Source organism: Hyaena hyaena, unplaced genomic scaffold, assembly GCF_003009895.1.
Source record: "Hyaena hyaena isolate Hyena2069 unplaced genomic scaffold, ASM300989v1 scaffold_3, whole genome shotgun sequence".
In the NCBI taxonomy this organism is placed as follows: domain Eukaryota; kingdom Metazoa; phylum Chordata; class Mammalia; order Carnivora; family Hyaenidae; genus Hyaena; species Hyaena hyaena.
In genome coordinates this window covers 8,149,140-8,425,019 of record NW_024080635.1, presented here as the reverse complement: position 1 = coordinate 8,425,019, position 275,880 = coordinate 8,149,140, and the positions used below count along the sequence as shown (strand labels likewise).

The 275,880-nt window shown below is 48.3% G+C and overlaps 4 protein-coding genes and 1 long non-coding RNA gene across 9 annotated transcripts in view; 3 read left to right on the top strand and 2 right to left on the bottom strand.

Annotated features, from left to right (window-relative positions):
- The first annotated feature begins 93,247 nt into the window (after nt 1-93,247).
- GRHL3 (grainyhead like transcription factor 3) lies at nt 93,248-127,547 on the top strand. Its single transcript, XM_039232356.1, has 16 exons — nt 93,248-93,329; nt 105,245-105,431; nt 108,407-108,468; nt 110,029-110,374; nt 110,610-110,683; nt 111,610-111,763; nt 111,968-112,079; nt 113,353-113,447; nt 115,018-115,176; nt 115,729-115,807; nt 115,927-116,060; nt 118,058-118,092; nt 119,174-119,262; nt 120,122-120,207; nt 122,574-122,638; nt 126,741-127,547. The coding sequence occupies exons 1-16, from the start codon at nt 93,313-93,315 to the stop codon at nt 126,853-126,855; spliced, it is 1,809 nt and encodes a 602-aa protein (XP_039088287.1). The 5' UTR covers nt 93,248-93,312; the 3' UTR covers nt 126,856-127,547.
- Nucleotides 127,548-130,822: 3,275 nt separating this feature from the next.
- Nucleotides 130,823-184,495, bottom strand: STPG1 (sperm tail PG-rich repeat containing 1). 5 transcript variants are annotated; one of them, XM_039230660.1, is made up of 10 exons: nt 184,448-184,491; nt 181,715-181,825; nt 178,134-178,274; nt 166,128-166,246; nt 157,206-157,307; nt 152,103-152,273; nt 147,023-147,131; nt 142,669-142,834; nt 134,654-134,844; nt 130,823-132,051 (listed from the first exon to the last, which is right to left on the bottom strand). In XM_039230660.1, exons 3-10 carry the CDS (start codon nt 178,204-178,206, stop codon nt 131,975-131,977), a joined length of 1,008 nt encoding a protein of 335 aa, XP_039086591.1. In that variant the 5' UTR covers nt 178,207-178,274; nt 181,715-181,825; nt 184,448-184,491; the 3' UTR covers nt 130,823-131,974. The 5 variants fall into 5 exon arrangements, with proteins under 5 accessions (XP_039086591.1, XP_039086584.1, XP_039086594.1 ...); XM_039230653.1 differs by having other exon boundaries at nt 181,715-181,832; nt 184,448-184,484; XM_039230663.1 differs by lacking the exon at nt 184,448-184,491 and adding an exon at nt 184,243-184,383.
- Nucleotides 184,496-185,473: 978 nt separating this feature from the next.
- NIPAL3 (NIPA like domain containing 3) lies at nt 185,474-234,157 on the top strand. Its single transcript, XM_039234032.1, has 12 exons — nt 185,474-186,062; nt 190,284-190,603; nt 209,816-209,884; nt 211,104-211,275; nt 213,372-213,431; nt 216,133-216,278; nt 220,262-220,358; nt 222,827-222,962; nt 224,899-224,987; nt 226,296-226,359; nt 229,251-229,345; nt 233,763-234,157. Exons 2-12 carry the CDS (start codon nt 190,511-190,513, stop codon nt 233,960-233,962), a joined length of 1,221 nt encoding a protein of 406 aa, XP_039089963.1. The 5' UTR covers nt 185,474-186,062; nt 190,284-190,510; the 3' UTR covers nt 233,963-234,157.
- LOC120232990 lies at nt 186,046-187,753 on the bottom strand. The gene is made up of 3 exons (XR_005528692.1): nt 187,373-187,753; nt 186,165-186,336; nt 186,046-186,079 (listed from the first exon to the last, which is right to left on the bottom strand). It is a non-coding gene; the product is annotated as an uncharacterized LOC120232990 (long non-coding RNA).
- A 19,530-nt stretch (nt 234,158-253,687) lies between the features above and the next one.
- Nucleotides 253,688-275,880, top strand: part of RCAN3 (RCAN family member 3) — a 39,325-nt gene continuing 17,132 nt past the window's right edge. The window contains exons 1-2 of the mRNA XM_039232293.1: nt 253,688-253,884; nt 261,061-261,313. Of these exons, the coding sequence (XP_039088224.1) occupies nt 261,119-261,313 (195 nt within the window). The 5' untranslated portion in view covers nt 253,688-253,884; nt 261,061-261,118. The remainder of the gene's footprint in view (nt 253,885-261,060; nt 261,314-275,880) is intronic.

Sequence of the window (275,880 nt, the reverse complement as noted above, 5' to 3'; positions counted from 1 at the left end):
GTGCCTGCTTGGCTTAGTTGGTTGAGTATCTTACTGTTGATTTTGGCCCAGGTCATGACCTCAGGGTCATGGGATTGAGCCGCACATTGAGCTCTGTGTCGGCTCAGCATGGAGCCTGCTTAAGATATTCTCTCTCCGTTTGCCCCTCTCCTTTGCTTTTTCTCTCACTAATAATAATAACTAATAATAATAATAATAAAAGTACTTTGAAAACGAAGAAGGCCTAAGGACCATGCCTGCAGTGTGGAGACTGAGTGTGGGGCTTAAGACCCATGTACCAAGGCTGTGTACGTGGCTGCCATGCGAGGCCGGGGGAGATAATGGTGGTGGTAGCTGGGAAGGTAGTCGGATTCCGGATGTGTTTTGAGGGTGGAATCAATGAGATTTGTTGGAAGACTGGATGTAGGGTGTGGGAGGTAGGAGGGTCAAGGATGATACCAGGGCTTCTGGCTGAGCCAACAAGGACCAGTAATGCCTTGTGCCCAGATGGGGAAGATGGTGGGACGATGCCTCAGGAGGTGCCAAGGAAAGGCTCATAGTTGGATAGGATAAGCTTGAGATGCCTTTCAGTCGCTGAGCGATCAAGTAAAGCCAGAGGCCAGAGGATTATGCTTTGATCCCTTTCTCCGGAAACCATAAAGCTCGCACTAAATTCGACTAGATCGGAGATGAAGACATACCTGACATACACGGCCCCATCCCTGCCTGTGCCCCTGACAGACATCAGTAATTCATCGTGGAACTCAGAAGCCTTCTCAGCAGAGTTCTAGACGGCCATGACCTACTGAGGGGAGATGATGGAAAGATGGCCTCCATTCCATCCTCAGACTTGACAGGAGGCCCAAGGATGTAGTTAAAACGATGGGCTTTTGAGTCAGAGAGACCTGGGCCGGAAAGCTTATCTTGCTACAGACTAATGTGAGACCTTAGAAAAAAAAATGATTTATCTTCCCTGCCTCAGTTTCCTCATCTGGAAAATGGGGTTAATAATAGTGCCTATCTCGTAGGGTCATTGGGAAGATTAAATGAGATAATCCAGCAAATTGACTTAGCACAGTGCCTGGGGCACAGTAAGCTCTTAGTCAATAACAGCAGCAGCAACAGCAGTAATAGCTGTTAAACTGTGTTATTCCAGCTGGAACATTCTAGAACAGATCTCCCTTACCTGCTGTTTCTGAGCTCTAGGACAAAGATACCGTAATGCTGGGGCTTTCCGGCAGGCGGCGCTGTTGACATTGACATCTCTATTGCGCACAGAGCTAGAGGAAGTGGGGAGCAATTTTCCCTGGAGGAGTGACTCCCAGTGATTGTCTTGGCCGCTGCCTAGACCCTTTTTTCCTGGTACAAAAACCGAGCTCCTGGCTCCTCCCAAACTGCCGTGTCTCAGCTTCCTTCGCGGGCCTGGTCCTCTCTTCTCCGATACTGTTGCTGGCCTCCTCCTACTTCTAAACTCCAGCGAAGCCACTGAACCTGGCATTCCAGGCCCCAGCCTCCCCCTGCCCAGCCTCCTAGCCGCTGCCGATGCCCCCAAAGGGCCGGGGCAGGAGGCTGCAGCCTTCGCTTGGCATGTCGAGCCCTTTTGGAATTTGGGTCCCTCATCCTCGCTTTGCCCTTTTCCTCGTCTTCAGAGCAGGGAAGGCCTGCGGGCGGGTTCTGCTAACCCCGCCGTGCGGAGCGTTCGGAAGGAAGACCCAGATTCCTAACACGCCCCGGCTCGGGTCACGGGCCAGCGAGAGGGGAAACCAGAAGCCGGCTGTCCCCAGCCCCGGGCGTGGCTGAGTCACTCACCACCCAGACCGCATTCGCTGTCAGACTCCGGCATCCACTGGCATGTGTCGAGCCCCTGTGATCTGCCGGGCACCGCGCCAGGCCTGGGCCCGACCGGGATGGAGTAAGGCCCCGTGCCGGGCCTCCAGAGGGCGGGCCTTGCTCACAGCGGGGATGACAGTGCGGGGCCAGGTGCTGTGGTGCAAGTGTGGGTGACCGGGGTGCTGGGCCGGGGAGGGGGGCCTAATTTCTGGATGCCTGCGTTAACCCTCAAAACCGCAGCCTCACGGAAGCCTGTGCCTTTTTTAAAAGGTCCGTCTTTCCCCACAGCCCACGTGCACCATGGACTCCTCCCCAGCCTCCACATCCCTGTCTTGGCCTCCCCTGCTCCCCTAGCACACACACACCCCTACACGTGCGTGTGCACACACCTACACACGAGCACATGCACCTATCCATGAGCGCACACACCTATCCATGAGCACACACACACACCTACCCATGAGCGCACACACACCTACACACACTTACACATGAGCACGCATACACACACGCACACACACACGCACACTGCTGTTCAGCAGGAGCTGGTATCATGGGAAGGCCCTGGAAGAGGGCCAGTCAGCTGGGGAGCAGCCTCTGAACCACCTCCTTTCCTTCCCCATCCCTTCCTTTCCAGCCCTTCCTTCCCCACCCCTGCTGCTCTGCTGCTCTCCACCTCCTTCCACAGACCCCCTCCGCCTTCATGCCCACTCTGGCCCTGGCATCTGAGACCTAGAGAACATCTGTCCCCAGCCTTTATCAGTGTCCGCTCCCAAGCCCAGCTTGGTGCACAGGAGACAAGAACTCGATAAACCACTGCATGCCTTTGCCACCCTCCCTCCGCCCCGCAGATGAAGTCTGTGATTTTTGGCATGTATTTGTTCAGCACAAAGTGACCAGTAGGTCATCAGCCGTCACCGTGAATGAACAAGAAAATGAAAACCAGGTGCTTTTCGGGGCTCGGGTACCCAAACCACAATGACGCACCTGGTATCTTCGGCGGAAGGCGGCGTGGGGTCCTCCCAGCCGCTGGCCAGGACTGTTACAGGAGTCAGTGGAGGCGGGCAGGCTAGTAGTTACTATATGGGTTGATAAAAGTGATCTCCCCGCCCCCCCAAAACCCAATAACATTAGTTGTACAAACATTGGGAACTAGAAGTTTAGCTCTACCAGAAAGAGCAAACCTGTGAGGATCACCCCACCATCTAGAAACAGTCAATCACTGGGAATGCCCTGGACGGTGCCACAGACCACACGCCTTTCTTTTCTCTTTTACAGAATGAGTTCATACTGTATATGCATATATATTTTGGACCTACCTTTTTAACTGAATAATATATTCTGAGTAAAAACAGCTACCGTTTATAGAGACTCTATGTCAGGCATGGTGCTATGCCCTTGGCATGCAGGGTCTCATTTCGTTAACCCCCTGAGGTTGAGTGTTTCCTGTCCCCAATTTACAGCCAGGAAAGTCAAAGGGTCAAGTGCTCTTTCTACCCTAAGGGATGGTAAGAGACAGGAGTGGAGCCCAGGCTCCAGCTCACCCTCTCCCTGGTTCAGGGCATCAGGTTTTCTCATCTAAGGAATCAGGGGGTTGGGCCAGATGACCTTCTCCACTGGGGAGGGGGCTGCAGACTCCTTTCCTTCCTACAGAGCCACCTCCTCCGGGCCTTGCTTCTGCTGCATGCCAGGCTGTTCTAAGCAGTTCATTAACAAGGTAAGAGTTATTTCTATCCCTCTTTTGAAGCGAGAAAACTGAGGCACAGAGAGCTAAAGTCCCTGGCTTGACGTTGCTCCATTAGTTAGGGGCAGAGTCAACATGCAACACCCAGGCTCGTTCGGTCCCAGAGCCTGCGTCCTTAACTATTACGTGTAGCTCTCCAACGCGTCCTCACCCCCAGTAAGAAGTATGTTTCACATCCTGACTCAGTAAACACACATGTGTCAATATTGAACTGGAATAAGAGTTTCACGAGCTGAAAACCTGAACTTTGTGACATATTCTCTAATATTGTTTCTTCCAGTTTCTTCTTGAAAATTTCTGGCTGCAGCCACTACATTGCTTTCAAGGCTCATAGTAGATTATGACCTGTCGTTTGAAGATCAGGGCTTCTGCTGTGTCTTCTCTACCCCCGGAAAAAGCCCTTTTTAATGAGCGCAGTCTCCCCACCTGATCCTAGGAAGAAGCCAGCACAGACTCTGTGATCCCATTTCAGAGGGGAGAAAGCTGAGGACCAGAGAGAGCAAGGGCAGGTCCTGCTGAGGTCACCGGGAGAGCACAGGGATTTATGATCTAGAGACAGGCTGAGGGCAGACCCAGGCACAAGTGACTTTCCGAGGAAAAGGCTCCAGATAAAACGGTGTTTTTATTGAGCACCGTTCTTCGCAGGGCGTTTATCTCATACCTCACAGCACGGAAATTTAGGCCAATCTTCACAGGCGGTGGGGAGTTAGGAGCCCTTTGTTATAGATGAGGCAGCTAAGGCTCAGAGAGGTCGAGTGACTTGGCCAGGGCCCCCCAGCCTATAAGAAGCCAGGTCTGGTTTGGGTCCCCACTGTGTTCCTAGAACCAGGCTCCGGGCTTGGAACACAACAGGTGCTCAGTAAACATGTCCGTCTGGCTGACCCGAAAGCCCCCTTCCTCTGCCATTGCTCTGATCTCATTATCCCCCTTCCTGGGAAGCATGATCCCGGTCCTGGGGCTGGGCAAGCTTGGGCTCCGCCCGGGCAAGGGTCCCGGGGTGGGTGGGTACTCTGCTGAGTTTCGATCCCAGGTCCGTGCACGCTAGTCCGGCCCAGCCCTGTCAGCTGAGAAGGAGGGAGGGAGGGATCTAGACCGCTCCCCTGGGCTGGGGTGGAGGAGCCTGGCCGGCGCCTCTGCTCACCTCCCCCGCCCCCCCCCCCCCCCCCCCCCCCCCCGCCACTCCTGGCTCGGGCCTCTGGTGGGGCCCAAGAACTCTGGGGCTCCCTCCTGGGGGTCCCTCCCTTGGCAGCAGGCACCTGATGCCTGCATCTTTCTGCTGGGGAAGTGGTGAGAGCGCTGAGCCTCAGGGCTGAAGTCACACTTCCCCTGGTGGAAAGGAAAAGACTGAGCCTCGCACTCTCTGTTCTTTTTGGGATGTGCATTGTCCTTGCACTGGGAGGTGGGGTCCCTGGAGTCTTAAAGCTAACCCTCCCTTCCCTGAGCAGAAAAGGAGCTGGCCCCCAGCAGGAAGCCCCAAGCTGACTCAGGAGATGGTTCTGGACCTGAGAGGGGAGGAGGGGACGGATGAAGGGCTAGGAGCCAGGGCAGAGAGCCAACAGCTGGCTTTGACAAGGCACCGCATGGTTTGGAAGGTGCCAGGCGTTCCAGGGGTGCAGCATTTTCACCTCCACCCTCCTCCCTGCCCATCTGGGCCCCGCCCCTCCTAAAGAGATGCCTTGACACGCCCTTCCTCCAGGAAGTCTCCCTGGATTGGTTCTATCCCACATTGCCTGACATCACTTCCTCTGTGAAGGAATCTCAGTCCAGTCATGATCCTCCACATCACAGAAGTGAGCTTGCACATTGCAGCTGGCCTGACCTGTCTTCCATCTCACACTCAAATGTCGGGTCTCTCTTTGGAAACGGCCGTCAGCAGGACTTTGCAGATGAAACACACACACACACACACACACACATCACTTGATCATCCTGTCTTGTTTTTTGTGTTTTTTGTGTTGTTTTTTTTTTTTTTGCCAGGGACAGTAGATGTTTCCAAAGTGAATTCCAGAGGTTGCCTATTGATGTTAACCCGCCCACCTGACTCTCCCACCAGAACAAGGGAGCCCTGTGGTCCAAAAATTGGGGACTGTGGGATTTAGGGGTGCCAGTCTCTGTGCAGCAAGCCTCCTCAGATCTTTAATAGTCTGTGCACATTGTGAATCCCTGAGCATCTGCAGTTTCCCGGATTTACTTGACCTTGGAACTTTGTCTCACAGTGGAGCATCTCATGCACCTAGGCTGTTAGTGAGCATCCTTGGGGAAATGCTGGGACACAGACTTCCAGAAAGGGCAGACCCTGCTTATAATTAACAACACAACATACTTCCGTGGGCCGAGGGCTAACTCTATGTGAGACTCTGTGCTAATAAGCCTCTCAGAAAATTCTCAAAACAGTTGGTGAGATGAATATGATTCCGGAAGGAAGGATGGAAGGATTCCCGAGATCATTTGGTGATTTAATTCATGATACCCTCCCAAGCCACAGGCATAGACATTGACCAATATGTAAGCATACCTCACTTTAATACACTTTGTAGATAGTGCTTTTTTTTTTTTTTTTTACACAAATTGAAGGTTTACAGCAACCTTGCGTCAAGCAAGTCTATTTGTTGGCTCCATTCTTCCAACAGCACTTGCTCACTTCATGTCTCTGTGACACATTTTTCACAACATTTCAAACTTTTTCGTTATTCTTATATTTGTTACAGTGAATTGAGATCAGTGATTACAACTCCCTGAAGCTCGGATGCTGGTTAACATTTTTTTTTGGCACTAAGATTTTTTTTTAGTGTTTATTTATTTTGAGAGAGAGAGAGAGGGCGTGCACACCAGCAGGGGAGGGGCAGAGAGAGAGGGAGAGAATCCTACACAGGCTCTGTGCTGTCAGCACAGAGCCTGATGAGGGGCTCCATCTCACCAACAGTGAGATCATGACCTAAGTAGAAATCGAGAGTCGGACGCTTGACTGATTAAGCCACCCAAGTGCCCCACAATAAGGTATTTCTTAATTAAGACATGTATATTGTTATAGACACAATGCTATTGTACACTTAATAGACTACAATAAAGCATAAACAGGACTTATACATGCACTGGGAAACGTAAAATTCACCCAATTGGCCTTTTTGCGCTGTTCACTTTACTGCATCGATCTGGAACCTGACCTGCAGGATGCCACAGGTGCACCTGTATTAGCGACCAAGGGGTAGTGAGATCCCCTTGTGAGCTGGGCATTAGTCCTTTCCTCACTGGCCTGTGGAGAGACCTGGATGATTGGAGGGTCAGAGATAGGATATCTTGGGGTCAAGGGAGCTGGTGAGAGGCCTCTGGGGGGCTCAGGACAGCAGCTCCTTACCAACCAGATCTAAAGCGTCTCCCTATTTTGACAGCTTTGCAGATTTACTCGCACTGAACGTAGGCCCCGCCTGGACCACAGAAAACACCTGTTGTGTCTACTGGGAGGAAGCAGAGCCCTGGTCACTGCCGACAATCACCTTTTGGTTTTATTTGCAAATTGAGAAACAGCCTAAGGTAAAGATCAGAACAGGGACTTTGATATTGGGCAGATCTGAGCGTGAAGCCCAAACACAGACTCTCACTTGCTGCGTGTCTTTGAATAAGCCGTTGCTCTCTCTAAATCTCGGTTTCTTCATCTGTTCACTTCACAGGGTTGCTGTGAGGATTAAATGAGAAAATGCATGTCAAACGCAGCCCCTGGTCTATGGTAAATGGAAGCCCTTATCAATAACGGCAGTGGTGTTTCTTATCAACAAAACTGTGGGCTCTTTCAGGCTTCTTTTGAGGAAGACGACGCAAGTTTGGGACCTCCCCCGGGCAAAATCCATCTATTTCTGGACATTGTCAGACATCAGTTAGAACAATGAAACTAGGACCGTATTGGGAGACATATGATGCTGTCGGCTGGGTTTCTGCACATTCCCCCTGCACATGTGCCTCAGAACTCGGGCTGTGAGATCCAGGCAGAAGCACGTTTGGCAAATCAGAATTTAGCAATGGACCGTGCCTGGACAGGTCATCCAGTTAAAGTCAGCAAAGTCCTCAGCTTTATTTATCAACCAGGCAGGACTCGGCAATTACCTAATCCCTAGCTGTGATTCAATCAGAACTTGGCAATACTCAGACCCTCAGCTATTTCTCCATGAGAACTCGGCCATGTCCCTGTCGAGCGTGTGCAGACTGCTGATGAGACCACGGACCAGTGTCAGGCTGGTCAGTCACATGTACTTGGCTGTTGGCTTGACCTCCACTGAGCTGGGTTATTATGGTGAATTAAGACAGCTCCTTAAAAAGACTTATAGTGGGGCGCCTGGGTGGCTCAGTTGGTTGAGCGTCTGACTTCGGCTCAGGTCATGATCTTACAGTTTGTGGGTTCGAGCCCCGTGGGGGCTCTGTGCTGACAGCTCAGAGCCTGGAGCCTGCTTCGGATTCTGTGTCTCCCTCTCTCTCTGACCTTCCCCTGCTCACGCTCTCTCTCTCACAAATAAATAAAAACATTAAAAAATAAAATAAAAAAATAAAAGATTTAAAGGTCCAGGGCACCTGGATGGCTCAGTTGTTTTAACACCTGACTTGGGATCAGGTCACAATCTCACAGTGAGTGGGCTCAAGCCCTGCGTTGGGCTCTGTGCTGACAGCTCAGAGCCTGGAGCCCGCTTTGAATTCTGTGTCTTCCTCTATCTCTGCTCCTCACCCTGCTTGCATTCTGTCTGTCTCTCTCAAAACTAAATAAACATTAAAAAAATAAAAGACTTTTAGATCATATAAAAGAGTAAATCATAATCAAATTTAAAATAGATCAAAATTAATACTGAAATTATTTATGTTGTTTATAGCAAATATTACATTTTATTATTTTGCTAACAAAAACTATTTTTAACTTTTTTTTTTAGAGAGAGAGTGCACAAGTGCAGGAGAGGGGTAGAGAGAGAAAGACAGAATCACAAGCAGCTCAGCACAGAGCCTGACACAGGGCTTGATCCCACCACCCTGGGATCAGGTCCTGAGCTGAAATCAAGAGTTGGACACTCAACCAACTGAGCTACCCAGGCACCCCGACAAAAACTATTTTTAAATGGCCATGCTCACCATGAGAAGGTTTCTGGATAGAACATGCACAGAATAGAAAATGGGACACAGATTATTTCAAATGACAAAAGCAGGTGGTGTCCCTCACGGATGACTTTGGCAGAGACCCTCACCAGCCAGGAACTGCCTCTGCCCCATGGGTGGTCTTGGCCAGTACCTTCTCAATAAAAATGGCTTTGGCCACTGGTGAGTGAGCTGGCTGCCCACTGCCCACCAGTCAGTCCCAGGGGAAGACCTGGGTCCCCAGTCCAGAATAGCACCGCCTCAAAGCCAGCCACCTGGAGATGGGGGCCGGGCCGTCCAGAGTCACCACCTCCTTCCCAGAGCCACCAGCTGGGGGTGATTCTCAGAGGAGAGGTACTAACAGCACGGTGCTCCTGGCTAATGGGCCCATGCTCATCACTGCCTAGACGGGACCTGGTTAATTCCTGACCAGAGGATGGAGGTGACCAAATCCTTGGCCCCTAGACAGGGCCCAGGGGGGCCTTGCAGCCTGGAGGACAGTGAATCGGCCCCTGCAAAGAGGTGCATTCACCCTCCAGCGAGAGGGAGTTGGCTCAATTCTCAGGGGTGTACAGACCTTGGGATGGAAGCCCTGGGAAGCCCCAGGCTTTCCTCTGTGCGGCTAAGACAAGAAGTGACCTGCCCGTCTCGATTGGCTTGATGACGTGCGACCCAGCTACTGAGGCAGGGGCACTGAGTGCTTGGACAGCTGCCAAAGGGCAGCGCGAGTGGCCGAGCCCTGGCTGTGCCCGCAGGGCTCCCTGGACAAGTCACTTTCCCTCTGTGGCCTCAGTCAGGTGGAGGTGCTGGGGGATGTGATTGCCAGGGTCCCTCAGCCTGCTTTTCAGCCCCGCCCTCGTTATCTGGCACTGCCCAGTTCCTTTCTCAGCCCTTCCACCTACGCCGTCTCCCTCGACCAGACAAGCGTCTGCCCTGACCCTGCTCCCTTCCCCTTTCTACTTCCCTCTTCCTGGGCAAATGTGACCTGAGCTGCAAGATCTGACTAAATGCCCTCCTCCTCCATGAAGCCCCTTCTGACTGCACCAGCCCTTACACATCTCCCTCTCTCTAATGGCTGCCACATGTGCAACCAGAACCTTGGAACTTCTTCCAGGCTTCTGGAAGAATCACAGCAGCCAATACTATACAGACTGCCTCTATGCCAGGCACTGGGGTAAACATTGTGTGTTAACTCATTGAATCCCCACAATGCTGCCCTTACTCCCAATTTGCAGATGGAGAAGGTGAGTCCAGAGTGGTTAAAACACCTGTGACAGACACACAGTCGGTGTGTGCTGGGGCTGGGATCTGAACCCGGGCAGTGCGACTTCAGAGCCGCGCTGTGCCGCAGGGTAGCCTCCGGTGACGCGTGGCCACTGAGCACTGCACCTTCGGCTCGTGTGGACTGAGATGTGCGCGCTGGGGTCTGCGGACTTGGAACGGGACGTGGAATGTGAAATGTCAAAATCAATGTTTTGCATTGATTCCGTGGCGACATACTTTGGGTAAATAAACTATATTATCAAAATTAATCTATTTCACCTTTCCTTTTTACTTCCTGATGTGGCTACTGGAAAATTTTAAATTATGGACGTAGCTCATGTTATATTCCTATTGGACTGGGTCGTTCTAAAATCCACACTCTTAGCACTCTGCTGAACTGCCTGTCTCTTGGGTGAAGGAGGTGCTGGGAGGGATGAGGGGAGGGGAGAGGTGGTGGTGGTGACGTGTGGCAGAGGAGGGAAGGGTGGTGGGATGGAGGAGATGATGGGTGGTGAGGGATGAAGCCATCCCATTTATAACATCTAATCCTTTATTTTGTTTTTGTCTTTCTTATTTATTTTTGAGAGAGACAGAGTGAGCAGGGGAGGGTCAGAGAGGGGGGGTACACAGAATCTGAAGCAGGCTTCAGGCTCCAAGCTGTCAGCACAGAGCCTGATGCGGGGCTCAAACTCGCGAATGGTGAGATCATGACCTGAACCAAAGTCGGATGCTTAACCGACTGAGCCACCCAGGCGCCCCTACTTTATTTAATTTTTAAAAATGCTTATTATCGGGGCGCCTGGGTGGCTCAGTTGGTTAAGCGTCTGACTCTTGGTTTTGGCTCAAGTCATGACCTCACCGTTCGTGGGTTCAAGCCCCACGTCGAAGTCTATGCTGACAGCACGGAGTCTGCTTAGGATTCTCTCTCTCCTGCACTCGTGTTCACTTTCTCTCTCTCTCAAAAAAAAAAAAAAAAGGCTTTAAAAAGTGATTATTATTTAAGTATAGTTGACACACAATTGTCATATTAGTTCCAGGTGTACAACGTAGAGATTCAACAATTTGGCATCACACAGGCTGACCATGTTGACGGTGATGGGCAGTTACGGTTCATTACCATCCATACAACGTTATTACAACAGCGTGGACCACATTCCCTCTACTGTACTTCTCCTTTTCATGGTTTGATTATTTTACAACTGGAGGTTTGTACCTCTCAGTCCCCTTCGTCTATTTCCCATGCCTACAACCCCCTCTCTTCCCGCAACCACCCATTTGTTCTCTGTATTTATGAGTCCGTTTCTATTTTTGTTTGCCTATTTGGTTTTTTTGTTTTTTTTTTCTTAGATTGCACATATAAGTAAAATCATATGGAATTTGTTTTTTTTTTCTGACTTATTTCACTTAGCATAGCATTCTCTAGGTCTGTCCATGTTGTCACAAATGGCAAGATCTCATTCTTTTTTATGGTCGAGTGATACTCCATTGTGTGTGTGTTTGTGTGTGTATGTATACACACCACATCTTCTTTATCCATTTGTCTCTTTATTTATTTTTTTTTTTGAAAGAGAGAGTACACATGAACAGGGAGAGGGAGTAGAGGGAGAGAGAGAGAGAGAGAGAATCTTAAGTAGCCTCTACACCCAACATGGAGCTAAATGTGGGCCTCGACCTCACAACCATGAGATCATGACCTGAGCTGAAATCAAGAGCTGGACACTTAACCCACTGAGCCACCCAGGCACCCCATCCATTCATCTCTTCAAGGACACGTAGGCTGCTTCCGCGCCTTGGCTGTTGTAAATAATGCTTCAATGATCATAGGGGTGCATGTCTCTTTTTGAATTAGTGCTTTTGTTTTCCTTGGACAAATACCCAGAAGTGGAATTACTGGATCATTAGGGTGTTTCTATTTGTAATTTTTTTGAGGGGCCTCCATACTGTTTTTCACAGTGGCTGCGCCAATTTACATTCCCACCAATGGTGCACAAGGGCTCCCTTTTCTCCACATGCTCACCAATGCTTGTTACCTGTCTTTTCGAGAAAAGCCATTCTGACAGGTGTGAGGTGATACCTTATTGTGGTCCTGGGTTGCATTTCCCTGATGATGAGTGATGTGGGGCACCTTCTCTCGTGTCTGCTGGCCATCTGTATATCTTCTTTGGGAAAATGTCTCTTAGGTCCTCTGCCCATTTTTCAACGGATTTTTTGGGTTTCTTTTTTCTTTTTTTGGTTTTGAGTTATATAGGTTCTTTATATATTTTGGATATTAACCCTTTATAGAATAAGTTATTTGCAAATACCATCTCCTATTTAGTAGGTTGCCTTTTCATGTTGTTGATGACTTTCTTCTCTGTGCAAAAGCATTTTATTTTTATAAGCAGTCCCAATGGCTTATTTTTGCTTTTTTTCCCCTTGCTTGAGAAGATAGATCCTAAATATGTTAACATGTAATATTTTAAAAGAAACATCTGGTTTTTTTTTTTATAAATACGTACGCATTGTAGGAGAGAATGTAAACAATACAGAGAAAGTGAAAATCTCCCTGTTCTTTTACTACCTAGATTGCCATTGGTTTAATGGCAATTAAACATCCTCTCTGTCAATACAGAAACATGAGATATATAAACTTAACATGAGGATATAAGTGTAAACATAGATGATTTGATATTTGATAGCATATATAGTGTCCTGTAACCTGTATTTTTTTTTTACCCAGCAATTTATTGTGTCTATTTTCCTCCATCGGTACGGATAAATTTAATTTATTCTTTTTACAGCTATGTAATATCCCATGGCATCGTCTGTCAGTGCTATTTAACACCCCCCCCCATGAGTGTCCCTTTGAGTTGTTCCTAATTTTTACTATTTTAAGCAGTGAGGCAATGAACATATACACTGATCGGTCCTCAAACTTTTGTGCTAATAATTCTATGGACTGATTTGTAGAAGCACAGCTGCTTGACTGAGGTGTCTACACGTTTACTATTTTGCCTCAGGTTGCTAATGGGCCCCTCAGAAATTTCCCTCCTGGACACCGTGTATGCAAGTTCCCACTCCCATCTCCGCTCCATCCATTTTTGCCAGGATGCGTGCAGTAGCCTCTCAGCTGTCTTCCCACCTTCACTCTGCTACCCCCCAATTTTTCTTCTTATAACAGCCAGGGGCACCTTTTCAAAATACAAGTCATTTCTCCTCCACCTGCTCCCCCAAAAACCTTTTGAGGTCACACTGCCCCTCAGGTAGAGACAGAATCTTGCCCCACCCACCCCCAACCAGGGCCCTGTGGGATCTGGTCTCTGCCTACCTTGCCAGTTCTTTCTTGCATGTTCTCCCCTCAATCTCAGCAGCCAAATCAGTTCTCTTGGAGTCCCCTGCATTCTCTGTTCTTTCTCACCTCAGGACCTTTGCATGAGCTATATCCTCTTCCTGGAATACCCTTTCCAGCCCTCATTCCACCCTTTCACCTGTTCAACTTCTCCTTATTCTTCATCTGTCAGCCCAAATGGCACTTTCTCAGGGGACCCCGTCATGACCCCCGCACCTGCATACCAGGCTCTCAGAGGACTCCGCCCACTGCACAGTCCTCACTATTGGTGAGTGCACATTTCTCTATGTGATTATCCTTCTCCTTGGGGGCAAGGGCGGCTCCCCGTGGCACCCCCAGACTCCACACAATGTCTGGTTCTCAGATGCTCATGAAGGTTTGTAAAATTATTTTTTATTTAACATATACTTGGTCTTAAAATTCTGGCCCATATAATGTGCTCGTATTTGACCCTCCCTGTGAACTTGCAAAGTAAGCGGGGCTTGGAGTATCACAATCCTTTGACAGAGGAGGAAACTGAAGCTTTGAGGAATGAGTCGCTTTGTCTAAGATCACTGAGCGGGTAAAGGGCCAGGGGGTAGGATTCGAACCCAGTTCTCCCACCAGCACTTCTCACACCTGAACTCTTCCAAGACCCCAACCTTTCCTTTACTGTCTGTAGAAAACTGCATCTTTATCATCTTTTCTTTTGCCTCTACTACTAAATCTTCCATCTGGCCTTTTATGGTTCTAGAAGGGGTCACAGGCAAAGTTAGAGGTGGGCAGGACCTTGCAGGTAAGGGTCAGGTGCCGCGTTTACACCGGATGGAGCCAGGGCACGGAGTCTGCCCCCAGGAAAGCATACTCAGTCACCTAGCGAACAATGGTGCCCTGAAGGACATCAGCCGTGTGTTGGCCACTGTTCTTAGTTCTGGGGATGCAGGAGGGAACACAACAGACTCAGGCCTTGATCTCAAATTGCCCATATTCTACAAGGGAAAGACAAGAAATACATCTGAGAATTTCAGAATATGATACGTTTTGTAAAGAAAAAAAGTTTTTTTTTTAAATTTTTATTTTTAAATATTTTTATTTATTTCTAGGAGAGAGAGAGAGAGACAGCGTGAGCAGGGGAGGGTCAGAGACAGAGGGAGTCACAGACTGAAACAGGCTCCAGGCTCTGAGCTGGCAGTCAGCACAGAGCCCGACGCGGGGCTCGAACCCACGAACCGCGAGATCACGACCTAAGCGAAAGTCGGACGCTTAACCGACTAAGCCACCCAGGCGCCCCTGTAAAGAAAAAAAGTTTTTAAGGGAAGAGAGATGGGGGTGCTTGTCTATGGTGGCCATAGAGGGCATTTCTAAGGGGATGACATTTGAATGATGGGAAGGAGGGAGCCACGGGAAGTTCTGGGGATGGAGGGGGAGAGCATTTCAGAAAGAGGAGACGATGAAGAAGGCCCAGACAGCAGGCCCAGTTCCCTGTGTGCAGCGAGCAAAGGTGACAGTGGAGGCTGATGTGGAGGGACAGGTGAGCAGGGACTGATCAGACAGGATCTTGAGACAGGACAAGAGTGGCTTTTAGTCTTGGGGTGACGGGAAGCCGTCTGGGAGTGCCGAGCAGCGGAGTCCTGCAGTCTGATGTACGGTCGTGAATACCACTCCGACCACCACATGCAGACGGACGGTGGGAGGGGGACAGGACGATCAATTAGAAGTGCCTGGGCATGTGGACCGGGCTGCAGGGGGGTGAGAAGTGGTCCGATGGGGTATTACCTTGGCCACAGACCCACAGGAGGTGCTGAGGAGGAGGAGGCGGGGCATGAGAGAAACAGAGCAATCCTGGATGGTTCCCGGGTTTTGGATCTGAGCAACTTTTAATGGGCTGAGGAGCTTGGGGGTGACCCAGGATGGGGGGGGTGATCGGTGATCAGAATTAAGTATGGGGAATGTATCAAGCTTGAGGTGTTAAGCAGACATACCAGTGGCCCAATGGCGTGGGTAGGTGGATTTATGAATCCAGCCTGGGATGGGGTCATCAGTTTGGAATTCGAACCGAGGAGGTCACCTGCCTCCTATCTCTGGTGCTCGTCCCACCGTCTGTCTGTCTGTCTGTCCAGCCCTTTCTTGCTGTCTCAGCTCTCCTCCGGGAGGCAGGTAGCAGAGACGGGCCTCTGGGGTGACGGAGAGCCCTGCCCGCTGCTTTCCCACCTCCCCTGGCCCTGTTCCCTCAGCAAACAGCCCCGGGGCCTCCTGCGCTGCTGTATTTCAGAAAAGCGTTCCAGTTTGGCAAAGCAAATACAGCCAAGGAGAAAGGCAACACCTTGCAAAAGAGCACCAGGCCCCCCAAAAGGAGATTTTCTTGGTCTTGCCTTTAACTTTCTCAACTGGCCTCAAGCCAAGAATGTGTCCTGGGTTTTCTTCCGTGGCCCCTCCCCACCGCCCACCCCATCCCTGGCGTCTGCAGTTCCCAGAGTGTTAATCTCCCATCGCAGGGGTGGGAGACCTCAGAAATGGCCCGGGGGCGCACAGCTGGCCGGGGCCATCCTCCTCGCTCCCACAGAGCCCTGGGAAGGGTGGGAAAGAGTGTGGGCTCCAGAGCAGAATGGCTGGGATTGGAGTCCTAGCTTGGCAGCTGTGGGACCTGAGGCAAGTTCCGTCCCTCTCTGTGCCTCAGTCTCCAAGTCTGTAAAATGGGATGAGGATAGTACTACCTGACAGGTTTGTGGTGAGGAGAGAAGGAGTTATGAATATGTGTAAGGCTTAGAAGGGTGCTTGGAAATAGTAAGTGCTCAGTAAGTGATGCCGATTAGTATGATTTCCCTGGGCTCGGTCAAGATAAAGAACACAGGCCCCAGAGAGGCACTGCCTGTGTTCAAGTACCAGCTCCACGACTTACCACTTAACCCCTAGGTGCCTTGGGCTTCTCAGTAGCAGAGCTGCCCTCACCAGCTGGTCGGGCTTGCAGAGAGGCTACAGATGAAGCGCCTGCCAGTGCCTGGCACAGGGCCCTGTCTGCTCCGTGGATGATGACTGGCAGGAAAGCTGTGCACTTCCTTCCCCGGGCTCTCCAAACTCAGCCCAAGCCTCTGACCTCCACAGCCCGGGCTGAGATTCACTCACTGGCAGCCTTCCTGATGATGCTTGAATTTTCACCATTACTGCCTCACTTCTTTGGCTTAACACTTTGCCATCATTAAAACATAGCTAGTGCAGGAAAGGGTCAGAATTCGGTCTTCGGTCATGTGAAGACCTCCATGTGAAGAGATTTATCGGCTATTTTTCTGAGAGGAATACGAGAAGGGGAAGCGTGCTCTCCCATCTTGCCTCTCCTCCAGGCTTAGGCCCTCAAGTCCTCCCGTCGTCTGCTGCAGGGGCTTCTGGTTCCTCTCCCTGGCCTGTCAGCCCTGCTCAAGCCACCTCTCACCAGCACACGCGTCCTACACGATCCCTAGGCCAATCTGGACTTCTTGGGCTTTCTGGCCCCAGTGCCTTTGCTCATTCTAGTCCTGTCACCAAAATCACATCCCTTCTCTTGTCCCTATTCACACTGCTCTTTGCTTCTCTCAGATGGTCTATGTCAGGGTCCCTGAGCTTCTGGACTGCTGGCACAGGGGACAGAATATTTCTTTGTCAAGCAGACTGTCCTGAACATTGTAGGCTGTTTATCAGCATCGCCAGCTTCTACTCCCTAGAAGCCAGTGGCACCTCTCCAGGAGTGACATCCCCAAATGCCTCCAGACATCGCCAGAGACCCCAGGGTGGGGTGGGGTTGAGAACCACTGGTGTATAACGGAAGCTGGGAGTGGGGGCTTGGCTGGGTCTTGGTTTCCACCCCGGCTCTGCTTCTGCCCACTGTGGGACTGGCCAAGAGCTGCTTGAGCCTCAGTGTGCTCAGCTGCAAAGTGGGCACGAGAAAGTTCGTCCCGCAGAGGACATTTTATTTGTTTATTTTTGAAGTTTATTTATTTATTTCTGAGAGAGAGAGGGAGAGGGCAACATGAAGTGGGGAGGGACAGAGAGAGAGGGAGACAGAGAATCCCAAGCAGGCTCCACATCAGCAGTACACAGAGCCCAACAGGGGGTTCGATCTCACAAACTCCGAGATCATGACCTGAGCTGAAATCAAGAGTCGGACACGTAGCCATCCAGGTGACCCCCGCCCCCCACTTTAAAAAAAAATTATTTAATTATTTTGAGAGAGAGCCACAGATGACATTTAAAAACAATCCCCATTTGTGAAGTACGGTGATAGGTATTTGAAAAATTGAAGCTAAAATTCAGGGCTCCTGGGCAACTCAGTTGGTTAAGTGTCTGACTTTGGCTCAGATCATGATCTCATAGTTTGTGGGTTTGAGCCCCGTGTCAGGCTCTGTGCTGACAGCTCGGAGTCTGGAACCTGTTTCAGATTCTGTGTCTCCCTCTTTCTCTGCTCCCCCCCTCCGCTCATGCTCTGTCTCTTTGTCTCTCCCAAAAATAAATAAATGTTTAAAATTTTTGGAAAAAAAAAAAGAAAAATTGAAGCTAAAATTCAAGTAACAACAATGCCATTTGACTTGGGCCAAATTCCTCCTCCTCGTTTCCTCACTTCAGAGAACGGCGCCCCCATCCCTCCGCCCAGTTCAGTCGGGCCTCAAGCTCCGGAGTCACCTTTGATCTCGATACCCCACCTCTGTCCACCGGCAAGTGCTCTTGGTACCTCCGAAACACCTCAATGCGGCCCTTCTCCCTATTTCTGCTCTTGTACCCCAAATCCCCCGTGGGGAACCCTACAGCAGCCTCCTCCCTGGCCTCCCCATTCCACGCTTCCCGCATCTAATCTGTGGTCTACACAGCAGCCAGAGGGTCTCCTTACCCTCTGTGCTCACCAAACTTAAGTGAGTCGGTCACAAGCTCGAGACCATGGTCTCTACGGCCTCAGCACCCTGGCCCTCCCCTGGCCCAGCGAGGGCCATCCACGCTGGCCGCGTCGTCAGATGCAATTGTGACCATTGCCGTGTCACGGCCTCCACACCGGCAGAGGCCCTGTGGCTGGTGCCCTCCTGGCTGGTGTCGTCACACGGGTCACACTCCGGCGCCAGGGCCGTCTGGGGGGCTTGCCTGACCCCCACCTATGGCACTCTCCCCCACCCCAGTTACTCTCCGTCCCTTTAGCACTTTATTCTCTTCATGGGCTTCCTCATGATGGAAACTACGTTCTTTCTTTCTTTACAATCTTGCCTGTTCCTAGTTTCCCCAACCGGCTTCCTGGGAGAGGGGCCCTGTCCCGCCCACTGCTGTGTCCTCAGGGCCAAAGACAGGCGTCCAGTAAGTGCTGGCTGAGGATGTGAATCCGGCTGTGAAGTGGTGTCCATCTTGGAAACACAGACCAAATGCCACCTTGTTCCCCAGGTGGCAGCCACATGTCTCTCCTCTGGGCCTCCCAATGATCTGTATCTGTCGTCTCCCTCGCTGAGTGACTGGCCCCTTTCCTCTGTTCCCTGTGGAACATGGCCCATTCTCCCAGATCCGCAGTGACCGCCTGGAGGGCAGGGACTCCCTGCTTATTTCTATATTCTGCACAGAGCAGGGCACCAAGGAGCCTCGGCATAAATGCGGATGGGGACAGTGGGTGCCTAAGGAGGCGTGAGAAGGGCGCGTGTTTGCTGATTGCTTCAGAACCTTGGCACACACATTTCCTCTCCCCGCTGGAGCAGATTCAAGATGGCTGCAAAGCCTTTGACATTCCTCTTACCGAGAGGCAGGGTTTAAGTCCCCTTGAACCAGGGTGGGCACGTGACTGCTCTGACCAAGAGAATACAGCTGAAGGGACGCCCTTCCAGGTCCAGGGTCGCGCCTTGAGAGACAGGCAGCCTCTCCTGGCTGTCATGTGGAGCCTTGAGCTACCCCGTGCACCGCTCTTACTGATGTGGCTGGTGAAATCCGGTGCAGAAGCCCCAAGACCGTGTGGGGAGGGAACATAGCCCAGCTGAACCCCACCTCGCAACTGTCCCCAGCAGGCTTCTAAGAATGCAGGTGACGCTCTGGAGGGGCCTGGCTGCCGGCTGAATCAAGCAATCTCAGTCATGCCATCTGGAACCTAATTATTGCCCTGCTGACCTCTGCCTGAGTGCTTGGCCCACAAAAGCATGAGATGTAATGAAATGTTTGTTTTAAATCATCAGCTTCACGATAGGTTATCAGGACACATGTCAGCTCAGTCGGAGGCAGCTGACTGAGCAAGAGTCTGAAGCTGTGACTGGTGGGAAGGCCTCTGTAATCAACTAGTGATGTCTGCCGTGGGAATTGGAGGGAAGACCGGGAGTTACTTGTGGCTGTGCTTTTCATGTTCCTGGCAAATCGTGCGGAATACAGTGGGACACGATTTTATTTAGTCCTCACAGGTAGGGCTTATCATTCCCATTTTATAAACGAGAAGACTGAGGAACGCAGAGATTGTAAAGCTTGCCCACAGCTGCTCAGCTAATGGGGGGAGCGGATGGGTTCTGTGGCTCCAAAGCCCATACACTTTCCCCACAAATTAAGGCATGAACACCGTTGTTTCCCCACAGGCGAGCCTCCCCTGTGTCCTGATTGATTGCGGACCCCTTGCCCTGCCTTCCGTTCACCAACCCTCTGAGCTCACAGCCAGGCCTTCACTCAGGGGTTGGAGACAAGCTGGCCCTAGGCCAGCCTCGCCAGGGCCCCAGAACTGCTGGGTTTCCCCTTCTGTCATGGGAGGCTGGCACTCAGGCATCTCTCAAGGGTGGAGACAGGCAGGTTTGTAAAGAGCTTAACAAAACACCCATTTCACGGCTCCAGGAGCCAGGCAAAGCCAAGCACTCCATGCTTGGTTCTTAGAGAGCAGTTAGGCCAACCTTTCTCAGGGGGAGTCGGAAGCCCTGGGTGGGGAGGGGGAGGAGCAGGGGCTGCTGGGAGCTCAGGCCCAGCTCTACCCTTTCCTGGAAGTGTGATTTTGAACAAGCGACTTGGCCATTCTGACCTTCAGTTTTATCTTTCTTTCTTTTTTCAAAAAATTTTTAATGTTTTATTTATTTTTGAGAGAGAGAGATAGAAACAGCATGAGCAGGGGAGGGTCAGAGAGAGAGGGAGACACAGAATTAGAAGCAGGCTCCAGGCTCTGAGCTAGCTGTCAGCACAGAGCCCGATGTAGGGCTTGAACCCACAGACCATGAGATCATGGCCTGAGCCGAAGTCGGAGGCTTAACTGACTGAGCCCCCCAGGCGCCCCTGACCTTCAGTTTTTTTCATCTGTCAGGGGAGAAGTATTAGACCTCCCTTGCATGGTCGTGTTGAAGATAAAAGGATTTAATGTCAAAGGATTCCTAGAACAATGCGTGGTATGCGCTGGGGCTTATGAAATCTCTCTTGATGAATTAATGAATCGCCGGAGAACTCTTTCCTAAGTGAGGCGTGTTCGCAGGTCTGGGTCCCAAGCTGGCCGGCTTGCTCTCTGTGCTCCCTGAGCAGGCAGATGTATTAGGTGCTTAATACGTATTTGCTGAAAAAATTCTTCTAAGTCCAACTTAAGGTAGTCATTTCAGGCACAATAAAAAAAATTGTATAATACATTCCAAAGTGGACAGAATGGATTCAGCTGATGATAATACTTACACTCTTCAGACCCCATATCAGGCAGCCTTATCTGTGAACCAGGAAGTAAGCAAAGAAAAAAGACCTCTGAACACACGGAACAGGCAATATAAAGTTCATGCACCGATACTTGTGACTTTTCTCCCAGAAGTACCCTCTGATCCTCATTTTTAACCTAGTTACTCTTGGTTTACAAACAAATCCAACAAGCATTGCATGGTGGTTTTAAAGCCCACCACAGGTTGGGAGAAGCGAGCTGGAGATGAAGAAGCCCTCGAAGATGGAGAAGTGCTCAGGCAGAAATGATTCCAATGGGAAATTGGGCTTTGTGTCCATAAAGTAGGAATGATAACAAAATTTAGCAAAACCCCATAATAGTGCAAATTCCTGTAAACCAGGATTGGGAGTTGGCTCCTGGCCCCCTAGAAGTTAGGACCAGCTAGCTATGCAGGCTACTCTCACTTCGTAACACACAGTCTTGCATTGTACGTGATTGGAATCTTTGGGCTCCTCTTCCAATGTTCTGGTGGCTTTCTTGAGGCAGTAGCGCCCTCCTCCTGATCCCCACTTAATCCCCACAACCAGCCCATGAGATGAGTGTTACTACCCCCTTGTTAGACAGGAGGGCTTCTCAACCTTGGCACTGTAGACGTCTGGGGACAGATAATTCTTGTGCGTTGTAGGATGTGAACAGTTCCCTGGCTTGTAGCCACTAGATGCCAGGAACACACCCCCACCCCCATGTTGTGACAACCAAAAATGTCTCCAGACAATACCAAACACCCCAAGAACTGAATCACCTCCCCAGCTGAGAACCTGAGGCGTAGAAGCTGAGACTCGAAGAGAAGGAGGGTTGTCCAAAGTCATACAACTCGGGAATGCTGAGCTGGGGTTTGCTCTCAAGTCTGCAGGCCACCATACATAAGCTCTGAGCTCCTAAAATGACGTCCAAGGTACCCCACAAAGACTGTTATAAGGCTCAAATGGGATTATATTCTGGAATAAAGGCTACCCCTTGCTGTTCTTAAACCATTCATGATCAAGCCGGGCCCCTTGGGGATGACCTTTGTTCTTGGGGACAAATTCCCCTCAACTGCACCCTCGGCCTCCCCGACCCTTTCCTCTTCTGCCTTTCCTTGAGGGTTTCCTCCAGGTTTTCTCTCCACAGGGTGGAGGCAGCAAGGAACGGCCATATCTGGGGCCCTTGTACTCCGTTTGTGATGGGCTCCTTGTTTATTCAAAGAGTGATGTCTTAGGAAGCAGCAGCATGGTCCCTCCTTGCTCCCAGTCTAGGTTTATAGGGTTGATATCTCAGCTGGTTGCCGTGATGAGGGCCCAAGTCAAGGTTGGCAGTTAGGTTGGATGGAAGCCAACAACCCCAATGAATTTGGGAGGGGCGCCATGTTGAGAAGGATTCTGAGGTCATATCTGGGCTTCGTGGGGAGGATTGTGCTGGTTAGTGGGCACAAGAAGCAGGGGTGTCCTGAGCTATTTCTGTCCCCGCCTTAGGGTTAGAGGGAGCTGGCTCTCCCAGGCAGGCCCTGGGTCAGGAAGATGGCTTTGGAAGGCAGGCCTTTGACAAATGGGCCGAGCATCTGATCCCCCTGGGTCTTGCTCCCTGTGGTCTGGTTTTGAAGGAGTCTGGGTGCTCTAGGCAGAGGGTTCCCAGGGTGGGGGCGGTGGAGAGGGCACTCCTTGCACACAGAGATAGACAGGGAGCTGGGCATCTGCTGAGCTCACTGGACCCAGCACTGAGGTGCGTGGCATGTGACACAGAGAACTTAGCTGCCTGATGCCCTCTGTGCTTATGTCCCTCATGTCTTCTGTGGCTGTCGTGGTATCTTGTTTAAAGGTTCTCAGCTGTGCCGTGGGGAACAGAGGTTAAAAGCTCCAAGGTCACACTGGAAGCAGACCACCAAAGAGAACCCTGTGCTCCTCTCCCCAGGATGGCAGAGGTCAGTGAGAGGACCCCAAAGCGAAGGGGAACTTCGAAGGACAGGACTTGGAGCTGCCCCACTTTGCTGCCCACCTTTGAGGCTGTGGCTTTGGATGACAGATTCCTTATAAAACACGCCCTCCCCAAGGTTAGGGGCCAGTTCTGATCCCAGGGATCTGGAAGAATCTGAGACAATCTTACCAGGATCCAGAAGGATGGGTGTATACACATGGCCCAGCCTTTTGGTGAGCACTTAATGGCTCGAGGGTACAGGGATCATTGGCCCTGGGTTTTCACAGCAGCTGCTTTCAAATCATCAGATCTTTCATTCCAAACTGTGAGTGATAAAAGTTTCAAAACAGTGGAAAGCACGAACCTTTCCTGATGTGAATTAATTCATTCAATAAATATGGATTGAGCACACCTGTGTGACCAGCATAGTATCAGGCAGAGTGCTGAACAGAACAGACAAAAATCCCTGCCCTCATGTAGGTGACACTCTGGTGAGAGAGACAGGCACTGAAAAACAAGGAAGTAAAGTGAAGGACACGTTACACAGGGCTAAGTGTTAAGAACTAAAGTGGAGAGAAATAGGGCAAGGGAGAAATAAATTTTAAATAGGATGGCCAGGGGAGAGGAGAAGGTGCTTGTTGAGTATGATGCTGAAGGAAATGAGACTGCTAGCCAAGGACAGTCAGAAAAGAGCATTCCAGGGTGAGGAAACAGCAAGTGCAAAGGCCCTGAGGTGGGGGTATGCCTGTCTATTACCAGGAATAGCTAAGAACCAGAGCAGTGAGTGAGGGGGAGGGAAAGGAAAGAGGGGCCGAGATGTGATAGGTTCAAGGGTCTCCAGGGCACGGTAAAGAATTTGAATTTTCTTCACAGTTATAGAGGCCATGCCACACAACATTAACAGTGGTTTTCTCTGGGGAGAAGAATCTTAAGTAATTTGTCTTTACTTTTTTGTTCTATGTTTGTGTGTTTGCTTGTTAATACAATGAATATATATATTTTTAGAATAAGAAAAAGGACACATATCTTTCAGTTTTTAAAAATGTATGCATTTTTGTTAAGTTTTGCATCCCGCCCCCCTCCACCCCCCCACCCCCCGTGTTTTAAGGCAATTCTTAAGCACATCACAAAACAGATTGGATTTGTCTTTTGGAAGATTTTTCCAGTAAGTGAAAAGCACTTGAGATCTTGTATGGAATGAATTGGATTAAAAAAAAAAAATCACTGTATTGTATTAACCACCTGGGCTGCGCTTTCTCATCTATAAAAAGAGAGTAACAATTATGCCAATGTTAGTGCAGGAAACAGAAGACATTCAAGGTACGTAACAAGAAAGATTTAACACAGGAAGTTAGAAGCTTACAGAATCACTGGAAAGGAACAAGCCCTAAGCTGGGCCTCTGAGAACCATATCCAGAACTGACCCCCTTGGGGAGCTACAGCTCTGAGGTCCTGCTCCAGAGACACCCCTAACTGCCAATTTCGGGTCAGGAAGGCTGATTTGGAAGCCACCATCATGGGGCACCTGGGTGGCTCAGTCGGTTAAGTGTCCGACATCAGCTCAGGTCATGATATCGCAGTTTGTGAGTTTGAGCCCCACGTCAGGTTCTGTGTTGACAGCGCAGAGCCTGGAGCCTGCTTCAGATTCTGTGTCTCCGTCTCTCTCTGCCCCTCTCCCCCACCTCAAAAATAAATAAACATAAAAAAAAAATTGAAGCCACCATCACAACTGCCTCTTGGCACCTATATTAAAGGGTACCAGGATCTGCAGCAGCAAAATGTCCTATTTCCCCACCTTTGCCGGGCAGCAGAAACAACTAAAAAAAGAGGAAAGGGGTTCTGCCTCTCTTCTGCCTATAAACATCTCACTAGAGCAACTGATTGGCAGAATCAAACTCCTAGCCAGAACCTTTGGTGCAAGGGAGTCTGGGAAATGTAGTTTTTCCGCTTTCTAATCTCACCAAAGATGAGATAGTCTGAGTCCTCTGGGAGCAGATGCAGGCACAGAATTAAATATGCAAGGATCTTATTAGGGGAGCTGCCTGCATGGAAGAAAACGGGAAGGGAGCCGGGCAAGGCTGGGAGATTCCAAAGCAAGTCTGACTCTAAGTAAGGGAGAGATAGAACGGGGCGGGGTGGAGAGCATCTAAGGAAGTTTTGGCAAAGCCACCTGAGAATCCTTGAAGCAGACTTGATCGACAAAGGAGATCAGGTCTCCAAGGACCGAGTCTGTGTTTGCAATCCAGTCTTTCATGGAGCTGTGCCATGGGGATGGATTTCGAAGATTGGCTGCCGGGGACCTTAGGACAATAACACCCCCTGTCGTAGGAAGTTTTCGAGGCATGCTCCCGTGCCTGCCTCAGGAGGGTGGAACAGAGGTTGAGTGAGTCAATGATAACAATATCTGCTTCCGAGGATAGTTTGAGGGTTAGAGGAGATGATATAAGCAGAGCGCTTAAAATAGGACACTACCTGCTATAGAGTGAGCTCTCAGCACATGTTGGAGCAGCTTGAAGATCCATAAGCAAGGAAGCCCCTTCTGGGTGTCGAGATTCTCTCTACCCTCTGTGGAAGACCACGCGGAGTGTTTTGGAAACAAATAATTATAGGATGATGTGTCACAGGCATAGAGGGTGTATGTTAGCTGCGTGTCCTCATCAACAGGGAAGCCCATCATGATATGGGTTCCAGGCCTCACCCTGGCAGTTCTGATCGTGGAAGGTGGGGTCTGGACGTACATACATTTAACAAGAGGCCACAGTTGTAGGTGTCAGGGGATGGAGGGCTTAGGCTGGGTAGAGGGAGGGGAAGAAAGACTTTGAAGAAGAGATGGAGCCCAAACAAGGTCTCGAAGAACGAATAGGAGTTCCCAGTGAAGGAGCGGAGGACATCCCAAGTGGAGGGAACAATGCGTCTGAAGGCCCAGTGGCTTTGTAAAGACCTTGGCGTGGTCAGGTCAAGGATTTTTTTCTTTTATTGAACTAGTGGCTAGGCTCAGGTGCGAAGGGTTTAACAGTCTTTGCATCACTGAGTCCTCACAACAACCCTATGAGTTCAATTTTATTACTGCTCCCATTTTGTAGGTGAGGCAACGGAGGGTCAGAGAGACTGTGTGACTTACCCCAAGTCACACAGCTATTTTGAGACGAAGTTGAGGTTGGAATCCATTTGTGTCCAAAGCCCTCGCTGTTCATGTTTCTGGGAGAAGAGGCTGAAGGAGCAGGTAGGGCTCTGTAAGGCACACGTGTGCACGTACAGTGTGGCCTCTAGGAACACGGGTTTGGGGTCGTCAGATGTGGGTTCAAACCTACTGCTGCTGGCTGCGTGGCTGTGGGCAAGTTAGCCTTTCTGTGCCTGGTTTGCCTCATCTGTAAAATGAGGTAATAATGCCCACCTTCTGGTAGTTCAGGTGAAATGAGTCAGGATTCGCAAGGCGCCTACCACGGTGCCTGGTATATAACTCGTGCAGACTTGTAGACAGCGGGGTGCTGGGCGTTTTAAGCTGGGTTGCAAATACCTCTAGGAGGTCCGCTAGGCAGCGGAGCCCTGAATTAAAGAATAGGCCACTCAAATGACACGCTTTTGGGCACCGGCCAGCAGTCGCCGGGAGGCTGTGGGACGGGCACGAACCCCAGAGGCAGCGGGCTTTGCGTTTCTTCCAAAAGTCTTGCCGTGTGGCCAGTCACCTGCTGCCCGGTCCACAGACAGGGACCTAAGTGACCTTGGGAAATCTCAGGAGGGGCCTCCTGGGCTGAGGTGAGGGAGAAAGCCACCTCCCTGGGCCCGCGGAGGCAAGGTGGGGGCCGCAACTTTGGAGGACAAACACCACGACGTGACGTGTAGTTATTCCTCGGGCGGCGGCATAGTTGGGGATTCTTTCTCACCCCGTGTGTTTCTGCGTGATTTCCGCCCCGAGGATATGCGATTTCTGTTTTTTGAAAAAACAAAATACATGGTATTGGAAAGGGAAAACATGGCCCCCCTCCCCCCGGGAAGGCTGACTCACATCTCCCCCCGGCATCCAGTGAGAATCCATGTATTCCTGGCCTCCCTCTGCGGGAACAGGCTCTCAGCAAACCTCCCCCCCACCCCGCCCGCCCCGCCTTCTCTGTGTGTTGTTTAGGGTAGTGGATCTCAAACATCTTAGCCTTGGGGTCACTTGACATTCTTAAAAATTGCTGAGAGTTTTTGTAGGTTATAGCTGTTGCTAACTTTCATATTAGAAATGAAGCCTGAGGGGTGCCTAGGAGGCTCAGTAAGTTAAGCGTCCAATTTTGCTCAGGTCTTGCGGTTTATGAGTTCGAGCCCTGCAACGGGCTCTGTGCTGACAGCTCAGAACCTGGAGTCGGCTTCGGATTCTGTGCCTCCCTCTCTCTGCCCCTCCCCCACTCACACCCTGTCTGTCTCTCTCTCTCAAAAATAAACATTAAAAAAATTGAAAAAAGAAACAAACCCTGAGAAACTTTAGTAACATTCATTTAATAATTCATTCAAAGCAGCGGTTCTCAGCTGAGGGCAATCTCGTCTTCCAGGGGACACCTGGCAATGTGTGGAGGAGACATGTTTCTTCATCCCAGCTGGGGGTTAGAGGGTGTGGCTGGTGACCGGGGGCAGAGGCCAGCGATGCAGCCAGAACCCTTCCACGCACAGGACAGCCCCCACAAGAGACAGTTCCCCGGTCCAAACTGTCAGGAGTGCCGGGGTGAAGAAACCCCGAGTTAAAGTAAGGATAAGAAACTCATTGCACACCGACATTAAAGCATATTTTTATAAGAAGTAACATTTTCTAAATAAAAAGAAATGTAGCAAGAAGAGTGGTGGTGTTTTCAGATTTTTTCAAGCCTCTTTTTTTTACTTTTGTTTTTTTTAGTTTATTTATTTATTTATTTTTGAGAGAGAGAATCCCAAGCAGGCTCCCCACTTTCAGTGCAGATGCTGATGTGGGGCTCAAACTCACAAACTGTGAGACCATGACCTGAGCCAAAATCGAGTCGGACGCTTAACTGACTGAGCCACCCAGGTGCCTCGTTTGGGCTTTTATTTTTTTAGTGTTTATTTATTTTTGAGGGGGGGATGCAGAGAGAGATGACAGAGTATCCGAAGCAGCCCCTGTGTTGACAACACAGAGCCCGAAGTGGGGCTCAAACCCACAAACCATGAGATCATGACCTGAGCTGACATCAAGAGTTGGATGCTTAACCCAGGGATCCTTTGGAGGCCTCTTCAATGTCTATTTTCTTGTGTCCACTACTGCATTCAATCTGTTGCATTATCACAAGTCATATACCTTCTAGAAAAATCCAGAGAATGAGTTTTGTCAGAGTACAAGAGTGAAAAAGACAAAGAACATCTCAATACTATTATGAAGATTGTCTTGACCTGTGGACCCCCCAAAGGGTCTCCGGGACCCCATGGAATCCAGAGACCGCCTTTAGAAAATGGCTGCTATAGGAAGACCCTCCCAGAAACTATTTCCAGAAACAACCGCTGTGTTCTGGGTGTGCACACATCTGGCCCTGCTCTCCCTGTGGGAGGGCGGGGGGAGGGAGGGGGAGGAATTGGTGAAAAGCCAAGCGTGTGTCAGTGCGCACACACACATAGTCCCCCTTCTCCTCGCCTCTGCTTCTGTCACTTCTGTCAGCCGCTAGACAAACAAGACAATTTCTAAGGACAGATCTCACGTTTCACCTCCGTGAGAAAACAACAGGCCAGACAAGTGGGAATAAAAAGAAGGAAGAGAAAGGGTGGGGGAGGTGGGCTTCCCTGGCTGAGAGGGAGGAAGGGGTGCCCCCAGCCGCTTCAGGGTCCCAGCGGCGATGGGTGTGTGCGGACAGCCCACGCCTCGGCCTTGCCCATGAGCCCGGCCCTGGCCTCAGCAAGCGAGGTGGCCTGCCTTGTCTCTGAGTCACCCACCTCAGTTTCGCAGGATGAGATAGGCTAATTTTTGGCAAGGGGAGAGAGAGCCCCAGGCTTCAGGGCACAGGAGGGGTGAGCAGGGTGTCACCTCTTCTCTCAGAAGGAGCCTTGAATCCAGGTCAGGAAGCTGCCACTCAGGAGGCCTGGCTCCCCAGGTTCCCCTCTGGGTCTGGGTAAGCCCTTCAGTGTCCCCACGCCCCTGAGGGGGTGGGGGTGGGAGTTTAGCTGCCACTATACAGAGGCTAAGGACAGAGGAGCACTGGAGGGCATTTATGGAGCACCTGCTGTGTGCAGCGGGGGTGGGGGTGGGGGGGGTGGGGTGGGGGGGGTAGGGGGGGTCTGGGCTCATTCAGTGCATTTAGCATTTAACCCCCTCATCACAACCTGTGCTCTGGGAATTGTTATCCCTCTTCTATCCGTGGGGACAATAGGCCCAAGGAGGGAATTACTTATCCACGGTCCGGGGAGACCGGGGCTGGGATTGGGTCTTCGTTTGTCGGGCTCCACAGCCCAGACACATAACCTTTCGCCTATAAATTGCTGTGCTAAGAGTCAGGCATTTACTCAGGTACCAGGCGACGAGGGCCCGCTCGGGGGCCCTGTGCTAGATGTCCGAGATACAGGCAGTAAAAGAAGCTTCCCGCCTTCCCCCCAGCGCTCTATTTGGTGGGAAGGTGCAGGGGAGGAGAGGGTTGAGCAAGGAAACAGGCGATTGTACTGGATTGTGCCAAGTGCTCTGATGAGCTGAGCAGGGTGCAAGGAGCCGAGGAGGCCCCTGCCTCAGACTGGGGAGAGAGTGGGCAAGGCCGGCTTCCTGCAGGAGGGGACACATAGGCGAGAGACACGTTGGAGGTCACCGGGCAAGGATGAGGAAGAGCACCCCAGCCGGAGGAACGGTACTTTAGTGGCACGTGCTCAGTGACCCTGTTGGTATTCTACTTCCCAGAGAGAGTCGGCTGAGGCACTTGCCGGGAACAACAGCAGTCCCTTCCCCTGTACGGAAGCTGGGGACAGAGGTGGCCGATGGGGACTCAGGGTGGCTCCAGGCCCGGTGCTGTGAGTGGGTGGGGGTGGGGCAGGAAGTCCATCTGCTCTTAGAAATCGGTATTTGCAGGCTAAGTACATTCTTCCTGCTGGGCACTGGCCATAAAGTATCTCACTGGAGTTTTACAATCCTGTGAAATTCGGGATGAATTCATTTTATGTGAGACTCCTCTCACTGAAGACTGTACACAAATCCACACCCACAAGGTACAAGCCCTGACAAAGGGGTCTCCTGTGGCGGCGGTGTGCAGAGGTTACGATTTCCTTGCTTGGCCTACAGTGAAATGATGTGCATTTGGATGACTTTTTGATTCGGGAGGGGGAGTGTGTGCTCTCATATAAATAAACGTTTTTAACGTTTATTTATTTTTGAGAGACAGAGACAGAGAATGAGCAGGGAAAGAGCAGAGAGAGAGGGAGACACAGAATCCGAAGCAGGCTCCAGGCTCTGAGCTGTCAGCACAGAGCCCAATACGGGGCTCGAACTCACAAAAGGTGAGATCATGACCTGAGCTGAAGTTGGATGCTTTAAACTGACTGTGCCAGCCAGGCATCCCTGTTCTTATTAATATGTCTTTCTAGGGGAGCTTGAGTGGCTCCATCTGTTACTTGTCTGACTTTGTCTCAGGTCATGATCTTGGGGATCGTGAGTTTGAACCCCACGTTGAGCTCTGTGCTGACAGCTCAGAGCCTGGAGCCTGCTTCAGATTCTGTGTCTCCGTCTCTCTCTCCCCCCTCCCCTGCTCACACTGTCTCTCTCTCTCAAGAATAAATAAACATTAAAAAAATTTAATATGACTTTCTATCACACAAGCTCCGAGTTGATACGGTCACTACGCACTTTGCAGATGAGGAAAAGGGGGCTCTGAGGAGTGAAGGCACCAACTTGGGGGAAATCGTGGGGCTGGAATTGGAGCTCAGACACCTGGCGCCCAAACTCCTGGGTCCTCACCCTGCTTCTCTGATGCCAGAAAGATCCCTGAGTCTGGGAAGGCCCCCTCCTCCCTGCAGCCTGCCTGAGCCTCCCATCCTCTAGCCTAACTCTTTGATGATTCTTTCAACCCTTTTTCTACCACCAGGGGAGCGCAGGGAGGGAGAGGGAATAAAGTGTCTGGAGTGTGTGTTTAAGGTTTTCCCAAGTGACTCAGGGGCTGGGCCCCAAAAGAAAGTCAGGCTGGCATGCCTGGGCAAGCCCCTGTCCTGGTCCCCCTTCCCCCAAACAAGATGATGAGTGTGGGGCCACTTGGGGCCGAGAGGGGCTGTAAGGAGGGCGGGATGCCCGTTGGGGGAGGGGAGGCGGAATAAAAAGATCTCAAAACTGATCACCGGGAGGGAAGTGATTTCTTGCTTCAAAATGACTTCAAAGCCGGAACTCCTGATAACCCCCAAAGAAAAAAGCGTAAAACCCACAATTCCGTCACTAGGGCATAAACACTGTTCGTATTTTGGGTGTGGTTCCCTCCAGCGCTTTGTGTCTGCGTCCTATCTATATACATATTTATATGTATAATAATAAATGTATTCATAATAACATTTTGTTATTGCCAAAACAATGTGTCTTCACTGCAGAACATTCAGAGAGTAGAAATGGAAAGAGAAGGAAGTAAAAAATGATCTCGGCTAGTATGACTTTTCGAGGTTTTTCTCCATTTTCTTGTGAATTGGGTTATAGTGAATATATTCACACAAACCATCATGCCACCCCCTGTGAGGGTTTGGGGGCAGGGAGGTGGGTTCACTGAAATCCTTTCTCCAGACAGACAGAAGTTAAAGACAACGCAAAGTGGTGGATTTTAACCTCTTTAACATTGACCTTCCTGAGAATCTGAGAAGAGCTACAGACAAACAAAATCGCACATGTAAACGTTTTCCTAAAATGTCGAGTGATCCCCAGGCTCGCTGAAGCCCATGCTTAGGAGCCATGAGCCACAGTCTCCAACTTCCCCGGGTTCCCGAATTATCAAGTGGAAAGGGCTTCTCATCCAGGGTGGGAGGAAAGTCACACCTAGTGCCCCGGCTCCCCCAGCAGCCCCCCGCCCCCCGCCTTTTTCATCTGAATATTTTTGTGGAGGGAAGTTCAGTTCAATTGGCAGATTAGGAAGAGGTTTCTAATCGGTTCAATATTTCATTCCTTGGGGGAAATTTTGTATTGTTCTAATTTTGCTCCTGAATACTTAAGTTTTAAATTTTGATGTAATATCCAACATACAGAGAAGAATATGGATAGTACAAGGAACTGCTAGACCGTCTGTTTTGTTTTGTTACAAAAACAGCACATGCCAGCAGTAACACGTCAAATGAGGCTGAAGTGTGTGAAAAAAAGGTAATGGGGGGGCGGGGCGCCTGGGAGGCTCAGTGGGTGAGGCATCCACTCTTGGTTTCAGCTCAGATCGTGATCTTGTGGTTCATGAGTTCGAGTCGTGAGTGTGGGGCAGGAGCCTGCTCTTGGGATTCTGTCTCTCAAAATAAATAGGGGCGCCTGGGTGGCTCAGTCGGTTGACCGTCTGACTTCAGCTCAGGTCATGATCTCGTGGTTAGTGGGTTAGAGCCCTGCATGGGACTCTGTGCTGACAGCTCAGAGCCTGGAGCCTGCTTTGGATTCTGTGTCTCCCTCTCTCTCTGACCCTCCCCTGCTCATGTTGTCTCTCTCTCAGAAATAAATAAAACAATAAAAAATTTTTTTAAATAAAAAATAAAATAAAACAAAATAAACAAAACTTAAAAAAAAAACAAAAAACAGTTAATAGGCTTCCTTTTCCCCTTCCAACACAGAGTGTAAACCTTCTCTAAGCCCCTGGGAGCATACATATGTATGTATTTACCTGAATAGTTTCCTTTGCTTAAAAAAAAAACAACCTTATTTTATACATACAGAATAGTCTCTATATCTGAGATTTATGTTTTCTATTAATTGAAACTAAAACCAGGGGCGCTTGGCTGGCTCAGTCAGTAGAGCATGAGACTCTTGACCATTAGAGATTACTTAAAAAAAAAAAGACATTGGGGCTGGCTTATGGACTTCCAATCATCAGCAGGGAAAATGCTCAGGAAAACATGAGGGAAAATGAAAATATAAGGAGAAAATCAAGGGGACGTTTGGGTAGCCTTCAAGGAGCATGCATGGGGAGTCCGGTACACAGCCCTCCACAGTTCACTTCTCATTTAACCTTCTTTCTGACATCTTCCAGGATGACTTCATCCTTGTGGGTGCTTCATACTTTTCCTTATGTTGCTGGGTGGTTCTTTCTTCAGCCCTTCCCTGTAAGTAGACATCCAGGCGGATTCTGATTTGCTGCAGTGGATAATCATTCTGATGTAATAATCAAGGTGATATGTCTTTAACTGGGCTGTGCCTAAACCATATAAAATTTCTGTGCAAATTAGCAAAAGGTGCCCATCCAGGGAGACAGGTGCCAGTAACCAGGTACTCCCTTGACTTGGCAAGTAGAGTGTATGCTGATTCCAGCCCCACATACCCCTCCGCCTGGTGTCCTTGTGCAATGAACAACCTGCGCTCCTATACATGGCAGTCTCACTTTGCACATTATTTTTCCCCATGTAGGATGGACCACTAAAAGTAAGACTGCTCAGATAAAGGGTGGGCATTTAAAAAAAATTTTTTTTTAATTTTTAAAATTTTTATTTCTAGGAGAGAGAGACAGCGTGAGCAGGGGAGGGTCAGAGAGAGAGGGAGTCACAGACCGAAACAGGCTCCAGGCTCCGAGCTGGCAGTCAGCACAGAGCCCGACGCGGGGCTCGAACCCACGAACCGAGAGACCATGACCTAAGCGAAAGTCCGACGCCCAACCGACTAAGCCACCCAGGCGCCCCTAAAAAATTTTTTTTTAATGTTTATTTATTTTTGAGGGAAAGAGAGAGAGAGCAGGGGAGGGGGGAGAGAGAGAGAGAGAGGGAGACACAGAATCCTAAGCAGGCTCCAGGATCTGAGCTTTCAGCACAGAGTCCGATGTGGCGCTCAGACCCATGAACTGTGAGATCATGACCTGAGTCGAGGTTGGATGCTTAACGGACTGAGCCACCCACGCATCCCTCCACTCATCTGTTATTGGACATGTGCGTCGTTTCCCAATGGAGCTAAGACAAATAATACTTGTGTGAACATTCATGCACAAATCTTTGTATGGATATGAGCTTCCATTTTTCTGGGGTGAAAACCAAAGAGTGAAATGACTTGAAATAGGGCTGGTATAGGTTCAGCTTTTTAAGGAAATGACAAACTGTTTTCCACAGCAGCTGTGCTGTTTTACATTCCTCCCAACAGTGTCCAAGAATTCCATTTATTCCACATATCCATCAACATGATATCGCTGGTCTTTTTCATTTTTATACTTTTATGCTGGACATTTTTTCATGTGCTTACTTGCCATCTGTGCGTCTTATTTGGTAAAGTGTCAATTCAAATCTTTTGCCCATTTGTAAATTGGGGTGGCTGTTTTCTTATTATTAAGCGTTGAGAGTTTATAAATTCTCAAAACAAGTTCCTTAGCAGATGCCAGATTTGCAAACATTTTATTGCTTGCATTTTATTTTATTGTTTTATATTTTATAATTTTTGGTTTTATCTACTTTGGTTACATTTTGTTTATTCTATTATTCTTTTTTTTTTTTAAATGTTTTATTTATTTCTAGGAGAGAGAGAGAGAGAGACAGTGTGAGCAGGGGAGGGTCAGAGAGAGAGGAAGTCACAGACTGAAACAGGCTCCAGGCTCTGAGCTGGCAGTCAGCACAGAGCCCGACGCGGGGCTCAAACCCATGAACCGCGAGATCATGACCTAAGCGAAAGTCAGACACTTAACCGACTAAGCCACCCAGGCGCCCCTATTCTATTATTCTTAACAATTTAATTTTTGTTGTTATTTGCAAACATTTAATTTACTTTTGTGGCTTGTCTTTTTCACTCTCTTGGTGTTTTTTGAAGAGCAAAAGTCTTTAATATTAATGTAATCCAATTGATCAGTTTTTCCTTTATGGCATGGGATTTTGGTATCTAAGAAATCTTTTACTAATCCAAGATTACAAAAGTTTTTTCTAATGTTTTCTTCAAGAAGGCTTACAGTTTTTTTTAAAAAAATTTTAATGTTTATTTTTGAGAGAGACAGACACACACACACACACACACACACACACGCAGAGTGTGAGTGGGGGATGGACAGAGAGAGAAAGAGATACAGAATCTGAAGCAGGCTCCAGGCTCCGAGCTGTCAGCACAGAGCCCATCGTAAGGCTCGAACTCGTGAACTGTGAGATCATGACCTGAGCCAAAGTCAGTTTAACCAATTGAGCCACCCAGGTGCCCCAAGAAGTCTTACATTTTCAGTTTTATATTTATATTTTGATCTAAAACAAGTTGATTTTTTTGTTTGATCTGTGATTTTGTTTTTAATTTTCTTAAGCCTTATCATATAATTTACAAATTTGTGCTGATGATACAGCTCCTCTATTTTAATCCTCTTCACGAGTTGGCAGAGACACCTTTACCAATCACACATATACAGTGATTCTACAGCTGTGTTTTTGAATAGCTGTTTAGAAGACAATCCTGAATTACAACTTGGTCTGACTTGGTGAAGAATTCACAAGCCAAGTTTGCCACTATAGGTTGTCACACTGAATTTTAAAAGCATCCGATCTTATAGATCATCTACAAAAAGTGAGCAGTGTTAAATATGCTTTAGTTAATGTTATACAGAAGCCACACTAAAATGCCTTTCACGAGGGGCGCCTGGGTGGCTCAGTTGGTTGAGCGTCTTGACTTCGGCTCAGGTCATGATCTCACACTTTGCGACTTTGAGCCCTGTGTCGGGCTCTGTGCTGACAGCTCGGAGCCTGGAGCCCGCTTCGGATTCTGTGTCTCCCTCGCTCTGCCTGTCCCTTGCTCTCCCTCACTTTCTCTCTCAAAAACAAACATTTTTTTAAAAAAGGCATTAGAGAAACTACTTTAGCTGGGCTTGCTCCAGTATACAAAAGCCAGACAGTTTGGTTGTTCCTAACACACATTATTTAGCACGTACTGTGTGCACACACTGCGCCAGGTGCTGGGATAACATGGAAGGGGAAAGTGGGTGTGGTTCTGCTTTCCTGAGGCCCACAGGCCGGTGGTGGTGCCAGACATCAATTCAGGAATCACAGGAATCCATATAAAATCACAGAATCACCATAGCGGTGGGGGTGCTGCTGACGGCGCTCGGAGAGCATGTGAAGGAAGGTTTTGGCCGAGTTGGGAGGTCGGGGAATTCAACCCTGAAGAAGAGATAACTGAGCAGAGATCTGAAGGAGAAGCAGAAATGGTCTAGGCAAAGAGCGAGTGAGGGGCCACCTCTGAGAGAGCGCTCCGGGAAGAGAAACAGGAAGGGCAAAGACCCTAGATGGGGAGGGAGCCAGGCTGTGAGGAGAGAGGGGACTGGTCAGTCTGGAAGAGCAATGGAAGTTCTTTAAAATGTTAAGTGTGCGCCAGGGGTGTTCCTAAGAGACCCAGCCCACTCTGCCTGACCCCAAAAACGCGCTGAATCCTGATAACAACCCCGTGAGAGGAATTCTGCTCTACCCGCTCTGTCAGTGACGAGACGGGTGAAATAAATGTTATGATGGGGCGCCTGGGTGGCTCCGTCGGTTAGGCATCCGCCTTCGGCTCAGGTCATGATCTCACGGTTCGTGAGTTCGAGCCCCGCGTTGGGCTCTGTGCTGACAGCTCAGAGGCTGGAGCCTGCTTCAGATTCTGTGTCTCCCTCGCTCTCTCTGCCCCTCCCCAACTCGTGCTCTGTCTCCCAAAAACAAATAAACATTTATTTATTTTTAAACATTTAAAAACTTAAAAACATATGTTGCAGGAACACCAAAGACCCGGACTTCAGAGAGTCTCCAGGTTGCCTGTACCTCTTCCCCTCACAGTGTCTTGTGAAATCTGAGGAAGCCCAGGGGTAACTCCTGTCACCAGAAGACTGTGCCCTCTCGCTTTTGAAAATTCTGGGACAGTTTCAGGGGATCTGCAGACCCCTTGGAACCATCCAGAACCCCCCGATCAGCTGATTTTAAAAGAGAATTCAAATTCCAGGGGGCCAGGGAAAGCAACGATAAACTCCACAGATGAATGCTCAAATGGAGGAGTTTCAGCCAACGACCTAGATCCGGCCAGTGGCCAGAATCTTACTGGGACAGGTCCCTGTGGGGGCAGAGAGCTCCCCAGCGTCGAGGCCCAGATGAATGTGCCATCCGTCCCTACCCTCCTCAAGTGTTCACAGGGCATCTGCTCCTCAGCCGGCTCCGTGCTCAGTTCCGCGAACACAGAGCTGACTCCCATAGAGAGCTGGTCCTTGAGGAGCCCAGATGACTGGGCAGAGATGACTGCTTCAGGGTTAGCATGTAGATAAAGGTAACCACAAAATGCGGAGCGGGACTTGACAATCCTTGCCTTGCTGGAGCTTTAAAATATTTCTCTGACTGCTGGCTGAGAATATGGTGACAAGCAGCAGCCAGAAGGGAAGTGCCAGCCAATGGTGAAACTTGCTCTTAACTTGGGAGAGGGCCAGAGTCCTCCTAGAGTCCTCCCCTGCTCCTGACACGACTGTGGGATGGTTCTGGGAGGAAGGGATTAAGAAACGTCGAGAGTTTAAGGGTGGAAACCTTTGCATGTCCCTAGCTAGCCAGCCCTCTTCACAACAGACCAGAGAAGGCAGGGCTCAGCCTCTCTCTTCCTCAACCACTGAAAGGTCCATCTCAACCCGTGAAAGGTCAGCTCCAGATCAAGGCCTGCAGAGAGATCAGGGCACATCCAGCAATGGTGTCATAAACCTGGCAGACGTCAGAACAAGAAAGGAAACCTGCTTCAGGGATTCCCCTGAGCTTTCTCTGGGTCACCTAGGGCCACCAGGGAGCAGGCGTGAGGTGGAGTAAGTGTCTGTGCCATCTGTCTGCTTCATGGGCTCTCTGGATCATTGGAGCCTGATAGGCCTCTGGGGAACGGGCTGGTGTCTGGAAAAGTCAAGCATCCGCAGCTGGAGTCCTGACGTCGTGGCTTCTTTAGTTTTGTGCCATGCCGATCTGTGAGCCTGTGATTATACATTTGAGAATTGATAATAACATTCTTGCTGAAACCTTATAACCCCGAGAGGGAGGTGGGGTAAGGTCACAGAGTCAGGAACCTGAACAATAGGAATTTGAAGCCAAGTGGACTGACTCCAAGGCCTGTGCTTCTAACCGTTATAACCCCCTGCCTCCTGCTGAGAGAGAGAGAGAAAGAGAGAGAGTGAGAGAGAGAGACCATCCCCAATGCTCAGTGATGGCCAGAGTGGCATCATCCTAAACAGCCATCTGCCCCTTCCTTCCTGCTCCGGAGTGCCAATGCTACTCCAGAAAGCCTTCCCAGAGAACCCGAGCCCCCTTCCTTCGTCTCTTTTGAGAACACAGACCCTTTCAGCTCTGCTATACGTTTCTGTAAATGTGCTTCTTTCTCCAAGGCAGCAGACGGTCTTTATAGACATGGGCCCCGTCTGTATCATCCTGATGTTCCTCCTGGTGTCTAGGCCATGGCTCCATCAATAAAGCCCTCTGTGCTGACAGCCAGCTCAGAGCCTGGAGCCTGTTTCAGTCTGTGACTCCCTCTCTCTCTGACCCTCCCCTGCTCACGCTGTCTCTCTCCCTCCTAGAAATAAATAAAAACATTAAAAAATAAATAAATAAAGCCCTCTCTAGGCTTCTAATTCACGAACCAAGAAGGTAATTTCCCCATCTGGGTCTCGCGGTGGGTCACGCTGCCGGGCACACAAATCCTGTTCCGGGGCCATGGATGATGCCACTCTGGCCAGTGCCTCATAACTACAGGCATGAAGGCCAGACTCGCATCCACCTGAGGATCAAACATCCCTGAGGAAGTGGCATGTTAAGTCAGAGATATGAACCGACCCAACAGGTGAGCTCTGGCAGTCCAGAAGATTCTAGGAAATGGCTCCCTGCTGGGTGCGTCTGGGGTCAGACTTGTCCACTGGGAGACCCCCAGCCTGGCCTCAGTGGATTGGGTCAAGGTGGAGCAGGGAGGCTTGTTGGCGCGAGGATCTGCCCGATAGGAGAGCTCAGTGCTGGACAGTAGTGACCTAATCAGAGCCTCCCTTGGCCACGCGGTGCACTCTGGGACGGGAAATTCACGATCTGGGGTCCAGAAATGTGGTTCTTCTAGACCTCCATCTTTGTTTCTGGAGGAAGAGGCCCAACCGGGTTGTGAGGAGGCCACTGGCATCCCGCACAGCCTTTTCAGGACCAGTTGGGGGAAACACAACGGCCAGACATCGTTAGTCTGGCTGACGGTGTTGGGGTGTCCCTTTGCAGCCTTGTCCCTGGAGATTTGCTACGCCTCTTCCCCTACGGGACTTCTTTTTCTGTGGTCTTACACAAGCTGCACCTGCTTCGAGAAGCTTCCTGTCACCTCATTTTATTATAGGAACCAGTGCTCTGAGAAGTTGAGTGGCTTGCATAGGGTTACGTAGCTGGGATGGAACAGTTGGCTTCAGTCTTTGATCTGCTACCATAGCCTGCTCTTAGCCAGGAGGCCATAATGTTTCTCCCAAGTGGTCCTGAATCCCACCCGGCCTTGCAGGACCTGGCAACCCTCAGGATCGGCCATCATCACTGAGTAGACCCCTCCTCCCTCCACTTCATAGGCTTGCTCAAATTGTATCCGACACTGAATGATCAGGACCCACTTTTGAACCCAACTCTGTATGATTCCAAGATCTTTTTCTTCCCCCAGTTTATTCTTTAGTATTCTCTACACCCAACGTGGGGCTCGAACTCATGACCCTGACCAAGAGTCGCATGCTCCTCTGACTGAGCCAGCCGGTTGCCCCTGACTCCCAGATTTTAATAATAAGAGTTCAAAGTAAAAGTCAGCTTCTGACTAGAAGTCTTGTGTTGTTGGCTATTTGATGGGTGCTTGCCTTGGCCCCACACAAGCCTAGCAGTGTGGGAAGGGTGTGCTCTCTGTGTGCTGAGGGTTTAGCATAGGGCTGAACACACAGTAGGTCATATATATGTGCTGGCTTGGTGAATGTATTTTCTTTTGACTCTGCTTCACTGCTCAGTGTCCTGACTGGGTCGCTCAGGAGACACCACTACCCTTGCACAAATTCATCAATTCGTCAAAAGGAGTGAGGAACAGTGAATGATCGATCAACCTGTCATTTCACTGGCAAGCCTGTGGCGAATTTCCCATCCTTCAAGGCTGGCAGCGTGGCATAGCCCATGGGAGAGAGGACTGGCTCAGGGGTCAGACTGGCACAGGCAAAAAAGCAACAATAAACCAGAGGAACTCCGTCAAACTAAAAAGCTTCTGCACATCAAAGGAAGCAATCAACAAAATGAAAAGGCAGCTTACAGATTGGGAGAAAATATTCTCAGACCGTGTCTCTGACAAGGGGTTAATATAAAGAATATAGAAAGAGCTCATAAATACAGAACAAACTCAGATTTTAAATGCACAAAGATCCTAAGTAGACGTTGATACAAAGAAGGCATACAGATGGCCAAAAGGTAAACAAAAAAGGTGTTCTACATCACTGATCATTGGAGAAAGGCAAACCAAAACTACAATGAGTTTTGGTTCAGATGGCTATTCTCAAAAAGATAAAAGTAAGTTTTGGGGCGCCTGGGTGGCTCAGTCGGTCAATTGTCTGACTTCAGCTAAGGTCATGATCTTGCGGTTTGTGTGTTCCAGCCCCGCGTCGGGCTCTGTGCTGACAGCTCGGAACCTGGAGCCTGCTTTGGATTCTGTGACTCCCTCTCTCTCTCTCTCTCTCTGCCCCTCCCCCACTCATGCTCTGTCTCTCAAAAAATAAACATTAAAAAATTTTTTAAAAATTTTTGCTGAGGATAGAAAGAAAGAGAAACTTTGTACACTACTGGTGGGAATATAAATAGGCACACAGCCATTGTGAAAAAACAGTATGGAGGTTCCTCAAAAAATGCAAAGTGGAACTACCACATGAGGGTTATATTGCAAAGGAGATGAAATCAGTACTGTGAAGGGCGATCTGCACTCCCATGTGCATTGCGGCATGACTCACAATAGCCAAGATATGGAAGTAACCTAAGTGTGGGTTGGCAGACAAGTGGATAAACTAATTGTTATATATGCATATATATATGAATATTAATCAGCCTCTAAGAGGAAGGAGACGTGCCATTTATAACAACATGGAGGATCGTAGAGGACTTCTGCTAAGTGAAATAAGCCAGACGCATAAAGAAAAATACTGCGTGATCTCACTTATATGTGGCATCTATCTGAAAAAGCTGAATTCATAGAAGCAGAGAATAGGACAGCAGTCACCAGCGGTGGGGAGATGAGGGACATTGAGAGCCATAGTTAGATAAGACAAGTTCTAGAGATCTAATGGACAGCAAGGTGACTTATACCAAGGTGACTTATGTGCTGTATACTGGAAATTTCCCAAGAGGAGGTCTCAAGCACTGTCACCATACACACACCAAAAACACTATGTGAGGAGATAGATCTGCTAATTCGCTTGACTGTAGTCACCATTTCGCTGTGTATATAAAAATATCATGTCGTACTACTTACATATATACACAATTCTTATTGAGAAAATACAGTCAGACCCTCAAAAAATCAGACCAAGTTTCAAATCTTGGGTCTACAATTTACCATCTATAAGAACACGTCTGGTTTCAGTTTCCTCCACTGTAGGTAATAATTATCAACCTGACAAGTGCCCAATACGTCAACACATTGGTTTCCAAATGCTTTTTGTTTGTTTGTTTGCTAACATATAGCCCCTAGGGAAATTGATCCAAAAGAGAGATTCATTCCTATGTCTCCTGACTCCCAGTCCTTTCTCTGCAAAGAAATCAATCTCTCCTGTTCTCAATCTCTCTCTCTCTCCTTCTCTCCCCCCGCCCCCCACACACACTCTTTCTTTTTTAGTAAGCCAGACCTGGGTTCAAATCCTGCCTCTGCAACGTTTTTTGTTTCCCGATCTTGGGCAAGGATGAACTGAAATAACTGCGTGTTAGATGCGGTCATCATTATAGTTTGGCTCTGTACTTTTCTGCCTCTGCTACTGAATATGGAACACATGTATACATTTGTACACAAATTTGTACAGGAGGCAAAGTGTGTGGTTCCTCATCCCACTGTCTTCCCGCCACCCCAGTAGCACCGGCCCGGGTGCATTTACCGAGTACCTCCTACATGCCAGGCACTGTGCTGAAGCCCTCACGCCATCATCTCTCTGCCTGTCACAGAAACCCTGTGAGGGGGTCATCTAAGCCCCATTTTACAACTGACAGAGGTGACAGCTGAGCGTCAGAAAGTTGAAGTGGTTCAGTTAAGGCTGCCCGGTGAGGAGGAGGCAGCACCAGCCTCCAACCCAGGTCTGTCTGATGCTGGAGCCCACGTTGGCTGACCCTTGGGCCACGAGCCCTGCTGAGAAGGTGTTCAGTAGCCGTGATGAAGGGGTGGCGAGTTGTGCCGTGGAATCAGACAGCAGCCGTGTGGCATGTGACTTGTCACCTGTGCCTACTTATGTCCAGTGGTATCTGAAGAGGCCTTTCACTGGTCATGCTGTCTCTCCTGAGGGCCCTGCAGTCAGGCGGCCTTCAGGGGGTGAAGACCCACATCCTCCGGCCACAGCGAGTCCCCCCGCAGTGGCAGGGGGTGGCCACTGTGCTGAGCGCATGACTTTGTCGGCAGATGGATAGACGCATTGGTGACACAGAGAGCCCATGAGACAATGAGACACAGCCTTTGTTGTGAAACTGCTCTAGGTTCCAGAGCAGGGAAAATTCCTTCCTGCCCACCTCCGGAGGGATGGGCCGCCCGAGGGCCAAACACCCTCCTAGGAGCTGAGGAGGTTACGGGACAGAGGCAGGTGTGGTAGGTGGCCATGAAATTTTCCAGTCCCTTCCCTTCTCCTGGTCCTGAGACCATCTTCACAGCCAGCCTACCAAACGCTACGCGTTGGTGTTCACAGCACGCTTTCACATACATGAGCCCATTCTTGAGCCTCTCAGCCATGCCTCGCAGGTAGGTGTGGACGGAAGGCAGCTTGGCGTGGTGACAGACCCAGGGTGTCATCAGATCTGGTTCAGATCCCAGCTCCACTACTCACTAACCTGTGACTTCAGGAAATGTCTTGAACCTCTCTGCATCTGGGCTTCTTCCGTCTGTGACATGGGGATAAGCAGAGCACCTTCATCACAGGGGGGTGTGAGAATTAGATGACTTGGGTCAGATTTGGGAGTGCAAAAACTCAATTTTTAAAAATTATATATTCCCTACATAATTATTCTGCAGTCTGTTGTCCACTGGATAGATGGCTTGCCCCAGGTGGCTCAGCCTGTGAGCGGCAGAGCAGGGCTCACTTTGGGACAGCGCCCGTAGGTGCTTATTATATATTCCAGCCAACTGGCTTAGGACGGCAGAAGGGAATTAGGCTGCCCTTCACTTCCTCATGTTCCTATCATGCTTCTCGGGGACAGGAGATGGCACCGGGCTGGGGAATAGTCGCGCTCAGAGGCAGCAATGGGGGAGCGGGGCTGGTTGGAAGGATGTAGGGGGGTTCCTGATGAGCCTTATCTTACCTCCTTTCCAGCCTCTCATCTAAGGTCTCCTCCCTGCCTGTCCTCTGCCTGTTGCTGTAACTTTCCAGCCTCTTGGTGATTTCCCAAGGTGAATGTGCCACACCTCAAGTAAGCTATTTGCCTAGATGATAGGATGCTCTTGGTTCATCCCATGAATGAATATTTATGAAGTCTCCACTAGGCAGAACAACCCTGTAATCAGAGCTGGAGGGCGGAGGTGCTGAATAAAAAGATCTGGGCCCAAAGGAGCTTCCGCTACAGCAGTAGACCCAGGAAGCAGCACTGGGCGGATGTATTTCTGTCCCCTCCACCTACTTCCTGATTCACACATGCCAGGGTTCTTTTTAAGTCAGTGTCAGTTCCTTTGTTACACTTGGCCCACATTGGGTGGAGTTCGGCTTCTTTTGGTCCCCAAGGGCTGTCTGGCTGGGTGGGTTTAGGGAACCAAGACCAGACAGCTATTTAACATTCTCTGGAAGAGGGACGAATGAATCACAGCTATTTTGGGTGGTGAGCGCCAGCTGGCCCTGTCTCTAATCTGTACCTGAGTGGGAGACTCTTGGAGAAGAGGACGGGGCAGCCTCCATGTCCCTGCCCTCTGGTCCTACCCCCAAGGCAGCTGGCTTTCTGAAGGGCGGGCAAGGTGTCTCGCAGAAGTCGGGATGCTTTTGACCTCGTATTGAGCCTAGGGTCACCTTCGCCCCAGGTCATCAGCTCTATCGGATGTGACAAATGAGAGGGCCTCTTGGGTCCACTTTCTTTTTCTGTTGCCCTTAAAAAGAAGTGACTGTTGGGGCGCTTGGGTGGCTCAGTTGGTTAAGCGTCCGACTTTGGCTCAGGTCATGATCTCACAGTTCGTGGGTTCGAGGCTCACGTCGGGCTCTGTGCTGACAGCTCAGAGCCTGGATCCTGTTTCAGATTCTGTGTCTCCCTCTCTCTCTGCCCCTCCCCCATTCACACTCTATCTTTCTCTCTCAAAACCAAATAAATGTAAAAAAAAATAAAAGAAAATTAAAAAAAAACACGAATGTTATTTTATTATTTGGTAATTAATACATGTCTAAACAATTTGGAAAAAGGAAAGTGTCGAAAGAATTTTTAAAACCATATTTAGGGGCACCTGGGTGGCTTAGTTGGTTAAATGTCCAATTTCGGCTCGGGTCGTGATCTCAAAGTTTGTGGGTTTGAGCCCCATGTTGGGCTCTGTGCTCACAGTTCAGAGCCTGGAGCCTGCTTCAGATTCTGTGTCTCCCTTTCTCTCTGCCTATCTCCCACACATGCTCTGTTTCTGTCTCAATAAAAAATAAACATAATTTAAAAAACATATTTAGACCCGCCACCCTAAACAGCCACAAATTTTGGTATATTTTATTTAAGCCTTTTTAAAAATATCTTTTTAAACTTTATTGTTATTATTTTTTTTATTGAAGTATAGTTGACGCACCATGTTACACTAGTTTCAAGTGCACAACACAGTGACTTCACCAGTCTGTATGTCACATGATGCTCACCACAAGTATAGCTACCATCTGTCACCCTCCAGCGCGATTTCAGCACCATTGACTAGATTCTCTTTATTCTTCAATCCCTGTGACTTGTTCATTCTGTAACTGGAAGCCTGTATCTCCCACCCTCCTTCCCCCATTTTGCTCATCCCTTCTCCCCTCACCCCTCTGGCAACATCAGTTTGTTCTCTGTATTTATGGGTCCGTTTCTGCTTTTCATTTATTTATTCATTTGTTTTGTTTTTTAGATTCCACATATGAGTAAAATCATATAGCATTTGTCTCTCTCTGTCTGACTTATTTCACTTAGCATAATACCCCCCAGGTCCCTCCGTGTCTCAAAGGGGAAGATCCCATTCTTTTCTATGGCTGAGTAATATTCCATCGTGTGTCTATATCACATCTTCTTTATCCATTCATGTATCTGTGTACATTTAGGTTGCTTCCATATATATCTTGGGCTATTGTAAATACTGCCGCAATCAACGTGGGGAGCATATATCTCTTTGAATTAGTGTCTTGTTTTCTTTGGGTAAATACCCAGGAATAGAATTACTGGATCCTGTGGTATTTCTATTTTTAATTTTTTGAGGAGCCTCCATACTGTTTTCCCCCGTGGCTGCACCAGTTTGCATTCCCACTATAGTACATCATCTAAAAAACACTTTCTCATCATACTAAGTGAAATAAATAAGTCAATCACAAAAAGCAAATGCCGTATGATTCCGGTTACATGAGGTGCCTAGCATAATTAAATGCATAGAAACAGAAAATAGAATCATGGGATGCCAGGGGCTGGAGTGAGGGGAAACAAGAGAGTTGTTCAATGGGTATGGAGTTTCAGTTGTGCGAGATGGAAAAGTCTAGAGACCAGTAGTACAACAATGTGCATACAGTTAATAATACTGCACTGTACACTTAAATTGTTAAGAAGGTATGGGATGCCTGGGGGGCTCAATCAGTTAAGTGTCAGACTTTGGCTCAGGTCATGATCTTGCGGTTCATGAGGTCAAGCCCCATGTCGGGCTCTGTGCTGATAGCTCGGAGCCTGGATCCTGCTTTGGATTCTGTGTCGCCCTCCTTCTCTGCCCTTCCCCTGCTCATGCTCTCTCTCTGTCTCTAAAAAATGAATAAATGTTAAAAATTTTTTTAATTGTCAAGAGGATAAATTTATGCCATGTGGTTTTTTTTTTCCCCACAATAAAAAAATACTTTTTTTTTAACACGGCTATTTTGCTGTTGATGTAGTTTTGTATCCTGCTGTACTCACTTAATGATGTAAACTATTAAAGGAAATGGAAATTCTTTATTACCATTAGTTTTAGTGGCTACATGATATTCACTAGGTAGAGACGCCATACTTTAATATTCACCTTTTGGACATTTAGGTTGTTACTTTACCGAGTAGACAAAGATAAGTTGAGTTTCTTAGATATAAAGATTTTTCCCCCTGATTCCGTGGGCTAGCCTCCCTGAAGAGAAGGCGCAGGATCAAAGGATGTAAACATTCTGAGGCTTTTGATAGACGTTGCTAAATTGTTTTCCAGAGGGTTGTATTAATTTCCACTCCTACTAGCAATGAATGAGGATGCCTGTTTCACCACACCCTCGGCAACACTGAGTGTTATCATTTTCTCAAATCTGGGCTGATTTAGTAGGCAAATATTTACATATTGTTTTAAGTTCCATTCCTTTGATGCCTAATGAGAAGGAACATTCTTCCATATGTTTGCGGATTGTCCATTCCTACCTCCAGCCGTTCCTTTCCTTCACCCCTTTCGCTTTTGGAGTCTTCTGGGTTTGTCTTAAAGCTACCTAAGATCTCCCGGGACTGCACTCTTGATACAGCCTGTAACTCCCTTCCCGGGGAATGGGATGATATGCGCCCCTTCCCCTTCTCCAGCCCTGTCCCGCCCTGGAGTGGACGGACCCTCCTGCCTCCCGCACATTCCTCAGGGCCCAGTCAACACTCTGCTTTCAAAAGCTTACCTTGCTAGCTCTAGTCTCTCTCTCTCTCCCTTTCCACCGCATCTGGGATGGTCAGGTATTTCACAATGAGGTTATGTTTATGTTTCCAGAATCACGCAGGGTAGGCGTCTACCGTCTCACTGTACCTTGCCGTCCCCGGAGCGTGGGTCTCCCCAGCGATGGTAGGTGCACTGAAGATGTCAAATAAATGCACGTTGAACGGACTAGGCGGAGACCCACCAGCCCTAAAGCTCCCAGACTTCCTCTGGCCTCAGCCTGTGGCACAGCAGACCCACACTTCAACTTGGGGAAAGGCCTGGTGGTTTGATGACAGGCCAGCTTGAGTTTGAATCCCAGACCCTCCACAGGCTTAAAGAGACTTCCTTACCTGCACTGCCTGGATCTCGGTTTACTCAGCGGGCAAATGGGACAGTTCTTCTCAGCTGGTGGTGTGAGGGTTAAATGTGATGATTTGAAACAAAGGTTTTTAAACACTGTGTGGTACAAAATAAACACTAAAAAAAAGGAGGTATAACTATCTTTTCACCCTCAATTCATGTCTCTCCCCTCCATCAGAAAACTTGATGTTTCTAAAATGCCATCTGAATCAGTTCCCTATTGCCGCCATGACATAGGACCACACGCGCAGCGCCTTAAAACAACAGAAATGAATTCTCTTACAGTTCTGGCGAGCAGAAGTCTGAAGTGGGTTTCACCAGGCTTAAATGAAGATGTCAACAGGGCCCGTGGGCTCCCCCCAAGGCTCTAGGAAAGGATCTGTTTCCTTCCCTTTTCTGGCTTCAAGAGGCCGCTGCCCTCCCGGCACGTGGCCTCATCCTCCACCTTCAAAACGCACTGCTGTGACCTCTGCTCTGTGCTCACGTCTCTTCACGCCTCGCTGACCTTCCTGCTCTTCTCATCCGAAGCCTTGTGAATACACTGAGCCCATCCACATTATCTTCCCATCTCAGAACCCTCAACTTGATCGCACCTGCAAGCTCCTTTTATGATGTAAGGCGATATAGTCACAAGTTCTGCAAGTTAGGACTGGACTTTTTTTTTTTAAGTTTATTTATTTATTTTGGGGAAGAGAAAGCGTGCAAGAGGGGCAGTCGGGGAGAGAGAGAATCCCAACCAGGCTCCACGCCATCACCGCAGAGCCCAATGGGGGACTCAAACTCATGAACCATGAGATCATGACCTGAGCCAAAACCGTGAGTCAGATGCTCAACAAACTGAGCTACACAGGCGCCCCAGAACTGAACATTTTGGAGGGTCATGATTCAGCCTACCATTCCATTCCCAGTTGCTTTGGCCCCCCTCACCACTGCCCACTTGGCTGTTTTGCATTCCTCCAAGAAGGGACTAGAAGAAAAAATGAGTGATTACTGAATGAACCTTGTGGGAGGTGCCCTGATATATCTCCGTCCATAAGGAAATCATGGCTCAGAGAGGCTCAGTGCTTGCCCTAGATCACACAGCGAACAGCAGACAGAGCCAGAATTAGAACTCACTAGGGCAACCTGATTCCAGAGCCCAGTCGTCTGCCACCACCTGACATTGTCTTTTACTTGAGGTTGTTCTATATTAATCAATTTTTTTTAATTTTTAATGTTTTATATTAATTGAAATTCAGTCCAACAAGCAAGTTCTTGAGCAAGACAGCATATATCACATGATTTCTTGTAATTTTACGTAAAAGTAGTTCTTTGACCTTAGGCAAGTCATTTAACTTTTTTCAACCTCAGTTTCCTTCTATGCAAAATGAGGAGGGGGCCATGGAATAAAAAATGAGAGCTATGAGCAAGCACTTAACAAAGGAGGAAATCCAAGCGGGCAAGAATTGGATAGAAAGATGCTTCACCTCATAAATAATCAAGGAAATGCAAATTAAAACAACAGGGACAATGTTTGCAGTTGTCTTTGCTTTTCCAGGTAGAGTTTGGCCTTTGAGATGATGTGGGCTCTGGGCTTCCCTCCCTTGATTGGCCCTATGCACCTTGACCCAGATGTGTATTCTGTAAACTGCTGGTGGCTTTATATCAGTCAGGCCCAGATGATCTCAGAAAATGCCTGAGACCTAAGATCACATCTCCATTTAAATCAACACCTTCTAAATGTAAGGAGGGGGTATAGGGGTGAAGTGTTGGTAAGAAAATAGTCATTTCTGGCTAATCCTGCCTGTTTCCAAGAAAAACTGTTCTGGAGACAGGGACCCTGTACTAACAGAACTGCCTTCTTTTATTTTTTAAGATTTTTTAAAAAAAGTTTATTTATTTATATTTAGAGAGGGGAAGAGTGCATGTGCATGCATGGGAGTTGGGGGAGGGGCAGAGAGAGAGAGGGAGAGGGAGCATCCCAAGCAGGCTCTACGCTGTCAGCGCCGAGCCTGATGCAGGCTCGTCAACGGTGAGATCATGACTCGAGCTCAAATCAAGAGTCAGACGCTTAACCAACTGAGCCTCCCAGGTGCCCCAGAACCTCCTTCCTTGTCTGCTCACTCATTCATCTCCATGAGGACAGGGGCCTCATCTGTCTTGTTCAAGACATTGCCTGGTCCCTAGTAAGTGGTCAAGAAATATTTGTCAAACTGAACGAATGGATTGCTTCACTCTGGGTTTGGCTTTCTTATCTGGGAAGTGATAGAACTGAATTTAGTGATTGCTTGATTCGTTCATTCATTCACTCCAAAAATTTGTGCTTAAGCCCTGCTAGCAATCCTTTGCTAGGTGCCGGATGCACAGTGTTGAACAAAACAGGTGACAGTTCCTGCTGCCTTGGAGCTTCTATCTAACCCCAGAGGCAGACAATCACTAATTTTGCACAATTATTTTTAAAGGTGCAGTTGTGATAAATGTCCCTGAGGGAGACATACAGGCTTCTATGGGAGCGTTTAATAGAGAGAGGCTAAATTTAAAAAGCCACCCACCTTTTTAGAATCATTGATCTTCAGGGGCGCCTGGGCGGCTCAGTCAGTTAAGCGTCCGGCTTCGGCTCAGGTCATGATCTCACAGTTCGTGGGTTCGAGCCCCGTGTCGGGTCCTGTGCTGACAGCTCAGAGCCTGGAGCCTGCTTCCTTCGGTGTCTCCCTCTCTGTCTGCCCCTCCCCTGCTCATGCTCTGTTTCTCCTATCTCTCAAAACTAAATAAATGTTTTTAAAAACTTAAATAAAAAAAGAATTGTTGATTCTCAGACATCTCTATTTGTTTGATGGGCAACCAGATAGTGGTGCCAAGGTTCAAGAGCTCCAGACCAGCCGGAGGAGCTCAAATCCCCATAGGCCAGTGGTCCTCTGGACCTCATCCGGGATTCCTTTCCCCTGGGACTGCTGCATTCCCCCAGATCCACCATCAACAGGTCACGACGTGTTCCTGGTCAAATACCTTTAACTGCTCTCTGCTTCTCATAGGATGGAATCCGAACTCCTCACAATGAAGGTCTTCTGTGGGGTGGCCCCAGCCTTATCTGTCTCAGACTCTGTGTCCCAGCGCTGGGGGGCCGATCCCAGCACTGTCAGTCACTGCTCCTCCCAGGGCCTCCGCACAGGTAGTGATGGGTCCAATAGGTTTGGACCAAAGTCATCTTCAAGTTTGACAAATGGTATGATTCTGAGATCACTCTTCAAATACACTGTTCCTTTTTCTGCTTTGCACTTCCGCTCAAGTTATGCTTTCTGGCTGGGGTGCCTGCAACTACCACCTGCAATTCCTCCGTGACGATGTTTGAGATTTGTTTCCTACAAGATGGGGCTCGAGTACCATTCTCATCATGAATTCCAAAGGAATTCTATGTTTCTGGAAGAACATGCTTGGGCCTTTCGTTGTAAGAGGACTTTTTACCTTCTACCATGTGTAGCTGTGCAAATCCCAGCTTTGCCACTTCCTAGCTGTGAAAACTTGAGCGAGCATCTCGTTCTCTGGGCCTGAGTTTCCTCATCTCTGAAATGGGGGAAGATCAAGCCATTCTTGCAGCCTTGTACAAACTTAATGTGAAAATAAACAAGTATTTCAAAGCACCTGGAAAATAGTAAGGGCTAAGCACACGGTTATTCTCCCCCACTACACCCTAAGTCCCTTTATGACAGAACTCGATCTGTGTGTGTGTGTGTGTGTGTGTGTGTGTGTGTGTGCATGAGAGAGATAGAGATAGAGAATGGGGAAGGGGCAGGAGAGGGAGAGAATCCTAAGCAGGGTTCACACTGTCAGTGGAGAACCCAACTTGAGGCTCGAACTCATGAACCATGAGATCATGACCTGAGCCAAAACCAAGAGTGAGATGCTTAACTGACTGAGCCACCCAAGTGCCCCGACTGAATTCGATCTTAAGGGAAATGAAATGACCAATGATTGCACATCGACTACATGCCAGGATTATGCTACACACACACATTTCCTTACTCCTCACAACAGCTGGATCAAGTCGGTATTATAATTACCCCCAACTTACAGATGAGGGGATCGAGGCTCAGAGAAGTGAAGTGACTTAGTCAAGGTCATACAATGATAATGGGCAGAGCTGGATCTGAGCCCAGACCATGTGCCTTCAGAGATCACGCCGACTCTCCTGGAAACTCCTCTCCAAGTGTATGCTGCTGTCAGTTTACTTCCGTTTGCCTTATGAGCGTGTCAATTCCCAACAGCAGCGTCTGTGTCTTACTCCTCTTTGTATCTCTGATTCTTTGCAATGCCTTGGAAACAGACATTTCCTGCATGGATGAGCAGATGAATGGATGGATGAGTGGACAGATGGACCAATGGGTGGACAGATGGACAAGTGGATGAACCGATGAGTGGATGAACAAAAGAGTCCCCAGATGAAGGGCTTGCACCCCAAGCATTCCTCTTTAATAGCTCCCTGCCCCCTTCCCCAGGGACAGCCAGGCGCAGAAAAGAAGACAGAGGGAGACAAGTGGGGAAGACATTGCACCCCACGTGACCACCAAGCCTCTCTCCAAGTGTCATCATGGTGGACACAACAGATTCCAGCCTCAATAGTCATGCCAGCCTCTCAGATGCCTCCATGATGAGGCAGACTTCCCAGGTACCCATTAAGCATGGGGCTAGAGCCTGATTCATGCTCCAGCCTGTCTTCCCCCTTTCCCTCCACTGGCACTCTAAGGAGAGAAGGCCCCACATCGGATTCTGTGACCAGACCCACCAAACCCCCAGAGAGGGAGAGGCTCCGAGGCTGGCTTTGGCCCAGGAAGTGGGTCAAAGGCCACTGCCTCATTATCAAAATAGTAGCGAAGTCCTGAGATGTGTAATCACCACACCAAGCACCTCTGCCTCCGCACGATAGATATCCCGGGAGGAAGGGAGGGAACCGAGGGTGGTATGACTCTCTCCAGCCCACGCTCACTTGGGAGGGATAAAAGAGATGATGCATGCAAAGCGCTTCACACGGATGTGGCCCACAGTAAGCGCTCAATAAATGGAAGCTGCAATTATTAGTGGCACCAATTATCATTAAAGAGAATTCACTGCCATTGAGGAAGCGCTTCACTCTGGCTATGTCTAGAAAGGATTTGGAGGCCCATGCTTTTAATCTCATGTCCGTGTCACACCCCAAAGCGGTGGAAACAGAGATTAAAAAGGAAAGACTGAGTATGGTGCCAGGCAGCGCATGGAGTCGAGTTCCCGGCAGCTGTGTAAACCATGCGTGGCGCCATGTTTCTGTGCTGGCATTTGGGCTGCAGCACTCAAGTGCCCAGGTGTGACGTCAGGGGCACCAGTGAGATTCTTCAAGCCACGTACATTACCAGGGCCTTCGTTCCCCAAAAGTAAAGTGTCCTGCCTGTGGATGAGTGGCTGAATGCTGGTATCCCTCAGCTTGGCCTTGAACAAGAATCCGAAGGATGAGGACACAAGTACCAATCCCTGTATTTCCAGCGGACGGCTCAGGCAGCTCTGGGGCAGTGGGCCACAAAACTGCTTCGGGGAACCACGGCATTAAGATTTATAAACAAGCAGGGGTGCCTGGGGGGCCCAGTCGATTGAGTGTCCGACTTCGGCTCAGGTCATGGTCTCACTGTTCGTGAGTTCGAGCCCTGCGTCAGGATCTGTGCTGATGGCTCAGAGCCCGGAGCCTGCTTGGGATTCTGTGTCTCCCTCTCTGAGCACAGCTCTTGGTGGTAGTAAGTGCTCAGTAAAGACCTGTTGTTACCAGCGGCCCCTGAGCTCCCCACACCCCACTTCTTCCATCTGTTGACTTCCTTCAAAATTAAGTCGGAGTCCCTCCAGTGCTCGGCGACTTTCCTGCTGTGACACTGGTGCACCTGCGATTGGTTTCCTCTCTTCTGCACCTGGGTCCCCAGAGTCTAGGCCCCACCAAACAGCCACACGGGTCCTGTTTCTCAAACAGCTAAATCAAATCGTGACACTGAAAACAAAATGCAAATGGCTCCCTGCCATCTGCAAGATCTGGCTCCTGCCTGTCTCTCCAAATACATCTTGATCTTTCACTCCGTGGCCAGCCACACCAGCCTCCTTGCCGTTCCTAAAACAGACCAAACTTGTTTTCACCCCAGGACCTTTGCACTCGCTGTTTCCTCCAGCTGGATCTAGTCCAAGGGTGGCCTGTTCTCATCACGAAGGCCTCAGTTCAAGGGTTACCTCCTCATGTGTTGCACCCCCAACATACTGCATTGTGTTTTTCATATCATGGTCAGAAATGAACGTTCTATTTTTGGTGACTTATGGCCTGAAAACTCCAGTGAAGGGGAGACCTTGTCTCCTTTGTTTGTGTCTGTATGCTCAGTGTCTAGAGAAAGTACCTAGAAAACATTTGTGCATATCATAAATACTTCGTTGAAAAAACAAAGTTATTATTACTGTTTTGTTAGCATATTAAAACATCCATGGTAGGCAAAGGCAAAAAGGTGGGTTTCAAAACAAAACGACATCTCCTTTTGCTAAAATTTTGTTTCAAAAAACACACACACTCACACACACACACTACACGCCTAAATGAATATATACTATATATATTCATTCATTCATTCATATATATATATATACTATATATATTCATTCATTCATTCATATATATATATATACTATAAGGGATTCATCAATGTTTTCTAAGTTTATTTATTACTTTATTTAATTTTAAGTAATCTCTGCACCCAACGTGGGGCTCAAAATCATGACCCCAAGATTAGGAGTCATGTACTCGTCCAAGAGCCCGCCAGGCGCTCCATGGGACATCAAAATGTTGAGATTTTGTTTACCGTCAAGATGAATGTATTTTAAAACCAGAAATTTTAGGGTGCCTGGGGTAGCTCAGTCTGTTAAGTGTCCAACTCTTGATTTCAGCTCAGGTCATGATCTCATGGTTGGTTCATGAGTTCGAGCCCCATGTCAGGCTTTGGCCTGCTTGCGATTCTCTTTCTCTTCCTCTCTCTGCCCTTCCTGGTCTCTCTCAAAATAAATAAGTAAACTTTAGGGGCAACTGGGTGGCTCAGTAGGTTAAGCGTCCGACTTCAGCTCAGGTCATGATCTCAGGATTTGTGGGTTCGAGCCCCATGGGGGCTCTGTCCTGACAGCTAGCTCAGAGCAGGGAGCCTGCTTTGGATTCTGTGTCTCCCTCTCTCTCTCTGCCCCTCACCTTGTTATGCTCTCTCTCTCAAAAATAAATAAACATTAAAAAAACGTTTTAATAGATAAACTTAAGAAAAACCTTTTTTTTTTTTCTTAACAAGAAAGCGATGTTGGTGGAGTGTAGGAGTGTGGGTTGGGGACAGGTTGCCTAGGGCTTGAACTCTGACTCTAGCACTTTTAGCTGTGTAACAGCTTACTTAATTGCTCTGAGCCTCAGTTTCCCCGTCTAGAAAATGGGAGAACTCATACCTACCTCTTATTGGGGTTGTGGAGATTAATGGGATCATCCATGTGGACATACCAGTCCCCATACTTGGCTCTGTTGAGAAGGTCTTGTTCTTCTCTGGGGCCCCGTCCATTATTTGGTTTCCTCCTCCATAAAACGGGATAATCATAATACCCACTCCATTAGGTAGCTCTAGTGACTTTTAAAAAATGTTTATTTGTGGGGCGCCTGGGCGGCTTAGTCGGTTAAGCGTCCGACTTTCGCTTAGGTCATGATCTCACGGTTCGTGGGTTCGGGCCCCGCGTCAGGCTCTGTGCTGACTGCCAGCTCAGAGCCTGGAGCCTGTTTCAGTCTGTGACTCCCTCTGTCTCTGACCCTCCCCTGCTCACGCTGTCTCTCTCTCTCCTAGAAATAAATAAAACATTAAAAAAAATGTTTATTTGTTTATTTTGAGGAAGAGAGAGAGAGCTGGGGAGGGGAGAGGAAGAGAGAGAGAGAGAAAACCTTAAACAGGCTGCATGCTCACCATGGAGCCCCATGAGGGGCTCGATCCCACCACCCTGAGATCATGACCTGAGCCGAAATCAAGAGTCAGAAGCTTAACCGAAGGAGCTGCCCAAGCGCCCCAGTTCTAGTGACTTAGGACAAGAATGTATGCACAGTGCTGGTACTTAGTAAACGTGAGGGGTCATCATCCTCACCGTGGTGCTAACAAAAGGGTAGGAAGAGTAGGGGCTCTCCAGGGTCGTTGCGTCTGGATTCTGGGGCCAGTTTTCCAGACCTTAATTTCCCCATCTGAGAAATGGAATAATAATAGAAAATGGGAGATAGTATGTCAGGCGTTGGCACGCTGCCCTGCAACGAAGCCCCGGTGCTTTCCTCTCGAGAGTGTTTACTGAGTGCCAGCTCCTCCTAAGCGCCTGTCCCCCTGGGGATTCTCTGTCTGAAGGTCCTTGGCTTAGGAACCATCTGGTCCCTGGCTGCCGACACTTCACAGTAGAATGGCTCCCTGTCCCCAGGAAAGCCAGCCGGGCCGGTGGCTGGAACAGCATCTGGCTCGAAGCTCGGGAATGAGCACGTGTTGATGAGCCTGCGCTTGGCACACAGGCTAGAAAGCTGAGGCCCACCTTCAGGGCAGAGCCTGGCCTACGGCCCAGAGGAAGCCCTTGGTCTCCCGGCGCCCTGAGCAAGCCCGGCTCTGCGCCTGAACAGACCTTCCTTTGTGCGGCGACAGCGCAGGTAACTGCTTCTGGGCGGCACCTGAGTCACCAAAGGGCAGCCACCGACTTCCTAGCCGGGGCGACGGCCGTGCTGAGCCAGCCGCCGCCCCACAGCCCCGGACACCCCCACCCTGCGGTGGCCCAAATCGCCTACGGAGAGCTGGGACCCCCGATCCCCTGAGGTCCTCAAGCTACAAGTTTCTGGTTTGTCTGATCCTCATGGCAGCTCTGCCGGGCAGGGAGGATTAGCTCCGCTGTGTAGATCGGGAGACCGGCTCAGAGCAGTTGAAATTGAGTGGCCCCAGGGTCCCCGGCCAAGCCCAAGGTTCTTCTTGCGGCAGGACCCACCGTCCCCCCCCCCTCCCCCGGGCGGTGTGGACAGAAGGGGATGAGCAACAGTGCTGGACCCGTTGTTTCATTTCACTCAGCACCACTTAGTGAGCATTGACTGACTACGCGATGGGTGCCTGGCCCGCAGTGCGCATGCGTTGTCTTGCTCGGTCCCAACCTCACCCTCTATTCTCATCAGCAGATGAGAAAAACGGGGACCCTTGAAGTTTATTTGTCCCAGAGCGCACAGCTAGTTAGCGGCAGAACAGAATTTGGACTCAAATTTCTCTGTCCCCCAAGCCAGGATCTTTCTTTTCCATTTTATATACTACTCTCTGTGGCACAGACCCTGGGGAAACGAGTTTCTGCATCAGGGATGCTGGTGACACTGACTGAGGACAGAGCCAGGGGTTCGGGGGAGAATTAAGGCCAGAAGAAGCAAGATAAATGGGGGAACGATTACCCTATGTTGAGTAAAGCAGGTTGGTAACATTGCAAGTCTTTTTAAAGCTCGTTAAAGTATAGGGGCGCCTGGCTGGCTCAGTCCGTTAAGCATCTATCTTCTGCTCAGGTCATGATCTCCCAGTTTGTGAGTCTGAACCCCCGCATCCGGCTCTGTGCTGACAGCCAGCTCAGAGCCCGGAGTCTGTTTCAGAATCTGTATCTCCCTCTCTCTCTGACCCTCTCCTGCTCACACTGTCTCTCTCAGAAATAAATAAAACATTAAAAAAATTTCAAAGATAAATAAACATGAAAAAAATGAAAGAAAAACTCATTAAAGTACAATATACCTCTATTCAGAAAAAAGTAATAAACATTACAGAAAAGTATACAAATCGTGAAGTTTCACAACCTGGCCACTCCAACCGGCACCTCAAAGAGGAAGCACAATCTCTCCAGCGACCCCCTCATGCCCCCTGCCCTGACCACCATCCTGACTCTTAATCTCTTCAATGGATCATGTCTGTTTCATTTTGAACGAAATCCCACATCACGTATTGTGTATTCTTCCGGGGCTGGCTTCTCTCGTGCAACATCATATTTGTCTATAGCAAGTGTGTTTCCAACATTTTATTTGGAACATTCTCAAACATATAGCAACGTTGGAAGACTCTTCCGGTGAACTCCCACAGATCTACCACCCAGGTCTTACTATGAACATTTTACTGTCTTTGCTTTTTTTTTTTTTTCATAACAAGGCATCTCTCCATCCGTTCATTACTATGACTATTTTACTATGCATTTCAAAGTAAATTGCAGGGGCGCCTGGGTGGCTCAGTCGGTTAAGTGTCCGACTTCGGCTCAGGTCATGATCTTACAGTTCGTGGGTTTGAGCACCGTGTCGGGCTCTGTGCTGAATGCTCGTTCGGAGCCTGGAACCTGCTTCAGATTCTGTCTCTCCTCTATCTGCCCCTCCCCACTTACACTCTGTCTCGTTGTGTCTCTCAAAAATAAATAAATGTAAAAAAAATAATTTAAAAAAAAGTAAATTGCAGACACCTGTGCACTTCCCCTAAATACCTCAGCATGCGTGTTATCAAAGAGTTTCATATTTGTTCGTGACTTTTGGTGTAAAATTTAGGTATGACAAAATGCACAAATCTTAAATGCGCAGTTATTAAGTTTCAATAAATGCGTACACATGTGTCACCCGAAACCCTGTCAAGATACAGAATATTCCCATCACCCCCAAAACTTCCCTCATCCCCCTTCCCATTCAGGGCTCCCTCACCCACACCCCTAAGTAACTACCGTTCTGATATTTTTCTATGCTATATTAGTTTTGCCTGTTCAAGAACTTCATATAAATGGAATCGTGCAACATTATACCCTTTTTGTATACGCTTTTGCAGTCTTTCACTCAGTGTAATGTTTTCGAGGTTTATCCATGCTGTTATGCATATCGGTAACTTGTTCTTTTTAATCACGTAGTGTTTTAATGTGGGCATATACCACAGTTTATTTAACCCTTCTCCTAGTGAACCAAGGCTGTTTCTCCTGGAAAAGACGCTATAGACACTCTTATATAAGCCCCTTTGTGAAAACATGCTTTTAATACTCTTGACTGAGAGTACTGAGAATACTTCCGCTTAGGCGTGGAAGTCTTAGGTATTGGATCACAGGGTAGGTATACGTTTTGTGTTACAGAAAACTGTCAGGTTCTTTGCCAAAGTGGGCTTTTATCAGTTTATATCACCACCAACAGTGAATGAGAGATCCAGTTCCTTCACAGCGTTATCAACATTTGGTGTTGCTGGTCATTTTACTGTTTCTGGCAGGTATGTAGTGGTCCCCATTGTAGTTTTGGTTTGTGTTTCCATGAAAAGGCATCCCTTCCTTCAGGTGGATACAGCTCCTTGCCCAGGCTCACAGCCTAGCGAGCAGAGTACATGCTCTCTTGTGCAGACTACGACCTGCCCAACTGTACATGGCAGCCCTGCTTCAGGTCTTCCTATCCAAAGCGCACAATGAATAAGAGCCAACCCTTCAGGCACTACCTTTATTTTAAGGAAAAATAGCATTCACAGTGGTTGAGATTGGCCTCTGCAGTCAGACTGGCTGGACTCAGACCTCAGCCTTACCACGCACCACCTGGGTGATGATGAGCAAATTACTTAACGTTTATAATTTGTTCTCTCTAACCTACTCACAGGTTTGTCGTGAAGATTAGTGGGATAATACACATAATATGTTTTGTACAGGGACGCCTGCATCATTCAGTTGGTGAAGCATCTGACTCTTGATTTCAGTTCAGGTCATGATCTCACGGTTTGTGAGTTCAAGCCCGCATCAGGCTCCGTGCTAACGGTTCAGAGCCTGCTTGGGATTCTCTTTCTCTCTCTCTCTCTCTCTGCCCTTCCCCTGATTGTGTGCACTCTCTCTCTCTCAAAATATATTAAAGTTAAAAAAAAAAATATGCTCAACACAGTGCCTGGCACCCAGTAAACACTAGTAAAGGTTAGTTGTTTTATTATTTTTATGTCCCACTAGAAAAGTTGTATATGTGCTTACTGCAGAAAAGTTAGAAAGTAAATAAAAGTAGAAAGAAGTCTGAAGTCATCCCAACCTCACCAGCAGTCAAAGATAACCAGTATTAATAGTTGATGCCGGGGCACCTGGGTGGCTCAGTCGGTTAAGCATCCGACTTTAGCTCAGGTAATAATCTCACGGTTCGTGGGTTCGAGCCCCGTGTTGGGCTCTGTGCTGACAGCTAGCTCAGAGCCTGGAGCCTGTTTCAGATTCTGTGTCTCCCTTTCTCTCTGATCCTCCCCTGCTCATGCTCTGTCTCTGTCTCTCTCTCTCAGAAATAAATTAAAAAAAAAAAAAAGGAAAATAGTTGATGCATTTTTTCTAGCACTTCTTATATCAAATCTTTTCAAAAACAAAGTTGGCATCATACTCTACCCGCAATGGCGTGTCCCCTCTCTTAGAACTAACTCTACATCATTAATGTCCTCCCACGTCCTTGCGTTTTCTTTGATGATTCTACTCTGAAAGGCTGAGTGATGTTGCAGCAACAGCAGCACCACATCTGGAATGTGTACCCATGTGGAAGCTGATGCAACAGTGGGTTCAAGAGCAACCACCCTAGACACAGCCTTGTGTGTTCTTGACCACGTGTGGTATTTCCTTAGGATGGTTTTCAAGCCGCCAGTAAACATTGCCAGATCGGAGCACGATGTGAAAACACCTTCTCGCCCATCTCCGAACATAAAAGTATGGGACAGTATAAAGGGCTGAGAAGAAAACAATGAGACAATTCACAAATGGGAAAAAGAGGAGGCAGAAGTCCCTCTGTGGGCCCCTCTATACCCCACTAGTAAACAACAATCACTTTGATGTACATGCTTCCAGACCTTTTTTCCATATGTATACAACCATAGATATAGGTAGACTGATCCAAGGCTGGGAGGGGGCTCTGGAGCCCGCCCAAACCTGGGTCCAGTCATGACTCTGTGGTGTGTGACTGCGTGGGACCCGGGGCAGGTTACCTAGCCTGGCCATGTGCCCCGATTTAGAAGGTCTCAGGCAGTTGTTTCTGGAGTGATTTTTCTGATATCTCCGGCACCCCCACCCCCAATCTCTCTTCAACCTCTGAACGGATACAGAAGAATGGGGGTCGCCTTTGCCCCTTGGACCAGACATTCCTGCTGAGCTGCTTCCCAAAGGCTCCTGGACACGGGCAAGGCAAGGCCCCCGACACTCAAAGCTGGTAGATGTGGGCCAGTGGGGGGGGGGGGGTGCACACGTTGTGATGCCTCGTGCCCGGTTACTCAACACTCGCCCAGGTGGGTGTGGTTACTTGGGGGACAGGTGGGGCCTCACTTACCACTCGGGGCCCCCCGTCATGGTCATCCTGTCCCTGTCAATGGGAGCATGGAGAATGCCATTTAAAGCTTTCTCAAAAATGACATCACCTCCTCCAGCCCAGGGTGTCGTCAAGTTGTGGCAGTCACCATGGGACCGGAGGGCATCTCACAGAGCTTTTAAATGAATGTGGAACAAGCCATAGCGAGTGGCCCCTGCCTCACTTAGACCTTCACCATCGCCAGATGCATCTTCTGTGTGCCCCCCTTCTGTCTGTTACCTCTTCGAGCTGACTTCATTCAATCCCCTAGGGAAAATCAACTGTGTGATTAAGGAAAATTGCAAGACTTTACCTGGAAACTCTACAGAGAGCTGCTTCCTCTAGGAGCGGGGGACTGGGCCGCATGTTCGCTTTATTTACTTACCAGCACACATCTGGCCTACTTTGCATGATGATTCATTTCGGGAGAGGTGGAGCAGATGGGACAGAACCCAATGCGAAACCGGCCGGGAATGGATGAGCGGATCCCGGAACTGCCTTCCCGGTAACCTTGGGAAGCAGGCTCCTCTTTCCCGCTCACATTCTCTCTCCTACCTGACAAGGCTCCTCCCCAGAAATCCTGAGCCTTTTTGAACATTTTTCCAGCGGAAAATGGGGCTGGTCTTTCGGAGGGGTGGGTGACTCAGGTTGAGTCCCCGCGTCCCTCCCCCGCTGCCCTGCCCCTGGGCTCAGAGCACAGCTGTGGAGTCCTAGCAGGTTAAGAACTTCTTGAACACTCAGTTTCCTTATCTGCAGAGTAAGAGGTTTCCTCTTGGGGCGCTGCCAGTTTCAGCGAAATCACATTGTGGGTAAGCTGGCCTCCGAGACTTTGCACATGCTGTTCCCTCTCCCAGAGATACGGTTCTCCTTGATCCACCCCACTCCCAGTCTCTCCGCCTGTCTGACACCAACAATACTTTTGGACGTGGTTTACTTGTTATTCCTTCACCCCCAGTCTAGCCTGCGCCCGAAGTACACGGTCTTCTGTGCTCCTTCTGCCTCAGCTTCATCACAGCTGTGATTTAAGCAGCTCTGGACAGTTCAATGCCTGCCTCCTTAGCCCAGACGGGAGCTCCACAGAGCGAGGCTGGGTCTGCCTGCTTCGACCCCCTGTCCCCGGCTCTTCACACAGGTCTGACCCGTCCCTGGCCCTCAGGAAGCTATCAGTGTCCCTTTCGGAATCAGGAGACGGCCGGTGGGTGTAAAGTCTCCCCTGCCTTCGTGGGAGGCCCTGAGACTTGGCATCTTGCGGATAAAGGCTGGGCCAAGGCCAAGGGGACTGTGGCAGAAGACTCCAAGTTCACTGGGACGCCTTGCAGCTCTGGGCCCGCGCCTGTGCTCCCCCTAGAACTTGGGGTTCAGTCAGTTCCCTGACTGTGTGGTCAGATTAGGGGCGCGCAGGCCCGGGCAGGCCTCCTCCGAAGCACAGGCCGCCGGGTTGGGCGAAGCCAGGGCCGCGCCCACGCTGCCCTGTGCGCTGAGTGCGCACAGGCTGCTACACGCCCGCCGGGGGAGATGCGTCGGGCGCTTGCCTCACACAGTCACAGCCTGGCTCCATCTTGAGAGCAGGGGAGGCCCCCAAGGTCCAGCGTGGCCCCTTCCACGCCCCGCGCTGAAGAGACACCAGGGAGAGACACACGTGCCAGCGAGTGCCTGCGCTCCTGCACGCACACACTCCCCGCAGAAAGAACCGGGGAGCCAGGCCCGGGTCTCTGCCGGGGTTTTTCACGGGCCCAGATAGTTCTGGGTTTACGAGCTGAGGAGGGTGGTGATCCTGATAAGCGTGGCCTGGTGCCACAGGAAGCTGCTTGTCTGTGTGCCCTGGGGAGTTACCCTGAGTGCGCAAATGATGCCAACGGTAGCCGCCACCGAGGCTGGCTTTTGTCAAAGGCTTGTTGTGTGCCAGGCGCTGCGTGAGGCCCTTGGGCCACTGCGATGAGGTGAACAAGAGGGAAGATGTTCTGCCCCGTGCAGCTGATGGCTGGAGAGGACAGGCGCTAAATGGAATAAGCAAGTCACTCACGGCAAACCAGAAGGTGCTGTGGAAGAAAAAGAAAACAGGAAAGAAGTGTGGGGCTGGGCAGGGGAGCTGAGAGTCTACACAGCAGTGATCAGGAAGGGCCTCCCTGAGAAGGTGACCCAGGACCATCTCATGTACCCTTGTTGACAAGCTCTTTGGAGTCCTTGCTATTGTCACCCCCATTTTGTGGATGAGGGAACTGAGGCTCAGAGGGCCTCCCTGATATCCAGGTGCTAATCTGCCTGTGAGACCCTGTCCCTTTGCCTGGTGGCCCCAGCCTGCCACACCCCTGCAGGACCGGGGACTGTGCATATAATCCCACCCGCTGGGCTTCCTGAGGAGGGCTGCTGAGTGTCCCTAGGGCCTGGCATTCCTGCTGGGCTTGAGGCTCCAAGTCAGACCTGTTTGGGCTGGACAGCCCAGCCCCTTGAAAAGTTCTTTTGTGTTCTCTCAAAGGGCCTCACCGAGGGTTAAACGCCCTCACATTAGTGCTAATTCGGGGCTGACTGTCCTATTCAGCCAGTGACAAAGCCAGGTGTTTGCACAAGGGCCTGAGGAATGGGACCACACGCACTGCCAGGAGGTGCCCTCCGCCCCCTGCCCTCCCGGCACCTGCTTCTCTAACAGTAACTGGAGCTGTTTCTGGCTCTGCCCCACATCTGCAGCAGCCTTCACCCAGTTCTCCTGGGGGAAGACCTCTGGCAAGGACTGGGAGCCCCATCTCCAAAAGGGCCCCGGGGGACCTCGATTTGGCTGCAAACACCCCGTTGGCATGAACAAAAATGTTTGTAATAACGAAAACTGGAAACACCCTTAAATGGCCATCCAAGGGAGAAGTCATTTAATAAGTGAGAGAACACAGCACACAGATATTTCAAAAGAGTGAGGCTGGTCTATAGGGACCAAACACAGTGCCATGCAGCCTGCTATGATGCGAGAAAAGAAAACTGCAAAATTAAATAGATGGGAGCCTCCCATGTAGATTCATTGAAAAACAACCCAAAAGACAGGCATATGTCCTTGGATATGGTTGTAAACATATGTAAGAGTCTGGTTTAAGGATTTAGAAATCAGTTTGCGTTGGTCAGAAAAATCATAAAACATTTAAATTTTAAAAAATGTTTTCATGTTTATTTTTGAGAGAAAGAGCAAGAGTGAGGGAGGGGCAGAGAGAGAGGGAGACACAGAATCTGAAGCAGGCTTCAGGCTCTGAGCTGTCTACACAGAGCCCGAGGCGGGGCTCGAACTCACGAAGCATGAGATCATGCCCTGAACCAAAGTCGGATGCTTAAACGACTAAGCCCCCCCAGGCACGCCTAGATGTTTTTTTTAAGAGTCTGGAAACAAAACATCTAACTATTAATGAGGAGAGAGCTATTGGCTAGGGGTACAGATGGGGAAATAAAGGTAGACTTTTAATGTTTCGTTGAATTTTCTTCTGAATTCTTAATATTTTTGTTTTTACTTTATTTAAAAAATATTTTTAGTGTTTATTAATTTTTGAGAGACAGAGCATGAGCAGGGGAGGGGCAGAGAGAGACACAGAATCAGAAGGAGGCTCCAGGCTGGGAGCTGTCAGCCCAGAGCCTGATGCGGGGCTTGAACCCACAAACTGCAAGGTCATGACCTGAGCTGAAGTTGGACGCTTAACCGACTGATCCATCCAGGCACCACTATTAAAGTTTTTAAAGAATGAGATTCTATGTCTACATATGCATCTATGTATGTGTATATCCCTGTGTGGGGAGGGGAGAGAGAAGCACGTTTAGCAAAGAACTCCCATTTTGTTACATACAGTAGATTCTCGTCATTTGTGATAGTTCTGTGAAGTCACCAGGGACATGGCATCAGGGACCCCTGAACTGTTGCTCCCAGGGGAAATACAGGCAAACGTTCCTGCAAGCCTCACTTTTTCATCAATAAATCCATCTGTAACCAGGTTTTATATGCTTCAGCTAAAATGCACCTTATTCAATGTAACTGTTTATTCAATGTAACTGTTCATTTATTCACATTGACCTCACAGTCAGCAGTGCTATAACTCAAGATGAGATGAAGCTTGGGGGTCGCACATATTTTCTCTCGTAAAGCGCATCACGACCTTGCTGCTGTCAGGAACACGGGACCGGCGTTGGCTCTATTTTAAGCAGCAAAATTGCCAAGAGAACAAAGATGTGAAAACTAAACAGACCTCAAAAAGTAGGTGTTATGTATATTTTTTAAAACTGAGGCGCACCTGCGTGGCTCAGTCAGGTAAGCATTCGACTCTCGATTTCGGCTCAGGTCATGATGTCGCGGTCTCAGGGTCAAGCCCCCACTTCGGGCTCTGTGCTGATGACGTAAACCGGATTCTCTCCCTCTCCCTGGCTCTCTGCCCCTCCCCCACTCGTGCACGTGCACACTCTCTTTCTCTCTCAAAACAAATAAAACTTTAAAAAGCAAACTGAACCAAGAAGGCAGAATATTACCGTGTTTACCCTCAACTGGGAATGTGTGGGCTGGGCAACTCGTATTCCCCACTCCCCCACCCCCCGCCGACTGTATGCATGTCCAAAAGTGACCACAATGGTGCCTCAAGTATTGATTTGGGGGTTGCAAATAAATCTTAGCAAGTTGACGAATTCACGAACCCAGAATCTGTGAATCATGAGGACTGGATGTATGGACTTCAGCTTTCTTCCCACTACAAGCTCTCCGGTACCCACGTCAGGCTGCCGGGGGGCTGGGTGATCTTGGCTATGTCAGTATCTGAGCTCAGTGTTCTCTCCGTACCTAACACAGCGCCTGACAATGCAGTGGGTATTCAGAATTCAAAACACGACCACTGTTGTTATCATCACCACCGACTTAGGACCCTGCATCTCGTGGGGGAAGGGGGAGTTTACCTGAGTTTTGGAGAAGTTTGTCTGCATCAGAGCACCAAGGTCACATCCCTTGCTCATACTCTTTGCCCCTCCTTCCCCTTCCTGGCTTTACCTCCAAATCCAGACAACAATCTGAATGTTGAAAATCACAGCCAATAACATGACTTCATGACACCAGGACAAATCGGGACATTTCCCCTTTGATATGTTGCCTTCGCCTGTCCTCTCCCATCACCTCTGGTGTGGCCCTGGGGCTCTGCTCTCTCCTTGGGATTCCCATGAGATGCTTTGCCCAGATCCCACTGGGTGATGGTCAACAGTGAAGATACTGAGGCTCGGGACCAGAAGAGCCGTGCACCCTGGGCAGGGTTGCAGAATTCCTTAGTATCCCGCGGGCTCAGCACAGGGTCCCGCAGAGATGGGCGCCCTGGGAAAGCTGAGTAGAAGCAACAAGGACCAGGAGCGAACAGAACTTCCTACCACAAAACTCTCCCAGCACAAGCAGAAGGCAATGACGCCGTGGAGAACAGATCCCAAGTAGCATTTGTCATCAGTATGCGCTTCATGAGTGGCATCCAATGTGACTGACATTTTTGGCTTAATCAAGTGTATCTCAAATCCTAAATGGCCCCGTGTACATTTTTTACTCTAATACAGCTATGAATAAATAGCATGGGCCAAGAGTGGGGATTTAAATTTTTAATTTAAAAATTAAAACTGAGCCTGGGTGGCTCAGTTGGTTAGGCGTCTGACTCTTCATTTCAGCTCAGGTCATGATCTCGTGGTTCATGAGTTTGAGCCCCGCATCAGGAAGCCTGCTTCAGATTCTGTGTCTCCCTCCCTCTCGATCCCTTCCCCACTCACTCTGTCTCTCTCTCTCTCAAAAATAACTAAACGTTAAAAAATCTAAAAAAGACTTATACAAAACAAAGAGATTTAATATTGAAGAGAATGAACACAGTAATAGGGAAAAAAAGAAGGAAGCAATGAACGGAGTTAGCACTCCTTATGTATTTGTGAAGAGGGACACGAAAGGAGGAAGCAGAATGCCTGACGACCAAATAACCAAATGTCCAGTGAAGTGACACCTGAATGAGACAGAGACATGGGAGCGCTCTTCCTCTGACCACAGCTGGAAAGGGCAAGCAGTGAAACGAGTCAGGAGGTGTGTATCAGGTGCTCACACGACAGGTGCAATCGCTATGCGATTGGTTCTGTGCTGTGTCCTTTGAATGCGTCAACTAATGTAAGCCCCACACCAGCCCTAGAAGTATTACGGGCCCCATCTTACAGGTGAGCAAACTCCAAAGGCTCCAAAGAAGCAAAGTAAATTGCCCAGGGTCACAGGGCCAGTTAGCAGGGTGATTGAACTTGAATCCACACAGCTGGCTCTAGAGGCTGCCCTCTTAGCCACTACAGGCCACTGTCCCTCTGGGCTGTGATTGTTCTTGTCCCTCAGAGGCACTTCCGGGTGGGGGACATCCCATAGGGTGATGATAACACTAGGCTTGTCAGGACCACGCCCAGATTCCAGTGCCCAGATCGCTGGGGCCGGGCTCTCTTGCTCGCCTCTTTCCCATTTCTCTTCCAACAGACCTTTCCAGTCTTATCTCCTTCCCCTTCCTTCCCTGCACCAACTCGGCGCCCCGGCCCAGCCCAGCTGCTCCCTGATCTCCAGTCACGCCCCATGCATTCCTGTCTCCAGCCCTTGCCTGCTGCTGTTCCCTCCTCGGCCCAGAACACGTTCTCCCATCCCTGTCCACTGTGTTCTCCCCACGTCCCCACTCTGGGGCCACCCTGCTCACGAAGCCCTCCCTGGCTGTCCTCGTTGGAATGCGTCACACCTTCCCAGCCACTGGGCGTCAAGAGCTAACTCTCCATCAGCCCCCAAGCCTTGCCCCCACCCCCACAGCCCACCCTAAGAAATTCTCACTGACCAGCAGCCTGGGCCCCACATTCACGCCTCTTCCCACCACAGATGTGGGGGTGCCGGAGAGCAGGGAGCTCTGGGTCGCTCACACCTTCGTCCCCATAGCCTAACCCAGTACTTGGCGTAGTAAACAAAAGTACTTCCGGCCCTGCAGGTGCAATGAATATCTTGACATAAGAGTCAGTGACAGTTTAAAAATCATCTGTTCCATGAACCCACGCGCCATGATTTATTTGCCCCAGGAGTCTATGGGGGCCATGAGTCCGTGTTATCAGCCATTAGGGGGATCACAGCATGATGGTGTTCCCAAATCTTCAATTCCAGGGCTCCTTAGGGCTCCCCCAATATATGCCATTTTTCTTTTCTTTTTTTTTTAAATATTTTTTATTTATTTCTAGGAGAGAGAGAGACAGTGTGAGCAGGGGAGGGTCAGAGAGAGAGGGAGACACAGACTCCGAAATAGGCTCCAGGCTCCGAGCTGACAGTCAGCACAGAGCCTGACGCGGGGCTCGAACCCACGAACCGTGAGATCATGACCTAAGCGAAAGTCGGACGTTTAACCGACTAAGCCACCCAGGCGCCCCCAATATATGCCATTTTTCATCCACACCTTTACCTTGCTGTTCCCTCCATCCCGAATGCTTTTCCCCACCACAGTTGCTCAGAGAATCCAATCCTTACAAACCTGGTTCAATGTCCGCTCCTCGGAGAAGCCTTCCCTGACCACTCAGCACCCTCTTTTGCCCCAGAGCTAAGCATTTCTTTTGAGTTCCCTACACGCTTCCCTACCTGGATGGCTGCTAAGCTTGCTGGTGTGTTGTGGTGGGTTTGTCTGTATGTCCGTCCCCTGATGTTTTTTGAGGCCAGGGACATGTCATACTATCTCCGTGTCCTCAGGACAAACATGGTAATTTTCAAGCGTTTTTCGGGGTAGACCTCTCTCTCCAAAAGAAAATGTGTGAGCATCTTGATATACAACAGATACAAGGAAAATAGTTCTTGGTTGGGGGGGAGGCACCCCTGACTGTGGTCACCTCAGAACCTGCCTGGGACCCTCCCTGGGACACCCCCCCCCCGGGGCCTCTACAAAAGTCTGAAAGCCCCTGACTCAGCACAGTGCTGGGAACAAGGTCACTGCTCAACAAATACTTTTTAAATGATTTGAAGACCAAACCCCTTCATGATCCAAAGAATGGATTCCTTGGAGTAGAATTTCAAACACCCTGACTGCAAGGAGGGGTGCTCTAGACCTTTGGGTCAGGAGACAGGGGTTCAAGTCTGACCCCCTTCACCATCTGGCTGGCAGGGACCTCACCTTCCTGGACCTCATTTTTCTCACCCATAAAATGAGGAGGGTAGCACCTCCACAGGGGTCAGGGTTTGTGATTATTCCCAGGGGCAGGGCTGTCTAACCACCCCCTTCCCCTCCCCCACCCCATCATCCATGTCCACTGAAGGAAGACCAACTGTAGTCAGGTATATTCCCAGGGCTGGTCTGGTATAGAGATTTGAGTGTGGGCTTTGGTACTAGATCCTGGCTCTGACTTTGACTGGCACACAGTGCCTCAGTTTCCTCATCTGCCAAATGGGGATAAAAATAGTAGCTCATAGGGTAGCAGTAAGTATGTGACCAGATCCAGAATGTTCTACTCTGAGGCCTGGCTCCCTCACTTTCTAGCCCTGTGACCTTGAGCAGGTTAGGTTACTTAACCTCTTTGGGCCTCAGTTTCTCCATCTATACAAAGGGGCACAAAGTAACTGCTACATGGGAGCAATTGATACCACCCCCCATGGGGCTGTTGTGAGGATTAAATTAATTCATATATCTAAAACATGCCTCGCCCAGAGCCTGGTACATGATAAGAATTCACTTCACAAGAGCTGATATTTAATATGAATTCAGTTCAATTTCAACATAGTGCATATGAGCTTTGGGGGAAAAACACACACACAAAAACAAAAACCAGAAGCACAGACTCCGGGGATTTGGATCTCCCTCTGTCATCTCCTGTAAGGGGCAGAGACACCCTCTCCAGTAGGGTGGGTGCCCCACGGTGCGGTTCGGGCGTGTCCTGCTGCCTGACTCAGAGAAAAGCACCCCCTCCCACCTGTCCCCCACCCGTCTCCGGCGGCACCCTGCGTCTGCCCATCCGTGCGGTGATCAGACCTGAGCCTGGAGAGCTGCAAAGATCCTATCACTGCCCCAGGGTTAGGGGTGGCAGGAGGGGTTATAATTACAGGTTTCATCGAAATTGTGGATATGACAAGCACCGCTCTCCACGGCTCCTCTGAGAGCTCTGCCGGCGTCCTCCCCAGCCCCTCCCACCTGGGTGCCGCAGGAAACTGGCACTCCCAGCCCGGTGAGCCATCAGCACTGTGTCTGAAGTATCTCAGTTAAATCTCACAGAGGCTATTGTCTCCCCCTATTTTACAGATGGGGAAACTGAGGCCTAAGGAGGCAAAGCGATTCACCCCAAGGTTTTTCGGGCTCATGGCCCATGATCTTCACCTCTTTCCCAGCTTGCATCTTGAACGGCACCAAAATCTGCTTGTAATCGTACAGTTAGGACACTGGGCTCTAGAACCCAATTGCCCTGGGTTTGATCCTAGGCTGTGACGTCGTGTGGTCCCAGGCAGTCACACCCCCTCTCTGAGCCTGGACTCCATCCCTCCCTCCCCCTCCCCCCCGGGTTTGTCGTGAGAACTGTGTGAGAAAACATGCATATCTGTAAATGCCTGCAATAGAGAAGTTTCCAGCAAGGGTCAGACACCTTTCCTTCACTGTTGTTAGCGTTGGGCTTTATTGATGAAGAGTCTATATAGATACCAGTCACCGGAGCGTGAAGAAACCTCTTGGTATTGGACGTGCCACATGGGACATTTCCAATTTTCTCCAGATTCTGAGTCATGGAAACGTGGATTGAATCACAGGGTTTCCATTTGGTTTATATTAAGCCATCAAGTTGGGGGATCTTTAACAGAATCTTTAGTGGAAAGCAAATGAAACAGTTTCACACCCTCCCGCCCATTTGCTGTGTGAGTGCATTCCAGTGAATGAACCTCTCTGTTCCCTGAGTTTCTCTCTCTACCCAAATGTGTTGATCTTTGGCCTGGAGGCTTGTAGCCACTGCGGTGCACAGCCTGGAGCTCTGGGAGGCAAGGGGGTCTTCGGAGCCCTCTGTGGATCTGCCCTAGTTTCCTGTTTCCCGTGCCTTGTTCCCCATGATAAATGACTGGGAGGCAGAAATGCCCAACGGGGAGAGGGTAAGGGAGGGGGTGTCATTTGCTGGTGTGGGAGCACCTCTCTAGGGCATGGCTTGGGGTTCGAATCATCTCTGGTGACCCACTTCACTCTATGGCCCAGAGCAAGTATCGCTCTGGTTTGCAGTGACAGTGCTGTGATCACTTCTCTCAGACTTACTCACGTCTCGCAGCGAGGCAGGAAGGAGACACCGGGCCTGGCATTGGGCAATCCCGAGGCCCGGGTAGGATTCCATGAACTCCAGTAATGAACCCCGGGTCCCCAGCTGCCAGGTCCCTCCTGTGACTAGGCTGGGGCTTTATCCTAATTTATGAGCTTCTCCATTTTGCCTGTTATTATGTCCCTCTTATTAATGAGCAGGCTTAGGACAGTCAGGATTTCCTTAATTAGTGTTTCTTCCTTCCTGTGCATTCTGTCTTGGGGATTTTATAGGTTATTTATGACCTTGCAAAGTTTGACTGTTCCAGGCAACTCCGTCTCTTCGCTGGGAAGGATAAGGGACAGGCTGAAGAACAGAAACGGTGGCTCATTCCAGCAGGCGGGTGGGAGCTACTTCAGCTCAGGCCAAGGGCAGCCTCTTAATCGCCAAAGGCCGTAAGGTCACCATTTCCCGTCACTGCAGGGCAAACACTGCCCAGACACCGAGCACGGAGCTGAGATTTTGTACCTACGCTCTTTTAACATTCAGAGCGCTAGAAACTGGTCTCCAAAAACAGCAAGGTCATATCCCCTTCACCGCCCTTTTGTTTGGTTTTGTTTTTTGAGCTCCCGGGTTTCTGAGGTACTTCTGCGAGGTGCTTTCTCCCCGGGCACGTTTCCCTCAGCCTCAAGCTCTCTCAGGCTGAGGTGGGCAGGGGAAGGGCCACAGGTGATGAGATACCATCCCATTAACAAAAACACCTTTCTTTTCATTCTGCGGTGTTTGACACGGGCACGCTTAATAAAACGGGTGGCTGCCCCAATGTGCTGAGTCAGCCATGCCCCCTTCCTTTCATCTTGGGCCTTGAGTGTTTAACAGCCACGCTTCACAAGAAGAAATGGGATTTATCGCCTTAATAAGCCACCCTGAAGTCACTATGCTTAATCATGCTCATCTCCTAGGAGGCTGGGGGGGGGGGGCACATGATGGATCATTTCTGGTTATATTAATAATTTGCCTAGTGTGCTGAAGAACTATTGGTACGGTCATTTAAAACAACAACAACAAACCTGGGGTGCTTGGGTGGCTCAGTTGGTTAAGTGTCTAACTTCGGCTCAGGTCATGATCTCACGGTTCGTGAGTTTGAGCCTCGCATCTGGCTCTGTGCTCACAGCTCACAGCTCAGAGCCTAGAGCCTGCTTCGGATTCTGTGTCTCCCTTTCTCTGCCCCTCCCCTGCTCACACTCTGTCTCTCTCTCAAAAATAAATACACATTAATAAAAAAATTCTTAAATAATAAACAAAGAAACAAAAAACCATTGATACGGGTCTTTTGAGAAAAGCAAGTTTGTAAAACAGCACTTTGCGTACAATCCCGGTTTTGTGGGGGGGAAATCCACTTATGGACAGGAGAATAGTCTGGAAGGTTTAAAATATTAACATTGAAGTGAAATAGGTCAGGCAGAAAAGGACAGATACCATATGTTTTCACTCATATGTGAAACAGGAGAAACTTCACACAGGACCATGGGGAAGGGGAAGGGAAAAAAATATTTAAGTAGAGGGAGGGAGGCAAACCATAAGAGACTCTTAAATACTGAGAACAAACTGAGGGCTGAGGGGGGTGAGGGAGAGGGGTGGGGTGGTGATGGTCATGGAGGAGGGCACTTGCTGGAATGAGCATTGGGTGTTATATGGAAACCAACTTGACAATAAACAAAAATAAATAAATAAATAAGCAAACATTAAAAAAATAAAATATTAGCATCGGATGGTGAGGTAACATGGTTTTTAAATTTTTAGTTATTCACTGCCTCTGGAAATTTTGATAAAGTCCTTCCACAAACGTACATTACACTTGAGATTCAAGAAAAAAGTAACCCCCAAGAGATCCCTCAAGGGATAGCAAACTCAAGTGTGGCTCAAACAGTCTCCGGGACTCGGACCCAAAAAGAAATCTAGATGTCATAACTAATTTCTGCTTTTATATCCCCTTCCTCAGTTCAGGCCCACCTCCCCACAAGCCCAGGAGTTGAAGCTAATGAGAAATGATCATTCATCACTTGTACTTGACTCGGTAGCACATTTTTGCCCCCAGTTCTGGCTTCTTCCCACAGCGAGAGCTGTCACAGAGGCACGCAGGGGCGGGAGCGGCTGTCTTTCCACAGCCCTCAAATGTTTGGTTTCTCTCAGCCTGTGCTTTGTCCTGAAGGCCGGGGGTTAGAGCTACTGTACAGTTCTCTGAGGGAGGAGTGTCCATAAGAATTTGCCGGTTCAACCTGGGTTGAGGTAACAAGAGCCTTGAGTGTGGAACCAGCTTCTTTCTCACAGCCTTTTGGGGGTTGGTGTTTTAGGCAGAAGGAGGTAAGGGCAAGGCCTCAGACAGAGGATTCTGGTACTGACTCTCTTCAGCTTCCTCAAGAACAGCCTGATTCCCTCCCCTCTGAAGTTAAGCCTGGAAAGTGTTCCATCCCCCTGCTTGGAGGAAGAAGAGGGGTTTATAAAAATGACCTGGGGGCGCCTGGGTGTCGGTTAAGTGTCTGCCTCCGGCTCAGGTCATGATCTCACGGTTCTTGAGTTGGAGCCTTGCATCGGGCTTTGTGCTGACAGCTCGGAGCCCAGAGCCTGCTTTGGATTCTGTGCCTCCCTCTCTCTGCTGCTCTTTCCCCACTCATGCTCTGTATCTCTCTGTCTCTCAAAACTAAACAAATATTAAAAAAACAAAAAACAAAAAACGACCTAGAAGATCAGTTCATTTGGGAGTAAAACAACATTATCGGTTGATGAAGTCTGAAAACTTCCCAGCCGCAGGTGGTAGTCTCCCATGGGAGGGGGAGAAACAGCGAATCGGCTGACTGCTGGGCCCTGCTACTGGGATGTCTGCCTGTGCCTCCCTTCTCCAGGGGTGGCTGGCCACAAGCACCTTCCTAGTGGCCCGGGGCTCCCTTGGGCCTGCTGCCCCACAGCCTCTGCTTCGGATGTGAGGCTGAAAGCTTCTGGGGGCAGGGGAGGCACCTCCTAGGAGGTTATGCACCCCTACAGGAAGGCTCAAGTAAGAAGAAAGGCTGGGTGAGACGGGGGACTCAAATGAATACCAGGTCCACGGTGGGCACTCAGTAAATGAATGAACCCCGGAAAGCAGTGGCTAAGAACATGGCCACTGGAGCTGGTGGATCTGGGTTCACATGCCAGTGCTGCCTTTATGAGCTGTGTGGCCTTGAGCAAAAGAGAAGCGAATGCCCACAGCCTAGAATTTTTGAGGGGGATTAAGTAAGACAGCTCAGTTGCAGCGCAGAGCACCTGGCTGGCATGAGTGGACTCGGGGAGCGGAAGAGCTGGTTTGTACCTTGATTGTAGCAGAGGACCTGCGATGTTATGTATTTGTTGAGACCCACAGAACAGTATGCCACAAAGAGTGAAGCGTACTTTAGGCGAACTTTTAAAACTTGGCTGTCTCGGCGATTTCTCTTGGTTTTGACATTCTATGGATTTCCTCAGCTGCAAGAGTTGTTGGAAAGGAAGAGTGAAATTGAGACGATTTTGCATCAGGGTGGGAAGAAAGGGATCTCTGTTCTCTGGCAGCTTCATTCACCCACCTCTCTGTCCCACTACTAGGCTGCCTCTTGTTCCTTCAGGACTGAGCTAGAAGTGGCCAAGAATGGTCAGTCACTGGAAGCAGCAACACCACAGAGCTGCATTGTCCAATATGGTAGCCACTGGTCATGTGTGGCCATTGAGATTTGCCTGGAGGTTAGTGCCACGAGGACCTGGCTTTTAGATTTTATTTAATTTTAATTAATTTATACTTAAAGTTGGAAACTGAATCAGTGTAAAATATTTTCCTATGAAGGACAACTTTATTGTTTTGATAGGACATTACATTTTTAATATATTTTTATCACTAACTTTTTTATTCAGATATAATTCACATACCATTAAATTCTCCATTTTAAATGTTTTTTTTTTTTAATTTTTTTTTTAATTTCTAGGAGAGAGAGAGGAGAGACAGCGTGAGCAGGGGAGGGTCAGAGAGAGAGGGAGATACAGATTCTGAAACAGGCTCCAGGCTCTGAGCTGGCAGTCAGCACAGAGCCTGACGCGGGGCTCGAACCCACGAACCGTGAGATCATGACCTAAGCGAAAGTCGGACGCTTAACTGACTAAGCCACCCAGACGCCCCTAAATTCTCCATTTTAAAGCAGACAACTCAGGGGGTGGTCAGGTGGCTCAGTTAGTTAAGCATTGGGCCCTTGATCTCGGCTCAGGTCATGATCTCACGATTTGTGGGACTGAGCCCCAGGTTGGGCTCCATGCTTCAGATTCTCTCTGCCTCTTTCTCTGCCTCTCCCCTGCTCATGCTTTCTCTCTCTCTCTCAAAATAAATAAAAACTTTAAAAAATATATACAACTCAGTGACTGTTAGTATATTCACAAGGTTATACAACCATCACCACTAAAGTGCAGAACATTTCATCACCCCCAAAAGAAAACTCATACCTATTAGCGATCTCTCCACATTCCCCTCTGCTCCCAGCCCCTGGCAACCATAATCCACTCTCGGTCTCTATGAATTTGCCTATTCTGGACATATCCTATAAATGGAATCATTTAATATATGCTCTTTTGTATCCGGCTCCTTTCCCTGAGCAGAATTTCTCAAGGTTTCCTTCATGTTGCGTTTATTCCTTTTTATGGTTGAATAATATGTAATATTCTTCTGAATGAATATGCCATTTGCTTATCCATTCATCTGTCCACGGATACTTGGGCTGTTTCCATTTTTTGGCTACGAGCCCTTGAAAACATGGCATTCAAATTGCGATGTATGATAACTGTGAAATATATCCCAGATTTCAAAGACTTGTACCCAAAAAGAATATACCATGCCTTGCAGGCTGACCAGACAGCCAGAGCAGCCACTTTTGGTCATCCTTCCTTGGCACTTGCAGAGAGGAAAAGTGCAGGCAGGGGTTGGCAGAGTATCTCCCCTCTGGTAGCAGACCCAGACCTAGAATTATGGACAAAAGGAGCCATTGCAGTGGCCAATGACAACAATGGCTTCTCCTGGCACCTGGCCTGGATCGGGCTTCAGAATTGCTCACATCCCCATAAGCTCTCCGGCTCCTCCCAACAGGAGAGGCCTCCTTACCCCTGGGTACTGGGCACCATCGGGAGGCTGGAGCCCAGCCCTGCTCTGTCACTACCCTGCTCTATGTCCTTGGGCAAGTCCCTTCCATTCTGGACCTTGTCAGGCAAGGGAATTGGCTTAGATGATCTGGCATGTTCTCCAGCTTTAATATTTAATATAATAACTTTAATATTAATATTTCCTATTCTAAATGAAAAAGTCCTGAGTCAAACGGATGTGAGATCAATCCTGGCTTTCTCTCCTTACTGGCTGTGTAACTTCTCTGCTCCGTGTTTCTCTATCTTTAACACCGGGGAGGTAAGAAATAGGTACCTCACAGGGTTAGTGTGAAGTTTAAATCAGATCATCGTTGCTGATGCTTAGTGCTTAACTAGGTACCAAGTACTATCCTAAGTGCTTTGCACAGATGAACATATTTAATCTCACCAGACCCCCCAAGGCAGGTCTTCTTAGTTCCATTACCAAGTGCATATAGTGACAGTGTTTCAGAGCAAGGGTTTTAGAGCCAGGTCTTCCAGAGTCCTTTATGCCTCATGCTAACCGGGCCCCAGCACACATAATAAATCCTCAGTAAGTGCTGGAAGGGAGAGGGAGGCAGACGCCATGTTGTTGATATGCCTTGGTGGAGACACTATTCAGGTCCTCACCAAACAGATAGGGACACCAAGCCCAAAAGGATGAAGTGACGTGTCCTGGGTCACCGCCAAAATGGTGACAGTGCGAAACCCAAGTATCCTGGCTCAGAGCTCCCCTAAGTCTCTGAAAGGGGAGTGGATCTCAAGCCAGGCATGCAAATCTGCAGGCAGATGGGTGGCCCCAACCCAGGCTGATCTCAGAACTTATCACTTGGCTGATTAACATCTGAATATCAGCACAGTGCTTCTGGAAATGGCTTTGTCTTCCACCGTGGAGAGTCCCTGAACTTCACCTAGGCAGACTCCTTAGTCGTTAGGTCTCGCATTTAATAAGAATTATCTGCCCAGGGCGCTTAAAAAGTCACTCTTGGCTTGAGACTCAGTTCAGAGATTTCTTGAGTGTTTACTATGGGTAGAACATGTACTAGGTGCGAGAGCCACAGGGAGAGAAGGAACCACCTCCCTGCCCTGCCCTCCGGGAGTTCCCAGTTGAATCAGACAGATAAAAGAAATTCCCTTGCTCAAGAATAATTGCTTATAGATGGGCAAAATTGATAAAAGCTAGTGTCGGTGATGGTGCGGAGAAGCCATCACTCTTGTCCCCTGTTGGTGGCAAGGGAACTTGGTACCACCTTTCTGGAGAACAGTTTGGTACCAGGTACCAAATGTCTTAAAATTATAACTCCCCTTAAAATCCTGCAATTCTACCTCTTGAAATTGGCCTGGGGAAATCACTGTGGCTGGGCACAAAGATTGAGCTGTGGTTATGTTAATACAGAATTGATTATAATGGTGACATGCTGGATGTAACGCAAATGTCCATCAGTGGGTGCTGGTAAATGAGGCTGGTTCTTCCGTATGAGGTCTTTATAGAACATTTAATGCTGGAAAGAGGTTCATATCGTTGCCTAATGGGAGAAAAAAAGGCAGGTAACAACAATATCTTTGGAGTGATATCATTTTTTTTTTGTTTTGGTCAGAATATGTATTTGTCACGATAAGAGCTAACATTTATTGAATTAATTACACGGATTATGTCAATCCTACAACATAGATCATTTCTTTAAAAAAATTTTTAGGGGTGCCTGCGCAACTCTGTCGGTTAAGCATCCGGCTTTGGCTCAGGTCATGATCTCACAGTTTGTGAGTTCAAGCCCTGTGTCAGGCTCTGTGCTGAAGAGCCTGGAGCCTGCTTCAGATTCTGTGTCTCCCTCTCTCTCTGTTCCTCCTTTGCTCACGCTCTGTCTCTCAAAAATAAAAAAATGTTAAAAAAAATTTTTTTTTAATTTTTAAATAAACTTTTTAATATCATAGATGCGGTTTTTATTTTCATTTTACAGTTGAGGAAATGAGGTTGAGACAATTTAGGAGACCAGCCCACATATGTACAGCTAAGATCAGAGTCCCGCTCAGAGAGCCTGTGCATTTAATCCCGGGCCCGTCGCCTTCCTCTGAGCAGAGAAAAGGTAGGAAAGAGCAACAGTGGTTCTCTTTGGATGAAAAATTATCAGTTATTTATTTATTAAGTGTATTATTATTTAATTTTATTCTTCATTTTATTTATCTGCATTTTCATTGGTTTTCTTTCTTTTTTCTTTTTCTCTCGATGAGCACGGCTTGTTGTTTTATTTCAAATAATACTGGCCTATTGACCCTACAGATCAAAAAGACCAAAAGCTTGAAATATCAAGAGGTTTTTTTTCCCCCTTGCCATGCCTTCCACCTGCCAGGGGGTGTTTCAGGCTAAGAAGCAGGAATACTAAGGCCCAGTCTTCAGAATTGCAAGGACCAGAACCTCATCCCCAGCCAGCCCCCCTCACGCAAGATCCCAAAAGGCTAGGTTCCAGCCAAAGGGGTCCAGTCTACCTACCAGCCCCTGACCTCCATGGCCTCGACCTCACCTGTGACCCAAAGGCAGGCACTCTGGTCACGGTAGCCCCTTCCTCTGGTTGGAAGGCTTCCAACCGCCTCATTTCAGAATGAACCAGGCAAGGAGAATCCCAAAGCAGGTGGCAAGGAGTCGTAAGAAAACCAAGATTCATGTTTTTCCCAAATCAGCTGGGGACCCCCTAGTCACCACCCACCAAGAAGTCCTTTCTTTTTACTCCCTGCGCTGACTGGCTTCTGTGATAACCATTTATGATTAAAACTGTCACAGCTGCTCTCAGAGGGCCATGTCCTGGGGTTCCACCCTCTGGGGAAAGGGAGAGGTTGAGAGCAAGTCAAAGAATTGTTTGAGGGGGTGAAAAGGAGGAGGGCAGGGAGTTGTAATCATACCGAAAATAACAAAACGGTAATAATGAACTTAACCAGCACTCACGGAGAACTTAGACGTGCCATGAGGTTTACACGCATCATCTCACTGACTCCTCCCTTGAAACCCCATGAGGTAGACTAGGGACTGTTACTACATGATCTCGAAGGTGGGAGAACCCAGGCTGAGTATATAACATAACTTGCCAGAGGTCATGTCATGCAGCTGATAAATGATGCAGTTAGGATTCTAAACTCAAGACCTCCTCCTGCTAAGCAGCCCCTTCCTGGAGCCGTGGGAGCCCTCAACAGCCTTTGCACTTAGCGTGTGCAAGTGCACACACACACACACATACACACTCTTTGCAATTTCAGGGAAACTGCTGCTTTCAAGTCTCTTGGCCAGAAAGATCTCAAATTTCTTCTAGATCTATGTGATGCCGCTTTGGAAATAGGCCAGCTCAGCGACTCTGAGATCAGACCCCCTGGGCTTGTCGCCTATTGCCAATACTACATGTGTCTGTGACCTTGGCCTCAGTATCTCAAAGTAAAATGAAGATTGATAATACATACACACACGTACACAATCACATGCTGACCATAAAGTTTGGAGATATACTATTATTTTGCCTGTATTACAATGTAATATAGCTAAACCATTCATATTTGTTATTCGTATTTGCCTGTTTTCAGACTTAATGTTTACTCTGTATTTATCTCATGGGGGCTATACATATGTGCCTGTGTATATGTATACATACAGATATATATGTTTAAACACATGTATATATACATGTATGTATATTGAAATATGTGTGTAAGGAACTTAGCATATGGCCTGACACACAACAGGTGCTGAATACATGATGGCTATTGTTATTTTTCTTTATTTTCAGAAATCTGGCCTCAACCGAATCTCACCAATGTTAATCAGTGCTTGCTATGGGAGGGCCCTAGGGGGCAGCTCACACGCAGTGGGGGAAGCAGACATGTTCATGAAGAATTCTCATGGGAGTCTACATTCAAGTGATGTGCTGCCCGTAGAGACAAAGTGCTTTGAGAAAACAATAGACCAAGGAGTGAATGATTGCCAGGGAGACCTAAGTGGTAAGATTTTTATTTTTAGGTTAAATGTACAATACAGATAGGTGCACAGATCTTAAATGTACAATGTGGTGAATTTTGACAGACGTATACACTCGCATAACCACCACCAGAATCAAAATAGAGAATATTTCTATTTCCTCCCAAAGCCCTTTCGTGCCCCTTGCAGTCAATGCCTAGTCAACAAAGGCAACCACAGCTCTGTTTTTTCCATAGTAGAGTAGCTTTGCCTGTTCTTGATCTTCATATAAGTGGAATCTTTTATAGTGTCCTCTTTTTAGGTCTGGCTTCTTCCATTTAACATGAGTGGCAGGTTCAAAGCTGAGCTTCAAAGCATTGCTAGGGTTGAATAAGTAACAGTGGGGGCCATGGATGGAATCTGGGGCAAAGGAGGTAGCTTGAGAAAAGGTAAAATGGGAGAAAGATAGATAAATATCAAGCATGCTTGGGGAATGGTAAGTGTGGCTAGAATAAGGGTTGGGTTCCCAATGGGGAACAGTGAGATGGAAAGGTAGGTTGGAGTTTTGTTTTGCAGGGTTTTAAATGCCAGGTCAAGGTATGTGGACTTTATCCTGAAAGCAATGGGGAGCCACTGAGGATTCCTGAACAGAAGATGAAATGTGGGTTTTGAGAAGAAATGCAGATGTCTATTTCCACAGTAGGTAGCATAAAATAGAGTAGGAAGAATCTAGAGGCCAGGGGACAGTTGTTTGATCATTCATTCATTCATTCATTCACACACATATGTGGGCATTCATTCACAGTCTCCCAACTGTTTTTACCGGTCTGTTCATTCATTCACTCAACAAGAATGTATCTGTGACTGGGATCTGGTTTGACCATTCTCCGTTACATTCCATCCCTGGCTTTGGTCCTTTGACTAGAAACCAAATAAAAAGTTGAGAAACCCTGTCTGCTGTTGTTTCAAATTCTACTCTCCCTTCTCCCACATTCTAGAAAATCCTTGATCTATTCTGGGCATCAGCACCAAGTCTTAAGAACATCTTCATCCCCCTCAAGTATACTTTTCTTGAAGACCCTATTGGGCAGGCCTTATTTTGTGACATCAGCCCCAAGAAACAGGAAAGGCTTAAATCAATGAAAGCAAGATAAACTGCAAACTTTGGTGGAAGACCAGGGGTAGAGTTCTCCAAAGTGTGTTCTGCATTAGATCACTGGGTTCTACCGCTGTTACAGGCATAGGTAGGGAGAGGGGAGATCATTCTGCGGCCACCTCAGTTTGGGAAACCCTGGGTCGGAAAAGCAAACAACACAGGTTTCCTAACTGCTGGACTTTCTAGAGATTTGACTGTGCATTGCTAATTTTTAAGAGGGTCTGGCAAGCAGCTCTGCCCAAATGGTTTGATCTCAGAACCTTTTCTTGGGCAGTGTTGTATTATCCAAGACGCATCTATGGGATTTCCTGACGTGACTTTAGAGGATTCGTAAGTGACTGAGATCCAGGAGACATATGGGGCCAACTGCCCAGGAAGGTAAAGCCAGAGCAGAGCAGAGTCAGGAGCTGTGAAGAAGAGGGAGCTACTTCCTCAGAAGGGTGTTGGGGGGGGGGGAGGGAAGGGAGTGGGCTCGAGCCTCCCAGTTTCACGAAAGGGGGAAGAAGAAGGAAACTTCCCGGCTGAAAGAGGAAGTGGCCCAGGCTGGACTGGGGTCTGGAGAGGATATGCAGAATGCAGAATTCTACAGAAATGTTCTCTTCAACACTGGGTGCATCCAGATGCTATTGCAGGACAGAAGGAGGAGGAGAAGAGTCCATGGTTCCTGGCCATTGGACGTGACAGCAATTGGGACACAGGGTGCCGCATCACAGTCTCTACAGCTCTACCTGCACCCGCAGACAGAGGTGTGTGCAGCTGAGCTCCGCCCCTTCCGGTACTGGCGTAGGCATCTCACCAGGCACCCGCCCTGTGCTGCCCGTGCCCCTGCTGTCAGGGGACCACAGGATGATGGGGGCGGGGGGGGGGGCGGTGATTCCAGAAAACAGAGCCTGAGGTTTCATGAAACATGGGCAGATCTGTGTCTCATCACCACAGAGCTTCACCAACAAGACTTCAGGCAAGTTTGCACACAAAATTGTAGCTGCCACTGACGTTCCGGGGTAATTCCGGCCCTGGGTTCAAGTCCCAGACCCACACCTTCCTTGAACGAATCATTGTCCTTCCCTGGGCCTCAGTTTGCCCACCTGAAAAATGTAAAGCCAATTTTTCCTCCCGGTAAAATATTTTTTAAAAAATAATAAGATAATGGGTATAAAATACCTGGCATGTGCTGGGCACTCAGGGCTTCATAAAAAGTGTGTCTGTTCGTAACCACCAATAAATTCCTCCAAAGCCCATGGTCTCTGTAAGGGGAAATTTGTTGTGCGTTAAAATGGTTAAGTGCTGTTTTACTGTAGGGGGTAAAAACTGGTAGAACTAGTTGAAACCAATTGTTTTTTATTTTCTGTAAATCCCACCCATCTCATTCCCCTGGGGTCAAATGGGGCAGAAGAATAACTCAGTGGGACTCTGCACTAATAACAGACACTTCGGTGGAGAAGGACTCATTCCCAGGGATGCCAGAAGCCTCCTCGGTCCCCAGCATTTGTCCCCTGCTGGGGATGACTCAGACTGCTTGATAGGTGGGTGGGGGGTGTCAGAGGTCACTACACACACACACACACACACACACACACACAAAGAAAAAAAGAAAAAAGAAAACGTTCCATTTCCTTGGTGGGGCCTGTTTTATAACAGATCCCTACATCCCCAGGCTCCAGGGGAAACATCCTTCCCTCGCCATAAACTAATCCGTTCTGAGGAAGTGAAGAGTCACTCCTGCCTGAGGCACCAAGGGTAAAATCCTGGGGTGTGATGTTTGCGGCCAGGCTTCGCTTTCTAACCCCACACCTTTCCTGGGGCCTCGCTGTGGCTCCAGAAAGCCTTGTGGGGTCTTGCAAACAGTTCTTGGGGTTGAAAAGGTTTAGCCCAGAGGCTGCTGAATGGGGGCGGGGTGTGGGGGGTGTGGGGGGGGCAGCTTTTGAAGCCTGTGCCAAGTCCCTGGGGTTTGTGAAATGTGATCGTGGCAGATAAAGACATCTGGTACTAATTCTTTCTTCCATTCTGTTTTCTTTTGGGGGGGGCACCTTCAAAATCACAGATCACAAATCTTACCTAAGAGGAACCTGAATGACCTTCAAACCCAAACCTTTCATTTCACAGTTGAAGAAACTGGTTCAGAGAAGGGAGTTAATTTGCCCAAGGTCAATACAGCCAAGAAGAAGCAGAACTGGAACTCAAACCTTGACTTCCTGACTCTTCGTCCAGTGCTCTCCACCCGCCTGGGTAACAACAGTACTGGTAGCAGCTATGCACCAGGCACTGTGTTAAGTGCTTCACATGCATTTAATCCTCACAACCATCCTAGGTCGTAGATACTATTACTGTTGCCATTTTACAGATGGAAGAAACAGACCCAGAGAAACAAGCTCAGGGTCACAGCTAACAAAAAGCAGAACCAGGTTTTGAACCTCGGTCTGGCTAGAAATCTGGAGCTCACGATCATTAACACTGAACTTAACTTTCAATATTCCAAACCGCCTCGTGGGCTTCGGGGAGCCTGGAGAGTGGACCAGAGTGAAGCAAAAGGCTCTCATCATGTCCCATCCAGATGAGGCTGAGTGTAAGTTGTCAGTTACCCAAGGACGACCCAATGAAATACTGTGGCCCTAAATTGGGTCATCAATCAATCCAGAGGCCACTCATAGTCTTGAAATATGGCCAAATAGCCAAAGCCACTGGCTACAGAGTCAGGTCCCTGTCATCTTCCTACTGAGACTCTTCTCCTGGAGGTGTCCTCGGGGCCCTTTATTGGGTAATATGGGGTGGGGGAGGTGTCTGCTCGTGACTGAGGAGGGGAGAATGACAGAGCCCATTGTGAAAGGGGAGGGGGGCTGAGGCTGAGGCTGAAGCATCTCTCTGGGGACAACTGTGAAGGCATGACTCAGATTTCGAAAGAGCCTGAGCAGAAAGAACACTCATGCTCACATCCCCTTTGAGGATGAGGAACCTGGTGACTAACCACCATCACCAGGCACATCTGCCCTGGGCTGAGCGCCCTGGTGGCTGGAGCAGAAGAAGAGACAAGACAGGAACTCAACTGTTTCCCCGGGAGGCGTGATAGGCTATCTGTAATGACAGCAACGAAAGCTGACGTTCCCGGGACGTAGTGCACAAGAGGGGTGCTAAGTGCTTTGCGTGTGCTCATTTAAAACCCTACAAGGGGGCGTCTGGGTGGCTTAGTCAGTTAAGCGTCCGACTTTCGCTTAGGTCATGATCTCGCGGTTCGTGGGTTCGAGCCCCGCGTCGGGCTCTGTGCTGACTGCCAGCTCAGAGCCTGGGCCTGTTTCAGTCTGTGACTCCCTCTCTCTCTGACCCTCCCCTGCTCACGCTGTCTCTCTCTCTCTCTCCTAGAAATAAATAAAACATTAAAAAAAAAAAAACCCTACAGGATAGGAGTTCTGGCTACTTTAAAGACGAAGAAAGGAGGCTGAGAGAGGTCAAAGAACTTGCTTAACACCACACGGGTGGTAAACGGTAGAGCCAAGACTTGAACTCAAGTAGTCTGGGCCCAGAATCCATGATCTCAACTAGATGTGCCCCATCGTGTGTTTATGTGTGTTGCACGTGCGCGTGTTTGGGGCAGACACTCGGCAGGTTTCTGCATCACCCGAACGCTCCTGGCAGACCAGTTATGGATTCAGAAAAACCCAAACCTGAATGTCTGGGGTCCAAGGTTGAGTACTTAACCTGTGACCACATGGCCTCTGCCTTCCTGAGAAGGTGCAGGGCCCAGAAGGCCCTTGCATGTCCCTCCCTCCCCACGTCTCCAATGAAATCAGATCTAAATAAACACCAGGGGCAGGCTTTGAAGGAAAACTGTGAAAATAAATAGCAACAACGGACCTTATGGGTTAATTATACCTACTTGGAACCTCTCTGCGCCTGGAGCAGGCAGCCCCCCACCCCTGTCCCGAGCCCCACCTCCCTCTAACCTAAGAACGCGTCACTAACCCCAGACACTCACTCTTGTTCAGTACTGACACACCAGGACCCTGTGTGCAAGGAGGGTCTTGGACATTTTCCTTATAGCTCCTCAAGAAAACCCTCATCTGAACCCTCCGAGCCTCCAGTTTGATCCCTGCAGACAGATGAGAGGGGGAAATACACTTTTATTTTTGTTGGCCATGGTGGCATGTGATCAAAAGGTGCTTCTTAGTGACTCTCTCCTTTATTTGGAAGTAGGAATTATCTTTTTATTTTTTTTTTTTAAGTTTACTTGAGAGAGAGTATGCAGGAGTGGGGGAGGGGCAGAGAGAAAGGAAGAGAGAGGATCCCAAGCAGGCTCTGTGCTGGCAGCGTGGAGCCCGACCCGGGGCTCAAACCCCAGAGATCCGTTAAGATCATGACCTGAGCCCAAATCAGGAGTCAGACGCTTAACTGACTGAGCCACGCAGGCGCCCTGGCAGGACCTTGTTTAGTGATGGCCCTTTGAAGATGCAGACTGGTGATGGCCTGCAATGGGGACAGGTCGCTAGGGCCAGGGAACAGGTGCCTGGAAAGAGTGGGACTCCGGGGCTGAGCCGGCTGGGCTCTGCCCCTTCCCGCGGGCGCTCTCCTTCAGGGTGGAGGCTGCCTTCGGCCCCGGGCAGTTCCTGGCAACGGAGTTTCCAATGAGTCCTCTGGTGGCTTCTTCCTTCCCAGCACAGGGACAAGCCTTCTCTGACTTGTTACTTTTTTAAAACCATAGTTTCCTTTCTCTTCTCTTTTTCTAATTAACAAAAGAAGTAATGCCCACAGAAAAGCCAAAAGAATCAAAGATAAACGACCCCCGATCCAATTACCCATGATTTTCTCTGGTGTGTATCTTTCCTGTTCTTTTTCTATTCATATAAATGGGTTTTAAAAATAGGAATGGACTAACTTACTAAAAGTAAAATTTGAGACTCAGAAGTAGAAAACAGATCCAGATTCCAGACCAGAAGCTTCTGGTGAGTTGCTGCATGAATGGGCCTCCCTTTTCTCATTTGTAAAAGGGTAACGGGAGTTACCTCATAGGGTTGTTGGGTGAGGATTAAATGAGATTGAACATGGAGCCCCGTGCCTTGCATACAGTAAGGGCTCAGAAAGGCTGGCAATTGTGCTGTAAACTCAGTAAATAATGTCCAGGCCACCAAGTTATGCCTTCTGCAGCATCCTTTCAAACTGCCTCAGAGTGCAGCTGCATTTGGGTATCTTATTTATTACTGAGCTTCTGTTGAAGGGTATTTATATTCGTTCTAATTTTTCAGGATTATAAACAATGCTCTGACGCATAACCTTGCAGATAACTCTTTGCACACGGAGATTATTTGCTTAGACTAAATTCCTATGAGTGAAACCACTAGATCAAAAATGAGCTACATAAAATCTAAAGCCCACATTTGGACTCATTCACACTCCCTCCAGGAAACAGACAGCCTGTTCCGCCACCCTTGACAACACCGGGGTTTGGCATTTTCTTTCATCTTTATCCACTTGGTAAGTGAAACAAAACAAAACAAAACAATGCACAAAATACTTGCTTGTCTTCCAGGTATTCAAACCTTCTCTGGGCTTTTTTAAAGGGATACTCTGAGGACAATTTTAGACCTCCTAATGATTCTTCCTGTCCAAATCATGTCCAGGAAGGAACACAGGTGGTGTCAACAGCAGAACTGTGATAAAAACCTCAAGCACAGAACGGAAGAGGGTCTGGATACAGCCCACCCCTCACCCCTCACAGGTACAACTTCCAGGTTCTTCCATGCTTTCAGATGAGGGCTATATTCTCTGTGTAGGGCATGTGGCCTATTTCTCTACTTAAGTCCAGGGAGGGGGTAGGAAAGGATATTGCGATAGCACGTTTACAGAGCTTTAGGCACATGCACAGGAGAGCATTTTTGGGATCTGTTAGGATCCATAATGGTATCCAGGATGATGCTTTATCCAAAATCTGAGGTTCCAATCCAAACTCCTTTGCTTAACAATCCAAACTCCTTTGCTTAAGTAGGGATGTTTTTTCTGAACGTCAGGTTCAAATGGGGCCAAAAATACCCTCCCCCCCCTTCCCCCACCTACCAGCATCCTGATAAGCCAGAGATAAAGAAGGAAAACATGTCCTAAACTGAAAAAAATCTTCACACATTAAATGGGCTGTTGTTAACAGAGGTTGAGTGCTGGGTGCTTACTGTGAAGAAGCTATGTATTAGGTGGAAATAGGTGGTGGCCGAGGGCCCCTTTCTTTTTCTTTTTTTTTTTTTAATGTTTTATTTATTTCTAGGAGAGAGAGAGAGAGAGACAGCGTGAGCAGGGGAGGGTCAGAGAGAGAGGGAGTCACAGACCGAAACAGGCTCCAGGCTCTGAGCTGGCAGTCAGCACAGAGCCCGACGCGGGGCTCGAACCCACAAACCGCGAGATCATGACCTAAGCGAAAGTCGGACGCTTAACCGACTAAGCCACCCAGGCGCCCCTCTGAGGGCCCCTTTCTAAGCTGCATGTTCACCTATAACCCCGGCTGTCTTTTATTAGGTACCTACTATTTGCCACTAGCTTTCCATTGAGATCTCATTTAACTTAATCTTCAAATCAACCCCACTGAGGGATAATGGGGAAACTGAAACTTCCAGAAATGAGTCACTGGTCCAAAGATACATGCTAATAAGAGGAAGCGTTGTGACTCAAACTTTGGAAGTCTTCCCTGGGGGTTGGAGATAGAAGGCAACAGGCGATTTGCCCAGAATGTCAACTAGCTTCTGTACGTTATACATGGTCATCCATTTTTCATTTATTCAACAAATATTTATTCAACACTTACATTGAGACCTGAGACAGGGGTCACATAAGATTTATTTTTCTTTGTATGGTTTCAGCAGTCCAAAATTTTATAAATCCTCCCTACCTTACAAATCTTATCAACCAACCTCTCTTTTTCTTCCTTTCTTCTCTCCTTCCCTTTTTCCTCCACCCATTCATCCATCCAAGGCTTTATTCCAAAGCACTCAGGAGGCTGAAAGGACAATTTCCAAGGCTTTGAGGTCAGGCAGATGTGGGTCTGACTCTGTCACTAGGTAGACAGCCGGGTGACCTTAGATGAGTCCCCTCACCTCTCAGAGCTATTTCTTTTCTGCAAAATGGGGATAATTATGACAACTACTTCACAGGACTCCAGGGAATGACATGATCTGCACATAAAGCACCTAGAACTGTGCCCGGCACACACAGGGACAATGGCACGTACGAAGGACAGTATCTCCTTTAATCCGCACAGCAGTCATTTCACTGAGGAGGAAACAGGCAACAAGGAAGTAAAGTGGCTTGTCCAAGGTCTTGGGCAGTTGACTCCAGAGCTGATATCCTCTAAGGCTGAAATCTGTCTGGAGTGGATTATGTGACCCCATTTGACAGGCAGGAATGGGATAAAGCACCTAAAGCAAGTACTAGTATAGGGTGAGTGCCCAATAAATGATCATTTTAATGAAGTCAAGATTAGAACTGATTCCTGAGCTCCCTGCTTAAACCTTGCAAGCTGGGCAGCCTGCATTCTCCATTCACCCACGTCACAGGGAAGCTCCAAGCAAGGGCCCCGAATCTTCACTATCTTCGTCTCTGCCTTTGCTCCAGGAAGAATGGGGACAGGAGGACCACTTCATTAATGGGCATTAAAACTGGGGTTTTGGGGTGCCTGAGTGGCTCAGTCAGTTCAGCATCTGACTCTTGATTTTGGCTCAGGTCATGATCTCACAGTTTGTGAGTTTGAGCCCCACATCAGGCTCTGTGCTGACAGTGCGACACCTTGCTTGGGATTCTCCCTCTCTCCCTCTATCTCTCTGTTTCTCCCCTGCTTGTGCTCTCTTTCTCTCTCAAAATAAATAAATAACCTTAAAAGAAAAAAAAACCCTGGGGTTTTGTAGGGGTGCCTGGCAGGCTCAGTCAGTAGGGTGTGTGGCCCCTGGCCTTGGGGTCATGAGTTCAAGCCCTACATTGAGCACAGAGATTACTTAAACAACATAAAAATATTTATAAAACAAAACAAAGCTGGTGCTCGGTACAGTATGTCTAAATGAAAAGCAATGCAAGATTCATGCAGAAATTTGGTAGGGAAGAGAAGATAGGAAAAAGTTAAAATTCTGTCATTTAGCATCCACAGAGAAGTATTGTTGACATTTGGGAATTTGTCCTTTCAATACTTTTATGTAGGTCAACAGATTTTCATTACATTTTGGATAACCATGAAGTCTTAATGTGGGAAAGGAAAGGGGAAAAAAAGGACTGTTAGCAGGGCCATCGTGTCCAATAGTGCAAGTCTCCTACTGTAAAACGGCACTGCGATTGTGCAGTCCACAACCTTTGCAGACAGACAAAACAGTACTTGCTCTTAGCACGTACTTAACTCCATGGTCCTAACCTTTACTCCTCCCTGCCATGCAAAGAGTGTCACACTCTTTTGGAGATAAACCTGGAACGGAGAAGGAGGGAGGAAGGACTGTGCCGTCCTCCAGGGGGCAGATCATAATGTCTGGAAGTGGAACATTCCTTTTCCAGAAGCAACCTGGAAAAGGGAACCTTTCTAGATTTCACATGTAACTCCTCCCTTGCAGTGATTCATTAATCTGGTCTCGGAGGCTCCAAGAGAAGAAATTTACCCAGTTGTAGAGCTAGGAAGTGGCCAGTGGTCAGACAGAACTTGAACCCAGGGCTACCCCTAACTTAATCTAGTTCTACAAGAATGGAGGCAGAGAGATGTGAGTTCAGATCTCAGCTCTTTTACTTATCAGCTTTTCACTTTTGAGAAATCATTTAACTTCTGAGTCAGTTTCTTCATCTGTAAAATGCTGTAGCTGCTTCCTCAGGAGATTTACATGAGAATTAAATGAGAAAAAAAGGCTTTCCTAACAATTCCTGAGTGCTCCATGCCAGGCACTGCAGAATGCACTTGATGTGCGTTATCTCATTTAATCCTCACAATATGCCTATTTCATAGGTGAGGGAACTGAGGCTTGAAAAGCTGAAGTCATTTGCCCAACACGTCACAAGTTTGGGCTGGGATTTGAACCCAGATCTGTTGGTCTCAGAGCAATACCACTAGCCGACACAGGTAACCCTTAGCACAGGGCTTCCAACATACAAGCGTGAAATAACCAGCAGCCACCATTATTTGCTTGCACTGTTGTGAAAATAATTATGATGTCACATGTGATAGGCCGACCTCTGTTTCCAATCTCCTCAGCCAAGAAACCAAGAATTGGGCCAATCCATAAAGGCAAAGAGACGCCAGCCCAGCTCGGCCCCGGGCCATGCCCAGGCTACGCAGGAGGAGGAGAGGGGTGGGGGCAGAGCTTTGGTAGTGTCTCTCTCAAACACTGGCATCTGTGATTCGTTTAATGAAGGGCTGGAACAGCCTGCGCCTCACTCCTGGGAGGCACAGCTCCGCCGAGGGGTCCCTAACCTTGTAAACTGGCTCACCGTGTCCCTGCCTATGCACCCTGGACCATTAGCCTGTGGTCTCCATCCCACTCGGCACGCCCGCCCAGGTTTGGAAACACAGAACCCATCTGCCCCATGATTTGGGCCTCTGTTGATCTCTGCAGATGGGTGTGTGTGATTAAAGAGGCAAAATCCAGAAGGAGAGAGAGAGGACCCATTTTCAGAAAGTCCAGCGAGCACAGACACGCCGCCTGGAATCCCGGCCCCCATCCTAGCCCAAACATGAGTCACCTCCACAGCCCTTCACCTGTGAGTTGCAACACAGCTGACAGAAACTCCCAGCCTCCCAGGAGGCGGGCAGACAAGCGTGCCATCCTTTGGGCTGCAGTGCGCTGTGCAGTGACAGCTGGCACCAAGGAGCTCTCCTGCCACCAGAGACATCTGTGAAGTGGCTGGACGCCAGCTCTGTGCTTGGATCAATCCCAGCTCTAGCTCTACCACTTCTAAGCGCTACAGCTTGAGGAACTTACTTAATCACTTGGTGCCTCAGTTTCCTCGTCTCTAAAACAAGGACAAGCAAAGCGCCTATCTCACAGGCTCCCTGTAAGGATTAAATGAGCCGCCGCATGTGACGCAGCAGCACAAGGCCTGCGACGCGGTGTACTGAGCGCCCACTGTCCGCCAGACCCTGTAGTAGGCACTGGAGATTCAAAAGTGAACGGGGCAAAGTCTTCACTCTAATGGAGTTAACATTCTGAAAGAACGGGAGATCACCAACAAACAATTAGAAAAACATAAAAAAAAGTTTTAAGAGCTTTGTGGAGAGCCAAATAAAGTGGTGTGAAACAGTGACTGAATGTTGACTTAAACAAGGGCAGCTGGGGGCAGGGGTTGGGGCGCCTGGGTGGCTCCACTGGTTGAGTGTCCGGCTTCGGTGCAGGTCATGGTCTCACGGTTCGTGGGTTTGAGCCCCACATCGGGCTCTGTGCTGACACCTCAGAGCCTGGAGCCTGCCTCAGATTCTGTTTCCCTCTCTTTGTGTCCCACCCCTACTTGTGCCCTTTCTCTGTCTCAAAAATGAATGCTAAAAAAATTTAAAAAACAAAAAGCAAACAAACCAACCCAAAAAACCCACCCAAAACAAGGGCAACTGGGAAGGTTTACTCTGAGCTGCTGGCTTTACTAGCAATTACTATTACTATTTACTGTTACTTATCAGGCCCCTGGGCTGCCACCAACATGGTCTCCAGTGAGAAACCAACTTCTGACATTTCTCAAACCCAGGACCCCTTCTCCATAGACCTGACCTCACCCTGAGAAGGCTTCTTTGGATTCTGACTTTACCCTGAAAACCTCCATCGTATTGGCAGGAGGAGCTGAAACCGCACCCTTCCCTGAGAGAGAAAGGAGTGGGCCAAGGTGAGGCTCCCGGGAAGACAGAGCAAACAGATAATTTGCTAAAAGGGAAGAGGGGCTGGGCAGAGAACAGAAGGCGGGGGGGGGGGGGGGGGGGGCAGATACCAAGATCTGTAGCTTAGATTCATTTTCAAATTAATCCTGGTGGAAGCTCTAAAAACAGCTCTAGCATTCTCCTAATTGTGTTTGTGAATCTTTCGGGTTTACCAACCTTGTTCTTTACAGAGGCAGCCCACGGCAATTATTCCACAATTACTTAGTCTGAGGGGTATCTGATTTCTTCTGTGTTTCCAATGAGGAAGAAAGCACTTATCAGAGTCTGTGAAATGACCAGTCAGCTAAGGCTTCGGAGTGGCGGACTTCAACTTTTCCATCCATTCCGTGCTGGCCAGAGGTATCTGGTTTGCTCGTATCTCATTCAGATCTGTGCCACATCAACTAAAAGGCTGCCTCCCACCCTCTCTCCCGCTCCCTGCCACCAACATGCACACACACTCCAGACTGTCATTGTACACTCCTCCAGAACAGTGGCCCTGTCTTCTTGGCCTCTGTCTCCTCAGAACCCGGAGTAGGGCCTGGCACACAACAGGTGCTCAATAACTTGTCCATCGAATTGAGGCCACTGACTTCAGCTCAAAGGACAGCCAGACTTGGAGATGACTGAAGATTCAGATCTGGGCTCTGACACTCATTAGCTTTACCCCTGGGCAAGTCCATTTACATCTCCAGCCTCCATTCCCTCACCTGTTAAGTGTGTTGGGCAGGAACGGGGTGCAGTATTATATCAGCCACAGTGGGTTAATGTCGGCATCAAAAGAACTCACTTGACTAACTGTAAGATTATTCAAAAATAACATACTATTGTGTTAAGGGGAAAGCTCTGGACAAAAAAAGAAAGGGAATTTACACAGAAGATACCCCCCCATTTACACAGTGGGGGTGGGGTGGGGAGATGGGCTCTCTCCTTTGAGAATTCCCCAGTGACTGTGAAGTATTGGATGCTAGGTAGAGGAAGGGGCAAAGGAATTGAGGGGAAGTTTCCAAGTGTCCAGGATACTAACTAGAAACAGAAATCGAGATTTCCTTTAGCCAAGTACCTGTCTCTGTACTTTTCCTCTAGCTGTCTTCTCTCCAACATTCCCCCCCTCCCTTTCTCCGCCCTCATCTCCACCTCCCACCCCCTCACCTAGGAAGGAATTGGCCAGCTCCACCCAGCCGGCCCCTCTTGACTCCGCCCCCAACGCGGCAGGCCAAGAGTTAACAGCTGCACCTGTTGAGGCATACCTGCTGTCGCCGGCACCTGTACCCAGAGCCAATCAGCACCAGCGCTGCCGGGAACCTACCTGTCAGCAAAATCCCGACACTCAAACTTCAACATAAATCAAACACTTCCCTGGGCAGGGAATGTCTGTGTCAGGCAAGAATTAGAGACAAGCGGTCAGCAGAGCCTCAGTGCTGGTGCCTGTCTTCACCTTTGAGCTTGGGAGCCTGGGAGCAAGAAGATGTCGAATGAACTTGAGTGAGTAAACATCGGCAGATGCCTGGCGCTCTCTGAGCGTGGAGGCTCATTGGGGTTTCCAGAAGGGGAAAGCACAGGGAGGCCGGCGCCAGGATTCACAGAGCAATTTGTAAGGGTAAATGAATGGGCTGACGATCTCACTTTGACGTGTTGAGGCAAGCCCCATCTCAAGCTAGAGTTGAGTGTTTCCCTGGGAAAATAGTTTTTTTTTTTTTCCTCTCTCTCTCTCTCTCTCTCTCTCTCTCTGCTGAGCAGTTTCGAGCCAGGTAGGGAAACACAGGACTGAAACCGTGAAGGCTGTCGGCACCACTTTCTAGTACTCTGAAAGGGACTCAGAAATCAGACAGCTCCGATCCCATCGAGGCTGTCTTCTTGCCAAAAGGAACTTCTTTGAGGTAGTTCTAAGAGCTGTCGTGGGCAGAGTCTCTAAAGGGACTTGTTTGTTGGGCTGGAACAGTCCCAAGTGGGAAGGTTACAGAGTGGTGTTTAAACATATGGCCTCTGTAGTCAGCCTGACCTAGGTTCAAATCCAGACTGCTCCGTATGGGGATGTGATCTTGGACAAGTCATTCAACTTACCTGAGCTTCATTTACTTCATCCAGAAAATGGGTACAAGAATGTTTTGTAGGGTGATAGAGTTATGGGTGATAAACACTGTAAAATTCTAAGCACAAAGGCAAGATCTGAAGACGCATTAATAAAATGTAGTTGGTTTTATTCAAAGGCAGTTCTAAGTCTGAAGAAGCTGAGATGTGGTTTTCAGTGAGGTCATCTCCATTGCCTGGCAGGTGCCTTCCTGCCCATATGCGGGATTTAGATTCCCCACTGGCTGATGCTGACCTTCACCACGGACCCCCTGCTTAGGGTCTAGACTGCAGAGAAGGTGGGATGGGGCTGGGATTCTGAGCTGCTTTAGTTTGGGTTCAGGGAGCTGGCAGATGTCAGGCTTCTAAAACACAGACCCTCCTTGCTATGCTCAGAACAATTGTTCTTCTAGCTACTCAATACATTGTTTTAAGAACATGAGACCCGAGGCGGGCAATTGATGGGTCCCAACTGCAGACCGTAGTCCATGATACCCGCTAGCTCTGGAGTCCTCCTGGGTTAGCCAACTCTGTTCATAGTACACTGACTGGGCATCAGATTTCACTTGAACAAATTCCCTGGGGTTGACAACGTGTTGACAACTGGAATAGAATCAGGGGCACCGGAGGCAACACCTGGGTTCAAATCCCAGCTGTCACTAATGAGCTGTGTGACCTTGCACGAGTCACTTCACCTCTCTTGAGTCTCTGTTTCTTCAGTTGTAAATTGTCGGCGCCATAGTGGCCCCCACCTCATGGTGTTGTTGGGGGACCCAACCACTTTAGAAAAGTGATTGGTTTAAAGCCTAATTAGAAGCAAACTAATAATACCCTTGTTACTTCCTAGAGAAATAACCAAAGAGTATTTATGAAGCTCTTGCTTTTTATTTTTCCACACGCCTAAAACAAACAAAAATCTTCTGAGACGTCTTTATCACTGTAGATCTGCTGGTTAACACTGTCGGAATCTGCTTGTTGGTGCCCCTTTGGGGTTAAGTGTCCTGAAGCTGGGATACCTGAAAGGTTTCCAGATTTTCTCCTTCTTAATGATTTGGGTTTGAAGTCTGATGGGCTGACAGAGGACACTTCTCTGATCCGATTGGGGTGGGGGGAGGGGAACCTGTGCTTGCAGAGTAATTGCAGTCAGACTCGGAAGCCACCATTTGAGATGACAAGAACGGAGCCTCAGTGCCTGGGGGCTGGGCTACACTCAGAACGGATAAGTGGGAAAGGGGGGCGGGAAGGGAAGAATGGCGGGGACCAAGTGCTTGGCTTGCAAGTTTTGAGTAGTTGCTGCTGGTGCTGCTGTGGCTACAGGCTTGGCTGCCGAGTTCCTCCCAAAAGTGCTGGGTTGGGAGGGCTGGTCCTGGCGTCCATCTCGAGCTCGGACACGATGATGAAATCCTGCTAGGCCTTGGGGTGGTGGGAAAAGGCGGGCCTGCGTGGGCCTCAGTTCTGCCACTTGGCAACCCAGGATCCTGGTGAATTTGTTTCTCCTCTCGGACCCTCGGTGTCCTCCTCTGTCCAAGAGGGGCTATGCTCAGCCACCTGGCAGGGGGAACAAGGTGCTCCCGCGTGTGGGCCACCCGGCCTGGGGCAGGGCTCGGGTGGAAGGCGGCACCTCGAAGGCCGGGTCCCGGGGTGCATGGCGGCGTAGTTAGAACCCTGCTCGAGGCAGCTGGCGGGTGGAGCACTCCGGCCTTTCATGTGGTCGGGCCCAGCGCCTGCCGGGCGCGTCTGCCAGCCTCCGGGCCAACGCAGGCAGCCTCGGGTGCCGCCAGGCCGAGCTGTCTGCTGCCCCCGGGCTAGAGCCGCCGCAAGGGATCTTGGGGCAGCGCGGGGCGCAGGAAGTCGTGGCCTGGCGCACTCCTCTCGCGGGAACACAGTGGGCGTCTGCGCACCACCCCCGCCGTGGCTCTGCGAGGGGAGATGCGCTCGCACACCAGGGACTTGACCTGTTTGCGGTGGGTCCTTCCGGCCCCTCTGGAACCAACCGTAGAGTGGCGCCCCGGGACCTAGAGTGTGCCTGCCGCACCCCGCCCAGGAGACAGTGAGGTGTTAGGGGCTTAAGTGATCAGCACACAGTAGGTCTGTCGAGTGGAGGAGACAGAGCGAAGTGAGCCAGGCGCACCGGGACTCCTCTCTACTGCCTTGCGCTCAGTCTTCGGACTGGGAGCCCCCCTGCCGCCCAGAATCTTCTCCCTCCCGGAAGCCTTGGAGAGACAGGACTGCCCGTGGGAGGGGGACAAGGGACGTCCCAGTGGGTGACCGCGGGCCTCTGTCGCCGCTCCATCTGATCTCCAGGAGCGCCAGGCTCCAGACTGCCTGGAGCGCTGAAAGAGTTAACCAGGAACGCCTCCCCGCTGCGGTTTTGTGGTCGAAACCATGATTGCCAGGAGCAAATTTTTGTCGTGCACAAGGTGTGTTATTAAAAGTCGGAGTTACGCTGCTGGTGAATGAAAAGTTAAAAGCCCTCATTAAGCTCGGCCTGTAAAACAGGCGGACTGAAGCTGAGACAGCCCCTAACGGCGGCGGCGGCTCGGGGTGCGGGACGCTCCCGAGGCTCCTGCGGGCTGCACTGGCTGCCTGGGGCCCCGCGAGCGCCCCTGGTGCCCCGGGGTTAGGTGCCTGGAGCCAGAGATGGCGTCGGGGGTCCACGCAAAGGAAGAGGAGCCCGAGGAAGGGCGAGCGGGAGGAAGGGCCACAGGGCTGAAACCGGAAGAGCATACTGGAAGCTTTCCCTTTGGTTCAAACAAAAACACCAACCAAGCATTGACCGAGCGCCCACTCCGCAGACAGGGCGCCTAGTGCTCGGTAAATACATGATCTCCTTTATCTCTCCCAACAATCCAATGAGGAGGGGAGTGTAAGTGCAGTTTTGCCCAAGACGGGGCAGAGGCTTGCCCCAGGCTTGCTCAAGATCTCGAGGAAGAGCTGAAATCTTCACCGGTTCTCAACAGAGGGACTAGAAGGATGCGCCACAACAGTGTGTCACCCCGCTTCCTATCTGCACAGATCTTGAAAAAAGAGAAGGAGATCTGCCAAATTGTTGACAGGGGTTATCTCTTGAGTGGAGGCATGCAGGTGAATTCTAGTCTCTGCTTCCAGTTTTTCTCTCTGTTTTACGTCTTGTATATTGTGGTTTTATACACCTACCTTACTTTTGAAATGGGGAGGGGGAGGGCAGAGAGCCATTGTTTTGCAGAGAGAGAGTTATTGGTTCACCCAAAACTGATGTCCTAGACGTGTGGTTCCTGGACCAGCATCATCATCTTCACCACCTGGGAACTTGTTAGAAATGCAAATTCTCAGCCTCACCCTAGACCTACTGAATCAGAAATTCTGGGGGTGGGGCTCAGCAATATGTGTTTTAACAGGCCCTCCAGGCGATTCTGATGCGTGTTCAAGTTTAAGAACCATTGGCCTAAAAGACCTGGCAGAGGATTGGGAGGCAGGAGGTTCCCAGATCCTCTTCTGACCTGCCACGTAGTTGCTGGGTCAGCAAGCTGAGCGCTTGTTGCTGCGGGGGTCACGCTTGTGTTTGAGCCCAGCTCTGCCATGTGTGGACCAGGTGACTTGTGGTTGAGCTCCTTAACCTTCCTAGGTGTCAGTTTCTGTCTGTGTAAATTGGTGATCCCCGCCCCCCCACCCCCATAGGTCAAGTATGAGAATAAAAAGGCACAGGGGCTGATGCTTTTAAGTAACAGTTCCTCTTCCCTTGTTGCTCTTCCCATCTTGGGAACTCAGCACTTGCAAAATGGAGCAAATAACCTTGGCTGGCTGCCTCCCTCCATTCCTTTCATCTTCTGGAAAAGTCAAAACAACTGACCCTAGTGGATGTCCTGAAGGGAAATTATCTCACCAGTATTTGGTGTTATTTCACTGGTGGGTGGAGCACCTGGGCAGCAAGAATTGGAAACTTTTGAGGGCAGGGACAGCCTGGTATTTACCTTTGTGTACTAGCACCCAGCACGGGCCTATTATAGAGTAACCCTCAGTGAATGTTTATTGGATGAATCAGTGCGTGAATGAATGAAGGGATGTGGCACCCGGGTTTAGAGGTGGATTTCAATTTCTTTCACATCTCAATTGAAAGAGGGAGAAAGGGGTGCCTGGGTGGCTCAGTTGCTTGGGCGTCTGACTCTTGATTGGGGCTTAGGTCATGATCCCAGGGTTGTGGCTCTGCACTGAGCCTGGAGCCTGCTTAAGATTCTCTCTCTCTCTCTCTCTCTCTCTCTCTCTCTCTTTCTCTCTCTCTCTCTCTGTCCCCTTCCCCTGCTCACACACTTACTCTCTCTCAAATTAAAAAAAAAAAAAGGGAGAGGGGACAAGAAAATTGGACAGGAAATGAGAAGAACACAGCATGAAAGAAACATTCCCATAGAAAGCAGAATTTTTCAAAGAGGAGAAAGCAAGTTTCTGGTATAATTAGAAAATGGCACATAATTAATTTACGTGCAACTAGAAGCGTTAGCTGGAGCCTCACCGCCCTCAGCTTGCCCACCTGAAGCCAGATGATGAAGCTGGCAGTGCTTGCCCCTCTTATCTGGGAATCTCCAAGCTTTAAGCCTCCTGTTGCTGCTCAGAGGAGATGTCCCATTTACAGGGAGAAGAAGGTGAGGCTGTGAGCTGTCATGCAATTTGATGGGGGCTACTCTACAAAGTGAGTAATAATAATAATAGTTCACATTATTATGTACTGGCACTCTGCTGATTACCCGCATTATCTCATTGCATTTCCAACAGTTGTACCTCACAAAGCTGTAAAGATGAAATAAAACAGAGACTAGAGATTGTTGGGCCAGCACCTAGTGCTTGCTGAGCCCTGAGTGAACAGTCGCCATCATAGTTATTTGGTGAGGTTAGTACTCTCATCTCTCCCTCTTTTTACAGGTAGGAAAATTGAGGCACAGAGAGGTCAAGTTGCAGTAAGTCACACAGCTAGAAATGAACAGAGCTGAAAACAGAAGCGGGTCTGCAGAGCTCTGGGGCCCACTCTGTAGTCATGAGCTCATGCTACCTCACTCAGCATGGAGTCACTATAGAGCCATGCCCCAGGGTCCCTCAAAGAGCCCCCAGCACGTGACAAGGCACATTTCACACCCTGTGCATCCAGAAACCAGGTGGGCTGCTGGCGAGCACGGGCACCCTGGAGCACTCCCGTCATGCCCAGGGAACACGGTGCATGGGGCCGGCTGAAGAACGACTCCTCGGTGAGCAGTCGTGGCAGGTCCTTGCTGTGGGTAATTAGTGAGTGTGATTGATCACTGCTGAGGAGGCTGGGTGGCTCACGACAGGGTTTGGCAAGTCACTGGGTGTACCTGGGTGTCAACACCCAGCTCAGATGGCCCCTGGGACTCTTCCTCCTCAGGCTGGAGGGAAGTGGGACCCAGCTAACTGGATCTAGCCTGTGCCAGGCACCTCCTTTGGTGGGGCTTAAGGCTACCCTCTTGGCAATGAGTTTTCTTCTCCCTGCTCCAAAATTGAGTAAGAGTCCTTCCTTTTACATCTCTGGATTATTGAAATGCCTTTGAGATAGGGCAGTGATTCAACTTAGTACCAAATAGGAAGCTAAAAGACTCAAATCTCAATCCTGCTCTGTGCCGAGTGTCCTTAGGCAAAGTTACGCTTTCTCTAAGAGATTAGAGTTTGGAAGTCCCTTTGCACCATAGATCGAACCCAGAAGTCCTCAAGTAATGGCTGAAACACATTCACTTAGTCTCATTGGGAGTTTCAAGTGATTCTCAGCCAGAAAGCAGGGTGCTGAAACCCATGTCATCACCTTGGGCTTCCTCCATCCTGGTGGCCAGAATGGGCTGGGTGTGGAGCAGTGGTGCCCCACCCCTCCCAGACTGTGCGCCCAAGGCCCCGCCCACAGGAGAACCCCTGCTTGGGCAGTTTGCACATCCCCACAGGCTAGGGACAGGGGCCTCAGGGAAAGAAGCTTATCAGGTAGACGCCCGAACTCCTCTCTCTTGATCTTAATATCCAGCCTTCTCCCAAGCAGAGGAGAAGCTGGACCAGGGAGGGTCTGAAGAGGTAGCCTTGTGAAACTTCTTGACACTGGAAACCAGAGACCCCTGTTCGAAGCTTAGCGCCGTGAGTTGCTAGCTAGGTAGGCTTAGGCAAGCCGGTGGTCCTCTCTGTGGCTCGACTTTTCCTGCTGTCACATGGGGGATAGTCATACGTTCCCTCCCTACTTTACAGGGGCGTTGCAGGATCAGAGGTGATGACAAATGTATGAGAAGCATGTTGAAAAATATAACACTCTATGCAAATGAGAGGGATTATCAAACCTCTGACTTGAGTTTCCTCCTCAGTGGGCTGGCCTTCCTTGAAACAAAGCAACTTACACAAAAACCCTGGCACACAGTAGGTGGACAGCTCTGGGAGCGGTCCCAGGCTTATGCCTTTGATCTTGGGTCTCTTCTCCTCTGCTCTGGAAGATCCAAGGTCCTCCCCACCTATCTCCCTGCTGCCTTTTCCCCTCCAGCCCCCTTCTTAACAACATCCAGTTACTCCCCAAAGTTTCGGCAGGTCAGGCTCCTGCTTCCTTTCCTTCATCGCTTTCTTCGCCCGCTATTAGGTGTTTTTGTGGTCTTATCTGTCTTCCTACCACTGAAATACAACCTGCGTGATGGCAGGGATGACTTCGTTGTCTGGTTTGCCCATGGCACGTAGTAGTTACTTGACAAATATTTGTTAAGATGAGGGATGGATGGTTGGATGGATGCCACCCATATTCATTGGCTTTTTCCTCTCTTCTGTGTCACTTCTTGGAAACTAGCGGTCAGTGGAAAAGCGACTCATTGTGGTGTTAGATCCCAGGATGGCTGGCTTTGTACCTCACTTGACGAGTCCTCGGGAACAGGTCACCTAACATCTCTGTTGTCTATCTCCTGGTCTGTGAAGTAGAGATAATAACACATGATGTATGTTGGGAGGCCCCATGAGATAAGGAACGTGAAAGTCAAGGCAAGGGGTTATTACACAGTCTCTTGTTTTTGACACAGAACCTTGTTCACAGGAGGCTTGGGGAGGGTGTTAATTTAAGAACCTCAAGCAGAGTCTTCCCCTTTACTCTCATTTGGGGGGCCATGATGATGGGGACGATGATGGCTATTATTTACTGAGTGATTATTCTCTGGCAGGCTCGAGGCTAAGCACATTTCTTACGTTAATGCATTTAATTCTCCTAACAGCCCCTGAGATTAGCCCCGCTCTGAAGTAGCCATCCTTGGTGACTCCATCACATGACTCTGTTTTAATTTTCTCCGTGGTGCTTATCACAGACTAAAATTAACTCATTTACTCCTTGCTTATGGTCTGTCCTCCCCAATTAAACTGTAAGTTCCATGGGAGCAGAGCCTTATCTGTCTTGTTCTTGGCTGATTCACCAAGGCCTAGAAGAGTCCCTGACTGGGCACACAGAAGACACTCAGTAGACCTATCTAACAGAGGAGAAAATAGGCTCAGAGAGGCTGATGCCTTACCCAAGGACACACAGTTGACTTGGGTCTGTCAGGTTATGATTCTAGTGCTGCTTCTTTCCACGGTGCTCCGGGCTTTTCTGTGCTGTGCCCTGGGAGAGATCTGGTTGCCCAGGCTCAAGTCCTGTGCCATCTCGTCCTTCCCCATTCTCCCTCCTCCTTCTCGGAGCCAAGGAGATCTGCCTTGGGTCAACAGAGAGTTGGTGGAGGCCTTTGGGAAGGTGACTGCACAGGGTGGGAGACACCTTGTCTCCCCTCCTTATTCTGGCTCTGTCACCCTTAAGTAAGGCTCACTCCTTGGAATTCTTCACATCTCTCACCCACTGGGCCCTTAATCCTCAATTCCAGTGTTAAGTGAACAGGATACCAGAAATTCTTGGATTTCAGGATTGGGCACGGAAGTCAATGCCAATCTTACCCATAGTCAAGACCTTCTGGAAGCCAAGTGTGTAGCCTTGGAACATGACATTGACTGGTAGCATGAGCAGGCATGGGGACAAAGACAGTAGGGCTCCCGGCTCCTGGCCAAAGACTTCCAGTCATCTCGCTTTCTTGCTCAGCCTCTCCTGCCTCGTGTGGGTAGAAAATCCTTTTCTGTGTGTTAGTGGACCATTGGTTCAATGTATTGCAGAGGAGGGGAATTTCCAGAATAAGAAAGGTATCCTGATAGGAGGCGAGCGTGGGGTACAGAACATCTTAGAGTCCAGCAGGCCCAAGTTCAGGTTGAGCTTCCACCTCCTGCTAGCTGAGTGACCTCAAGCAGGTACCTGCTTGAGTCTCCATTTCCCCATTACCGGTCTCTCAGGGCTATTACAGAGTCGATGAGAAAGTGCAGAAACCCAGCAGTGTCTGCCTTGTGGTAAACACTTCAGGTATGATAGCCACTGGTAGCAAGGATGCAGACCGGGGTGGGGGGGGGGGGTGGGAGGGTTCCAGCAAGATGGACTAGAGAAGCCTCCCAGAATAACAACAGACACTGACCTTTTCTTCCTGATGGGACTTTATCGGTTTCTTCTGAACTTGGATTTTTAGATAGGATAAGTTAACTGATAGCTCATCGCAGCTGATAATAGTCATTCCATCTAAGTCCGTAAACTGGGACTCTGGGCCCAGCTCTGCCACTGACCTGCAGGGTGACCGTGTCTTGTACCACTGTGCAGCCCCTCCGTGTCTGGCCCCAAGCTGGGTCCGGAGCACAAGAATGGCTGTCATGTATGAAGCACTTATTATGTGCCAGGGTCAGTTCTAATCATTCATGTGACAGTGCACTCAATCCTCATAATCCTATGTCGTGGGTGCTTTTATTAGACTTATCTTACCAACAAGGGACCGCACAAAGCACTGGGGGTCCCAGCTGATGCAGAGGGAGGACGCCCACCAGATCTTTCCCTGCTTCTCCGACGTCCCTTTAGTGTGGGAGTGTCCTTTAGCCTGGGGCTGGGAGGGCCGGGGCCAGCCACCTGGGATTGCTCTGTAAGTTCTTCTAACCCCGGGCCCAGGAGGCGGCTAGGAGGGGCCTCCTTCTCACTTCTCTGTCTTAATGCCCTTGATTTATTGTAACAGAAACTCGGGGTGTGCCTCCCTTTCCGCACCCCTAGAGCAGGAAGGTTTCTGTCATTTCTCTTTCCTGTGTGACAGCTCTCCCTCCCTCCCTCCCTCCCTCTCATAGCCCCATGTCCCACACCCTGGGTCCCGGGGGATGGGAGACACGGAGCCCTGGATAAAGCCCCCCCCCCACTCCCCATCCCCCACCCCAGAGCGGCCGCCCACTGGCCGCCTGGGTGTGGTCTGGCCGCTGTTCCCACTCTGTGTCTGGGAATGCAGGTCCGAGCTGCAGGGCAGCAGGAGGGCACTTCCCGCGACATGGTTGTGAAGGGCCTTGCCCACCCGCTCGTCTGCCACGGTGCTTGAACTTCCACCTCAAAACTGCTTTCCGCCATGGTCACGATTGCCCTCTTGAGTGTGGTAAAGCGATGCGACTTACTGGAAAGTGCACCGCATTGGTGTTAGACAAGCTGTGGACTAGCTGGACGGTCTTGGGCGTTTTCTTACCCTCTCCGAGCCTCAGGCTTCCTCCTCTGTAAAACAAAGCAAACGGTCCTTACCTGGTAGTGTTCTCATAAGGAGCGGAGCTTAGGAATGGAAAGCGTTCATACACACAGTTGTAAATGGCAGCCGGCGTGGTGCCTGTGTCCCTAATGTGAGAGGGTCTGTGAGGCTCAGCTAGGAAGGGGGGGCACTGGACACCCTGAGACCAATCAGTGCCTACTCCATTGCTGGGGCTCCCTTTTCCTGACCTAACCGCACCCGCCTCTCGCCTACCACTCTCCACACAACTCACTGCTCTAAAATGGACCCACTGGAACTTTCCCACCCCTGTCTTGTGCCTCTGCTCACCATAAAGAACACGTTTCACAACCGTGACTCTCAAAGGGTGGCCCCCAGACTATGGGGCGTCAGCATCACCAGGAACTGGTTAGAAATGCAAATTCCCAGCTGCCCCAGACTTCCTGAATCAGAACCTTCTAGGGTAGAGCCCAGGAATCTGTTTTAAAAGCAAGCCTTCTGGGGCATTCAGTCATTCGGATGTAGCTAATGTTTGAGAACACTATCCTGTATTACAGCATCATCCTGCTCGGGCTTGATTTGCCCTCAGGGCCCCTCAATAACCGGAATTTGAGCAAGTCCCTTAACTTCTCTGAGCTGCAGTTTCCTCATCTCTAAACGAGGGGTACTGATAGCACCTGCCTTACAGGGTTCTTTTGAGAATCAAGTGAGAACCCATGGAAAGTGCTTAGCACAGCGTCTAAAGCCATCGTCAAGGCTCAATAAAGATTAGATAATAATTGGGGCTCCTGGGTGGCTTAGTCGGTTAAGCATCCGACTTTCACTTAGGTCATGATCTCGCGGTTCGTGGGTTCGAGCCCCGCCATCGGGCTCTGTGCTGACTGCCAGCTCAGAGCCTGGAACCTGTTTCAGTCTGTGACTCCCTCTCTCTCTGACCCTCCCCTGCTCACGCTGTCTCTCTCTCTCTCCTAGAAATAAATAAAATATTTAAAAAAAAAAAAGATTAGATAATAATTTTAATCATCTTCATCATTATTCTGTGTCATGTCCCTGCCCCCATGGCCTCTTCTGTGTGATCTGTTCCCCAGTGTGAGTGCCCCCTGCTAAAATGTCCTGCTTCCTCCAAAGAGCCTCTCATGATCTCTTTCCTTTGAGCCCCTGTGGCTTGTCTCTTGGGCCATGAGCCTTGTATGTGGTCTGGGTTCTCAGCCCTGCCTGGCCCTGTCTCCTCCTGCGCCCCGCAGCGCCCTGGCATCCGAGCAGCTGCTCGGGCCCTCTGCAATTGACCTTGGTCTGAAAGGCCACTTTCCCAAGACGAGGTTCTGCCTACAGGCCCCCTCGCCCTGGCTCTCTCTGTTCCTCACCACGCTCCCATGACTTCACAGTCTGGCGAGGAGCTTCTTTGGAAGAACTCACGCTGGGATGTCTGGAAATTTTGTTCTGTGTGGCTTGTCGTTGTTTCCCATCCCTCTAATGCCAAGTCCCCCCTTGAATAAGGACCCACCATGGAAACGTGGTACGGAATCCTCTCTGAAGCTCTGCAGGGCTGGGATGATGGTGTTTGTGCTGTAGATGAGGGAACCGAGGCCCCAGGTCTACAGCTTCTGTGTGGCAACGTTTGATATTGATTGGAAGCATCTAGCTCCCGAGTGCAGGCACCTTCTACTCCCCCAGGCTGCCCAGTGGTGGCAAAAGAAGTGGTCCCGGGTTTTCAAGACTTAATTCTCTGATTTCCTAAAGGCCTAAATTTGGCCTTCCTTACTCGCCTTCCAGTTTCAGGTCTGTACGGCTGCTAAAGAATGACCCAGTCAACTTCCAGAAGTTCCCCTACACCAGTGAGGACGAGGCCTGGAAGACCTACCTGGAGAACCCCTTGACGGCCGCCACCAAGGCCATGATGAGGGTCAACGGAGACGACGACAGTGTTGCGGCCCTGAGCTTCCTCTACGACTACTACATGGTACGTTCACCTGCTCCATGCACGTCCTCCGCCGGCTGAACGAATGCCTTCGCTTCCAGGGCTCACGGCCCCGCAGCCCTCCCCCAGCCCCACACTGTGTTCTGTTTGTCCTCTGGGTCTTTGCACATGCTGTTCCCTCCACCTGGCCCCCTCCCCTTGCCCCTGACTAGACCCTACTCTTAGCTCTGGGTCTCAGCTTCAAGGTCACCTCCACTCATTGGGAACGGGGAAGGCGTTCTTGGGTCTCCCACTCTGTGCCTCTGGGTTCCCTCAGCAACTACCCTCATTACCCTTGACTCTGTCTTTAGAAACGTATCATTTATACATTTACTTCTCCATCTGCTCCATGACTGAGCTCTCAAGGGCAGGAACATGTGGTGATCATTACTCAGTCCTCAGCACCCCATCCTACTAGCCACTCACTCCATGCTCAGTGTGCGGATGGAGTGGAGCCGTGCCTGGGCCACACACTCCCCATGCCAACAACACCCTGACCTGCCCCTGCCCTTAGGATTCGCCCCAGTTGCCCTGTCGTCCCCACCCACCTACCCCAGCCTTAACACCTAGAACATGCCTTCTGCTTTTGAACCATTTCCTTTTCTCCCTCCCCAAGGCCACTTTCACCGGAAGCTGTCCTGCCACATACCCCCCACCCCCTCCGGGGTGCTGCCATTCTGTATACTTCAACACCTCCTGACAGATGGTCTTCATTGTTCTCTGACTGTTTCCGGGGTCCTGGGCCTTGACTCTCTGGCAGACAGTCAGCTCCCGAGAACAAGACTCAGGGCCTCCCGAATCTGACAAGTGGGCTTGGAGTAGTCAGCAATAACAAATGCATGACATGGCGACCTGGCTACCCATTGCGTTGCCTGTGCCAACCATTGCTAATGGAGCACAGCCTGCATCTCACTGGGGGTGCGTGGGGTGGAGAATCTTCCTCAGCGCAGTGCTCCACCAGCCCCTGCCCCTGTCTGAACTGTCACATGACACAGACTTTCTTACTTTCTCTGGGCTGGGGGATCGCTCCAAGACACTTGCCCAGATTTGAGAATGGGAAGCATAAACAGCCAATTATTGAGATAACTGACTTTGAACTTGAAGATTTAAAGCCACTTTGTAAATAAGCCCTCAAATTTACTGACCTGCGACATATTTTATTGACCCTTACCCCAAGGGGGAAGGCAAACTGTGTGTGTAAACTCATAGGCCAAGGTGGGGAGTGTGGCCCCAGATACGAGAAGGCTCTCACTCTCGCCCTAGAGTGGTGTGGTCACCCTAGCTGATGCTCCCCAGCAGGCCAGCAGTATCCTGAGAGCATTTGGCACAAGCTGATGGAAAAGAAATTTGAATTGACTGCCTCAGACTGGAGGCAGGGTGGGAGCCGGAATCCTAGGCCTGCATTTAAACCCAGCCTGGGATTTACAGCTGGAGGTCGGGCCCTAAAGTGAAATCCAGCAGTATCTCCCTGGGCAAAGAACCATTCCCGGGGCTGTGACGGTGGGGACAGGCTCTGCAGGTGACACCTGAGAGGCACACCTGCCCTTCTTCCCCATTTCAGAGCACTCTGGCTTCAGAACAGCCCCGTGGATAATGAGGACAGGGTCTCAGGATGTGAAGGGAGCCCTGAGTTGGGAGTTTGAGACCTGGTCTGGCCACAGACTGGCAATGTGGTTTGGGGCAATACAGTTCTAAAGGTGATTGCATATCCTTTCTCATTGAATGCCAGGCACCGTGCCAGGCTCCTTCCCTTATGCTGTCCCATGGGGTGTGAGTAAGAGCCCAGGCACTGGAGTCACTAGGCTGGGTCGGAGACCTGGTTGTGGCTTTATCAGCCAGAGGTCGAAATGACCTGGCTGCTCTCAGATACAATGATATTACAATTATAATCATTAAAATAAATTTATATAGTGGTCTCCATATGCCAGGTGCTGATCTAAACACACACAACAATCTCTGGGGTTGAGGTTGCTATCATTATCTTTGTCTTACAGATGAGGTACAGAGAGGTTAAGGGACTTGCCCAAGGTCACACAGCCAGTCTATGGCCTATCTCGGAATTGAACCCAAGCAGTCTGGATCCAGAGTCCATGCCCCTAGCCACTAAGAAAACAGAGCCTCTCTGTGCCTCAGTTTCCTCATCTGTATACTGGAGATAACATTAGCAGCTATCACAGAGTGAATGGTTGTGGGGGTTAAATTAGAGATTGCATAGAAGGTGTGTAGTACAGGGCCCCGCACACAAGAAGCACATTACTGGAAAACCACATCCAAAGGGCACCTGTGGGCTCAGTCAGTCGGTAGAGCACGCACCTCTTGATCTTGGGGTTGTGAGTTTGAGCCCCATGTTGGGTGTAGGGATTACTTAAAAGTAAGTAAAATCTTAAGGAGCATCTAGGTAGCTCAGTCAGTTAAGCATCTAATTCTTGATTTCAGCTCAGGTCATGATCTCACCGTTTGTGAGTTCAAATCCGATGTTGGGCTCTGCACTGACAGTGTGGAGCCTGCTTGGGATTCTCTGCCTCCTGCCCTCTTCCCCCCTCCTCCGCTTGCTCTCTTTCAAAAGTGAACATTTATAAATAGATAAATAAATAAATAAGATCTTTTTTTAAAGAAAGACTAAGCATTATTTTTATTAATAAAACTTCACAATACCTTTGAAGTAGGCATTATAAGCCCCCACTTGCCAGACAGAGAAACTGAGTCTCAGAAAGTTGTAGTCATTTATCTAAAGTCAGGCAGCACTTTTGAGTGGTAAAGTTAGAACTTAAGCCAGGTCTGCCTAACTCCAAATCCTGCAATGCCTGACTGCTGACCTTGGGGTACTTCTTCTCTAACTTGGGGCTCAGACTAAATGACGGCCTGCCGACTTGAAGGACTTCTCCCAGTGACCACAGTAGCTCCCCGGTCTGGCCAAGTCTGCTGGAGAGGGTTGGTCTTACCTTAAATGCATAAATCCCTCTTTCCTCTCCTCTCAGGGCCCCAAGGAGAAGCGGGTACTGTCCTCCAGCACTGGGGGCCGGAATGACCAAGGAAAGAGGTGAGGCTCGCCCAGCTACCATCTCTGTGCCTTTCCTCATCCCTACCTCCACCTCTAGGCTCTTATCTGTGGGGCACAGAGGGCTCAGTGCCTAGGGCCCATGGGACTCGTAGGGGCCTGTGAATGTGTTAGAATTTATTTTAAAATCAGAAGAAATGATTGTAATCCAACCTGGATTATATGTATTTTTATACCAACGCAATTGTAAAAAGTATCTTAAAATATTTTTCATGGGAGAAGGAGCATATGAAGGCAAAAGAGACCAGGGCATGTCATAAAGAGACCCTGCTTGAACACACACACACACACACACACACACACACACACACACACACACACACGCATGAAGCCAGCAGGCCAGTGAGCTGGAGCTTACAGAAAACAAACTTCAAAGCCATCGTCCAGGAAAAGCCCTGAAGGCAGCTTTTCTGTCCTAGCTCCAAAACCTCCCCCCCCACGCCCCCCCCCCCCAGCCTGGCGGGAAGGGAGACCTGGCCTGGGGGTGGGTTCAGGCACTTCTTTCCTCTGGCTCTCTTGGGCCTCTGCCTGGCATTAGTGCCTTGGGGCACTGATGTTCCTCTCCCCGTAGAAGGCAGCCCGGGTCAGGTCCATGGCTAGATGGGCACTAGGAGGGACCCTGCCCTTTCTCCACTCTGCCCCACCCCCTAAGCCCCCTCTCCCGCCACCCTTCTGCCCATGTAGGGCCTCTTCTGGGAATCCTTCCTGGCTTCTTTCTGCCTTCCAGAAAGTCCACACTGCTACGGCAGGCATTCCCGCTCATGCAGCTGGCTCGGGGCCCCTCCGTGTGAGGAACAGTAGGGTTCAGTGCGTGGGACTGTTCTGAAAACTAATTTTATTTTAATGTCGTTAGCTTTTGTGATTACAGAAGTAATACCTATTTGTTATAAAATACTCAAATTCTAGAGAAATGTGTAAAGAAAGTAAATGTTTCCTGTAATCCTACTCCCCTGCCCCCCTTAACAGTTTGGGGTATATGCTTCGAGACCTTTCTCTGAACATATATTAACTGTTCTCACAAATATTCACCACCGCCCCCTACGCACACACTGTATTGATGACCCAATACAGTTGTTTTAAAGTGGAGACGCGTGACTCTGGATAAGAAATAAAATTTCAGTGTTTTAAAATTACCAAGTACTATAAAAGAGCAGATGTTTTCCCCAAATATTCATCACCGCCCCCTACGCACACACTGTATTGATGACCCAATACAGTTGTTTTAAAGTGGAGATGCGTGACTCTGGATAAGAAATAAAATTTCAGTGTTTTAAAATTACCAAGTACTATAAAAGATAGAGCAGATGTTTTCCCCCTCAGCCCCGAGCCTGCACTTTGTTCCGTTCTTGACGCTTTCCTCCCTGCTCCTCCCGGCGACAAAGGGGCCTATATCTCGCATCACGCATGTTGGGAAGATTTAACGTTACATCATGTTGAGGAAGGTCAGTGTGTCAGCACAGTGCTCACCCTCCAGTCGAGCCAAGGGTCACCCTGCCCCTCAGTGAGAAGAGGGGCCCTCACGCAGCCCGCCTCTCTCCCCAGGTACTACCATGGCGTGGACTACGAGATGGACCTCGCTCCCCTTGAAAGTCCCACGCATCTCATGAAATTCTTGACCGAGAGTGCGGCTGGAACCCCAGAGTACCCGGATGTGCTCAAGAAGAATAACCTGATGAGCTTGGAAGGGGCCGCGCCCACCCTGGGCAAGGCCGCTCCCCTCCCCACGGGCCCCAGCAAGCTGGAAGCTGGCTCTGTGGACAGCTACCTGCTGCCCACCAGCGAGGTGTATGATAACAGCTCCCTCAACTCCTTGTTTGAGAGTATTCATGGGGTGCCTCCGACACAGCGCTGGCAGCCTGACAGCACCTTCAAAGATGACCCACAGGAGGTGAGGGCCCGCCCTGGTACCCCTCACAGTATCCCTGGATATGTGCATGCATGTGCAGAAGGGGCGGAGACAGCGAGGAGGTGGGAGGTTTGGAATCCATGGGATAAAAAGTCCTAGAGCAGAGGCAGGTTTGCCATGTACTGTGGTTCCAGTTGTGCACTAAACCACCTGCACAGCTGTATGGAGCAGGTTGGAATGTGGCCATTTATTTTCTTGGAATTGTGTTTCTCTGCAGTCACTGCTCTTCCCAGATATCCTGAAAACGTCCCCAGAACCCCCGTGTCCGGAAGACTATCCCAGCCCCAAGAGGTAACTCAGCCGCTCTGGAACCTTGGCCACTTGGGCGTTAGGCAGGGGGCTACAGACAGAGCCTCATACTGTCCCCAGAGCAGCCATCCTCAGTGAATGAGAAGAGAGGAGTGAAGGCACATGAGAGGAGAGAGACTGATTTCTCCATTTGTTTCCTAGGCTGACAAGAAAGTCAGAGCCCTGCTTAAAAAAGCAAAACAAAAAAACAAAACAAAACAAAAAACCCTGCGGTTCTGGGGCACCTGGGTGGCTCATTCTGATAAGGGTTCTGACTTCGGCTCAGGTCATGATCTCATGGCTCATGGGTTCAAGCTCCACATCAGTTCTCTGTTGTCAGCATGGAGCCTACTTTGGATCCTCTGCTCCCCCCCCCCCATTTCTGCCCTTCCCCTGCTTGTGCGCTCTCCCTCTCTCAAAAATAAACAAACATTAAAAACAAAAACAAGCAAAAACACTAAGGTTCTTTGCCCTTAGTCTCCCCTATGGCTTTGTCACCCACAGGAGCCTCTCTGGTTTTCATTATTTGTTATCCAGCAAGGAAACCACTAAATAGAAACTCCAGGGATGCCCGGCTCGTGCCGCTCGGCTCATGCAGTCGGTAGAGCATGCAACTCTTGACCTCAGGGTTGTAAGTTAGAGCCATATGTTGGGTATAGAGACTATTTAAAAATAAAAATTTTTAAATAATCTTAAAAAGAGAGGAAGGGAGAGAGAAAAACAGAGGGAGAGAGAAAGAAAGAGAGGAATGAAGGAGGGAAAGAAACCAAAAGTGTGGAAACTGAGGCCCAGGGAGGTAGAGTGATTCACCAGGTCACACGGTGAATCCCTGGCACAGCCTCAGGCTTCCGGCCCCGCTGCCCTCCGGGATACTCCTGCCTGCGAGTCCAGCCTCACTGCCCGCCCCCCACCCCCTGTCCTCCCTGCAGTGACTTTGAGTACACCCTGGGCTCCCCCAAAGCCATCCACATCAAGTCGGGGGAGTCGCCCATGGCCTACCTCAACAAAGGCCAGTTCTACCCCATCACCCTGCGGACCCCGGCCGGTGGCAAAGGTCTTGCCTTGTCCTCCAACAAAGTCAAGGTACGTCGTGCCTGGGGCAGCCTAGGGAGGGGGTAGGATGGTTGGGCCAGCCCTGCATGCCAAGGACCCCCGGATAACTGTCCCTTGCCGTGGAGTGGGGGAATCTGAGGCAGAAGGGCAGGGGTACCGGACCAGGGCTCTGGGAAGGCTCAGGGCTGGGCCGCTCCTGAGGCCGGGGGTCACGGCGGCCACCTGTGCCCGCAGAGCGTGGTGATGGTGGTCTTCGACAACGAGAAAGTCCCGGTGGAGCAGCTGCGGTTCTGGAGGCACTGGCACTCCCGGCAGCCCACGGCCAAGCAGCGGGTCATCGACGTGGGTGAGAGCCGGCCCACGCCCCTGGCCCCCTCTCTCTCCCCCTGGCCCCCCTCAATCTCTCTGTCACACACACACCGCAATCAGGGCTTGAAGTGCCCTTTTCCCCAGCCCTCTGTGATCTCTGCGGGGCTTCCTTCTGACCCCAGCCGCCTGCTGGGCCCCTGTCTCCAGGTCACACTCTGTGGGGTTGCAGGGATTTGCATCCGTTGGCTGCAGGCAGTGGCCTTTTTCTGTGTTGCTTTGGGATAAACAGTGCCCTGGAGCCCCCAACAGGCGCTGGATGAATAGACCCCTGGGATGCTGGCCTACTTGTCCCTACGGGGGGCTCAGCCAATTGAGACACAAATGCTTAAGACAACAGAGCAGGCAGGTGACTCTGAAGGTTTGAAGGGCGGAGCAAGGGGACCTCGCTCTGTCAGCAGTCAAGGGGGCACGAGGTGCCACCTCATCCCTGTCCCAGGCCCCGGGACCGGACATGTGGGAGGCACAGCCCATCCTCGGGCCTCAAAGTTCTGGCCCCATCACTCTTTTCCTGACTGTGTGACCTGTGTCACCTCCCGTTTCTGAGCCTCGCTTTCTTCAACTGTCAAATGGAGTAAGGCCAGCCACCCCGCCTGCCTGTGGCGCTGTTTCTTCTGCCGCGTACACTGGAGAACACGAGAGAAACAGGGACGAGTCCGTGACGTGGCTGAGAGGCTACATAGCACGTGGGCGGGAGCCCGTGTTCAGGGGCCAAAGCTGAGCTCTGGTCCTTGGTGTGCCTTTCATGTGTTTATTTTTTTAGCTGTGTGACCCCGGTCAAGTGACCAAACTGCTCTGAGCTTCATTTTCTGCGTGTATAAACGGAGTGCACACAGCACCAGTGTGAGGTGCCCGAGGGCTCGCGGTGCCGACGTGTTTGCAAACGGTGGTGGCTCCACCACTTGTTCAACATGCGCAGGGCGGGCACCACCTGTACTAGTGTGGCCACGGCCGCTCGCGGCTCTCAGTGCTCCCAGCGCTGTGTCCGGGGGACTGCGGCCCAACCCCCCACAGTCCCGAGGGCAAAGTTAGGGACTGTCTGTGGGGTTTGGGCAAATCTGCTTCCCAGGGTGGACCTCGGTTTTTGCATCTGTATCTCAGGACACAAAAATCAGTCAGTCTCCTCCGCTCACCCTCCCCTGTCCCCACCGCTCTGACTGAAGGTTGGTTCTTGGGGGAGAGGATACAAATACCTCCCCCCGTGTCCCCAGACCCCTTTCCCCCCTGACTCTCCTGGTCTCCTGTCGTTTCAGCTGACTGCAAGGAAAACTTCAACACCGTGCAGCACATTGAGGAGGTGGCCTATAACGCACTGTCCTTCGTGTGGAATGTCAACGAGGAGGCCAAGGTCAGTGCGCGGCAGTGACGGGCCTGGGTCACTCAGGAGTCCCCAGGTGGGGACGTGGGATTGTGGCAGCTGCTCTGACGAGGGCGCCCACAGGGAGGAGGACGCAGAGTGGCGGCGGAGAAGCGCCGGCTGTACAGCCAGAAAGGCTAGGCGCCATCCAGCTCTGTGACCTTGGACCAGAGCTTCTGCTGTAACAGGGGTGCAGTTGTGGCACCAGCTGAGAGGGTGACGTGAGGGTCCCCTGACAAAGTGAAAGGTACAGCGCAGTCTGGTGCCTAAGTGGTGGCTGCTGTCGTGAATCCGATCCACCCATTCGCCAGATGGGAAAAGTGAGCCTCATGCAAGGTCACACAGCAAGCCACTGAGGTCACCAGCTTCCCTGACTTGCAGGCCGACAGCGTTGCAGCAGACCTGCTTTGGAGTCTGGTAGATGAGGCTGGCTTCCCGCATCTGTGAGGAGGGAGCGGTGGGCCACCTCCTGGGGCTGTGGTGGGGGTTCCTTCCTCGGGCTCCCACACGTCTGAGAGCCGGGCACGGTGCCCGCCCATCAGAGAGCCCTGAACGTGGAGCCTCCGGTGATGTTCTCATACCAGCCACTTGGTGCCTAAGGCCAACTTGCCGGGTGCTTCCGGGCCTCTCTGTGCCCTGGTTTTCTGCTTGGAGAGCCGGCATTGTGGAAAGGGCACTCGGCCGACCCTTGGGCTGGGTGACGTTGGGCCCGTCCCTTTGCCTCCTTGGGCCGGGCCTACCCTCTCAGTCCAGGGATGGGTCCAGGTCTGGCAAGAGCATCCCTGGCCCAGACAAGTGTGGGAGCTAGGTCCTGTCCCCCACGTGCCTTGTGGAGCTGTCCAGGCTGCTGGAGAAAAGGGAGCTGAAGCGGGAGGGATTATTATTATTCAGGCAGCTGCCAGGGGCCGGGAGGAGGGGCTGGGCCTCCAGCTCAGGGAGGTGGGGAAAGAGTTTTGTAGGAAGGGAGAGGTGGGTTTCGGTTGGGATTTTCTCACAGCCTCTTAAGCCCCCAGGCTCGGTCTTCTCAGGTGTGAGCTGGGTGGGAGCTGCATTAGGGCCAAGGGGGCTGAGGGGGAGGCATGTCAGGCATGCATGGGGTGGGGGGGCTGACCCCCACAGCCCAGGAAAGAAGGGGGCCTGCCCAGGCACCATACCCCGCCCCTACCTGTGCATTTTCCTGGGGAAATGACCCAAAGAACAATGGCCAGTCTGGAGTGGGGTCTGGCCCCGGCACCCCATGGAGGGGTCAGTCAGGTAGACGGTCCCCAGGTGAGCTTGCCAGGGCACACCCAGCCGAGACCCACCCCAAACTGCCATTGGTTGCGCTGAGGCTTCACCCTCCCCACTGTCCCCTTCCCCGCAGCAGGTCACTACGTGCCAGGCCTGCTGGGGGCCCCACGCACCCCTGTGTCACCTGGGGAAAGCTGGCACGCTGCCCCGAGCACAAGGCTGTCCATCTGTGCCTTCCAGGGGTGCTGCTCCCCAGCTCACTATGCAGGGAGTCGTGGGACAGCAGGGCCAGCCGCCAGTGCAGGCTGTTTACCCCCCTGTGTGTCCCCAGGTGTTCATCGGCGTCAACTGCCTCAGCACAGACTTCTCCTCACAGAAGGGGGTGAAGGGTGTCCCCCTGAACCTGCAGATCGACACCTATGACTGTGGCTCGGGCACCGAGCGTCTGGTGCACCGCGCCGTCTGTCAGATCAAGATCTTCTGTGACAAGGTGGCTGGTGGGCAGACCTCTCCTGGGCCCGGAGGGAGGGGGGATGGCCCCCCCAGAATGCATCCTCCAGGCACGTGGGAGGTGTCTGTCTCCACTTCTTGCTCTCCAGGCGTGTCTCTCTCTTCTCTGTGTGCTCTGTCATTGTCTGTCTTTCCCTCGGTTTCTCTGCGCTTCTGTCTGTCGTCTGTCTCTTTCTGAAGATCTCTTTCTAGATCTCAATGAATATCTCTCCATTGTCTTTCCATGCCTGTCTCTCTCACGTATCTCTTTCTTCTTCTCATCCCTCTTTGACCCCACTTCCCTCTTCTCTGTTTCTCTCTCTGTTCCTCTCTCTCTACATGTTGCTCTCTCATGGCCTCTACTGACCTCGGACAAAGCTGGGCCAGGCCGAGTCATCCAGGAGCTGGTATTTTCCAATCTTCTGGCCTCCCTTTGGAAAGAAGGCAGCTCTAGAAGGCTGGCAGCACTGGAAGGCTGGCCCAGATTTAAGACGAAAAGCAGCCAGCCCTCTCCCAAGACCTTTGGTGACCCTCTGTCCCCTCTTCCTGGCAGGGAGCAGAGAGGAAAATGCGGGATGATGAGCGGAAGCAGTTCCGGAGGAAGGTCAAGTGCCCCGACTCCAGCAGCAGTGGTCAGTGGTGATGAGTCAGGGACCAGCCTGGCCTGGGGTAGAGGGAGAAGGAGACGGAAGGCAGAGGCCGGGGATGTGGAACAGAGGGGCCTCAGACGCACTGTCTTCCTTCCCTTCAGGCATCAAGGGCTGTTTGCTGTCTGGCTTCAGGGGCAATGAGACCACCTACCTGCGGCCCGAGGCCGACCTGGAGACCCCACCGGTGCTGTTCATCCCCAACGTGCACTTCTCCAGCCTGCAGCGCCCCGGAGGGGTGAGGCTCTTGGGCCACAGAGGGTCTCGGCCCCTGGGTGGGGTCTGGTTAGCACAGACCAGCGGGGAGAAACCTGCTCAGCCACTCCGGGCCAATTTAGATGTTTATAGGCCCCAATGTGTATATACATATTTAAGTTTACTAATTTATTTTGAGAGAGAGAGTAAGTGGGGGAGGGGCAGAGAAAGAGGGGAAAAAGAGTCCCACGCTGATGTGGGGCTTGAACTCCTGAACTGTGAGATCATGATCTGAGCTGAGATCAAGAGTCAGACTCTTAACCAAATGAACCCCCTCGAGGTGCCCCCCTTTTTTTTTTTAACAGCAGCATGAAAATACTTGTACTGGATCCCAGAGGATTTAAAAAATGCACATTCATCCATATATACCATTAGTAAACTTTTCTACTGAGAAGAAGCTTAGAGAGGAAATGGATGTCATAAGCATCAAAACGTTCACGCTTGGGCTACACGTGGCAGTTCCTGATTTCCGAGCCCCAGATTAGATTGCAGCCAAGCCAAAACCACGTGGATGGAGATGGTCACAGCAGCGCTTGTGAGTGCTCATGGCACCAGGCGCTGCTGTCACACCTCCACGCACCAGCCACCCTAACCCTCACTACCTCCCCATGGGGCCCATACTGTTACCCTCCCGGGACCACGGGCTGGACGTTGAGGCAGAGAGACCAAAACCACATGGTACGTGGCAGTGCCGGCCTGGGGACGCTGGCACCCCGGCTTTAGAAGCTACCCCGCCTGAGGACTCCAGCTGCACCACCTCCCAGGCCAGTGAGCTGTCCCTTGAGACAGATGCTGCTGTCCTCCCCACATTCCGGATCAGGCCACGCCACAGCTCAGCGATAGAATGAGACCCCAGAGCCTGTCTTCTCATAGTTTGCTTCCATGTCACACAGTTTGTTTCCTTCATTGAGGTCCCTCCATTGAGGTGGGACTGTTTGCAGAAATGGCACCTGCCGTCCAAGAAGTGCTCAGGGCCTGGACCGCAAACAAGAGATTCTGGAACTGAAAGAGCAGGCAGTTCTTTCTTTCTTTTTTTTCCTTTTTTTTTTTTTTTTTAATATTTATTTATTTTTGAAGGAGAGAGAGAGAGAGAGAGAGAGATGGAACGTGAGTGGGGGAAGGGCAGAGAGAGAAGGAGACACAGAATCCGAAGCAGGTTCCAGGTTCCGAGCTGTCAGCACAGAGCCTGACGCGGGGCTCGAACTCATGCCCTGAGCCAAAACCAAGAGCCAGCTGCTTAACTGACAGCCACCCAGGAGCCCCAAGAGCAACGGGTTCTGATGACCCGTGGCACTCACTTAAAGGCTTCCCAGGTCCACCCCCTCCCGTCCCTGCCCCGCCCCGGAAGTAGTTCTGCGGCTCCACAGTCAGGTGGGTGCCTCACCCCAGCCTCTCTCCCCAGCCAGTGGCCCCAAGTCAGGAGATGACCGCTCTCTCTCTGGACTGAGGGCCCTGTGGCCAGGCTGACGGATGCTCTGTGGGGCAGAGGAGGCACCAGTGCTCACAAGTGTGAGCCTGGGGGAGGGAGGCACTCACCTCTGGAGGTGATGACAGTCTCTGGAACCCTCCGGAGAGTGCCTTTCCCCTCACCCCCTTTCCCCATGGGCCTCAGCTCCCACTACCCAGGTGCCCTTGCATGGTGGTGTGCAGTCCTGGGCCTTCTGGGCCGCTGGGGCTCAGGGGGGGCTCATGGGGTCAGCCCTGGCCTTCAACACCTCCAGTGCTCACTGAGTCCAGTGCTCACTGAGTCCCTGACTCCTTCCACTTGGGCTGGATGCTCTGTTTCAGCTCAAGATCTCAGCTCATCTGAGAGGACTTAATCTGGGCAGAATGGGCTGGAAAGGCATCGCAACTGCATCCCCCCACCCCCCCCACCCCCACAAAGACTGTGTCCCTCCCCCCAGAGAGCCACCAGCATATAGTTGGGGGACCCTCGCATCTTCCTGCCTGAATGTGATGGAAAATGTCTTTTCATTGCAGGCAGTGCCCTCGGTGGGTCAGAGCAGCTCCAACAGGTAAGGGCCTTACCCCCCACCTCCCCACTGCCTGGTCTGCTGCTGCTTGTGCTGCCCCCTTCCCCCAGCCAGGGCCTGGGCACAGAGGAAGCAGCCATGGGCCTCTGCTCCCAACCCCCAAGCTACATTCACACTCCTTTCTCTCTGAAACTGCCTGCGTTTTTATGGGGTTTTTTATGTGAAAAGCTGGCGAATCTCTGGCGAGACACCTGCTTGTAAAAAAGGGAAAGAAAAAGCCTCCGAGATGGTAGCACAGATTTGGAGTATGAGGAGGGGCCACAGCGCCCCAGGACTGGCTGAGGGAGTCCACGCACACCCCTCCCTGACTCGAGGTGAGGGAGGCGCCCGCCCAGAAGTGCCCCCTCCTCCCCTCTGTCAGCCCAGCCGGGTTGAGGCAGGGATGAAGGGCCCTGTGAGAGGGACAGCAGATGTAAGAAAGCCCCTTTGTGTTGGTATCAGTGTCTTCCCCCTCAAACAAGGGGTGCGTTTCCTCCCTCCACACCTCACCTCACCGCAGCCCCGGAGTCAGGCAAGCAGGTGTTATCACTCTACCTGACGGATGAGGAAATAGGGGTTCAGAGAGGTGAAGTGACTTGGCCAGGCTCACACAGCTCTTACATAGCAGAGGGAGGCTGGAACCTAAGTGTGTCTTACTCCAAACCCACAACCCTTCTGCCTCTCCCTGCTTCACATCCAAGTGGATTCTCCTGAAAAAAGAACTATACGGTGAGGATGAAATGAGTCCATGTTTACTGAGGCCCAGCCTCGTGTCACACACTGTTCTGAAAGCAGTTTGCATGATCTCCTGCAGCCTCACGACTTTATGAAATATTGCTGTCATTACCTAGTTGTCACTCCATTTGGTAGATAGATGGGGACACCGAGGGACTAAGAGACCCAGCCCGAGTCACACAGCTAGTGAGTGGGATTCGAACCCAGGCCGTCCCCACTCCAGAACCCACTGCTTTCACCGCTGTCCACTGGCACTGTGTCTGCCCTCATGGGGTCTCCACAGGTCTGGGGCCCCTCCAGGCCCCAGGACCCCTGTGGGTTCCTCACAAGCCCCCCCATCGCCCCCCAGGCTGCCTGTGAAGCGTACCTGCTCACCTTTCGCTGAGGAGTTTGAGCCTCTGCCCTCCAAAAAGGCCAAGGAAGACGACCTTCAGAGAGGTACCCTCACCCTGGGGCCAATTGGTTCCCTGAGCCCCCCGCATGGCCCCCAGCCCCCCACAAGGCCTTCCCCAAAGCCCCCAACACCCATCTTGGTCCAGCAGCCGGGGCAGCATCCATCCTGCAGAGAGGGTGCAAGGAGCACTTTGGAGCTGGAGTTGGGCCAAGACTTGAGGGTGGGGTGGGGGGAAGGGCCGGCCGGGTGCTTGGAGAGCTGCCCATGGAGCCGCAGGGCTTCTGCCTCCACTGGCCTTGCTGGGCCTCCCACAGCAGCCAGGCCGAGGCAGCAGGTCCATTATGTTGGGCGAGCCCCCCCCTCTCCTGGGGGCAGGAGCAGCGTTGGGCTTCCATACCTAACAGCCCTAAATCTGTAACTTCTTGGGGGGGAGATGTGCCCAAACCTCTGGGGGCCATAGCTGATCATCAAGAAGAAGCCAGCCAGCAGCTAAGATCAAAAGCTTCTGGCAACCTTGAATTGAGCCTCGAACCACACTTGGTGTTTAAAATGTCATGTCACTAATTCCCCAGCCACTCTGTGGAATAGGGGGTGGAGCCACCTCTATTTCCCATCTGGATAAAGTGAGGCTCAGTGATGTAAAAATATCTTCCTCAAGGTTGTCTGGCCAGCAGGTGGTAGAGCAGGGATTAGAACCTGCCCAGATCAGCACAGTCTGAGGGGGACCCGCAGAGCCCGTGGGGTTTCCCAGCTGGGCACCAGCCCTCAGCGAGGATTTGCCTTTGCTGCGGAAATCAATGTCCCATTTGGAATAATATTTTCGAAGATTCCCCCGTCCCGTGCGGTATTCCCAGGCTCATTGATCCTCCCCTTGCCACTAAAAGCCACCCCTTTGCCTCTCAGTTCTATTGTACGTGCGGAGGGAGACCGAGGAGGTGTTTGACGCCCTCATGTTGAAGACACCGGATCTGAAGGGGCTGAGGAACGCGGTAAGAGGCCCCGTGACCCCACCCAGCCCTGGCCGGACCCCACTCTGAGTTCCTGTCCCCGCTCTTCACTACACTGTTCTGATTTCCCACAGGAAGTCTCTGAGAAGGAATATGCTAGAACCCTGGCTTTCTGATGGTCCACCTGTCCCACCCTGTTTCGGGGGGGCGGGGGGGGACCTGCAGGCCTGGCTGGGTGGGGTGGTGGGGGGCTGTGCCTGTGTGATGTTATCTCCCAGCCAGGTCCGGGCTCCACCCGGGAGGCACACACACCATAAATCCTCCCTAATCTGATGGCTGCTGTCTGACAGGCCAGGGCTTTTTGTTGGCTTTGCAAACCTGTTTCTGTTTTAATGGGAGTGAAACCCAAAAAGGCCAGGCCCCAGAGACACTCTTTTTTTCTTTTCCAGGGGGCCTCATTCCTCTCGCCTGTGGTTGGCTGGGGGGTGCTGGCCGGGGAGGCTAAAGGTGCTGTCTGGGCAAGGAGACCTTCCCCAACCCCCCAAACAGCCAGAGAGCAGGCGAAAGAGCTGTGGATGAAACCCACAGCAGCTTTGTGGCTCCGCTAAAAACCAGGCCAACACAAGCCTCCACCGGGGCCGGCTGTGCCTAAAGGTTCAACCACACAGATGCCAGGCCGAGAGGGGAAAATGAATCTAATCATAGCACCAGCTTCCTTTTACTGGAGGCCCACTGTGCGCTTGCTGGCTCACCACATTCTCCTAACAACCCCGAGAAGTGGGTACTATTATTGTCTCTTCATTTCCCACAAGGAAACAGCCTGCCAGGGGTCAGGCGACTGGCCAAAGTGACCAGAAATGACCGAGCTGCCCTCCAGCCCCAGCTCTCCCCACTCTGCTCTACCTTCCTGGTCCCCTCACGCACCACCTGCCCTGCTTGGTGAGCACCAGCCCCCAAGAGTCGGGCTCACAAAAGGCCATTAATGTCACTTGAATATTGACTCAGAATCTTTGGTTGGACGGTACCTAAAAGGGTCCCCATCTGGTATTTGAGCTCTCTCCCCAGTAGCTCTTCCAAGTGGGTACCTGCTCTTGACTTGTATACTTCCAGGGATGGAGAGCTCACCACCACATGGGGCAGCCTGTGCTGTCTTTGTACAGCTTGTGGTTAGAAAATACCTCAATCCTTTAGAGGGAACTGAGATCTGCCTCCTGGAAGCTTCCAGCCTTATAGCCATTAAAATAAATAGTCTAAGAACTTTTCTGGGCTGGAGGGATCTCCATCAGGGCAGAGAATAACTGAGGAGCCAAACCTGACCCTCGTCCTCAACGGCCCAGAGACAACATGTCTGAAGCCCTTGGTCGGAGGCTCGCCGCAGCCAGTACTAGCGGACAGCAAAGCAACGTCTGACTGAGCCGCTCACCAGGGCACAGGCCCCGCACTGGGCCCCCCGCGTAGCCTTCCCGGTCCCTGTGCAGAACCGCACTGTGTGCACACCCCGTTATTGTGCCCATTTCGCCAATAAGGAGGCTGAGGTGCTGCTAAGTAAGGTGACTTTGCTCAGTCTGCAGTCCAGATGGTAGAGCTGGGGCCAGACCAGAGCTGTCTGCCCTGGAGGAAACTTCCGGTGCCCTGGGAGAAGTGGGCTGGCTCTCACAGGCACGCTCACGGGCTCGCAGGCCCTTCATCCGCAGAACGAGCGTCTGTGATTTGGGTTGTGGCAGTTGTGAAGGGGCAGGAAACCTGGGGCGAGCTCAGCATCCTCACCCACCCAGTGGGGTTAGTAATTCCTGCCTAGAAGGGGGCAGCATCTGGATGACCCCCCCTCACAACAGGGCAGGAGCGACCCCACCGCTCCCTTTCTAGAAGGACAAGTGAGCACTTATGGAGGTCTTCTGCCTGCCAGCAAGTGACCCCGGTGCTCTACCCGGGCCAGCTTAGCCACGGGAACACCCCCGTGAGGCAGGCGCGATGACTGTCTCCCACGTCGGTGGCTGGTGAGTGGAACCCCTGGAACAGTGTGGTTCTGACTACTGCCGAAGGTTGGGGACCTGGTGGGTGCCCTTTGCGATGTTTTACGGCCACCAAACATGCAGTTTGTCAGGAGTGTGCTGTGGTGCGGGAGGCTTGTCACGTGCAGTGTTCACTACCGACAGCTCTCTGAGGCTGTCTGTGGGGACCGTAGATCTGTACACGCGGTCAGAAGGTGGGAAAGAGTACACCCACATGTTGGTAGCGTTTATCTCTGAGAAACAGGATTATGGCCCACTGAAATCGTCTTCTCTGTATTTTTCACAGTCTGGATGTATGTATTACGTTCCTAGTCAGGAAATAAAAAGTCCTAGTGTAAAAGGCTGGAATAGATCCAGTTTGGGCAACAGATAACACATCCCCTACTCTTCTTCCAGATCTCTGAGAAGTATGGGCTCCCTGAAGAGAACATTTACAAAGTCTACAAGAAATGTAAGCGTGGGTAAGTCTTGTAACAGCCCCCCTCCCCATTCCCCCCGTGCTGCCCCTTTCCTCTTATTTTATTTTATTTTATTTTTAAATATTTGTTTGTGAGAGAGAGAATTCGTGTGAGTAGGGGAGGGGCAGACAGAGAGGGAGAATCCCAAGCAGGCTCCACACTGTCAGTGCAGAGCCTGACTCAGGGCTCCAACCCATGAACTGTGAGAGCATGACCTGAGCCGAAACCGAGAGTCTGACACTCAACTGACTGAGCCACTTGGGAGCCCCTGCCCTTGCTCTCTAAAAATGTTGTCACGTGCCAAGCAGCATCTGTACTTGGCTTGGGGTTGGGTGGAAAGCCCCCAGTCAGGCAAGGCCACCTGCAGAGACCAGACATTGAACACCACCGGCAAGGAAAGGAGTGGCAGAATGACGGAAGGCCCAGACCACAGGTGGAGGCAGTGCAGGCTCAAAGATCTGAAGACCCAAGTCCAAGGCCCAAGGCCACTGGATAGCCGAGTCATTTGATTATAAGGATGAAAATAGTGACCACCATTCACTTGACCCCCCCCACTGTGTGCCAGGTACTGGGCCAAGCATAGCTCACTTAGCTCTCGCAGCCACACTGTGAGGTAGACGCCCATTTCCCACGCTTCACAGGGGGAAATTGAGGCTCAGGTGATAAGCAATATCAAGGGCAGGAGCAGCAGAGGAAAGGCACAGAGGCAGAAGGGCCCAGCAATGTGGCTACAGTCCGAGTCAGGGGGCCCGAGAAGGGCATATCTGCCAATGAGTCTGGAAAGGGTGTAGTGATTAGGTGTGGGTTTGAGGGTCCCCCCCGCCGAGGGGTGCTCCACAGGCCTCCCCCTTCAGTCTGGATAAGGCAGCAGGGAGTAAAGCTTTACCCTGCAGAGGGTCGGGCAGTGCAGCACCTTCCGTATGTTCCCAGCACCCTTTGCTGTCTGCCCGGGAGATCCCTTAGTTGGGGGAGATGGAGGGCCACGTGGTGAATGACCTCCCAGGTTTGGGTCCCGTGGTTAGAGCCAGTGAGCTGGACCTTCACAGCCTGTGTGAACCAAGGCCCTGCCCCTGCCCAGCTTGGGGCCCACGGGCAGTGAGGATTTGTCAGTGCCGTTCCCTGCCCAGAGGACCCAATCCCAGCCTCTGCCCTCTGCTCAGACCCCAGCCTCTTGCTCTGGACGGCATAGCCCCAGCTACACCTGCTAGTGGCCCCTGGAAGGTGCTTGGGCATTGCCCCGTGGCTACTGTCTCCTTCTTAGAAGGCTCTGCAAAGCCAGGCAGGTTTTGTTCTCAGGCTGAGGCTCCAACCAGTCAGGCCCAAGGGTTGGCCTCTCGCCCTCCCTCCTCTTTGGTTCCCAGCCAGCCTCGCCTTGCAGGGCGGGGGGCGAGGGGCGGGGGGCGGGGGGGAAGTGTGCGCTCCTGCAGCCCCTGGAGAAGGATCTGTGGGGTTTTGGTTGCACGAGTGTTTAGGGTGTTTTGTGTGCCTTTTTTCTTCCAAGTTTCGTTTTCAAATTGGGGCTCTCATGCTCTCTGGAACGCAGTCCACCTCTAACAGAGGGCATGCTCGGCTCTGCCCAGACAAGCCCAGCCCCACTCCCCCCTACCCCCAGTGATGGTGCCCATGCCCCCTGGCAGCAGCCCCGCCTGGCCACCAGCCTCCCTGACGGATCCCGCTGCAGGCCGTGGCGAGGGGCAAGGAAATGTGTTTGTGCGATTTGGGGGTGGGAGTATGCAGGCGAGGGTGCCCCAGCCTCCGCGGTAGAGTTGTCTTTCCCTTTGGCCCCAGTCAGCAATTTAAGTCCTAATTACAATAGCTTCCATGCGTGCAGCACTTCCTGTGCGCCAGGCGCTGGGTGCAGTCAGTCCCAGGCATAGTTTGGTATGATTATCTGTAATTTTACAGATGAGGAAACTGAGGTTCAGAGTAGTCCCAGGGTCACAGAGCTGGTAACCAGGAGAAGGAATCGCAGCCTGTCTACAGCCTGTGCCTGCTCCTATTATTTTCTCTTGCCTCTTGCTTGTTCCTCTAACCACGAAGCGATGTGCAAACACATGGCCAGGCCTTGTGTTTGCCCAATGCCATCGCCCAGGGGGTCCCTCGGCGGCCCTTCAGAAGCACCCTACACCCCGCACACAACCCCAACCCTGAGAACTTCAGGTCTAGCATCATCTGAGATGCTTAAATGAGAAGAGTCCACAAAAACCCTTTGGGAAGAGGAGATGCCAGGCCCATTTGCCCCTCCCTCAGCGTCAGACTCACCTCCTCCGAGGAACAGAAAACTCTAGTCAATGGCCTAGTTTATTTTCACAGAACCCTCCCGAGAGTCCTCTGGACAAAGGTAGATACAATCAGCTTTACAAGCACCACCGAGTGATTGAAAGATTAACAAATACATTGTTTGGCTGGCAGCTGGCCAAGCATTTCAGGGAACCAGGACAGAGGACAGCCAGAAACTGGCAAGTGACAAGGGGCCCACGTCCTGGGACAGTGGTTCCCAAGAGGTCCTGCCTCTAGGGCCCAGTTGTCACCGACCTCTGAAGGGAGGGGGTCTGAGGGCTTGTCTGGGATCCCTTGTGTGTAGGTGTGTGCTCAGGGCCTGCAGGGAGCCCGGCGCGGGAGTGGGTGGGAAGCAGCCTTCAAGTTCACGCGCGTGAGGCACACGGTGTCTGGCACCTAGGGGCCCCTAGGAAATACCACTCTCCCAAACAAACACACAACCCCACTCTGGCCCGGCCCCAGCCCCCTCCGGCCTGTTCCCAGCCCGCAGCCCCCAGAGGGGATTCCTCTGTGAGAGGCAGGAATGGCTGACAGGAGCTGAGGAAGTGGGGCCCTGTCATGAGACACAGGCAGTCAGCACCCCAGCTTGGGAGCCTGAACCCAGATCTCCTTCCTGGAAGTGGCAGCCTCTGCAGAGATGGCCATAGGCTTGGACCCACTGCCTCTGTCCGGTCTCCATCCTCTGGACCCACAGACAGTGGGGGGGGCGGCGGGGTCGAGGCTACTGCCTCCCTGGAGCTTCCCCTGGAAAACCGACTACTGGCCGGGAGCAGCAGTCTGAGATCCTCAGTCCCTGACTCCCACCCCACTTGAAATAACCTTGCAATCATCTAAACCCCCCCAGCCCTGGATTCTGCCTTCCTTATATATGCGACTTTCTAACTTCTACTCAGAAGGTTGTTTATTTTTCTCTCTAAAAAAAATGGTACAGTGGAAAGAGACCAAAGTCTGGGTTCAAGTCCCAGTTCTGCCAGCTATTACCTGTGCGACCCCCGGCAAATGATGCTACTTCTTTGAGCCTCAGTTTCCCTGTCTACCACCTGGAGTAATAGGGTTATATAGATTCATTTTCTCAGGCCCTACTAGATTCTAAATTCCTGGAGGGCAGGGTCTCGGGCCTCTGGGTGGCCCTTGCTTTCGTTTGGAGCAGGGCCCTGCCCGTGGAGTGGCCTTGCCAAATGCTAGTGGGGGAGATGGATGAATGGAGGGAAAGACACACCCAATCCCATTACAAAGGGAAGCTGACGTGGTCAGGTCAGGTCACATCTTGCTGGGCTCTCCATCAGGGCGGCAGCAGCTAGAGGGGACCCTGTGGCTTCGAGCCTGTGCGGGCGGCCACAGCACGGAGGCTTTGTCCCGCGCAGGTTGGCCCAGGTCCCTGCCTGAGAGTGTGGGGAGAGAGGACCCAGCCCCTCAGGTCTCTTGTACCATCTGCGAGATTTCAGCTTCCTGGGGGTGGAACGGACAGGGGACTCATGTGGCACCTGCCTCTGGCTCAGGCAGGCACACCCAAGTGGCACACCGCAGCCTCCTACTGACCCCAAACCACGCTGGTCCACCCACCACACCTCTTGTGCTCGAACTCTCACTGTGTCCACGTCTTCAGTCTGGCCTGGTGACTAAGGAGCACCGCACCTTCCACACGCCTCACGCCAGCTGCTCGAAGTGTCCACACTAGTGCGTATTAGGAGAGGCAGACCGGCACAGTAGCGGCCACGTTGGAGGTGTGGCTTGGCCACTTGGGGAGGCTGTCATCCTTGCCACCCAGAAGCCCTGAAAACAAGGGATCTGCCACATTCTAGACGCATCCCTTCTTCTCTTCCAGAATCTTGGTCAACATGGACAACAACATCATTCAGCACTACAGCAACCATGTCGCCTTCCTGCTGGACATGGGGGAGCTGGACGGAAAGATTCAGATCATCCTTAAGGAGCTGTAAGGCCCAAGCCTCTGCACCCTCGGACCCCTTGGGGCAGGCTCCGGGCAAGGAGCCCCCTGGGAAGCGGCCCCGTGCCACACATGACCTCTCCTCATGCCCCAGTGCTGTTACTTGAACGCCCTCCCTGAGAAAAGAGACTCTCCCATCACAGACCCGCAGATGCCAAGGTCAGGAAAGGAGCAGATGCCAAGGTCATGAGGGGACCTGGGGGTGTCCCGACCTGGACCCCATCTCATGCTTGAATCGACTCTGGACTTCCTGCCTGCACCTGCCCGACCAGAAACCATGTCGTCCTGGCCAACGTTCCCATAGCCAGTCTCCTTCTCTGAACCCCGTGCATTTGGTCCATCTCCTGGTTGGCCATTCAGATGGTGGAAGTGGACCCTCTTCCCCAAAGCTGGCTTGACCCTTGTCCAGCTTCTGTTCTTGGCTCTTCCATCAACTTCCAGACCGAGGATCCCTTACCCTTTGGGCAATTAACTTGAAAACTCTTTTGATTTTCAATGCAAACAGTTTTTAAATGTTACCATAGTGGAAACTCCTCTGTTTCATGGATTTCCTCAATCCAAGTTGTAAATAACAGAGCTGATTGATTGGAATACAGTGGCTGCTGTATAAAATAACCTCCATGCCTGTTCACCAATGTACACATTTCTTATTTACAATTTTCATGTATGTTATATATATATATAAGTATATATTGTATATATATGCAACATTTTATATTTTTCATGGATGCATTTTTATCATTTCAAAAAATGTGTATTTCACATTCTTGGACTATTTTTTTTTAGCTGTTATTCAATTATTCATTTTGTATACTCACATGGTATTTAGTAATAAAATCCCACCTCTGTATTACTTCAAATGCTACGGTTGTTCCTTTGGTGGAAGTCTTCCGGAAAGAGGGTGAAAGCAGATTCAGCCTGCCTCCTTCTCTGTCCCGCGGGTGGGTTTACCTGGACTCGAAGGCTGGCAGTGAGTGCTGGGCACGGCGAAGCAGAGGGGCCCCGGGGAAGCCTCATGGCGAGATCTGTGACCCCGCTGTCCCACAGGCTGAAGGGCATGGCCCTAGGACCACTGACTAGAGATGAGCAAGTCCTGGGAAAAGCCACAGGGCCTGGCCAAGGCCCTCACTGCTGGCACGATGGGCACAGCCCGAGGCTGGGAGCCACGTGACTGGAGTTCTCCTGCCCCCACGCTCTGGGCACACCCTTCTCCCCCACAGGTGACTCAGTGGCTCCCAGGGGCCGCGAACGTTGGGGAAGGGATATTTACACCACAGACATTGACGACTGCTACAAATCAAGGCCTTTATTTCCTCTAGGGAACAAATGACAAATCTGCGTTTCCTTCCTTTCCTCCTTCGCCAGCTTCCTAGCACATTACCTACCACCTCTGGGCCTCGGTTTCTTTAGCTCTGAAATGAGGGGCATGGGTCTACATGGGTCACTTGTAACTATCCTCTTTAGAGCACCGAGAGCTCCCTGCATCCGTTCGTTTCCTTTCTTCGAGCCTCCTGCCGGCTCCGCTCCTGCAGGCAGGCTGGGAAGCTGGCAGCTGGTGCTTCTCAACCTTGGCCTCCACCCTGGCATCACCTGAGCAGCTTTTATCCTTCGTCCCACTGCCCAGACCCCACCCTGGAGCATTTAAATCAGAACTTCTGGGGGTGGACCCAGACCTCAGATTGGTGCTTTTTAAAGCACCACTCCAGCCACCCCCGTGATTACAATTTGTAGTCAAGGTCGAGAATCACTGCTCTAGAGAGGCCATAAGTATACAGGCCTTGAACCTGAAGCCTTTTTCATCTGGCGGTGTCTGGCTGAATTACCCACGAGGAGTCAGGATCCTGCATCACCTGCTGCGGTGTTCAGGAAGGGAGCCTGGCAGCTCCACCCCCGCCACGCATCCAGCTGCCTCAGCGAAGCCACCACACGGTGAGACCAGGGCGGTCTAGGTCAATGCCTAGAAAGGCCATTTGGACCTGGAGAGCTTGAGGAACTGCAGCCCTGCCCCCAGAGAAGTCAGGGGACAAGGGCAGCCCCTGAGCCTGACAGCTGCCATTCTAGGACCGCCTCTTGCTCCAAAGAGTAAAAGGGGGAAGGAATGAAGGTAAGTCCTTGCCAAATGAGAGTCACTTTGGAAAGGTGGCCGTTAGCCAGTGGGGAGGGCATTCCCTGCCTGGTAGCTTTCCCCTAAGATGACAAGTTGCCAGTGACAGGGGGAAGGGAATGAATGAATAAGTGAGGGAATGAGAAGAAAGGGAGAGAGGGAAGGAGGGAGGAGGGGGAAATAGGCAAACGGCAGATGGACCAACAAATGGCCAGAGCTAAGCAGTCAAAGTGCGTTTATGAGACCCTGGCCACGCTAAGTGTGATCCACGGACCAGAGCATCGGCATCGCCCGAGACCTTGTTAGAAGTGCTTATACCCACAACTAACACAATATTATAGGTCAATTATATCTCAATTTAAAAAAATGAGGTGTGCCTGGGTGGCTCAGTCAGTTAAGCATACGACTTTGGCTCAGGTCATGATCTCACGGTTCTTGGGTTTGAGCCCCACATCAGGCTCTGTGCTGACAGCTCAGAGCCTGGAGCCTGCTTCAGATTCTGTGTGTGTCTCTCTCTCCACCCCTCCCCTGCTTGCACACTGTCTCTCTCTCTCACACAAAAATGAACATAAATTAAAAAATAAAAAGATACCGATGCCCCTGCCCAGATTCTACCTTAGATCAGTCAAACCAGAACGCTGAGAGTTGGGGCCTGGGCAGGGCTGCCTCTGGAATAGCTCCCACGTGATCATAACATACAGCCAGGGTTTGAGAATCGCTGGCCTAGGTAGCGCTGTGAGCAGCAAACGACACCTTTAGAGAGACTAGATGTGGTCAGGACAGACCCTCTGAGCTTAGGGCCTCACCTCCAATCATGTCTTCCACAGAACACAGATTCGGACTGGCCAAGAACAGCCCCGCCATTTTTTCTCAGAGCCCCCTCTTTCCTGATCCCACTTGGAAGGGGCTCCTCTGGAGAGATGGGGTTTACCTGCCGGGGCTCAGCGCAGCTGCCCAAAGGGAGGAGAGGCCTGTCTTGCTTTCCCCTGCGTTTCCCCACAGGGACCCCAAGGCCCACAGAGACCCCAGTGCCCACAGAGACCCCAAGGGTGGCTGCTTCTAGCCCAACTGTCTGCTATAAACCAAGGCGCTGGGATCTGGCCCCATTGTCAAGAGTCTGCGGTCAAAGAAAGGTACAACTTTGAAAGGGTCTTCCAGAACTTCTAGCACCCAGTGGAAAGCCTGTAGAAGTTTCCTGTAGCCCCAGCAAACACTTTGAAGTTGCGGTAAAGCTGTCAACATCTCAAATCAGGAGAGCTCACATTTTTTAAAATTATTATTATTATTTTTTTTTTTTTTGAGAGAGAGATAATGAGGGGGTTGAGGAGCAGAGAGAGAGGAAGACACAGAATCCTGGGCAGGCTCCAGGCTCTGAGCTGTCAGCACAAAGCCCGATGCGGGGCTCGAACCACAAACTGTGAGATCATGACCAGAGCCGAAGTCAGACACTTAACTGACTGAGCCACCCGGGTGCCCGAGAGCTCACATTTTAAATATTTCCAAGATTCTGTCGAAAATGGGCAGGTCTGGCAGCAGTGGTCTGGAGCCCTGTCAGATGCCCCTTTAGACCAGAGGCCTCGGTGCCCACACCCCACCCCTGGGCCCCACTGTTTGGCTCCATGCGCTGCCTGCCCAGCCCCTGCAAGAGTTGCCCTTGAGCCCCGGAATTCAAACCCAACTCTTTACCTTGGAAAAGAAGCTATGGACCTGACAAGCCTGGGGCACGAGGTGTCCTACCTCGAGGTCCAGCCTTGCATTGCTCTTCACAAGGTGCTCCGCACCCCGCCCCCCCCCCCGCCACCTATCCCAAAGCAGTGAGCACTTGAGGGAATCGGAGGTCTACAAAAAGGCCAGCTTTGGTGAGATGCAAGAATTCAGTTTAATTGGATATGGTATTCCATCCTTCTCCCTCCCTCTCCCTCCCCCACCCCTCCCCACAGGGAGAGCCAGTCAGCGGCCATCCTGACAGGAAGGCCATTCTCTCTCTGGTCACAGAGCAAAGTCAGAGGAGGGGCCCCGGGAGAGAGGGCCTGTACCCTGTGGGGAGCATGAAGGGGGCTACGTGAGCGCCTTCCACTTGCAGAAGTGAACGACAACATCAATATCTGGGAAAGGAGGTGACGTGTGGCTTCTTCTGTTTCTCCTTGGTTCTTTGGGAATCTCTTCCTCTTGCCGAGGGGAAACGGATTTGGCAGGCCAGAAGAGACCCATTAAAGACTGCGTCAAACTTGAGCAAGAGGCCTGGGGAGGAGATGGAGGCCGGGCCTGGCTATAGGAGAGTCCCAGGAAAAGAAGGAACCCGTAGGCACTAAGCAGTGCACAGCCTCCCTGCCCCTCAGAAAGCTGTTCCCAGGGCTCCGGTCCTAGCAGTCACGTGCCCACACGTGCCATCGAACACTGGGCCACTAAATGGATGCGGTGGCCTCTCCTGAAGGTGGGTACCGAGCGCAAGTGACCACGGTGACTGGTGTCACGCTCTTCCTGAAGGTGAGATACGCAGGCTTAGCGGGGGGTCCCGGGCCCAGGCACCTCCTCAAGTCTGTCACAAGGCAAGCGCCTCTGGGCCTTCCCGGCTCCCAGAAGTCAGGGGCTAGGGATGGGAGTGTAGGTGCTCTCTGGACCTCGAGCTGGCCCGGCGTCAGGCTTCTAGAAGGGGAATCTGCCAAGGGCCACCTTCTCCCTTGAGTCTGAGCTTCAGGAGACCCTCACGTCGGTGGGGAGGCCTATGGGACCCAGCACGGCCAGGGGCGTGACAGGTAACCAAGGGAGGCTCTGTCCGCTCCTCATTTCCGCTCAGGAACCCGCAGGAGGCAGAGGAGGTGGGCGTCTGATCTCCAGGGGGCAGCTCCAGACAAAGACAAAGGCCGGGCGCCAAGGGGGTGTGGGGGAGCTGCCCTCCGGCTCGCTGTCTGCCACGCACGAGATGGGCATTCTCCGAAAGAGCGTCCTGGGGAGCCTGGGCGGGGCCGCCGGTGGCCAGGGCGCTCCCCGAGCTTGTGTGCGGTCCCTACAGCACTGGAATCCATTTGTTGTCCTCATTGTACAGAAAGGACTGCTTTCCAGGGAGTTGTGGCTTGTACGTGGCTGTGAGGTGCGTGAGAGAGAAAGACAGTGTTACTAGTGGGAAGGCCAGTTGCCCAGGCCGCCGGCATTCTCCAGCAGAGCCACCAATGTCGGGGGGCCCCTGTCCTGGCCCCTGGACGCAGAGAGGGATAGGGCTGGCCCGACCGAGGCAGGACTTGAACCCTGGCTTCCAGCCTTTAACTCTCTGACAGAAGAAAATTTACAAAAGAGTTTTCTATCAAATTTGGAAAAAAAAAAATTGAGTAAAGCAATAACGCTTAAAGAAGGGAGGTGTCTGCTTGGTAGGGTTTTGTTCTTATTTAATCCAGAAATTTCCAGAAGGGCGCCTGGCTGGCTCAGTTGGTAGAACATATGACTCTTAATCTCGGGGTCGTGAGTTCAAGCCCCACACTGGGCATGGAGCCTACTGGTAAAAAGAAAAAAAAAAAAAAAGAAAAAAAATTTCCAGAAAAGTGAAAGCCATAACTGCAAGCGCTTTCTCTAGGACCAGCTGCCAGGACCACACAGGGGTGACTGGAAACTCTCATGCTGATGCCAATTTGGTTTGCAAGGGTCCAGGCAGGTCTATACCCCTGGAGGCCAAGCAGGCTCGTGGCTCACTCCCAGGCCCGCTCTTGGGGAAGCCCACCGTGGCGCAGGTGATCACAGCAGCAGGAAGCGGCCTGCCCCTGTGTGCCAGGTGCTCCACTCCAGGTGCCCCACTCCATGCACAGCATGGCGCAGACACTCAGAAAAAGTTCCTAGAGGGGCGCCTGGGTGGCTCAGTCGGTTAAGCGTCTAACTTCGGCTCAGGTCACGATCTCACAGTTAGTGGGTTCAAGCCCCATGTCAGGCTCTGTGTTGACAGCTCAGAGCCTGGAGCCTGCTTCTGATTCTGTCTCCCTCTCTGCCCCTCCCCTACTTGCACTCTGTCTCTGTCTCTCTCTTGCTCTGTCTCTCTCTCTCTCTCTCAAAATAAATAAACAAAACATTGGGGTGCCTAGGTGGCTCAGCAGGTTGGGCGTCCAGCTTCGGCCCAGGTCATGATCTCACCTTCCTGAGTTCGAGCCCGGCATCGAGCTCTCTGCTATCAGCCCAGAGTCTGCATCAGATCTTCTCTCCCCTTCCCTCTCTGCCCCTCCTCCACTCATGTGCTTTTTCTCTCTCTCTCTCTCAAAAATATAAAAATTAAAAAATAAATAAATAGGGGCGCCTGGGTGGCTTAGTCGGTTAAGCGTCCGACTTTCGCTTAGGTCATGATCTCGCGGTTCGTGGGTTCGAGCCCCGCGTCGGGCTCTGTGCTGACTGCCAGCTCAGAGCCTCAAGCCTGTTTCAGTCTGTGACTCCCTCTCTCTCTGACCCTCCCCTGCTCACGCTGTCTCTCTCTCTCTCTCCTAGAAATAAATAAAATTAAAAAAAAATAATAATAAATAAATAAATAAACAAATGTTTAAAAAATAATAATAATAAAAAGAAAAAAGCTCCTAGATACCGGACAGAGTCAGGCAAGGCTCCTCGCTGGTCCCCAGGCCTCCTGGAGCCTGCTGCTTGATTGGAGTATTAGTACATTTGCCCAACCGAGCTGAGTCCTGCCCGGACTGTGACCAGGGGACCCCAAGGTCAAAGCTCTGCAGTCTTCTTGACTTGATTATCATTACATCTCCAAGGCCAGAGCCACGATAATGACTTTCCCTGTCCCATCCGCCTTACATTGTACTCAGCGCTATGTTTGGAGGGGAAGGTATCCCCTCCCAGACTGATACCTCTGGGGTAGCACCCCGCTGAGTCACCTTTGTCCCCCAGGGTAGGAGGGAGCATCGTCAGCGCTCCCTGGACAACTGATTTGAGCAAACCGAGCAGCGACCCTGGCTCTGCCCTCCTCCCCCCACACCACCTGCCCGCCAGCGCGCCCTGCCAGTCCCAGTGCCACCGGCTCTGGCCGATGCCAGGGCGTGGCAAATAGCTGAGCGGCTGTGACGGAGTGACAGAGAGGTCAGGGGCTATTAGCTCCCACATAGGTCCCAGAGGGGACAGGGTCCCATGGCTTCAGCTATCTGCAAAGAGGGCTTGGAACGAGACAGCCCAAAGGAGCGGCTCCGGCGATCGGTCCCTGGCTTGTGTCATGACGACAGGGCACAGAGGGGAAGCAGCCTGGCGCTCTGCCCTGCCCTGCGGCTCTCTCACTGTGGCTCAGTGCACACCTTGCTCTCCAGGCCTTCCCCGGCTGTAAAGTGACTCTGTCAGATCAGGCCAGTGATTTAAATATTTCCAAGAACATGAAATCATTGGCCAATCTGACAAAAAGCTATGGCCCCTTCCTCAAAAAAAAAAAAAATTCTGCAGGCAGTTTCAGGGTCACAGAGCCCTCTGGGTCCATCTCTGAGCCTCTCGGACATTCACAGTCCTTGGTTATGAATCCCTGAACTGGATTAACCCTGAGTCCTTTCACCTCAAAGAAAACCCTTTCATACTCCAAAAGTGCAGGCCTAAATGTCTTCCGGGTCGACTCTAACCTCTGTAACCTGCTTGGCAAACATCCCATGCATCGGTGACATTTGATGGCCCAGGAATGACAAACACTTCTAAATTTGGTTCCTACAATCATTTAAAACAGTCCCCTGACCTGGGCCAGGCAGGTCTGGCTGGCACGGGGCTGCTGTCCACCGGCCGGTGCTGGACACGAACGATGCGCTGGAGATGAAGTGCTTGGGGGGGCCCTCGTAGTCCACGATCTCATAGTGACCGGGGCCCGGGAACGGCGGCCTCGGAGGCAAGAACAAAGGCTGGGCAGAGAAGTTCAGGATGGGGTTTCTCCTTCAAAAAAGACAAAAATGTGAAGATAGCGCTAAAGCAGGCTGTGGGGGAAATCGTTGTTTTTAGATACAGCCAAGACCTGCCCGGCACCGAACTGTCTGAGCCGCTGGGCAGAGCCCTGGCCCCACTGCTGGTGGGCTGGGGGCCCCAGACCTCGGTTTCATCCTCTGCACAATGGCGGTTTTAACAGAACTTCCCTCATCGGCTCTTGTCAGGGTTAAACGGGAGGATGCACCTAGGTGGGCAGGGCAGGGCCCTGAGCAAAGTGAGAGCACAGTAGAGAGACCATTCATTCCGGCACTGACATTGCCGAATCCTACGGAACACCTTCCTGGTGAGCCAGGGCGCGGGGTGGAAACCAAGGGACCTCGGCACAACATTTACCTTTGACCAACACCTTTGGACGCAAGGGCATCTGTAAACTCAGAGAGATGGAGGGGACCTAGAGAGGTCTTATCCAGCCTCCTCATTGTGCTACAGAAACTGGCACTCAGAGAGAGACCGTCTGTCACCCAAAGTCACTGAGCAAATGAGCGGTAATGACAGCACCAGCGCTTGAGTCTCAGGGGCCTAGCAATTTGGGGAAGGCATCGTGGCAGAGGGGACTTTTTGAGTTTTAGAGTCACATGGACCTGCGTCTCAACTCCTGTCATCCCGCTGGTTGGCTGTGAGACTTCAGACAAGCCCCTGGATCTCTCTACACCTGCACGGAGGAGAAATAACACCCTCTATAAGGGAGTGGGAGAATGGAGGAAAGGTATGGAAGGACTGAGCATAGCACCAGCCCACAGTAAGTGCTCAATAAAAGTGGTCATTGTTATGATGATGCTTCTGCAAGCCACAGCCTCCTGCTCAGTCTTAAAGAGCAACCGAGGCCCACGAAAGAGAGGCCAGGGCCCCCTCACACAGCGTCACCCCGAGGCTGGATGGCCGCTCTGCTGCCAAGGGAGGCCATTGAGAGTCATCGTAAATCTGCTTGAGGCTCACATCTTATAATGGAGGAACAGCCACGTGGATGCTTATATTTAGAACAAAGGTGCCCGCAGGAAGAGGAGAGAAAAATGCCGCCTCTTTCTTCCCCTCCAGGTGACAGGGGCAAACTGGTTATAGAGTGTGATCAACCTCTTCTCCCCTTAGAAATAAAAGCTGGCTTCTCCTTGTTCTGGTTTGTGGCACCCCTTCAAAGCACCCCCAGAAATTTGATGAGTGTGTGACCGGCATCCCTGAGAAACAGGCTTGATTCCTCAGTGCTGGAGCTGGAATGAGCCAGTCGCTGCATGAGGTCACCCCATCAGTCTGGGTCACCCCCAGCCCCACGCTTTGAGAAGGCCGTGAGGTGTGTACGTTCCTACCCAGGAACTGCCTGCAGGAGGCTGGGTCCGTTCTCATCAGGATTCTTGGCTAGAGGGGTTGGAGAGGTCCCGTGCCCTCCACTCCGCCAACGTGCCCAGAGGGTCTCACAGTGTCACCTCGGCTCTCTGCATCTTTGAAGAGTAGCAGGGGCGCCTGGGTGGCTCACTTGGCTGAGTGTCCGACTCTTGGTTTTGGCTCAGGTCATGATCTCACAGTTCGTGGGTTTGAGCCCCGCATCGGGCTCTGCGCTGGCGGCACGGACCCTACTTGGGATTTTCTCTGTCTCCCTCTCTCTCTGCCCCTCTCACACTATCTCTCTCTCTCTCTCTCAAAATAAATAAATGGACTAACAATAGGAAGAGTGTGCAGCTCTGTGCCGGGCACTCTGGGCTAAGACACAGACTCTGAATGCTCCCAAGGGCTTGACAATCCATGGCTAGGGACCGTCGTGACTGGTGACAACTTCAGGAAGTACAGGCTTTGCACCCAGACAAGCTTGGGCTTGACCCTGCACCTCCCTGCTCACCACTGTGTGTCCATAGAGGCGTCTCCTGGCCTCCTCAGGTTCAGTTTCTTCATCTGTGAAAGGGAGGGATAATAATACCTTCCATCCGGGATTGTTATGAAGATTAACTCGTGCTTTACTTGCATTATTTCATTTTAAACCATGAAATGTTAGAATAGAAGTAAAAATACTGCATTGAGACAGAGAGAAAGATTCCAACTAAGTGAATCCAGAAATCTGCCCTAGAAGAGAGAACGTTTGCCCTGAAAAGTAAGCAGGAATTCTTCGGGTAGGAAAGATGGGGGAGGGGACATTTCCAGCAGAGGAAACAGAGGGGCAAAGGCACGGACAAGGCACGAACTGTAGCCACATGCGGCAGGAATTGGGACAGGGCGGCAGAGGCCGAGCCTCCCAGACCTGCCTTCTGCCCTCAACGCACCACCCAGGACTTCTAGGCTGTTCACCTGACCATCCACCGTCAGAGGCCCTGATGAGAAGCTGAAGGACAAGCTCCTAATCCAGCCTGATCTCCTAGGTCCCTTGCTCCCATTTGACCTTCCAGAAACACCTGACACAGACTCAGAGTCTCCAGCCATTCCATGCCTTTGCCTGTGCTGTTCCTTCTGCCAGGAGCACCTACTTTCCCTGCAAACTCTGATCATTCTTCCCTTTGTACGTCCTTCGGGGAAACTTCTGCGGACACTGTCCCCCCACCTCCCACCAAGGCGCGTGGGTTCCGGAGCCAGCCAGACCTGAATGCCGCTCCCCGCTCCACCACCTTCATCTGTATTCTCTGCAACAGTAGTTAGTGCCCTGCCAGGGCGCCGGCAGCATGGCGCCAGGTGACATCCGTGAGAGCTCTTAGCTCCGTGTGGCTGAGCCCTCAAGATGTTCTAGCCATTCTTCTTTTCTCTGCACGGAACGTGCTAGGTTTCCTATGCTCTTTATGTGCCTAGCTCTTTCAGGCAGGGGACTGCGCCTGACTCATCTCTGAGGCCTCATCCCTGCTCCCAGGACATTCGCTGAACTGTGGGGAAAACAGAGAGGTTGCAGCAAGTAGGGGAGCCCAGACATCTGAGCCCCACCTGACAGTTTTATCATCGTCCAGGGAGGCTCCCTCCGTGGCCAGTGGGGGCTGGGCAGATCACAAAGGTCTGGCTGGATCAAACCCAGGCCGGCCCCCAGTGCCTTGTGGCCGGAGCTTTTATGAGCCTCACTGCTCAGTTATAAAAGCCAACTTGGTCCTGCCCCGTAGAAAGAAAAACATCTATCAAAGGCTCTGAGTTGGCCACAACTGGATTAAGTGTGTTTGCAGCTTCCAACGTGAGCTGTTTGCAAATCGCCCAAGAATAATGAATGTGTCCAAGGACTCAGCGGGTCACTCGGGGAAGGCATCTAGGACCCCCGGGACACTCCCAGGCGCCGATTCACTCTGCCTCAGGGATTCCCATGGTAGGGAGGGGTAAATAAAGGGGCAGTTTTTCCCCTCATCATTAAAGGGCAGCTGGCTGCCCCTGGGGTGGAACGCAGTATCTGTTTAACAGGGTAGAGGTGACAGGTGACAACCGCTTGGGAAGAAGCATCCCGTATCTAATTGAAAACCCCAGGGGAAGCTTAGGTGGGTCATCGCAATTACCCAAGTTGGAGCGGGGCCAACGGGGTTTGATTCTAGAGCTCCGACTGTGGCGGGACAGCGAGTCCGTGCAAAACCAGTGGCTTAAACGCTCCAGGAAGTGGATCAAGGGTTAGGGAGATGTCAGTGGGTGTTCCCCTCGTTGCTGGCGAGTGTGAGTGGAAGGCAGCGCCCGGGAGGGACCATTTTGGTCTCCACAACAGCCCTTCTCCTGACTCACCCTGCTTCACGGAGTCATCAGTGTGACGGATATTGACGACCTGAAGCTGACACTTCTCTTCCCTCCTAAAGCCCCCCTGGAAGCTGATAAGTGCTCTTAGTGGCCAGGTGGCCACCGCATAGTGACACCTGCGCCCTGTCCTTCAGTTAGGGAGCCCAGAAATGGCCATCCTAACACCCTGCCAGCCCTTAGCACCGCATATGCCCTCCAAGGGCCACCCAGGAAGCGGCAGGTGAGCGCGGAGGACCCACTCGCAGACCTCGGTAAAAATACGAGTTACATGTATGGAAAGCTTACCGTGTTCCAGACCCAGTGCTTTATCTTATTTCATCCTTGCATGTACATTACGAGGCATTCATGTCACAATTTGCAGGCTTGAATTTGAATTCCTGGGAGGGAGGTGACCCCCTGCTGGCCCCCAGGCCCCCAGAGCTGGTGAGTGGGGAAGGTGGGAGGCTCAAGGCTAGCCTGACTTGGAGTCTCTTATTGTTCACTTACCCTGCAGCCCATTCTCAGCTCTGCAGGCCCTGAGGGGAGTAGGGACAAGACAGGCCCAGGCCCGGCCCCCTGCCGGCCTCCAGAGCATCCCCAGGACATCAGCCAACCCTCGCCTCCCTGGGCTTCACTTTCATTGGTGGGTAACCTGGGACTAGCAGCTGTAGGGTAATTCACATCTCCCGATTCTTCCTGCGTCCTCGAGAAAGCAGAGCCGAAAGATTATTTTTGCAAGCTGGGACCCTCCCCCGCAAATAGGGCGCCAAGCATTTGCAATCCAAGACAAATACGGACAGAAATGACGTCACATGGATGTGACGCCCGGGCTGCCTGTGTTTGCCAAAAAGAAACATGCGAGGACTCAGATTCTCCACCGCTGCCTACGCAGCCCTGGAGAACAAAGTGTGCTCAGGCTTAGTTCGGATAAAGTCCCTACCGAGTTACACAGAGATGGGGAGGAAACAGTGCAGACCTTCTCAGGGGCCGGATGATCCCAGCAGGTGGGCCCCCAGCTGCTCCGGTCCCTCTCTTGCCTCCAGGGACACAGGAGAGGTGACAGAATACCAATCTGGGCGGCTGGAGTCTGGACACCCCGTCCATAGCACACCATTCAGCTATGTCTTTTCGTGACGTTAACTCATTTCTTCCTTACTCAACATAGGCAGACAGATGCTGTTTTCGGCTAACCAGAAGCACGCTTGAGGTTTTTCTTCTTGTTTTAAAATACAATCATAGATTTACAGCTTCATCCTTTCCATGTCAATTTAAAAATTTACATATTTTGGGGGTGCCTGGGTGGCTCAATCGGTTCAGCGTCTGACTTCGGCTCAGGCCATGATCTCACGGTTCATGAGTTCAAGCCCCGTGTAGGGCTCTGTGCTGACAGCTTCCTGAAGCTGATCCTGCTGCAGATCTTCTGTGTGTGTGTGTGTGCGTGTGTGTGTGTCTGCCCCTCCCCCACTTGCCCTCTGTCTGTTTCTCTCTCTTTTTCAAGAATAAACATTAAAAAATTATTTTTTAATTTTATATATTTTGGCTCTCCTTTGGGAGTCCAGGCTGCCCCTAATATGCTCTCCTGAATGCCCTGGTGAGCAAACAGGGTCATGGAAGCTCGGACATGGAGAGACCTCCCTTCTTTCCCCACATGAAGAAATGAAGGCCGAGGGAGGTGCTGAGAGCCACCCAGACCACAGGGGCTGTTAACACAAATGTCCTGCCCAGGGCACCATCCACTCATCAGGGTGAGCCCAAGTGGGGGTCTACCTACTCACCAGGGTGAGCCCAAGTTTAAGAGACACTGGGTTTAGTAGGGGTTTTTTTGTTTTTGTTTTTGTTTTGTTTTGTTTTGTTTTTACGTCAGGCCATCTCAGAGCCTTTAACAAGGCCATGTGCACCGCGATGCTCCCGGGGACACAGGGTTCATATGCAGTGCTCCCTAGACTTATTAACAAAGATCTGTCATTCACAAAGCACCACAGAGAGCCAGTGATCCCCAGACACCCCCAGACACCCCAGCACCACTGCACAAGGGGACCGGTGTGCCGCCTCTGCCTTGCTCGGAGTTGCTCCCGGGTGGCCTGGCTGAAGGTACGGACATGGCTCGTTCACCCCAGCACCCCCGCCGCCTCCGGCACAGACCCAGAAACCTACAGAGCCTGGTGACTAATAGACACAAATGCCGCAAGACGGGAATTATCTCAAACCGCTCGTCCAAACTTCAGCCAAGACCAGATGGCACTTCTCTGGGGGAAGGAGTTCAACACTGAGTGTTCTCCGCCCTCCCTTTCACCATTTCCTCAGAGAACCTTCCGGATTCGAGCGAGGGGCCCAAGCGGCTCAGCCCTTTCTGCTCACCGGATACAGAACAGCTGCAGCTATCGTGACCATATTCTCATCTAACCCTCACAGAAGCTCTCGCAGAGAAGACGCTTATCCCCACTCTGTAACACGCAGACAGGCTCGCAGAAAAGAAAGGGACAGAGCCGTGACTCGCACCCCGTCTGCCAACTCCAAAGCCTGTCCCCTCACCCACTCTCTCTGCTGGCACAGTAAGGGAAGGTGTACGGCGGTGCCCTGACCCAGCCCGGAGGCAGGAAGTCCCTGGCATTCCAAGAGAGCATGTTCCTGGGGACTGTCCTGCCCCAGTTTTGAGCCCTGGACCCCGTGAAGGGTCAACCCGCAGAGCCCAGGAACCGAAGGGCAGGCGGGACTTACCCAGTGGATCCCACCTGAGGTCTGGATCCCTTCTCCAGATCCTGAGTTTGACACGGCCGGTTCATCTGCTCCTCCCGCCACCCCATCTCCTTGTCCTGCACTGATGGTCAGAGTAGGCCCGAGGTTGCCAGGCTCCCCGGGTTGCCTGGGCTTCTGACCCATTGCGGGTATGAGCCTGACTTCCTCGGAGGGGCCGCCCTGCTGAGCCCTCCCAGCAGCCAGTGCTGCCCGGAGAGGACGACACCTGGGTGAGGTGTCGGATGGTGACAGGCAGGCTGACCTGACAGTTAGTTCTAGAAGTTCTAGAACCATCTGAGGAATAAATAATCCCTGTGAGTTTTTGAACCAGTTACGTGAAAGTGATATTAAATGCACAGGATATTAGACATGTTAACACAAATCCCTGTCTTCCCTTTTTAAATGTGTGTGAATATTAAGTCACCATTTGCACCTGCTACACGCCAAGCATATATTATAAAATCTGAAAGCAATACTATGAGGCATGAATTATCCCCACTCTGCTTCACAGATGAGGCCTTGAAGGTTCAGAGGTCTTCATACAGTGCCCAAGGTCACACAGCATGAAAACAGCATAGCTGAAGTTCAAATCCAGCAGGTCTGCTGAAGTTCAAATCCAGCAGGTCTGACCAACTCCAAAGTCTAGACTTTCAACCTATCGGTACAAAACTCAAACAGCCCCGTGCTGCTGTATATCCCTGCCAGCCCAGTAGAGATTTTATTTTATAAAAATAGAATAACGTTAGCACTGGGATAACACAATATCATGAGGAATGTGGAAGGATCCAGACGGTCCTGAGCCTGATTCCTAGTGGCATTTCAAATTAGCTGTGTGACTTGGGCAGTTACTTAGCTGCCCTGAAGCCCAGCTATGAAGAAAGAATAATAATTCTTACAACAGGGTTAGTATGATGGTTGAATGGGATGCTAAGTTCCTGGTGCATAGTAGTTGCTCAATAAATATCATGCATTCAGTAAGTGTTCACTGAGCATCTACTAAGTCAGCAAAGGCCCCTGGAGAGTGAGTGACCCGGCGCTGTGTTCTGCCAAGCAGTGATACCCCTTCCTATTCTGCTTATGTTGGGTCCTTCCCCAGAGCCACCTTTCTTTTTTTTTTTTTTTAATTTTTTTTTTTATGTTTTTATTTATTTCTAGGAGAGAGGGAGACAGCGTGAGCAGGGGAGGATCAGAGAGAGAGGGAGTCACAGACTCTGAAACAGGCTCCAGGCTCTGAGCTGGCAGTCAGCACAGAGCCCGACGCGGGGCTCGAACCCACGAACCGCGAGATCATGACCTAAGCGAAAGTCGGACGCTTAACCGACTAAGCCACCCAGGCGCCCCTCAGAGCCACCTTTCAAAAGAAAGATCGGAATAATCAGGACTCACGGGAAAAGAGTCTTCTTCAGAATTTTGATGTGATCACTGGGGTTGTAATAACCAGGCCCCGGGCCTGCTGATGTCAGTTTCAATCCACGTCCCGTTTTTGATTTGAAACAAGATGTTAATGCCTTTGGTGACTGCTTCACAAGGGATTCGTTGATATGATAATGTCCTAAGAAGAAAGACATTTTAAAACAGAATAAGGAACGCATCTCAAATAAATAAAAAGCAGTACCTTACACCTAAGAATACACTTTAATGACTCTAAGATGATAGCACCCCAAGATGGCCAAATGGGGGCTGCCTGAAAAATAATACTCACCCTTTAGAGAACGTGGGCCACGTGCATCACATACTTAGCTCATTTAATCCTCACAGAAGCCCAGCTGAGTGGGTAACTGTCACCTCCATTCTAAAGAGGAGGAAACGGAGACTCGGAGATATTGAATAATTTGCCCCAAAATTTCATCTAATGAGGAACTAAGCCCTGTTTCTTCCTCTATAAGGTAAGAATAATTCTTCCAACAACAGGGTGGTTATGATCGTTGAGTAATATTTAAGTTCCAGGCATATAGTAGTTGTTTAGTGACTATTACGCAATCAACAAATATTTATTGAGCACCTACTACGTGGACCCAGGGCCACTTGTCTCCAAAGTCCATGCTTTCCAACCATGCCCTGTTTCAAGAGAGAATAAAATGAACTTGCTTCAAGGAAGAAGAGAATGATCTGGGCTGGGGGGAAGTCTCAGCAGCCCTGCTGGCCGGTGTAGGCGTTTTCTGATGCAAAGCAATAGGTACAGAACCTTGAGGACGTCTGTCTGGACCCACTGCTCAGAAGTTAAGGGAATTCTTCCATATACAGGAAAAGCTCTAAGCGTGGAGATGCATGTAGCAACAGCAGCTGCAATGCATGAAGGGGTAAGTGGCCTGACTGTCCAAGGCCAGGGTACTGCTGTCATGGGAACAGCAGCCCAATCTGGTGGAGTGTCAGCCCTGGACACAATAAATATGGAGACCATGAAGCCACATGGCAACGGTTCGGAAAATAAAGGTGAGTGCAAAAAGTTAAATAACACCTAAAAGTCCCTGTATACTATGACGACATCTAGGTACACATGGATACATCTGGATAAAAATAGGTGAGGGGCGCCTGGGTGGCTCAGTCAGTCGAGTGTCTGACTTCAGCTCAGGTCATGATCTCATGGTTCACGAGTTTGAGCCCCGCATTGGCCTCGCTGCTGTCAGCAAGGAGCCTGCTTCGGATCCTCTCTCTCTGCCTCTCCCCCCGCCCCTCTCAAAAATAAACAAACCTTTAAAATATATATATATGGGAACCCAGAAAAGTGGAAGCAATTACATTAGTGTAATTAGCAATTACAGTTACACTGTGGGATGGAAAAATATTTCAAATGCTCTAAACATGGTGAAGTTGATTTTGCTTTACACAAAGATTTGCTTTCCATTGCAAAAGTACTGAAAGCAACAATATGGTAAGCATAAGGAAGATTTTATTTAAATGATAACACCCAGTGTTGGCAAAGGCGAAGAAAAGCAGAGACCTCCCAGTAGCAGGAGGAAATTGTCTCCTGAAGAACAATTTGGCCACCAATACATAAAACCTTAAATATTTTACATGCTTCTGACTTAGCAATTCCGCTTTAAGCAATTAATATAAGGAAATAATCTTGATTATACACAAGCCATGAGCTACAAGGATGTTTGCTGCCTCTCTATTTATATTAGTGTTCGGTTTTAAACAACCTAAATTTCCAATAAAAGGCCATTTGTTCCTTAACTTATGGTACCGCCATGCAATAGAAGACCATACAGTCATTTTAAAAATGATATTCTTAGAAGGGTTTTCAATAACGAGAAAAGATGTTCCAAATAGTTGCATTAGATTCTGTCTCCCTCACTCTCTCTGCCCCTCCCCTGCCCATGCTCTGTCTCTCTCTCAAGAATAAACATTTCAAAAAAAATTTTATGGGGCGGGGGGCGCCTGGGTGGCTCAGGTTATGATCTCACGGTTCGTGGGTTCAAACCCTGCGTCAGGCTCTGTGCTGACAGCCAGCTCAGAGTCTGGAGACTGTTTTGGATTCTGTGTCTCCCTCTCTGCCTCTCCCCTGCTCTCCCACTCTCTCTCTCTCAAAAAATAAACATTAAAAGTTGAACCATCATAAGTCAGGAACCATCGGGACATCTGGATGGCTCAGTCAGTTAAGCATCCAACTTCGGCTAAGGTCATGATCTGGGGTTCGTGAGTTCAAGCCCAGCATCAGGCTCTGTGCTAACAGCTCAGAGCCTGGAGCCTGTTTCAGATTCTGTGTCTCCCTCTCTCTCTTCCCCTCCCCTGCTCATGCTCTGTCTCTCTCTCTCTCTCTCAAGAATAAATAAACATTAAGAAAAAATTAAGTAAGTGTCCAGTTTGCAGCCTTTATAATATTGCTATAGAATCTCTTATGTTAGGTTCCTTTTCCTCTCATTCATGTGTAAATATGTATACGTTTATATTTATGTTACATAGAATATGTCTTTCCCTCCTACAAAATGGTTAAAGCAACACTTGATTATCAAAGGCTGAAAAGCAGAAGCAAGGGGAAAAAGGTGCTCGTAATCTTAAAGCCCAGAGAGAACCAAAAATAAGCTCTGGGGTATTTCCTTCTGGCCTTTTCCTGAGTGTGGCTGGGAAGCTACACAGTGCTGAGCTCACAGCGCGGGTTCGATTCTGTGACCCACGCTTTTCAAGTGACACTTGAAACATAGGTATTCCCCTTAATTGTAACAACCTTTTTCTATTTTAAGGAAAAAGAGAGAGGAGGATATTCGTGATGAACTTGGCAGATGTCAACTTTAGAAAACCCAAGCAGCAAACGTGTGGAGGTGAGCATTATGCTGAGGTAGGGCCACTCAGAGCTGCTGGGACAGGGACCCCGTGGGGATGCCAGTCACGGCTCCGCATCTGTCCCCCCCACCCTCCCACCCCCAGCTGGAGAAGAAGAAACAACCAGGGTTATTTCTGAGAGGTCAAGGCTGACTGGTTCTCCCAGGAGGGCAGTCTCCCCAGCAAGTTTCTGAGGCAGCAGGCAGCAGATTACCGACGGGACCCTGGGCCTGCTTTCTGTGTATCGCTTTTGTCTATCACATGGGGATCAATAATAGTTGTAGCTCACACTTTCTGAGCATGTGATTGCTGCAGGCCGAACAGTCCAGGGCATCTGGAGATCATTCGATGAGAAACGCAAAGCCTCTGGCCCACAGTAGGAGCTTAGCAGACACCGGTGCCCACCTCTCGCGCTCCTGCTGGGCCGGGGGGCTCATGTGTCTGGCTGAGAAGGTGCCCACACCTGGGGGCTCGCCCAGCAGGGTCTCTGGCCAAACTCCAGGGGTGCGGGCTTTGTTCTGTATAAACAAACAAGGTGGGGCTTTGCCTGTGATGATGCAAGGCAGGGGAGCTTTAGCGGGGCTTAGCCTCCTAATTAGGGCCGGTTTTGTTATTCAGCTTCAGACTGATCTTCTCAGCTTTAATCTGGATTTGGTGAAATCCGAAGGGCGCTGCAATTTTATCCACACCCCCCACCTAGAGGTGTGATCGCAGAGGCAGACGCTCCCTGCTCCTCCCCTCAGCTCCGAGGCCCAGGGCTCCCTTGGGGGGCGTCTTCAGGACCCACTGGGAAGGTGACCAGGGCCCCTGGAATCCATATGGCGATGGCGGCCTCACCAGACCTCTCTGGAAACCGCTGGCTGAGGCTGGAAGCAGGCAGCGAGTTTGAGAGAACAGGAAGGCATAAGGCGTCTCCCAGCCCAGGGAGGAAGACACTTGCAGGCCAGCTCCCGGGGCACTTTCAGCGGTCACAGGGAGGGTGACAAGGGCGGCAGCCTCCTCAGTCCAACACCTCTGGACTTAGGCCAGACTTGTTAGCTGGGGGACGCCGAGCAGGTCACCCCCACTCTCGGAGCCCCCTCTCCTCCCCTGAAATGCAGGACTATGAGGAAGACAGGTGGGTGAGGACGGCACAGAAAATACTGAGCGCGGAGTAGGTGCTCTGTCCACGGTTAGTGGCTAATTGGGAAGTCCCCGGTAGGCTCGGGAGGAATGGAAGGATCTGGGCACTCAGTGCACTGAGGGCCTCTGATGGGCATGTGAATGTGCTGGCTGCCCAGAGCAGCCCTTCTCCCCAGAAGGGGGAGACCCGGGCTTCTCCTTAGCCCTCTCCTTTTTGTTCAACACCTGCTCACCATCCCCTTTCCCCCAAAGCCCAACTCTGTCCAAAGAGACTCCCTGTGGAGCAAAGGTGCCCTGCGGAGCAGATCTGGTACATTAACGCTTAGGTCAAGGCCAGTGCGCGGTGGCTGCTTACCTGGAGCTGGTCCTGGGGCAGTGATAGTGAAAAACCCTCTCTGGGTTTTGGACACAAACCCAGCTCGGGCACAAACGTTGTTTCTCTGTTTGCAGCAGGAGACAGAGGCCTGGGGGGTGGGAAGAAAACAAGCGTGGTGTGCCCAGTGCCTTCCCTTCTTTCTCTTTGTCATCGGGCCTGGACGAGGGACACGTCGGGGTAAGAAAAAAAGTTACATGTAAGCCTGTCCTCACGAAATGAACTGACGTGAATAGACAAGGTCCCCGTGCCTTTCCCGTCGCCCCGGCTGGAGTGGACCATGAGTGTGTGGTCCCTCCCAAATGTCTGGTCACCCAACATGGCGCAGAGGACCGTGCCCGGAAGAGAACGTGAAGACCTGGCCGCCAGGCTCGTGTCTGCCATACCCAGGGCGTGGTTCTGCACAAGTGGCTCAGTTTCTCTGAATTTGGGTTTTCTCACCCGTAAAGCAGACCCGACAATCCCTGCTCCACTTGGTGCTGTGCGTGCCATTAAGGTGACAGTGGCCAACAGGCCTCATCTCTAGGACCGTGTTTTTCCTGGAAGTCTGTGACGCTGCACATGCACATCATTTTCGTTATTTTCTCTATGACCTTCGTTCCTTTCGGTGCCCTTAGTCCCACATGTCTCCACCATGACTCCTTACTGTTCAAACAGCCCTTCTACAAACGCGGGATTTGGGGCACTATGTAATTTAAGATCACAATCAGATTTAAAGCACTTCCTCGTCCCGACTTTTCTGGACCGACCGGAAATTAAGCATTTTGACTGATCCACGCAATACACAGTGTATACAGCACTTTAAAAATAACAGGGGGAAAAAAAAGAACACTGAGATCATTCTTCTGTTATATGTGAATCATAAATATTTTAAATGCCAATTTGTAGTCGGTCCCCTGTATTCATTAGATAAAGGCGCAATAAAAATCATCTACACCATGACTGGGCCTATTTACTGAACGAGTGAAACTATTTGCTGGGGCCAGGATGGCTTGATTTTCCGAGATACTTCTTTGAGAAAAAAAAAAAAGTTTCTCAAGCAATGCAGATGGCATTTTGATTTTGTGTTCACAAAGGCGGAAGAATTTAGCTTTTCCCAGGGTCCTTGTGGCTAGAATGCACGCAGGGAGGGCAAACAAAAGCAATGGATGGGAAGGCTAATTACTGGACAGAGGTCCAGGAGCCGAGTTGCCGGAGAGGAAGTAATAACATGGTACCAAGAAAAAGGATTGGAATAGAGAGGTGGGGGATCGTGGTAAGCGGAGGGAAGGAGAGGCCCCGACGGACCCCGCTGCGCAGTGTGGCTAACAGGATTAGCGCATTGCTGCTTCTCGCCAGTTGACTCAACCATTGTTCTCTGGGTCTGCAAAAAGCCTCCCGTAGACAAAACACGATTTCAGCCTTATTCCTCACCCAGACAGAAAAACAACTGAAAGAGGGAGCAGTTTCATATACTCAGAGTGTGTGTTACTGCAAGATGTCATCGCTCGGTGAGGAAAACAGTCCGCTCCACTAGCAGGTTGGGGAAAAAAAAAAAAAAGATGAAGCAGGTTTACTGTATTACCAGGGGGAAAAAATCCAAGATATACTGAGTAGAAAATGCACCTACTGTGGAGAGCGTAATCCTAATGCTGGAAGTAGGGATCGGGGAGGAAGAGAATAGGAAAGGAATTGAACCTGTTTTGAAGGGTGGTTTGCTTTAGAGAGCAGAATCAGAGGAGAAATCTCCTTTTCTAGTTCAAGCATTTCTATGATGCTTGAATATATTTTATGAGGAGCATGAATTATTTTCACAGTCACATTAAAACCATAATCAACAGAAAAACATGCACTTGAAATTGGTCCATTGGCAGAAGGTCCGAGCTCTGTCTTGGGCAGCGGTGTTTTCTAGATTAATAGCTATATACTGCTGGGGGTAATTCCTTCAATGTCATAAATATTGATTGCCAGTGCCCGGCATGGCGGGCCGTGCACGGGGCACCAGGATGTGACATGAAGGAGCACACGGTGGGTTGGGGAGGCAGGTGCATGAAACACCAACTACCTGTGTCAGTAATGGCAAAGGTGCAGGGGCTGAGAACCTCTATTCTCACTTTCTCGGACCAAGCCTTGACCTCTCTCCTGTTAGTATAAGAGCCTTCTACCTGGTTTTCAAAAGCCAGTTTTCACCCGCACTATGGTCCATTCTCCATATGGCTGCCGGAGGGAGCTCTTTTAAAAAGTACATCAGGGGCGCCTGGGTGGCTCAGTCGGTTAAGCAACCGACTTCAGCTCAGGTCATGATCCCGTGGTTCGTGGGTTTGAGCCCCACATCAGGCTCTGTGCTGACAGCCAACTCAGAGCCTGGAGACTGTTTTGGATTCTGTGTCTCCCTCTCCCTCTGATCCTCCCCTACTCACACTGTCTCTCTCTCTCTCTGAAATAAATAAAAACTTAAAAAAAAAAAAAAGTACATCAGGAGATGCCGTCTCACACTCCACCCCCGTAAAGGCTTCCTACAGAGAACAAAATTAAAGATCGCTCCCAGGGTCTTTGGGGTCCTGAGTGAGCTGCTCCCTACCTATCTGTCTGGCTTCCCCTTATCCCCTCTCCTAGCAAATGCTACTCTAGCCAACTTCTTGTAGTTCCCCAAAGCTAAGCTGCTTGCTTTCCCAGGACCTTTGCACATGCTCTTCCCTCAACTCTGCCTCTTCCTTCAGTCCTTGGGTCTCAGCCTCACGCTTCTCTGACCACCCAATCTAAAGTACATGATACTGCCAACCCCCTATATTCCCTAGCTATTCTCTCCCTCAGGCTCTGTTTGTCTTCCTCAAAGCTGGCCACCATTTGTAATTATTTTTGCTTCCCTGTTTACTAGTCTTGTCTTGAGTTCCCCACTGGAATCTAAGTTGTATCACTGGTCTGGCTCAGAGTAGCCACAGAATCATGAAGGGAGACCCAGCAGGGCTGGACCATGATGACCGATCGCTCTCCAGCTGTCCTCCACCTGTGCTCACTGGTGTGCAGATGGTCCCTTCGAGTGGGGGAACTTTGGGCAAGTCCCTTCCTCTCTCCAGGCACCAGCTTCCTCTCCTGTGAATTGAAGATAACCCACTTCATGAATTCTTGTGACTATTAAGTAAGATGCATCCATAATGCTTAGAATGGCACATGGGCCTTGAAAAGGATTTCATCTGGGCGCCTGGGTGACTCAGTCAGTTAAGCGTCCGGCTTCGGCTCAGGTCATGATCTCATGGTTCGTGGGTTCGAGCCCTGCATCAGGCTCTGTGCTGACAGCTAGTTCAGAGCCTGGAGTCTGCTTTAGATTCTGCGTCTCCCTCTCTCTGACCCTCCCCTGCTCATGCTGTCTCTCTCTCTCTCTCTCAGAAATAGAATTTTTAAAAAACATTTAAAAAATTTAAAAAATTTTTAACAAGAAAAGGATTTCCTCCTCCTCCTCCTCCTCCTCCTCGTCATCATCATCTTCAGGCTCTGATTATCCCAGGGGAAGACTGTTTAGAGCTACACCACCCAGCATAGTAGCCACTGGCTATCAGCACCAGACACATGGCTGGTCCCTATTAAGATGTGCTGATAGCATAAAATACACACTGGACTATAAGGACTTGGATGGAAAGAATGTAACACATAAATTATGTTTACTTATAATTATATATAATTATAATAAAATTTATAATCAATAATTTTATATTGATTTGATATTGAAATAATGTTTTGAATATACTGAGTTAAATAGAACATACTATTAACATTGATTTCACCTGTTCCTTTTTACTTTGAAATGTGGCCACTGGGAAAATTTAAATGATGTATGTGGCTCCCATTATATTTCTAGCGGACAGCGCTGGCCTCACAGGCATATATTGCTTTCAGCACATTTTAATCGATTTGATCAATCACAGAAGCTGGGCAGGGGCTTTGTAGTCAGAAAAATAAATATTATTTGAAAGTGTTATAAAAGAAAAAGGAGGGGCGCTTGAGTGGCTCAGTCGGTTAAGCATCCAGCTCTTGATTTCTACCTAGGTCACGGTCTCACAATTTGTGAGATGGAGCCCCATTGTCAGGCTCTGTGCTGACAGTGCAGAGGAATTCTCCCTCCCTCTCTTTCTGCCCCTCCCTTCCTCTTACTCTCTCTCTCTCTCTCTCTCTAAAAATAAACAAATAAACATTAAAAAAAGAAAAGGGAAATCAAAATGAAGTTATTCTAAGACCAAATTATTTTGTGACATGGCCCGATAATATTAACACCTTATATACGATTCACGTCTTACGCTTTCACATTTGCTGTCTCATTTGCTTCTTATAACAACCCTTTAGGGCAAGTATAATTGATTCCCTTTTACAACTGAGGCTCAAGAGGTGACCTGACCTCCCCAAAGACAGCTCTCCTGACCTCCATGCACAGCGGAGCCCTGTGTGCCCAGGGCTGGGCTATGTACTCCACATACAAGACCTAATTTAACATTTGCTTTAATACTATGAAGTGGGCACGTATCCCCATTTCACAGATCAATAACCTGAGTCCTGAAAGCTGAAGGGACTTGCCTAGAGCCACAAAGTTAGTGGCAGAGGGGACATTTGAACCTGACTCCATCTCTTAACCATTAATCATACCGTCCGGTCTCCGTGACTACAAAGTGATTGTAATTGGTGGAGACTTACTGTTAAAAAACCAATTTCTGATATGGAAATACGGAAGTTAATTTTCCCTATAGGGACCTAAAAGGCAAATGGATAGTGTGTGCAGACAGAGTGGCAAATGATATGCCTATTGCACGGATGAGAAAATGGACCCAGAAAGGTTCTATGATAGGAGTGATTACAATAAGTATTTTCCAGGGACGGGTCTTCCCGCTGCTCCACCCTCCACATTTTTCTCCAGGTCCTGCAAATTCCAAAGGCCTTGCCCAGCCTCAAGTACCCACTGGGCAGTCAACAAATGCTAACTGATTTACTAATTACATTAAAATGCTGTTTCCCAAAGTGTCTCCCCCCACCCTTCATTTATTTTAGTAAAGCGTTCATTCAATATATATTTAACAAGCACACCCTACGTTCTTACGTTGTAATGGTTTGGTGCGGGAGTTTCAGATTTGAGGACTTTCACAAAGCTTGGCAACTGAAACATGCTGGAACAGGAATTGCTGAAGTCTTTCTTCGAAACAAAACGTGATGGAAGAGTGTATGCGTTCGCTGCGGGGTATTTAGAAATGATGGTGTCCAATCGGGCCCGCTGTAAGGAGAAAGCCAAAGGCATCAGCACTCTTACATAATCTGGTGGCTCCAAAGGACAGATGTCAAGGGGATGGTGCCCAGCGCTAGGTCTAAAAGCAATCTGTAAACGCTGAACTCTAGCAGGTAACAAGGATAAACTGACCTCAGGTTTTGAGGGCCTGCTCTCGGAGGCTGCAAGTTCTGGCCTGTTTTAACTTCTGTAAACTAACTCAAATTATTCATCTTATATTTGGGACTTGGCAAAAATGATTTTGCCATAAAGGCATTGCCACGCAATCCCATTCAGGCCACTTACACTTGACTCATCAGCTGTTGGGTAATTTATATGATGGGAAGCTTTAGACTTTCTTCCTCCAGCCAAGGCTTTCCTTCTGAGTAAAACCTCACGTCTTGTTTCTAAGATTAAGTAATCTGGATTGCTTAAGTAACAAGTTTGCTTCTAATGTCTTAAAGGCACAAGGGTCCCTGGGGCTTGCTGTCCACCCGTGCCTCCGATCCCTCACCTAATTGCTGATTTCAAAAAACCCTACAGTATTTTTCTGTCTCAGTAGAATCGATTCTACTCCTTCCAGGAAGCCATAATGAACTATTTTCAGTTGAAAAAAAAAAAAAAAAACTCCGGAAAACAAACAGAATCAATGTTTGCCAAATGAAAAGGGGCAAAAGCCATAGTAACTAGGTGATAGCATCACTTTACCCAAGGATAGTATGGCAAGTATTGGAGTCCGATAAAACAAACAAAAAAGTTCTCATTATTTTATGGTGAAAAGCTTGAGAACATTGCCCTGGGCTTCCTCGGCTGGCTAGGGGTCACTAACTACACAGCACCGCAGGTGGGTGAGGCTGTGGGAAGGCATGAACCCCCGCCCCCACCAACTCCTCACCCTGGGCTCAGTAGCAGTCGGTCCCAACATCCAGTCTATGGGCCACCGATGGTATGTGAGTGGATGGGCTCCCAGGGGCAAGAACTTCCTGTCCAGGGTCCCAGCTGTTCAGAGTCTAACCTGGGTTCAAGTCCCAAGCTGGCCTCCTCCTAAGTGTCAGGATTCACCGATGTTCCCAGAAGTAAGGTCACCCCAGCCCTGTATGCACTTTGCCTTTGAGTTTTGGGCAATGGTTAACTGAGTACTTTTCATGGGTTGTTGCCTTTAATCCTCATGAAAAACCTGGGGAGTGGGTATTATGATTATCCCCACTTTACAGATGAGGAGACCGGACTTTGTCCGTCAAATGAGGATGGACCCAATATTATCACCCAGGCAGTCTGCCCCTACTATATAGTATAGATTAGATATCTCATTTTTGAAAATTGTTTAAATGTTTATTTTTGAGAGAGAGAGAGAGAGAGAGAGAGAGAGAGAGCGTGAGCAAGCAGGGGAGGGACAGAGAGAGAAGGAGACACAGAATCCCAAGCAGGCTCCAGGCTCTGAGCTGTCAGCACCGAGCCCTATGCTGGGCTTAAACTCGCGAACCGTGAGATCGTGACCTGAGCCGAAGTCGGACGCTCAACCGATGGAGCCCCCCAGGCGCCCCTAGATGTCTCATTCTAAAGAGGACTGGGTCAAAAGGAATAAAGCAATACATGTTTTCATTTACAAGATGAGCAGCTGATAAATGACTGTGGAAGGTTCTAGTTCAGAAGAACCGCTATGCTCTCTCCTCTACCCGGTGGGATAGGCACATCTTTCCTCTTTCCTCTTCACTCCCATAGGAGAAGGGTGGGAACCCTCTCCGGTGGTACTGTTTGTAGGCAACAGATTAGGCAGGTGCACCATCTCCTTAGGCAGGTGCACCATCTCCTAAGTGTTTCTTGGCATAGCAGGTGCATAAGATAAGTTAGTGTTGGTGGTGGCAGCAGCGGGGAGAGCGTTCCAGAGCCAAATCAACTTGAGAAGGTCTCATAGCACCTTCCCATTCTGAAGCTAATACACGCCACCATATTAAGTGCCCTGAGAAGAATCCTACAATAAAGAGACCTAAATATATTGAACCAGGCCTTTCTGAAACTTACTGGATCATCAAATCTTTCTGGCCTAGAATAGCTGTTAACATGCTTTTGTAGGGAAAAAAAAATTGTTCTAATTGTTCATTAGAAGCAAAGCTTCACAAAGCAGTGTAATAGAATGTGTCTCAGAGTATGGCTGAATTAACGCTCGCTCACACAACCCACCCTACACCTTGACTTTGACTGCCGGGCCTGTGGTCTCCAATCCGGCCACGTGTTGGCACTCACGAACCCCTCTCCTGCACTGCCACACTCTTCCAGAACCACTCCTGTGCCATGCAAATACAGAAAGTCTCCTCCCACCAGCCTCCTCTCACTCCTAAGTCTCATGAATAATTCTGGAAGAAGGGTTTAGAATACACTACTGAAGCTCTCTAAATGATCTGGACTTAGAGAGATGACAGGTCCTCTCCAAAGGTCGGTGTAGTGGTTCCAGCACTCATCAGGAAGTTTCTGGAATTTATAGGCCCACAGAGTGTTGTGGTCAGCCTCACCTACAATCACGCCCCTCCTGCCAGACCAGTGTCAGTCAAGCAGATCTTTCTCTGACGACTACTTTTAATTCCCTCTGAGTCTTCAGATCCGGAAAAGGAGGAGGTGCCAAATGTGAAAGTCATGGGGGGCAGTGGGGAAGGCATGAAATTCTCATTCCATGCAAAGAGGAGCCGGGTACCATGTGGGATCTCCTAACAGATCGCCACCAGCCTCTGTGGGCTGCTTACAGGAACCCAAATGTCTATAAAAAAGAAATCCACATATCCATCAAAGCGGGAAGGAGAAGCTGGCACCACCTCCTTTTTGGGTTCCGTCTGTATGTTATAAAGACCTGACAGGCATGATTCGATTCTGTAACTCTCGGACCTTCCCTTGGGCCACTTCTCCTCCACATGGCCTGGCCTCGTCATTCGGAAAGTTACCGCACGCCAAGCCTAGCCGGGAATTGCTCGCATGCTCTAATTCAGTCCCTTCTTTGGCACCAAGCAGGAAAGGGCAGTGCCACTGAACGGCCAAGAATTTCACAGAGGGAAAACCTAGGTGTTGCGGGAGCGATTGCTTGTGACTCAGGTGGTAACACTCATAATAGCTGACATGTTTACAATCCTCCGCAGTTTCAAAGAGTATTTTGCTCATTGCAATTTGCCCTGAGCCTCCAGGGAGTCTCCACTTTTATGAGGCAACTGGGACACGGAAGGGTGGCGTGCTTGAGGCCACATCGAGAATCCACAGCTGAGTCAGGATTTAGGTCTTAAGTCGAGTCTCCTGTGCCAGAGCCTCATGAGATGGCATTTCCGTGGCATAGCTTTCAGGTCTCTTTATGTGCAGGGCAGAAAGTGAGGTGGGGGCGTGGTGGCTCTGTAAGCTCATGGGGAGAGGTGGGACTTCAAGGTCTTTGCTGATGGGGAGCTAGCTCCAAAGTCAGCCCGCTCCCTGAGTATTCAGCTCTGCCAAACTCAAATTCCAGCAAGTGGCTGCATTCGGTGTGTCTTAAATGGATCCTTTGTGTGGTGTGTTTTGTTTTTCTTTTTTTTAATCAGTTCCAATGTCAGATTATAATACATCTTTGTAAGAGATAATTTACTTTAAAAAATGTTTAATGTTTATTTTTGAGAGAGAGAGAGAGAAGGAGAGATAGAATCCAAAGCTGGCTCCAGGCTCTGAGCTGTCAGCACAGAGCCAGACACGGGGCTTGAACCCCCCGAAACCATGAGATCATGACCTGAGCCAAAGTCGGACGCTTAACCAATGGAGCCACCCACGTGCTCCTTGAGATATAATTTTTTAAATGTGTTTACTTACTTTTTGAGAGAGAGCCAGAGCCAGTGGGAGAGAGGCAGAGAGAGAGGGAGACACGGAATCCGAAGCAGGCTCCAGGCTCTGAGCTCAGCACAGAGCATGACATGGGCTCGTACTCACAAGCCATGATATCATGACCTGAGCCAAAGTCAGATGCTTAACCGACTAAGCCACCCAGGTGCCCTGAGATATAATTTTTTAAAAAATATTTTTATTTCTAGGAGAGAGAGAGAGAGAGAGAGATGGCGTGAGCAGGGGAGGGTCAAAGAGAGAGGGAGACACAGACTCTGAAATAGGCTCCAGGCTCTGAGCTGGCAGTCAGCACAGAGCCCAACACGGGGCTTGAACCCACGAACTGCGAGATCATGACCTGAGCGAAAGTCGGACGCTTAACCAACTAAGCCACCCAGGCACCCCAAGATATAATTTTTAAAGGGACAGTCCGCATACATGTTTTTTTGATGCTAGTTTGGGGTTGTTTCTTTTCCACTTTCCTACCTCAGCCAGTCTTAGCCTAGTTTGACCCTTTTCCCCTGCTGTATCTATTCTTGCCAATTTACAAATATTCAAATAAAGAACAAGAAAATCCTGCCCGAGTCTGGTCAGGGACATCAGCACTTCATAGAATTCCGTGATTCTTAGAAGCATCCACAAAGATAGACACCCTCACTTCGCAAAGAAGGGAAATAGCGAGGGAGGGAGAGCGCTACATTTCAGGTCTGCTGCCTGCTTTCTTTTTGCTCCCATCAGATTTCTCAATAATTTGAATAACCCAATGAGACCGAGCAGTGTAAAACCTCATATTAGGGTGAGATCTTTTTCCTGGAGCCTGAAAATCTCAGGAAAACATCTGCTCAGTCTGCTCCATGGCGACAACATTGACTGTGCATGATCAGGTCCTGAGCATCCCTCTGGCCGCTCTTCCCACTCCGGCAATGTCTGGCAGTGGGGGGAAATTACTTAAAGACACAGGCTCTAATTTACCTGCATGACGTCTGAGGCGGCGGTTACTCTCTTAATTAGAACCACGGCATTTGGAGAGAAGGGACCAGATGACCAATACGTGTTTGCGCAATGAGCAAAGGAAATTACCGATCCGCTAATGGCCTTACTCAAGGAAAGGGTTCTCACCGTAGAGGGAAAAGTGCATGTCCCTTTCTTCGACAGTGAGACACTGTTGAACACCGGAGACTGGTGAATGACATTGTAGAACCCAGGACCTGGGATATTATCCTGAAAGGAAGAGAACATGGTGTCATTGGGATACATTCATTTGCACTGTGTTTTTCTGGAAGCTTTACACCCATCACATCTATGCTAAGGCTCAGTGTAATCCCTCAGGGATGGGCACCGCCACTTCCCAGGTGACAGCTTGGCTCCCCCACACCTTAGCCTGCCCAGGCACTGTCTCAGTGACCAACCCGGGTCTGGGACCCCCACAGCCGTGGCTCTCTCTCCACCATGCTGCCCTGCACTCCAGAAGAATGCTGGTGTTTTGTTGTGCCATTAGAGAAGCGAGCACACGATAGGATGCTAAGTGCGGCTGATGCGTGAGTCAGTGTGTGCTGATTGGTCCCGCCAAACCCAAGGCGAGGGACCGATGACCAATGTCACGTTAACCGCACCCACCTGACTCAGCTTCCTCCTCAGCCTTTCAGAAGAGAAATCAGGGAGTGTTTCTGTTTATAGAGCAAAATGAAACAAAAACAACCATCCCAAACAAGTCCATTTGTAATTCTCAAACAAAAGGAGGCAGGCTCATTGAGGCTCACATGCTAAGTGATGCAGGTATGAGAGAGAGAGATAAACAAAAGCTTGATTTCTAAGCTCATTTCTGCTTTTGCAGCTAATGGGGCTTTCATCTCATTTCCCACACAAGTTAGCAGGGGGGGTATCTGCCGACAGGAGCTGGCCAAGCAGGTGGTGTGAAATGAAAAGGACATTCCATTGTCTTGAGAGTTTACTGGGTGCCTACTTGATGTCACAAGCTTTTCAAAGCTCGCTTCGTTTAATCCTCCAGCAAGAAAGGGATTATTGTCCCCATTTTACAGATGGAGACACTGAGGCACATGGCGATGCATTTGCCCAACATCTCACTGCTACAAACGGCAGTACCTGAATTCAATCCTAGGGGCATGATGGACACAAACCCTTTGCAGTGGGGGTGTTATCAAGTCCATTTTAAGGAAAGGGAGGCCCAGAGACATCGGGTCCACATTTAGTAAATGGTGAAGCCCAGATTTAAATCCGGGCAGCCTGACTGCAGAATTGCTCTCTCCAACCTCTGTCTGCTAGGCTCATCCTGTCTCCACCATCCCTACGACTCTCCTCAGGGCAGAAAGAAAGCTTAAGCTGCCTCCAGGGCTTTCCAGGACTTTCCAGTCCAGCCTGAGCGGTGTGTGATTAAGGTTTAATATTTGGGATAGGGCCATCAGTCAGTGGGATTAATAGGTTCTTCTGTGCTGAATTTTAAATGCGGGGAATCGTCTGAGCCTTGCTCAAAGCAGGTGGGTGAAGGGGCACCGATTCCCACTTTGTAGGTGATGAAGACCTCGGGTACAGGGGGGCTGGTCACCAGGGAGAATGGGGCAGCCCATGAGACGTGCCCCAAGACCAAGTGCGCCAGCGCCATCGGCTGCGCCCTGCATGGGGGAGAAGATTCGAGGAGCTGCTGGTAACAAGGAAGAGATTTTTCTAGGGGGCTATTTGTAGGGTTAGCATTTATTTATTGAGTGGCCACTCACTGTGTGCTAGGCATTGTTCTGAGCATTTTTTTTTAAGTTTATGAGAGAGAGAGAGAAAGTGAGGGAGAGGCAAAGAGAGAGGGAGAGAGAGAATCCCAAGCAGGCTCTACCCCATAGAGTCCAATGAGGGGTTCAATCTCATGACTGTGAGATCATGACCTGAGCAGAAATCAAGAGTCAGACACTTAAACCAACTGAGCCACGCAGGAGCCCCTGAGTACTTTATTATTATTTTTTTTTAAGTAGGCCTCACACCCAGCATGGAGCCCAATGCGGGATTTGAACTCACGACCCTGAGATCGAGACTCAGATGCTTGACCACCTGAGCCACCATTTATGGTCAGTAACTCATTTAATCCCCATTTTAAAGACAGAAGGACAGGGGTGTCTGGGTGGCTCGGTCAGTTAAGCGTCCGACTTTGGCTCAAGTCATGATCTTGTGGTTTGTGAGTTCAAGCCCTGTGTTGGGCTCTGTGCTGACAGCTCAGAACCTGGAGCCTGGAGTTTCAGATTCTGTCTTGCTCTTTCTCTGCCCCTCCCCCACTCGTGCTGTCTCTCTCCAAATAATGAACATTTTAAAAAACATCTTTTTTAAAGACAGAAGGTCAGGACCAAAAGAGATGAGGCCCAAGGTCACATGACTAGTAATCATCAGAGCCAGAGTTTCAACCCAAGAGGTTCTAGTACAAAGTCAATTCTTTTTTTTATTAATTTAGGGATAACTGACACATAACATTATATTAGTTTCATGTATACGGTATAATGATTCTATATTTTTATACATTGGACAGTGGCCACCACAGTAAGTCCAGTAAACATCTGTCACCACACACAGTGACAGAATTCTTTTGTGTGTGTGTGTGTGATAAGAGCTTTTAAGATCTACTCTCTTAGCAACTTCCAAACATGCGATACGGTGTTATTAATGGTAGCTGTCATGCTCTACAATACATGCCCGTGACTTATTTATTTTATAGCTGGAAGTTTGTACCTTCTGACTCCCTTCACCCATTTTGCCCACCTCCACCCAACATACAGAGTCTACTACCCTTAAGCACTAACCCAAACTAACTTTCAAATGAGAAGATATAGGATAGAAGGGGAAAAAAATCCCATGGAGTTTTGAATCCAAAAATTCCAGTCTCGGTGCTGCTCCTCGCTAAGTGACCTTGAGCGAGTTACCTCTCTGGGCCTCAGTTTCCTTATTTTCAAATCAAAGACATCGGACTAAAATGCCTTTCTTTGGGTGCCTCTTAGCTTGGAGAGCCCCTAAGTCAAGGGAAAGCAGAAGCAAGACATGAACCCATGACTCTTCCATGTTTGAACAGTGAACAAGGAAGGCGCGCACCTATAGCCAGTAGTTTACTGCCACACTCGACACCTTCACACGCCTGGGCATCTGCCTGTGTCTGAGGAGCTAGAGTTGCCTGATAAAAGCTCTCCGTCCCACTGTGCCCAGTTAAGTTTGAATTTCAGATAACGGAAAATGATCTTAGTGTAAGTATGTTCCGTGCAATGTGGGGGGACATACTTATGTTCAAACAGCTGTTTGCCATTTATCTGAAATTCTAAATTAACTAGAAATCCTGTGTTTTTATTTGCTCAATCTGGCAACCCTGCTGGACCCAGATCATGATTTATTTATTTATTTTTTAAATGTTTTATTTATTTTTGAGAGAGAGGTAGAGACAGTGTGAGCAGGGGAGGGTCAGAGAGAGAGGGAGACACAGAATCCAAAGACAGGCTCCAGGCTCTGAGGTGTCAGCACTGAGCCTGACGTGGGGCTCGAAACCACGAACCGTGAGATCATGACCTGAGCCGAAGCTGGACACTTAACCAACGGAGCCACCCAGGCGTGCTTCCAGATCATGTTTTAATTCTGCTGTGTTGCAAATTGGTTTCAGTCCAGGCCAAATAGGAAGAGGGCTGTCACCTCTCAGCCGCGAGGGAGAGAGTCTGCCTGTTTGTTCTGAAGGAATGTCCAGGCAGCGGTATGCTGGAGCTGGCCCAGGGCAGCCCAAGAGGGGGACTGTTAGAATGTCAGAGATTTTGCCAGCGGGAGCTTGACAGTCACCCAGGGTGGGAGTATTCACACCATAGAAATTGGCAAATGTTGTTAATCGGAACTTCCCTTTGTGGAGGGGAGAGCTGGCCTCTCAGCTCACCATGACCTTCACACCACACCTGGGGAGGTTTCTAAGCTCCTAGAAGAAAACCTGAAAAACGCAGAGCCTTCGGGCCTTCTCCGGCAACTGCTGGACGTGGCAAATGGCTCTCTGGGAGGGCAGTAAAAGTCCAGACCTCTCACCTCTGGGATAACAGCTCACATGACTAACCTTCCGTGGCTTTGGTGACTCGAGGCTTCTCAGAGCAGATCCCAGAAACAAGAACCCAGATTGCAACGGGGGTGAACTTAGCCGACCTTGGTTTCTTGGCCAAGACCACCCCAGAAGGCAAAACTAAGCAAAGCAAAAAATGGGGGTGGAAAGGGGGAAGGGAAGAGAACCATTGACCTCAGCTCTACTGCGTGTCGAGCACGGAAAGAACTAAGTGGACACCATACGTGCTGTTTCCCGGGCCCGCCCCAAAGTGGAGGATTAAATATGCACAGAGGGGTGAGAGCCGGTATGTGGCCACCCCTGTTCTCATTTCTACCCTTGCACCGCCGACACTTCCACCCAGCCGCCAGGAGCCAAACCTTCCCATGGAGGTTAGAGACCTGGAGAGCGAGATCCAGCAAGAGATGACTGGCTCGTGTGCTCCTCTCCCTCCACCCAGCACACATCTGGGGGACGTTTGGCTGACAGGCACTTTGAGAGCCCTTTAGAAGGATTAAAGTCCCAGAAGGCAGCCTCTGCGGGGGTGGGACAAAGATCTCCATTTGCTTGACCCTGGGATAGGTTATGGAGGTCATGAGGAGGGGACACAGGGAGCAGACCGTGTACCCCCTCACTCCAGACATGTCCATGGGTTATAGGAAGCTTGGAGACCCACAGCTTGCAGCCAGTTACACAGCCCGAGTTTTCCAGCCCTGATTTCATAAATTCTGTCCAATTAATACTTTCGAATCAATGGTTCATCAAATTGCTTCTTGGCTTACAAACCGTGGTCTCTGTTGGATCATTGGCTAAAGGCCACACTAGGGCTCCCTTTGACTCTTCTAAGATGTTAGGCCTTGATTTGGTCTCTCTTGGGGGTGGGGAACCGGTGTTTCTCAGGCGTGCACAAGATGAATGAAAACTAGGGGTCTGATGAGGGGCTTAAAAGTGTCTGTTGGGGGGGGTGCCCTGGGTGGCTCAGTCAGTTAAGCGTACGACTTTGGCTCAGGTCATGATCTTGGAGTTCATGGGTTCGAGCCACACATCGGGCTCTGTGCTGACAGCTTGGAGCCTGGAGCCTGCTTACTATTCTGTGTCTCCCTCTCTCTCTGCCCCTTCCCCTGCTCGTGCTCTGTCTGTCTCCGTCTCTCAAAAAAGAAATAACCGTTAAAAAACAAAAACAAACTACCATGGACCAGGGCCTGTGCTAAGGTGCGAGGAAGGCCAGAGCACGACCTGTGAGCAGCTCACACGCTCTGGGAATGGGATGGAGAGGCCGCAGCAGGACAGTGCAAACCAGACAGGGTGCGTTCCGGGACCCAACAAGGGAAGCATAGACTGTAGTGGGGTTCATTCACTCCATGCACTTTTGAGGGGCTGTTGGGGTCAAGAGAGGACAGTGACGACCCCAGGAGTTTCCGGACAAGTGAAGGTGAGACGCACACACCCACTGCCTTCAGGTGAAGCAGAAAGTAGGATGAGAGTGGCTGTCAGAGCTCAGAAGAGGTGTCCCTGCTTCCATCCCGGGGTGGCGCGGGGAACAGTGGCTGGGAACCAGGAGCTGCCGCCCTCGTGTGTCCTTGCTCTGCCTGACCCCGGCCGTGCAAGTTACTCAACCCACTTTTTGTCCCAGGGTCGTTATCTGAAAAGCAGGGATAACGATGGGACTCAGCTCACAGGCTGATTATGGGGATTTAATGGATTAATAAATGCAAAAGTCTTCGAGGGGGGCCTGGCACGCGGTCGGTGCCTGCCAAGTTGTTACTGCCAGGAACGGATACCGCAGACCCCATGGGGAGGCGTGTTGGTAACTGACCCGGAGGAGTTGGGCTCCCAGAGCAGAAAGGCCAGGCAGAGCCTGACCTTGAATTCGGCTCAGGTCATCATCCCAGGGTTGTGGGATCGAGCCTCGTGCGGGGCTCTGTGCTGAGTGTAGAGCCTGGTTAACATCCTCTCTCTCTCCCTCTGCCCCTCTCCCCAGCTTGCTCGCTCGCTCTCTTTCTAATTGAATGAATGAATGAATGAATGAATGAATGAATGAATATCCCTGACATGTAAAATAACCCCGATCCAGTGCTTCGTGTCAAGTTAAGAAGTGAAACAGTATTAACTTTCTACAATTTCACACAAATGAAACACGGGCCTGCTTACCATTTGGGAGGGTGGTAAGCTCTATATAAAAATAACATGTGTTTTTAAATTGAGCCTTTCTAGAGGATACAATGCCCATAGGTTCCTGGCATTCATGGATTTGAGCCTGGAAGGGATAAGCTGGCTTTAGAATCATGGGCCTGGCTATCATAACATCCTTGCTTTTGAGATGACACAAAGATAGTATAAGTGCAACGCGGCCTGGAAAGCAGTGACCAGCATCTAGAGGGAAACAGAGACAGAAACAGGGAGGTGGAGGAAGAAAACGTCCATTGCTCCTGGGCTACGCTCTGCCCCAGATCGGGCATGTCTCTTCATGCACACAGAGTCGCCTGCACGTCGGAAAGTCATCGTACAAATGTGTGGGGAGGCCGACTTCACTTCCAGCAGTCTAAACTGCCAGTGCCCACATCGCGCTCCATGAAGGACCGATGGCAGAGCATAGGCACTGGGCAGCGTTTCCCCACAAAGTTAGACGGATAAGGGAAGTGCCCATTTCACAAGGCACCGGTTCGCTGTGTCGAGGACGTGCTAAATGGGTCACGGAACTAATGTGAGGATACAACCAAGTTATGAGATCAGGCACAGGGTGTGGACGATTAATGCCCTAAGAAGGGCGGTGAAACATCAGAGTTTTAAAATCTGTTTTTAATTTGTCTTGCCTCACTGAGTTATTGGGTGATGCTCAACAAGATCCTTCGCTTGTCCATGTCCATTGCCCTCGAGAAAAATGAGAATAATGGGCATGGAACGAGAAACATCTTTTTCGGTTTTTATAGCTTGAAGAAGCGACAAAATTATATCGTCCACCTTGTCTGTGTTTCGGATGAGGAAACTGAAGCCCAGAGAGGTCAAGTGACTAGTCTAAAGGCACACATCTCCTTAACAGGGCAGAACACAGGGAACCTGATTTACGGATCCCATGCTCTTGCCACAAAATTCCCTACTTATATACAGAAGGCTTTCAAATACTCAGCTGAAAGTTCCCACTTTGTCAAACCAACGTGACTACATCTGAGAAGCATGAATCAGATTTCTGAGCTATTTCTTTCTGTATTTGAGGTTGCTTCTGGCTGGTTCCCCTCTTCATTCCTTCAGTAGAAACGTTTCTGAAAAGCAATAGCGGACTGAATGTTAACTCGAAGTGCTGGCCCCTTCAGTTCCTGGATGGGAGTCTTCAGACTCCCCACTTAGCTGGGGCCGGTCTGGCTAAGGCCTTTTCAGAAACATACCTGCTGACTTTCATAACTCAAATGCATGGCTTTGCAGGCCACAAAAGGTGTGGTAGCGTGTGGAAAGAACAGGCTTTGGAGTGAACTAGACGTGGGTTTGAGGTCTAATTCTCTCCATGTTGATTCAGCAAATATTTATGTAGGGCCTCTTCCGTGCCAAGCCGTGAGCTGCATGACCTTGGGTGGGTCATTTAACTCCCCTAAGCCTCGATTTCCTCTCCTGTTAAATTAAGATAATGAACCTTTCCTTTTGGCATTGTTCTTGAGGATTAGGGACATGGTCTAAAAGTGATTTCACACCTAGAAGGGATCAGTAAATGGTGGCTGCTCCTATTTTTATTGGAGTCTGGACTGCAAGTATTCTAGAGAATGGACAGCCTATTATTACTGACTTGACAAATGGGACCCCAAACAGAAGGGACAGAGACAGGTGGACAGTTAAAACACAGACACAGAGACTAGATGGAGAAGAGAGAAAAGTCCTGAGCAAATATCTTATTTAACTTCTCTGAGGTGAACCTTCCAGCAATTAAAAATGTGTGTGTGTGTGCGCGCGCACACACACACGCAAACCTATACACACACACACACACACACACACACACACACACTATATCCTTTATTATTCGCTTTCTTAGAATCCTAAAATGTTAGAAGTGAAAGGAATGTAGCGTCCTCTCGTTCAGCCTTCTTGTTTATGAAGCAGGAACAGGCCGAGGGGCAAAGGGGCTTGCTGAGGGCCCCAGGTCCTTCCTGACCCACCTGCCTTCAGAACTGCCATCTTCTCCTTCCGTCTCCGCCATATTGGCAAGGTAGCAGGATCAAAAACATTTTTAGAATGCGGCAAAAGGTAACTGAGATGTTGACTCCTTCAAAAGAACGTTATTCTAAAGATCTTGGTTAAATGAATGAAGGAACGAAGATTTTAAAGACTAAGGACGTTGGTGAGGTGCTTCAGCCCCCTGCTGGTGAGAGACCAGAAGGTCGGACTCCTGAGCCTTTAGCTAATGAAATCCCAAGCTACTTGAGGGCCCAAGAGGAGCCATGCAGAATTTTCCAGATCAAAGGGATAAAGAGACACAGATATGTGTAGAAAGGGGGGAGGGAGGAACAGAACAGTACAGGAACAGAAATAACACATTGTTAAAGGAAGGTTTTAAAAAGAGGGAGGTCTTTATCACAAGTGTGATTTTAAATTTATTCAGCTCTTTTGTTTTTCCTTTAATGTTATTTGAAGAAAGCGTTGTTATTTCCTATCCTGCCATAAAGAGTGAACAGGGCCAGAGGGAGGGAAAAGAATTTTTACCCTTTACTTCATATGCCTGGAATTTTTGAATTTTATACTTTTATAATAAGTTTTAAAATACATTTCTTCTTTTAAAAAATGTTTGAGGTACAATATGGCACCATGAGTCCAGATGCCATTGTTCTCCCTGAAGCTAACAACTTCCCAACTCATTCTTAAAATTCTTGCACAAGAGAGAGGCTGTTGGCTCCTTGGGTGACACTGCCCTCTACTGGTCACAGGACAACCGCACCAGCCCGACTCCTGCGTACCCGGAGCTCAAACCCAGACTGAAAGTATAGTCTCTAAGACGATGTCATTACCTTTTTATAATAAAATCTTTGGGCTTGACTATTGAATCCCTTTTTTTCTGATTCTGGAAGTGCTGAAATCTGTTTTTTAAAAGGAATGGAGGCTTGTGTTGGATATGCAGCAGTAAAACCTGAACAACAAAAACAAAATAAAAATTAGCACGGAGAATTGACAAAGGCAGAAAACAAAGAGCATTTTAAAGTGTTATTTTATTTTATTTTCAATATTTTTATTTTTATTTTTTTAGAGAGCTAGGGAGAGAGAGTACGAAAGCAAGGAAGGGGGAGAGAGGGAGGGGGAGAGAGGGAGGGGGGAGAGAGAGAGATAGAGAGAGAGAGAGAGAGAGAATCTCAGGCAGGCTCCACACTCAGCAAGGAGCCCAACACAGGGCTCAATCCCACAACCCTGGGATCATGACCTGAGTCCAAATCAAGAATGGGGCACTCAACTGATTGAGCCATCCAGGCACCCGAAGATTTTATTTTATTTTTTTTTAATGTTTATTTTTGAGGGAGAGCACGAGCCCGGGGGTAGGGGGGATGGGGCAGGGGACAAGGATCTGAAGTGGTCTTTGCCAACAGCAGCAACCCTGATGCAGGGCTTGAACTCACGAACCGTAAGATCATGACGTGAGCTGAAGTCGTAGGCTCAACCAACAGAGCCACCCGGTCCCCACCCCAAGATTTTATTCTTAAGTAATCTTCACAGCCAACGTGGGGCTCAAACTCACAACCCTGAGATCAAGAGTCTCATGTTCCACCAATTGAACTAGCCCGGTGCTCCTTAAAGTCTTATTTTAAATGGAATAGGAGAGGAACTCGCCTTTGATGGGAGATAAACATGTAACTTTTTTTTTTTAATACTTCTTTCACTTTCTCTCCCTCTTGATAATTAAGCATCCCCTCTCCCCTAACCCGGCAACTTGGTCACATCACTGAAGCCTATTGTCCCAGGGAAGAGGAAGGATCTGATAGAGAAGACAGATTTGTCGCGCAGGAAGGGGCCCCAAAGCCGTTCTGCAGCAGCTAGGAAGAGGAGCCGGGCTCACACGGCTGCAAGGCGCGGAAAACCCGGAGACGTGGGGAAATCCGGAGCCGGGCTGGCCGTCGGGGCACCGTGCGAGCCGGGTGTGAGTTTCCGTTTCTGCTTTGCGCAGCCTTGCAGTTAAAAAGCATGAGGGCATCATTTGTAGACAATCCACTAAAAATGGTAGATGTCTGGGTTGTGACGTAGAAATGATACGTAAGTCCCCGCTCCCCTCCGCCCCGCCGCACAGCTGGGACAATGTCTCACATGAGAGACAACTGTTAAGGCTCCACGTGTGACATGTCTGCACAGCAGACTGATGACAGACTCCAACCCGTGAGTGTTAATAGAGCATGACTCGTTTTCGACGTGGGACTCACCGCTTGTAAGCCTCAGCACCCCCCCCCCCAACACACACACACACACACCCTGCTGCTGCACACTGGGCAAACTGACGGAAAGGCCTGGAGGTTCTCTGCCTTTGGTGCCCGCCAGAAGTTCAAACCATACCAGCCCTTGCCCTCGCTCCAGCTCCACCAACTACCCACCATAAAAGCCCAAGTATGTCTCTCCCCTATGGTTCTCTCAGCCATTTTGGGGCCAGTTTAGGAGGCACACCCTGCGCTCCCCAGAAAGCCTCATTATGTGAGAGTGCAACATCACCCATCTTGACGTTGAAGCTGAATTTTGGAGGGGGGTCCACCCTGACTCTGCAGATGTGCACAGCCCTGAGCCACGTTGTCTCAACGTCCAAGTCCCAACGTGGACAGAGAAAATGCGTGCAGAAGTCAGATAAAGAGAGCCAGGAGACAGAAAGAAGGAGAGATGCATTAGAGTTGGGGGGGAGGTTGCACAGAAACTGTCTTTGAGGCCCATTTCTTAATCTCTGAATTTTTGGAAACACAAAACTGCTTTTCAGACTCGGAAACCCAATGCCCACAGAGACCCCTCAGGAGGTGCCGTTGGGAACGAGCTGCACAGATGAGGAAACTGAGGCTTAGGTGAAGTCACTCGCCCAAATCACACACGAGCCCCTAAGTGAAAACACCTCGCTGGGGTTTGAACCCAGTTGGTCTAATGAGCCGAGGCTCTGAAGGTCCCAGCTGTGCCTCCTCTTCCTGCGTGTGGCCCATAGTCAGACCCCGCAGACCAGTGGATGGAATAATGGGAAGGCACAATCTGGCCTAATTTGCTTGGCTTGAGGAGGAAGCAGGTAAAGGAAGCAGAAGAAATGTTTGGTTAGAAAACACCCAAGAGTCTACGGCCATACCACCCTGAACGCGCCCGATCTCGTCTGATCTCGGAAGCTAAGCAGGGTCGGGCCTGATTAGTACTTGGACGGGAGAAAACACCCAAGAGATAAATCTATGATGTATTTATTCTTCACCTCCCTTCTCTCCCCACCCCCATTTAGTAGGCGGATGGCTATGTATTTTTTTCTTTAAGGGAACTAGAGAGCAAATCAGAAAAGAGTAGATGCGGGGCGCCTGGGTGGCTTAGTCGGTTAAGCGTCCGACTTTCGCTTAGGTCATGATCTTGCTGTTTGTGGGTTCGAGCCCTGCGTCGGGCTCTGTGCTGGCTGCCAGCTCAGAGCCTGGAGCCTATTTCAGAGTCTGTGTCTCCCTCTCTCTCTGACCCTCCCCTGTTCACGCTGTCTCTCTCTCTCTCCTAGAAATAAATAAAAATATTTATAAAAAAAAAAAAAAAGAAAAGAGTAGATGCAAGGCTTCCTAGCTTTTGTTTTCTAAAAGTCTATAAAGTGAGTGAGACAGTTTGCAGAGGAAGCAGCAATGAAAGGGGGTTCTTTTCTTTCTTTCTTTTCTTTCTTTCCTTTCTCTCCTTCCTTCCTTTCTTTCTTTCTTTCTTTCTCTCTTTCTTTCTTTCTTTCTTTCTTTCTTTCTTTCTTTCTTTCTAGGCAAAAGGAAGGGCATTTCCCCTGGGAAAGGAAAAAAACCTTCCTGACTAAAGAGAAGATCACTTTCCTGGTGCCTGGGCAGCTCAGTCAGCTAACTGTAAAGTCTTGGTTTTGGCTCAGGTCATGATCCCACAGTTCATGGGTTCAAGCCCCACATTGGGCTCAGTGCTGACAAGCATGGAGCCTGCTTGGGATTCTCTCTCCCTCTCTCTGCCCCTCCCCTTCTCACTCGTGCTCTCCCTCTCCCTCCCTCTCTCTCTCAAAATAAATAGACACTTAAAATTAAAAGATCACTTTTGCTTCTGGCTATGGTGGAACCACCTGTATGAAACCCACCCTCTTGAGAAGAGCCAGAAGAAATAAGGTTTTTATTTATCTTTTTAAACATTTATTTATTTATTTATTTATTTATTTTTGAGAGAGAGAGAGAGAGAACAAAGAGGGGAAGGGCAGAGAGAAAGGGGGGCAGAGGATCTGAAGCGGGCTCTGCATGGATGGCAAAGGGCCCAATGTGGGGCTCAAACCCACAAACTGAGATCGTGACCTGAGCCGAAGGCAGCTGCCGCTTAACCAACTGAGCCACCCAGGCTCCCCCCAAAATAAGATTTTTAAAAAAACATTCCAGATAATTGAACTTCCATTTCCAACCAAAATGGGGCTGGCTTTGCCCTCCTAGCTGGGGAAAGAAAAGTTAAACATGGACAACATACAGCAAGTGATGGTTTTTAAGACACTGGACACGAAGCAACAAAGGATGGGGATCCTCGAGAAATGGGAAGCAAATGGGTGCACAGTAGGATTGCCCCCAGCTTACTGCCTGGAGAACTTTCCAGGCTGCGGCACTGGATGGAGGAATCCAGGGGGAGCCCGGCCGCCTTCCTGAGTTGAAGAAATGAATCCGAAAGCCCAGAAAGGCCAGGTGGTGAGAGCTGATAGAGCAGAGAATCCAAGAAGGGAGCTCCCCAGAGAGGGAGCTCTGGAGACAGGCACTGGGTCCCCTCCGGCAGCTTCCTGAGTTTTGCTCAGGATACATGTGCAAGAAAACTGCCCAAGGCTGGGGAAGAACCAGCTGAAAGAATTAAGTGGAAGTAATACTTGAACAGCGGTGCAGGAATAGCTTACGCCAAACCAGGAAGGCCTCCTGTGCTCACACATCAGAGGGGAAAGCTCTGTAATTCCCAGGACCGAGAATGTGCAGAGGCCTGCCTCCGAAATAGAGCAAAATCAACCCTAGACTCAAGGCTGCTCCGGTCCCAGCTAACGCTTAACTTAAAAAACTCCAACTGTTACCAAGTAACTTAACTGCATCCCAGAACAAAGCACAAGAATTTACAGGACGGGAAAAGGATCCAGCACCCAACAGATACAATGAAAAATATATGCTGTTCAATTAAGAATTAACAGGCATGCAAAGAGGAAAAGAAATGCAATTTGTAAGGAGAAGATAAACCATCAATCAAAACCAACATTTATTAAAAAAAAAAAAAAAAAAAAGGCAGCAGGTCAGATTTGGCCAAAGGCCAAAGTTTGCCAACCCTTCTTCTAAAGCAGCCACTAAGAAAACACTGTAAAGAGTTATTCCTTTTTTTTTTTTAAGATTTTATTTTTAAAATAATCTCTACTCCAATGCAGGGCTCAAGGTCACAACCCTGAGATCAAGAGTCGCATGCTCCACCAACTGAATCAGCCAGGTGCCCCCAAGAATTATTCCTAATAAGCCAACAGAGGAGATAAAATAGAAACAAAAATAATAATCAGTGCAGAAGGTGACAGAAAAAGTAAATAAGGCTTAGATAAGACAAATAGCAAGTAAATCGCAAGATGGTAAACTTAAACCCACACACCAATGTTCACGTGAGATTTCAATAGCCTAAACAGCCCAATCAAAAGACAGACCTGGTCGTGAACGTGAGACAGGAAACTATCAACACCCTAGAGGAGAAAGCAGGAAACAACCTCCTTGACCTCCACCGCAGCAACTTCTTACTTGACACATCCCCAAAAGCAAGGGAATCAAGAGCAAAAATAAATTATTGGGACCTCATCAAGATTAAAAGCTTCTGCACAGCCAAGGAAACAACCCAGAAAATTAATAGGCAACCAACGGAATGGGAAAAGATAGTTGCAAATGACATATCAGATAAAGGGTTAATATCCAGAATCTATAAGGAACTCACCAAACTACACGCCCAGAAAACAAACAACCCAGTGAAGAAATGGGCAGAAGATATGAACAGACACTTCTCCAAAGAGGACATCCAGATGGCCAACAGACACATGAAACGATGCACAGCATCCCTCCTCATCAGGGAAATACAAATCAAAACCACACTGAGATACCACCTCACGCCAGTCAGAGTGGCTCAAATGAGCAAATCAGAGAACTCTAGATGCTGTCGAGGATGTGGAGAAACGGGCACCCTCCTACACTGTTGGTGGGAATGTAAACTGGTACAGCCCCTCTGGAAAACAGTGTGGAGGTTCCTCAGGAAACTAACAATAGAACTCCCCTATGACCCAGCAATAGCACTGCTAGGAATTTACCCAAGGGATACAGAAATGCTGAGGCATAGGAGCACATGTACCCCAATGTTCATAGCAGCACTCTCCACAATAGCCAAAATGTGGAAAGAGCCTAAGTGTCCATCAACAGACAAATGGATCAAGAAGATGTGGTTTATCTGTATGATGGAATACTACATGGCAATGAGTAAGAATGAAATCTGGCCATGTGTAGCAACATGGATGGACCTTGAGGGTGTTATGCTGAGCGAAATAAGTCAGGCAGAGAAGGACAAATATCATATGTTTGCACGTATAGGAGGATTAGGAGGAACTGGACGGAGGAACAAGGGGGAGAAGAAGGGCGGAAATGGTGGGGGAAAGGGAGAGAGGCAAACCATGAGAGACTCTTGAATGCTGACAAAAACTGAGGACTGATGGATGTGGGGGGAGGGGGGATGGGCATGGAGGAGGACACTTGTGGGGATGAGCACTGAGTGTTATGTGGAAACTAATTTGACAATAAACTATTTGGAAAAAAAAAAAAAAGACAGAGCTGGTCAAATTAGATAAGAAAGACCTAACTCCATGCTGTCTATAAGAAATATACTTTAAATATAATCCAAGAAATAGGTTAAAAATAAAAGAATGGGAAAAGATACACCATGTTAGCACTAATATCTAGATATTAATATCAGACAAAGCCGATTTCAGAGAAAAAATCCCCTGCAACAAAGAGGGTCATTTCATAACCATATAGAAGTCAATTCCTCAAGAGAACAATATAAGCCTAAATACTGATATACTATTCAATAACAAGAAACTCAAAATATACAAAATAAAAGCTGATTTACTGTAAGAAGAAATAGAATATTCCACAGTTATAGTTAGATTTAAAAGTTCCTCCCTCAATAATTTAAGCAAGTAGATAGAAGATCCATAAAGATATATAAGACTTGGGGGCACATGGCAGACTCAGTCAGTAGAGCCTGGGACTCTTAGAGATCTTGGGGCTGTGAGTTCAAGCCGCATGTTGGATATAGATATTATTTAACAATAAAATCTTAAATATATATATATATATATGACTTGAATAATACTATTACCTAACTTGACCTGATTGACATTTATAGAACAGCTCCACCTATTGATTCTATATAATCTATTCCAGAAAATTGAAGAGGAAAAAACATTTCCCAATCCATTCTAGGAGGTCAGCATCACCCAAATACCAGAATGAGACAGTGTCATTGTGGGGAGGGAGGGGAACTGCAACAGATCAATAACCTTCATAAACATACAAACAGAAATTCTTAGAAAATTTGGGGGCACTTGGGTGGCTCAGTCGATTAAGTGTCCAACCTCAGCTCAGGTCATGATCTCACAGCTAGTCAGTTTGAGCTCCATATCAGGCTCTGTACTGACAGCTAGCTCAGAGCCTGGAGCCTGCTTCGGATTCTGTGTCTCCCTCTCTCTGCCCCTTCCCTGCTTGTGCTCTGTCTCTCTCTCTCAAAAATAAATAAACATATAAAAAATTTTTAAAGAAAATGTTTAGTAAAGTGAATCCAACAACATATAAAAAAAAGAAAAAAGACAATACGCCATGACCAAGTAGAGTTTATCTCAGGAATGCCAAGATAAGTTAACATTTGAAAGTCAATGTCATTCACTATATTGACCAACTGAAAAAAAACAAACATATGATCATCTCAGTAGATGCCAAATGGAATCATATAGTAGGTATTCTTTTTTGTCAGCTTCTTTCATTTAGCATAATTATTTTGAGATTCATCCATGTTGTTGAAGTATCAGTGGTTCATTGATTTTATTGCTGAGTAGCATTTCATTATATAGAAATGTGACAATTATGAATACATTGTGGATGGGAATTTGAGGTGTTGCCAATCTGGGATTACTACAAATAAAACTGTTATCTCCATTCCACTGCAAGTCCTCATACAAATGAATGAGTGGACATACATTTTAATTTCTCTTGGGTAAATACTCAGGAGTGGAACGGCTGGATCAGATGTTTAACTTGTAAAGAAACTGCCAGGGGTGCCTGGGTGGCCTAGTTGGTTGAGTACCTGACTTCAGCTCAGGTTATGATCTCATAGTTTGTGAGTTTGAGCCCCATATCCAGCTCATTGCTGTCAGCACAGAGCCCGCTTTAGATCTTCTGTCACCCTCTCTCTCTGCCCCTCTCTTGCTCATACTCTCTTCTCTAAAATATAAACATTAAGAATAATAATAAAAATAAAGAAATTGCCAAACTCTTTCCCAAAGTTGTGCCTTTGTAAGTCTCTGCTATTAGTGTATGAGAGTGCCGGTCCCTGGGTCCCTGAGTCCCTGGTCCCCACGTCCTTCATTGCCTCATTAACAATGGGCAATCTTGTTAATTTCTGCCATCTTGTGGGGTGTGTAGTATCTCACTGTGATCTTCATTTGCATACTCATAATGACTAATGATGCCGAGTACCTCTTCCTATGCTATTTGCCATCTGCGCATCTTTTTTTGGTGAAGCTATCTGTTGAGTACATAGAGAAAGCATTTCATAAAATCTAACATCTTTTTAGGATTAAAAAAAGACCCAGCCAACTAGGCATAGAAGCAAATTTCCTTAATCTGATAAAAAGCTATCTATCACAAAAGCCTGTAGTAAACGTAATACTGAATAACGAAATATTAAAAGCTTTCTCCTGAGACAGACAATGAAATCAGGCAACTGCTGTCATAACTACTCTTCGATATTCTCCTGAAGGACTCTCCTCAGTACAAGAGTGAAGAAAAATAAATAAACATGGATCAGAAAGGAAGAAATAAACATGTCATTATCTACAGATGCCAAGATTATACGTGGAAAAATTTGAGAAGAATCTATAGATAACCTGTAAGGGGTAATCACTGAATTTAGTAAGGTCACTAGGATCAAGGTCAAGATACAAAAGTCAATTTGTTTTATTTCTACACCAGGATACAATTAGAAAATGAAATCAAAATGTTACCATTTATAACAGAGATAAACATCAAATGCCTAGAAGGCATAAAGGAGATACACATGACCTGTACACGGAGAGCTTTGAAACGTTTTCTTTTTTAAGATTTTATTTTTAAGTAATCTCCACATCCAATGTGGGGCTCAAACTCACAACCCCAAGTTCAAGAGTCTCATGCTATACCAGCTGAGCCAGCCAGGCGTCCTGCTGTAAAACATTTTTGAAAAAAATTTAAGAAGACCTCAAAGAAATGCACATAGATGGGATAAATCAACATTATTGAGATGTAAGTTATCCCCAAATCAATTGCTAGAATCAATGCAACCCAAATCAAAATGGCAGTAAGGACTTTTATTTTTAGGACATTAATGAGTTGATTCTAAAATTTATATGGAAATGCAACGGGGCCAAGAGTCACCAAGATAAAGTACAAGGTTGAAAGATTTATACTGCTACATTAAAGACTTATTATAGGGGCGCCTGGGTGGCTCAGTTGGTTAAGCATCTGACTCTTGATTTTGGCTCAGGTCATGATCTCATGGTTTGTGGGATGGAGCCCCACATGAGGCTCTGTGCACAGAGTCGGCTTGAGATTCTGCTTCTCTCTCTCTCTGCCCCTCCCCTGCTCATGCTCCTTCTCTCTCTCTCTCTCTCTCTCTCAAAATAAATAAACAAACATTTTTTTAAAAGACTTGTGTGGGGCTCCTGGGTGGCTCGGTCAGTTAAGCTCAGGTCATAATCTTGCAGTTCATGAGTCTGAGCCCCGCATCGAGCTCTGTACTGACAGCTGGGAGCCCAGAGCCAGCTTTGGATTCTGTGTCCCCCTCTCTCTCTGCCCCTCCCCTGCTAGTGCTCTGTCTCTCAAAAAATGAAAAGACGTTAAAAACATTTTTTAAAAGAATATATTTAAAAAGACTTGTTATAAAGTTATAATAATTAAGACTGTATTATGTAATTGACCAGAATAAAGAATCTAGAAGTAGACCTGCATATACATGGATACCTGATTTATAGCAAAGATAGAGCTGCAGAGTAGTAGAAAAAGAATGGTCTTTCCTTTTTTTTATTTTTTAGTATATTTATTCATTTTTGAAAGAGAGAAAGAGAGAGAGCGTGTGTCCATGCACAAGCAGGGAAGGAGCAGAGAAAAGAGGGAGAGAATCCCAAGCAGGTTCCGCAATGCCACCACAGAGCCAGAGGTGGGACTCAAATTCATGAACCGTGAGATCAGAACCTGAGCCAAAATCAAGAGTCAGAGGCTCAACTGGCTGAGCAACCCAGGTACGCCAAGAATGGCCTTTCAATAAATGATGCAGTGTCACTTGGATATGGATATTGAAAACACCAAACTTGCACATTCGCTTCATACCATACACAAAAACAATTCCAACCGAATTGCAGGTCTAGATGTGAAAGGTAAAATCATACAGTTTCTAGAAGAAATTATTTGGGGCTAGGCAAAGATTTCTCAAATAGGACAGACATACACAGTAACTAAAAAGAAAAGGACTGATAAACTGGGCTATATTAAAATTGAGAGCAGAAAGGGAAATCACTGACTGAAAGATATTTACTCTACCTGTAGGTGACAAATGGACTCATTTCTAGAACAGTTTAAAGAACTCTTAAAAATAAGAAAAATCCAGGGGCTTCTGGGTGGCCCAGTTAGTTGAGTGTCTGACTTGGGCTCATGGTTCAGGGGTTTGAGCCTCACATCAGGCTCTGTGTTGACAGCTTGGAGCCTAAAGCCTGTTTCTGATTCTGTATCTCCCTTGTTCTCTGCCCCTCCCCCACTCCTGCTCTGTTTGTCTGTCTCTCTCTCTCTCTCTCTCTCAAAAATAAATAGACATCCAAATAATTTTTTAAATAAGAAAAATCCAATAGGAAAAACAATGGTTAAAAAAAAAAAAACAAAACCTTGAACAGTCACACTTCCAAAGAGAATATTCTAAAGGTCAACCAACATAAGAAAGTTGCTCAATCCATTGATCAAAGAGCAATGCATATTAAAACCACGATGTGTGAAAGAGGTCGGTGATGATGTAGAGCAATTGGAATTCTCATACATTGCTGGTCAAGAAGTGAAATTGACAGAGGTGCCTGGGTGGCTCAGTCGGTTGAGCCCATGACTTGGGCTCAGGTTATGATCTCACGGTTCGTGGGTTCGAGCCCCGCGTCGGGCTCTGTGCTGACAGCTAGCTCAGAGCCTGGAGACTGTTTCAGATTCTGTATCTCCCTCTCTCTCTGACCCTCCCCTGCTCACTCTGTGTTTCTCTCTCTCTCAGAAATAAATAGAAACATTTAAAAAAAAATTTTTTTTAAAGAAGTGAAATTGACAAAACTACTTTGGAAAAATGTTGATATTGTCTAAGCTGATCATAAACACATCTTAGGCCCCAGCAATTCTACTCCAAGGTATGGACAACATCCATACATATGTGTCCAAAACACGTACAGGCATAGTTAAAAAATCTTGTATTCATAGTAGCCCCCAACTGGAAACAAACCAAATGCCCTTCTATAGTAGAATGGATAAATTGTGGCATAGTCAAACAAAGAAAAACTTGATAGCAATGAAAATGAACTAATCACTGATACAGGAAACATGAAGTTAAATCCCTCAAACATGAGTGAGAAAAGCCTGAGAGAAAAAAGTTCATATTGTAGGATTCCAATTTATATAAAGTTCCAAAACAGGCTAAAGTAGTTAATGACATTAGAAGTCAGGATAGCTGTAGTGTTTACTTCTGCAGAGAAGGGGAAAGGGACAAGATGGGACTTTGGGGTTATTGTTGAGAATTTATGTCTTGGTCTGAGACAGTGATTCCATAGGTGGTGTTTTCATTGTGAATATCCATTAAGCTGTGTAACTATGATTGGTGTGCTTTTTCTGAATATGTATTATGTTTCAAAGAAAAGAAAAAGAGAGCACAAAATCAAAGGATGGGAGGAAGAAAGAGAGGTCTGGTTGGGATTGGAGAGCATCAGGGATTCTAGAAGCCCACTGGGGAGGTGGAAATACCCCAAAAGAAAGAAAAAGTGGTAGAATAAAGATCTTGGAATGAGGTTTCCAGCCCCAGCAATGATTCCTAAACCCCAGGTGTGGTCCACAATTGGTGCACACAAACAAAACCAGGGAGGCTGGGACTGCCACTCACCCGTGTGGCACGCTGAGCAATGACCTGAGTGCTCCTCCTCCTCCCCCACACAGCCATCCCATCACCTCTTTCTCAGGAGAAAGGTCCAAAACTTGAAACAATGAGGACATAGGATTTGTGCCCATAATGTATGGAGTTAAACTTCCCAACAAGCCGGCAGAATGGGGCCTTGCGTTAATTTTAGGAATACAGAAAGTAAGATCATTTTACACATCTAAATGTGAGGACTGAGATTCTTACCAGAGACATGGAAATAACAAGTGTGTTGAATAGACTTCCTCTTCCCCCCACCCCATCCTTTGTTTTCATAGTCCCTTGGAAACCAGCATATTAGGAAGCGGGGAAGAACCACGTAAGGAAAGCCTTGAGGTATGACCCAGGGTTTACTATTACTATATCTGTTATTGAGTTCACAAGACCTTTCAGTACTTTGCTGGCCTTGCTGGGATAGTTTTTGCCAGTGCACTGGGCTTTGTCTGTTGAGTTGTCCATCTTAGCAAAGTTCTGCGATGTGTTCCATTTGTTGGATGAAAAACTCTACCACATGCTCTTCTAAGCACCTGAAACAGCAAAATACAGCATGTGTAGGGAGTGTTTCACATTCCTGTTAACGATGTTGATTGGGTTCTGGTACGTGCAGGGTAGCCTGGGGAATCTTGTGGGTAGAGGCTGAGATTTCCCAAGTTCGAGGACCCTAACTCCCAAGCACATTGCACTGCCTGTAACAGGAACTCTGAAAGTGTTCATTGTTGACGCTGCTTACAGAGCTACCAAAGGCCTGGATTTTATAAATTTATCCATGCTGAGATAAGTGACATCCAAACTAATTCATCAGTTCTAAGTGTACGATTCAGTTTTACAATTGTGTCAAATACCATCGCAAGAAACACATAAATACACCTATCATCCCCAAACGTTCCCCGTGTTTCTTTGCCATCAGTGCCCTCCCAACCCTGGCATCTGGCAACCACTGCTTTGCTTTCTGTCACCATAGTTGCCTTTTCTTTTCTAGAATGTCATATATATGTAATCATATATACCATTTTGTGACTCTCTTTTTTCACATAGCTCATTGCTTTTAAGATTCTTCTGAGTTGGTCCCTGTACCAGTAAGTTGTTCCAATCGCTACACATCCTGACCAACACTTGTTTGGTAAGTTTTATTCATTTTTAGGCATTCTGGTGGTTGTATAGTAGTATCTCATTGTCACGGCCATCACCAATCAGTCAAATACTTGAGAAGAAACTTCTTCCTATTCCTTTATTATTATTATTGCACAAGCTGGGGAGGAACAGAGAGAGAGGGAGGCACAGAATCTGAAGCAGGCTCCAGGTCCTGAGCTGTCAGCACAGAGCCCAACCTGGGGCTCCAACTCAGGAACTGTGAGATCATGACCTGAGTCAAATTTGGATGCTTAGCCGACTGAACCACTCAGGTTCTGAACTATTTCTGAACTTTATCTGTGGAGGCCCCTCCTCTGTGGTATTCTACCCTATAAATTCCAACCAATTCCAACCTCTCTGGTCGTCCTAAACTGATTTTATTCTCACCAACCCAGAAAGCTGGGCTTTTTTTGAGGGTACCCACCTCCCCCCACTAAACTGTGGCCTGGAAACTGCCCCCAGCACTAACCTTGGGCAATTGCAGGGCCCACCTTATCTCCCTTCTCTCAAGAATTGCTACACTAAGTTACCTGTTGTCTTATGTCTAAAACCAGTTACCTCATGTCTGTCTATATTTTAGGTTAACAGCAGGAGCATGATTCAATCTCCATAGCAGTTAATCTTTTGTGGACAGACTTGAGTTCTATTTTGCTCATCTTTTTTTCCCCCAAAGAACTTAGGTCATTTCCGAACAAATGGAGGACTGAATGAATGATGGCGTGCTCAACCAATCCTTTTCACCTTCAGTATTCATTCTCTACCTGATTCTCTCTCTGCAGTAATTCTCAATCTTTTCTGGTTGATGATCTGCACTGAAATTTTAACCTTTAATAGAGTTATTGGCAATGCACTCCAAGAAATGAAGAGATTCAGAGCAAGAGAAATCAATAATGCTCACAGCAAAGCCATCTACTCCAGTATAAAAATGTCTTCTAGGATATATAAAAGCAGCCACCATTTACTCACCACCCCAGAGTGCTGTGTTGTTGTCTTAGTACTTCTACTAAGTACTTAGTACTTCTTCTACCATCTATTTCCCTAGCTACAAGAAAACTCTTATTTTAAAAATGCGCTAATGGTCTGAGAGATGAAGTCCAATGGGTAATTTCTGTTGGAGTAGTGCTGCCATGCCTATTGACCTGTCTTACAATCCAGGAAGTACATATTTCATTTTGTTTCAAGAAGCTAAATACCTTATATATATACATATATATATACATGTATATATATATACACACACATCTAAACCCAAATTACAGTTAGAATAATATAGCCAGCTCTCATCCAACATTTTGATCTGTGTACTTTTCGAATATCACAATACCCTTCAAAAACATAATCTAATTTAGATGCATATTTTATTAAAGGGATACATTATAATTGTTAAGCTATTCTTATTTGCTTAATTTGATTACTTTTATTCTAAAATAAATAATAATATAGTGAATATTTTCTATACAGGTTTAATATAATTCTGCTTTCTTACTTTAGGTATTTTAAAATATTGAATTATTACAAATGGAAAAACTTAGGTATATAATCTCATTGCCAACTGTCCTATTTTCCCCAAATACATGTGAAAATGCTGTCTCATTAAATGTGTATACTTTTGTGTTTTAATGCAGAAATATAAAATGATAGGTCCATATTGCCTCAAATGATATTTCACTGAAATTTAGAAAGTTTGAACATTTTAAAAGTGTTTATTTTCCATTTGCTTTTATATCTAAAGATTACCTATAAAAATCTACTACCTAAATTTATTGTGTCTTTTCTTTAAAAATGACTAATAAAATATACATATACTTTTGCATGAGTAAATATGCCCCACTATTCAAGTGTCAAGGTGATAGGACATGGAGCTGAATTAAAGCAGTAATATTCAAGTCTTTATTCATTCACCACCACAGTGCCATCAACAGGAACAAAGTGGTACCAGGCATTTTTCCCCCTGAGGAACAACATAGGGCAAGAGTCCCATTGGATGTACCACAAATGAAGGAATCCTCTCATTGCTAAGGAGCCCTGAAAAGAAGTTTCTGGACTCTTTATGGACTTGGTGGGGAGAGAAAGAAAGTGGCCAGAGTGTAAAAGTATTAAGTCAATGTGGAAAAATGTGCCTCAGTGAAGGACCCTTCCATAAAGAAGTTGCTCTGCAGGCACTTGAGAAATGCCCCAGCTGAGGCCCTCTGCTTCCCCATGATGAAATAGGCCTCTGAATAAGGTGCATGTGTTGTTGAGAAGAATTAATAATCTGCAACTAAAAAAAAAAAATGCGCTAATGGGAGGGCGCCTGCACAGCTCAGTTGGTTAAACGTCCAACTTCAGCTCAGGTCATGATTTCACAATTTGTGAGTTTGAGTCCTACATTGGGCTCTGTGCTGACAGCTGGGAGCCTAGAGCCTACTTTGGATTCTGTGTTCCCCCCTCTCTCTGCCCCTCCCCTGCTCTCACTCTGTCTCTCTCTCTCTCCCAAAAATAAACAAACATTAAAAAAATAAAATAAAACAAAAATGCCCTAATGGGTGAGCATAGCATGATGTTTAAACTTGTAGGATCACACTGTATTATACATCTGAAACTAATGTAACATCATGCGTCAACTACACTCAAATAAAAAAGTTAAGAAACAAATGATAAAAAATAAAAATGAACTAATGTGTAGAATTATGGGTGTTTAGAAAAAAATTAAGATTCTTATTATAGTGGTGGTATGGGCACCTTATCAAATTTTTGGAAGCTATAAGACATTGAAAAGACTTTCTAAAACAATCCATAATCCTACCACCTAAAGTCAACACTGCTCGTAATGCTTGGGAGCCTTGGCACCGCATACCTGTGAAGCCGGACGAGAGCAGGTGCAGCCCAGGTCTGAACAGAGCCCTGCCCAGATGTGCCTTACGGGTGCACATCCTGGTAGAACTGTTCATGACAAGACATCAAGGGCCTAGAATCTCAAAAAAGAGTAATGAAGATACACCACCTTCCAAATCAATGGCCTGTGTTTAAGGAAGTCCCAGGTGAGCACCAGTAATCAAGAGTATCCAGTCCTGGGTTCAAGGTTGTATGTACTCTGCCACTTACTAGTCCTGATTCTAGATGAGACACTTAATCTTTTGAGCCGGTTGCCCCCTCCGTGAACTGAGAATGGGAACGGTACTTTTCCTCTCAAGGTGCTTATGGATTAAATACAATGACGCCTGTGATGAAGTAGATGCTGCTGCCAGGCCTACCCTAGGCTTTTATTCATACTAGTTTTTGACATATGCACAGGGATAGTATATTAACAGCTTAAAATAAGAGCGATCATTTATTGAGCCCTTACGATCCTAAATAGCTTGAATGGAATACTTCATGCTGTCCTTATAATAATCCAGTGAGGTTTTATCCACATTTTATAGATAAGAAAACAGGCATTTAGAGAGAGGGGTTAGGTGGCTTGCGCAAGGTCACACCAGAGTAAGAGGTGGAATCGGACCTTGAACCTCGGAAGTCTGACTTCTGCTCACCCTTATCCACTTATAATAACCTCGAAGGAGCACACACTGAGTGTTAACATGCTAAAATTTGACACTTAGCCTCCTTGAGTGCGCACGGTTAGGTTTCTTTTTTTTTTTTCTAATTACGATACCACATATAGTTTTCTTTTTCTTTTTCTTTTTTTAAGGTTTTTATTTATTTCTAGGAGAGAGAGAGAGACAGCGTGAGCAGGGGAGGGCCAGAGAGAGAGGGAGTCACAGACTGAAACAGGCTCCAGGCTCTGAGCTGGCAGTCAGCACAGAGCCCGACGCGGGGCTCGAACCCACGAACCGCGAGATCATGACCCAAGCGAAAGTCGGACGCTTAACCGACTAAGCCACCCAGGCGCCCCATACCACATATAGTTTTCAAAAGCAAATATTTGAGGCTGTTGCATTTTCGCAGAATGCTGGGCTTTCCCAGGACTCGGTTTGAAAATTCCTGAGGACTCAGTCCTGAAGCTTCTTCACTGTTGGGTGGTTTTAATTACTAGAAAGTTCCTGCCTGTATCAAAGCTGATTCATCCCCCTCCCCCCCCACCTTCACCTCATTCTGCCCCTTGGAGTCAGCCTGGATTAAATCTCACCCGCTTTTCATACTGGTGATTTTCAAAACGCAGGTCACAGCCCACAGTCTTTCATGAGCTTTTTGTTGGCATGTGTATGTGTGTGTGCTGGGTGGCAACATAAAGTGCATTTCTAGCATGGGTCACATTCCAAAAGTGTGAAAGCCACCATTCTATAGGACTATTCTTCAAGTATTTGAAGGCAGCCGTCCAATCCCACTACCAAAAGACATGGGCCCTTTGCAGCCTCCGCAATACCTCCTTGTAGGGTGGGGATTCTTCCCTTCCCTCTTCTGGGCATCATCTTCTGGCCCTGTCACCAGATTCATCCGGGTCTCTCCTCAAACTTTTAGGGATGTCTTCCTTAACCACTCTCTCCTACAGGACACCACCCCTCTCTCTCCAGCCCGACACCGCCTTATGTTTCTCGATGCATTTTTCACTACCCAGCCTCATATTTTATATGTACTTGTTTGTTTATGGTCTTCCTATAGAACATTCATCATTGAATCCCCAATCTGCTTCCTAGCACAAAGTAGCTGCTCAATAACATTTGTGGAATGAATGGATGCTAGGGGTAGACATATTCTAGTCATAGTGCATATAGACGTGTTCATAATACAACTCTTCTTTCTGAGCCACAATTCTATAAGGATTTAACTCACTTGACTATAAATACAGGTGTATCTTCATTCTACTACGTTAGGGGGAAAAACCCTTTCGCATCTTTGTTATGGTATTATCACATATTTTATACATCTATACATGCATATTAATGTGTGGCATATATCAATATATACTAAATCATATATACTGTTACTATATGGAATTTTATAGTATTTGAGTACTTTTGACTATATGAGATTTTTACACATTCAGTTGCATATGATGCTAACTTGAAAGTGCATCTTGAAAGTATTTTACACTTTTCAAAGCCCTCTTGGGAAAATAATACAGTTAATATTTTTTCATGAACTGAGAAAGTGTGTCAGAGAGCTGGAAGGACCTTTAGCAGCCTCCTAGTGAATGCTAAATTCCAGTCTCACCCTTTCATTTTATAGATGGAGAAACTGAGGCCCAGAGCAGGGAAGACTTTGCTGAGGGACACCCAAGGTGCTGGGGAGGACCTGGGGTTAGAACTCAGCCCTTGGTGGCCCGCCCACTGCCCAGCGCAGAGCTTCCAACCATTGGTACACTCCCAGGGGCAGAGGCAGGGGGGCCAGATGCCCACGCCCTTCATAGGAGCTCCGCGGGGGAGGGCGCGCCCTGGTTATCATCACCACTTGAGCTGGGGGCTCTGAAGGCACGCCGTCAGGAAGGAGCACCTCCGACCTTGGCTTCTTCTCACCCCGGGGCATCTCCCAGCTCCGCAGAATTCCGCACGCACCCAGAAGGCCGGGGGTCTCAGTGGGTGTCCCATGGGGTGCTCCAGGTCCTCCTCCCCACCACCCCGCGACCCGATCCTGGACAAGAACTGCCTCCTACCTCGTCGGGTTCCCCTGGGCTGAATCCGCCTGCCCAGCCTCCCCATCTCTATGGCAACCAACCGCCTAACATTCTAGAGTCCTTCCTCAGCCCGCTTCCTGAGTAACTAGCCAATGCTTTCCTCTGTTTCTTTAGCTTGAAAAATTGTTGGCCAATCGCCAGAGGCGTTTCAAAAAAAAAAAAATCCGCAGGGAAGCTGCCAGAATTTTAGGGTTCAGGTTAATTAAATCAGGACGGATTGGGAAATTTAATAGCCGATTATCTAAGTGATCCTTCAAATGTCTTGTAATAGACCGAAAGCCTTAGAATTTTGCCTACCCAGAAATCTTAGTTAAAAGAATAAACCTAAGACAACAGTCCTCCATGCCCTGTGTATAAAAGAAAACAGGATTGATACGGGCGACGATCCAAGGGCAGACAGACATACAGTGTTCCTTGTGCCCCTCTTTACAAGTTACAGGGCAGTCCCTGTAATCTTGTGACTCCCCAGTTCAGAACCCCCAACCCCCCCCCCCCCCCCCCCCCCCCCCCCCCCCCCGCCAAATCTAGGATGAAATCCAAAGGTCTTAAGTCATCCCTGGCCGGGTCCTCTGATTGCGGTTCCTAACACCCACGCCCCAGAAAAATCTTGCTCGAATCAGCTTTCCTATGGGCAGTTCCTGCGAAATGCCAACCTCGTTCTGCTCTCAGATGTTTCCTCTGAGCTCTCTCTGCTTCCAGATCTGAACCCAAACTGGCTACTTTCTCCTCCTTGGGGGTCTCTGCGCAAATGCCATTTCTTCATCTGTGAAAAGGGCATGAGCTCCATGTCCCTCCCAGGGGGTTGTTGCGAGGATCTGAAATGAGATGCGTGTATGAAAAAGTGTAAGCTCCATGCACGTGTCGACATTTATTGCTTACTGTACATACAGTTGTTCGGAAGCATTCATCAAGTGCTAGGCTCACGGGAGGACCTTAAGTATTGCAGAGCTGCGGACGTGCGGGGAGGGTTGGTATATGGCGCAGCTAACAGGTGTTGGGGGCCCCGCATACTCCGGAAGGCTTTTGGGGGAGCCGGGTCTTGCGGGATGTGAGGCATTTAAATACAAGGCGAGAGCATAAAGTGGAGGAACAGCAGGAGCAAGCCCAGGAGGCAGCGCTAAGAATTGCAAGGCAGGACTGTGGCAGGCTGACCCCCTGTCGGGCAGGGAGAGGTGAGCAGTCACCTGAGCTCTCTGGAACAGCGGAAAGGGACAGCGGGGTTTTTTTCCCAACGTCCTTGGTGCGGCCGCTAGAGGGGACCCACTCCAGGTGAGCGTAAGGCTGGAGGAGGGCGCCGCCTCCGCAAGGCTCGCCCCCTACGCTTCAAGCAAGCTTTGCGGCACAGCCAATGGTCGGGGGCTGTCCCGCCCATTCCTTCCTCGCAGCCACTCGCTTGCACGAAGTCGCCGCCAGCTTCTGACTGGCAGGCGGCCTGGCAAATCACAGCGCGGCCTTTGAAAGCAAAACACTGCAGCACCCCGGCCGCTCTCGAGTTGGGGAAGGAATTAAGGAGGCTGTGCGTCCGGGTTGCACCAAGAGTCCAAGTCATTTCTCAGAAACCTCCGATCAGTGGGCCTTAGAGAAAACGCCTCCGGTGAGTAGCGATGAAGCCTGGTGGGGGGACTTGAAATCAGCCTTTGGTTTTTCGGGAAAGGGAATGTATTTGGAATCATCTAACGCCCCCTACTACAAATACCCTTTATTCTTGTGTCACCAGCCTTCCAGGTGTGGGTCTCGCTGTCTCTGAATGCTTTTTTGCAGGGGCCATGGGTGTGTCTTCATATAGGTGATGGCAGGCTTTACCAAATCAGGAAGTGAAATGCAGTAACTTTGACCAAATTATTCCTCTCCACACCGGCTCGAGCTTCCTGGCAATAGCAGATGGTGGAGTTAGCAGGTGGAATGAGCGCGGGGCGGGGGGAGGGTGGGTATTCTTGATCTACACTGGCTGCTGGAAGTTGTAGTTTCCAGCTCAATGTGGGGGGAGGGGGGGAGGGGGGACAATGAAGCGTGTAACCCTTTAGTGAGCCAAAGCCCAGGAAAGAGAAAGGGCTTGGCGTAACTGGCGCTCACCAGCCAGAAGGCGAATCGTCAGGTGGTGGGAAAAAGCGTATTGTATTTATTTATTTTTTCAGATAGAGCCAAATTCTAATGCAAATCTTCCTCTTAGCAACCATGGGCTGTGGTCCTCTCCTCTGACCTGCTCTGTGGGTTGGTGAAATAATTCATTAAGATAAAGGGTGGAGTGGGGGGTTGGGGGAGGAATGGAAGCAAGCACCTAGAATTATCTTTGATTTCTTGAGTCAGTGACCCTGTGCTCACGGCTGTCTGTGAGGGCCTCAAAATTAAGGGGTGGCTGGGTACACAGGGTTGGCCACCTGCCTCTTGGACATATGTTAGTCCTGGAAAAGTGCTTTGAAGGCAGAAAAGGAGAATCACTAGGCAAAGAATGTGCGCCTTACAAGGGAGGGCAACTTGCAAAGAGCTCCTCCAAAGCTCTTATTTTCTTTTCTGATTGTTTATTTATTTATGAGAGACAGCGGGAGAGAGTGAGCGCGTGAGCAGAGGAGGGGCAGAGAGAGGGAGACAGAATCCCAAGCAGGCTCTGCACTGACAGTGCAGAGCCAGATTCAGGGCTCGAACCCTCGAACTGTGAGATCATGACTTGAGTCAAAATCAAGTCAGATGCTTAACTTACTGAGCTACTCAGGGAGCACTGCCCCCACCCCCCACCCGCCCCGAAGCCTTTAGTCCAAAGTCTAGCCGAAGGAGAGCTTCCTGTCTTTGCAGGTGATGCCTCAGAGGCCTGAGCGTTCCTGAGGCAGAGAGCGAAGCTGCTTTTTAAAAGCGAATTAAATGACAGTAACACCACCACCACAAACAATTGCAAATACAGAAACCCACCTGAACAAAGTAGCTGGTCCAAAGAGGGTTAGGAGGCCTAGGTTTCCATCACCCCATTGGCATGTCCCCAAGGCCAGTTTGCTTTCTCTGACATCCTGTGGGTGGGGCTGGGCACGCTGTATCTCTGGAGTTGTGGCTGATTTGGCCTGAGTAAACCATTCCATTCTTGACTGTGAACTGCATCAGGTGCTCAACAGGCCTGTGTTTAGCCAGCCAGGAGGTGTATACAGACGTCAGCATGGCAGGCCTTGGGCCAGATCTTGGCAAGGGATGCACAGGGGATTCAGCAAATTCCAGAGTTTGCGCTCCAGCGCCCCTTCAGCTCCAGCTGGAAAGCCTCTAAGGGTGTCTCGGAGGTCTGTCCCCGGGCCACTCTTCCTTCCTAAGGCTACCATATTCAAAGCATTCAAATACATACACTTAACCCAATAATGCTTTTCACCCACACATAAAACTATAGTGACGAATAATTATGCCTCTCACAAGACTGCAAATACTCACAGGTCTTTACAGTCAGGGACGCTTGCTTATGGGATGTGAGTTATGAAATTGATGAGTGTACCCTGTATATATTGTATACATATGGTGTGTATTATAGGTACCATATATATGTATATCTGTGCAATTCAGGTATTGACTATCTCCTGAATGTACCACCTCATCTGGAGAGAGCAACAATGGTTTAATTTTGAGGCCCTTCAACGAAGCGAGCCCCTGGCTAAATGGTCTTCGTGGCTGCCCCTGCGCTAAGCCCAGCATCTAGTGTCTCCTAGATGCTGGACAGTGTTAAGCCCTGTGACATAGGACTGTGCTGCTCATACCAGGAACCAGCATTCCTGGGGGTAGGGCTAGCTAACAGAAGGACCTGGAAGTCGCAGGACAAAGAACAACTTTCTGAAGGCTTGAGGCATAGCAGAGGCTGTGTCTACTTGGCACATAGTAAGACCTCAATAAATATTTGTAGCAAGAAGGCACAAAAGAAAGGAATGTTTGTGGGTAAATTAAATACGTAAGCTGATAAGAATAAAATTAATAATAATGGCTGCCATTCATTGGCCATTTGCTACGCACAGCATTTTATGGGCATCATCTCATCAAATTCTCACAACAGGCCTGTGGGGGTAGGAATGTTATTATCTGATTATTTGTACTTGATAGCAGAGAAAACCACCTGGAAAGTTAAATGACTTGGCAAAGGCAAACAGGTAGCGTATAACAGAGCAAAAGCTATTATAACTTTTTTTAAATTGAAATAAACATAGACTTTGCAGTAGAATATGAATTAGTATGATTTTTTTTTTTTTTTTACTATAAGAAGACCTCAAAGAAACCCTGAGCACTGTGGTAAGGTGTTTTGGCCATGCCTTCCAGAACCCTAGGGGCATACTTCATCTTTCTTCTCTATTTGGTAGAAAAGCTTGATATGCATCGAAACTACCAGTCCGATAAAATCAATAGGAATTACTGTCACTGCTGATCCTATTTGAAGCCACATTATTACCCCCACTTTACAGATGAGGCACCTGAGGCTCCCAGAGGCAGTGTCGTCTGGTCACACAGGTCTTCTCCCAGGGTGCAGCAGCCCCTCACCCGTGCTAGGCTGACACTCGGGTAGCAGCCCAGTTCTTCTGCCATCCGTGAAGATAGCTTTTCTTCTCATTCTCTCGTCCCGATGTCGAACACAGGTGGTTCCTTTTTTATGACAGTGGGTTATAGTTTTTGGAGGCCTGGAGAGGGAGACAGGGGCAGTGTTCTACATCTTATGTAGGGGAAATGGACAAGGTAGGATTTCAATTAGGATATGACAGGAGGAAAGAAGCAGAGGGGAAGCAAAAAGGTTATTTAAAAAAATTTTTTTAACTGTTTAATTGGTTTTTTTTTAATGTTTGTTGATTTTTGAGAGGGAGAGAGAGAGCGAGCACAAGCAGGGTAAGGGAAGCGGGGGGCTGGGGTGGGACAGAATATCCGAAGTGGGTTCCACACTGACAGCAGAGAGCCCATGTGGGGCTCAAGCTCTCGAACTCTGAGATCATGACCTGAGCCGAAGTCAGACGCTTAACCGACTGAGCCACCCAGGCACCCCTAATTATTTATTTTTGAGAGAGAGAGAGAATCCCAAGCAGGCTCCATGCTGTCAGTGCAGAACCCGACGCAGGGCTCGATCCCATGAACCTTGAGATTATAACCTGAGCCAAAGTTAAGAGTCAAACACTTGGGGCGCCTGAGTGGCTCAGTTGGTGAAGTGCCTGACTTCAGCTCAGGTTATGATTTCAGGGTTCATGAGTTCAAGCCCCGCCATGGACTCTGTGCTAACAGCGCAGAGCCTAGAGCCCGCTTTGGATTCTGTGTCTCCCTCTCTCTCTGCCCCTCCCCCACTCACCCTCTGTCTCTGTCTCAAAAATAAACATTAAAAAAATCTATTAAAATAAAAAGGAGTCAGATGCGCCACCAACTGAGCCGCCCAGGTGCCCTGAGAAAAGGTAATTTTTAAGGGTCAGGGGAAAAGGTTCTGAAGTGGATGAGCCATGTCTTTATTATTTATTTATATATATTTTAATATTTATTTTTAAGAGAGAGAGACAGAGTGTGAGCTGGGGAGGGACAGAGAGAGAGGGAGACACAGCATCTGAAACAGCCTCCAGGCTCCAAGGTGGAGCCGGTCAGCACACAGTCCGATGTGGGGCTCCAACTCACACAGTCACCAACCGTGAGACCGTCACCGGAGCTCAAGTCAGCCGCTTAACCGACCCAGCCACCCAGGCACCCTGAGCTATGTCTTTATCAAGAGGACCAAAGGCATGATGTAATTTTGTAAATGGCAACAGCCTGCGTCTTGTCCCCGTAGCATCTTCTCCCCGGGTAACGAAGCTCATTGTACATGCATTTCTCACGTTCCTCCCCACCACCCCAGGGCACCGCCAGGATACAGACTCGCGCCCTTTCCTGCCTGCTTGGGAGAGACAGAACCTGGCACTTCTCGCGGTGAAGGAGAGGGAGCGGCTGTAAATCAGCCAGAAGAGCCTCGAAGTCTTCCAACGGCCGCCGTGAAAGGAGGCGACTCGGGCCGCGAGAGATGGTCCCCGGGTTCGGCCCCGCCTAGCGGCAGCTCCGGCCCCCAGGAAATGTGCCCCTAGAGCCATGGACCGAGCCCGCGGTGCGGCCCTGCAGCTGCGCCCGCTCACGCCCACAAGCGGCGCAGACCCCAGCAGCGAGGCCTCCTTCTCCTACAAGGCAAGAGCTTTCTTTCTGGCTTTGAAATGTGTTTTTCTAACAAGAGAGTGACATACGATCGCCCTGGCTGATATGTCCAGGGTCTGCGTGCCTGTTGGTGGCAGAAACAGGCACTGGTATAGGAGAATCGGTAATCTGGAAGAAAGAAACCCTCTTTGAAATACATAAAGATAGGGGGTTAGGGAAAGATATAAAAAGAGAAAGGTAGACAAATATTTAAAAAAAATTTTTTTAATGTTTATTTTTGAGAGAGAGAGAGAGAGAGACAGGGTGTAAGTCAGAGAGGTACAGAGAGGGGTGGAGACAGAATCCGAAGCGGCTCCAGGCTCCAAGCTGTCAGCACAGAGCCTGAGGCAGGGCTTGGGCTTGAACTCACAGACTCTGAGATCATGACCTGAGCTGAAGTCAGGTGCTTAACCAACTGAGCCACACCCAGGTGCCCCGAGAAATATTTTTAAAGGGAGATATTCCCACTTAGAAGATTTATTTGTTTTAAATCACCTACTCATTACTCAGAGATGGGCTTTTTTCATATTTCAGCACATTTCCTTCCTGTCTTTTTTGGCTGTAACACTTTTGGGATCAGACTGCACAGAAAGTTGTGTATCTTGGTTGTTTCACTTAGTCCTATTTGTGGGTTATTTCCCCACGTCACTGAGTAATGATTTAACACATACTTTTTGAATGATTGCCCAGTAATCGAGTTGCTGTATCAAAACTTTCTGGACACATTGCCTATGGGATATTCAGGTTGTTTCTAATCCGGGGCAAGTGTAACAGTGCCACAGTGCACATCCCAGAGCAGGTGATGCCCTGCTGTCTCTAAGGATTGACTAGCCCTGGGTCTCTGCCTGGTGAGCGATGCCAAGAGCATCAAGAATACAGAACCCACGAAAATACAGTTAAGACAGTTGGTTCTGTGATGGATGCCAAATAAACAGATACAGAATCTAAGAAAACACAGAACCCTCTCCCAGATGAGATTTCTAGTAAGTTTCCATTTTAATTACAAATTAACTCAGTTACTTATTATAGAAATACCTTCTGAGTGCCAGAGGAAAGATAAATCAGTCAATCATGGTGACTCTACCAACAAGCTTCAGAATTGAGATGGGAGACAGGCACATGCACAAAGTTATGAGCTAACTGAAGTTCCAGGTGGGATAAAGGGAAGAAGACAAGTCTTCGAATCCCTACTCTGCTCCTTCCCAGCTAAGTGCCCTTGGACATATGGCTTAGCCTCTCAGAGCTTCTCTTAAGGATAGAATGCTGGTAGTAGTACCCTCCTCTATCACCTCATCCCTCCAATCATGTGGATCAATGAGAAAGCACCCAGCCCACATAGGAGGCATGCCGGAGGTGCCTCACTCTATGCTTGACCAGGAAGTGCCAGGGCGTTACAAAGAGGAGCAGATGCAGGTGCACACAGCAGAGGAGCGTCTAGTTAATTGTGCCTAGAGATTGAGGTTGTTTCCTTCCACCTTGATTTTAAGGCAATTTTGGGTGCAAGGAATAAAAACCCATTTCAGAGGCGCTGAGACAAAAGGGAAAACTATTATAAGACGAGGAGGTAGCTCCCGGAACCAGGGGCAAGAAGGGCAACGGAGATTAGAACGGATTGGAACTCCTATCCCGCCTTTGACAGAGGGAAGACCTGATTGCCCAGTTTGGGGTCAGGTGTCCACCCAGGTCCAATCCGTGGTGGGCAGGCGGGTGGAGTCACACAGCAAACCGGTTTCTCGTGTGCGGTCATTGTACTTGACTTTCTGAAAAGTGGTTATAAGGGCTGGGCAGGCTGCCCGCAAATCGTCTCTTATCTTTGGGGCAAGGAAAACATTAAGAGTGCCCAAGTCCAACTTTATCAATGAGGCGAAGTTAGGAGCAAGCCGTTTGAGTGGCAGCGCTGCGCTCCGCCCTGGTTGTTGGGGCGGATGGAGGTGGGGGAAGGAGTTCCGGGAAAGAGAGGCCGGGGCCAGCTGCCCAGGAGGCAGTATCGCAAGAGGTTGCTGGCACTGGAGGCTTGGCCTCAGCCTGGAAGAGTCAGGCCTCAGTTTCTTCTATTTAGCAAATAGGCGTTTCGGCTGGGCACCTGCTATCCATGCATGCCAGGGAGGGGGTGGGGAGCTGTATGAATAATTGAGCTCTCTCTTCCCTGGAGGAGTTTCCAATCTAGGAGGGAGGTGGGGGAAGCTATTTGCTTCAGTGCCTTAGCCTTCAGGACGAATTTGATACAAAAGTAGAGCTAGGAGGGGTGTTGAGAGCATGGCCTTTAGAATCAGAGAGACCTGTCTCCAAACCCCAGCTCTCTCCCGGTCTGTCTTTATAACTTGGGGGGAAGTCACGCAACTTCTCTGCGGGTCAATTTTAAATCCATCCTATGTGGCAGTTCCAAGGATGACCTGAACTTACAGGTGTAGGAAACTGAGGCTGCCTGCCCCGGCCCCTGGTAGAAACACCACCTATTCTCCCAGCTCAGGTCTCACCCTTGGCAGCTTGCCCAGCTGGAAAATATAGATCCGTTATCACACTTCCATAGCCAGTTCCCAGTCACTATAGTAATCGTCATCATAGCAGCTGCTAACTTTTGTTGAGTGTTTACTATAGGACCGGGACTATGCTAACCCTTCCAAGGACCCGGTGAGGTAGGTATTAGCACAATCCCCTTTTACATATTAGGACAGTGACACAGAGAGGTTAATTAACTTCTCTGGGGCCACACAGTCTATAGGTAGCAAAGCTGGGATTGGAATTGAGTGTGTGCATTGCCAAGGCCCTGGCTTTTTATCCGTCACCCCCTGCTGTCGGCATCATGCTCACCACTCTACAAGGCCCTTTCTCTCCCTGACACTGGGTGTTATGTATTGAAATGGCAAACACTGAGGAAGATAATGCCCCCCCTGCTGGAGAAGGTAAGCAGCAGGGAGCTGGCCTGAGGCCAGGTTACAGCCCTAGCAGGGCCTGGTTAGCCAAACGGCTCCATCTCTTGTATTTGAATATGAGTAACCCTCAGAGCAAGCCAGGATGCAATTTATACCGAACTGTGGGCAGTTTTAAGCCCAAGGGATTGTGGGACGTCCGTTTAAATAGCAAGTGATGACTGGTCTTGTCACTGTGACATTTAAATAGAAGCTCTTATTGGCAGATGTAAAGCAGATGTTAGAATGAGAGATCTGAGCTGAGTTTTCACTGGCAAGGTTTCCTGCCTCTGTGACCTTTGGCTGCTTTTCTGGAAACTGTTTCCTTTTTGTCCAGAGTTGTAGCTGGAACCAAAAGGGTCCTCAGAGCTCTTGCTATAAGTAGGGATGATAAAAAATAAAAATGGTAAAAATAATAATAGTAACAAGCTAGAATTGTTTTAGTATTTTTTTACATGCCAGATGTTGTTTCAACGTGTACCGTATTTCATGTAACATGACAATCCTATAGAGAGTTTACAGTCCCTCCATTTTTCAGAGGGGAAGCTGAGGCTCAGAGAGTGAAGGTAATTCCCCTGAGGTCACACAGCAGTAAGTGACAGAGGCAGGAAGTCCCCCCCTTCTCCCCCCACCCCATGCCCAGGACTGCTGGTCTTCAAAGTCCACACAGGGAAGCTGAAGCAGAGAGAGAAGTGACCTTGATTTTGCTGCCCCACCCATGACATTGAGGTCTGTTGAAGCCACGCCAAGAAAGCAGCTGAGTTTGAAACCTTGCTGCCTGCTTATAGTGTTGCCCTCACCCTCCATCGCTCGCCGGAGCCCTTCGCATTCAAAGGCTGCGCTGTGAGCACAGGGACCGAAAGTCCTGGCTTGTGCCTCATGTCCACGTATATTAATAGAGCCCCTTTTTGTTTTTAAAATGTCGCAATTGGGTCTACCTAGTAATATAAGGTTTCTGATCGTTGGGAGGCCTCGCTGTGTCCTCACCTATGTATATGGGACCAAAGTGCTGGAAAGACCTGTTCGGGCCCAGCCCCGCCACTTGCTCACCTGTGACTTTGGCCACATCTTGGTCCTTCTCGGGTAGTTGAGATACTCCACGGGCAGGAGCCCCCCCCCCCCCGCCGCCCCATTGAGGTATTTGCCTTCAAAATGAGGATGGCCCCTGCCTCCCCCCACCCCTTCCACCTTGGCGGACTCTGCCCAGTGAAGTCGAGAGCCAGTTGGGAGCCAATTAGGTGTTGCCTCAGCGACATCATCCCCATCTGACATCGTGTACAAAGGAACTCAAGAACCAAAGATAATGGCAGGTGAAGATACCGGCCTGAGGCCACCACCAGGCAGTCCTGCCCCTCAGTGGGAGGCTGTTTTAGTCTGGGACAGAGTCACTGAGCCCAGGGTCAAATCCCTGTTCTGGGTTAGCCATCCACAGGGACTTGTTGCACACTTCCCACTTCAAATAACGTCTGTGACCACGCCTGGCGTGGCTCCTCTGCGAAAGAGGAACGCGATGGCTCATCCAGAAGCTGAAGCCACCCAGGCCCCGCCCCTCATTCCCTCCCTGCCAGCAGACCCAGACGCCCCCATTTTACAGTTTTCAAGCTCTGAGGTTTGGAGATGGGACTGAATGTCAGGAGTTGTGCTGGTTGTCACCTCGCGCCAGACACTGCTGAACCCTTGGGGAACTGGGGAACCATTGGGCCGGTGGCAATGTCTTTGCCTGACGTTCAAGTTCAATCCTCAGAAAATCGAACCAAGCACCACTTCACAAGGGCTTGGGACATAATTAACCTTGATGAAGCCCTTTGAAATGCCTGGATGGAAGGGCATGTAATTATATTGCGCTGTTCCTAACCAGGTCTGTGTGTAGCCAGTTATTATGCATGGAGATTAATATACTTGTGGAAATGGCTTTTGAAAGAAACCCCAGCTGCGTGTGTTACTAGTGGGAAGGTAGCACTCCCACTGGGGTTGTTTTCTTCCTAATTTACTGGGCCACCTTTGAAGGACACGTCAGAAAACACAACGGGAGGTAGCCCAGAGGAGTAGTTACCAGCTGGGAGACTGGAAGTCAGACCTCGAGCTACACAGAGCCACCCGTCCCCACCTCATCCCCACCTCGGGCAAGTTACTGCATTTCTTTGGACCTTACTTCGTTCAGATGTAAAGTCCTTCCAACTCATGTGCTGAACATAGGACTCCTAACAGTACACGCTTCATAGGTTGGTTATGGCCCAAAGGCAATGCATGGAAAGGGCTTCACGCCCACCTAATGTGTGTATATAAAAATACTCCCTAAATACCGGCCTTGATTATCATAGTAACCTTTTAGCCTTGTGTTTCTGCTGCTTAGACTGGTCGTCCTTGTGAGTTTTATAATTTTTAAAAAACATTTTTAAGTTTATTTATTCTGAGAGAGAGAGAGAAAGAGAGAGAGAGAGAGAGAGAGAGAACATGAGCAGGGGAGGGACAGAGAGAGAGGGAGACAGATAATCTCAAGAAGGCTCCACATTCAGCACAGAGCCTGACACAGGGCTCGAACACACAAGCCCGCGAGATCATGACCATAGCCGAGACCAAGAGTTGGACGCTTAACTGACCGAGCCACACATACCAGTTACAGGTTGAACCATATGAAACTACCATTTTGTATAGATCCAAGTGGCTGAATAGTGGCAATCTCCTCTGGCTCACCCTAATTCTAAGTTACCGAGGTAAGTGCTTTCTCTCCATTATCTCGGGAAGTCTACGCACCAGCTGAGAGAGAGGCACTGCTGACCCAGCTAGTGAGGAGGTGAAGCAAATCCCCCAGCCTGCCCTTGAACCTGCGGCCATGTGATCCCCATATGTCCTCTGAAAAGCCCTCAAAGCCCTCGCTGTGGTTTCCACTTTCCGCACAACTCCCAGAGCCTGGTTCCAGCTCCCCTTTGTCCGCCATAATGGAAATAAGGCAGCTGGGAGGTGCTGTGGGAGCCAGAGCCAGAGTCCTTTTGTGTCTTACCTGCCCCAGGCAGTTGCTGTGGATGTGTGGCCAGTTAACTCTTTTCAACCACTAATCGTTAGCCTAGATAGAGAGTTTCCAGGCTGAGTGCCTGCCTGGCCCCCAAATCTCTGCCTCCTCGGGGTTGAGGTCCGTGCTCTGTAGCTTAAATGAGCTACAGTTAATGAAGGGCTTCCTTTGAGGTCTTCAAACTTGACCCTCTAAAGAAACACCGTGTATTTCCCCACTCATTCCTTTGGTTGGCATCTAAGACTTAAAACTTGTTTTACAAGTTTATATTTGCAAAATATGTCATTTCTGGCACATTTTAATACTAGTATTTTTTTATAGCCTCTGAGATGTAAATCCCACTGGGTATCTACCATCAGCCTTCAGAACAAGCTCTTCTTTTTATTTTATTTTATTTTATTTTGAGAGAGAGAGTGCACATGGGTGGAGGGAGGGAGAGAGGCAGAGGGAGGGAGAGAGAATCTTAAGCATTCTCCATGCTCAGTGTGGAAACTGCCAGGGCTCCATCCCATGACCCTGGGATCGTGATCTGAGCCAAAATCAAGAGGCGGGCACTCAACGGACTGAGCCACCCAGGCGCCCCTGAACAAGCTATTCTGTATCAGTCAGAAATTTTACATCATTACTGTCTCTCCCTAACTTTGTTATTTCCCCGATGTTTCCCCCACAGAATTTTGTCCCCAAACAGTGTCTGTGTTTTAACACTTAAAAATTATATGGACACTTATACTTCTCTACAAGAAAGAATGTAAAATATGGAATCAAATTTCACTTTTTCATATTTCCTTTGACGTAAGGTTAGTGAAATAACAAAAATTCAACCAAGTAAATTTTGAAGATCTAATTGGCTGTATTAATTGATTCACGAATGAGGCAGCATCACATCTAGCAAGTAGAGGGGAGCTCCAAAGGGCTACAGAGCGTTTTTAAGGGCAAGACAAGAAAGTTATGAACAGAAAAAAGGACCATTTCAGGTGAGGTGACCTTTGGAGACAAAAAGGTCTTATTAGGTGGATTATGTCGTCTTCCTTTAGAGGATAGAGACATGTATCCATGTGACATTACTTTATTGGTGTTGACCAGAAGATTCCTGACTGACCAAATAGGACTACATTTCTGAGGGAGGTTAGAATTTCAGTTAGGTGAGATATTCAGCCCCAGTTTGGTGAGTTGGCCTAAGTGGCTCCATTTTGGGCCTCTGACTTTCTTTTGAACAGGTTCAGAAATACTGAAGCTTTTTATTTATCAATCCAGAAGCTTTTTATTGATACAATTGAATGAAAGCAATTGATTAATGTAATAGTAAGTTTTATAATAATTCTTAAGCATAAAATAACATAGTAAGAATGAATATCTGGGGGCGTCTGGGTGGTTCAGTCAGTTAAGCATCTGAATTCGGCTCAGGTCATGATCTCACGGTTCATGAGTTCGAGCCCTGCTTCGGGTTCTGTGCTGACAGCTCAGGGCCTGGAGCTTGCTTCAGATTCTATGTCTCCCTCTCTCTCTGCCCATCACTTTCTCTCTCTCTCTTTCAAAAATAAGTAAACACTAAAAAAATTAATAAAAAAAGAATGAATATCTGAATGGGAAGAATAGGACTTTTTTTATATTCGAGACAGATATTACTGATTGCTAGAAAGGGACAGATTTTAGCATCAATTCTGTTGCTGTTTTGGGGTTTTATAGCTAGAAGTGCTGAGAACCTGTTCACAGAAGGAATGGGAGGAATATTGTTATAGCAGCATCCCTAAATTCTTTCAATTCCTTCTAAATTTTGTGCTAAAAAAAATCATATAGTGATAAACTATTTTTATTGACTTACCAGCTAACAGTCTGAGGAGAGCCACTTTCATTTTCTTTCAAAGCAATGTACAATATACACTTAATTTACCACAGGATTTGTTTGGCTTTCACAATGCAGGTTCCCTATCCTTGTAGATTCTTTGGCTGGTCTAATAATTAAATTGACATAAGATAGAATCCACAAGAGAACAATTTAATTTCATACATATGGGGGCCCCAAAGAAGTAACTGGAGCTGGCAATTTTCATACCTTTTAGACAAACAATAAATTTGTGAAGAATTGATAAGACAAAGGGGTTTGGGCTTTGAGTAGTAAATTAGTGAAATAGTAACAAGTTTTGCTTGTACAGGTGTCTTGGTCCTAAATTTCCTATCTCTGATGATAAGGATGTCTTTCTTCCTTCCGCATAGAGACTTATTTCCTACTTTCAGGGGGACAAGTGGGGCCTCAGAGTATCCTTTTTGTACTGGCTATTTCTTAAGTAACTTGAATTCAAAATAATCAGTATGCCAAAATGACATATTTTGGGGTGGCATATTTTGTTCCTCCTCAACAATTTCTGTGACGTTTACCAAAAAGGCATTATCAATTATGCTGATAAGTTTTCACTTATAGGCACATTGGGTTAACCTGATATATGCAGAAAGCGTTGGGGAAATTGAAATTTTGTTAATTTTACTGCATCTTTGCCTATAGTATACTATAAAATATACTGTATCTTACTTATATGATGCAAATATTTACTATAATATTTGTACATATAACTGCAATTATGAATGCCTTATCACAGGCTTGAATATACATTACTTATGTATGTATATATCCTATACATCCTATAGTGATCCTATAATCACTAGAAAAATAACTCAAAAATAGTCAAGGAAATTATAAGGGAATTAAAATGGTACACTAGGAAATATATCTAACACAAAAGAAGACAGTAATGGAGAAACTGAGGACCAAAAAAAGAGATACAACATAGAAAACAAAACAGTAGAAATCCTTTATTGGTAATTACATTAAATGTAAATGAATTAAACTCTCCAATTAAAGGGGAGAGATTATCAGTATAGATTTTTTTTAGGAAACATAATCCAAGTATATGCTATTTACAAGACACTCACTTTAGATTCAAAGACAAAAGAAGATTGAAAGTAAAAGATGGGAACAGATAGTCCATGCAAACAGTAACCAAAAGAGAGCTGAACTGGCTAAACTAACATCAGACAAAATAGACTTTAAGATGAAAATTATTATGAGTGACAAAGAAGGACATTATATAATGGTAAATGAGTCAATCTATCAAGAAGATATAACAATAATAAAATATATACTCCAAAATATATGAAGCAAAAATTGACAGAATGGAAAGAAGAAACAGGCAGTTCAGCAGTTATCATTGGAGACTTCAGGACCCCACTAGCTGTACCTCTACTGGCAAGCAAATAGAAGACTTGGACAACACTGTAAACCAACTAGACCCAACCAACATCTATAGAACGTCTCACTCAGTTGCAGCAAAATACCCATTCTTCTCAAGTGCATATAGAACATTCTCCAGCATATATTAACCATAGAACAAATGTCAATAAATATCAAAGACTGGGGGCGCCTGGGTGGCTTAGTCAGTTAAGCGTCCGACTTTCGCTTAGGTCATGATCTCGCGGTTCGTGGGTTCGAGCCCCGCGTCGGGCTCTGTGCTGACTGCCAGTTCAGAGCCTGGAGCCTGTTTCAGAGTCTGTGTCTCCCTCTCTCTCTGACCCTCCCCTGCTCACGCTGTCTTTCTCTCTCCTAGAAATAAATAAAAAACATTAAAAAAATTTTTAAAAAAAAAAAGAATAAATATCAAAGACTGAAATCAGATAAAGTATGTTCTCTGAGCACAATGGATAAAGTAAGAAATCTATAACAAAAGGAAATTCATAATAAAGTAGGAAGTTCACAAATATGTGGAATTTAAACAACACATTCCTAAATAACCAATGGGTCAGTGAAGACATCTCAGGGGAAATTAGAAAATACCTTGAGGGGCCCCTGGGTGGCTCAGTCCATTAAGCATCTGTCTTCTACTCAGGTCATGATCTCGTGGTTCATGGTTTCAATCCCTGCATTGGACTCCATGCTGACAGCTCAGAGCCTGGATCCTGCTTTGGATTCTGTGTCTTCCTCTCTCTCTGCCCCCTCCCCTGCTTGCGCTCTATCTCTCTCTCTTTCAAAAACAAATAAACATTTAGAAAAAAATTTTTAATTAAAAAATTACCTGGAGACAATCTTATCCTAAAATTTATATGCAGACACAAGGATCCCCAAATAGCCAAAGCAGCCTTGGACAAAGAAGAACAAAGCTGGAGGATTTCAACTTTTTTATTTCAAAACTTACTGCAGCAAAGCTACAGTAATGTAATACTGACCTAAGGACAGACCTATGTATCAAAACAGAGTCCAGATATAAACCAACACATCTATGGCCAACATATTTTCAACAAGTGTGCTAAGACTGCTCTGTGGGGAATGAATAGTCTTTTGAACAAATAATGCAGAGACAGCCAAGTATTCACATGCAAAAGAATGAAGTTGGATTCCTTCCTCCCATCATATACAAAAAATAAGCTCCAAGTGGATCAAACACCTAAATGTAAGAGCTAAGACTATAAAACTCTTGGAAACATAGGCACACATTGAGACGTTGCAAATTTTGGTTCTAGACCATCTACAACGAAGTGACTTCCAGTAGAGTGAGTCAGATGAAATTTTTGGTTTCTTAGTGCACATAAAATTATATTTACACTATACTGTAGTCTATTACATGTGTCATAGCATTGTGTCTAAAAAGCAATGTACAGGGGCACCTGGGTGACTCAGTCAGTTAAGCGTCTGACTTCAGCTCAGGTCATGATCTCACGGTTCCTGGGTTTGAGCCCCACGTCGGGCACTGTGCCGACAACTGGAAGCCTGGAGCCGGCTTCGGACTCCATGTCTCTCTCTCTCTCTCTCTGCGCCCCTCCCCTGCTTGTGTTCTGTCTCTCTCTCAAAAATAAACATTTACAAAAAATGTTTTAATGGAAAAAAAAGTACATACCTTAATTTAAAAATATTTTATTGCTTAAAAATACGAATTGTCATCTGAGCTTCAACAAGTCACAATCTTTTTGCTGGTGGAGGGTCTCGCCTCCCTGTTGATGGCTGCTGACGGATCAGGGTGGCGGGTGTTGAAGGCTGGGGTGGCTGGGGCAATTTCTTAAAATAAGATGATAGTGACGTTTGCTGCATGGATGGACTCTTGCTTTCGCACAGATGCCACAGTAGCCTGTGATGCTGTTTAATAGCATTTTACCCACAGTAGGACTTCTTTCGAATTGGGGTCAATTCTCTCAAACCCTGTCTCTGCTTTATCAGCTCAGTCTATGTAATGTTCCAAATCCTTTGTTGCCATTCCAAGAATCTTCACAGCATCTTCGCCAGGAGGAGAGTCCATCCACCACTCTCTCACGTTCCTTGCACATCTATGAGAAACAACTCCTCATCCATTCAAGTTGTATCATGAGGTCACAGCCACTCAGGCACATCTTCAGGCTCCACTTCCCATTCTCCTTCTCTTGCTGTTTCCACCATATCTGCAGTGACTTCGTCCACTGAAGTCTTGAACCCCTCACTGTCATCCATGAGGATGGGAATCAGCTTCTTCCAAACTCCTGTTAATGTTGATATTTTGATCTCTTTGCATGAATCACTAATGTTCTTAAACAGCATCTAGAATGGTGAATCCTCTCCTAAAGGTTTTCAGTTTACTTTGCCCAGATCCAGTGACTTCTCTAAGTCACTCTCTGTGGCAGCTGTAGTCTTAAGAAATGTGTTTCGAGGGGCCCCTGGGTGGTTCAGTTGGTTAAGCATCCAGCTTCGACTCAGGTCATAATCTCATGGTTTGTGAGTTCAAGCCTCTCATCGGGCTCTGTACTGACAGCTTAGAGCCTGAAGCCTGCTTTGGATTCTGTGACTCCCTTTCTCTCTGCCCCTCATATGCAAATCATATATTGGGCAGAAGTTTTGTATCCAAATATATAAAAACTCTTACAACTAAAAAAAAATTTTTTTAATGTGTGCCAAAGGTTGCACAACATTGCGAATGTACTAAATGCCACTGACTTGTACTCTTTAGGTTAATGAATGATCAATTTATATTATATGAATCTTACTTCAATTTTTAAAAATAAGCAAAGTTTTTGAACAAATATCTCTCCAAAGAAGATAAATGGGTAGTAAGCACGTGGAAAGATGCTCAACATCATTGTCATGGGGAACTGCATTATGAAAACCATAATTAGATATTTCTTTATTCCCATTAGGATGACTCCCATTAATTTTTTTTAATGTTTATTTAATTTTGAGATAGAGAGAGACAAAGCATGAATGGGGGAGGGTTGGGGAGAGAGGGAAATAGAATCAGAAGTAGGCTCCAGGCTCCAAGCTATTAGCACAGAGCCTGACGCAACACTCAACCTCAGGGACCATGAGTTCATGACCTGAGCTGAAGTCAGAAGCTTAACCGACTGAGCCACCCAGGCGCCCCTATCATTAATTTTTTTTTTAATGGTTACTTATTTTTGAGAGACAGAGACACAGCATGAGCAAGGGAGGGGCAGAGAGAGAGGGAGATACAGAATCTGAAACAGTCTCCAGGCTCTGAGCTGTCAGCACAGAGCCCAATGCGGGGCTTGAATCCACGAACTGTGAGATCATGACCTGAGCCGAAGTCGGACACTTAACTGACTAAGCCACCCAGGTGCCCCATCATCAGCTTTTAAAAAAGAAAAATAACAAGTGTTGGCAAGGATGTGGAGAAATTGGAGTCTTCAGCCAGTGGGAATGTAAACAGGTGCAGCCACGATGGAAAACAGTTTGCCAGGTCCCCCCAAAGTGAAAATAGTCACTATAGATACCCACGAGAATCAAAAATACAAGTTGGTACAAAAACTTGTACAAGGATGTTAGTAACGTTATTTGCCATAGGCAGAAAGTGGAGATAACTCAGGAGTGACTGGTGATTGGATTGGATATAACAAACTGTATTCTATCCACATAATGCAGTATTATTTGACCATAAAAGGGAATGAAGCATTGGTACGTGTTATAACACATGAGCCTTGAAAACATTATGCTCAGTGAAAGAAACCAGACACAGGAGACCACATAGCGTAGGAGTCCATTTACATGAAATGTCCAGAACAGGGAGACCCACAGAGACAGGAAGTAGATTTGTGGTTGCCAGGAGCTGGGGTGACAGGGAACGGAGGGGGACTGCTTGTGGGTTTGGGGTTTCTTTTGGGGGGATGGGGGAAATGCTTGGGATTTAGAGAGTCGTGCGGCGGCACAACACTGACGAAAAGCGGACATTTCGAACATTGTGCTGCAGCTGTAGAAATCAGCTGTGTGCCCCTCCCCTGTTTGTTATTGGTGCTTGTTGTGGTTTGGTAGTGTTTTCTCACTTTCGTGATTTTTCTAAATTCTTTTTGAAAGTCCACGAGTCCTCTGTTATGTGCAGCTTGATGAAGTCTGTTCTGTTAGGTGGTCACCTTGTGTTTTGACAGTTTCCTTAACCACCTACGGCCAAAAAAAGGAAAAAAGTAGGAAAAAAAACCTCCCCCCATTCTCCCAGTCTTCGCACGTCGGCTGTGCGTTGGGGCCCTCCGACGCTTAGCCAGGCCGTGCACCCCTCTGCCTTAGCCCCTGCCCCCTGCTTGCGCCCAGCCTGCAGCCTGCAGGCTAGTGTTTTCTCAGGCTTTTTTGGAGCACGCATCCAGCCCTGCCTACATGCATGGCCTTTTTGATTCCCCAGTAGACGTGGAAGTTTCAGAGAGCCCTTATCCTCTGTGTGTCTCCTTTCCCACACCCTTCCTGCCCAGGCTTTTCCTTCTGTTTGTTGCTCCTCCTGACTGCTGTCCCTTGCCCCAAGCTGTTACACAGCCATTACTTGTACCTTTAAAGTCAGACAAAACAAAGACAAGCCGTGTGCCAGTCGTTCAGGGATCACCAGACAGGTCAGAATCCACAACCACCGTTTTTAAAAAATATAAGGTTCCAATATCACTCTCTCTGTGTCCTCGTGGCTGCCACAGATCTGGGCTGTAAGCGACAGGAGGCAGGCTATTTAAAATGCCACAGCACTCTCTTACCATAAAACAACGGCTTCTTTCTTCACCATGCTTTCCTCTGATTGTTACGTGTTTTTGGCTAGACCCCTGAGTTGTATTAAAAAAAGTGATTCTGATGGGTTTTGTCAGCTCATTCGCTGTTTTTCTGGAGGGACAGGTCCCTGGAATTCTCTATTCCACTGTTTTCAAAAGTATCACTCAACATTGTGAATATACCAAAAACCACTGTATGGGATAATTTTAAAGGTCAAAATGGTGAATTTTATGATTTGTGAATTTTACCTCAATAAAAAAGGTAATGATGGGTGAAATAAAGGTATGCTAGGTGTATAGAATGGCCTTAAAGAACATCTAAAGTCAGGCATTAAAATGAGAAGACATTAACTGGGCAAAGAAACCGGGGAGGGGAATCAAGCAGTAGAATCATATACACTCAAGTCAGGTGAAAGGTGAAAGCCATCTGTTGGTGAATATCTGGGATATTGATCTTGAGTCCCAGACAAAAATTCCTGGACCATTCATCAACCTTGGTTTACTAAGGAAGTGTATCAGTTAGCTACTGCTGCATAACAAACCACCTGGAAACCTAAATTTAAAAAACAACAACCATTTTACTGCTCACAATTCTATAGGTCACGAATCTGGACAGGAGCCAAAAGAGTTGATATGAGGATGTAAAAGAGATAATAGCACTTCAGTGTTGATTGCAGTACTATTCACAGTAGTCAAGGTGTGGAAATAACCTAAATGTCCATTGAAAATGAATGAAGAAAGAAAACATGTATGATTTATACATACAATGGAATATTATGCAGCCTTGGAAAAGAAAGATATCTTGCAATCTCTATCAACATAGATGAAACTTGAGGAAAAAAATGCGAAAATAAATGCTATGGGCTACATGTTTGTCATCACCCCACCCCACTCCCCCTCCCCTGCCAAAATTTATATGTTAAAGTTCTAATCCCCAATGTGGTGTTTTAGAGGTGAGACCATTGGGAGATAATGAGGTCATGAATGTGGAGCCCTCAAGAATGGGATTAGTGCCCCAGTAAGAAGAGACACAGAGGGATCATCTCTTTCTCTCTCTCTCTCTCTCTCTCTCTCTGACATGTGAGGATGCAGCAAGAGGGTGTCTGTCTGCAAACTAGGAAAAGACCTCTAAGCAGGTGAATCAGCAAAAATCTTGATCTTGGACTTCCTAGCCTTTAGAACTGTGAGAAATAAGTACTTATGGTTTAAGCTACCCAGTCTGTGGTATTTGTTAGAGCAGCCCACACTCACTAAGACAGTAAGCCAATCACAGACTGAGAAATACTACATGATTCAACCCAGATGAGCTGTCAGCCATAGTCACACTCACAGAATCAGAGAGTAGAATAGTGGTTGTAGGGTTGGCGGGGAGAGGAAATGGGACTTGCTAATCAACAGGCATAAAGTCTCAATTATGGAAGATGAACAAATTCTAGAAATCGTTGTGCCTATAGTTAACAGTACTGCATTGTACACTTAAATTGTTGCTAAGAGAGTAGATTTTATGTTGAGTATTCTTACCACAATGAAGTACTTTTTAAAAACAGAGAATCTGGGCAGGGCAGATTTGGGCATCTGAGGTGCTGGGCCGGGACTGGAGAATCCAAAATGGCACCCTTCCCATCTGGAGCCTCAGCTGGGGTGGCTTACCCAGCTGGCAGTTGGCTGAAATAGCTGGGCCTCTCTCTTCTCTTGGTGTCGACTGGGCCCACTCGCATGTCTGTTTGGTTTTCCACATGACCCGTCTCTCCTTATGGATAGGCTAGACTTCTTTACAGTGGTTGAATTTCCTTCTGTACAAAAGAAGAAGCTATAAGGCCTGAGCCCAGAAGTCCCAGACCCCATTTCTACCTCATTCCGTGGCTCACAAGGCCTACCCAGATTCAAATGGTGGGGAGAAAACTTCCCACCTCTCAATGGGACTTGTGGCGTACAGAGATGAGAGAAATGTTTAGCAGCCATCATCCCAGTTTACTGGAAATGGTGGCCCCAACTCTGGGACAGTATAATTGTGAGAGTGTAATGGCAAAAGCCTGCTGCCCCATGAGGCCTCCACGGGCACCAGCCAGTAGGAGAAGGGGGCTCCCCTGCTGCCAGCTGGGGATAGTAGTCCACGCTCGCCATGCGGGCTCTTCTCACTCTGTGCCTCGTCACTGGACCCCAGATCCCTCCTTGACCTTGTCTGAGAATCCCAGCATGTGAGTTAAGGTGCCTTGTTATAACCATGAAAGGTTGGAAATCTAGGCTCCCTACTTGGCTTATGCTGGTATTGGGGGTTGGGTGGGGGGGTTATGTTTTATTTTTCCTGTGATATTTGGAATACAGCAGTTGTCTAAAAGTTTTCTGTCTTGGGGCACCTGGGTGGCTCAGTCGTTTAGGTGTCCGATTTCGGCTCAGGTCATGATCTCACGGTTCGTGGGTTTGAGCCCCGTGTCGGGCTCTGTGCTGACAGCTCAGAGCCTGGAGCCTGCTTCCGATTCTGTGTCTCCCTCTCTCTCTGCCCCTCCGCTACTCATACTCTGTCTCTCTCAAAAATGAATGTTAAAAAAATTTTTTTAATAAGAAAGTAAAAGTTTTCTGCCTTGCTTGACTGCTCATCTTCTGGTCTTTGACTAGAAAGCATGGGCTTTTCTTAGAGCTGTTTTGTCTCCACCCATTGATACTCCCAGGTTGCCCATTTCTTCAGCTTCAGATCTGAGCAATGTGCGCTGAAGAGAAAACCCAGGAAACTTGCCGCCATGTCGTTCCCCGGGCCCCCAGCTCCCCGGCTGGTCTGCCTTCTCCTCTCCACCTTTCAGAGTTGTCTAATGTTTGCTTTACGTGTAACATCCCGCGTTTCCAGGTGTATACAGCAGGAAACGGGGAGAAAATTAGGCCTGCTCCATTGTGCTGGAAGCAGAAGTTCTGTAATTTGCTTTTTAAATTGGAAGGAACAACAGAATTTATTGTATGTAAACAGCACTGGAATATTGGAGACATTCGTTTGTTATATTCCTAAGTGCAGTTTATTAGACGTATAAGAAATGTTTCTTGGTAAGATTTTGTTTAAAAGAAACTAGATTTGTGAATCTGTTTTTTATAGCAAATATCATTTTTTTAAGTGTATTTATTTTGAGACGGAGAGAGAGAGAGAATAAGTGTGGCAGGGGCAGAAAGGGAAGACAGAGGATCTGAAGCAGGCTCTGCGCTGACAGCAGAGAGCCCAAAGTGGGGCTTGAACTCATGAACTGTGAGATCATGACCCAAGTTGAAGTCAGATGTTTAACCAACTGAGCCACCCAGGCGCCCCTAACAAATACAATTTTTAAAAAATCAATGTAATGCAGATAGCCTTTTTTGTGTGTGTCTGCAAAAGCCATCCCTCGAAGAAATGAACACTCAGGTTTACTAGGAGTTGGACTCATTATAAACATGTTCCCAAACTCCGTTCCATGAAGCATGGACTCGGGCTCTGTGGGGCAAGCAATAGAAACCAACTCTTAAGCAAATAAGACTGTAGGGCTGCTCCCAGCATGGAAGGAAGAGCTAGAGAAGCAGGCTTGGGGACATTCCAGGCACCAGGATGGCCCCTGGGGCCTGGCTTGCCCAGGCCTGACCTTGGGCAACAGTGAGCCCAGCCTTCTTTCAGGGCTCCTGCTACTCTGTTCAAGATTTGCACCCCAGGGGCACCTGGGTGGCTCAGTCGGTGAAACGTCTGACTTTGGCTTAGGTCATGCTCTCACGGTTTGTGGGTTCGAGCCCCACATCGTGCTCTGTGCTGACATCTCAGAGCCTGGAGCCTGCTTCAGATTCTGTGTCACCTTCTCTCTCTGCTCCTCCCCTGCTCATGCTTGCTCTTGCTCTCAAACATAAATAAACATAAAAAAGAAAGGAGGGAAGGGAGGAAGGAAGGAAGGGCCCATCCTGGGGAGGGAGGATTCATATTTGGCTAAGATAGAACATTCCTTGGTGTTGGGTGGTAACATAACACTGGAGGGTGGGCTGGGGACATAGTACAATGTGGCTTAAATTCTGAGGCAAGTAGCCTTTGACCCAGAAGTCCCCCTTCTAAGAATTTATCCCAAGGAGGTAATCCTCATCAATGCACAAAAATGCATATACAAGGATATTCAGTTACAGCGTGTTAAAAAAAAAAAAAAAAAAAGGAAACACCCTAAGTAATCAATAAAGGAGAAGTCATGATATAAAGTATGGCACATGCAAATGATGAGTTATTTGGTATTTATTAAAAATGGTGAATTAAATATGCTTGACAGGGGAACGTGTTTATAACACCTTAGGTAAAAATAGGTTATAAAACAGATTATAGTCTTATTTTTATAAAACGAACTAACCTTGTCATTCCTATCTAAATTATGGACAGAAAGAAGTTTACAAGAACAAAGTTTGCAAGAACACAATGTCTGCAGTAGTTATCTCTGGGTTTATTCTTACAGGTGGCCCTTCCATTGTGTTGTGATTGTTACCATTCCTGTCATTTCTTTCTATTTCCTAATTGTTCTACAATGAATGTATATTTGGTGATCGTCTTTTAAGATTAAAAGAAAATGCCATGCCAAGAAATCTGAACTTTACTCTTAAAGCGAGGAGATTAAATGTTTAAAAATGAAATAATTAAAAATGCCATAAGCACATCAGCCAGTTTAGAGTCTCTTTGAGGGACGCCTGGGTGGCTCAGTCAGTTAAGCCTTCAACTTCGGCTCAGGTCTGATCCCATCGTTCGTGGGTTCAAGCCCCGCGTCGGGCTCTGTGCTGACAGCTCGGAGTGTGGACCCTGCTTCAGATTCTGTGTCTCCCTCTCTCTCTGAACCTCCCCCACTCACACTCTGTGTGTGTGTGTCTCTCTCAAAAATAAATAAACATTAAAAAAATGTTTTAAGTCTCATTGAGACCCCCTCTGGCAACCTGACGAATCCACTGATAAAATGGCAAATCGTATTCCTGCCTGTGTTTCTCTTGTAAATTCTGATTTCTGAATGTTGCTTTCCCACACAAGACTGCGGGGAGTGGATCCATTGAGGGAATAGCAGAGCAGATTCAGGCCTTATCAGGTCATTATGACCAGTGGACAAAGGACGTTGCTTTCTGGAAGTGTCCAGCTCAGGGCAGTGTTTTGTAAACCAGCAAGGCAGCCTCACTGACGTTCAGTAGTAAAACTCCAGTAGAAGGTCAGGAGTGTGGCTTTGTGGGGGATGTTTTCCTGGTTTTGTTTGGGGACAGCAAACAGTGGGACCTCAGACGTGCCCTGGGGCCTTTAGCGTAGACCCAGTTCACATCTGCTCCCGTGAACTTTCCTTACAGGAGAACCTGATCGGCGCCCTTTTGGCAATTTTCGGGCATCTTGTGGTCAGCATCGCGCTCAACCTGCAGGTAAGCAAGTGTCCGTCACCAGCACTGTTGGCAGCAGAGACACAGCCGATCAGCGGGTGTCTGGTGTGCCGCTGGGTCCACATGTGGGCCTCTGTCTACGCCATTCCTAGGCTGCGTCTACGACCATCTTGTGGGTGGCTCCAGAATCTCTCTTGATCCTTTGGCCCCATGTCCTCACCCCATCACCCCTCCACTCTGATGACAGCGCCCACCACTACCTAGGATCCCTGGGGGCCCTGGGGCAGCTGCTGTGGGAGCCGAGGCCCTTGGCCGTGGCGCTGGCTGGCGGCTGCCTGCTCTCACGTCTGGCCCCGGAATTGCACTGCGACCCCAGGCACAGGACAAGTCCCACAGCACTCTGGCTGCACTCTGCCAGTGCCACCCCATCTCTAGCCGCGGTGAACCCCCGCCTTCCCCGGAGCAGGGACGTCGACACGCTTGGGCACCCGGTCCGTCTGGGCTTCCAGGCACACGCGCTTGCGGGAGTGTTTCTGTGTGTTTCTGAGGCCACACGATCTCATAGCCACTTGTCTGGTTCAGGCTCTTCTTTCTACAGACTGCATCCCCGCCTCCACATCTGCTTCTCCACAGCCCCCACCACGGTCCCCCATGTAGCCTCCATGGTCCTCCAAGTCAGCACGTCTGCCTGGCTCTCCTTAGTCACCACCCCACTTTCTGAGTCCACACTTCCAGAACACAGGCTGCGGCCATGCTTGGGTCAAGTCCCTCCCCAAGGGAAGGCAGGGTCCGCGGACTCCCCCGGGGCTGCCCTGGGGCACCTGCAGAAGGGAGTGGAGCAGGCACCTGGAGCGCAAGGGCTTCTGGGCATTAGAGTTAGGCAGAGACTCAACCCAAGGCTGGGCTAATATGGGGGCGCTCGACCACAGCTCCCCCTGTACACCATGCCGGGCATTAGAAATGCACCTTTCCAGGCCTCCCCCAGCCTCCCCTGAGGTCGGGGCATTTACATTTTCAGAACTTCCCAGTGAGTTGCTGAGGCGTCCCAGCCAGTCCAAGAACTTCTGTCTTAGAATGACAGCTGGGCATTGAGATCCCTACTGCTGGCCTCTCCTCTGAGCAAGGACTCCTGAACCTTCCCAAGGTTCGGGCGGGGGGGGGGGGGCAGTGAGGGAGGGACACAGGTGTAGACTTAGGACATGTACATCGTAGCATCTTCCTCAGATATCTGAGCAAGTGACGTTCTTTCTCGGACTTCTAGAAGTACTGCCACATCCGCCTGGCGGGCTCCAAGGACCCCCGGGCCTACTTCAAGACCAAAACATGGTGGCTGGGCCTGTTCCTGATGCTGCTGGGTGAGCTGGGCGTGTTTGCCTCCTACGCCTTCGCCCCGCTGTCACTGATCGTGCCCCTCAGCGCTGTGTCGGTGATTGGTAAGCCCGGGCTCCCCGCACCTCTCCCCTGGGACCCGCCTGCCGGTGCCTCTGCCCAACTAGTGACACAAAGCACATTTGCCTGGTCACATAGCTGACACTTACAAAGGGCTTCATACACACCAGCCCTGCACTTAGCACTTTACACATGTTAATTCTTCTAATCCTCCTTTTTGAGGGCAGACTGTCATTATCCCCATTTTACAGATGCGGAAATGGGGGGCACGGGGCAGTGAAGTTCCTTCCTCCAAGTCACAACAGCTAGTGAGTGGCAGGACTGCGGTACAGATGGGCTGTCTGGCCCCCTAATCTGTTAAAAAATGATTCAGAAAGTTTATCAGAATTGCCTTTTATTTCTACTGAAAAAGAAGGCAGAAACTTGGACCCTTTCATCAAGATAACCCAAACTTGTATAGGGTTCAGATCTTACATTAGGGCTCATTTCTTACACTTCTAAAAAATGCAATTCAACTTATTCTCTGATCTTTTTACATCAACTGATACCATCTTTCCCATTGTTCACTTTCTCGGGGAGCCTGGGGGGCTCAGTCGGTTAAGTGTCCGACTCTTGATTTCGGTTCAGGTCATGATCTCAGGGTTCGTGAGATCAAGCCCTCTGTGGTGCTCTTCACTGACAGCATGGAGCCTGTGTAGGATTCTCTCTTTCCCTCTTTCTCTGTCCCTCCTCTGCTCGTATGCTCACTCACTCACTCGCTCTCTCTCAAAATAAATAAACATTAAAAAACAGCAAAATATAATCTGAATGCGTTTAGTTGTGGCAAGAAGTCACCCCAGTCCTAGCCTTTCCTTGTCTTATCCGTCCCACTTTCTACGTTTGTTTTATCACGCAGTCCCGACGGGCATTGACGTTTGTCCTCTGCCCATTGCCCATCTGAAAAGGACTTCAGGACCTTTATTCACAATGAGAAATAGGTGACCAAGTGACTAAGTGCTTTAAATATTTGCCTTTGAATTTTAATAATTTAGTAATTCAGTAATCAAATCCTTAAGAATGAGAGACTGAATTGTAAAGATGGGTTCTCGGGTATCAGCCGCTAGAAAGTAAGGGGCTCTCAGAGTTTCTTAAGGCACCTAGTAAAAAATAATACTAAAAACAAATAAATAACTACAATTTGTTGGGCACCTGTTACTTAACAGTCATGATTTCAGTTATTTTAATAGTAACAATAGCTCAGTTATTGAGCATTTACTGTGTAACAAATTATCTGCATGTATTATCTCATTTAATTGCCCTTATGACTCAAGAGAAGTAGGTATTTTCAGTGGTGTGCTGATGAAGCAACATTCAGAGAGAGAAAAGGAGAGAAGAAAAAGGATGCAGAAGTGGCGGAAGGGAAGGGAGGGGGGAGAGGAAGGAAGGGACGGAATAGTGGGAAAGGAGGAAAGGAAGACCCAATTTGTAGTGTTTCTGATTTATACAGTGCCAGTACCCCCGCCATGGCCAATTTCACACCACGGTGGTTTCCTGTATATTTAACAAGCAGCGAGCTGGCATGAGCTGAATCCAGACTGACGTTCCCACTTGGTGACTTACCCACAGACACACAGCCAGAAAAAGGCAGAGCAGAGAATAGGCACCCAGGCCTGCTCACGGTGGATGCCAGCCGCACCCCTCCGGGCAGTGACCAGCAGGTGTGAGAGGGAGAGAGAAGAACCAGGGGAAAGTGACAGAGGTAGTCACGGCCGTAGAAGGAGCAGGAGCCCGGCTTTTTCAGATGGGAATAATAGCACTCACCTCGGAGGGTAGATGTGCCAGAAACACCTTCCTGCAAGTACTCCACACTGCAAGTACTCCACACCAGTGCTCCCGGGCCTGTCTGAAATCCTCAGGAAGGGTCAGGGAGGAGTCTCCCTTCCTGAGGTGGAATAACAGAGGAGCCAGAAGGACTGAGTTTGGGGGAGGGGAGCATGAGGGAGAGGCACCGAGTTCCTGGGAACCTTAAGGAGTACCAAGCTCCAAGGCAAATGGGTCAACCACAGGGCCTGGGCAAAGGGACTCCGTTGGGCTGATGGCATCCTCAATTTTCTTTTCTCTTTTCTTTTCCCAATTTTCTTTTGTTTATTTTTTTTTATAGCCAGCGCCATCATAGGCATCATATTCATCAAAGAAAAATGGAAACCTAAAGACTTTCTGAGTAAGTTCACGGATTTGAGTCCCTGTTCTTAATTTTATGCTTGTGCTGGCTGTTATAAAGCCAGCTCACCCCAATCTACAGATCATCTGTCTCCTGCTCCCTTCTCTGCTTCTAAACTCTACCCTCATCGGGCTTCTGAGAGCTGGGTTTTTTAATCAGTGGTTCTCAAATCTGGCCACGCAACAGAATCACCTGTGAGACTTTGTGTGTGTGTGTGTGTGTGTGTGTGTGTGTGTGTGTGTGTGTGTGTGTGAGAGAGAGAGAGAGAGACTTTTTAAGAGGGGCTTTCCTTCATTCCATTCAGTCTATATATATATATATATATATATATATATACAAGCAGCGAGCTATATATATATATGTATATATATATATATATATATACATATATATATATATATACAATCTATATATACTGAGCATCTGTTGATCTGTTGTTAGGATTTCAGGAGGCCTGATAATAGGCGCCCGCTTTCCCTAAATGAGTTCTAGAGCAATGGGAAACAAACATGTAGGTCAAAGACAAGAGGTCAGAAGTGGTGCTTTCTTGCTTCTACAAACTGGATGAGAGCGTGCAGCTTACACATGCAGCCAAGTGAACTTGCTCACGTGGCCGGATTTGGGAATGACTGTTCTGGATCATTGGCGCCGGATATGAGCAAGACGGGGCCAGAGGGCTTGAAAAAGAGAATCTTACACTCTGCTCAGCGAACATACGACGCCAAGAGTCTTTTGCTCAGAGTGATTTGCAGTAGTCCCGATGGCAGAGGAAGGGTGCAGGGGTAGCTGGGCTGGTTCTGAGCCCACTGTAGAGTTTTATGTCCCTTCCAGGCTCACTCTAGGTAGTCCTGGTATAAGAGACATGCTAGTCCAGGCAGTGGCCTATGTAAATTGGAAAAAGGTGGCCCCTCTGGACATCTGTAGTTCTGTGAGCAGAGCATAGGCTAGATTTTAGCCCTCATCACCCCTTCAGCTAGGTGCTCTTATGCAGTGAGCAACTTGTACAACTGCACATGGCTGTCCTGCATAAAGTTCCATTAAAGTCAGCAAACATTCACCCAGTGCTACACCTGTGCTGTACACCACAGGCATGGGCATGAGTAAGACCTTAAGACAACAGACTTGTATATCTTAGCACAGAGCCCATTTTTGAGTTTAACCGTGGCTCATTCATTCATTGGACAAATGAACACCTGGTTTTTGAGCACCTTACGAGGCCTAGAATGAAAATTAAAGACATGTAATGTGGTGTCACGTTTTTTTGGAGACAGTGGAATGAAGTATGCAGTTAGTTCCATCCCAGAAAAGTCTAGAGGCCTGTGGTAACCATGCACAGCTCAGAACTCATAGCCCTTTTCAAAGCTTGCCTGGGTCCGGGCTGACGTCAAGAGGTTTTCCACAAAACCCCCACGGCTCGACTGGAGTGTGACCCAGGGGAAAAGTCAGGAGAGACTCCCCAGCCCCCCCACAGTCTCTGACAGGTCTGTGGAGTAGAATATTGATAGTATTTGGACTGGTCTCTTGGGACTAGGTTAACTACCAGATGGGAAATGATAGGTCCTTGTTAAAAGGCACACAGTAGGCCCTGAAGGTTTGCTGGTGAGGTCTTGTTATATTTGGTTTGTTAGGTTGCCCAGAAAGTGATGGTAGCTTTCAAATGTTCCCTGTAACATGCACATTAAAGCCACAGGGCAGTATCAGAGTGGCTACCATGAAGGGAAAAAAAGAGGCAATCTTAGGCTCATACTTTCCCAGTGGGAGTGGGAATTGGTGCAACTGGTTTGGAGAGCCGTTTGACAGTCACCACTAGGCTGACCGTCTATGTACCCCATGACCCGGGAATGGCCACTCCTCATTTTACACCCAACAGAAATACGGACAACGTGTTTTCCAAATGGCATGCACAGGGATGCTTCTCGCCAGGTAATTTGCTGTAAGCAACACAGGAGAGCCCTCAAACACCCATCGGCAGCAGAATGGATAAATTGTGTCACACACCCTACCCGCCCCCCCCCCCCCCCCCCCCCCCACCTCACACCAGAATACAGACGAATCTCACAGGCTCGCAAACACGAATGTTGCATGAACCCAGGCACAAGAAAACATAGTGCGCGAGCCCAGGTGCACAGAGTACGAAACCAGGCTAGCGGTCGGCACTTGATAGAAGTCAAAGTTATATCCCGGGGCTGTGGTCCAGGGAGTAGAAGGAGACACAGGTGAGGAGGTGAGGATCTGGGTGCTGGTTACATGGGTGTGTTCACCCTGTGAGAATTCATTGAGCGCTCTTTTGTGTACTTGACACACCTCACTAAAATGTTTTAAACATTACATGTTACTTTTTTTTTTTTTTTTAAATACTTTTATTTATTTCTAGGAGAGAGAGAGACAGCATGAGCAGGGGAGGGTCAGAGAGAGAGGGAGACACAGACTCCGAAACAGGCTCCAGGCTCTGAGCTGGCAGTCAGCACAGAGCCTGACGCGGGGCTCGAACCGCTAACCGCGAGATCATGACCTAAGCGAAAGTCGGACGCTTAACCGACTAAGCCACCCAGGCGCCCCTACATGTTACTTTTTAAAATAACAACAAGGAGGATAATAAGAAAAACCAGAAATACAAGCAACAGCAGGTACCAGAGGCACATGCTGGCCAGAGGCCCGCACCCCTGCAGCAAGCCCTGTGACAGCCTCCCCCTCCCTGCAGGGCGCTACGTCTTGTCCTTCGTTGGCTGCGGTTTGGCCATTGTGGGCACCTACCTGCTGGTGACATTCGCCCCCAACAGCCATGAGAAGATGACAGGCGAGAACATCACCAGGCACCTCGTGAGCTGGCCTTTCCTCTTGTACATGGTAAGAGCAGCCATTGATCCTTCCACCCAAGATGGCAGGAGGGAGCATATAGTCCTAGACCCTGGACACCTGACCCTCCAGCAGTAGGGGATTTGAGTGAATCGTGACGTATTTCACAGCACCAAGGACCGTGCTTGTGGCAAGGATGTAGTCGACGGGAAATGCTGTTTTCACTTACGTCCTGCATAATGTCTGCATCTGCATATACAATATGATAATTTTAGTTTGTAGAGATAGTGTAGGTTTGTGTATAATGTATCTGTAAAGGACTAGATGGAGAAAGCGAACCTCTATCCGTAATTGTCTCGGAGAGCTGGAATTATGATTGAGTTTTCATTTCACCTTTGTCTTCATGCATCATCCAAAATGTCTCCAGTGAGCATTTAAGACTTTTAGGGCAAGAAAAACAGTTACAATTTTAAACCATCATAGAAATGCTACCTATTTTTTCCCAGAGTCACAGAGCTGCTCAAAGCTGCTAGAAACACAGGAGACACTGGAAACGGTCTCCTCAACCCCACACCCCAGTCACATCCCACGTTAGGGCCACAAAGAAACGAATTGAGGGAGCCTGTAAGGTATTTAAGGAAGCCGCCGGTGTAGATCCCTGTTCTATGCCAGGCAGGCACCGAGCTAAACACTTTTCTTGCGTACCATCTCAAATCCTCCCAGCAACCCTATAAGGCAGATGTTTGTCTCCCCATTCTCTGGAGGAGAAAACTGAGGCTGCAGGAGGTTAGCTGGCTGCTCAGAGTCCCACGAAGGCAGAGCTGGATTCAAAGTCGGGCTCCCTGGCCTCACGGACCACCCTCCTTCTCCACCACCCGCCGATGAAGATGCTAACTGTTTTTCCTCTGACACGAGCGGCCTGGGGCTGCTCTGCAGGCCTGAAACATCCCTTTTTCTTCGCTTGCTCCCAAGGCAGAGGAGTGATTTCCCCCAGTTGGGACCTGTCCCCTCCCCACCGTCAGCCAGCCCCAGCGTGCACCTGGCGGGTGCGGAGAAGCGGCTCGAGGACGGAGCCAAAGAACACCCCTCTGCAGGAAAGGCTTAACCCCAGAACACACTTTTCTCTTAGGGAGTCCTGGGCTCGGATCTGTCATGTGCTGTGTGACCATGGCCAAGTCACCTAACTGAAAGCTCCGCATCCTTCTGTGTACTCTGGTGGCAGTCGCTGCACCGGGGCAGGTGATGGGGAGACACGAGGTGGTGTGGCGGTCACCCGGCCCTTGGCAGACCCCCGGTGACCTGACCCGCTTGTCTTCCTTCCTTGTGTCCTCAGGGCATTGTTGCTGTAACTAAACTCAAGGGGTCACTGTTTGGGGTACATTAAATTGAACAGAACCCAAGGGAATGTTGCAAGCAAAGACCTTTTATTACTTTTCACAAGTAAAGAGAAAGGGAGGGGGGATAGTTCTGGAAGCACTGCCTCCCCATGGGGTTAGGGCAGGAAGCTTTTATGCAGTGTGCTGGAGGCCAAGGGCAGGGAGCTGGCTACATCAAGGAACGGATACATTTTCTGTGTCTTAGGTACTTTGGTTCAACTGCGCAGGCTTAGCTTGTCAAGGTGCTAGTGCATACATTGTAGGTTCAAAAAAATGGCAGAAAACCCCACCCACAGGGGGAGATCTTAGCATCAGGATGAGTGAAAGGTAACTTTAGGGCAACTCAGGGGCTTCTGTGCAGGCACTGGTCTCCAGCATGGCTCGAACGGGCTCCCTCGAGGGGGACCTATCTCGTGGAGTTCCCAGCCGTGACCTCTCCTTGATGGCAGCGGCTTCTTTCCCTGCTTTTATCCCTGCCCCCTCTCTCTCCCGCTGATGGATTTCAGTCCCCTGATGTGAGCAAGTCTGTTGCATCCCAGCGCTGCCAGCTAGAGAGGTTTGGCCCAAGGCAGTAAATATTCTCTGAGTATCTGCTGCGTGCCATACGCGGTGTGTGTAAGGCCGACTGTAGGCACACTTGTGAGCAGAGCAGGATACTCAGAGTTGGTAGAGTTTTCCAGTCCCTTGTACACCTGAAGCTAATGTGTCAACTATAATTCCGTAAAAAGAGAAAGGAGGCAGGGTGCCTGGGTGGCTCAGTCAGTTAAGCGTCTGACTTCGGCTCAGGTCATGATCTCACGGTTTGTGGATTCAAGCCCTGCGTTGGGCTCTGTGCTGACAGCTCAGAGCCTGGAGCCTGCTTCTGATTCTGTGTCTCCCTCTCTCTCTGCCCCGCCCCATGCTTGCTCGCTCTCTCTCTCAAAAATAAATAAACATTAAAAAAAATTTTTTTTAGGAGCTCTTTAAAAAAAAGAAAGAAAGGAAGCATGGAGACAGACATGTTCCAGGGGCATGCACACAGCATCTCACAGTAGAGCCCCAAGCGCTGTACCAGCAAGCATTTCAGCCTCATGAGGAATGGCTGGAAAACTGGGCACCCTGAGAGCACGCACGATGCTCAGGAATGTTGATGAGTAAATGCATCTGCTTGAGGGTGTATTCTGCAGCAATTAAATATAATTATGACAATTCCATAAAATACAAGGATTGTTTTTGGTAACTAAAAACAGCCTGGTACAAAATTGTGCACAGGCTCTGATGGCAAGTAGATAAAATATGTATTTGCTGCAACAAAGTCAGGAAGAAACAGGAAAATGAAAACAGCTGGGTTGTTGGGGTTTTTTTTTTTAATGGTCTGTCATTATGAGGAATTTAAAAATTTTTCGAAATGCCCACTAATGGTTCTGCATTGCTTTTTATGATAGATAAACTTTGTAGGCAAACGGAGCCAGCCACCCACCGTCAAAGTTGTCTGCTTTCATTTTGCGGCATGCCGGGGCTGGCCTGACTTCTTGGGAAAAGATTGCCAAGTGTCTGGGTCCCCAAGGAGTAGAAAGGACAAGTTGTTGAGGTAGCCACTCCCACTTTAGACCGGCATGTCTGGTAGGGAGATTCTACTGCCTGAGCGCCTTCTACACCCTAGGTGCTAGGCCTCTTGCATCCAGAAGTGCAGCCTAGTGGGATAGCACACAGGCCTTCGAGCCAGACTGCCCAGGTTCAAATCCTGGCTCGGCCATTCCATTAGCCCAGTGCTGTGATAGTGCCCACTTCCCAGAATTATTGTGCTGATGTAACAACCTTAGTGTAAGCACAGCGTTTCTGGTGTATTTATGAGCCCATGACGTATCCACAATGATTATGGCCTTAGAAAGCAAGAACCATCATGGCTATTTCACAGACGAGGTCATTGATGCTCGCAGATGCTAAGTGACTTGCCCACGGTCACACAACTATTTTAGAAGCAGATCCAGTTTCAAACTTGGGCCTCCCTGACTCCAGTCCTCCTCTTTCTACCCACCAGGCCACACGCATTGGAGGCTTGCTTAGGGGACAGGGGCACGTACACTTAAGCCAAAGGTTCTACTTCAACCAAAGAGCTCTTCTCCCTCAGTGAACACGTGTCTCCCTCCTTGTTCTTTTTCTTTTTTTTTAATTTTTTTAATGTTTATTTATTTTTGAGAACGAGACAGAGTGTGAGACAAGGAGGGGCAGAGAGAGAGAGAGAGAAAGGGACACAGAATCCAAAGCAGGCTCCAGGCTCCAAGCTGTCAGCACAGAGCCCGACGCGGGGCTCGAGCTCACAAACCATGAGATCATGACCTGAGTCGAAGTCAGATACTTAACCGACTGAGCCCCTCAGGCTCTGCCAGGGTCACCCTCTTTGACGCACCTTTGGTTTTAATGGGGTTTCCCAGTGCACCCCCCAAGCCCTGAGCGAACCCCTCATCTGTGTTACCCAGGGGGTAGAGATCCCCTCAGAGCCCCTCCCGTTTCCACGGGGTGTATATCAGCAGTTTGGGAAGTGCTGGGTGTTGCGATCCCCGTCATCCCTGAGGGTCGGTGACTTTACTGACGCCAGCAGCCCAGCAGGGCCCCCACCCCCCCCGGGTTCTCCCACGTCCACGGCCCTGCTGACCTCCCCGCCCGCTTACTCCGCAGCTTGTGGAGATCATTCTGTTCTGCCTGCTGCTCTACTTCTACAAGGAGAGGAACGCCAACAGCATCGTCGTCATTCTCCTCCTGGTGGCCTTGCTCGGTAAGTGGCGGGCTGCGTGCTTGGGTTTTGCCACCATCAGGTAGCACCACAGGGTCCCTGCTAAGTGCAGGTGGCTTCCGTTGGTTCGGTCACGCTGCTGTGAGTGTGTTCACGGTTCTCGCTTTGAGACCAGGAGTCCCCTAAGTGCCAGGAACGGCACCGGGGAGAGAGTCACAGGGGAGAACAAGACAGACACACCCACGCCCTCAGGAGGCCTCCGTTCCAAAGGGAGGAGGTGTTAGTAACCAGGTAGACAAACGCATAGATCCTGGAGAAGGCCTGGGCCATGGTCATCACAGTGAAGAAGACGACAGCGGGGTCGGGGGAGGGGTGTTAAGGGGTTATTTCAGAGAAGTCAGAGGCAGGCTCCAGGCTGCATCCTCAGGGCTTCGCGTAAGCCTGTCGGGCTGGGAATGAGGGCCAGATTCAAAAGCAGGACTTGATGTTGCTCTCTCGCCTGGTTCTTTCCTTTGGGAGCGATGGATGCAATGTGGGAAGTGGCTCCTGAGTCACACTGGGGCAAGGCCGGCCCCACATAGAGTGTGATATCGGGCATGGGAAGTTCCCCGGCTTCCAGGGGAAGGAGAAGGGGGTGGCAGATGGGAAGCCCGCCTGCTGCGTCCTGGGGACTCTGTGGCCTCAGGCTGGTCACTCCCTCCTGTTGAAGCCGCCCTGTCCTCTAAAAATAGGCCTGGGAAAACACCCACATCTCAGGGGGCCGAGCAGGGGCACATGGACCAGCACAAGTGCCCGAGACCAGGTGCCGCCCTTCTGTCCTTCCCACATCGGAGCCTCCACACCAGTCACGCGCCTTCAGCCACACAGATAGGGGCCACCAGAGGCCACGGTTGCAGCATTTTTTTTTTTAAACAGCTTTATTGAGCTATAATTTACCCACCATCAAATCCACCTATTTGAAGTATACGACATAAACGGAATCCCATAACGTGTGGCTTTTTGTGGCTAGCACTTTCCACTGAGCGTGTGTGTGTCTATGCGGAAACTTACAGCAGGGGTCCCCTCCCTGGTGATCTTGTTTGCAAGATTGGAAGCTCAGGGTCCCCAAATGTTCTCTCTGATGAGTTGGAAGGCCAGAAGGTTCTAAGGCACATTGGCCGCTCTCCCTGGGTCCCCTCCTCACTAAGAAGGACAAGAAAGTGCTGGTCCTCACTGGCTGCTGGTGTTTGAAAACCATCATCTAGGAGGCTCCAGAAGCCACTGTGTTTGGTGGGTTGTTAGCAAGCAGGCAAATGAGTTGAAGCCAAGAAAGCTGGGAAAGCAGAGCATCTCAGTCAGAATAAAGGGCTTCATTTGTACCCGTACTTGGCAGTGGTTTCTTCTCACTCCTGCTTTGATGGGGGGGATCTGACAGTTTACAGTCAGCAGTCATTTCTGCACCACGGGGTAAAGCAGTGGCCTCCACAGTGAGGTGAGCAGCGAGTGATACCTCCTGCCGCTGTTTTATGACATAAATACCACAGAAGGACAGTGGTATGTGGGTATCACTTTAAAACACACAAACATGGGGGCGCCTGGGTGGCTTAGTCGGTTAAGCGTCCGACTTTCGCTCAGGTCATGATCTCGCGGTTCGTGGGTTCGAGCCCCGCGTCGGGCTCTGTGCTGACTGCCAGCTCAGAGCCTGGAGCCTGCTTCAGTCTGTGACTCCCTCTTTCTCTGACCCTCCCCTGCTCACGCTGTCTCGCTCTCTCCTAGAAATAAATAAAAATATTAAAAAAAAAAAACAAAAAAACACACAAACATGTATTATTGGAAAAGTAAGTGCACACACGCAGGAGTACAATTCCAAACCATTCAGAGACCTCTAATCAAATGTTTTTTTAAAATACAAGCCAGAGGGGGGCACCTGGGTGGCTCAGCCGGTTGAACATCCGACTTTGGCTTAGCTCATGATCTCACTGTTCGTGGGTTCAAGCCCTGCGTCGGGCTCTGTGCCGACGGCTGAGAGCCTGGAGCCTGCTTCGGATCCTGTGTCTCCCTCTCTCTCTCTGCCCCTTCCCTGCTCATGCTCTATCTCTCTCAAAAATAAACTTTTAAAAATAAAAATAAATAAAATACAAATGAATATGCATTAAAAAAACAAATAGAGCTCTTTGCACACCACGGTTTTTTCCCCCGTGATTGCCATGAGAAGGAGACTCAGAGGAAGTTCATTTATCCAAAGAGTGTCTTGACCTCCTACCCGTGTTGCAAGGGCAGCACCGCTTCTCGCGTTCAGAGACTTAGTGCCCTTTCTTGCTGGAGTTTGAAAATGACATCTGCAGATGCCTGTTGCTCTCCTGCTTTATTCTCTTCTTGAGACATAGCGGCACAGATAGGGCAGCTCGTGATCCGAGGCAAATGGCGTCTTCTCCCCACGTGGGCCCCAGTGCTCCAGGTTTTCCGCCAAGTCCTTTGGGGTCATAAACTGGCCATGACTCCCTGCATCCGTCCCTGCTCACCTTCTGCAGGCTCAATGACAGTGGTGACCGTGAAGGCCGTGGCTGGGATGCTGGTCCTGTCCATCCAGGGCAACCTGCAGCTGGACTACCCCATCTTCTACGTGATGTTCGTGTGCATGGTGGCAACCGCTGTCTACCAAGCCGCGTGAGTTGCACACCCTTTGCCTGCTGGGCTCCTCCACGCAGGGCTCTTCCATGTGCGGGGCCTGATCTCACTTGCTGTGGAAGCTGTAGGGAAGGTGGAACGGTCCACACAGCCTGTGGCCAGGGCCCCGCAGCTGCTCTGGAGGGAGGGGTCGCTGATTGGCTGAGCTGCCCCGTGGTGGTGCGGGGCTCCGTGCTGCCAGGCCAGGCGGGGATGTGGTTTTCCCTCTGCCTCGAAATGGGCGAGATGTGTGATCAGAGGTAGCACAGGCAGGCGTCTGCCTCACACACAGGCTCTAGAAGAAGCTGTGCAGCCCCCACGAGGCACCTGGCTGTCTGCTAGGTGGGAAACAGAAAGTTGCCCTTTCTGGGCCTCAAGAAATCTTCCCCAGGGAGTGAGTTGATCATGTCTCCCTCGGAAGGGTGGTCCTGAGCATAGCCTGGGTCTTGTTCACGTCTGGTCTGAGACCTGGGGCTCAGCAAAGGGCGTGGCACGGCCTGGGGACAGGATTCGGTGCAGGGCGGGGCCTTTTCCTCAGCTGCTCTAGGATCAGATTCCTTGTCCACAAGTGAGGATAACACCCGCCCTTCCCAAAGAGAATCGCACAGAGCTCTCAGTACCGTCCCCAGAATAACATCCAGAAAACCTCAGCCTCCTGTATGATCATGAGGACTATGACTATGTCGATCACTTCTTAATGTTTATTTATTCATTTTGAGAGAGAAAGAGGGATAGAGAGTGAGCAGGGGAGGGACAGAGAGAGAGGGAGAGAGGGAGAGAGAGATTCCCAAACATTCCAAGCTGACAGCATGGAGCCCACCTGGGGCTCGAACCCATGAACCATGATATCATGACCTGAGCCGAAACCAAGAGTCTGATGCTTAACCAACTGAGCCACCCAGGTGCCCCTATTATGTCCATTATTACTTAGTCCTACTACAGAGATTCTAGTCATTACCCCTGAGCCCACCCAGCTCCAGGCTCTGTGCTGAGCACCCCACATTTCCAGAGAGGAATCCAATGCCCCCTGCCCCCACCAAGGGCCTACTGTGTGCCAGGCGGGTCTTCGCACAGAGGCAAGAGCAATAGTCACTGTCCTCAGAGCACTCCCAGCCCTTGGGGGGGGGGGGGGGCGGGGCAGGGCAGCCGCGCAAACGGAAGAGAATAGTTGAGTGCCACGCAAAGAATGGACAAAGAATATATTCCGAGATGAGGGAGTGTTCGTACTAGACGGAGAGGTTAGGAATGATTCTAATTTCTCTCTCTTCTTCCTGCACTTACTGCAGTGAGCGCCTTATTTTTTCATTAAGAAGAACATTTGTTTTAAATAAATAATTACCGGGGCTCCTGGGTGGTTCAGGCGATTGAGCGTCCGACCTCAGCTCAGGTCATGATCTCACAGCTCATGGGTTCAAGCCCTGCATCGGGCTCTGGGCTGACAGCTCGGAGCCTGGAGCCTGCTTTGGATTCTGTGTCTCCCTCTGTGCCTCTCCCCCGCTCACATGTCTCTCTCTCTCTCTCTTTCAAATATAAACATTTTTTAAAAAGTAAAAAATAATTACAGCAAAAGGCAGAATGTGCTAAGTGCTGTAAAAGTTTATTGGACTATTTACAAGGACAGAAGTGGCTCTTTTTAGCGGGGTGGGGTTGCCGGCGGCACCGGTGGGAGGAGAAGGGCGTTTCGGGTGTCGAGAACCGTGCGGTCAGAGGTATGAGACCCAGAAGGCATGGCCCACTTGGGGAACGGGATTGTCTAGGGGACAAATGGGAACAAAGCAGGGACCCCAGAGTAGAGAGGCCCAAGGATGGCGTCTTTGTAAACCCAAGGGGTGTTCCTTTGTGCGCCACCTTCTTTTCTCAATCGGAGCCCGCTGTTGTCGGCTCTCACCTCGGCCTTCCTGACATGCCCACTGACCAGAGTGCTCTTGTGTTGAAGGTTTCTCAGTCAAGCCTCACAGATGTACGACTCCTCTTTGATCGCCAGCGTGGGCTACATTCTGTCCACGACCATTGCTATCACAGCAGGTGAGGATGGTGATGGCTAGATTTCTGGATTTCTGTCTCCCACCTTTGCTGCAGGAACATTAGCCCGGGGGGGGGGGGGGGGGGCAGGAGCTGCTGACTTGCTCCACCTCTTGGAGCTGTATATGACTTCATAGAGAAAAGTGCAGGATTTCGAGCTAGAGGGACCTGGGTGTACAGACACAGAGCTGGGTGGCTCTAGGAAAATCGCTTAACCTCTCTGAGCCTCAGTTCCACATTTATAAAATGGGAATAACACTCCCCTCCTAGAATTGAAATATATACAGTCTGCACTTTGTTATAGCTAAAACAAGGTTTCTTTAGCAGTGTTTGCCATCGTCTGCTAGCTCCACTAAGCGATCGCAGATTTCTTCTCTATAATTTTGAGAGATCATGACTGAATGAAGCATCTGTAATGTAATAGGTGCTGAGTAAGCTGTCATCGTTTTTAGATTCCTCCTTTTCTTTTACTCCACCCCTACTTCTTCATCTTTCTGAAAGGGGGCTTCGGAGGCTGGGAGCACATCAAGGTGTGTTTGTGTTTAAGGGGCAAGTGTGCCAAGTCCTGCTCACCGCAATGGGAACAGGGTAGGCACATGGCCCGCCAGGGCCTGCGCTGTAAGCTGTACCCACGACCCTGAGAGGCGTTGACCCAGAGCAGCCAGAAAGCAAACCCAAGGCACCAACTTAGGACATGGTCAAGAACTTGGGTCAGGTCAAGGTTGAGAGGAATAGCCAACAGCATGATCAGAAGCTGGTCAGGAATCAGGAGCTCAGGAACACAACACGAAGCCCATGGAGGTGGTCCAGACAGAGGCAGGCTGCAGGGCAGGTGAGGGTGACAGTCCCAGGGCTGGTGTGGGGGCGGGGGGGGGGGGGGGGGGGGGGGGAGAGCCTACAGGCCTGCCCCCTGCTGGCCGCGTGACGTCAGAGAGCTCTGACAGCTTAACACGAGCCTTGCCTTTCCCTCTTAAGAAAGACAGGGGAAGGGAATGTATAAAAACTAACAAAGGTGACAAAGGTCATCTGTAGTTTAGTTTATAGTGTATTTAACTGGGGACACTGGGTGCCGTGGCCATGAGAACCCTGCAGAAAAGCAAGATGGGGATACGAGGAGCGCAGGAGAAACAGAAGACAACCTGTCCCCCCAAATGGCTTTTATTTGGCTCTTCTAACATTTATGCTGCTGGTCATCATGCTTCTGATCACTCTGGTTCCCTGCAGGGAGGAGGTTAGCCAGATCCTAGACAGACTGGCGAGAAGGTGATTTGAAAACAGCTCACCTGTATTTTCTATTATCTGCTGCTCCAGGCGCAGTGTTTTACCTGGACTTCATCGGGGAGGATGCGCTACACATCTGTATGTTTTCACTGGGGTGAGTTACGTCCTGAGGCGTGGCCCAGGGACACAGAACTCCAGGCAGGTTGCCTCTGTGTCCCCATTCTCAAGCAATCCTTTTGAGCCCAGGGGGCAGCCAGGACCTGGGGCTTTGTCCTCCAGAGGTGAGGCTCTTACTCCCTGAAGGGCTTTATCTCTTTCCCGCGTCTTCTCTTTTGGGCTTTAATCTCCTTGTCATTTTGAAAATATCCCATTTTGACACGTGAAAAGACTCTCAGCGTCACCCCAGATCACAAAAATGCATTTTTTTAAGTTTATTTTTTGAGGGGAGAGGGAGGGGAGGAGAGAGGGAGAGAGAATCCCAAGTAGGTTCCACTCCGTGCAGAGCCTGACATGGAGCTCAATCCCATGACCATGAGATCATGACCTGAGCCTATATCAAGAATCAGATGCTTCACTGACTGAGCCACCCAGGTGCCCCAGAAATGCATTTTGAAGCCACATGAGATGCCATCAGTTTGCAAAAAGTAACAGGATTACTAATATCCATGGGGGCAAGAGGATGAGGAGGTCAGCTCTCTGCCATGCTGAGAGGATTCTTTAAAATATTTTTTTAAATGTTTATTTATTTTTGAGAAAGAGAGAGGCAGAGAGAGAGAGAGAAAGAGAGAGCAAGCTGATAAAGGCAGAGAGGGAGGAAGACACAGAATCCGAAGCAGGCTCCAGGCTCCAAGCTGTCAGCACAGAGCCCAACGTGGGGCTCGAACCCACAAACCATGAGATCATGACCTGAGCCAAAGTCAGAGGTCTAACCGACTGAGCCACCCAGGCACCCCAACGCCGAGAGGATTTTTAATGCCAGAGGACAATTTGGCAACGTCCATAAGAATTGTAAATGAGCATTGTTTGATGCAACATTTCATTTCTGATCATTTACCTTGGAAAAATAATCGAAATGGGATGCAAAGACACATGTATGAGGCTGTTTTTTGGTTAAAACGTTAATTGTAGAAGGAAAAAATGGAAGTAGCCTAAATGCCCAGCAGTAGAACACCGGTTAAATAAATTATGGTATATCCATACAATAAAGTACCATGCCGCCATTTTGAAAAATGAAGGCCTGTCTATAGGTACTGACCTAGAACCATGTCTAGGATACATTTAATGGAAAAAATTACACATTTTTAAATGTATAGTCTATCCTATGATTGAGCAGCTCCACATCTAGGTATATACCCAAATGAAATGCGTACACATATTGGCAGAATGACTTGTACCTGAATGTCTATAGTAGCTTTATTCATCATATGTCCACATGGATACAACCCAAATGTCTAGACACAGGAGAGTGGAAAGCAAATGATATAGTATATTAAGACAATGGATTCAATATAACAGTTAAAAACAATGAACTACTAATATATGCAATAAGTTGAGTGAACCTTAAAAACATTTATCCAGCAGGGGCGCCTGGGTGGCTCAGTCATTGAGTGCCTGACTCTTGATTTCAGCTCAGGTCATGATCCAAGGGTCGTGGGATCAAGTCTCACTTCGAGTTCCACACTGAGCATGAAGCCTACTTAAGATCCTCTGTCTGTCTCTCTCTCTCTCCCCCTGCTCTACTCACATTCTCTCTCTCTCTAAAACTAAAAAAAAAAAAAAAAAAAAAAAAGAAAGAGCAGGACACCTGGGTGGCTCAGTCAGTTGAGCATCTGACTTTGGCTTAGGTCATGATCTCACAGTTTCTGGGTTCAAGCCCCACGTCAGGTTCTGTGCTGACAGCTCGGAGCCTGGAGCCTGCTTCTGGTTCTGTGTCTCCCTCTCTCTCTGCCCCTCCCCATCTTGTGCTCTGTCTCTCTCTCTCAAAAATAAATAAACAATAAATAAATAAATAATGAAAAGTTTATGGAAGAAACCAGACAGAATACATACACACTTTATGATTTAACTTACAAAAAGTTCAAGAACAGGCAAATCAAGTTTTGGGTGATAGAGGAGGTCAGAACAGTGGCTTCCTCTGCAGGGTTAGCATGGATTGGAAGGGGCAGGGTTAGCATGGATTAGAAGGCGCATCAGGAAACTTCCTGGGGTGGAGGCGAGGGAAATGTCTCCTCTCTGGGCCTACGTGGAGATCACACAAGTGTCCACACAGGCAAAATTCATCTAGGCTACGTGCATTTAGCATATGTGCGTTTTACCACATGTAAATCACACCTCAGATTTTAGAAAGTGTGTTTATTTATCTAAACTCTAGGGAAAAGGAAAAGACTCTAGAAGAATCTACACCTGCCTGGGGTGGGGGAGATCAGGGGGAGATCAGGGACTTTTGAACTTTTTCTTTCTCTCCTGTATTGATTGAATTTAGGCCACAAACAATTTTTTTTAATTTAAAAAAATATCTTTTGGGGCGCCTGGATGGCTCAGTCAATTAGGCGTCTGGCTTCAGCTCAGGTCATGATCTTCACAGTTTGAGAGTTCGGGCCCCTCATTGAGCTCTGTGCTAACAGCTCAGAGCCTGGAGCCTGCTGCAGATTCTGTGTCTCCCTCTCTCTCTACCCCTCCCCCACTCACACTGCCTCTCTCTGTCTCAAAAATAAATAAACATTAAAAAAAATAAAATTAAAAAATTAAAAAAATGTATCTTTTCAGGGGAGGTTCTAAGATGCAAGCTAAATGAATTGGAAGAAGTTTTGCCCCGCAGAGTCTCATTTATCCTGCTTGATGCCAAGCGCAGGGCGTGTGAGGCTGTTTATCTCTCATCTGCTCCCCGCCCGACTCAGGCCCCCGAGCCTCCCTGTATTCAGCAGCAAGCCCCCTTCTGCAACCTGCGACCCTCTCTTTCCCTTTCCCCCATCACCTGGGTGTGAAAAGAGCCCTCCCAACCTCACTGCCACCTTTTTTCTCTCCCTCCCTTGTCTCTGTTCTCAGGTGCCTCATCGCATTCTTGGGTGTCTTCTTAATCACCCGCAACAGGAAGAAGGCCATTCCGTTTGAGCCCTATATTTCCATGGATGCCATGCCAGGTAACGCTAAAATCCCATATGTCCAGCTGGCCAGCCCATCCATAGAGAATGGCTGCTACTTCCTGTTTAAAAAGAGACGACTATCTGCTAGGTTTGGTACAGGGAAGATGTGCTGTGCCGTTACGGTGTGACTGTCTCTCTCTTTCTCTCTCTCTCTCTCTCTCTCTCTCTCTCTTTTTAAATCTCGCTGTGCCAAATAGGACGCAATGGTTGAGACGCCTCAGTTGGTTTTGAGCCCATCTCGCCAGTTCCCATGTCTATTTTGGGATCTCTTAAAGACAATCCGAATTCACACTGGATAGAATTACGATCTGTCCATCAGGCTACATAACCTGTGAAAGGAAAAATCCACTCACCCCGTTGGAATAGAATGACCAGAGAAGAGAAAGGATATAGGATGAATGAAATTCAAATACTATAACCTTGCTCCTTAGATTCCACGAGCGAATGGATTGTTCTGGAAAGCCTAGTTCCCCAGGGAGCTGGGGGTTCACACTGAGAAGCAGAAGCTCAGATGTGTGTAGTCCGTGACAGCAATAAGTGTGTGAATCAGCAGGGCACTGCACAGAAGGGAGCCGTGGGGGCTGTTGAGAGCTGGGGTGTTCCCGCCCAGCCTCTGCAGAGACCCAGGTGAGAAAAGTTAAGACCCCAGGCCAGCCCCATCCAGGTTTGCTGACCCAAGTTCTGGAGGTTGCCAGTGACCACTTGCTTTCACTCTTTAACTCAAAATAATTTTTATTTTAGATATAATGATGGAACTCTTTCCAGACCATAATCCCCACCCTTTACTAAGACAGTTTAATGAAGCCTAATGAAGGGGCGCCTGAGTGACTCACTCAGTTAAGCGTCCAACTCTTGATTTTGGCTTAGGTCCTAATCTCACGGCTCATAGCATCAAGCCCCGAGTTGGGTTCTGTGCTGACAGCTCGGAGCTGGCTTGAGATTCTCTCCCTCCCTCCCTCTCTGCCCCACCCTGGATCACATGCTCTCTTTCTCTCTCAAAATAAATAAATAAACATTAAAAAAAAAAAAACTTCTTAAAAAGACTGCCTAATGAACAGACTATAACCACACTGAAGGCATACATTAGTGCTTAATAAAGGACTCGGGGATCCGGGTGTAGTCTCAGGGCTGACTGAGGTGCCCCTGCTTGAAATGGCCCCAAGGTCTACATGTCTTCTATTATTTCCTCCTCTCTTGCTCTCAAGCTGTCGTCTGTCATTCATGCTGTTAGCAGCCTGCCTGTGTATAGCAACTCTGGGTCAAACTTCTCATTTGACCCAATGTGCTAGAATTGTATATAAAATTAAAATAAACAAGCTCTGAGTTTGGGGCCTTACGTTTTCTCCTAGGAGTTAAGTGCATGAGCTTTATTTAGTGCATGGACTTTGAAAACATCTAATCTGGCTGCTCAGATGCCTTTTTTGCTTACTTCCTTGTTTCTCGGCTGTGTCCCGGATAGATGAGGGCGCTGGATAGCTGAATTCCAGATAGGTGAGGTGTCAACTCTGTGTGTGTGCAAGTATGTGTATGTATATGTGTGTTTGTGTGTTTACAAACTGTGTATGTGTATATATCTACATGCATATTTGTATATGCATATATGCAGATGTATTTCCTAGTGGAAAACTAGAAGGTAACCTAAGGTAATCTTAGCTATCCACCTTCTGTGGTCTGTTTGTGGATGTGGCTCTCGGCTTCCTCTTTGTATTTTGTGACGGGTGGGAAGTCAGAGGTTGATGAAAGGCGACCGTGCCCTGTTGCTGTAGCACATCGGACCCTTCAGAGTAGATGTGTTCATCTACCCCACGAAGACAGGGCTTGGAGTTGGGCTTGGAGTTCAGGTGGCCTGGATTCAAATCCCAGCTCTGCACCCACCCACTCTGTGACCTTGGGCATGTCCTTGGATGTCCCAAGGCCTCTGACCTTGTAAATTGGGATTCCTTCTCTCGGGGTGGTGGAATCATATGTGAAAGGCTCCCTTGCACAGTGTCTGGGATTGGGTAGATGCCTGGTTCAATTTGGTTTCACTTCCCTTTTGCTTGAAAAAAACCCTTGAAAATTTCAAACACATGTTTAACCTGATGTGAGGTAGAACATGACAAATAAAACTGCTTTATTTAAAAAAAAAAAAAAAGAAAGGAGGGCACTGGCTGGCTCAAGCCACTCTTGATCTCGGATTCGTGAGTTCGAGCCCCATACTGGGTGTCAAGATTACTCAAATTTTAATACCTTTAAAAATAAATTAGTTAATTCATTAAAATTAAAAAATAAAATAAAACAGCTTAAACCCAGTGACTTTCCTAGCTGCCTGTACTCCCCGGTCAGCATCAGAGCCTTGCATTTGGCTTACCTAGACTGACATCTTCACAACAACCAGTAGCCAGGGTGCCAGAGGCATTCACTTCCTAAAACTGCACCACATGTCACAATTGATAGAGGGTTTAAATAATTCTAGAGCCAGAAAGAGTTCTAAAAAAGGTAAAAGGAAAAAAGCAGCCCCTGACAGCCGGGAGCCGGCCTGGCACTCACCACTGGACCTTGGCACTCCCTAGCCGAAAACAGACACTTTCACATCACGTCAGCGTCCAACACAGTCGCTCCAAACAGGGAGATCAAGATGCAGACAGGAGCACTCCACTCTCATGTACGAACACGGTCCCACCCACAGATGACTGACCACCCACCTAACACGAGTGACTGCTGCCTCCTTACCAATCACGTTAGTTTCAATACCACCTTCTTCCGGCCTAGAGAAGAATTATTAAGATCCCCGATTATAGAATCAGTCCCACTTCCCGACAGTATCGAATCCAAAGCAAATCCTTGCTTCCTTAAAAATCCTCCCCCAAATCGCCTAACACAAATCTAAGTTCTGGAAGTCATTTCTAGCACTGACTGAGCCGTCTCACAGTCCCCCATGGTCCCTCATTGCCAGAAATCAATAAACCCACAAGTGCTGGACTATGAGTGTAGTCCTGGTGCTCTTTTAGCTGAAGAACATTGACAAAATCCAAAGCTAACCTGTGCCTGGTAAGTGAACCCTTTTCCCTAGGGAACAGGCACCCCGTCAGCTCTTCCCAAGCCCCCCACACAAATTCAAACCACAGCCTCTTCGACTGTACTCTTCAGACGACCGTCAGCTAAGGCTTGTGCCCTGTGAAAGCAAAAGGGCCTTCCGCAGACAGAGTCTTCCCCGGCCATTCACAGAGTGGACCGGAGCAGACAGAAGCACGGGCTGTGGTGTCAGATCCCAGCTGTGTGACCTCGGGACCTTGGAATCTATGTTCTTATCCGGATGAGGAGGATAGGATTGGGGGGACGGGGGCGGGGAGTATTAAGTGGAAGTGCACGGGGCGGCCACACAGCATTCCAGTTAAGAGTGTGGGCTTCAGCGCTCAAACCACCTGAGTTTAAGCCCTAATGCTGCCACTTGCCAGCTTTGTGACCTCAAGCAAGTTACATAACGTCTAACTGTCCCGTTGTCCTCATGGGTAGTTGTGAGGATCAGATGAGATAAAAGTTTTCACCTGTTTAGAGGAGTGTCTGCCAGCATTTCAAGGCTCAGTACACATTAGCTATTCTCAGGCTCGCTGTGGTTACTGTTGTGATGTAAAGCGCTTAGCCCAGAGCCTGGGCATAGTCGGGAGTCTGGCACCTGCTGTTATTGTTTTCAGAGTTTCATGGAGGACACTTTGAGTAGGGTTTGACAGCCTAGCAGTTAGAGAATTTGAAGTCTTGCTTCCCAGGCCAGGAAGAGAGTTGCGCTCCAAGGCCAGGTCCCACCTGATGTAGGAAGTGGAGAATAAGGCTAATGGAATTAATAAGTAAAGGCTTTGTTCTCAACTGTAAGAAGAAACCCAACATGAATATGTGCCCAGAAACACTAGGCAGAATGACCCTGCCCTCTATGCAAATCAGGGAGGTTAAACGTTCAAGGTCAGAACTCTCCTTCTACCTGTCACGATGCATCTGTCCCCGCCATGTGTCCACGACACGGAAGTTACCCTCCCTCTTCTCCCACCAGGGATAATGAATTGTGCTGGATCTGATTTCATTCAGCAGAAAAGTATTGGCATCTACCATGTCCGAAGCACATGCTGGCTCTGCTCCCCCTGGGGCCCAAACACATGTCCCCGCCTCAAGCTAGGCCAGCCCATGGTCTCTCTTGACAGTGGCTGGTCTTGTGTGCATTCTTTCCTGGCGATTCGCCCCTTGTTGCTTAGCAACCGTAATATTTCTAGCATATATTTCTGGGTGTTCTTTTTTCGATCGAAGGCATTCAGGAAATTGGCGATGCACGTGATTAGCGCCCGAGCACTATAATTAGCCCGTGGTGGGGTGAAGGACGATGCAGTCTCCTTTGCGCCCCCCACCCCTTACCACTCAATGATGTGGAGAATGGATTTCATTTCAGGTATGCAAAACATGCATGACAAGGGAATGACGGTTCAGCCCGACCTCAAAGCTTCTTTTTCCTACGGGGCCCTGGAAAACAACGACAACATTTCTGAGATCTGCGCTCCCGCCACGCTTCCGGTCATGCAAGAAGAACACAGCTCCGGGGCTGCCTCTGGAGTACCCTACCGAGTCCTAGAACACACCAAGAAGGAATGAGCCCCCCTAGAAGGAGTGGCTCTCCTTCCTTCCCTGTATAACTTCTCAAGCCCTGCCATAGCTGTTCAACCCTGAATTCTAAAGTTCGCCTTTGGAGTCTTTTTTTCCTTTTTTTTTTTTTTAACCGAGAACTCTCCGGAAGGGGATCTCGAAGGGCCTTTGTCTCTGACAAAGAATACATGTTCTTGGCTTGGAGATTCCGGAGGACCAAGGTGGGGGGCTTGGGGGATGAAAGCAGTTTTGGGGGGGGCTGCAGATTTCAGACTCTGCCCAGTTCTGCCCACCAGGTTGGGAGTTAGCTGAGCGGCCACGTTCCTCAGAGCTGAAACAAGACAGATTCTGCTCTCGCTTTTCCACGTTGAAGGAAAGGCTGGAGACCCCTGAGTCTAGTCTTCCCTTGCCTGACCTTCCCCATCCCACACACGATTCCATATTTTCAATAACATTTGCGTTGTCTTCACCTGGTATAGCGGGCCAGCCCAGGACCCTTCTGTCATTCACCTGGAGAAAACGCACCTACGCCCTTTCCGGGTGTCTGTGCCTTTCTAGTGAAAATGTGCTTCATGTGTTCATAGTCCATCCGCTCTGAAAACTAATTTGCTTTTGGTTCTGTGAACTACATCATTGCTTTTTGTTACCCCCCAAAAGGAACCCAGACGTTAAGAGAAGGAGGGAAATAAGTTCAGGAGCAGTGGTAATGATACGCTAGCCTGTAAGGAAGAGACATCCCTTTTCATCTTACAAAAGCTGGCCGCATCACATACAAAGGGATAGACAATCTGGCTCTTTTATGTGTATTTTCCTGCACAGCAATACCCTCTGGGAAGCCTGGGGCCTCTTATTTCAGAGACAGCCTCCATCATTCCCCCTCCATTCTCTCCTTTATAGATGGGCAAACCAAACTCGAATTATTAGTTACGTAACTTGGAACTATAGAACCTATGTGTCCAACATATGTAGGTCCTACATATGTAGGGGAATTGGGCATTCTCCGTAATCAGTTTCTGCTTTCTCTCAGGCTACACTGGTTATTGTCTACCCCTAGACTGACTGTACTTCTGAGAATGGCAAGTAAGAGTTTGCAAATCTTAGCATAAGGATACCCTAAGGAGTTTAAAATGCAGATTCCTGCACCCCAAGCAGAGATACTCTGATTAAGTGGGAATGGCCCTGAAACGCAAGTGTCTGCATTCTTAATTGGCCATACAGGCCATTCTGATGCAGGTAATCCAAGAATCACACACCTTGAAATTGAGAGAGATGGTCTGCTAAAACCCCCAGGGGCCGACACGCTCCTGCTGCAAAGTCGGAATTAGTATTCCTTGTTTCCTGTCTGGGGTTCATTTGGCAGGTCAAATAATTCCCATAGGATCTGTGACATTTATCCATCCAGTGATTACTCCTTACAACTACCCTTCATGTTTCCCTAGGCAGTCATTAGCTGATAGGCAAGATAACAGTGTTAATAGACCAGTGTTGATAGATCATTAACCTTTATGGATTGTGCTTAATACTGATTTAGTACCCTGACTTCAAAAACCGGCATCTGTGGCTTGTGATAACCACTTCTGTATTACGTCTTACGTGCCTAACATAAGGCAGCAGACGATGACCTTTTTTTCTTTAGGAGAGGTATCAACTCAGTTCAACAATAGCTGTGAGGCATTTGCTGTGTGTTAATAAGCATTTGGATGGTCCAGGCTGCAGAGAGTAACGATGGTCCCTGCCCTCCCAGACCTGCAGAGGACAGATACCCAGAAAACCGTGGCGGGGCAGGCCAGGAGGGATGCACCGTGCACCAGTGAGCCACAGAAAAGGACACTTGGAGGGAGGGGAGCGCTGCCAAAGGTCAGACCCCAAGCCTGGAACAGGGTATTCAGAATTGAAGATGATTTGGGAGCGCCTGGCTGGCTCAGTAGAGCATGCAACTCTTGATCTCAGGGTTGTGAGTTCAAGCCCCATGTGTGCTGTAGAGTGAACTTAGAATAAAAGTTTTCATTTCTGAAACTAATTAATCAATTTTAAAAGTAAAAAGAATTGGAGATGATTTAGGCCTCACTCATTGATGGGGGCCAATCTTACTATGGTTTGAGCAAAGTATAGAAACTAGGGTTGACCAGCTGTCCCTCCCCCGCCCCTGGCAGAGGGGCCAGCATTTGCAAAGGCACAGAGATGGGGAGTGGATGTTGGCAAAGAAAGGAGAGGCAGAGAAAGTGGTGAGAGATGAACCTGCCAGGATAACCAGTGGAGGTCAAATCATGGAGGCCTTGAATACCTGACAGAAGAGATCGAGGTGAATCGTAGGGGACATGGGAGCCACTGATGATTTCTAAGAAAGAGAATGCCAGGATCTACACTAATGGGAAAGGAGGCCTTGTGCAGAGTGTAGAGAAAGAATCTGAAGGGATAATAAACGTCACTTTTCAAGGTCAAGCTGTAAGCCTGCAAGAACAAAACACAAAAGGGGAATTCAGATCTGGTTTCGCTGCTATTCAGATTTTCTAAGTGATTCTGCTGAGGTGGGCAGGGATGGGGGGGGACAGAGTGGATAAACGCAAGGTGAGCAGGGAAGCCGTTTAAATGGGTCAAACCCAGGGGATCCTTTTGGTGTGTTATGTGCTCCCAACCTTACTCTGCCCCTTCCCATTTTTGGTTAATGGGCCGTTTAGTCCCAATCCAGGCAGGAATGAGCTGAGCAGGTAAAAGTGCATTACAGTTTCCGGTCAGCTGACAGTCTTAGTTTCAGTGACACTCAGGCACTGCCTTCAGGTTGGGGGCCATGGCCTAGCTCAGCACCAGGAAGGCTGAGCCGAGAGTGCATGGCAGTTTCCTGAGGGGAAGCCATGAGTAGGTACCCGGTTATTCTGGAAAAGCGCCTGATGTGGAGCCTTGATCTCCAGAGTTCTGAAGCTGCCTTGGACTATCTTCTCCCACCCTTTGTCCCCAAGTGTAAATGAACTGTTAGCTGGTGGCACTTGCTGTTGCGGGAGGGGGAGCGGGCAGGCGAGCAGACATCAACTTCCCACTCACATTCCCGATTCTTGTTTTTTTCTCCTGGCTCTGACATCCCCCAGGCCCTCCTGAATGCTCCAACCCTTCGCTCCTTCCTAGCAGTCAGTACCTAAAGCAGGGTCACCAGACTTGAGTTTAAACTTTCCGTTGCTCTCTGCTCTTCCCCTCTCCACTCCACTCTTCTCCCCTCTTCTCAGGCTGGAACTCTGGGTTCTTTAATCAGACAGCTCAAAAGCAGGTGCCCATGGCCTTTGATGAGAGCTCAGCCCCTCGCTGCACCCCTCCCTTGAAGCTGCAGGCGATGATGCGAAATCACCAGGGTTCCGTCCCCTCAGAACTGATTGCTGGGTCGGGAAGGGAAGACTGATATTCCCATTGCTTTCCTGGTGGAAACCAGCCAGGCTGATGGTACTGTATAAACAAGACAGCCGTTGGGGTACTTAGTGCTGGAGCACCTCCACCCTGCACGCCTGTGAATTCCAAATCTGCTCCAGCCGTGGCTGGAAGGCAAACAAACAAACAAACAAACAAAAACAAAAAAACACCTGACTGCGTGTTTCTCTGAGAAACTGTGTAAATGAAGTCTTCTTAGAATATGTCTTTGTGGATGCTTTATTTTGTGAACTTCATGACGGATATGGCCTGTCGTATTTTTCAAAACAATGTGTGTGTTAGGTGCAAATAACATTACGAAGTGGTATTTCATTAAAAAAAAAATCCATGTGATACCTGTTTAGTTTGAGTCTTCTGTTTGGCTAATACTTTCTAAAGTTATGTAAACCAGTGCTGTCTAGTAGAACTTACTGTGAGGATGGGATTGTTCTATGTCTGTGCTGCAAAGTACAGCAGCCACTAACCAGAGGTGGCTGTTTCGCCCTTTAAATGTGGCAAACGCAACCTAGGAACTAGATTTTTTATTTTATTTAAACTGAATGAAAGGTTAATACCCACATATAGCTAGTGGCTGCTGTAGTCACAATGCAGGTCTAGAGAGGCCCATGATGACAGTTAAGGCTGCCCCCCCCCCCTTTTTTTTCCCTGCAGTGTTAAGAGTATAGCCTCTGTGGCCAACTGCTTAGGTTTGATTCCTAACTCTACCACTTAGGAGCTGTGTGGCAGTGGCAAGTTACTTAAACTCTCTGAGCCTCATCTGTGAAACAGGCATAGTAACTGTATCTACCTGAAGATTCTTATATGAATCAGATAAGTTCATGGATATAAAGTTTGGCAAATATGTCCAGCATTCCATCAGGACGTTATATTATACTGAAGCAATGGGGAAACCCCGAGCACAGAAGCTTCTGTCCCCAAGGAGTTGAGGTCTGTCAACCTCCCACTATGGATGTGTTCACCCACTTCCCTATATTGTTGGTATTTTATGGAGGCTCTCCTCATTGCCCTGAGCAAATAACTAGGTTTCCAGCCCCTCTCCCCTCTCCAGGGGATGGAGGGTAGGGCTGAGAATTCCCATCTTCCATTCATGCTGACTGGCCCCCATCCAGGACCCCACCCAGCGTCACCTCATTAGAAAAAAAGATGCTCCTGGGGTGTCTGGGTGGGCAGCCGGTTAAGGGTCCGACCTCGCTAAGGTCATTACCTCATAGTTTATGGATTCAAGCTCTGTCAGGCTCTATGCTGACAGCTCAGAGCCTGGAGCCTGCTTCAGATCCTCTCTCTCTCTCTCTCTCTCTCTCTCTCTCTGTCTCTCTCTTTCTCTCTGTCCCTTCCCCACTCATGCTCTGTCTCTCTGTCTCTCAAAAATAAACATTTAAAAAAAGAATAAAATAAGCTCCTAGTGCTCTTTTTTTTCTTTTTCTTTTAAAGAGAGAGAGGGCGTGAGCAGGGGAGGGTCAGAGAGAGGGAGACACAGAATCTGAAACAGGCCCCAGGCTCTGAGCTGTCAGCACAGAGCCCGACGCAGGGCTTGAACCCACGAACCGTGAGATCACGACCTGAGCCGAAGTCGGACGCTTAACCGACTGAGCCACCCAGGAGCCCCTCCTAGTGCTCTTATCATTCACAAATTTACAAGGGGTTAGGGGCCCTGAGTCAGGGATAAGGTCAAAGACAAATATTAGAGCAAGAGATGGTCTTAAGGTTCTTACCACTGAGGAACTTACAAGGGTTTTAGGAGCTCTGTGCCAGGGACAGGGTGCAGAGACCCATATGTGTACTTTCTGTGATCTCAGTGCCCTTCTAAAAACAGCCCCCCGCCCGTCTGCCATGGGAGGTCCCAGCGAGAAGGCTATGAACCTGGGAGCGAGTTCTCCCTAGCCTCAATCTGCTGGCACCTTGGTGGAGTTCCCAGTCTCCAGCACGGTGAGAAATAAACGCTTGTTTGTTGAAGCCACCCAGTCCCTGGATGTTTTTGTTACAGGAGCCGGAATGCGCTAAAAGACCAGTGTACGGAGAGAAGATTCTCACGGCAGGGAAACCCACCCGTGCCGGCTTCTTGGGTGGACACTGAAATGTGAATCTTCACCATTGCTCCCTCGAAACATCCATGCACTTAATTCTCAAGATTATTTTATAAGTTTTAAAAAAATGACAAGAACAACAAGCCGCAAAGCCCATCTTTAACACTCCAAAAGCCTGTTTGCCATAAAACAACGGCAGCAGAGCTCTATCTTTGCAGATGTCCATCACACTGTGATCCCAGACAGAGTTAGGAAATTTGATAGCTGTCATGTCTTGTCTTCTGCTTTTACCAAAATGTCTTCTTCTTCCAAAATGTTCGGGTCACAGACATTTCTCTTCACATGAATGACACTAAGTGTCTTCACACATGTCTATACACATTTGTTTCCTTTTCTGCCAATTGTCCACAGTCTTTGCCCACGTTCTATGGCCCTGTTGGCCCCATTGAATTGAACGTGTTTATTTGTACTTTGCATCCATTAACCCTTCCTTTGCCATGTGAACTTCAAGTATTCCCCAGTTTATTTGCTTGTTGACTAGCTTATGTTTTTGTTTGGGTTTTTTTTTGTTTGGGGTTTTTTTTTTTTTTTTTGCTATGTAAAAGTCTTTTTGTTTTGTGTGTTTTGTTTTACATGTAATCCAATTATTTCTATCAAATTTTTTTTTATTTTTTTAATGTTTTATTTATTTCTGAGAGAGAGAGAGAGAGAACGCGTGTGAGCAGGGGAGGGTCAGAGAGAGAGGGAGACAGAGTCTGAAGCAGGCTCCAGGCTCTGAGCTAGCTGTCAGCACAGAGCCCGACACGGGGCTCGAACCCACGAACCGTGAGATCATGACCTGAGCCGAAGTCAGATCCTTAACCGACTAAGCCACCCAGGTGCCCCATATCAAATTTGTTTTTTACACATAACTATTTTATAATTTATATTGAATTTATATTGAATTAAGATGCCATTTCTATAATATGCTACATTTCTATATTTTCTGGACTCTCCGCTCTGTCCCACGGATATGTCTGCCTATTCGTTCCCCATGAACAAACTGTCTGAATTATTGGGGGGTTTTAATTGAGGCTGTGCTTCAGTATCTGGTAGGGCAAGTCTCCACTCACTGGTCTTATTTTGTCAAATAAGGACATTGAAAGGAAAAAACTCCCTGCTATACTATCATTGCTTTAAAATAGGACATTAATACCCCAACAGTAAGAAAGGCAAAGTCTCACAATAAAGGATAATCCTTTACGCTGAATACTTTAGCGTTATGAAAAATGTAGGACAGTGCCATTATTTGGCTCATTTTGCCACAGGCCCATAAGAAGACACCGGCATTAGGGAACCAAAGTTGGCTCGATGGGACTCAAACATGGTGTTTCACATGTCGGGAAAGGGAGGCCCCCGTAGAGGGGTTCACTGACGAGTTAGCTCCAGACTCAGGACTAGAACCCGAGTCCTGGGCTCTCCAGTCCTTTCCTCCCGCACTGCACCAAGTCCCGCCACAGCCTACATTCTGCATCCACCGCCATCTTCTGAGCTCTTGCTCTTACCCCGTCATCTCCCTCCCTTCTCACAACAGCACTGCAAGGAAGCTGTTCTGTCCTCGTTTTATAAACACAGAAACTGAGGCTCAAAGAAGTTTACTAATTGGTTCAGGGCTAATTTGGTGTGTAAGCGGCAGAGCCTAGATTCAAAACCAGATATAACTGACTCCAAAGTCTCTCTCTCTCTCTAATATATATATATATAGAGAGAGTATGCATATATACATATATAAATAAGTATATATATTTATGTATGTATATGTACATACATAAATAACTTAAGTTTTTTTTAATAATCTCTACGCCCAACAAACTCACAACCCTGAGTCACATGCTCCTCTGACGAAACCAGCCAGACACCCCTCTGTATATATTTTAAATCCAGTCCTTGATATATCAGTAGGCAAGAATTCTTTTACTTTTAAATTCCTTATTCATTTTTTTTTTTTTTTTTAGCATAGAAGGTAACTTTCTCTGAGTCTGAGGACCAGGAGGGAGAATAAGGAAGGCATCTCAGCCCCAAGAGTCAAGTCCTACTTGCTTTTGCCTACAGCACAAGGCAGCCTGCAGGCCCCTCACCGACACACCTGAAGGGGAGGCCGGGGACAGCCCCAGCTCACCTCCTCAGGGACAAAAATCACCCCGCACATTCAGGGGACAGTAAGCCTTTGGGGAACCAGACCCACACAACTGCAAAGGAAAATCCACACCAGCTCTCCATAGTCAGCGATACTGTTCTTTGTTCCCAACCGGGCGCCATTTACCAAGAGCAACAGGCACTCGAGGAAATCCATCAGCATGAAAGAGAAAGACAAATTCATGAGATGAAGCAGAACATGCAGGAGAATGTAGACGAAGAGGGTCAGGTCCACAAGGGTCGTTTAAGTTATTGTCTCTATTTTTATGGATGCTTGAAATTTTCGTAATAAAAAGTGGGAAAAAATCTTTTAAAGGTAGGAAAGGGTTGTTGAGCCCTTAGTATGTGCTAAGTACATATATACAGAAAAGAACAAAAGAGAGACTCCATGCAAAGGAGTCAGAACGTGAAGCCAACAGTGGAAAGTGTGACGGATGGATATGATAATGGAGGGAGCCACAGGGTCAGGACTAAGGAGGAGATGAGAAAACCAGGGAAGAGGCTGGAAGCATGGAGGGTGACCTTAGAAGGTCAGAGACCCCAGAGCTGGGGCCTAGACTGACCCTGTGCCCTGAGTGGGCCAAGAGGAAAGAAAAGAGTTCAGAAGAAGGCAGAGACCAAGGACTTTTCTTTCAATCCATACTAGGATAGCTGCCGGGCCAGCCCTCCCCCCGCACCCCCCCCCCCGTCAATTTCCAAGACCAAAGTGAAAATGCAGGGACCCCCTTGCTCAAAGAGCAGAGAGAAGTCCCATTGTAGGGACAGGTTTTTTTTGTTTTGTTTTTTTTTAGCATTTTAATGTCGTGCAATACCCATTTTAATGCAAATATAAGAGCACTTGTATGGGAATCACTGGTATTACACAACTTGTATTTCATAATTTGTACACGAATACGTATTTTATTCTATCAAGACAGTGGAAACCCTGCACAAAACTAACTCGACTGTTTGTATTTCATTCACATTTGGTATCTTCATGAATGGGATCAGCGTCCTTACAAGAAGAAGCCAGAGAGCTGGCTTGCTGCAACTCTCCCCACCATGTGAGGATGCAGAAGGAGGCGGCCATAACCAGAAAGAGGGCCTTCATCAGAACCCAACCATGCTGGCGCCGTGATCTGGGGCTTCTGGTCTCCAGAACTGAGAAATCATTGTCTGTTGTTGATAAGCCGTACAGTATACAGTCTTTTATTACAGCAACCAGAACAGATTAAGACAGCAAGTCATTAAGCTTTTTTCTCTCCGCTCCAAACCAGTCCTTCTAGGGGATGGCGTTGGGAGGCTGTAGACGGCCTCTCCTGCTGTGCTAGCTGCTCCCTGGCATGGGTGAAGGGGCTCGCTCCTTCCTGTCTACTTCCTGTTCCTGCACCCATCTCCGGGAGACACTGCCACACCTCAGCAGAGCAGCAGCTGGGTCTAGTTTGCAGTTCTTTCCAACTTTCACATGCCCAGCTCCAAGACCCCCACCCCTAGGGATGTCAGCGCACACTCCTGGAGATCTGGGGGCTAGTTCCGTGGGACCTCTCTTCCTACCTTTTTTTTTTAACAGCTTTATTGACATAAATCACGTACTATACAACGCACTCTTTAAAATATATAATTCAGGGGTGCCTGGGTGGCTCAGTCGGTTGAGCGTCCGACTTCAGCTCAGGTCATGATCTCGCGGTTTGTGGGTTCGAGCCCCGAATCGGGCTCTGTGCTGACGGCATGGAGCCTGCTTGGGATTCTCCCTCTCCCTCTCTCTTTCTGTCCCTCCCTCTCTTTCTCTCACTCAAAATAAATAAATAAACTTAAACAAAATAATGTACATAATTCAAAGGTTTTTAGTATATCCACAAATATGTGTAACCATCACAACAGTCCATTCGAGAACATTTTCATCCCCTCAAAAAGAAACACTGAAAAGAAAATAAGAAAATAGCGAGCGTTGGCAAGGATGTGAGAAATTGGAAACTTTGTGCACTAGCATCGGGAATGTAAAATAGTGCAGCCACTCTGGAAATGGTATGGTGATTTCTGAAAAGGTTAAAAATAGATCAGGGGCACCTGGGTGGCTCAGTCGATTAAGATCTGACTTCAGCTCAGGTCATGATCTTGCCCTTCTCGAGTTTGAGCCCCGTGTTGGGCTCTTTACTGACAGCTCAGAGCCTGGAGCCTGTTTCAGATTCTGTGCCTCCCTCCCTCCCTCTCTCTCTCTGCCCTTCCCCTACTCACACTATTGTCTCTCTCTCTCTCTCTCTCTCAAAAATAAATAAACATTTTAAAAATTTCATAAAAAAGGAAAAATAGATTACCCTATGATCCAGAAATGCCACTTCTGGCCACAGACACAAAAGAATTGAAAGCAGGGACTCAGATATCTGTACACCTGTGTTCAGAGGAGTGATCTTCATGACAGCCAAAAGATGGAAGCAATTCAAGCATCTATCAACAGATGGATGGACAAGCAAATGCAGTGTACATGTGGAGAGGATCCGTCAGCCTTAAAGGGAAGGAAATATTGACACATGCTAATGTTACGGAACCTGGTCTGGATCACCCGGCAGAAGAACCAAGCAGCACTCGGAGATCTTAGAAAGGAGGAGGTTGATTTTACACCATTTACACCAGAGGACATCACTCTCCAGAAGTCTGAGCCCCCAGCATAAGCAGAGGGAACAATTTATAGTCTGTTACTTCCGCATTCCGCATTAGTAGTAATTTGGCGTATGCCTGCCAAGCAGGGTGGGAAGAAGAACCCGGAAGGAATGGCTTTGGTCAGGGGCTGGAATTTCCCTATCAGTCCTGCCGGCCATCTTATAACGAATTTTTCCCTGTCACTAGGACATGGCTGAACCTTGAGGACAGCATGTTAAATGCATAAGCCAGACCCAAGAGGATAAATATGTATGATTCCGTTTATGTAAGTAGCCCTCAATCCACTTTCTGTTTCTATAGATTTCCCTGTTCTAGACTTTCACATGAACAGGATCATGCAATATGTGAACTTATATGCCTGGCTTCTTCCACCCAGCATGTTTTCATGGTTTGTTCAAGTTCTAGCACATGTCAGCATTTCATTCCTTTTTCTGGCTGAATATCCTCTTATCTTGTAAGTTTTAATAATTACAACCTCCTACCTTGGTTCCTCTCATCCTACAAATGGTAGCCCCTTCCTGCTGTTGTTAATGCCATGATCCCTTAAAGGTCTTTCTGCCTGTTGGGTTACTAGTTGATAACAGTATCTCGTTAACAATTCTGTCCATTAAACTCTTTCTGTTCAAATCACTGTTGTGATTTCTGTTCCCTGATCAACCCCTGACTGATATTCAAGAAAAATTAAAATAATTTGAATCCCTGGTGCATGCCTGCCACTGTCCATTTTACATATTCCATTTTTTTCTTTGTGTGCTGCACCCCACCCATACTTCCTTCCTAATTATGGCCATTTAGTTCTTACCCTCCTCATCCCGTCTGCAGCTCAAATGAATCAGGAAAAAATACTTTCATCTAACAAAGTCAAGGATCAAAATATTTAAAGAGTGGAGTGACATCTCGGCTCTTCAGCTGATTTGCAGTTACTTCTGGAGCCTCTGGGTCTACAGGCAAATGGAACTGATTCTTTGTAATTCAGAGCAACACAGCAAGATAAAATCTTGTGGGCATCCAGGCTTCAGAGCGACTGAGAGACAAATTTCCATCCTCAAAACCATTTACATGTTCTTTTGTTTGTTTAAAGTAGGCTCCACACACAGTGTGGTGCTTGAACTCACCACCCTGCTGAGATCAAGAGTTGGACCGATGGGGGGCACCTGGGTGGCTCAGTTGGTTAAGCATTCAACTTCAGCTCAGGTCGTGATCTCACAGTCTGTGGGTTCAAGCCCCGAGTTGGGCTCTGTACTGACAGCTCAGATCCTGGAGCCTGCTTTGGATTCTGTGTCTCCCTCTCTCTCTCTCTGCCCCTTCCCTGCTCATGCTCTGTCTCTCTCTGTCTCTCAAAAATAAATAAACGTTAAAAATTTAAAAAGAAAAAAAAGACTTGGACTGATGGATGGATTCTCTACTGACTGAGCCAGCCAGGCACCCCTCATGTTTGTTTGTTTGTTTGTTTTAAGGCATGTTTCTCTTTACAAAAATGTAATCATTATCAATTGCCTCCATTTCTGTTAGGATTTTATAGTTTTCCAGCTTTCAATAAACAGTTTTGAACTCAAAACCATCTTAGGAGGAAAAACACAGTACCACTGTTATTTTCATTTAGCTGAAGAGGAACCAGGCTTAAAGCACGTGAGATGTGCTCAAGGCTCAACAACTGGTCAGTAGCACAACCAGGATGTGAGCCTACAGTTTTTGAAGGCTTTTTTTTTAAGTTTAGTTGTTTATTTTTGAGAGAGAGATAGTGAGCAGGGGAGAGGCAGAGAGAGGAGGAGAGAGAGAACCCCAAGCAGGCTCCACACTGTCAGCGCAGAGCCCGACATGGGGCTCGAACTCATATACTGAGAGATCATGATGTGAGCTGAAATCAAGAGTTGGACCCTTAACCGACTGACCCACCAGGCGCCCCATTTTTTGAAGACTTTTAAGTAAAATGCCTGTAGCCCTGTAGCCTGAGAATGTCTCTCTCATACACTGCTAAAGTTTGAGGGTTGTAGGAAGGGGGAGACGGGAAGGAGGTAGTACAAAGTAATAAAACTTTTCTGAAAAATATTTGAAAATATCTATACTCTGACATTGCCTTCCAGATAATAAAACTACCAGGATCAAAACAGTTTCTTTTAACAGCCAGATCAACAAAACAGAAGAAATAACCAGAAATATATATGTACTGTGTTTTTATATATATAGTAAATTGTATATACACCAAGCAGCAGGTTAACTGGATTCTTTAATAATTAACATTAGAACCACTGAAAAAAGAATTTAAGGGGTGCCTGGCTGGTTCATTAGGTAGACATGTGACTCTTGATCTTGGGAGTATGAGTTCAAGTCCCACATTGGGTATAGAGATTACTTAATTTATTTTTTTGTTTTTAAATCAGAGGCCTGGGTGGCTGAGTCCGTTGAGCATCCAACTTTTGATTTTGGCTTAGGTCATGATCTCATGGTTAGTGATATCAAGCCCCAAGTTGGGGTCTACCCTGGCAACACAGAGCCTGCTTGGAATTCTGTCTCCTTCTCTCTCTGCCCCTCCCTTGCTCGTGGGCACGATCTCTCTCTCTCTCAAAATAAAGGAACATAAAAAAATGGAAAAAAAATTTTTTTAACTATTTTAAAAAAGAATTTAAGTTAGAGTCTTACCAATATTTTTATACTAAAAATAAATTTTACTTGAACGAAAGTGGCAAATATAAAATATTAAAAATCCAAAAAAGAGAAGGTCACTATTAATTAGATGTCAGCAAGATGGAAAGCAAATGAAGAAATTATTTTTTTAATGTTTCTTAATGTTTTATTTATTTTTGACAGAACACAAGGTGGGAGAGCAGCAGAGAGAGGGACAGAGGATCTGAAGCAGGTTCTGTGCTGTCAGCAGCAAGCCTGATGGGAGGCTTGAACTCATGAACCATGAGATCATGACCTGAGCCAAAGTCGGATGCTCAACTGACTGAGCCACCCAGGTGTTTCTACCTTTAAACAAAAATTTTAGGGGTGCATGGGTGGCTCAGTCGGTTGAGCATCCGACTCTTGGTTTCAGCTCAGGTCATGATCTCACGGTTTGTGGGTTCGAGCCCACATCAGTTTCTGTGCTGACAGTACAGAGCCTGCTTGGGATTTTCTTTCTCCCTCTCCCTTTATCCCCTCCCCTCATGCTCTCTCTCTCTTTCTCTCTCTCAAAATAAATAAGTAAGCTTAAAAATAATATTTAAACATCTGTATATTAAAAAAAGAAAAAATTCAAAGGGAAAATAAACTAAGAAAAATTTCAAAAAGTATAGTAATCACAGGTTACTATCTATAGTATATAATGTGTTCTTACAATCAGTCATACAATGTTGATAGTTCATAATTACACATGAAAAAATGTTCATCCTCTCCAGTAATCAAGATATCATGGGGTTGCTTCTGCCTACTAAACAGGAAGGGCTTTTAAAATTAAATCTAATACCTAATATTATTAAGGATGTGGTAAGATGTACATTGACGTATGATTTGTACAAGTTTTTTGAAATTCATTTTGTCAATTTCCAAGAAGCGTGTTTTAAACACATCCATTACTCTGCCTAGTAACCTCTTCTGGGAGTCAATACTAAGGAAATAATCGTAAATGTAACAATACGGTACATATATTTATATATACATATAAATACATACATTTATATATACATATAAAATTATAGAAGAGAAAATTCTAAAGAAATTTTGATTCTAACAATGAATGCTTAGGTGCATAATGGAATAAACAATGCAATATTATGTAGCCATCAAAAACACATTTTTATAAATAGTATTTTAAAACACAAAGAGTGGGGAGCAGGTGTGGTTCTGTAGGTTGAGTGTCTGAATCTTGATTTTGGCTCAGGTCCCAATCCCAGGGTCATGGGATGGAGCCCCAGGCTGGGCTCCTTGCTGAGCATGGAGCCTGCTTAAGATTCTCAATCTCTCCCTCTGCACCTCTCCCCTGCTCGCACGTTCTCTCTCTAAAATAAAAAATAATAATAAAAATTTTAAAACACAAGGAAACACTTGCAATATAATGCGAAGCAAAATAAATGGGAGATCCAACTTGAATGAGTCCAATAATATACTTAATCTTACTAAAAAGATTGGAATGAAATATACCAAAACATTGAATTGTGGCTATCTCTGGACCGTGAAGTTGTAAATGATTTTAATTTTCTTATTTATCCTTTGTTTTCAAATTTTCTATACAGGAAAAGGCTAATTTTTATAATGAGAAAATGAAAAATATCAAAAATGTACATCACACATCTCCCCACCAACGCTGAATGTACGCTGGTAAGAAGCTTCACTCCTCCAGTGAGCTATTGGATCATGTTGCATCTCTTTTGTCGGGGGAATGATTGCTTTTCCATGAGAAGGACACAAATGAGCATGTTACCAAGGAGGAGGTTACATTAGGCTCTTCAGTAAAAGGTACCACCTGTGAGACAAATCCCATAGGAGGTCTGGAGTGTGCAGCCGATTAGGAATTTAAATATCTAGTAAGCCCAAATGCACATTAATGAGCCTGAGGGGTGGGAGGGAAGAGAAAGAGATTTACGTTATTATGTGTATCATTAGTTCATTTCTTTTTATGACTGTGCACTTTTCCACTGATTGAGTAAACCATAATTTGTTTATCTATTCTTCTTTTGACACATATTTGGAATATTTCCGGTCTGAGGACATTATGGATAAAGATATTAAGAGCAGCCTGTGTGTATTCGTTTGCTTACATTTCTCTCTCTCTTTTTTAAATTTTTTAATGTTTATTTATTTTTGAGAGACAGACAGACAGAGTGGGAACAAGGGAGGAGCAGAGAGAGAGGGAGACACAGAATTCGGAAGCAGGCTCCAGGCTCTGAGCTGTCAGCACAGAGCCCGACATGGGGCTCAAACTCACAAACCGTGAGGACATGACCTGAGTCAAAGTCGGATGCTTAACCGACTGAGCCCCCTGGGTGCCCCGCCTACGTTTCTCTTGAGTGTGTAACTAGGAGTGCAATTTCTGGGGCTTGTATAGGTATAGCTTGACTTAACTGGCCACGTCCAAAAAATGGTTGTATCCTTTTTTCCGCCAGCCATGCAGGTGTGTGAGAAAGAGATCCTTTACTACTTCTATTACTTCTGCAACGACTTTTTATTGACTTGTCAATCTGATCAAATAAGAATAACAAAATCTGAAATGAAATCGCCTGTCTGGAAATTTGCCCAGAAGGCAGGCAATGAGCTGCTGCAGACCTCTAGCATCAGCTGACAGGTTCTACTAGAGTTTTCCAGGACAGCAAAATGCTTATCAACCTTGGCACAGCTTTCGGTGGATTGAGCCACAAGGGATCGATTTCTCTTCCTCTTTTTTTTTCTCTGTCTGTAACTCAAACCTCAGGAGAAGGAGGGAGTGTTAGAAACGTGAAACTGTATTAAAAGTCATTCATGACAAGCACTTATTATACATGTGTGCCCAACACCTTGCTGGACGCAATGGTAAAGAAGAAAGGTCTGGCAGATTCCATTCATGTCCTCAAGTTGCTCACAACCTAGCTGATGGATACAAGATGGCAACCCTTCCTCTGCACACCATGTAAAGACTGTCGTTCTGGATCCTGTGCTTTACTTTTTGTGCTCTATTTCACTTGCTCTCCCTGGGTCATCTCATCTGCATCTCATCCATGATTTCAACGACACATCACACTTCCCTCCCAAATCACCACACCCGGCCGGAGCTCCAGACATACGTCTTCCAACTATTTTCATCCTCCACTCCTCTCTGATGTGCATGCTTAGAAGGAATTCATCAGCAAATTTTGTTAACTTTGGTTCTAGAATACAGGCAGGATCATACTACTTTTCAGCACATCGTTCCCTCCGACGCTTGCTGAAAGCACTATCATCCCTGGTCTTCATTATGGCAAGAGCTCTACTCAACTAGTACTGCTCTCTTACTGCCTTTGCCTGCTCTGTATTCATTTCCCTTTCTTTTGGTGATAGAAACTTGAGTTACCTTTGGTGAATGTGACCATCAGGGTTCCAGGAGAAGGTTAATTTGAGAAGCATTTGGCAAAGGTTAATCACAAAGGTACAGGCAGGGTTGAGGGGAACAAGAAGGAATGGAGGTATGGTACCCTGAGGCTGCCAGGAGAGGGGAGCCATTACCACCGGGAGGCCCAAGAGAAGAAAGATTTTAACCTAAATAGAGCAGAGATCTGGACGAGAAAGAAGCCTCAGGAGATCTATGCAGACAACATGCAGCTACCTGGGAGGGAAAGGGCCTGTGGATTAATACCCTCACTTCGTCTTCTTCCACCCCCTCTGATCTCCTACTAATTTCTAGCAGAAAAATTCAACTGGCAGCCAGAGGATAAGAGACGTGCTGAGGCACTCCATGCAGGTCGGCCTCCTGAGATACAAATCAGGAAGGAAAAGGGGAAAGAGTCCATCATCTCAAGGGACCAACAGAAAATACCTCACACGGGAAGCTGTTTCTCCTCACTTCTCAGTCTGTGAAATCTGAGAGGTGCTGATCTCGCTGCAGCTCAAGGAGGGAGCAGGGGATCCAGGCCTGGGCTGGAAGACCAACCCATGCCCCTTCTCAAGAGGGCAGTTTACCGAGCTCCCAATAACCCGAGTCAGAACAATAAGAGGCGGTTCCAGAACTTTTGTGGACAGTCTCGAGGAAAAGAGACTCTTTCTGTTGGTGAGGATGTGATTTGAAGCTGTAAGCCACCATTCTGCCGTCTCATGGAGAAAGGCATCCTGGGAATGAAAAGTCAACACCAAGGACAACAGTCAGGAAGTAGTGAATAAAAACTACATCTTGGGGTGTCTGGCGGGGGCCCAGGCAGTGGCACACATGACTCCTGATCTTGGGGTTGTGAGTTTGAACCTCATGTTGGGTGTAGAGAGCACTTAAAAATAAAATCTTAACCACACAAAAATGAAAAGACTAAATCTTTTTTTTTTTTTAATTTTTATTTCTAGGAGAGAGACAGAGTGCGTGTGAGCAGGGGAGGGTCAGAGAGAGAGGGAGTCACAGACTGAAACAGGCTCCAGGCTCTGAGCTGGCAGTCAGCACAGAGCCTGACGTGGGGCTCGAACCCACGAACCGCGAGATCATGACCTAAGCGAAAGTCAGACGCTTAACCGACTAAGCCACCCAGGTGCCCCAGAAAAGACTAAATCTTGATGTCATAGTTTGAAGCCCCTGGATCCAGTGTGACTGGAGCCCACACTGTTTCTGTTACATGAAACAATGAATTTCATTTGCTGCTTAGCCCAGTTGGATATACTGCATGCAAAACAACAAACAAAAAACCCTTGAATAATATTTAATAACCACCCCCAGAGACCAACACGTATTCACATGTCTGTAAATATGTTGTCGTTACTATGAAATGCCCTTTCCCATATTCTCCACCTAGAAAACTCCTATTCAAATACCGTATCTGCAAATCTTTCCCTCCGTTTTTCCAGCAGAATTACTCACTTCTGCCTCTGTTTTGGCAGCGCTTTGCAAATGCTCTATTAGCGCACCTATAAAATTGTATCACAATTACTCCTTCACTTATCTGTCTCCTCTGTGAGCTCCTGAAGGGGTAGACTTTGTGGAAGTTACTCTTTTTTTTTTTTTAATTTTAAATGTTTTTTTTAAAAATTTATTTCTGAGAGAGAGAGAGAGAGAGACAGCATGAGGAGGAGAGGGTCAGAGAGAGAGGGAGACACAGAATCTGAAGTAGGTGCCAGGCTCTGAGCCCGAGGGGGGGCTCGAACCCACAGACAGTGAGATCATGACCTGAGCCAAAGTCGGACGCTTAACCGACTGAGCCACCCAGGCGCCCCTGTGGAAGTTATTCTTAACAGCCCGGTGCCTGGCCCAATACCTCCCGGGGAACTCTGGGATAAACAAGGCTAAATGGGTCTTTTTACCTTAAAAATGGACCTCCCAGAAACATTTCTGTGTTCACATGCACATGGACCCTCAGGTGGCAGTACAGAATGCAGCAGTTCCCGAACTCATTTGACCTAAAAACTCATTTTTTGCCCAAGTTGCCAGGTTGGTGGCATCTAAAGAAGAAAAATTACTGTGGTGGTTCTTAGGGTGACTTTCATGAAAGAAGTGGCTCTCCAGAAATATTTGTTAAATGAATGAAAGGGAAAACTTGGTTAGGTCGAGGTGGGGAGGAGGGGCAGCAGGACTGTAAGCTGCAGAAACAACAGAAGCAATAAGCAGGGAGCAAGAGAGGTGATCTCTCTGATGGTGCAGGGCCAGCTGTTAGGGTGACTGGGCCACAATTCAACCCCACTTCCTTAGTGTAAATCTAACAGCGATTAGATGTATTCCAGACACCTTTATTCTTCTTCTTCCCCCATAACCAGGGTGCTGAGTGTCTGACAGCACTGCCTGCAGGATTTTGACCTTCAATTTGCTTTACTTTGCCACCAAGGACAAGGAGTGGGTGTTCAGAACTGATTTTCTTCCAACTGCACACCTTTAAGATAGATTCCTGTCCTGTTCTATGGCTGTATCCCTCTCCATGAAGGAAGGGAATAGACACAAGCTCACTTCCAAGCTTGGCTCCGATGACTTATAAAAAAATTAAAAGAAAATATAATAATAATTATTATATCTGCCAAAGAGAGTCCCAGGCCTACCATTGTAACCTTGGGCAACTCATTGCACAGCTTAGGTACTTGCACTATTTGTAAAATAAGCATCATTCTGTCCCACTGTCTCCCTGGGCTTCTGAGCGCATCAAGCAAGACTGTGCGTGAGAAGTATTTTGTAAATGCAAAGTAAAGCACTAAAAATGTAAATATTATTAGCACTGTACCTAAGGGGGGAGGAGGGAGAGGAGGGAGAGGAGGAGGCAGGAGCCGGGGAGGAGGCGGAAGAGGAGGCGGGAGGCGGCAGCGGAACCGCACCGCGGTTAATAGCCCAGGATGTGGAGCCGCGCCCCGGCTGCTACCTGGAGTCCAGCCACCTACTAGCCGCCTCTCCTCGGGCAATTAAGCACGTGGAAGCCCTCCTCGTCTATAAAAGCGGGCTAATACTATCCGATTCGCCGGTCGCCGTGAGGTTAAACGAGGTAAGGCTCGCCAAGCACGCGGCGCAGTGTACATAGTAACTGGCGCTCAGTAAACGTCCCTAATACTCCCCCGACTACTCTTGTGACCCGGAGCTGACCGGAGGTAAGCTATTTCTGGCCACCGTGGGAGACGTGGAGGGCGCCGACGGTGCTGTCATGGGGGTACCTAAAGCCCCCGCCCCAGCGGAAGGGCCGCAACGCCCTCCAAGCTTGGGAACGAGCAAGCCCCGCGTGGCCGGGAAGGTGCGCGCACGCGCGAGGCCAGCCCCCCGCCCCGCCCCCACGGCCGCGCGCGCCAGGCGGGGCGGTTTCCGGCGGGCTTCCGGACCCGGCGCGCCCCCGCCCGCCGCCGACTTCTGGCGCCTGCGCCGCGCGCGCGCGCCGCCGGCAGCCTGCCCTGGGCCCCGACTCGGCTCGCGCCCCCGCGGAGGCCGCGGCTCCCTCGAACCTCAAGGGCGTGGCGGCGAGGCGACTGTGCCCCCCGCCGGCTCCCGCCCGCCGCGTCTCCCCAGGCCCGGCTCCCGCGTAGCCCGTCGGGCCGCCCCGGCCTCCCGCCTGCCCGCCTGCCCTTCTTCTGCAGTGGCCAAGCGCGCAGGTGAGTTCCCTTCGCCGGGTGGGGCCGGCGCCCGGCCTCTCCCAGGAGGTTGTGCAACCAGCCCTGGGCAGGGTGGAGGGTGCGGGGTGCGGAAAGTTAAAGAAAGAGTCCGCAGACGCCCGAGAGAGGTGGCCGTTCCATGTCCGAGACCCCAGAGATGCTGCGCGTCCAGGGTCCAGCCCTCGCGCGCCAGCTATGGGGTGATGTCTTGGAAAACAAAACAAACAATTGTTCTCTCCTGTCCACGGGCAGTTTTCTCTCCCAACACTTTGACTTTTTTGAATAGTTGACAGGCTCGTGCTGCTCCTGAAGGCAGGAAGGGTGCCCTCGGTAAAACAGGGACGGCAGGGGGTTCGAAGCCCCTCACCACCCCCTTGATGCACGAATAGCCGTCGCTTTCCTTATTCGTTAACTTCTTGAAACTTGTCTGCCGGCTTCCATCTGTTGTCTGGACCTGGAGAGGGATAGTGGTCTGTTGTTGCCGGGTCGCTTCCAGATTCCGTGCAAAATCCGATCCTCTCTTTCAGGGATTAGGAGGCTAGTGTAGGGAGCTATTCAGATCCGTGTTTCGGTTACAAGCTACGATTCACTAAAGTGATGTTTTAGTGTAGTGCTCAAACGCAGAAATACTCTCTCCCGTATAGAAAATTACCTAGCACACCATGCTTATTTGCACTTTGCATAGAATCCTCTGCATTTTATGGATGTACTGTTTGGTAAGAGAAGTAACGGATTTATTTGCATCTGTGATGGCATATGTTTTACAATAATTGAAGACCATTTCATTAGCTCTTTCAATTTATTAAATTATAAAAACGCAACATTGCGACTCAGGGTATAGATTTTTGTGCATCACACAAATTTGTACTTTTTGGCAGGCACTTAATGTTGGTATTGAGGACTTTTGATGGAGGAAGACAGTGAAAGGCTTGAAGACTACGCCCCTTCTTTAGTCATGCCATCAGCTTTCCATTTCACTGCTGTGGCAGATCTTTTCTTTCCTAGCTGCGGAAGAGAGTTCAGTAACTTTCAGGGAAAACAAGATTTTTCCCATTATTGTACATCTGTAAAGCTTTTAAATATGTAGATGTCAAGGATTACAAATGAGAACACATTTTGTATGGTGCCGGAGCATTTGTTGGTTGAAGGAGTTTAGCAGAACACCATGGGAAAAAAATAGTGTCATTTGGAAATCCATTAGGCTGAAGCCTGTGAAATAATGGAAGCTCTAAAGTTGAATGCCATTGTTGTTTAGACCCCAAAAAAACCCACAAAATGTGCGGGGCAGACAGCAGATCTGTCTAGAATGCAGAGGTTATACAGTGAGGGAAAGTGCATTATATACAGCAAAGCAAATAGCATCAGCCTTTGATATCTCAACTTCAATAAGCCTTTAAAACCTATTATTTCCATATGTTCTGATAGTTGATATTTGTTGTTTTTTCTATTCTTTCGCACACCAAGAAATCCCTCTTTTCCCAGTGGAGCCCTGAACCTTAATAATTATAATAGAACCAATTCTAAATTATCCGTGAAAGGGGAGTATATATAGGTCATTGAAACAGAAAAAATACAAAAACCGAATTTTCACCTACTTGATTTACTTCCACACCATTTTTTTCTTTCGCCGCAACTATTAAAAAGCAGTAAAAGTCTACCTCTAAGTGGTACATGAGGAGAGAATAGACGTTAGAGGCTTACATGATAGCTATTCAGAACCCCTATATCAACAATGCTGAGGGTTTTTTTTTTTTTTTTTTAAAGAAATCTAGTCTGAATTCTAATTTAGAAGTCTTTAAAAAAGAATTTAGTAGTTTAGCAACATCTGTGAGTATTTTCCTTATTTTATATATGGGAGAACAAATAAAAAGCCAAGTGACTTCCTCCCAGGTTATTGAGCAGGGCATGCAGAAAGCCGGAGAGAGAGTAACTCGTCTGCTTCCTGTATCGTTTGGTAGCATTGTGAGTACATCAAAAGATCATAAAGTGAATCTAGCTAAGCTCTTTTAAAGAGTCAACAAGTTGAGAAGCATACCATTTTGAAAACTTAATTTTTTCAAAAAAATCCTGGAAGAGGCTGAATTCACCTTTTCCTGATCAAAACTTAAAATGGCCAAGTCAAAGGCACACACCTGCCGTTTTGCCTTGATGGGTTCCTTTTGCCACAAGGCTGGGAGAAGAGCAGATGGTCATGCTACTTGGAGTTTTCCACTCATTTGATGTTTCCATGAAGAAACAATTCGCCAGAAGCCAGCCACAGCTACAGTTGCACCGAGATGATGCTAAACCCTGATTAGCACAGACCTTCGCTTACAGAAGCGGGAGGATGTTAAACCAGTCGGTGTTTCCCTGGTTCAGTAAACTTAGGAACAGCTTAGTCTTGTAATAGTTAGAGCGGCCAGAGTTAGCAACTGCTCCAGTAGTAACAGCATAGAAACAATGGACTCTGGTAATTTTTTTCTTCGCTTTAATAAAATCAAGCTGCTTGTTAAGCTGAGTTACCTTATAAGATGATTTCTTTGCAGCCTTGCCAAGATTGCCATTTCCACTAGTTGATTTTGATCATCGCTCTCTTTCTGTTCAGATCGAACTGCATTTTATGATGTCAGAAAATTTCTAAATGGTTGAAGATGTTGACTTAAGCTATATCCAAAAAAAGCTCATGGTTCGCCTTCAGCAAGAAAGGCATCATCTGAAAGATAGTATCTCTAATACTGTGTGTGTTGAATTACAACATGAGATTCCATGAAGCTCAGAAAAAAGGCACCATGGCCTTTTTTCAGTCAACTGTTTTTAAATCTTTAAAGGTTTTCTTCAACCGTTTTTAAAAATGTAAAGGTTTTCTTCCTGGAGCCATAGTACTACTTCCAGTGGTTGCTCCGAGCTGGTTTCATTGCTAGGTCAGCCACTGAACAGTTTTCTTAAAATGATACAAAGTGTTTATTTTATTTTTGTAGCCTTTTAATGGCTTGGAATTAGGTTATTTGGGCATGTACATTTCTCATTTTATTGTTTGAATACCTGTTCCGCTGACGGTTCTGACATTATTGGCGTCTTCTCAACCCAACAATTCATTGATGTAGATTGTGCCCACGTAAAAATCATTATCAAGCACTAACTATATGCAAAGCATTGTTCTGAGCACTTAGCATTTAGTCCTCCTGACATCCTTATTGGGTAAGGGTTATTATTTTATAATTCTGTTTTACAGTTGAGGAAATGGGAAGGGAGGCAAAGTAATTTGCCTAATAAAGAGTACTGGGGAGCCAGAGTTTCAGTCTAGAAAATTGATTATGAAGACTGCATCTTCTCAGGATATACTTAAAGACTGTTCAGCCTTGTTGGTAGTTACTGTGATATTTCATCAATCCATCCTTTTAAAGTGTATCAAAGACACAGTACTGCATAAGTGAAGAAAACCTAGCAGTACTATAAAGACTATTGCAATATCTTGGGACAAAAGGCAGATTATTTAACAATAACCTAAAACATTTGAAGAGAAAAATATCATAAGGACATTACTGGGGTAACTGATTAAGTTTGGAGGTAGACACTGATTTAGATGACAGGATTATGTCAGTGTTAAATGTCCTGGCTTTGATCACTGTACTGTGGCTCGTGTAAGAAACTGATCTTCTTCTGTCGCTGAAGAACGCTTTGGGAGTAAAGATGGCACACCTGTCTTCCTCTGAGCGGTTCAGGGGAAAAAGTGTATAGAAACAATGATTTTAAAAATGGGCAAAAATGTATTGGTAACTCTAGGTAAAAAGCATGTAGAAATTCGTTGTACTATTCTTTTCTGTTTGAAATTATGGCAAAAGAAGAAGTTACCCCAAAGTGAAGGTAGAAAACAGGAAATGAAGGTGTAACATTCTAAGAATTTTTTTTTTAAGTTAAGTGAGGGATTGTTTCCTGTGCTCTGATTTTTCTTTTTTTCCTTTTTTTCCTTTTTAGGGGTTGGAGGAAGGAACTTGAAACAAACAAAAAAATCTTATCAAAAATGGCTTGATTTTCTCATATTTCAAAATCTGGCCGTTGAGAGCTCCCCAATTTGCCCATCTCTAAAAACCCATGCACAGTGTTTTCCTCACCTCTTTGTAATGGGTTTGAGGTGGGATGACATTAAAAACATTAGCACCTCTAAGAGATAAGACATAAAGACAGTCTACTTTTAGTGATATTGAAAGTTAAATTGGGTTAATATATCATTTCCTTGCCTAAAAACCTTCAGTGGCATGCTGATGTTGACTGGTTTTTGAATCAGGACTCTGTACCCTACTTTTAAAGGCAGCTTGGAGACCCATGCCAGCCTTTCTAACTTGGTCTCCCGCCATCCCACCAAATACAGTCCCCTCTGGCCACATCAGATCTTTGTTGGTGATTATCCGTCCTGCCTTTGTCCATGAACTGTTCAGGCTTTGCCTGGAACGCACCCCATCATTTTTCTGCTGAAATTCTGTTTAAGTCTCTCCATAACATCTACGGGGTCGCTGTCTCTAATCTCACATAGAATTAAATTTTCCTTTGTACTGCCTTATCAGTGCTATCTGCTTTCATTCAGCAATTTCTTAGTAAGCATATACTGTTACCAGAAACCGTGCGAGAGACCGGGGTTCAAAGGCACTCACGGTCTGGTGGCTGGGACTGATTTGTAAACAAACAGTCATCAGATAAGTATATAACAGAAAAATAAACAGAGTACTCAGAGAATTATGAACTCTGACAGCTTAGTCTTGAAGAAAAGGATTACAAAGAAAGCCTTAGTGAGGTACCATTCCCCCACCCCCCAACCAGGCCCATTTCCAGATTGGAGACTTCCAGCACAATAATCTAATTAAAGGTATGAAGATGAAAACAATTGTAGTGCCTGTGGGCCATATAGGTAGACGGGTGACAGGAAGCTAAAAATACAAATCTGGACCTCAGGATGGAGAGGTTGAGTCTGGATACAGGGATCCTATGGATGGGTGATTTTCAGGGCGCATAGGCAGGAAAGACCTAGAGGTGGACTAGAATCTCTTGGGATTGTGTACTTTTCAACACCGCCCCCTCCCCCTTCATCACCCAAGATTCTGCTCCTACTCTTGTGACACCCTTCCTGGCTCACCAAGGAAAATGAGAGGTAGTATTGATGGCCCCGTGTTGTGTGCGTGAGCCGTGGGTAAGCAGGAAACAGCTCAGAAACACTGGTGGTTAAGTGGTTAAAGGCCTGATGGATGAAACCACCCAAGAAGAGGAGGAGGAGGAGGAGGAGGAGGAGGGAATCCTCAGCGAGATGAACTTGTAGAGGGTGAGTGGAGAAAAGAGGAGCCAGTGACAGACAGACGGTTTAGGAAGGAGTGCCAGGAAGGACCGAGACCCTACCTGGAAAGCAGAGGCACATTGAATGCCGAGTGAATGGGTGGGCGGCAGTGTCTGGTGCTGCAGTGACAGGCACGTGAGGGCGGTTTCAGCCAAAGGTAGTGGCAGAGGTCCAGAGCCACTGAATTCTTGAGTACGTGCGGTTGAGGAACAGAACACAGCAGAAGAGCTTACCTCTGCCAGGGAATTGGTAGGAAAGGTGAAGGAGAGGCGGAGAGGGAGATGGAGGGGAAAGGTAGAATTCCCAAGGGAGATTTCTTTAAGATTGGGGGGGTGGGGGTGGGGAATCTTGTCTAGGTGTATTTGCTGAAGAAAAGGGACAGATGGAGAAGGAGAAACTGAAAGGACAGGAACTAATGGAACAAGATCCCTTAGGAGTGGTTAGCAGAGTTGAGGAGAAGAAATTCTTGCTTTGGCGGGAGCACCTGGAGGCTGGGAACTACTTCTCACCCGTCTAATGTGCCTGATAATACCTGGCATGCGATGGGCATTCAGAAGATGTTTATAAAAATGAGTAAGGACTTTACTTTTTGGGAATTAGTGTTTCCTGATTGGTGTAGTAGAATAATGGGGAAAAAAACCAAACAAACCCTCTGCTGTTTTAAGCCTATAATTAACATCTGTCAGGTACTCTGTATAAGCAATATATTTGCAGTATTGTATTCTTTGACATAAAGCGGAAAAGCACAAATGAAGTGATTATAAGCTAGTAACAGTCATGATCACTTGATTTCTCTGTGCCTGATTGGTATTTTTTTTTAATGTTTTTTTATTTATATCTAGGAGAGAGAGAGAGACAGCGTGAGCAGGGGAGGGTCAGAGAGAGAGGAGTCACAGACTCTGAAACAGGCTTCAGGCTCTGAGCTGGCAGTCAGCACAGAGCCCGACGCGGGGCTTGAACCCACGAACCGCGAGATCATGACCTAAGCGAAAGTCGGACGCTTAACCGACTAAGCCACCCAGGAGCCCCATGATTGGTATTTTTTAAATTTTGTTTCAGCATCTTGAAACTCGTTAGGGTCAAGGCACTGTCCTGGGGCTGGGGGGGTGGGGGGGCGGCTGCCATTCACAGAAGAAACACAGGTATGTAAAGTCCATAGAAGACAGACACTGTTCCGTTATTTAACAGAGGGATACTAACAACTTCCTGTCCTTAGGATTAAAATGATTAATTTATAAATGTTCAGAAAAAGGTCATCTCTTTCATCGTTGTCTGTGTCAGATTTCACCTTTCGTAAATATTCCTAACATTAACAGTGACTTCCTTTGTATAGAACTTTCGGTTCTGTGAAACTTGATTCTTTGAGAGTATATTCAGAAAGAACAAATTAGTTAAGAAAGGTGAAGTCATCTCATCACAGACCATATTTCACGGTGCAGATGGTGAGTGAATCCGCGTGGGTTTCATTCTGCTGTGCCGCTTCCACTGTTGTAGACCTAAAACCCAAAACAAATATGTGAAGGCAGTTCTGGTCCACATTTTCCTTCCGACTGTTGGTAAACTAGTGTACATATTGATAGTATCTCATTTTGTACTGCTCATATCCCCCCCCCCCATTTCACTAGAAAACTTTTTGCCTCTTTTTGGTAATAATGTCATTGCCAGTGAAATATATTACGTTAACTATGTGAAGCAAATCGAATCAGAATATATAGAACTTACTTCTGAGGACCGTAATGAATTGATTTAAACTCTGATTTATCTTCCCCGAATAAAATTGCTTCCATTGATAAGTGGCTGTGTTGAGAATTGACTGGAACAGTATTTGGCCTTCAGAGTCTTATCTTTTTGCTCGTTTCTTTTTCTAACACCAGATGCCTGCAAGACACCTTAGAACTTAAAAAAACGGAAAAGACCCGCTTTTAGGGGACAATGCTGAGGGACGCTATGAAATCTTGGAACGATAGCCAGTCAGATCTCTGTAGCAGTGACCAAGAAGAGGAAGAAGAGATGGTGTTTGGTGAAAATGAAGACGATTTGGAAGAGATGATGGATTTCAGTGATCTGCCTGCAGCACTCTTTGCTTGCAGTGTCCATGAAGCAGTGTTTGAGGTGCAAGAGCAGAAGGTAGGCGCGTCGTCCTACCTCCCCCGCGTTCGGTAGCGGGTCCGTTCCGGTGGGTGTGGATGCGGAGAGGCGGCAGATTGCTGGCCTGTGACGGGTACAAAAAGCACGCCTCCACCTTGAGACAGTGCCGCAGCATGTCGTTGTGGTTTGTCACCGCACCGGTCCACAGCACGTAAGAAGTATTTCCAAGCTGGTCCTTTCCCACAGATGCTTTGTGAAGCAGCGGTGTGTAGTGAATTCTCATCAGTCAGGTCTTATTAGGTCCTGGTTCATTCATTCATTCGCTCATTCATTCATTCATTCATTCATTTTTGGAGCCCGTGATTAAGGAAAGCTAGTGATTTTCACCCTGGCTTCCGATTACTTGAGAGTAAATTCACATAAGCCGGAAGTATTTTCAGCTTTCTTTCTGAGGCTAATTACTACATTTATGATTTCACTGTAACAGACTTGTCAGCATGTCTTGTATTAACTTTCTGCAGCTTCAGTTCATTTATTATTTACCTGGAAAGAGAGGTTTTATATGTGACTTTTTTCTCCGTCGTGACATCACAAAAACCTATAGGTCTCAGTCGTACAAAAGTAAAGTATGTCTGTCGTGGGTATAAATTGTGCATGTTCTGAGACTCTCTTGACAAACTCACCAGCTCTTTGGTGCTCTGTCTGTGCATTCAGAGTATTTTCCCTCCTGTGACTTTCTTGGAGAGAACATGATAGAGTTTGACTCCCTACAGGCTGAGTGCCTCCAGTGGGTAAGGCGCTGTACCGCTCGCGTCAGGGAATAGAGCAGGGTGACAGTCCCGCAGTGGAAATGGTAAGTAATTTGGCTAAAGATGGAATACTAGTCCCTTTAGAGGCCCTTGAAAGTACATTGAGGTGTCCCAGGACAGAGGATGACACCCAGGTGGAGTAAAAGATCTTAAGGGGAGATGGCATTGGAGAAGGCCATTGTGAGCTGGGTAGGAGTTTAGGAGGAAAGTTTAGCAGGGAGTTTAGCAGGGCAGAGGATCCTGGCCGGAGGGAACAGAGCGAGCCACCAAGCTGACCCAGGAGAGTGTGGACGCTTCGGGGAGTAGTTGTGTGGCTCGTGTGTGCGTAGGTGAGATGTAGCCTCAGTGAAGGGAAATGGAGCTGGAAAGGTCAGCGTATATTCACATAAGCCCTGCAGAGTTCAAGGGGCTTTGCCCTTCTCTGGCAAATAGTGAGGAAGGTCAGTGGACCACGTGTGAAGGGCAGAGTGGCGGAAGGAGAGCCAGATGCAAGGGGCCAGTAGTGAACCTGCGTGGATATGCTGAAGCAAAGCACTGGAGAAGCAAGGGAGAGGGGTGATGCCACCAATCTTATCTTTCATGTTGGTTTTCAGTCACTGGTGTTGCTTGCTTTCTCAAGCTCAGCCGTGACATTGACACTTTGACATCATCCTTCCTCATTTTCTCATCTTTTTAAGAGCTCTGCATGTTCATATAACAATGACATTAACTCTGTTGTTTATTTGTGATACATGAAAGTCACATGTATTCCTAGTTGATCTTAAAATTCCTAAGGATTCTTTCCAAAAGAAAAAAAACCCCCTCACAATCTTATCTGTTCCAACTTTTTTTTTTAAATATAGCCTAGAACGTTTTGTTTAACTTGCCAAAGTGGTGAGTTCTTGTTGGTTTTCATTTAAAAGAAAAGCATTTGGTCGGGGGTGGGGTGGGGTGCCTGGCTGGCTCTGGTCGGTTAAGTGTCCGACTGTTATTTCAGCTCAGGTCGAGATCTCACTGTTGTGAGGTTGAGCCCCGCTTCGGGCTCTGCGCAGACAGCCGGAACCTGCTTGGGATTCTGTCTCGCACACACACTCCCTCTCTCTCAAAATAAACAAACAAGTATTAAAAAAAATAATAAGCCATGTGGGATTATATCTAACCTAAATTAAATTGGAAATCCTCTCAGCAGAAATTCTCGTAGCCATCCGGTAGACTTCATGTTAATGCAGCTCTTAGTCATGGTAAATTTTATATAAAAGCTTTATTGGTAATATCTGAAGCTGCGAACTATTTCTTTTATAACTGGAAGTTTGTACCTTTTGGCCACATTCTACCATTTTGTCACCTAGTTCCCCCTGCCTTTGGCAACCACCAATCCGTTCTCTGTTATCTGTGAGTTTTGTTTGTTTTTTAAATTCCCCATGGTAGAGAGATCATGTGGTAATTGCCTTTTTGTTTGACTTATTTCACTTAACATCATGCCCGTGGGGTCCATCCATGTTCTAAATGGTGAGATTTCATTTTTTTTAATGGCTGAATAAAGTTCCATTGTGTGTGCGTGTGTATATGTACATATGTACGTACGTGCACATACCTGACACACACCACAATTTATTTATCCTTCGATAGACAGTCTATTGCCTTATCTTTGCTATTGTAAATAATGCAGCAATAAACATGGGAATGGAGATCTTTTTTCGAGTTAGTGTTTTTGTTTTCTTGAGATAAATACCCAGAAGTGGTATTACTGGGTTGTTGTGTGGTACTTCTGTCTTTAATTTCTTTTTCTTTTTTAATATGTCAAGTTTTTATTGAAATTCTAATTAGTTAGCATATCATGTAATATTAGTTTCAGGAGTAGAGTTTAGTGATTCTTCACCTACATACAACACCCAGTGCCCAGCCCTCCTTAGTACCCATCACCCATCTAGCCCATCCCCCACTCCTCCCCTCGGTCAACCCTCTGTGTGTTCTCTGTAGTTAAGAGTCTCTTATGGTTTACCTCCCCTTTTTTTTCTTTCTGGTTTTAATTTTTTGAGGACCCTCCACTATTTTTTCCATAATGACTACACCAACTTACGTGCCCACCAACAATGCACAAATGTTCCTTTTCTGCATATCCTCACCAACACTTTTCTCTTTTTGACAATAGCCATTCTAACAAGCGTGAGGATGATATCTGATTGTGGTTTTATCTGTATTTCCATGATAATTAACGATGTTGAGCATCTTTTGTGTGCCTATTGGCCATTTGTATGTCTTCTTTGGAAAAATGTCTGTTCAGATCTCCTGTCCATTAAAAAAATTTTTTTTAATATTTATTTATTATTGAGAGACAGAGCATGAGCATGGGAGGGACAAAGCGGGGCGGGGGGAGACACAGAATCAGAAGCAGGCTCCAGGCCCTGAGCTGTCAGCATGGAGCCCAACACAGAGCTGGAGCCCAACACAGGGCTTGAACCCACAAACCAAGTGTTCACGACCTAAACTGACTTGGATGCTTAACTGATTGAGCCACCCAGGCGCCCCAGATTTTCTGCCCATTTTAAAAATCAGATTGTGTGGGTTTTTTCTTTCTTTCTTTTTTTTTTTTAAATGTTTTATTTATTTCTAGGAGAGAGAGAGAGAGAGAGACATCGTGAGCAGGGGAGGGTCAGAGAGAGAGCGAGTCACAGACTGAAACAGGCTCCAGGCTCTGAGCTGGCAGTTAGCACAGAGCCCGACGCGGGGCTCGAACCCACGAACCGCGAGATCATGACCTGAACGAAAGTCGGACGCTAAACCGACTAAGCCACCCAGGCGCCCCTGTGTGGGTTTTTTCTATTGAGTTTATGAGTTCTTTATTTTGGGTATTAGCTCCTTACCAGATAAATGATTTGCAACTATTTTCTTTTATTCAGTAGGTTGCCTTTTTTTTTGTTTTCCACTTTGTTGATGGTTTCCTCTACTGTGCAAAAGCTTTCTAGTTTGATGTAGTCACACCTCTTTTTGCTTTTCTTCCTTTTGGTTTTGGTGTCATATTTAAAAAATTGCCAAGGGGTACCTGGGTGGCTCATTCGGTTGAGCATCTCCTTTTGGCTCAGGCCATGATCTGATGGTTTGTGATTTTGAGCCCCATGCCGGGCTCTGTGCTGACAGCTCAGAGCATAGAGCCTGCTTCAGATTCTGTGTCTCCCTCCATCTCTGCCCAAACCCCGCTGGCACTTTGTCTCTCTCTGTCTCTTAAAAATGAATAAATGCTAAAAAAAAAAAAAAAAAGTTCTTAATAAAAAAATCATTGCCAAGACTATGCCAAAGAGCTTATCATCTATTTTTTTTTTCTTGTAGGATTTTTCATGGTTTCAGGTCTTACATTCAAGTCTTTAATCTATTTTGAGTTAATTTTTGTGTATGGTGTAAGGTAAAGATTGAGTTTCATTCTTTACATGTAGCTCTCCAGCACCATTTATTGAAGAGACTGTCCTTTTCCCATTGTATATTCTTGACTCCTTTGTTGGAAATTGACCATATGTGTGTGGGTTTATTTCCTAGCTCTCTATTCTGTTTTCATTGATCTGTGCATCTGGTCTTATGCCAATACCATAGTACTTTAATAACTGTAGCTTTGTGGGGTTTTTTTTTTGAATATTCGTATTGTTGAGAGAGAGAAAGAGGGAGAAAACAAGCGAGGGAGGGGCGGTGGGGGGAGGACCGAGGATCTGAAGTGGGCTCTGTGCTGACAGCAGAAAGCTCGATGAGGAACTCAAACTCACAAACTGTGAGATCATGACCTGAGATGAAGTTGGACACTTAACCTACTGAGCAACTCAGGCTCCCCTAAATACTATAGCCTTTGTAATATGGTTTGAAATCAGGGAACACAATCCTCCAGCTTTGTTCTTTCTCAGGAGTGCTTTGGCTATTCAGGGATTTTTGTAGTTCTGTACAAATTTTAGAATTCTTTGTTCTATTTCTTTGAAATGCCATTGGCATTCTTATGTAGATTGCATTGAATTCATAGATTGCTTTGGGTTAGTGTGGACATTTTAACAATAATGATTTTTCCGGTCCATGAGCATGAAATAGCTTTCCATTTATTTACTAATTCTTTTATTTCTTTCATTAATGTCTTGTAGTTTTCAGTATACAAGTCTTTTACTTGTTTGGTTAAATTTATTCCTAGGTATTTTATGCTTTTGATGGTAAGTCTAGATGGGATTGGTTGTTTTTTTTTTCTTTTTTCTTTTTATTTTTTTTGATGGGATTGTTTTCTTAATTTCTCTTTCTGATAGTTTGTTATAAATGTAAGAGATGCAATATATTTCTGTCTGTTTTATATCCTACAATGGAATTTATTTATTTATTAGTTTTAACAAGGTTTTTTGCTGTTTTTTGGAGTCTTTAGGGTTTTCTATGTATATCATTTTGTCTGTAAATAGTGACAGTTTTACTTCGTTTCCAATTTGAATGCCTTTTATTTATTTTTCTTGCTTGGTTGCTCTGGCTAGGACTTCCAAAACTATGTTGAATAAAAGTAGCAAGAGTGGGCATTTTTGTCTTGTTTCTGACATCAGAAAAAAGGCTTTCAGCTTTTCATCATGGAGTATATAAAGCTGTGGGCCCGTCATATATTGCACTTACTATGTTAAGATATATTCCCCTGGGGCACCTGGGTGGCTTACTCAGTTCAGCTCAGGTCATGATCTCAGGACTCATGAGTTCGAGGCGCACGTTGGGCTCTGTGCTGACAGCTCAGAGCCTGGAATCTACTTCGGATTCTGTGTCTCCATCTCTCTCTGCCCCTCCCCTGCTTGTGCTCTGTCTCTGTCTCTCTGTCTCTCTCAAAAAAAAATTTTTTTTAATACATTTTCTTAATACAGAGTTACAGTAATCAGAATAGTGTGGTACTTACGTGTCAACTCTATCTCAATAAAACTTTTTTCAAAAGCCAGTGTGGTTCTGGCCTAAAGACAGACATTTACCGACATTAATGGAATAGAGAGCTCAGAAATGAACCCTTGTATATATGGTCAAATGATTTTCAACAAGGGTGCCAAAACCATTCAATGGGGAAAGGACAGTCTTTCCAACAAATGGTGCTGGGAGAAGTGGATATTCTCAAGTAAAAGAATGAAGTTGGACCCTTATTGTATACCTGATACAAAAATTCATTCAAAATGGATCAGTGACCTAAATGTCAGAGTTAAAACTATAAAACTCTTAGAAGAAAACAGAGGGAAATCTTCTTGACATTGGATTTGGCAGTAATTTCTTGGACATGACCCCAAAAGCACAAGTAACAATAGAAAAAATATATAAGTTGGATTTTATCAGAATTTAAAATGTGTACATCAAAAAACACTATCAATGAAAGGGCAACCTCATAGAATGGCAGGAAATCTTTTCAAATCATATTCTCTGATAATGGGTCAATATCTAAAATATATAAAGAAATACTGAAAGTCAACAACAAAAAACAAGCAACCTGTTTGAAAAACTAGCCAAGGACTTGAATAGACATCTCTCCAAAGAAGATATATGAACATGTGCCAATAAGCACATGAAAAGATGCTCAACATCATTAATACTAGGGAAATACAAATAACAATCATGATGAGATACCACTTCACACCCATTAGATGGCTACTGTCATGAAAACAGAGTAATTGACAAGGACGTGGAGAATGTGGAACCTTTGTGCATTGCTGGTGGGAGTATAAAATGGTGCCACTGCTGTGGAAAACTGTGTGACAGTTCCTCAAAAAATTACGCACAGAATTACCATATGATCCAACAATTCTGCTTCTGGATAGACACACAAATAATTGGAAGCAGAGACTCAAACAGGTACTTGTATACCAGTGTTAATAGTGGCGTGATGCACGATAGTCAAAAGGTAGAAACAACTCAAATGTCCATCAATGGTAAATGAATAAATAAAATGCAGTGTGGGGTGCCTGGATGGTTCAGTCAGTTAAGCGTCCGACTCTTGGTTTCAGCTCAGGTCATGATCTCCCTCGTGAGTTGGAGCCCCGCTTCAGGCTCTTTGCTGACAGTGCAGAGCCTGCTTGGTTCTCTCCCTTTCCCTTTCTCTTTCTGACCCTTCCCCTGCTTATGCTCTTTCTCTCTCTCAAAATAAATAAACTTTAAAAAAATGCAGCATATACTTACAATAGAATATTATACAGCTTTGAAAGTAAATGAAATTGATACATGCTGTATAACATGCCCAAGCCTTGCAGACAGACTAAGTGAAATTAGGCACAAAAGAATGCATATACTGTATGATTTCACTTACGTGAGGTCGCTGGTGCAGTCTGGCTCCCAGAGACAGAAAGTAGAAGGCGGTTGCCAGGGCTGGAGGGAGGGCGGTTGGGGAGTTAGAGTTTAACGCATACAGAGTTTTAATTTGAGCTAATGGAAGAGTTTCGGAGATGAATAATGGTGTTTCACCACAGTATAAATATACTTAATGCCACTGAGTTGTACACTTTTTAAAAAATGGTTCAAATGGTAAATTCTGTGTTTTGTATATTTTACCACAATAAAAATGCGTTTAAAAGAGTTAAAAGATAACCCATTTTTCTTGAGCTTAACATTCTTTGTAATATGTTTATGTACATATATATATATATACACACACACAGGCACAAGCGTATATACATATATCTACACATATGCATACATGTGTGTAAAATGCATGCATCTATGTACTGGACACTTCTGTTGCCCTACTTCACCTCGTCTGGGCCCACCTTTTCACTCCAGCTGTTGCTAGAGCACCCAGCTGTGCACAGATGTAACCTCACTGCCCCGTAGGTCCCTTGCATTCCATCCCAGCCTTTCTCGGCTGCCCTGTGAAGTCACTCAGCGGTACCGATGCCTGGGCAGAAATGGAAATGTCACGGAGGTCACATCCCCCAGGGCAGCCCTTGGCCAGCGGGAGACTAAAGCCAGTGACTTAAGTCCCCCTTCTTCTGACACTGAAGCCAACTGTGAGGGTCTTCTCACTGCCTTCTCTAAGGGCTCCTGGCCACATCATTACCCTGTTTGGCCACAGAGGCCACCAGCTTTATAACACAACCTGGACAGAAGGCCTTCCGTCCTTCCCTGTTTCACTCTTCCCGCTCTGTCCCGTGCAGTCACTTCCCAAAAGAGACTCTGTGTGTGCCCTTGCCTTGACCTCTGTTCTCCCGAGGAGTCCAGGTAAGACACAGGTGAATAACTTCCAAGTTTGGTTATTTATCTTGTGTGAAGGCACTATCCCAAGCTCTTAAAGGTAATTTTTAGGCTTTACAAAGAGGATAAAGACTAATACAGAGAAAACCCATTTGCCTGCCCGATTTAGCTAATAAAATTTTACTGATATCATGAACCCCTTTGTGTCTCCTCCCACGGATAACCCTTATCCTAAACTTAGTGTTTATGATTTCCCATGCAATTTCAACTGTTCATTAAGCCTAACCATACGAAGTTGCTGTATTTGTAGGTCAAATGATCACATATTGGTATTTCCTGTGGTTCAACATGGTCGAGTCTTAAAACAGTGCTGGAGTTAAGAGACCTGACCCTCCATGGAGTTGAAAATCATGTATAACTTCAGACTCCCCCAAAATTAACTATAAGCCTTGCCAATAATACAGTCAATTAACACATACTTTGTATGTTATTATGTATCATATACTATATTACAATAAAAAGCTAGAAAAGATATTATGAAAATCATAAGAGAAAATATGTATATTCTACTGTATCCAAAAAAACTCCACATGTAAGTGAACCTACACAGTTCAAACCCGGGTTATTCAAGGGTCAACTGTATTTTTAAATTTTACGATTTGCAGTTGGCATGACTGTCCGTTTAGCAAGGAATCAACATAGAAACCGTTAGAACCGACAAGTGAGCTGAGGATGACTGGAGGATGCAGGGTCAATATATAAAATCAGCCGTACTTATATATGTAGCCATAAACACTTAGAAACTGAAATTTAAAACATATTACCCTATACAGTAGTACTGCGAAATATTGAAGTGTAAATCTAAGAAAGTTCGTGCAGGATCTGTATGCTAAAAACTGTAAAACACTAGTGAAATACATAGTATTTTACATTATTTTTAATTTTATATAAGTGGCATATTGTAGAAGTTCTTTTTTCCCCTTCAACATTCTAGCTGTAGGACTAATCCGTGTTGAAATATGTATTCTTTCCCTTGCTGTATAGTATCCCCATTTACAAAATTACTGTAATTTATTTACCCCTTCTTACGTTGGACATTTAGGTTGTATTTGGTAAGTTGCTGTTGCAGCAGTGATGCTGAATGTCCTGTATATGTGGGGGCACGGGGTGGGGGGGGTCCTTGGTACTTAGGTAGGACTGATACTGCTGGCTTATAAGGTTGTGTTTCTTCCATCCTAGCCGTTACTGGCAAATGGTCTCTAAAATGCTGTACCTGCTTCCATTCCTGTCGCCCACGTAAGAGAGTTCCCATTGCGCCTCCGTATTACCAGTACATTCTGTTTTCAGATTTAAAAAAAAAAATTTTTTTTTAATGTTTATTTCTGAGACAGAGAGACACAGAGCATGAGCAGGGGTAGGGCAGAGAGCAAGGGAGACACAGATTCTGAAACAGGCTCTGAGCTGTCAGCACAGAGCCCGATGTGGGGCTCAAACCCACAAACCTTGGGATCATGACCTGAGCTGAAGTCGGACGCTTAACCAACTGAGCCACCCAGGTGCCCTCTATTTTCAGAATTTAACATTTTTGCCAGGCTGGTCGTTAACATTTTTGTTGCTTTTTAATGAATTTCTGGGTGAGCTGTAAATGAGTGCTTCTCAAATTCAGTGCTTAGTGGAGGACCAGGTTTTTCCTCCAAAGTATCAGACTGATGTTTTTGTAAAATGCAGTAGGAAGGTCACAGCAATGTAAACTTGCTAAAGTGTTTCTAGACACTTACTGGACTGGTAGCAAACTTCATGGACTCACACTGGGTCCTCAGACCACACACCACAGTACTTTATAACATTTAGGGATTTTCAAATATCTTAGGAGCTTTTGAAATGGAAGAACTGTCTCCAGTTACCTTTAACTGTATTTGTAGTTCACTGTACGTTGTACCAAAACCAAGAGTTAAAAAGGATGTTGAATCATTTTGTTAGGTCATTGCGTATCCTAATTATCTGCAATATTAAGATATCACTGAAAAATAAGGTGGTTAGCTGTCATGTTCTTAGAGATCATTGGTTTACAGATTCCATGTTCTATGTTGACTCACGTGTGCAGTAAGTGTTTACTGAGTATTGTGCCCACCAGTCACAGGTTCTGGAGAAACCACAGTGAACAAGATGAGAGGCCAGCCCTCATGGAGCGTAGGGAGACAAAGCTCATTAACATGCAAACAAGTGAATGAGAGATTCAGGTAATAACAAGTACTATGAAAAAAATAAAATAGTAGACAGGGAGTTGTCGGTGGTCATTTTTAACTAGAGTGGTCAGGGAAGACCTATCTGAAGAAGTGTCATTTGAGCTGAGACCTGAATAATGAGAAAGAACCAGAATGATAATGAGTCATTGTTGGCTTCCTATAATTTAATTGAAATCTATCTTAACAATCTAAATAACCTTTCTCTGATGAGTATGTATAGTCAGAGTGCCATGTAGCTTACCTTTCTCAAAATACAGAGGCACCTGTCCTGCAGCAAAGGGGTTTTTTTCCCCTAATAATCTCATTTCCGTTGGGAAAGATGTGCCCTTCCCTAGATCAAGGCAGGACTCAAGGCTCTTAGGTTCTGAGAAACAGCTGGCTCACCCATGTGAGTGTGTTCCTGATCTGTCCGAAGCAGGGCTCTCGTGGGTGGGGATAACTCAGGCATGAGCCAGCTGGGAGTGGTCACATGTGTCATGTCCACACTGCCTGGCAGGGAGCCCAGCTTTTGAGCCTTGCTGTTCATTAAATATGAGCTGAGTAAGACTGGGGAGATCCCCTACAAGGTCAGGATGCCAATACTCCCCAACATTTATGTCAAAGCCTCATTAATTCATTTCAGTAACCATGTCCTTTCTGTTTCTTTTATTTCCTCATCTGATTTACATTCTAATTTTACAAGTTTTACAGGTGATATAAGGGCAGCAGGACATGTCTGTGACCTATGGATGTGTATGTATGTGTATAAATTAGTGGATAAACAAATACAATATATTTGAAGTGCATATCAAAATATTTTTACTGGTTTGGGCGTACAAAGAACTTATTTCTTCCTAAACCGTTTTGAGAGTCAGTTGCCAACAGTGATGTTCATCACCCCAATAGTAAGATATGTGTTTCCTGCAAACAAGGGCCTTCTCCTAGGAGGAAACACAAAATTCAGGAAATCACCATTGGTGTATTATACCCTTCTTATCCTCATCCCCATTCACAATTCACCAGCTGTGCCAGCAATGTCCTCTATATCGAAAAACCCAGCTCCTTTTGACGCATTGCATTTAGCCGTTGGGCCCCTTTAGTCTCCTTCAGTCTCTGGAAGAATTTCTGGTCTCCCCTGGTCTTTGTTGGTGTTCACACTCCAAGATGCTAGGCGGGTTATTTTTTTGGCATGTCTCAATTCCGGTTGGTGAGATGTTTCCTCGGGGTTCGGTCCAGGCTGTGCATCTTTGGCAGGAATACCACAGAAGTGATGCTCTGTTCTCCCTGCATCCTGTCGGGGGAAGAGATTTCCATTTGTCCCATTACCAATGAAATTCACTTCAAACCCTTGATAAAGGTGGTCTTCAGGTGTGTCCGCTGTCAGGTAATTCTTTCTCCTTGTAATGAGTCATTATTTTGTGGGACGTATTTGTAAATGTCCTGTTTTTTTAACATTTTTATTTATTTTTGAGAGGCAGAGAGAGAGCATGAGTGTGGAGGTGCAAGAGAGACACACACACACAGAATCCAAAGCAGGCCCCAGGCTGTGAGCCAGACACACGGCTCAAGCTGTGAGATCATGACCTGGGCTGAAGTCAGACGCTTAACTGACTGAGTCACCCAGGTGCCCCATGATTTCCTATCTTCTTCCTTGGTCATAACCAGTTAACTGTCAGTACTTTGACTTGTCCCAGCTTTGGGCAGTGGTTGCTAAGAAGTCAAGATGGCTTCTGTGCCTGAAGTCTTCCTTTTGTGGTCTCTCACTTTGAAGAAGTGAACAGTCTCTGTTAACTGGATGAAGAAGGGATATTTTATCCATGATAAAGGCCAGTGGGCAGAGAGCTTCTGTTCCTCAGGAATGGATAGAGAGGAGTGTTTGGTATGTTCCTCAAAGCTAGTGCTCCGTCACCAAAGTCACAGGAAGGAGCCCACCATGTTGACTTCGATAGAAGCCTGAGTCTAGATATGAAGTCCACGCTGAGCCTGGGCTTCCCTAGTCTTTCCTGCTTCATCGATGGGGAGAAGAGGACAGAGGAAGTAGAGACCCAACTGGACATCCTGGCTGGAGAGCAGAGTCACGGGTTTCCTTGTGCGTGAATATACGATACTGACCGTACGGCTGTAGCCTGGACACTTGGAACAGCGGCCTGGGTGACTGACACTTTCCCTTGTGCCTGGTGAAAGTCACATGTAGCTTTCAGGGAAGGAACTCACTTTTGTGATTGTTCTCACCCCTGGTGTCCCGGACCAAAAACTATGTTTGAGCCCGAGGACCCGGATGAGCTTACAGACCCGAAACGTTTCGCGGGCCCTCTCGAGTCCTCAGGTTGGGTAGCGCCCGCCTGTAACCTGACTGCCTCTTCAAGATGCCACCGGCAGCACAGTCCTCGCCAGGCTGAGCAGGGCAGGGTTCTGTGCTTTCCTCCTTTTGTCTGCTGTCTCCCCACGTTGGTTCCAGCTGCCCTTTCCTCCAGGAGGCCTCACCGTCTGCTCCTCGGTCGCCTCTGCTCTTTTCGGTGAACAACCAGGCAGAGAAGAAAAGGCCATTGCTGCTGCCAGGGGACCATCAAGAGCTGGGCTCTCACTGGAAGTTCTCGCAGCAAGGATTTCAAAGAGTGTGGCTTTCCAATAGACATTCCCCAGGAAAGGCCAAATACAAAGCGCTTTTGTTTCCTGATGGGCTACAGGTTGTCATCTGAGTAGCGCTGATTGAGGGCGGCACCTTTGTAACTTGAAAATTGAGTGAACGCGTGGCCGCGTGGCAGCTCCTGGTAGAGGCCCTGACTGCCGCCGATTGGCCTGTCAGTGTTCCACTGACTGTGGTAGTGTGGTTGCGGGTCTCATCCCCTCCTTCAGCAGCAGACTGTTTTCTTGGCGTTTTGAGGGTGGTGATTGGCCACCAGACTGCTCAAGAATGACCTCTGCGTTGGGCAGACATCTTCTGTAAAGGCACAGTCACACATTCTGATCTACCATTGTTTTGACTCCTTTCTCTCGTACGTGGTATAGGAGATCCAGATTGGGGGGGGGGGGAGGTGGAATCATAGCCCTCTGAGAACTTAACGTTCCAGTGAAGGAAGAGGATGTATTTGTAAATGTATGAACCATTAAAACCTAAGAATCAATATTGAACAGATAGTATTCCCTATTTTCTTGAATTTTAGTTCAGTTTCATGCCTCTTTCTGATCTGGAAAGGTGTTGAAGGCAACATGAACGCCATAGGCCAAAAGTTGTAGAAGGTTTTTAAGTTTTCTGTGTGTTCTGCTCCCCTCTAGCACTTCTGAATTTAGGGCCCAGAACTTTTACAAGTGCTCAAATTATCCGAGATTCAAACTCACCATGCCAGGAGCACGTGTGCTTTTTTTTCCTGATCAGTGAAGTCCATCCCTCTGACCATTTGAATTAGTGGCGATACTGAGGAGAACCGAAAGCACTCGCCTTTCCCCAGGCGGACACAGAGGCCTCATCTCTGACATCCGTGAACCAGCTAGAGAGACGGGATTTGCTGTCTCGGATTTACAGACAGACATAGAATGAGAAACATTCTCCGCCGTAGGACTCCGAAGATAATTTCGCAGCTGGGTGGATTAAAGCATCGCTTCTTCTCAACAGTGAAATTGTTCCTTCTCCTTCTTAATGGACAGAAGTGGTGGGCTCCTCGGGCTCTTGTAGTCCAAGGCAAAGGGGTGCGGCAAGACTATTTTCATAATTTATTGGAATTACTTCTGTGAAATTGATGAACTTCACGTTCTCTGCTTTGGGATGGGGAACAGGGGACAGGGCGGTGGCATTTCCAGTAAGGTCAAGAAACACACACTTAACTGCCACTCTCATCTGTTACTCCCTGAAACCTACCTTCCCCCAAGAGCTTTTCTGCTCTTCTCTCTCAGTGATTTTTGTTTGGCTGCTGCCCAGCTGCTAAGTACTGTTCCTGAGTTCCCAAGAAAGCCGTCGGTTACATGTTGTCCTTGCATATTTTAGGTGCAGGGTATTTGAGGTCATTTTTTACTGCTGACTAATTGTACAGGTGATTTCAGTGTATGAAGGCAGCTTCCGGTCTGTATTTTGTGGAGAACTTACATAGCAGGAAAAGCCTCGGGGATTGGTTTTAAGGCAGAATTATTTGTGTTGCTCCTATAGATGTTGTACTGCCCAAGGGGACACTAAGTGACCACTGGAAAAATAGAACAGTCAATGGTGATTTGGATTTTTGGGGATCTTCATTTTCTTATCAGAAGTAAATGTGCAAGCATCCCCCTTTAACAGGATGGTGTTTATTTTATATTCTTTGAGAATTCAGAAGCATATAAAAGTGAATTATTTCTAAAACAATTCTAAAGAGAAAAGTAATAATTTTGTTTCGGAATGAGTTCTGTTTGTCACAAGTTATTTTCAGTCCACGTGGATAGATTATGGCTTCCCATCTGCAGTCTT

Excerpts from the sequence above, each read along its gene's own strand:
- STPG1 (XM_039230671.1), bottom strand. The coding sequence starts at position 178,206 with ATGGACAACTCAACAGACAAAGCCCAGTGCACTGGCAAAAACTATCCC. Across the intron at positions 157,308-166,127 it reads AAAGATTTTATTATAAAAAG|GATAATATCCCAGGTCCTGG; the intron begins GTAATGACATCG and ends TCTTCCTTTCAG. Across the intron at positions 134,845-142,668 it reads CTGAAGAAGACTCTTTTCCC|GAGAAACCCCATCCTGAACT; the intron begins GTGAGTCCTGAT and ends TCTTTTTTGAAG.
- NIPAL3 (XM_039234032.1), top strand. The coding sequence starts at position 190,511 with ATGGACCGAGCCCGCGGTGCGGCCCTGCAGCTGCGCCCGCTCACGCCC. Across the intron at positions 190,604-209,815 it reads AGGCCTCCTTCTCCTACAAG|GAGAACCTGATCGGCGCCCT; the intron begins GCAAGAGCTTTC and ends CTTTCCTTACAG. Across the intron at positions 213,432-216,132 it reads GAAACCTAAAGACTTTCTGA|GGCGCTACGTCTTGTCCTTC; the intron begins GTAAGTTCACGG and ends CCCTCCCTGCAG.
- GRHL3 (XM_039232356.1), top strand. Across the intron at positions 112,080-113,352 it reads GCAGCGGGTCATCGACGTGG|CTGACTGCAAGGAAAACTTC; the intron begins GTGAGAGCCGGC and ends CTGTCGTTTCAG. Across the intron at positions 118,093-119,173 it reads GGTCAGAGCAGCTCCAACAG|GCTGCCTGTGAAGCGTACCT; the intron begins GTAAGGGCCTTA and ends ATCGCCCCCCAG.